The sequence below is a fragment of the Heteronotia binoei genome, chromosome 1, assembly GCF_032191835.1.
Source record: "Heteronotia binoei isolate CCM8104 ecotype False Entrance Well chromosome 1, APGP_CSIRO_Hbin_v1, whole genome shotgun sequence".
Lineage (NCBI taxonomy): Eukaryota > Metazoa > Chordata > Lepidosauria > Squamata > Gekkonidae > Heteronotia > Heteronotia binoei.
Window position 1 is genome coordinate 116,930,783 of NC_083223.1, and position 243,463 is coordinate 117,174,245.

At 42.6% G+C, this 243,463-nt stretch overlaps 1 protein-coding gene across 16 annotated transcripts; it reads right to left on the reverse strand.

The window, feature by feature from the left end:
• Nucleotides 1-42,638: 42,638 nt before the first annotated feature.
• EPB41L2 (erythrocyte membrane protein band 4.1 like 2) lies at nt 42,639-202,421 on the reverse strand. 16 transcript variants are annotated; one of them, XM_060239267.1, is made up of 23 exons: nt 202,194-202,421; nt 149,607-150,061; nt 147,100-147,303; nt 122,092-122,196; nt 111,845-111,887; nt 101,619-101,694; nt 97,029-97,247; nt 95,508-95,595; nt 89,216-89,368; nt 82,662-82,759; nt 80,557-80,729; nt 78,504-78,646; nt 76,474-76,527; nt 75,386-75,418; nt 72,291-72,437; nt 62,149-62,316; nt 57,430-57,483; nt 56,699-57,241; nt 54,567-54,689; nt 54,107-54,199; nt 52,348-52,428; nt 48,388-48,493; nt 42,639-43,875 (listed from the first exon to the last, which is right to left on the reverse strand). In XM_060239267.1, the coding sequence occupies exons 2-22, from the start codon at nt 150,045-150,047 to the stop codon at nt 48,389-48,391; spliced, it is 3,144 nt and encodes a 1,047-aa protein (XP_060095250.1). In that variant the 5' UTR covers nt 150,048-150,061; nt 202,194-202,421; the 3' UTR covers nt 42,639-43,875; nt 48,388. The 16 variants fall into 16 exon arrangements, with proteins under 16 accessions (XP_060095250.1, XP_060095259.1, XP_060095267.1 ...); XM_060239276.1 differs by lacking the exons at nt 75,386-75,418; nt 76,474-76,527 and adding an exon at nt 75,119-75,181; XM_060239284.1 differs by lacking the exon at nt 76,474-76,527.
• Nucleotides 202,422-243,463: the final 41,042 nt, after the last annotated feature.

The window sequence follows — 243,463 nt, forward strand, 5'->3', positions numbered from 1 at the left end:
TAGTTTGCCAATTCGGCCGGGTCTGCTGTACTTTTTTTCAAGAGGGGTCGGACCAAGGCCTCTTTCAGGGATGATGGAAAGCGCCCCTCTGAGAGGGATCTATTTATGATGTCCCGTAAAGGACATTCAAGCTCCCTCCGGCAGGATTTAATTAGCCAGGAGGGGCATGGGTCCAAATCGCAAGTTGTAGGGTGCGCAGAGGAGAGAATTTCGTCAACTTCCTCCAGGCTGAGCGGGTCGAAATGATCCAGGGTTAGATCAGAAGACAAGCATGGGGCCTCGGGCTCATGTACTGTATCTAAGGTGATGGGCAGGTTCTGGCGGAGCGACGTGATTTTGTCTGCAAAAAATTTCACAAAAGCCTCACAGCCTATTTCTAATTCTCTAGTGTTTTGTCTGCCCTGGGGCAGTGTAGTTAAATGTCCAATTATTTTAAACAATTGTGCCGGGCGTGAATTTGCAGACGCAATCTTGGCCGTGAAGTACTTCTTCTTCGCGGCCTTGACTGCCATCTCATACGACCTCATAAACGTTCTGTAGGATGTTCTCGCCGCTACGCCACGAGTGCGCCACCACTGCCTCTCTAGTCGTCGGAGTCCTTGTTTCAGCCGGCGTAGCTCCGGGGTATACCAGGGAGCCAGCCTTGAACGAGGACGCAGAGGACGTCGGGGTGCGATCTCATTGATTGCCCCAGATAGCCGGTCTTGCCAGGCCTCAACCAGGGTGTCAAGGGAATCGCAAGGGGGCCAAGGATCCCGAAGAGCCGTTTGGAACCGTTCTGGGTCCATCAGGCTCCGCGGGCGAGCCAAAATAGGCTCTCCGCCCTTACAGGGTTGTGGTAGCGTCTCCATACGAGCCTTGAGGGCTAAGTGATCCGACCATGGTATCGCCTCCGTTGTGATTTCGTTCACTTTAATCCCGGCCACAAAGATCAGATCTAATGTGTGCCCAGCCTGATGCGTGGGAGTCGTAACAAATTGGGAGAGTCCCAGTGTCGCCATGGAAGACACTAGGTCCATCGCCTGAGTGGAAGCCGCGTCATCGGCGTGGACATTGAAGTCACCCAGGACCAGAAGCCCTGGGTACTCCAACACCCAGCCGGACACCGCCTCCATCAGGGATGGTAAGGCGCTGGCCGGTGCATTAGGCGGACGGTACACCAGCCAGATTGCCAACCTCTCCCCGACATCCAACGCAAGGCCGACACATTCAACGCCATCGATCTTTGGGGCCGGGAGGGCCCGAAAGAAGTAAGCCTCCCGTATGAATACCGCCCCCCCGCCCGCTAATCCGCAACTGGTGGAAGACCGAGTATCCCGGGGGAGTCATCTGGGAGAGTGCCGTTGTCTCTCCCTCTTGAACCCAGGTCTCGGTCACGCAAGCCAGGTCCGCATCCTGCCGAAGCAGGAAGTCCCTAATGGTCTCAATCTTATTATTTATAGACCTGGCATTGCATAACACCAGTGTCGGACGCGGGCAATTTCTCTTGGTTCCCCTACTTGTCACCGTTGGGATGGGAAGTAGACTAGAAGGGGGCCGAGCACTGTTTTGTCTCCGTCTCCTTCTTTCATATCTCCGTCCATTCCCACCGTCATATCTTCCCCTCCCCAGGAGCACTGGAATCCCCTGACCAGACATCCCAAGCCTATTCTCTGATGGTTATATTAAAGTTCAACTGACTGATATTACATACACAGCACAAATCCCCGGCCCACCCCCGTCCTCAGTTCCCAATTATCTAGATCACCAAATTCTTTCCTAATTGATTAGTAAATAGTTCTTACTTAGCACAGTACTAAGGCCTAATTCCTAAAATTTAAAGTGCTAACATGAATAAATATCGCTTAAATTAATTAATCCTATATGCATTTAAATATATAAAATACACAATAATAATCCAATTTCTAATCAATTTAAAATTCTAATCCAATTTCTTGTCAGTTTAAAATTAGTTCATTGTTAATAATTCTAATAGGTGATCAATAGTTAATTAGGCAGCAAAGATAAATTAAGGAGGTGAGGTGGAGTGTAGTTCTTAAAGTGCTGTTGGTTGATGTAAAAGTTTTTTAAAAACGAATGTCCAGGTTTTAGGCGTCTTCGGCGCTTCGTGACAGCTTTAAAGTGCAGGTGCTGTTTTCTGGTATAGAGACAGTTATTGGGCGCTGTTCTTAGTATAGTTTTTTGAAGCATGGGTGGAAGAGCTTCTTGGCTGATGGCCCTGCCTCGGGTGAGGAGGTAGGGGGGCGGGGGCGGAAGAATGCGGGAGCGGGGGGGGCAAGAGGGGAGCAAGGAGGAAGAGCGGGAAGAAGAAAAGGGGAGGTGGAGAAAGAGACCGGGGTGTCCACCGAGACCTGCGTCCCGGGGACAGTCCACTCCTCCGCTCACTCACACCCTCTCAACTCCATCACCCTCCTGTCACGAAGTGTCCAAAAAATTTATATATATATATATATATACACACACACACACACACATATATATATATACACACTGTGGCTAATAGCCAGTGATGGACCTCTGCTCCATATTTTTATCTAACCCCTTCTTGAAGCTGGCTATGCTTGTAGCTGCCACCACCTCCTGTGGCAGTGAATTCCACAGGTTAATCACCCTTTGGGTGAAGAAGTACTTCCTTTTATCCATTTTAACCCAACTGCTCAGCAATTTCATCGAATGCCCATGAGTTCTTGTATTGTGAGAAAGGGAGAAAAGGACTTCTTTCTCTACTTTCTCCATCCCATGAATTATCTTGTAAACCTCTATCATGTCACCCCGCAGGCAACGTTTCTCCAAGCTAAAGAGCCCCAAGCGTTTTAACCTTTCTTCATAGGGAAAGTGTTCCAACCCTTTAATCATTCTAGTTGCCCTTTTCTGGACTTTTTCCAATGCTATAATATCCTTTTTGAGGTGCGGTAACCATTTCATCAAATGCCCACGAGTTCTTGTATTGTGAGAAAGGGAGAAAAGTACTTCTTTCTCTACTTTCTCCATCCCATGCATAATCTTGTAAACCTCTATCATGTTACCTCACAGTTGATGTTTCTCCAAGCTAAAGAGCCCTCTGGGAAAAGAAATATTAAATCAATTTAGGCTTACAGAGAACAGTAACTTGCCAGTCTCAGACTTCCCTTTTGCCTGCCAATGGCAGGCAAACCCCCATCCTTGCATCTAAATACCACATTGATAATTTGATGACTGAGAAAAAAAATTGGGAAGAGGGATAGCATCCATGGTGACACTCTTAAGAACTTCCTCCGTCTCTATGGAAAACACTAAAGAGATTTTGGGGATCTCTAGAGCATCATCTAGAAGTGGCATTATTTTTGCCAAACCTTCACCTGAAAATAACATCACATCCACAATGGCACTCTAGTAATTTCTCCAGTCCCTATGGCCTTTAACATAGAGATTGGGGGGATTCCTAGACCACTGCGAAAGATGTGATGTCACATCCTGTGACACTCCACCATCCCCAGGCATTACTCTAAATATTTTCCAGCATTTGCTGCTACAAGACTGGCAACTCTATTCAGATGGCCTATTTATGCAGTACAAAGTCCTTGGGTTGAGCTGAAGTCTACTGTTACAACTTTTAGTCAGACACATATTGGAAATTCCCCCAGAAGTCAGTTTCCCAGAAGTTCAAATGTCTAATTCAGATTGAGACCATGGCACTTGTTAATGGTTGCTTATACCTTCCCCTGAAGCCATTTTCCCAACTTGAAAAAGCCCAGGGGATCACTGTTTCCCAGTGGGGAAATGACATATATTGTAGATTTGTCCACTGGAACAGACTCTCAGTTTCTAGTTTGGGGGAAGTGTAAGCATACTGTTCCTGTGGCACAGTTTTGGACCTGAACTGGGCCAATACATCTAGGAATTCTTTTCCCAATGAGGAACATCTTATCGAAAGTCCTTAAGATGGATCCAAACTTGACCCAAGGGCTTTTTATGTTACTGTTGGGCCTTTAAATTATAGATGTGGCTGTATTTGAATCATTGTTACTCTGACGTAGCAGCCTAAATAGCCCTGACTAGCCCAGTCTCATCGGAAACTAAGGAGGTTTAGCCATGGTTAGTATTTGGATGGGAGACCACTGAGGAAGACTTGGGTTGCTATGCACAAAGGAAAGCAATGCCAATCTGTCTCTACTCATCTCTTGCTTCAAAAGCCCCATAGACATGGGGCCAATATAAGTCAGTTGCAGCTTGGCACACATTATTTTAATGTGAAGTGCTCCTTGATACGGATATAGTGAAAATCTTAGGCCTTTTGCTTTAAAAAGTCTATCCATGAGTACATAATGTTGTGTCCAAAACAGCTTACCTCACATCAAAAAGATGGAAATTTTTTTAAGCATCTCCTCAGACAGTCCTCAAATCAATAAAGAAACATGGAGTATTACTCTCACTAAATCAAGGCACTATTTTCAGAACTGGAGATAATAACAAAACAAATTCCCCTTTCCTGACCTCTAGAGCACAACAAAGGGCTCATCTCTCCACCATGGTATTATTTTTAATGGATTGAAAAGGTCATCCTGATATCTCTTGGAGTTTGACCTTGGAAGAATAAGGTTCCAAAAAGGGAAAGAAAGATATTTGTCGGTTCATAGTAGCCATAAATGAGCACCCAGAGGCTGTGCAAAATGGGTCTGTTAAATCATTTCTGAATTATGATTCACATAGCTGTCTTATACCCAGTGTCTCTGAAATGAACACCCCAGGTGCAGGAATAATGAACATCTAAAACAACGAATATCAAACTGCACACAATCCAGAATCAAATGATTGCCTCACTTCTCTTTTTTTAACTTCAAAATCATTGGCAGGAAGTTGAAATCTTAATGAGAAGTTTGTGCAGGAGGAAAGGAACTCTTTCTCTGGGCTCTTGTTCTCATCAAACTTGAGAGGCTTTTTGCTCCACAAGGGGAAAAAAAACTATGGGTGCTTGTATTGTTTCTCCCACAAGATAAAAAGGAGCTTGGATGGGGTGGTTGTTATAAGCAAAACAATCTACAAGAACAAGATAAGCAACCCATCTACTACCATCCCCTATGCAACTTTTCAATCTAAACAGCACAGTTTTTCCCTTTCCACATTGGATGAACACCTCAGACTTTTTGCAAAAAAGAACAAACAGATGCAAAAACTGACATTACAAACTGCAGAATTCAGAAACATTTCAGTATCTAAGGACTTTCTGTCACTGATGTGAAAGTCACCTCCTTCAACATAAGAACTTCAAAAGGAAATTCTAGTGTGAAACTGCTGGATTGGGATGCATTAAGAAGTTTCACACTACATCCCCTCCCTTGGTGAATCAGGACTTGGAATTACTCTGGCAAGGATAACTATCTTAGCAAAATTTGATACTGCCTGTCTTTACAAATGTAGTTTAAAATAACTATGCATCTGTATTTGTTTCATTGTTAGATTTGAATTTTATATAATCATATTCTACGCAGTATGTTCTGCATTTCATGAAACTCTGACCCTACTATTTTTATGCCTTCTGTATAAAATGAAAGCATAGAAAAAATCCACTCAGTTGCATCAGAAAAGAAGTGGGTACAAGTCCATGCCATGAAAGCTTAAGATGGATCAAAACTTTGTTAGTCTTTCAATCCTGTTTTAAAAACAAGACAAAAAACTCAGACAAAAATGTTGGATCAAAGCACTACAAAATTTATGTTTTAAAAAGGGCAGTTCATGTATAGGCAGATTTTCCTGGACACCTATTTCTGTCTTTTTAGTAGAACAGATTTTTGCAGACCTAGGTTGATAGGTTTAGCATTAATTGCAGTCAAATCAAAGGGAATATTTATCAATCAAAACTTATGAGCTACCTGAAATCCCTTTGTAAAGCTAACTTTAGCCCTCTAGTCTAAAGCTAACTTTAGCCCTCTAGAATAACCTTGCTTATTCCTAAATTTGTGCCAGAAAGGATATGGCATGAGAACAAATCCCAAGGGCTTGATTTCAGGAATTTTAATTAAGTTGTAGAGAAAAAAATGACACTGTGTTTTAAAAACCAAGCTAGAAGTTCTGTGATCGGTATAGACTGGTAAGGGAAAATCTGTTGCAGCCTTCTATAGACACCCCATACTCAGTGAAATGGAACATCCCTTGTCAAAACCCCATACAGGAGTATTCATCACTGAAGACCTGAAAATGTTCATTATGTTTCAACATCTGGAAAGAAGAGTTCAAGCTGTAGCTTTTGGTTCAGATATAACTCCAAGCAATGGTGAATCCTGAAGTCTTTAATTATCAAGCTGCACATGATGGGAAGAGGAAGAATGTAAGACTGAGATCCTCCAGGTGCATACCAGAATGACAAAATGGTTTTGTTACATGTGAAACATGCCTTAATAGTTCTCTTGAGTCTCTGATATGTTGTGTGCACAAGTGAATGATGTTATTAATGTAGGACAGAAAGCATAAGAGATCTTTATGAATCAGTATAAACTCTAGTTAATGTTAGATCTACAGACAGAGGAAATACAGAATTTAAGAATCACACATGAAATGGCTCAAAGAAAATAGAGTGTATACATAAAAACAGGACACAGCATGTTTTTTGCCCTGAAAATAAACTTTACTTCCATGTGCTTTTTAAATAGCCTCCACAACAAGTAATTTATTCATCATTTCCTCCATCTATGTACCCGCCCTGGGTTCCAATGGACTGTCCACCTTTTTTGTTTGACAGTGTAGGTATCAGCAAGATAAAAAAATCAACTCATTATTAACCAGTGGGGAGAACTGATCTAATAATACAGATTAAGTCTAATCCACCTACTCTAATATGAACTATATATGAATACACCTTGAAAGGCAAATGACACCTATCAAAACAAGGTTAAAAGATTGTTAAAGTATGTCCTCAAAGTTATATTAGTCAAATTAAACATTCTCACATATAGTGTTTGAAAGAGTAATTTAATTTGATGAGCTCATACAATGATATACAAATCAAACAGTCCAAAATAGGATGTCAACATCTCTTCAATCCTCTGAGAAATGGCAAGTAATAATAAATCAAACATTCTAAACTGAGTTGTAAAAGGTTGCCTAATCTTCTGTACAATGTTTTCTTATAATTAACACCCCCAAGCACTAACAAGGCTAGAAAAACAAATATATAACAAAATTCGTCTATAAAGGTAATAGCATTTAAACAGGATGCCTTTTTGTTCACCAAGAGAAGAGTGGATCTGTAAATATTCTAAATGGGCAATGCAAACATGATGGATAGTAACTTTTGCAGCATGTTTAATGGCCACAATTCACTAGAAGATGCTTTTAATAGGAAATATCAAGCACTAATGACTGGTAAGCCCAGTTTTTTTAAGTATCAGAGAAATTAATTTAAGGCAAACACAGATTCCAAGTAAGAAGTGTATAATTCTGCAGAACATGATTTTAGTTGAGAGAACTGTGTGGACAACTCATGGTTAACTAATATTTGCAAGTTCATATGATATAGCATTCACTGAAAAGTTTCAAAGCTGTTTTCTGTAAAAGTTAATTTTGCTAAATCATGAAGGACCATTAAGCTGAAGTCAAGAGTTATGTAAAGCCTTGCCAGTTACAGAATCTTTTGTGTTTAATCTGTATGCATATCAACCGAGTCCACACATTTTGCTCTTATACCAAGTGGAATCGTTTCCAAATTCTGTGTTGGGCAGTAGGTGAAAACAGACAGACACAACATGAGTTGCCAGCTCATTTCTGATCTAAATTCATTTATTTTTGGAAAGGAGTTGAAACAGAATCAAATACAGAAACTTCCTAGTACTTTTTTCTCAGGAGATATCAGCCATGCAGATTTCTGATTGGCTGTTCCTTGTGATAATCATGAAGCCTTGTACCTCCCCACCCAAATGTGTAAAGTGTTGATGGTCTTGCCTCTGAGACAATTGTGAATCTACTCCTCCCTTTCCTGGAGCAAAACTTCAAACTGAAAAATACAGATAATGGCTTTTAAAAAAACACATTTAAATGGACAAAGAAAACTGGAAAAATACTTTAACAGGTAAAAGCCAAAGTGAAGCATGGGAAGATGGGCACACATTTGCACTGAAGGCAGAGCCTAGTTCTTCTGTCAGTAGAAAACCAAGAACAGGAAGAAAATAGATTCATCCAGCAACAGAAAAACTTGGATTTGTTCACATAGGAAGATTTCGTCTTCACCTTATATTCTCCCCCTGAGAGGAGTCTTAAGAAGTGGTGGTGTTTGTCCTCATGATTTGACACCTCTGTACAAAGGAAACACCCCATGTACTCTTAGTCCCTCATGTGAAATGCCAAGTAGGGGCCAAACTAACTTGGCTCCTTAACATAGGTGACACAAGTAAAGCATTCATGGCCACTAGTTAAAAACCATGCTGCTGACCTTTATTCAAAAACCCTCTGACAATCAGCCCCAAATTTAGGCTTTTGTATACTAAATTCTGGCAACTGGCTTTGGGGCATAATAATAATAATAGCCAGGCTAGCGGTGCTTGGTTTCTCTCCCCAACCCCTCCAACAATCCATACCACCACTCAGTTAGAGATGGATAGAAATGGTTGCAGTTACTCATCATCAAGAGAAAGGCACATTTATTTATTGCCTGAACTATGGTTGAGAAAAACCTGGAGATCTGTGGGGTAGAGCCTGAGGAGCATGGAGTTTGAGGAGGGGAGGGGCTTCAATGGGGCATAATGCCATAGAGTCTACCTTCCAAAGCAGTCATTTTCTCCAGGAGAAACTATGGTTGAGAAAAACCTGGAGATCTGTGGGGTAGAGCCTGAGGAGCATGGAGTTTGAGGAGGGGAGGGGCCTCAATGGGGCATAATGCCATAGAGTCTACCTTCCAAAGCAGTCATTTTCTCCAGGAGATCTGATCTCTGTTGCCTGGAGATCAGTTGTAATAGTGGAAGATCTCCAGCCACCTCCTGGAGGCTGAAACTGCAAAATTAATAACTAACAACAATGCAAATTCACAGCATTCAATAATTCTTTATATCTATATTTACTATAATAGATATTCAAAGGGATTCATATGTCCATATTGTCAATTATAATATAGTCCACAAAGAGCAATTTTCAACAATCTTTTAAGGAACAGAAGAAAGTGCTTCTATATCACTGCTTGGAGGTTGGGAACCCTCCCTGCAACACATATTGTTGACACTGCAGACAGATTCTTAGTTTGGATTTTAGTTTGTTTTTAAAGACTATGTTCAACAAGGGAAAGGTTTGATGTGATCATAGGTGGTAGGAGGTCTCATGAACAGACATCATTGTACATGTGTAAAGCAATCACCCAGGCTCTGAAAGACTAGGCTCAGCTTGATTCATATACCAAGAAAACCAGATGAAACCCTAGTCTCCATTCACATATGCTGCAGCCCACTGGGTCATATATCTCTTGATTATAAAGCAATAGGAAAGGACTTCACAGATGTGTCAAAGTTTCTGCTAACAGAAAGTGGATTAATAATAGAGATGTGCTCACTCAAATGTCTTTGAGAGCCACCTCCTGATGTTTGTTACTTGTTCTCTGAGATTTCCTCCGTGTTCACCTCTGCAGGAATGTATATGTTATAATATAAAGCAAATTGCCAACAAAGCCTCAGGCAATCATATCCTGCAGGGATTTCATTTTCTGCACTCTCTTCATTTCTGCAAAGGCTTGTATCATGGCTGGCTTCAGCATGCCTTGAGGCAGGGCAGCTGCCAGGGCCGAGGGCTTGTGCTGGCCCCACCCACCCACTCCTTTGCTGGTACTCAACCACCTGTGCTTCCCCCCACCTCCACTGGCAGGAGACAGGGTACGGTTGCAAGATTCAGGTTGGGAAACTCCTGCAGACTTGAGGATGGAGCCTGGGGAGGACAGAGACCTCAGTGGGGTACAATGCCATAGAGTCCACCCTCCACTGCGTCCCTTTTCTCCAGGAGAATTGATCTCTGTGGTCTGGAGGTGTAATTCCGGAGGATCTCCAGGTCCCATCTCGAGGTTGGCATCCCTATGAGGGAAAGGATAAAGAGGCAGCAAGTATGGCACAAGTGAGGAGCCTGGTGGAGGGCAGAGGAGGGCTTGAGGACTCTCTGCCAATAGCTCCTCAAAACCAGAAACTAGCTTTTGGATTATATAGCTGTAGGGTTTTGAGGATAGTGTGTATAGTCCCAATATGCATAATTTACAATCCTATAATGTACAAGCTTTAAGTGCAGCTAAAATGCTGAGAATATGCAGCCTCCAAGGTTGCCAGCTCCAGACTGGGAAATTCATGGAGACTGGAAGGTGGAGAATGGGGAGGGGAGGTATTTTGGTGGGTATAATGCCATACTGTGCACACTCCAAAGCAGCCACTATCTCCGGGGGAACTGGAACCTGGAGATCAGTTGGTATTCTGAGAGATCTCCAGGCCCCACCTGAAGCTTGAGAAAAAATACAGCCACACAGTTATAGTACTAATACGGTAATAATACGGAGGATGATCCTCTTAGAGGTCACCACTCTTGCAAAAGCTGTGTAATGTGCCCCCAGGCGTGGGAAGTCAATGAATTCACGTTGCTACAATACTGCATCGGAACATGGAATGTAAGATCTGTGAATCAAGGTAAGCTAGATGTGGTCAAACAAGAGATGGCAAGAATGAACATCGACATCTTGGGAAACTAAAATGGACAGTAATGGGTGAATTTAACTCAGAGAATCACTACGTCTATTATTGTGGTCAAGAGTCCCGTAGAAGAAATGGTGTGGCCTTTATAGTTAACAAGAGAGTGAGGAAGGCAGTAACAGGATACAATCTCAAAAATGACATAATGATCTCAGTCCGCATGTTTTCTTTCCTTGGAATTGAGGGAGTTGACACATCCGGAGACGGGCGTTAAAGTTTACTTAAGGGATACCATGACCTGCTCAACCTGACAATGTATTTATGTTCTTCAGTGTCCCTGCAGAAAAATTTACCTGGGGAGCACAATGCGTGTCGTGCATACACATGTGCTCGAACACAAATCCCGGATAAAAAAATCACGTGATCAACGCTCCCCTCATGGAGCATTTTAGGGACCTTCAGCATGACCCTAACACACTGAGGTTTTTTGTATTGGAAACGTTCCCTCCGGGATAACAAGGTAAGGTTGATGTCACTAAGTGGCTGCTAAGACGCGAGATGAAATGGATATTTTGGCTGCGCACTCTTGCACCGGGGGGCGTGAACAATGAGTGGGATCTCTCTTGTTATTTATAGTGATTGCTTGTGTGCTCTTAAGATGAAGTTGACCCAGGGAACAGACATTGTATGTTATTATCCTGTAGCTTCAAGGAACAACTTAATTGCATGCACCTGTAGACTTATAAGTGAATGTACCAGAGAGCTCGGTAGGAAATTGACCATACCGAAGGGAAACTATTTGAAGCAGCAGCGTTGAATTGGTGAAATGTCTCGGAAAGGATATGGGCTTTTGCCTCTGAAACCTGCCCTATGGTGCTAAGTTGAATTTATTTTGTATGGTTAAATGTTTTCACTTTATGTACAGCTCATAGAAGCAAACAGCAAAACATGGGATAAAGTACTACCGTGTCATGTATCACTTTCTGCCTAGCTATGCAATTGAACACAGGAGCATCGGTCTCCGTGGAGAACTGCATCGTTGGAATCGTGATCCGCACTTTGCTGTTAAGAAATTATGGACATGGGCTTGCATCTTAAATGACTGTGGGTGGCATCATTAGTGTTCCTTTTTTTGCGTTAAACATTTGTATTTATAATGTATGATGGTCTGACCTAGCCTCAGATCGCAAAGCATGGAGGCACACCATCCACCAGGCTGTCTCTTCTTTTGAGAACGCACGCATAGCTGGTCTTGAGGACAAAAGGAGATTGAGGAAGAATCGCACTGCTACAGCACCAACCCTAAATCAGACTTTTCCCTGCAGCCACTGCCTGTCCCGCATTGGTCTTGTCAGCCACCAGCGAGCCTGCAGCAGATGTGGACTATTGCACCCTTCTTAAATCTTCGTTCGCGAAGCCAAGCAGAGAGAGAGAGAGAGAGTATGATTTAGTGATGTCTACTTGTAAGTAAATTTATATTTTGTACATGATAGGAGGTTGGTCTTCAAGGAGGTTCTTATCAATTTTTCCTGATCACCTGGAGGTTGGCAACCCTATGTAATATTCATTCTAATTAATATATTTTTCTATTTACAAATATGTGCAATAAAATATTATTTAATATAATAGTATTTCAACTAGATAGTGAAGAAAATGTAATAATGTAGCCAAAGGTATAGGGAAACTTATAGGGAGACATAAGTCTGAAAAATAAGGTTTACATGGGTGATTGGCAGTATAATTTTTGACATCTCTGTTCTGCTGTCCCAAGAATTGCTTTAAATATTCTTTGAAGCAATATGTGTGACTCAATGTCTGAACCTTGTCTTCAGTGAGGTATAGCACTCTAAAAGGTATAGCACTCTAAAATCCCTCTAAGTAATTTGAAACATGAATATGTTTCTTAAAGGGGTGAAAAGCAATTCAGCCTTGAGTTCATCTTGCCATTAATGGCTTATGCAGTGAAAAATAATTTAAAACATGGAAGATTGCCCTGAAATACACCATTTGAAATGGGCACTTCAAACGGTGAAAGCTAACAAGGGAGCTATCAACACATACCACTAAGGCTAAAGCCTCTCAAAAATAAAGACTTGTAAAGGGAAAATTATGTTGTTAATTTCAGACATACCTTTAAAAAAAAAAAGGACAGACATCTCTATTTTTAAATACCCTGCTTGTCCCTAATATTTGAGAAGCTGCACAGTTATTTTCTGTTTCCCACAGAGATTGCTATTGACATTTCATTTTGAGGAAACAGTGTGCCTACCTGCACACTGAGGAGATAAAATAATTAAAAACAGAATGGAACCCAAGTTATAACTGACAGCATCAAATACAACCCAAGGCTTGCTGTAGCACCAGATAAGTTTGACATTAATTCAAGCTAGTTCTTCATTTCTTGATGTAAGATGATGTCGCTAAATTAGCCATGAAGATTTTGTAGGAAAGGTGAATGTAAGCTCAGGCCCACAGTTATGTATTTTTTCTAGTACCATGGATTTAGTTAAATCAGAGATATATGTAAGCAATATATATGCATTTACTAAGGATCTAGATCTCAACACAGTTCCTTACCACATGCATGTTCAACGTATATGAAAGGCAATTAAAATATCAAAGAAGGAAGGACAAAAAATGGCATTCAGTGTAATGGGGAGCAGTCATGGCTCATTAGTAGAGCATCTGTTTAGCATGCAGAAGGTCTGTGTTTCAATCCCAAGCATTTCCAGTTTAAAGGACAAGGTAGCAGGCTATGTAAAAGACCTGTACCTGAGACCCTGGAGAGCTCCTGCCAGTCTGACTTTGATGGACCAATAGTCTGATTCAGTATAAGGCAGCTCCATATGTGTAATTTATGTGAACTTCAAGGCTAATAGAAGTCCATCCAACCACAAACCAACATATGCAATTGTGATCACAATATGATTTAGGCAGGGCTTTTTTTGAGTAGGAACACAGTTCCAGCTGGCTTGGCATCAAGGGGCGTGGCCTAATATGCAAATGAGTTACTGCTGGACTTTTTCTGCAGAAAAGCCATAGTATTCCCCATACCCTAGTAATGGATTCAGAGAGGGGAGCAAAGGGGTTAAACTGCCCTGGGACTCCATAAGGCTGAGGTCCCCCATTGTATTTATTTCTATTGCCTACGGTCAGGGCTTTTTTTGAGCAGGAACGCACAGGGACACACTTCCAACTGGCTTGGTGTCAGGGGGTGTGGCCTAATATGCAAATGAGTTCCTGCTGGGCTTTTTCTACCAAAAAAGCTTTGCCTAATGTTAATGAACAAACAAGGTTGTGCCCATCTGTTCTCATGTATTTATTTGGGTATTTTTACTCAGCTTTTCTGACCAGTGTGAGCTCTACGTGGCGTCATGGGCGATGAGGACGAGCTGACATCTGAGCCTGTGGCCAGCCCTGCTAGTGCTTCTGAGCCTGTAGCTGGCCCCTCTAGTACTCCTGACAGCTTGCCACCAGCAGTCTCAGCACCTGATCCAGCAGCAGAGAAGAAGGAGGAGGAGGCACAGCTGCAAGCAGCGGTTACCTTATTCTCTCTGTACCATCATGAGTGGAACACTAAGAATTTAAAGACTTCACCCACGTCTTCATTAAGTCCTGTTTGAAGAGGCTATCATTCCTTGTGACTGTTGAGAGACTTTGTGGGGAAAATTTCAAGAATGTTCAGTGTTCCTTAGTTTTGTTTTTGTTTCACTTCACTAAAAATGCATATTTGCATGCATTGCATGAAAGTTTTATTGCTTCCGGTGGGCTGTTTTTGCTTTTGGGCTCTTTAAAAGCTCACACATACACCCTTGGCAGCAGCGGCGAGTGACCACTGAACAAGGGCACCGCCACTTGTCCAGCGGTTGCTCGCCACTGCTGCGGTTTCCCCCAAGGATCAGCTGATTGGCGGTGGGGGGGTAAGCTTTTAAAGAGCCTGGAAGGCACTTTTCCAGCTTAACATCATAAAAATGGAGGGAGGAGGAGGCACTACAAGGGGCCAGGGGAGTGAAGCTGTGCGGCGGGAAGGCCAGTTTCAGTTCCCCCACCCTGCCAGCCATGGGGCCACGGTGGGCAAGCCACCGGTCCCTGGTGGCAAAAAGGTTGGGGACCACTGCTCTAGATGACCTCACTTTCCACTCTCTGACCTCGCTTTTCAACTCGGCTTTTGTTGGAACTTTTGGCTTTACCCTGGACTGGACTGGGACTTTGTTCATGCTTGCACCCAACCCGTGACACGTGGCTTACAATATGAGAATAATTCACCTTTGACCTTCAAGAGAGATAGTGGCTGACAGAGATAAATTGGCTTCCTCTAGTGAATTGGCGTTCATATTTATTATTGAATCTATCTTTATTAAAATGATACATTATTTTATGTTAATTAGATAACAAAATAAAGTATAGTATTTAAGAAAGATAGATTCAACAAAAATATGAACAGTAAATAGGAATTACAGTATTTGGGGAAGATACAGGACACAGCAGTCTCATGGATCATGATTCCCAACTTCCATGCAATGGCACTTGATTATATTATACCCTGGCCCCAGGTTACTTCTCTGCAGTTCCATGATTAGGAAATCAGGAGCATTTTTGTGAGCTTGCCTATCCTCTCCCTCTCACTTTTCATTTATGTGTAAGTTTCCTTTCCACTCCCTTTTTGAAACTAAGCATCTGTCCCTTTTTGGAATGAAGCATCTATACCATTATTAATGGTGACTCTTTTTTAAAAAGTGCTTGCATCAGATTTGCATGGTTAAAGCTAACCATGGTTTTTACATTGGTGTAGACATTTGCTGCACTATAGTTAGCTTTGTAAAGGGAACCAGTGAGGGTTTTTTACACAACAGAAAGGAAGGGGAAAGGCCCTCAGTGAATCTACCATACACCCCCAGTCTCCTAATCAATCTTTCTTAACATCTGCAGCGGGCCAGACTCTGCATTTAATTTAGTTTCTCCAACTAATGTGGTACATTGTTTATTGTTATCATGCCAGACTAGGAGCCCCGTTTGCTTTATACTTAAGCCACACTAAGAGGAACCCAGGAAATCTGGGTTCAAATACACACTGAGCTATGACACTCACTGGGTGCCCTGAGCTAGTCACTCTACCTAAGCCTAACACACCTCATAAAGTTGTTGTGAGAATAAAATGGAGACAGGGAGAACCACATATTAAATCCTTGGAGGAAGGAACAGATAAATAAATTGCTGTCTCTATCATAAGGCTTTCACAAACTGTTTACAAAATGTATGAGCAACATAAGAATGCATCCTATACAAAATACTAAAGCTCAAAATCATTAGAGAACCTGTTACTTTCTGGGTGCTCTGTTTATCCAAACAAAAAGGGCAAACTAGGGCCAGAATGAAAGTTTAAGCATAGCACATTGTGTGCTTTGGTGACTATTTGCATTTAATTAAGGACAGCCATATGTGCTACAAGAAGCATTGTCTGTCAAGCAGCAACTTTCTCAGCAAATGGAATTACAGAGACAGAATAAATATTATTATGAGGAGAGGAACAATGACTGCACAGCCCATTAAGAATGGAAGGGGGAAACAACAGCGCAAGAAAGTAAATAGCTGCAGTTCACTTCCACATTATCTCCCATAGTAAAGCCCTTTCACTTCTATGAGATCTATGCCGCCAGTGCAGTAAGACTAAACATTTGCTGTTCCTCTCTACAAGGGGCATAGCAACAGTCAAGGGAACACACCGAAATGTTGCATGAAAAGGCTAGAAGGCATATTTACTTGTTAGATTTAAGAAACATCCAGGTGTTCATTTGTTAGGCTTCAATGAATTACAGAACAAATAGATTCATACATAACGAGACTGGTGGAGTGCTTTTCTCAGAAGACAGCTTGATCCTAGCCATTACTCCATCCTCATTAGCAAACTTCAAGAGCTCACTCACTCCTGAAAAGCTCCACCATTATTTTATGCTTCCTGCAAAGAGTGCTCTAGGATATGATGGAAAGGGAACCAAAACAAGATACAGTTACTAGTCTGTAGAAACTGCTTCTATAGCTAGAAGGGATTAAATGAAAACAATTCTGAGGTCAATCTCCTATACTGACTGGAACCTCCATGTTCTCCATCTACATAGTTCAAATAATCGTGCTAAGGAAAAAGGAGATTGGATTTATACCCCATCCTTCACTACCCAAAGGAGTCTCAGAGCAGTTTACAATCTCCTTTCCCTTTCCCTTCCCACAAAAGACACCCTGGGAGGTAGGTGGGGCTGAGAGAGTTCTGCAGAACTGCTCTTGAGCAGAACAACTCTGTCAGAATTATGACTGACCCAAAGTCACTCCATCTGTTGCATGTGGAGAAGTGAAGGCTCAAATCTTGATCTCCCAAATAAGAGTCTGCACACTTATCCACTACACCAAACTGGCTCTCCTGCCTATAGTTCTTTTCACTGCAATTCCATTTCTGGCACAACATTCACAAAGGTAGCCACTTCAAGTGTCTTCCTTGCATTGCTTTTTATCCCTCAATTCTGACTCTTCACATAACAATATTTAATTAGGTGTTAATTTGTAATCCCAAAACACTGGTGAAGGACTGTATGGCAATACATCTATAATAAAATGCCTGCACATAGAAAATGTGTACAGTATTATGGATGAGAGCCAGTAGGGCAGACAGCATTTGACAGTTATGAACAATGTTCCCTCTAAGCTGCAGTCTTGTGAGCAAAAATTCTACTTTGTGAGCTGCTGGCATTAAAGTTGTGAACTACTGAGTTAAGAAAAAAAATGTGTGCGCCAGAGGCTAAAAAACTGAGCTAGCTCACACTAACTCAGCTTAGAGGGAACACTGGTTGTGAACTAGTAAAATGCCTATAAACAACTCCATTTCACTGGATAGGCTCTGTTTTACATTCCCAGGAGAAAATGTTCCATCTCTTTGACCAGGTTCTGGTGTTGGGCTGCAGGACCCCACATCCAGATTGCTTAATGTTCTCTGGATACAAACAGTGCGGAAAGGCAAAAAGGAGCTGTCTTTGTGTGCATTGTTGGATGGTGCACGTTGCTTGGTACATGTGTGCATGTGTCCTTTTTTAAACTGTTTCCATTCTGATTTTTCAGTGCCCCATTGCACTTTGTCAACACTCAGTCTGTGCAATATCATCACACTTCATATGACATGAGAAGAATGAAATGTTAAAACATTTGTTTAACATAGTAACATTTGGGGAGGGACCGTGGCTCAGTGGTAGAGCATCTGCTAGGTAAGCAGAAGGTCCCAGGTTCAATCCCCGGCATCTCCAACTAAAAAGAGTCCAGGCAAATAGGTGTGAAAAACCTCTGCTTGAGAGCCTGGAGAGCCACTGCCAGTCTGAGAAGACAATACTGACTTTGATGGACCAAGGGTCTGATTCAGTAGAAGGCAGCTTCATATGTTCATATGTTTTCTGACCTGGATAGCCCAGACTAGCCCAATCTTCTCAGATATTGGAAGCTAAGCAGCATTGGTCAGTATTTGGATGGGAGACCTCCAAGGAATACCAGAGTCGCTACACAGAGGCAGCCAATGGCAAACCACCTCAAATCATCTCTTGCATTGGAAACCCTACAAGGTAGCCATAAGCTGGCTATGAGAAAGAAAGTATCTGCAAACATGCAGTAGGCATGTGCCTACTGGCTAGTGCCAGGTCCCTGGCTAGTGCCCTATAGCAGGTCAGGACACACAGCTCATCTTCACACTTCAGCCCACAGTGACAAAAAGCATCATTAACAGGGCTGCAGTTCAGTTTTCTTCCCAGCTTGTGCCTCATCTATCTGGATTATATAAACCGTTTCTTTAAGGGAAAAATGGCAAAAAACAAAAGTTCAATGAAAAAGCAAAATTGCAGCTACAATAAAGAATGAACAATTCCCCTAAAGCTCTCATTAAGCCTTACCATATGCACAACATCTAGCAGCGCTCTTTGGTGCCCCTCAGAATAGCGAATAAAGCAGCAGCTCAAAAGATGTTTCAAAGCATTATCTTTCACTCATTCAGCTCTTTAATCAGCCACTTTCAGAGAACATTAAGAATAACTCAGTTGCAAATTCACTTCAGTTGGAATCACTAATTTTCTGACCAAATAAGAGATTTAAAAATAGTCTTGAGCAATAAAAAAAAAAATCAGAAATTGCACAGAGGATGAATTGTGTCAGGAAGAAAAGATTCTCCCAGGTTGAATTAAGTGTTCCCTCTGACACAGAAATATGCTTCCTAACAGGGTTTAACAATCTGTATCCAAGAAACATTTGAGATGCCAATTACAGGCAGTGGAAAAATTTCTGTTAACTTCAGTGGGACATTGTGATGATCCTCAGTGCTCCATTTCATTGGTCATACTAACCAGTAGACACATTCTAGAACAAGTGCTTCTACAAACACTTGTAGGCAGCCAGTTCCAATGATCCTCCAGTGCCAGTGCTGTGATTCCAGCTATTCTTTCTTGTTTCATTTTATAACACTTTCGTTTTATAATGCTACCAAGAGCTCAAAGTTTCTCAGACTAATAGTAAGCAAAATGAAAATTAATTTGAGTAACTGGTAATGGAAACCCAGGACTACCTCCTCACATGGCTAGATATGCATTATCATTATGCTATAGCTGTCGTTTGCAACAGGAGTGGCTTGTCTGCATAGGATAATCAAGTTGTGAATAATCTCTATAGCCCCCAAATAGTGCAACATGTAGATATGTGCACTTTATCCAGTAATATGTCAATGCAGAGATTTCGTAGGCTTATTGGGTTTTAATCCTCTAACATGGACTTACTTTGCAGCACATGAACTGTAATAAACCAGGATGATAAGGGATTGCTCTTCCAAAACAAGCTAACCTGTTTCTTACATAGCTCTAAACATATCCCTGAATAGCTACAGTGCACAACATACTCTATGGTGTTTTTACACATGAAGCTAAATAGACAAGGGAGCCTTCAAAGAGCTTTAATGTAATTTATGAAAACATCCTGTGACCAAAATGTTCATGTTCACAGAACATTTTCATACATACATGGTCACAGGAATTTTTCTGAAGACCCTCCCTATCTGAGCAAACTTCTTCATTGGTTCTGACCCTGAGCTCTTCCTAAATAAAGTAAGTAAGTAAGTAAGTAATTTTTTATTTATATCCCGCCCTCCCCCGCCAAGCAGGCTCAAAAGACCTATGATCATCCCCCAAGTAACAGATTGTAGTATCCCCAGAAAGCTTTTTAAATGCAATACTGTAAGTGAGATGTAGGGTTTTAAAAATGCAGGTTTCAAATACCTCCAGGAAAAACAGTTACCATTAATTTTAAAAACAGAAAACAAGAGGAAATTCGTACTTTTCTTTAAAAACTAGTGTGCTGAAGGTCATCCAAGCCATAATAGTTTATTTTAAAGGGTTGGTTCTATATTTGCTGTAGAATGTGATGGAATGAACTATACTGCTTCAGACTGTAGGTCTTTCTGTCATATTGTTGAATGTTCTTACACATTAAAACAACAACCCTATTTTGCACATTATGTTGAAGCAAGTCCATGAAGCTTCTCAGTGCCTCTTCTCCCAGTTCACCCAGATCTACTTCTTCCTTCCTGGCCTCCAGATCCACCAGTGAGATGTTTGTGATCCACTTTATGGATGTAGCCCCAAAGTATATATTTCTGCCATTACGACAAAGCTCCAGTACTTACTTCTAAGCATTTTACTGTCCAGAGTGTTCCGCACATTAGGGAGAATGTTGATGACATGCTTATCAGTGTCCCCCCTTCCTCCTCCCTGGTTATCATCCCATACTGAGAAATTATAGAGAGAGAAATGCCTCCAAAGTGGGGCTTGAGCTTTTTTTAACATCAGGAAAAGACTGGGAGGAAAGGAGAGAAAGCAGCATGACCTTTGGCAAAACAATCTTACAGCATCCTCATTAGTAAAACACAAAGTGAAACATACCTATTTACAGGGGTGTTTCAAACTTAATTAGCTCAGAAAGGGGCAGTGCTGCTAGGCTTAATTTAGAAATGCTCTTTGTAAAGTGCATAGAGACCTCACAAATGCATTCTATAACTATTATACAGTACTTTGCTTTTTAAATCACAAACAACACCATCAAAATGTTGCTGAACACAGCTCTCTTGTGATTGTAGCTTATTACCCAGAAATCCATGGCCCTGGCCTCCACTATCAGCATCTCTACTGCTGAAGATCATCAGTGGGATAAAATCATCAGGTTGGTATAATACGTAATGCTGACTCTTGAAAGAAAATCAGGAAGAAAATGAAATGGTGTGAGGAAAAAACTGTTACAAGCTGCTGATAGACTAGTCCTCTAAGCCATGACATTGTCAAGTAGTTAACTTTCTAAAAAGAGGGACAAGGCTTAGGGTTTCTTGGAGACCGCATCTGCTGAGTTATAAAGCCCTGCCCCAATGAAGTGACTATTCAGTGGCACATAACCAAGAGTATTCCATGAGAAGGTCACATATTCGAGAAAGGATCCCTGACATGAAATACCAGTCCCAAAACTGAACTATGGTGCGGATTAAGCTGGTAGCTGAACCTCTCCTGGTAGGCAGGAGTACTTAATTAATAGTTGGGGAGGGGACTCTTGGGACATGAAATTTTACTGTACAGCCATTTCCATTTTAAGGATTGACAACCCATTTTATAATCCTTCAAGTCTGAAGGCAAAGAGGGCACACTAAATGGTTCTCACTCCATGGATTGCACAGAGCTGCATTCATAGCCACCATTAACTAAAACAACAAGAGAACTACTGTATGCCCTGTGCATCATGCCGAACGCATTCCCTGTAACATAACTGAATATTATATATAACTGCAAACATATCCAAATAAATGTTCAGTGCAGCAAAACTAAATATAACCAGTTTAGTTGTTTGCATACAAAGCAAACTACCCAGAAATCAAAATTAGAAGAAGAGCTGGAGGTGGTAAGTAAAATAGCTACCTGTGGTTCTCCAGCCACAGCATGAGTACCATTGGTATAGAGCAAAACAGTGACATCAGAAGCAGCCAACTATGGATCCTTACACACTTAAATATGCTTCCATAGACTACTGTAAAAATTTCAGAATTAAGCACACCTTAACTTTTTTGCTCTACAATACTTGTAATCATTATCATTATCACAATTAAAGCAGCAGAGTTTGAGGGGACATCTACTTTCTCCTGTAAACTTTGGGCCAGGTCTCAGTGCTGACAGACATCTTCTCCCTCAAGGTAATATGCACCAGAGGTTTGAGACCAGAACCCCAGCAGACACTGCATATGCCCATTCACAAAAGTAAAGCTGAAACCTCTATCTGGCTTAATAATTGACCAAAGCTGGAGTCTAGTGGCAACCCACAATAATGCAACATCTCTTTTGAGCATGCATACTGGTACCAGAGTCTGCAATAAACCCAATTGTCAACTTTGCTGCCCCATACACCTAGACAACACAATCACTGGACCTAGAAGCATTAACTACACCATCTCAGGCTCATTCACTTCCTTATCTTCCAACATTTTTGTGCCATTAAATGCCCTTCAGTTCTCTACATAGGACAAACAGGGCAAACCCTATGCCAAAGGATAAATGGACACAAATCTTGACATCAGGAATTACACAACTGAGAAACCTATAGGAAAAGAAGTGTGTGTGCACATGAAAGCTCACACTGAATAAAACTTTGTTGGTCTTAAATGTGCCACTGGACTCCAACTTTGTTCTATTGCTTCAGCCCAACACGGCTGCCCACCTGGATCTAAATTGGGTTTAACTAACTGGAGAGCTAGTTTGGTGTAGTGGTTAAATGCACAGACTCTTATCTGATAAAACTGGGTTTGATTCCCTGCTCCTCCACATGCATCTTCTGATGTGACCTTGAGTCAGTCACAAATTCTTGCAGAGCTGTTGCTCTCAAGCACAGTTTCTGCCAGAGCTCTCTCAGCACCACCTGCCTCACAGGGTGTCTGTTCTGGAGAGGGGAAGCATAAGGAGACTCCTTTTGGGTAGTAAAGGGCAGGATATGAATCCAATCTCCTCCTCCTCCTCCTCTTCTTTTTTACTTCAAGTGTTGAGATATGAGAGAGCAGTTGTGGAAAAGGGAGCTCCTAACAAGATGTCCACCTTCTGAGGCAGGTTTTCAAATAAGAAGGTGGGGATAATAGGGAGAAGTGAATACTGTTGTCTGGAGGGAAAAAGCAAAACAAAATAATCAATCAGGATTCTCCATAATCTACCCACAGACTACCGAAACATTGTAGGGTGATTTGATTCAAGTGTGACAGCAATGTATGAAAACTAAATAGACAATTTAACGTTTAGGCTGAAATCTCTCATTGTGTGTATGTCAAGAGAAGTCTATTAGTATTTAAACAAGTCACAGTGGTGTTTTATGGAATTATGGAAGACAGTCTGAGTCGTACAATTAGTTTAGAAGCACCTGATGTTCCACAGGCTGTTCTAAAATGTTTTGTGCAGACAAACAACATGACTGATCTGCACAATACATTCCTTTAGGTTTTCTATCAAGAAACTTCTGCCTTTTAGCAGTTTTAATTTTTATCCCTGATTCTGTGACCTCTTGGCATTTGTGTTTCCATTCAAAGCCATAACCATACATGGGTATATTCCATGGTGTTTCATACCTGATTAAAATGCATCTAGTTTCCAAGCTGCTTAGTAGTGTGTCCACTTTTAATTAAATTTTGATTACATTTGCCTGAATACTTAAGGCTTTCAGAGTGCATACCTCATTCAGTGATTAATTCACACACTGCTCCCCCCCTACACACACACCTTTTCCATGTTCTGGCAAGGCAGATAAGCCCCTTCCCCCCATTCCCCTCATACATCACAGTTTAAAACTATTCACACACCATGGAGTTTAATGAGGCAACTTCAAATAGAATTTGTAGTGTATTAGTCTTCCCACCTTGCCATGCTAGGAAGTGCAAAGATTTGGTCTCTTTGCAGTTCACCTCTCAGTAGCTACCACTTCAGTCCAAGCGTTTCCTCTTCTTGAGCAACCTTGCAGGAAAAAGTAGAATATAAACCAACTAAAAATAAATTTTTAATAATGTACCTTTGCAGTTGCAATAAAATCATCATTTTGTTACATGCCTTCTCTGTGGCTTCCTCTTCATGATACCCAACAATGGTGACAAGGATGGGATCCTTCTGAGGCACACAGAAAGATTTCTTGCTGACTTGAAAAAGCATGACTTCTAGGAGCCTGGCCTAAGAAACAGCTGGGGCTTTGTGGAAATCACATCTGACCGTGGAACAAAGTAGTGAAATATGACTTCCCAGCAGCATAGTAAATAACTTAACCCTGCATAGCACTGCAAGAGGGCAAACTATGCAGCTTGGCTGGGATTTTACTTAGCAGCTTATGAATGGTACTGCAGACCCAGGCCCTTTCTCCAGCTTTGATCCAGATCTAGTGAGTACTAAATCCGCCTGCTACAAAGTCACATCATTCAAAATGCTTCCACATTTAAAAATTTGCTCCTTACCTTTTGCAGTTTTACATCTATATCTGCAAAAGAAAGAAGAAAGCCTGCAGGCCTTCGCCCCTCCCAGAGGCTGGAGGTTCAATTCAGCTGTCTCTCAAGATTGCCCATTCATGGAGGGGTGGGTTAGAAACCCCAGTCAAGGCACTGCTGTCACACACACACTCCCAACCAACCAAAATGGGCTTTGCATCTGGTTGGAACTGAGCTTTTATTCCAGGAGAGGGGAGGAGAAGTGGGCAGAGCTGCCAACAACCTGGAGCAGAGGAGAGATGCTGCTTCAAGCCAGGACCTCTGCCCCCCACACGGCAGTGTGCACATTGCTGCCGCACACTGCCTCTTTCTCCTTGCAAGGGAAGCCAAGCTCAGAAGAGGAGGCACTCCACTCAGCTTCTCTCACTTTCAAGGCAAGAGCAGCTGGACAGAGTGCGTTCTCCTCTGAGCCCAGCATCCCTTGTGAGAGAAGCCAGGCTCGGTAGAGAGCACTGCCAACACACCGTCCAGCTGTTCTCAGCCGAGAATGGTATGGAGGGAGCGCCTCGTAGCCAATGTGGCACCCCAGGCCACCACCTATCTTGCCTATTCCCACGTGCAGGTCATGGGTCCTGCTGCCCCAAGCAAGGACCCCCGCCCCTCGTGGTGGTGTACACATTGCTGATGCACACCACCTCTTTCACCTGCCCAGGACCCAGGCATGTGAAAGGGGCAGTGGGGCACCTCTCCACCACTTGGAGGCTGCCTTCTTTTGCAAAGGAAGGCAGCCTTTGAGTGGTGCAAACATTGCCTCTGCCTCATTTGCCTGCTGGGATCCAGGCCCAGTGCTAAGGCCTCAGGTGCCTCAGACTGGCACCTGCCCCACGCCCCCCACCCAAGCCTGCCCCGCCACCGTACTCCCACCCACAGGGAAAGCAGGCTATGCAGCGTGGAAGGACTGGACAGGCTCCGGCTGAGCCAGGCCTGCGCAGTGCGCTCTTGGAGGTATGGAGCACCTCTGAGAGTGCACTGTGGAAGTTTTCTTCTCCAGGTTGTGCTTGGAGAGGCTGCACCAACACCCTGCCTGGCTGCTTTCCACTTGAAGGCAATATCAGCCAGGTGGGATGCGTTCTCCTCCAAGTCAGGTCTCCCTTGTAAGGGAAGCCTGGCTCAGAGGAGAGCACCCACTGACCGTGCCTCTAAGCAACGCACCTAGTGACTTCTTGAATCAGTGCTCTCACAAGTGAATAATGGACAGGGCTTTGGGAAGGAGTTTGAAAACTCATAGTTCAACAATTATAAACTTAGATCTGGATGTTCAGGAAAACTCCTGTTCAAAAGTGTAAGTGAGGAGCAACTCCAGGGTGAAGCTGTTTTCAATGCCCATTCAACAAAATTAGTGTAGAGGACTTCAGAAAATGCAAAGCAAGACAGAAGTGAAGACAATACTCAGTGCAGATGATCACTTTAAAATGAACACTAAAATGTACTGGGTTCAAAGCATGATGGGTAAATACAGGTCTCTTGACCACCACCCCTAAAGGACCCCCACACCCAAGAAAAGTCCCTAAGAAAAGCACAAGGTTATAACATGTATACATCAGCAATTGCTTAACTGACCAGGCTAAAAAAATAAATGCCTAACCAGCAACTATTCATCCATAGCAGCTGGAAAGCACCAGTTTGCTAAAATGCTGTGTCGGCAGATAGTTTTTTTTTCTCTTTCAGCATATATTAACCAAGTGTGACGCAAAGGACGGAATGTCCATATATGACCATTATAGAATAAGACTGGGAGCCCACTGTCTACGGCCTGATTGGCTAGAGGGACAGTTAGGGGCTGTGGCGTCGGGAGCCTTAAATTGAGTTGTGCTGCGACACAAACATCAGAGACCACACCTGTCTTGGGTGTTGTTCTCTCCATGCTTGCAAACATGTATTCCAATAAACCTGCTTGTTGCTGACCACCCCCCCCTTGTTTGAAGTTTTCTTGGTAGGACCAAAACTGCCCATAACAATGAGGATGCCCAAGAGATAGTGAGTTCAGCTCTTTATTCAGTGATTCAGCATAGTGAGATAGGAACAGAACTGTCTGGCAGGACCAACGGCCCTGCTTATATGAATGCAAAACTCCCCACCCAAAAACCCATTACCATCACACAACTATAGGTTAATAGCTGGCCTAACGATCCCTGATGGGCCTCCTTCCTGAATCGCATTACCATAATCCCATTACACACAACTGTAGGTTAAACGCTGGCCTAACGATCTCTGATGGGCCTCCTTTCTGAATCCAGGTGGCTATTGTTTTAGGGTCTCAAGCTCAGACAAGTCTCTGCTGGCCCTAAGGCCAAAATCCAGTTCCAATACATAACAAGCACTGAGAGAGGATCTTCTGCCAAGTGTAGAAACAGACAAGTATGTTGCGCTACTCAGGCTCCCTTATCACTTGCTCAACTCCTTATCTAAAAACGTTTTGTTGTATTTATAATTTGTTTTCAGTTTTACAGAGCAGATAAAAAGTTGTGTAATTGTAATGTAACGATTCAAAGTTAAACATTTTTTGTATTTAAGTTAAGATAGAAGCCGCTGACATCCTCCTCAAGGAAGTTTAATCAACTCTACTTATGCAAATAACGTGTATATACTATGTGACTGTAAGTTGATGAAGTGGGTGTATTAATGTTATTGATATTGATACAAAGAAAATAAAAAACTATTATGGCAAAAAAAAAAAAAAACTCCTTACAGAGGTATCATCCCCTAGCATCTTACAGACTGCAGCCTTTATCTGGATTTTCCTGCCTCTGGGGCACCTCCATGATAGCATGATTAACCACTCAGTCCACACTGCTTGTTTTTATGTGGAACTTCCCTCTCTCTCTGTGTTGTACTTTTGTTAATGGACTTTTAATTTTTCAGTGTTTTTGGTGGGGAGGATAGTTTTGGTGTGCTGAAATGGCAGCCATATACACCTTGAGGGAATAGGTCAAACCCTTATCAGCTAGAGATAAAAGAAAAGCGAAAATGTCCCCCAGGGAGGATTGATGAGGGGAAACATTGAGAGTGTCAACAAATTTACAAAACTTGCTCCATTTAAGGGTATAGGACCGTCTAGTGGAAGGTTTTTGAGAGTTCTCCAGAACCATTGTTACTCTCTCGTTTAAGGAATCTACTGTATTAACCAAGCTGTCAGTTTGAGATGAGGCACATTGTGCTACAGAATGTTGCCCTCATGGGAAAAGAAGAGGTCCTGGGCTGATGGAAACTTGTGATGGTGTCGGTGACTGATCTGCAGCAAAGTGGAGAACCACGGCTGCCAGGGCCACCAGGGGATCACCAAGATGCATTTCAGATGCTCTTTCTGAATTTTGTGGAGAGCTCTGGTTATGAGTGGAATAGGAGGGAAAAGATAAAGGAACTGACCTGTCCAGTTGAGAAGAAGGCCGTCCCCTAGAGAACCTGGTTCCAGTCCTCCCTGAGAGCAGAACAATGGGCATTTCTGGTTGTGATTGGTGGCAAAGACATCTATCTCTGGGAGACCCCATTTCTGGAACACAACATCGAGGCAGTGGTCGTTTAACTCCCATTCATGTAGGGATGCCCCTCCTCGACTCAAAAAGTATGCTAAATTGTTTAGTGTCCTGGGAAGATGAATTTTTAAGTGTCATGCTAAATCCAGCACTGGTCCGTGGGCGTATGGCACCCCAGGCAGGCTACATGGCCCCCGCCCCCTGCCACGCCCGCCCTCCTTCTGTTCACGGTTCTGCTTTGCCACTGCCTTCTGTTCATGGCCGCCGCCCCCTCCTTCCCTTCATGGCACTGCTTTGCAGCACCGCACTCACTTGCCCACCCCCCCCGGCTGATCCTTACCCCCTGCCAACCCTGTCCTCCTCTCCTTTGCAGTGCTGCAAGCCAGTGCCGTGCTCCTTCGCTGCCCCCCCCACCCCCCGAGCCAAGCCTGCTCCTTACCAGCTTCAGCATGGCTGCCATGGCTTTTAAAGCTTTGAAGGGCCCGCGGGAGGAGAGTTCACTCCCCCTCCTTCCCGGAAGTGAAGAAGAGTGAAATCTCTTCTCGCAGGCCCTTAAAAGCTGTGCCAGCCACGTTGAAGCTGTTAAGGAGCACCCTCGGCTCGACTGAGTGGGGATGGGCGACGGAGCGCAGCGCTGGCTTGCAGCACTGAGGAGGGCGGCAGCAAAAGGGAGGCAGGCAACCACTAGACACACGGGGGGAGAGCCCAATTCGGCACCCCCACTTCCAAGCGTCCTAGGCAACCGCCTAGTTTGCCTAGTGGGCGAGCCAGCTCTGGCTAAGTGACAGAGTCTCCTGGACACAGCACCCTCCTGCTTGTTGATGTAGCTTGCTGCTGTGGTGCCATCGGTGAGGACCATCACCACTTGGCCCTGGACTAGAGAGAAAAAAGAGTATAGGGCAAACTGAATGGCCAGAAGCTCCAGGAGGTTGATGTGCCAACCTCATTGCTGTATGTCTCACATCGCTCCCACAGATTTGTCTTGGAGGTAACTATAAATCTAACTACACTAAACTATTGAACTAATTTTTGTTTGTTTTAGGAGCTAAGGAGAGAGAAAAGATACACTGACCAGAGCCATCAGAAGAGAACTGGCGGGATTCTAGCGCTAGCCCTGAGCATGCGTGATGGAAACCTTGGGCATGTGCAGTGGCTGAGCGTGAAAATCCACGTTTGGAGCTGTGACGGAAAGCAATGGGTTAACCATAAACTGAAGATGCACAGGGCTGCGTCAGGTGACCTGAGGGTGGGGGCAAAGTGCTCAGAGCTCTCAGGGAGGGAAAGTAGTGGGGGTAAGAGAAACTGCTGAGGCAGTGGGGCAGTCAAGTTGGCTTCTGACAGAGAAGGTGCCTGTCAGAGAAGTCTGTCAGTGGGGACCTGACAAAGACTGAGAGGGTCAGTTCGAGCCTGCCAGAAGGGCTGAGAGGGCAGCTGATCCTGTGAAGGAGCTTGAGGCGGAGACGGGGAAGTCTTCCAGAGGCTGCAAGCTCGACAAAACCAGCCAAGAGGGCTGTGTGTGTGTGAGTCAGTTAAGACCTGAACGGTCACAAACACCTATAGACGACTCTGAAGATCTAGTGAGGTGGTTGAGGGAGTGGATGTGGGTCTGAGACACCAAGAGGGCTGAGAGGAGAGACTCCAGTCGAGGGGTGAGACTTGACACATCAATCCCAAGAGGCCAGACCTTGGCTAGAGGTGGAGAGTGAGTTATAGGGAAACTGTGGACTGTGTAACTGTGAGAGACTCCAAGAAAGTAAAAGTGATTGTAAAGCCTGAAACAACTGAGCAACGTATTAGCCTGTGTAAATATCTCCCATATCCCCAAGTTAAGACTTTGTGTTACAATAAATCTGTGGTTTAAGTTAAAGTTCTCAAGAGCCTGTATTTTGTGGGAAGAACAAACAAAGCTGCTGTGGTCCCATCAACAAAACAAGTAAAATACCCCGAAGAGACTGAAATAAAGAGGTCCAGTGAGGCCGTGAGGCGGGCGCTGCTATAGGAGCTTTTAGATCACCATCGGAGTCAGCACAGGCACCGGATATCCCACAAGTGTGATGCACAGAGACCACGAAGATCAAATGAGTACAAACTTGTTGAAAAACTATTCTCAAAGTCAAAGGCTATACTTAGCAAGCTATGCTAGTCATTATAGCCATAGGGAATGCAAAGGAAGGGTGGTCTGGAAACTGCCTCCTAGCATATAAAGTAACTGACCATTAGATCCTCAGGCGTGCTTCTTCAGGGCAAGTCAATCAACTTGCCTCTACACTGATCTCCATGAGGCCTATCAGGGGAATTGGAAAGCTGGCATGGCAAGATTTTCCAATGAAGGCATCCAATGAAACTGATGGGCAATAGGCTCAAGATGGACAAAAGGAAATACTGCTTTACACAGAAAGTAATTAAAATGTGGAATTCACTTGTAGAGGATGTAGTGATGGTCACAGGAACAAACAGCTTTAAAACAGGATAAGATAGATTCATGGAGGATAAGTCAATAGCTACTAGTCATGGTGACTGAGGGGAAGTTTCACATTCCAAGGCATTAATCTTCTGAATCCCAGAACCAGGAGACAACATCATCGTTAGGCCTCACCCTTTATGCCCTGTTGTTGGCTATCCAGAGGAACTCCATTGTGTGAGACAGGATGCTGGACTAGATGGACCATTGGTCTAATCCTGCAAGGCTCTTCTTATGTTCTCATGATAACCGCACGGTAGAAAGATATACCAGATAGCTAACAGGTACAACACCCTGCACTCCTAGATGGGTACTGAGGTACCCAGTTATGATTGGGAAGAACCTAAATGCACATACCATCCCTGGATAACAACAGGGGCTTTATTCAGCAGCATATGTGTTTAAAGCTTAATCCAGCCTCAGAGTTTATCCTACTTCCTTAATGCCTCCCTCATTTATTTTAGCAACTGCCATCTTCATGTCATGGATGAAACTGTCTAGTTACAGTCACATATGAATGGATGGCACTGTCTAGCTACAGGGCTGCAAAAGTTTCTACCACCCCCCAAGACTGAAATAAATATTACTGTCAAGACAGAATTTAAGAGTGCAAATCTAAGTTTGGATAGCACCGACAGACTGTGCGCCAAACAATGCAGAATGTCAGCTCATCTGTCACAGACTAGCTTGTCAGTGTCACACTTAATGGGGTGGTATATTTTGATTATTATCCAAATACCTTCCTAACACCTGGTATCATTCTTTCGTTTACTCTTCCTCAGCCTCATGAGGCCAATAATAAATCACTCTGAACACCTGTGGATCGAACAGCATTTCTGTTCCTCCTCTGATTCTGCCATAAAATCTAAAAACACTCTAAGGACCATCACACCATTTACACAGGCATTTCCTGCTTTCTGCCTCTTGGTATCCACTGGCCTGTCACTTGAATACGATACATTAACATATTTCCCCCTGATATGTTAAAACAACCCTTTGCTACAGATCCTTGGTTTATGTCACATGAAGTGCCCAAGCTTGCTTGGATGTCTCATCTTCTGATGTAATCCTGCCACCACACGCAGAGTATTCTGTATATGTTCACATACTATCTGTTTCACATACCTGGCAGCTGGTTCCTTCCTAGAATAGCTTCTGGTGTTGAGACTTGTTTAAAATCTATACTCATGCAAACAATGTAAACAGGATTTCCATATTCCACTTTCCCCAAATTCTGTCTGCTTAATTTGAAGATAATGCAAATTGGTTGCAAATTATGCAGGGCAAACACATTGATGGTTGCATTGAGTACCAGATACTTTTATATGCAAATTACCAGGGCTTTTTTTGAGCAGGGATCAATTTCCCGCTGGCTTGACATGAGGTGTGTGGCCTAATATGCAAATGAGTTCCTGCTGAGCTTTTTCTACACAAAAGCCCTGTGTGAAACGATAGTGATGTCAGGGGTGTGGCCTAATATGCAAATGAGTTCCTGCTGGGCATTTTCTACACAAAAGTCCTGTTAATTACCATGTTGTTGTTCAGTCGCACAGTCGAGTTCGACTCTTTGCGACCCCATGGACAAAGTCACACCAGGCCCTCCTGTCTTCCACCATCCTCCGAAGTCTGCTCAAATTCGTGTTTGTTACATCAGTAACACTGTCCAGCCATCTCATCTTTTGCTGTCCACTTCTTCTTTTGCCTTCTGTTTTTCCTAGCATCAGTCTGGGTTGATTTCCCTTAGGACTGACTGATTTGATCTTGCAGTCCAAGGGACTCTCAAGATTCTTCTCCAGTACCACATCTCAAAAGCATCTATTCTTCTGCGCTTGGCCTTCCTTATAGTCCAGCTCTCACAGCCACACATTACTACTGGGAATACCATCGCTTTGACTATACGGACTTTTGTTGGCAGGGTGATGTCTTTACTTTTTTATACTGCTCAGGTTCGCCATAGCTGTCCTCCCAAGGAACAAATGTCTTTTAATTTCATGGCTACAGTCACCATCTGCAATGATCTTGGATCCCAGAAAAGTTAAGTCTGTCACTACTTCCATGTCATCCAGGCCAGCATTCCGCATGATGTACTCTGCATATAAATTAAATAAGCAAAGTGACAATATACATCCTTGTCGAACTCCTTTTCCTATTCTAAACCAATCAGTTGTTCCATATCCCATTCTGACAGTTGTTTCTTGACCTTTATACAGGTTTCTCAGGAGACATGTGAGGTGGTCTGGTACTCCCATCTCTGTAAGGACTTGCCACAGTTTGTTGTGATCCACATAATCAAGGGCTTTAGTGTAGTCAATGAAACAGAAATAGACGTTTTTCTGATATTCTCGTGCTTTCTCCATAATCCATCGAATGTTGGCAATTTGATCTCCAGTTCCTCTACCTCTCCGAAACCCAGCTTGAACTTCTGGTAGTTCCTGATCGACATACTGCTGAAGCCTAGCTTGTAGGATCTTTAACATGACCTTACTGGCATGTGAAATGAGTGCAATGGTGCGATAGTTTGAACATTCTTTGACATTACCCTTCTTTGGGATTGGAATATAAACTGATCTTTTCCAGTCCTGTGGCCACTGCTGTGTTTTCCAAATTTGTTGACATAATGTCTGCATCACTTTAACAGCATCATCTTTTAGGACTTTGAATAGCTCAACTGGGATACCGTCATCTCCGCTTGCTTTGTTGTTAGTAATGCTTTCTAAGGCCCATTTGACTTCACATTCCAGGATATATGGCTCAAGGTCAGCAATTTCGCTGTCATGGTTGTCCAGGACATTGAGATCCTTCTTGTATAATTCTTCTGTGTATTCTTGCCACCTCTTCTGCTTCTGTTAGGTCCCTTCCGTTTTTGTCCTTTATCATGGTCATTTTTGCACGAAACATTCCCTTGATTTCTCCAATTTTCTTGAAGAGGTCTCTTGTCCTTCCCATTCTATTATTTTATTCTATTGCTTTGCATTGCTGCTTTAGGAAGGCCTCCTTATCTCTCATTGCTGTTCTCTGGAAATCCGCATTTTTTCCTTTTCACCCAGTTTTCTTCAGTTTAAGCCTGAATGTTGCAATGAGTAGCTCATGATCTGAGTCACAGTCAGGTCAAGGTCTTGTTTTTGCTGACTGTAAGGAGCTTCTCCATCTTTGACTGCAGAGTATATAATCAATCAGATTTCTGTGTTGCCCATCAGGTGATGTCCACGTGTAGAGTCGCCTTGTAAGTTGTTGGAAGAGGGTGTTCGCTATGACTAACTTGTTCTCTTGACAAAACTCCATTAGCCTTTTGTTCAAGGCCAAACTTGTCAGTTGTTCCGGTTACCTTTGGACTTCTTACTTTGGCATTCCAGTCCCCTGTGATGAGGACATCTTTTTTTGGTGTTAATTCTAGAAGGTGTTGTAAATCTTCATAGAACTGGTCCACATCAGCCTCTTCTGCATCAGTGGTTGGGGCATAGACTTGGATTACTGTGATATTGAATGGTTTGCCTTGGATACGGACCGAGATCATTCTGTCATTTTTGAGATTGTATCTCATTACTGCCTTCCTCACTCTCTTGTTAACTATAAAGGCTACACCATTTCTTCTACAGCAGGGGTGGCCAACCGTAGCTCTCCTTTTTCTCTATGTCTTATTAGTCCTCAGATATGGACACCAAGCCTGCAAGAAAGGCCAAATACAGTGACCTTCAGGAGGAAAATGTGGGATGAAAATACATTCTCCACAAGGCCACAGCTCTCAGAATCCTCCTTAAAACATTATGAAGAGAAAAATAGCTTCTTAAATTAGTTTCAGAGGGTAGGCTGGTTGGTCTACAGTAAAAGAGAGATTCAAGTGCAGGAGCATCTTAAGACAACAACAAGAGTTTCAGAGTATAAGCTTTCAAGAGTCAAAGCTTCCTTTAGCAGACATGACTTCCTGAATTAGTATCCATTGTTCACTGTATTCTTCCCCAAGTCTTTTATGTTACTATGTTATCTGATGTCATCATGCATTTTCTAGTCTGCTCCTTAGCCTTGTGTCTTCTATACTGCCATTTAAATCCTCTGAATATAAAACCTGGTCTTTTGCCCACCCAAGGCTTGTAAAATATCACAATCCTTGCCATCCCTTTTGTAATATTAACTTGCATGCACTCCCCTTCCTACATTTAAGATGCAAAGTCCAGCACAGCAGTAGATGCATCTATATAGCAACATCGCTATACTTGAATTATCTAAGCAAATGTTATGGGGACTTAGATCAGTCACAGGGGTCAAAAATTGTTACATGTGTCAATGAGCTGGCAAACATGGCTTTTTCTTTTTATTCAGTTTTTAAAGTGGGGTACAACCAAGGAAAAATAACTATACAGCAAAGGGTGCTAGACATTGAGCAGTAGTGTGATGTAGAGAATTCTCCAACTTTTCTATTTTTTCCAGCTGGAGATCCCAAATCAATGGAAGGCATTCTCCCTTGCCAGCCCCCCCCCCCCCCGGATATTAAAGGGTTGATATAAAAAGGTCTGTATGGTAGACAGATCTTGTCCATGTAGCACACTACATGTTCTTCTACACTGCACTTTCTATCACAAAAAAGTCCAAAGTATTGTCATTGCTTAGGAAAAATCCCAGTTGCTCTAATTTGGCATATGTCAGAATGCTATTTATAGGAGAAAACCCACAGGTCACATCATTCAGCGTGAAATTCTGTGCAGCTGCATGTCAAATTCAACTGAATTTTTTAGGTGTTGAGGAATTTTAATTTTTTACTGTTTTTGACAACCTAAAATTTATCTAAAATCATTTACATAATGTTCTATTTTTGCGTACATATGTGTGTGTGTATGTACACACCCACCCACCCACTATATTATATTTAACTAATACTTTTTAGTCATCTATTTCAGCACATTAAAAATTCTTTACCAGGTAAAACTGTATAGGGTTGGTCTATGGCTGTAATAAAGATATGATTCTGAAGTGTGACATGTGATGCAAGCTGGGTTGAGGATCCCCCAAACTGACTAGTGAGACACATAAATATCAGGGAGCTCTTGAAGCTGGTTTCTGCTCATGCTGAGCATGGCGCAGGGGTAGGAAGCGTTTCTCTCTGGCACTGTTTTCTCTTAAGCCAAAACAGCCACAAGGGGGAGGGTTTATTTGCCACACTCTGAGATTTCCAGGTATTGCAATCAGTATTTGTTTCAGCTTGAGGAAACAGTGGGAGACAAAAGGCTGAAGCCCCTCCTCCACCTGCACCTTGTCCATGAAAAAAAACAACAGCCCCACAGTGTTTGTGAATGCGAATCTGTTAACTATTTCCCCAATCAAATCAATACATAACATTTAGCTGAGCCTGTAAGAACATGTTACCCTTGTGGCACCAGTTTGGTGTAGTGGTTAAGTATGTGGACTCTTACCTGAGAGAACCAGGTTTGATTCCCTACTCACAGCTGCTGGAATGGCTGTGGGTCAGTCATAGCTCTCACAGAGCTGTCCTTGAAAGGGCAGCTTCTGGGAGAGCTCTCTCAGCCCCACCTAGCTCACAGGGCGTTTATTGTGGGGAAGAAAGATAAAGGAGGTTATAAGCTGCTCTGAGAGAGTGAAGGCTGGGGTATAAATCCAATGTTGTCGTCTTCTTAAAAAATCATATGGGGTGTACTCACATATGCTAAATACTGCTGTTTCAATCCACTTCAGAAACTGAAAGTGGATTTTGCCATTTCACACCGCAAAATCTAGTTAGAAAGTGCCTTGAAAGTAAAATGAAAGTGCATTATTTAGTGTGTGTGACTGCATCCATGGAGCAGGGCAGCAGTAGCTTCTCCCTGGTACTTTTGGTTAACAAGTCCAGTTAGAGCAGACAGCACTGGGATAGATAGATAGATAGATAGATAGATAGATAGATAGATAGATAGATAGATAGATAGATAGATAGATAGATAGATAGATAGATAGATAGATAGATAGATAGATAGATAGATAGATAGATAGGTAGATAGATAGGTAGATAGGTAGATAGATATATAGATATAGATATATATATATAGATATATATATAGATATAGATATATAATATAAGCTTGGCAGGGGATGATGTAATTGGTGCTTGGAAGTAGAGTATAAATATCTAAATAAATATGGCAACCTCATATATTTAAAATGCAAGTCTTCTCCAAAGTAGTTGTCCCGCCCAGCCCGGGCAGGGACTGCGCGGAGGAGACCCCCCGGCGCCTGCCAGCCGCTCCAAGCCCCCGGCATCGCCCCAAGAGCCCTCCCCACCTCTCCAAGCCCCTGTGGAGGCCCCACCCCTCACCTCGACTGACGGGGCGAAAGCAGCCACCCGAGCGACGCCTCCCAGACGGCGAGCCCGGCTTCGAGTCCGTGAGGTCTGGCCGGGGCAAGACGCCGGAGAGCAAGAGGGAGAGCCATTCAGCTCGTCGCAGCACGAGACGCTCCCTTGCAGCACGCCGCTGAGGGCTGGGACGCCCGAGGCACGCCCAGTCAGCCCGGCCCCGACGCACCTCTCCTGGGCGTCTGGGGCTTTGAAGGGGGGAGGAGCCAGAGAGGGGCAGGTCCTGGGAGGGGGGAGGATGGGTCGGGAAGCATAAAAGGAGGGAGGGCGGAGGTCGCTGAGGAGAGCTGGCTGATGCGCAAAGAGGCTGCCTCGCGAGAGAGAGGGACAGGAGCCATAGCACAGCCAGGAGGGAACGGGGGCCTGCGGTGAAGTAACCCAGTGCCCACCCCCCTGTTTCTGAGACCTCCGGGGAACGCCCCAGAGTGCCCGGGTGGGGCAACGGCGACGCCGGGGGACCGGGAGGGGCACCAAAGACCTGACAACGTGGTGGAGGAGGCGGGCACTCTCCCGAGCCTAGGACGACCACGCCCCCATATTCCGGCCCCGCCCGGGTGGCACTCAAGCCGAGTGGCGACCCCAACCATTGAGCCGGAGTCCAGCGAGTCGTCGACGGACGAGTCAAGTGAGGACTCCGTGATACACGTGGGGCGGACCGCCGCCATGGACACTAACCCCGCCCCCGTGGATTTGGCCCAGTTTGGGCAGTGGCTCGCAGACCACCAGGCGCAGCTCCTACGGGAGGTCACCCAGCAGCAGACGGCGGCCCAAGCCACCCTCGTGCGGGATCTTCACCAGGCGCTCCTCGCCCGCCCGGAGCCGGCGGGGCCAACACCATTCGGCGCCGGGAGGAGCCCCTGGCCCCCTCTAACGAAGCTGGGGGCGGAGGATGATGTCGAGGCATACCTGGAAGCGTTTGAGCGAGTGGCTGAGGCCGCTCATTGGCCCAGAGAGCAGTGGGCCTTTATTTTGGGACCCTACCTGACCGGGGAGGCCCAAGCTGCCATGAAGGCCCTGGAGCGGGCTCAGGCGGCGGACTATACAGCGCTCAAGGCAGCCATCCTGGACCGCCTGGAGATCACGCCTGAGGCCCACCGCCAGAAGCTGCGTTCCTGGCTGCCTACGGGGGAGACGCGACCACGCTCAGCAATAGCGACCCTCAAGGATGCCGCCACCCGGTGGCTCAACCCCACCACCAGCGACGGGCGGCGCATCGTGGAGCTGGTGGTAGTGGAGCAGCTGCTGCAGGTGCTGCCGCCGCGTACCCGCCATTGGGTGGCCTGCTGGAAGCCAACCCGTCTCAGCGAGGTCCAGGAGCTGTGGGAGAACTTTCAGGCTGCCGACCACCGCGGCCTGCCCTTCCGCGCAGAGGGCGGCAAGCCAGGGAAGGGCTTGCCCCCACCCGGCGGACGGGCCGCCCCAGGAGCGACACCCGGGAGGGCGCCCGGGACCGGAGACCGGGGGGGCCGGGCGCGGACGCCGCCGGCCCGTGCCACGCCGGGGTGGTGGAGGCCCGGAGCACGCCCGGCGCTACCCGGACTTGGTCTACGCCCCGGAGGCCGCGAGGGGGAGGAGGGGCACCCGCCGCCGGAGGCCCGCCGTCCAGCAGGAGACATAGGGCCCTGCTTCACCTGTGGCCAGTGGGGCCATCTCAAACGCGAGTGCCCCCTGATGGAGTGCGACGTGAGCTGGGAAGAGTCCTGGCAGACGGCTGAGGCGGGGGCTCGCCCCCCCCTGGACGATCCCGGTGTCCTTGGGAGGGCGGCAACTGCAGGCCATGGTCGACAACGGCAGCTCGCTGTCTATGATACGAGCCCACTTGGTGCCCGCCCCGCTGCCAGTAGTTTACAATTTAAATATACAATGCTGAGGATTCATTTGGGAGCAGCAGAAAGAGAAGAGGTAATATGGAGACCAAATGCCTTTAATGCATATTTCACTTTCATTTAAATTACCAGTAGGGAATTAGGGCAAATCAAGCGTTTTGAAGAAAGGAGGAACAACAGAGGTATTATGAGAGGCAGCTCTAAGAGATCTCAATGGTCATTTAGGGAGTTGCTAGGCAGAAAAATGTCACTTATGCATCGCAGGTGTAATGTGACATAAAATAAAAAAGACATTTAGCATGCATCAGTCATTTCATGTGAATACTAATTAATTTACCACCATTTCACCCCTCAGTACAATTCTTCATGATCATGAGGGTCTGGCATCTGCCTGCTCAGTGTAATTCTTCCCTTTTTTCCTGACAGGAGAGAGGTATTTACAGCTTAATATCACTCTCATTAAGGGGATTCAAACCTGGGGCTCCCAGATCTTAGTTTGACATTCTATCCACCACACCACACTAGCTTTTGTGTGGTGGCTGGTGTTGAACAGTAGTGAGTAGCGGAACCTAGGTGAGTCATGGAACTGACATTGTATCAAGTCACTAGGTGGTTGCTGGCAGACCTGGCTATAGTGAGCCTTTTGTCAAGCAAACCTGGAAAGGGCCCTGCCCCATCCCCTACCTTTTACCAGCAGAAACAAAAGCTTCAGTTAACAATATCATTGTGGTTGCCTAGCAATGGCCACTGAGGGCATTCATTTGTTAAAGCTACAGTTGCTGTTTCTATGATTTTGGGGGACCTTTAACCTCCAGGGTTTTTGGTTTTTTAAAGATTTCTGCAAACTGAGGGCTTTCCCTCAGATTTATAGAAAGATGTTTATAAAAAAATTGTCCATTGTTCCAGTCTCCAGATAAGAATCCACTGACAGGGCCATGTTGAGAAACAGATGATGCTTATTCCTTTCTTGTTTATCCCCAACCTTTGTTATCTACTTGGTGTGAAATTGTAATTGCAATATCTCAGGAAGCTAGTTTTTTGCATTGTGTAAGAAAGTTATGCACATTGATGGGGTGAAAATAATATAATCATTTGGAAAACATCTCAGGACAACAGAAAACAGAAGTGAGGAAAATTTTTGAGGGGGGAAGCACTGGATTTTTTTAATCACTCTGATCACTGGCTCTTGTACACAATTCATCCTGTTTTCCACCCTTACAGCCCATAGACACTGAAGATTACAAAACAGATACCTTTTACACATTCTAGGTACAATTAACAAGTAAAAAACATTTATTTTTTTAAATTTTTATTAACTTTCCAACATATTTTTAAAAAACTATTTTATAACCAATAGCTATCTGTGGATCTGTCAGCATAGTTCTTGTCCAAAAGACCCTGCATTCCTCAACTGTTTGCCATATTTATGGCAGATTACAAGTTTCAGACAACTTGATAACAGCTCAGTTGCACAATAAGATGATTATGTAGGTGGCATTCTTAGGAAACAAAGTGTGTATTTTGGTGGTGAGTCACCATGTGATAAATGGTTCAAAATGACCAGGTTGATGGATGACATTTGGAACCACTATGGGACATCTGACTGCATGCTGTGTTTGGATATACCATTTTATTCCTACACATTACATAGTAGTACCAATTAAAATGCACTGTAGGTGTAAGGCTTTAGCTCAGTGACTGTGGAGAGGGAGTGTTTAGGAGAGCTTCACTTCTCAGACTGGGCTGTTTGCTTTCAAAGTGTGCATTTATAAATGTAACCAATATTGATAAAGCTCCCAACCTCTGTCTTAACAACTTAATCCCTCTGATTATCCCCCCCACCATTTTCCTCCTATGTTTGCACCCATCTAACACCTAACAAAAACAATATTTTAATTGCCAGAAGATATTCTGCAGTTCCAAAATTAACCTCTTAAGTTTTTAAAAAATAGATATTTCAAAATACAACATATATCATACCAATACATCTGACCTCTTCCACCATCAAATCTTAAACACATATCAATCTCCAAGGTTTACAATGCAAAAATTGACCTCATTTTTGGAAAAGGCAAGCATTCTGTAGAAATGACTTCCTCTATTTCTTGTGCACTCTGCCTTAAAGGGAAAATTCCGATTCAACACATAATGACAATGTTGGAGATAGCACCCAAATGCATTTCTGGTGTGGAAAAAACACTTGTATTCACTATTAACTACAGTCAGGGCAAGTCCAGCTAATCCCAACAAGCATTTTTTGAACTTTGAAGCTGAGTAACTCTGTAACCAACAGCTCCTTGTATTAGAAATCACAGACTTGTATAAACAAAGCAAAGTCCAAGAGGAAAGACATTAACGGGAGCTGCACAAAGGCCCTGCTGCAGGAGCAAGGCAAACTAAAAAGAAAACAAGCTGCTCTACTCAGAGGCCTTGGCACAGACTGCATCCTAACATGGGCAACATTTTGACAGCATTTGTGACCACACTGCCTGGATGGTTTCTTTTCACAGGAATTTTCCTGCCTGTGACTTTGCTTCTGCTGCTGTTGCTGGCGTACCTCAGGATCAAGCTAACAGAGGGTGAGTCAAAAACTACACAGGAAACATGGAAGAGTGGGGCAGGGAGGCCAAGCCAGTGATGACACAGACTTGCTTTGAACTTATTAAAGAGTTGAACCTATGCAGCAGTTTGAGCAGCAAAGAAAGAATACAATCAATTAAAGTTTCCTCCAGCTGCTTTGAAATGTCACTTAATTCCACACTGTGTTGATACTAGTTGAGATAACTCTAAACACATCTCTGGGCAGACCCCAGCCAAGACATGGGTTAGCCTTCCTACTAGTGTCATGCTTGATAATATATGCTGCCATATTACACAGAGTGCTGTAATATTGCTACAGGACTAGTGTTATTCATTTCCTTAACTCAATTTTAAAAGCCTTCAGTGGCTTTAAAGCCAATCTAAAGTTGTATAGGTTTGCTTTCGATATTAAATGGCTGTCATGTAGGTTAGGTTGGGATCAGCTATGCTCTCTCTTCAAAAAGGCATGCAACACTAAGTGGAAGGACTTGACAGGAAGGAAAACATAGCACTATTACAGATGGTAATTGGCTTATCTTGAGGCATGTCTAGAATCTCAAATATTCAGAATTGGTCTGTCTCATGTTCTGCTTTCCTTGGAAGCCACTTAGCTTTAGGATGTCACCCATTATATTCATATCGAAACCTTTATTTTATATGGCAACAACATAGTATTGCACTAACAAATTTCTCATTAAGAGTTGTACAAAAAAGTGAACCATCCAGTGAGCATCTCAAAAGTCAGCACACCTCAGGTGCTCTTTTCAGTTCTACTGTTGTAAATTAACATCCTGCTTGTATCCTTTTTTTCAGTGAACAAAGAACTTGCCCTGGCCTGTAATCCTGCAGCTGCGGTTATAGATTATTACACCCAATGCAAGAGATTCAGGAACTCTGAACGGAAACTGAGATCAACAAAAATAAAGTGATTTTTAAAGAGGATTTCAATTCCAGAGACAGGTTCAGCACCAACCACAAATTTCACAAGTTTTGAAACAGTTTGCTATTATACAAAAACAAGGAAAACAAATATTAGTTCTTTTGATCAACAGCTATGTAATTAACTGTTTGACATCATTTAAATTAAAAAAAATTCCTTGTGAAAAGTGCTCAAAACAAGTTTTCCAGAACTGATTGAGAACTTTGGCTTCAAACAATGCAACTACTTGTTAAATATCACAAGGAAATGGAAACAAATACCACCGGCTTTGCTTTTCATCAGCCATTCCCAACCATTCTGAAATCCTTTGCAATTAGTAGTGCTACAAATGCAAGTACTGTAATGCTGCTCTTTTATAAAAAAAAGAAAAGAAAATACCTATGGAAATGGCAACTGGAAATATGCAAACCTGGCCCTGATGGCAAAGTATGGTTTACATGTCCTAAGAAATTCATATTGCTGTTGTCAGTTAACCAGGACCTCTATTTCTCAAAAGCTAATTGAAGAACCTTTGCTCAAGGTAGACTCTTCTGCAAAGTGAATTCATTGGATACATACCAGTTTTGTGTGTTCAAGCAAGGCTGACTCCCCTTTTAATTCTTTGTCCTCTGTTTGAATGGATATATTTTCCTTTGCTAGGAAAAAACCACTCTGTGATCTGGAGGCCTCTGACTATGTGAATGGTATTAGGTTAAACAAAACCAAGCGGTATTGATAATATACATTTACAAACAGCAAAAACAGAAGACTTCTCCTAGCAACTCTGTAATGCTCACACATGACACATTTTAAATCGCATTTCCCTACCAAAATTCATTTTTTGGTGTGAAGAACAAGAGATGAAACATTTAGAGAATAAACAAACTTTATTTTATAATAGTATTACAGAAAGCAAAATATCACTTAATACAACCTGAAACTGCTTCAAATTTAATATGGCATCAACTATACACATGGTGAACAGCGGAGTGTGTGTGGGAGGGAGAATTAACAGGTTTTCATACAGACTTCCTCACTGGCAGCCTCATCACATAGAGATGGTTCTCATACTGCTTATAAGAATGGTCCCAAGCATGCACCTCTGGTTCCACAATGTCCTTAAAACCTGTACAGGTTATCAGGAAAACTATCCAAAATCAGGTATAACTGCTTTAACAGAAGAGTTAGTTGTAACATGTGGACAATGAGTTTTAATATAATGCAAGCATACTGCATGTGTATTATATAATGGAAGTGTTTGACATATAACATATTAAAGAGAAAAGCACTAAGGTTTTAAAGCTGCCTAGATTACCTCTGTTGGAAGGGAAGAGAGCAGGTCCTTCCAACCTTACCTGGAATGGTGCAGACTACAAAGTGTCCACGAAGGAAGAGTTGAACAATGGCACGGCAGTGCAGAAAAAAAGGTTACTAGAACAGTGCTCACTCAGTAGAAATGTCTTTATAACTCCCTCTCTTCTATAATATATCAGCACCAGTTCCCCATTGAAAGCGGGAGACCCTCAGAACAGAGAAAGTTACAAGGAATTTATATAAAAATCCATTTAAGTCCAGGTGAATTCTTAATTTACTTCCCTAAGTTATAGGAAAGCTTTTTTTAAAAGTAAAAACAATGTACTTTTTATATTATTTGACACATTTTATTTACCTGAATAATTTGAAAAAACCCTCTGTAAATCATTCCAGTTAAGAGGTTCTATCTGAAACATTTTGAAAAGGTTGTATCTAAATTAGTCAAATATTCTGTCTTTCCTGCATTTTACACTTGCTCAAGTGAACAGTGTTTACTAAATATTTTTGTTCACTTTCATGCAAACAAGAGATCAGTTATATAAAAATGGCAGGGAATTGTGCAAAAAATAATAAATCTCTAACCCTCATAAAAAAGCCAAGAATGTTAAGAAGTGATTATAAAAATAAAGTTGTAAATGATAAAGAACCAGAGAAGATACAGTTTGGTGTTGGTAGTTCATTACAGAGATGTCTAGTCATTGCCAGCCTTCATGAATTTAGTGAAACAGTGACGAAGATACCAACTTGGAATGATCAAAGTTCTTCTCATTCACAAATAAATCTTCATAATTCTAAAAGAGGAAAACAGTAAGGTATGAAATTTGTTGTTGTTTTTTTTTAAAAAAAAACCCTCTTAACCGATTAAATTGGTGTTTAATTTTTCTTCTCCAAGAACCACCTTCTTTTTCAGATTGCACCCACAATGCTACCTTCCCCATATCTTAAGAAATATATCAGGCTTCCAGCTTTCCAGAAGATGATATTCAGTAACTGAATTGGACCTTCTTTAGACTGGGGATGGGGGAGGGAGGGGAATGTATGTAGTAAATGATGTTTCCAGTCTGAAAATTCCTTTGAAAATAATTAGCTTTCTGGTTAATTAAATTTGACTACTATAGACGTCAAATTAATTGAATAGTGCATCATCACTATAAATAGTGCCTACTGTAAACTCCAGGAGGACTGGCTACATCAGAGGTGTGTGGCCTAATATGCAAAGAAGTTCCTGCTACAAAAAAAATGCCCTGGTGACCTCCATCAACCTTTGACCTGTCAAACCATCAATCAAGAGTACTTGTGTGCCATTGGTTGAGTCTGCTCCTCCCTCCCTCCTGAGTTGCTGTTGACAGCCAGCCAAGCTAATTTTGTCATTAAAAGGCAACCAACTTTGGTTCTGGCAGTTTCTGGCTCTTTCTACTCCCCCTTTAGCTGAGCCATCTGTCGCACAGCTTCACAGAGGAAAGAAAGAACTGGCTGAGGGAAGGAGGCGGAGGGAAAGAGCGAGGGAAAGAACCAAAGAAAGCCTTCCCTTGATTGGCTGAAGACTCCTCCCTCTCCTCCTCTGGAAAGGAAACAGAAAGAGATGGGGGGGGGAGAGAAATGGTGTCCCATGGCAGCAGACCAGATACAGACAGAGAGACAGGGAGGGAAAGTGAGAAATAGAGATAGCGCTCCTGTGCTTAAGAAGAATAAGAAGAATTGCAGATTTATACCACACCCTTCTCTCTGAATCAGAGACTCAGAGCGGCTTACAATCGGCTATATTTCTCCCCCCTGTGAGGTGGGGAGGGCTGAGAGGGTTCTCACAGCAGCTGCCGTTTCAAGGACAACCTCTGCCAGAGCTATGGCTAACCCAAGGCCAACAATGCTATCAGAGAGCGAGTGTTGGTCTGAAAGGTATCACTAAAGGCCTCTGATGGAGAACTCATTGGAGCTAGTCCTGACTAGGAATGCTGTTCCAGGTTGGTGGGAAATTCCTGTAGATTCTGTGGTGGAGTTTGAGGAAGGCATAGAAGTTAGGGCTTCAGAGTGGGGTATGCCAGACCATGTTCTTGCTGTGGAAGCTGACTGGGTGATTTTGGACCAGTCACAGACTTTCAGCCTAACTTACCTCAGAGGGTTGTTGTGCAGATCAAAGGGGGAGAGGAGAATGATGTAAGCTGCTTTGGTTCCCCTCCCCAGTGTGGAGAAAGACTGTCCTTTTCTTACGCAGGGAGGGGGGAGATGACGGAAAGCTGAAGTCAGAGGGGCCAATAAAGGGAAGGAGATAAGGCTGCCAACTCTAGGTTAGGAAATTCCTGGAGATTTAAGGGGTGGGACCTGGTGAGGGTGGGGTTTAAGGAGGGGTGGAACTTCAGACAGGTACAATGCCATACACTCCACTCTCTAAATCAGCCATTTCCTCCTGGGGAACCACTTTTGCCAATCTCTAGGTGAGGAGGTCACTCAGAATTACAACTGCTTTCCGAAGGCAGAGATAGCTCCCCTTGAGGTGGGGATGGGAATTAATGCCTTCACTTGGATGGTGGGAAGACAGCAAGGGGGGAGGGGCACTCATCAGGGCCTCTTTCTAGAGCTCATTGTATTTTTCTCCACAACATGCCTTATTCCTAGTAAGATTGTAATTTATAGCTTCAATACAATAAATATGCCAAGTTCATACTCAAAGCATAAATGCCTAGTTTTCTACAAGAATTACATGTACATCCAAATAATAAAACAAGAGAGAACTGTGAACAGCTGCACCTATGCTGTTAGCACATTTTACTCATTCCAAAAGAATATATGAGAGACAATATTTTTTTCAGTATTCCTCAGAAGCTTCTGATTTTTACAATGGAAAAAGTATTTTTAAAAGGCCCCCTGTCTTTTTGCTGTACATTTTAGTGATTAAAACTCTTGTCTTAAAAAGCATTTTAATCACTTCAAAGGGGGGGAAATCCTTGGGTGAAAAGGAGGGATGTTTCTGTGCTATATTTTGTATGAAGCTGCACGGCTCTTGTACTTTGGTCTCTTCATAAGTTATGTTTTGAAGGTGGTGTATCAGATCCTACTCACTGCCCACTTTCCACCAAAGATGTCTTTGCAGTAGTAGCAAAAGGTGCAGCAGAGAGTCCCTTGGAACTGGATTGTAGTCTATTCTGATGCCTGTGGCTCCAAGCAAACTGAGAACTAAATTGGAAGCTCTGTGCTATTGCTTCAAAGACACCCAAGAGAGAGGGGGGCAGCAGGCAGAGCCTATTGAGTTTGCAAGTTCATCACCTGCACGAGGACCTAAATGGTTCTCATCAGGATCCACAGTCTCTAAAGCGAAGTCACAAATCTTACTAGCGCCACTTAGGATGTCCACTTTATTTATTTATTTATTTAGAATTTATATCCCGCCCTTCCCACGAATGGCTCAGGGCGGCTTCCAACAATAGATCCCACATAACAATAAGCAATATTTAAACATGTGAGGGAATAGACAATTAAAACAGATAAAACAGATAAAACAGATAAAAATTAATAAATATTCAAGTATATATAAAGGAAATCTGGCAAGTTGCGTTAGGTTCTCACGCTAGGTATGGGCTAGCCGGAAGAGGGACGTCTTACAGGACCTGCGGAACTGAGCTAGGTCCCGCAGGGCCCTCACCTCCTCCGGCAGCTGATTCCACCATGTAGGGGCCATAACAGAGAAAGCCCTTTCTCTGGTGGATTTCAAGCGGGCTTCTTTCGGCCCAGGGACAGTAAGGAGATGGATGTCATCCTTTTGTGGATGTCATTAAAAGGGTGTCCTGATAAAAACTGGAGCAAGCCCCAATCCAACTTCCCATGGTAGTTCAGAAATCCAGGATTTCAACACCACATTCACTTTAAACCTGGACACAACCCAAACAGCTTAGTTGGTTGCAAATGCTGAACCTGCTTTCCAAATAAGACTTTGGACAGTGCTCTATCTCAATGTACCATACAATTTTTGAGTCCCAAATGGGTAGTCATGTTGGTCTGAAGCAACAGTACAAAGTTTGAGTCCAGTGGCACCCTTAAGACCAAAAAAGTTTAATGCTGTTGTGACAAACCGCACTTTTCAAGGGGCTTAAAAGTGCCATACATACAACAACAGGACTGTGAAGGGTTAATTCTTCACAAAGCCAGAGAACCTTGAGTGACAGGCTGTTCCAGGCAATCTGATTAGGCAGCATCAGCTGAGCAGAAAACTAGTATTTTGGAAGCTATATTCTGAGGAGATTAAGTCAGAATCTTGCCTTAGCTGAGGAGAGATGTGTACTCAGACTGTCTGGAAATAGCCCTGACAAAAAGGGTTCAGTGTTGACAAAGTCAGGTATCAGCTGTGATTGAATATAGTTTGAATTCAGCATTAGCTGAAAGAGCCATTTGAACACAGAGAACTGAGGGAAAGTTTGGCAAGCAGGTTTGGATAAAAAGACTCCCATTCAGGCTGAAAGAAAGATCTTCTAGAGAAAGATGACTCTCTACCCACTCAAACAGGGAGAGTATCTCTGAGGAATATGGAGGTCCCTGGTCTGGCATGATTAGAAACTACCTTTAGAGACCTAAAAGTTTGTTAACAAGAAGTGTACTGCTGTTCCAAGAGAAGCGGTTTGGGTACTGGGAAGAGGATACCAGCCTTCTGGGTCCAAAAGAGTTGTCAATTATAAAAATAAAGTGTATTAGTGTGTTTGGGAATGCAAAAACTTCTCAATATAAAGTAACTGAATAATTTAAGAACCTCTCATTAGCCTGATAGATAACAAAAGTCTATGCATATACTGTTTTTGCCTCAGTAATTTCAGCCTCCAATTTCACCTGATCTTACCCCAGTTAAATAAAACCTTCTGTTATGTTTGAATTTTAAAAGTGTCTCAAGTACCATTTTCAAGGATTTAATATAAAGAGTGATCCTAACTCTTCTCTCAGGTTCCTGGGCTGAGCAAATAGCCAATATATATTTCTGACAAAGGGTGGGACAGCCAAAGTTTCTTCAGGGGAGAAGAAATTTTTTTTACAAAGGCTGTTCAATCAGTGAAGTGATAGAAAAACAGAGGGAAAATCTAGCCTCTGAGGAAGAGTAGTAGAAGAGGTCTGTTGTATCTGGGTATAAACTTTTGTGTGCATGTACACTTCTTGAGACTACATAATTGAAAAGTAGGGCAGCAAGCACCTATCCATATTTACTTCTCTGTGTCCACTTTAGCTGATCCAATCTTATGAGCCAATTAATATGCTGCAGCTTGTCTCCCATCCACTGCTTGCATTTCTCCAGTGTCTCCAAGTATATGCATGCTTGAGGTTCTTACCTTAGTCTCCTTCTTCTGCTACCTCCGTTTCCTTATGCACCACCACTCTGGTTACAGACATGTCAGGGTGCTGCTCTTTGACTTCTTTAATGGCTTGTGCCAATGCCTGCATAAATATTGAAAAGAACTGACTGAATAACTGCGGATGTTAACATCGCATTGCTTTCTTAAATTAATTAGCAAGTTAGGCTACAATTCAACTGGGTAGTACTTTACTTACTGGGTCACTTTATGTTCTGAAAGAAAAACTAGACAAATAGAAGATGATATTCCTCTGTTAGTAAAACCAGAGTGGTATTATGGTGGCTAGACTTTCAGAGGAGAATCTGGGAGAGCATGGCTCAGATCCCCACCCTGTCATGGAAGTTCATTGGGTGGCCTTGGGTCAGTCAAGCTCTCTCAGCCTCATGCGGCTCACAGGGGTGTTATTGGAGAATAGAAGGAAGAGGGGAAGATGATGTTGTAAGGTACTTGGGGTTCCCATAGGGGAGAAAACAGAGTATAAACATCTAAACAAATAAATAAAACAATCAGCAGCCCTCATACATTGGAAGTTTGGAGGTGTAAACTAATTTTGACCGTCATTTGCATATTGGAAGTTATATGGGGACCTGCATATTTAGGATCAAAAGTGCAACAAGTTTTAAACCATTTTAAAAACTGGAACTTTAAAGACTTCAGTTGAAAGGATTTTTTTCATGTTAAATTTTGTAATACATGCAATAATTACTTGTCTGCATAACATGTAAAAAACCCATGTCTGAGAGTATGAGTTCCATTTCTCTGACACATGTTCTAAATCACTTTGCAAGATCTAGGAAAGGCTTTCTAGTTCATGTGCACTGGTATACATTTTATGTTTCTACCAATAGTGTGTACTTTGTCCATCAGTATGACTAAGCTGGGTTGTGTCTTCAATCTAAACATATTGAGAAGCCAGGAGAATTCAAGATGTCTTACCCTCTAACTCTCTTCTGTAGCCTTCAAAGGTGCATGCACAAACCCCATATGCCATACTGATGCTTCTTTAAATTCTTCTGTTTAATGTGTAAATGCATTATTGTGAGACAAACTTGGACAACCTATCTTAAGAAATTTTGGTAAATTGGCATCTTACACTACTTCATATATGAAAGCACACAGCAAAGTCAAAACTATATATTCGGAAATACTGGCAAAACTGGGCTGCCCAACAGACTACCAGCTGAGCCTGTGAGCAGAGTTCTCCCTGCAGGACTGGCTGCTTAGTGAACTCTTTTGGGCAGTCCAGTTTAAAGGGAACACCCAAAAGAGCCTCAGCTGAGCCACCTCTCAGCTGTTTTTAGCGGCTTTGCTGTTGCTTCTCCCTGCCCCCCCCCCCCGGCATGTTTTTCTGTTTGGGTCTAATGGACCTGGAAAAAACTGAGTCTTCTGAAACATCCCAGATCCAAATACTTTACCGGCATTGGGATCCAGGGTTTTTTTGTGAATCCCAAAAAAATTTCAGGTACAATAGACCCAAACCTAAAAATACTGCAGGAAAAAAAAATTGCAAGTCCTTATTGCCTTCAAGATAATATCAAAAATACGTTTTGATATCCAGAGTATAAAGAGTTCTCTCAGCCTTGCTTCAGGCCTGTGGAAGAACACAAGCAGTATAATAGAAGGAAACAGAAAGGGCAAAACAAGTTTAGAAAAGATGCAATGGTCTGAGTGAAGTATGACTACTTTCCACCAAAACAAAAATATCCTTCATCCAGACACCCAGTGGCTTGTCAAAGCTGGTTTGACAAACACAAAAAAGGCAGTTTTGAATGTAACAAGTTCTGAGATTGGATGAGGTTTGAACATACAGGTGAACAAAAAACCCAACCCACCAACCCATCCTCCCTCATTTTTGGTGCTTAACTCGAGGATTCTGATGATTCAAACATTTTAAGCAGCACTTGACCAAATGCTTGGAAGATACAAGACAGTGGTAGATGTGGTTCTGGAAAGCAGAAACAGCTGCCAGGTGTCCTTTAGTGAGAAAAACCCTAGCCCAGATCTCTGGAGATGTAAAATGTAATTGATTATGTACTGAGGAAGGACTGAGACATGGGATGGGAGTGTAAACAGATAACTTCTTCAATCCAGCTTCACAAGATTTCCTCATAGGTTTTAGGGAGTTGAGAACCATCTCTGAACAGCAAGAAATAGAAGGAGAGTCAAATCCCTTGAGATCAATTCTACTGCAGGGGATCTGAATGAAACAGTATGTGGAGGACTAGCCTAGAAGAGAAGGAAACCATATCTGTTTCCTGGGAGTCTGGCTTTGCAAACTCAGCAAAGGCTACCGTGCCACCCGTATTATTGAAAGGAGAAATGTGGATAATTCAAATGAAGACAATGTCCCAAAATGAAAAGACTAGTCTGTGTTTTTTTCTCTCCTAAAGCTAAAGAGGAAGAGAGGAAAGATGAGGAAATTATCTTCAAGAATTAATGTTAAGGACTGACAGAGGAGAGGTCAGAAGAGAACCAAGTGGGAAGGCACCCATGCCTCCATGCACAGCAGGCACAAAAGCAATGGTATCCTTCACTGGAGGACAGGGATTTGGACACATATAGATGGGAGAATTGATGCATGTGAGAACAGTTCAGCATTTCTACTTCCTATTACCCATTCCTTCTTTATGAATGACTCCATCCCTGCCATCTGTGTTGCCAGAGAAATAACAGGTTTCCATAATTCTGTCCTGAAGCACCAGCTGAATTGTTTTGTTTCATATATGCACTTGTTGATATAAGGCAGAATACATGCACCAATTATTTTTGTTTGCCTAAACTTTGATAGTCAATTGGAGAACAAGGGCAAATTATCTGCCAATATCTTGATGAATTAAAGAGAACAGGGAAGGATACGGGAAAGTCAAGAAAACCTATAGCCTGATGGAACGATAGGTTGGATTCAACAGAAGGCACTGACAAATGAAGATTGTTGTCACACTCCTCTCCCCTCCACAGTCCCTTCAGATCTCTGAGTTGTGGAACCTGTGTGGAAACAGGAATGTGACTTCACCTTCTTCCCTCTTGTCACTGCAGCCCTTTGTTGTTGTAGCTGTTTGTCCATGTGGAATGGACATAGCCTTGGGAATTAATGCTGGAAGGAACTGCTGGGGAGATATGGCAAAAAGCTACATCTACCAGCACCTACTTGCTGACAATTCTTCTGGAGTCAACCTCCAAGTTACCAGTGTTTAAAAAAAAATCAAAAGTTGAATTCTGAGAAGTAAAACTTATCATTTGGATTGTATAATTAAGGATAATTGGAGTATACAAACTGTACAACTCTTTCTTCTTAAGAATGCAAAATATATGGTAGATGCTTGTCTTAAAAACAAATAAAAGCATTTTATTACAATGATATCAGAGATGCTGAATCTACTGAAATAATACTGGACATGTTTAAATATGAACACATTTTATATAAATAAAAGTATTAGATATTCATTACATTGAGCAAGGAACTTGCATTGAAATGATGTATTCCTAAAAAGTTTATTTCAGGGCTTCACAATATTTGTACAACCCTAGTTTAGCATTATGGAGATCTCTGAGTTTTATTAAATCAAGATGCTGTCTGACTTTTTCCCCAGATATACTGAGGCTGGGCTAGGACAAATTGCTCTTATGCCTAATTTTACAAGCGCTAAAGGCACATCAAGATATGAAATTAAATTTATTTGGTAGATTAGAATTAAGACACAAAATTTTAATCCCCGTTCTGTTGATTTGTGTATTTACCATTAATTTAGAATCAGAATGGCACCACAAAATAAAAGAGCAGGTCGAATTAAAATAATTTAGTGATTGTTAATTATTTGGTAGGTTTCTCCTGTATTCTGAGGCAATCTATTTGTAAATGAAACGTTATGAAAATTAACCAAAGACATAATGAGGCTTCTTTTTCAGCCTGAAAAGAGTTAACATTCATTCTCTCACCTGATCATGATCAAGGTCTGCATCTCCAGTGATAACAATCCGTTTCTCAATTCTGGTTTCTGACACACCACCTTTCACTGTCTAGAGTGTTCACAAGAAAAAAAGATAAGTTTTTATAGTGGTTCCATTGAATTGAATTTTGCTGTTGGAAGACTGCAGTGGTACAGAAGAGTCGTGTCCAACCTCTACTTTGATAATAATGGTAATCAATAAAGAATGTTCAACCTATTACTGTCTCATTAGATCAAGCAAGAAGGTACCTGATCAGCAAAAGCTAAAAGTCTCTGCTATTTACCCGATCTATCAATTGAAAAAGTGGGGATCAGCATGCAGACTGGCAGTCTCTGAATAGGTTTAATGCAATGGGTGAGCTCAAGTCAGAATGTTCAGCTGAGCACTCTAAGGTCACGTGTAAAATAATGTTAAATGAAAAGCTGATGAAGCAGAGTGGCCTCAACCTTCTGATCTGCTTTCTCAACCAGAAAACGGAAGCTGCTAAAGTCTGACTCTGGCTTTCTAGCCTAGATCTTCAGCAGCTCTTCAGCACTAAAATATTTTTCATCTCTGCATGCTTTCTTTCACAGCTGGTAGCAGAAAGACAACACATCAAAAAGGGGTTTCAAACAGATTGTAGGATTTTTGTTATAAAATATGCTTTAATTATTCTTTGGGGTTAACAATTTTAATAAGCCCTCAAACTAAGAGAAGCAGATGGAAAAATTCCAACAACATATTTCACCACCAAATATATGCAATCACGGCCAACAAAAGCTATTAAATGTTGATGAAGTTTTTGTTATAAAATATGCTTTAATTATTCTTTGGGGTTAACAATTTCAATAAACCCTCAAACTAAGAGAAGCAGATGGAAAAATTCCAACAAAGTATTTCACCACCAAATATATGCAATCACGGCCAACAAAAGCTATTAAATGTTGATGAAGTGATATGTCTATAACACAGAGAAAAGTAAAAAAACTCTCCCACCACCTTCACAATTCCTCATGCTTATAGTTCAGAAAGACTAACAAATCATTTACTACAGGAGAAAAAAAGATACCCTCAATTGAGGCATCAAGACTGCATACTGAGGCTTTCAACAGTGAGGTGACAGAGAAACACCATAATCTACAACAGGAATCCCCAACATTTGGGGCTGTGTTGGAATTCTGACACAGGGTGCCACAGGAGAAGGAGCAAACCACTGGTTGCCAAGGAGTGAGGGGTTATGCATAATTCTAATGGTAATTAATCAACATTTCAGGCAGAGGTTCTGCTTAACAGGTCACCTTTTTAAACAAGCATATTGTTTTAAATTTTTCCTTGCATTAACTTCAGTTATTCAGTGAAGATCCCGCTGCAGTGGTGGCAGTTGATGCCAAAGCAATGTTTTGTTTTTAAATCTGCACAGCCAAACAGATTTCCAACGGTCAATCAGAATCCCTGCTGGGCAAAATCCCCATCGCTTTTAAAAACACTTGATGGGCACCAGCTCAAAATTTGTTTTCACAATACACTGGGGCTGAGAGTACAACACGAAGGTATAAACAGCATTATGTGGGGGAGAAAAGGCAACATGAAGTATTACCTATAAATCTCCCTGGTAAAACAGAATAAAAGATTAAGGAACTGGAGAAGTATGCAGCTGCAAAATCACACGCTTCAAAAATTTTCAGCAACATACAATAAAATGCACACTTTCTAATCAATGTATGAGGTAAAAGAGGAAATCATGCAAATGTTATTTTGGTTCATTTACCTTAGTGATTTGTGTGGTTGTGGTTGTAGAAACAGATTCTGCTGTGATCGTCTGTGCACTCAGCAGTACACCAGCATCACTACCACCATCAAACTGGATAATTGAAAAAGACAACACTCAATGTTGACTAAATGAATAAGCCAAGGCAACAATCCTGAAGATTTTTTTAAAGTGCAACTTGCCAGTTTTAGGACTAAGCTACAGAATCTGTGCTTACTGATGATGACAACTTAAATTCACAGTGGATTCAATGGGATCTAAATTACTCATTTGAGATAGCTGAAATAAATATGGCATTTCAATAATATTCACAAAAGTAGAGGTAAGTCTGTAATTTTGTAGTTCTAGTACTGTGACTGTAGGAAATATTGTTTTCAAAGTTGCTGGACAACCTGGTCTCTTGAACTAAGCTTAGCCCAAGACATAACTAAAAATGGTATTCTAAACTGTACATCTGTACCTGGGGAGATTCATACGTGATCGTTTTAGTTTCTGTCTGAACAATGGGTACTTCCTTAGTGGAGATTTCAGTTCTTTGTGAAGCATCTGAAATGGTCACCATCTCAGTTTTAACCACTGGAGGCTAGTGTTCAGAAAGACAGAAGGCTATGAATTTAAAGGTCATAAAGGTAAAACATATGGCATCTAGCAGGCTATCCAACACACAAGCCTTTCAACATTGTAACTATAAAACATTAAACCACCCTACTAGATTTTTCAAGCTGCCTATGAATTTTAGTTCCATCAGTAGAGTATAAGAATGGCTAATAAATTTCTACATGAAACTAGCTTTGTAGCATCTGAAGCATTCACCTGCTTTTTTTAAACCACAAAGAATGAAAATAAACACCATGTTAAACTGAATAAATACAATTCCATATAAGTCTTAGACAGTCAACATTGTGGATTGTTTGTTTCTAATACCCACAGCAATACATACACGTTTCAAAGCAGTCACTCCTCCTTTGTGATATTTTGGTCACTCTTCTTTGTGACACCTTAGGCAGGCAAGCATATAGGAATTATATTTCTTTCATTTTGTGCCACATATGATGAATATGTGTATGCTGTTGTTAATATCCACTTGCATGTGTTTGATGACAATTATAATACTGAATGTATAATGATTAAAAACTACATATTGGTATAACAAAAATACTTTGAAACATGCATGCATGGCTATATGAATTAAGAACAAAGAATCCACAACACAGACTGTATAAGACTTATATGAAATTATATTTTAGTTTTACAGTGCTTATTTTCATTCTTTGTGGTATACTACATACAAACCATGATCCCTTGCATACTCTGTATATCTTTTAAAACCACTACGCACAGATGTAGTAGGGAGCCATATGCTTTTAAAAGTATGTACACATTCACATTGATGTGGGCAGTAGTAACAACCAATCACAGCTCCTTGTTATCTGAATGTAAGGTTTAATTAAAAAAAAAAAACACCTGTTCAATGTTATGTCTATTTGTAATGATATATGCCCACAGTGGGGAGCCACAGTTTGCAATCCCATGTATCTGTACTAAACATTAAAGAAATTACAGCTGCTCAAGCTTTTATGGTTTGAGTAGCTATATAATACCTTAATGACCATGAAAACCTTAATAACCACTAGAAATGTCACATGCAAAACAGTTCTTAAAAAAACCAATATTACTTTGGCATTTCTAAAATTAGATCCACCAAGGAAAACCTGTTACTATGTATTGAAAGAGGCTGACAAAGCAATGTTCTGAGGAACCCAAAACATCATATACTTTAAAAGAATGATAATTTGCTTGAAAGAGTAAAACAACAAACACATCCTGAATGCCAAAGATTAAGGTAGAAAACTTAGCTAATACTAAAATTCTTCTAGGTTCAAAGTTTAAACATCTATGAGTGAAACTATACCCTTCTGCCTCAATCTAGCTAGAAACTGCTACATACATAATTATGAGAAACATAATAAATTGTATCAGGATCTTGATAGCAATTTCATAACATGTCTAGGGAAAAGTTAAAAAGAAATCAATGCAGTTTAAGAAAAACATAATGAAGATTATTGGGATCCCATGTACCACAGGTGGAGGGCACTACTGGAGGTGGGTCTTTAACTCTGAATGGACTATTTCCTCCAGTACCCACTAGTGAGCATTGAAAAGGCAAGACTGGAGTTGGGGACTGAATGGACTAAAAGCCTCACTGGTAACAGGCTTCTTAAGAAGAAAGGAGACAACGGACTTAAACTGATGAATCTTGACTACTTATCTTCATGTACAATATATATTACTTCATAATTGCAACTGAAAGTTACTTTAGAATAAATCTAGACAGGACAAGACAAACACATTAACACAAGCAAACGAAAGCAAAACATAAAATAGTAAATAAGATGGTGATATAATCCCAGGAGTTCATCAGAATTACAACAAAATTCAGAAGACAAGATGGAAAGTAGAATTTTGCTGTACTTTAATTCTCACCACCTTCAGTTCTGAATTTTGTTAAACCTGGACAGAGAAGAAGAAAGGCAGAGATATCTAACCCTAGGACAAAATGTCTTCTCTAATGTCCCCTCTACTACCATTTACCTCAGAGCAACAAATTATTTGTGATGACACATCAATGTCAATATGTGATGCTTCTCCATTTAGTTTCTGTTCTTCCTTCCTCTCGTCTTCTGGGCCTTGCTCATTCAATTTTATTGAGTTTCTATCCTCAGATGTCTTTGTGGGTACATCATTTATCTGGACTAAAGCTTCTGCTGCTTGTGGATGCTCAATTTTTGCTTTAACCTGGCTGACTTCTTGTGAAATGTCTGGATACTCTACTGCTTTTGTCTTCTGTTCTTCTTCCTCTTTGATATCGTCATTCTCTTCTACTTCTTCTTTTATTACTTCCTGGATCATTCGATGATGTGGCTGATATTCTACTTCATCTTCACTTTCATTACTGCTGCTGTCTGATGACAAGGATGAAGAATCCTTTTTGGAGAGATGCTCCATCTTCTGAGATTCAACACCATCAGAGATAACTTGTATTTTGCCCCTTTGGGTATCATCAGTGACTACTGTCTCTTCTATCCCAACCTCTGCCTGCTTCTTCTCCACTACATTCAGAGTCTCATGTGAACTCTGCACAAAACAAATGGATGAGGAAACACAAGTAGAACATATGAATAAATAAAACTATGAACATAAAATTATGTAATGGATGGTTCAAGTGAAGAACAAAGGTGACTGGAATGGTTAAATGAAAAAAGAAAGAAGAATGAAAATTTTGAAATGTGAAAGCTCAATGGGCTATGGCAAAATGGTAGAACCTTAATAGTCCTGCTGGTTCCAGTGAGAGGCCCTTCTGTTTTGGGAGCAAATTTCTGTGAAATTAAAAGCAACCAGAAGACATATATGAATAAAAGAATCTATACTTGTTGAGACATTTGAATTTATCATTTCACAAACAGCACAGTGGGGCAGACTGCAACACTCACAGATTTATGAAACAATGTTATAACAGCACAAGTACAGTGCACAAGAAAGCACACTGGAAATAGACAAAAACTTCTCAGGCCAGAGATCTACAAGCTTACTGCTTCTCAAGGCTCACCAAAACACATTAACTTTAGCAATGTTTTTATTTAGATTGGTATTCTGTGGCCCTATTAAGTTTTAAAATTTTAATATGTTTTCTCTTGTTTTAATTTTATCTGTACCTGTATCCACTCTAGCTCAGTTTTTGGTATAGTGCAAACTGGACACCCAAACAAGTATTCTATTTTCCTTAATTTAATTCCTTTAAAAGCAAGCTACTATTTGTTTTATAAGTATTTGGAATAAAATATTGAAAAAAATTATTCAAGACCAGTAATAATGGGAAAGTGTATCTAAAGAGTATCTAAAATCAAATTTACTGTCCCTTGCACTAAAAGAAGACACATGAGGGGAGTTATTTCTATTTATTCCCCCCTCAAATTTCATCTTCCTGTGCTGTACCCCATACAGTTCTCAAGGACTAGGAAGAGGCTATGGCTCAGTGGTAGAGCATATGCTTTGCACACAGGCAGCCCAGGTTCAATACCCCATGTCTCAATATAATGATTAGGTAACAGCTGATACAGAAGACCTCTGACATGAGATCCTGGAAAGCCACTGCCAGTTAGAGTAGAAAATGCTGCCCCTGACAGACCAAAAGCTTGACAGTACAAAGTGGTTCAATGCATGTTTTCATGGGATTCCCTAACCCCCAGGAGCTGCCTTTCAGGGCACTGCAGCAGGGATGCAAGAGAGAAATACACTGCAGGAGAACACTGCACTGCAGAAATATAGTTGATGCTGTTAGGTCCAGTGATTGTGTTGTCTGGGTGTATGTGGAACCAGTCACCTTCACTGGAATGAACTCCTATATAAGCAAAAATGTCATCATTTACATTTGCCCCTTAGGTGATCATAAAAGTTTTGTTCTAATAAAATACTTAGGTTTGAATCCTACAGAAGAATAAGTGGAAGCATATCTTCATTTTTCCTTCTCCCACATCAGCCCTCTGAAAACTGTTTACAATGTGTCAAACAAAACACACCACAGCAGGGGGAGGGCAGAAAAAGCTGAATTAGGCAATCGCCCCCTTCTATTAGGTGGGGAAGTCAGGGAAGACTTGCCTTCCATGAGCTTCTTCTGTTCCGTCATACTCCTAGTTTACATCGTTAGCTATACATCTGAGATTAATTGTGAAACCTGCCTATATGTGTGTGATTGGTCTGAAAAAGAGGCACAAAACTGGCATGTAAATATGTAAAGTGAGTAGCCATATTGGTCAGAAGCAACAGATAAGTTTTGATTCTAGTGGCTCCTTTAAGACCAACAAAGTTTAATTCTGGGTATAAGCTTTTGTATGCATGCACATTTCTTTAAATACATTGAAACAAGACTTTCTCAACCTTTATATAGAGGTAGAGGTGGGTGGGTAGTTGCCAGGATGTGCTAATTAGAGTCACGGTGTATAAGTAACTGAGTGAAAAGTATAGCTAAGATTCAATTAAAGCAGTCAGTAAGACCTGAGTACAACAGCAAATCAGCATACAGATAATAATTAAAGAGTTAACAGATGTCCAGTGTTACCTTTAAGACCAACAGAGTTTAATTTAAAGTTTAAAAGAGCTACTTTGAGGTCCCCCTACTGAGTGCCCTGGGAAGTTGAAATGTTCTCCTACACGTTTCTCAATGTTCTCATACTGGTTTCTCAATTCTGTGATTCCTGATATCAGATTTGTGTCCATTTAACCTTTGCCGTAGGATTTGACTTGCCCTATGTAGAGAACTGAAGGGCATTGTTGGTATTTAAAGGCATATACAATGTTAGAAGACAAGCAAGTGAACGTGCCTGAGATGATAGGTTTTTTAAAAAAAATTTTTTTTAATCCAACAGTATTACATTTAAAAATCAAACAGAAAACCAATGGAAACATAAACAGATACATTGCTATATCTAATCTAATACAATCTTTCAAAGTCTGACCTTCATTGCGTGTTACATAAAACTAACCAAAGTTTAACAATTGGTTGCATAATATACATAAGCAACAGGACTATCAAAAATAAATTAACTTTCTATAACATTGATTCTGTGAAATGATGTCATTTTCAGAAAGAAAAGTAAGTAAGGGGTACCAAACAGACACTACATGTCTTTCATATTGGTTGTAAGATATATCATATGAACTATAAGTGATTTTGCATAATATAAACGTTTCCCACAGCCTTTGATACCAGGCTTCTAATGTGGGCGGGTGTTTATCTACCCAGTGTGAGGCTATGACTAGCCATGTCGTGGCTATTAAAATATGAATTAATTCTGATGTACTGGAACTTAACCTCTGCTCTTGCCAATTATGAAGTAAAAAAAAAATCAGGTTCCAGAGCTAAGGTTGTACGGGTAATTTTGCTTGTCTATTTATCTGTTGCCAAAATGCATAAATATATCTGCATCGTCACCAACAATGGATAAAATTTGCTTTTTCGCCACAAGACTTTTTGCAGAGAGGTTCAATGGTGGGATCAATTTTGTTTAGTTTAGATGGAGACCAATACCAGTGTAATAATGTTTTATGAAACTGAAATTTGATATTTGTAATATCTGATTTCTTCCCATAAGAGTTCCAAATAAGTTCCCAGTGACATTTGTCTAGATTTTTTTTTGCAGTCTTTATTCCATTGTTCCTGATATTGGTAAGTATGAACTTCCATTTGAGAAATTAAGAATTTATCCTTTGTATTGTTTTTGAAAGCTTTTACAAAATTTTCATAACTAGTCTGACGACGGGAGAATACTTCCTTTATCATAGGGGAATAAAACATATTTCTGATTTGTAAGCATTGAAACCAATTAATCTTATGCCCCAATTTCTTTTCTAATACTGAGATGGTATAGTTGATGCTGTTAGGTCCAGTGATTGTGTTGTCTGGGTGTATGTGGAACAAAGCTAGCATCTGGGTTTAATACAAGCACTGGTACCAGTGTTCAAGTCCAAATTAGATGTTGTATTTTTGTAGATGAGGATTTGCTTAAGAATGAGGGGCAGTGTTCTCTTTAAACTGAGTTAGCGTGGGATAGCTCACAGATTTTTAGACTCCAGCTCACACATTTTTGTTTTAGCTTAGGAAGGATGACCTCAGAGCACACTAATTTATGCAGTAGTTTACAATTTTAATGCCAGTAGCTCACAAAGTAGAATTTTTGCTCACAAGACTCTGCAGCTTAGAGGGAACATTGCTGGGGGCCTGTCTGCAGCCAAGAAAAGGTTTGCCTCCCAGTACTTGTGAAAGAGAACTGTGATTATCCAAACAAACATAATTAAGTGTGATCTCAAAGTAATTGTTTTATTGTAAAGGAATTTCAGAAACAGACTGGAATGGGAGACTGCTGAATTACAAGTTATTTCAATACTCAGAACAACGGATCCCCCCCCCCCCTTGGATTTTATCTCACTAGACATGAATTCATTCTCACTTATACCTAGAATTAAACCTTGTTGGTCTTAAAAGTGCCAGTGGACTGAAGCTTAGTTCTCACATGTTTGTTAAAGTCCTGTATGATACCTGTATGATAATTTGCTGCAATTCACAAGTCTTATCAACTGCTTTAATAGATCCTAGCTATACTTTTCACTCTTTTACTTATGACTCTTGACTCTAATTGACCCTTCCTGACCACTAACCCCCGATATATAATGGTTAATGGTTGTGGTTGTTTCAATGTATCTGAAGTGTGTGTGCACATGGAAGCTTATATCTAGAATTAAACTTTGTTGGTCTTAAAGGTGTCCCTGGACTCAAACTTTGTTCTACAAATATACAAGTAACTGTTGATATACAGAACAGATTTAATGTGTTGCCAGAATCTCAAAAATGACACCAGATTTTAAAGACTGTTACAGTCTATGCTTTTATGTGCATTGTAAGAGCAAAAATAGAATAAAATAAAAAATTGCACACTCATGCAAAAGTGACATTATGGGGGGGAAAACCCCTATGGAATCTTTAATTAAATCCAGCACAGCATCTGTGACTTAATTTTGGTGTCACAACTGAAGTGTAAGATTCAGTTTGGTTTTGACTGACAGATGCTGAAAGCAAGTTCACAACAGCATTGTTTTTAAAGACTGCAATTAAAAAGCATATAAGCTTATGGAGAGATGTGAGCTTTATCTTTCTTTTCACTTTTTAAATACCTAACTGTATTATATATCTAACTTCTTCCCTTTCTATTGAAAACACTGAACTGTACAATTAATACCACCAGGGTTTTAAGTCTAGCTATCCATCCCCATTGTGTGTATAGCACTGCTTCCAACACTGAAGAGATAAACACAGAAAGTACTATCAGGAGCTTTTTATGAGGAGGAGAGTTATCGTGAAACTAAATCAGGCCCACATTTTCTTATTTTTCCATTGTCCTATAAGCTTTAATGATCAGATTATCTTATATGTTTATGAATGCCCCTCTCTCCACGGTTTATTCTGAAAAGAAGTAAATGTGGAAAAGCACCTCAGGCAGCTGAGAGAAGGGTGAGGCAGAAAGCTTTTCAGAAGGTACATTATCTTTCACAACAGTGCCCTCTGCTGTCCACGAGGTAGCTGAAGTGAAGGCAGTTTTCATGCTAGTGGAAAAACTTTCTTTACTAAATAAAATTGATGCTATCTCCTCTTCTAGGCTCTAGACAAGTTAGAAAATGGAAGCAATAAATTAACAGCAGAAGACAAAACAGCAGTGACCTACAAAAGAAAGGAAATATCAGGCAAGAAAGGAAACAACGGACATGAAGGTGAGGAAAACAAAAGAGTACATACACATGTGTTTCTCTGCAGCTCGCATTCTACTTATATCAGAAGGATTTAACAACACAAATATTTGAGATTACAATCTTTGGGCATTTTTCTGCTTTTATGTAAGATTTTAAACTAAAATTACATTAAAACTCAAATTGTATTCCATACACAGCTATTAGAACTAGGTTAACTATTGCTTCTCAATGATATTCCACATGCATAATTTCGTTCTGAAAAAAAGGGCACCTAGGCAGCACATTTAAGCTTAATTCTGATCATGGTTCAGGATAATCATGCATTACAAGTAAATTACTTTAGTCTTCCTCCATGGCTTTTAACTAATATGTTATACAAAATTCACAATTTTGATTGTAGAGTTTTAAACAGCATACCTTCGGGACCGCCTCTCTCTGTATGAGCCCCGTAGGTCTTTACAATTAGTGACCTAACAACTTTTGGTAAGACCTGGCCCCAGAGACATCCATTTGGCCTTGACGAGGGCCAGGGACTGCCTGGTGGAATGAGCTCCCCCTGGAGATCCAGGCCCTGTGGGATCTGCTCCAATTCCGCAGGATCTGTAAAACAGAGCTCTTTCACCAGGCTTTCAGCTGAGGCAATGGACGTCACTTGTTACCGGTCTTCCCCCTTCATTCCATCACAGTGCTATAAGATCTGCTGGACTTGGACAATAAGCCAAGTCTGTGAGTCGGGACCTGCCATTTTAGTCTGTATCGTCACTCTGTAGTTTTAGATTTTATATATTTTAAATTGGTATTTTATTGTTTTTACTGTTGATTGTTTTTATGATGTAACCCACCCTGAACCTGTCCTATGGGAAGGGCGGGCTAAAAATCGAATAAAATAAAAATTAAAAATAAATTGTGGTGAAAGGGGAAATAATTTGGGATAGAAATTGACCACCCCGCCCCCATCACCATCCTCTAAGACTGTTTTTCTTAAGCAATTACGTTAGCAGGCCTTTAATACACATGTGACCAAAACTCCTCAACATTCTATATTGAAAACCAATCACTATTAACAGCTGCATAAAGTTATTTCAGTATGCTTCAATCTGCAATGCCTTTTAATTTCCCAACCTCACCCTAGGTTACAAAACATATGAAACTTTTTAAAAAGGGATGCTATGTGCATACAGCTATTCTCTTCTAAAGATACTTTATTCTATTTTTAAATTTCTGAAGATGAGAACTTCTTCATTTTGAAATAATCTTCAAAGGCAGAAGTTCCAAAACCAAATTGCTGCCATCATAGTAACATTAAATAACTTCCTCCTGAGAAAAAATATTCTAACACTACTAGCACTAATAAGGTATCATAATGCTCCTTCCTGACTGTTAAAAAAAGGCCAACTACCTACTTTCTACCAAGTTAAATAAAAGAAGGACATACATAATAGCAATAGTTTTGCCTTACTACAGGAGTATTCTATGTATTTTTATGCATCTACTACACAGTAATTTAAAGCATGAAGTGTTTAATGTTACTCATATGTTGACACAGCTAGCGTCTTTAAGAATTTGTGTGTATGCACATGTATTCATGGACAAGCAAAAAAGGGGAAAAAGAGGACAAAGTGAGACAGATAGCCACTTATCTTGTAGCAGAATTCTACAGACGAGATGACCTAAGTCAATATACCAGTGACTGAGTTGGTTCCAGCACTATCGCCACTAAGAACCTTCCTTTCCCATCACCTACCATTATATACAAGTTTCTCAACAACTTGCAACTAGCCTGTTAATTTTTTATTTTTAAACCTTTCTAGAATAAAAGTTAATGAAACAATCATTCTTGTGTCACACTGTTTAAAATTCTTGATAATGAAAGGAAAATAAACATTCTAGGTTTTCAGGTCAGTCATAGCAATACTGTTATTAGTGCAGATACTAAACTTTCTGCTTAATAATATGGCATATTTTAGAATTCATTTCTCCTTACAAGTGAAACCCTAACATATTAATATTACTAATCTGTATAACTCTTTATTGTACAATGTTCTTGGACAATTATACTTATTAGAAGGAAATCCCTCGTCCCTAATTTAAATACAGAGTTTTTCATAACTATTAAGTCACATATGCTGTGCTGAGTGATACTAATTTGAACGTTTTACTGGAATAAAATCCTGGAATAGCTTATTGATTTATGATCTGAACAATATATTTAGAAACGGTAAGATATCTCTTCCAGGAACTAACAAAATCCAGATATCACATTTCTATGAACACACCAGACACTACATTAAAGTACATTCACCCATAAGATGGTTCCAGCGATCAAGGGCACACGGATCACAAGGCACAACTCTTTCCTTCATTCTCTTCCCCTTTCGGGCCTTTCTGACTCTGGGAAAGGAGATTCTTGGTGTTGTAGTACTTGTTTGGGTCAGGGAGGCTTTTGTGAAGAGGAGGAAGAGTGGGAAAGGAGACTATAGCTCCTCAGTTCAAATTACTACTGATCCACATGGGCAATAAAACATGAGGCACAAACCTCCTGGGCCCAGATGAGGCTGCTAGTGGGAAGAATCTATGACTGTCAAATCCCTCTGCAGGTGGACTGCTGAGTCCAACACAATGTCTAACATAAGGAGAAAGGGGAGTGGGTAACAATTTTTTTTCTAAGCACGTAAAATGCAAACATACAGCTAGAAAGGCATTAATTAGGCCTTTACATAAGTTGTTTAATTAGAAAAGATTCTCTTACACACTTATCCTATTTTGACATATTTATTGCTTCAAACATTGTTCCCACTTAATTGGATCCATACAGCTGTTGACCCTCTACACTTGGCTTGCTGTTCCTGATTTGTCTCAAAATGTCTGCATCATGTTATATGCTAAATAGCCATTCAACCTTGTCTAAAAGTTTGAATGGTTTTCTTGCATTTTACTGTATTTTAACTTTGTTGGTCTTAAAAGTGCCACTAGACTCTTAACTTTATTCTACTGCTTAAAAAGTTATTCCACTGGTTGCCCATCAGTTATGGGGCTCAATTTAAGGTACTGGGTATCACATACAAAGCCTGTCATAGCCTTGATCCCTCTTATCTTCAGGACTATCTCACCCACTCTATGCTCCAGCACAAGACCGTGGCTCGTTTGAGCAGGGCCTTCAGCAGGTGCCAATCTGCAAATGGGCAAAATCAACAACTGCCTGTACAAATACTTTCTCTATTGTGGCCCCCACTTTATAGAATGGCCTGCCTGAGATCAGGAAGGCTCCCATACTCCTGGCTTTATGTGAACTATGCAAAACTAGATTGCTTTTTACACAGGAAAGAGTACTGTAACAAAAGATTCACAAGGCAGCTTAGGTTAAAGGGATAGGGATTGTATACCACTGTGCATAATTTGTCCTGTCGCTTTAAGAGTTCCCAGGGAGGAAAGGTGGCACAGTGCAGCCCAATCTCATCGGATCGTAGAAGCTAAGCAGGGTCAGCTCTGGTTAGTACTTGGGTGGGAGATCTCCAATGGACTGCAGAAGAGGGCAGTAGCATACTGCCTCTGCTTCTTACTTGCCTTCAAAGCCCCTTAGCTGGGATCTCCATAAGTTGGCTACAACATGACTGCACTTCAAACACACAAGAGGTCCCTGCCAAGTGCCTTGTTAATACTTATGGTGTGCTTCACCACTATTTCTGACCTCTGGTTGGTCCCAGATTTCTACAAGCCAAATTTTATTACACTGTGTATTGGACATCCTGCCCTGTAGATTCTATTGACTTATTCTGTGTAATCTGCCTTGAGTTCCAACAAGAAAAGCAGACGATAAATAATGTAAATAATAAAACAAAATTATATAGAATCTGAATTTTTAAAGTAATCCCTACTGCAGATAAAGATACAGCCAAGTAAAAATGATGCATTGCATGTTGTTTAAACAAGTAAGCAAGCACTGTGTATATTTCAATTTTTTCCAGGCGTCTGAATTTCCCCCCTAAACAAAATTCTCTCCCCCACGCCAGCTTTGTAGACACAACTGTGGTCAAACTAGAAATGTTGAACCCATAGATACATATTGTCAATGCCTGCAGACTACCGTGGAGCACAAAATCAACCTTTTCAGAGTGACTGAGCTTTGGACAAAAATAACCCCAGAGCAATTTTTTAGCCATGATTTCATTTCATTTTAGCTCTCATCTTTAATGGGAACATGAATCCACACTGTCACAGTATGAAGAAAAGCAAAGAAGTAGGATTGACCTGCACCTCACTAGTGGAGAGGTAAAATTTATGGAAATTTTTAAGTCATGGGAGAAAATTCGTGTTTTGGGAGAAATTCAAATATAAGCAATACTTACTGTCCTATCAAACCTAAACTGATTTCACTGCTTTAACAACATTAAGCATAGCATTTATAATTTATTCAGCATATAAAATTGCAACATTTGACATATTTATGTAATTTAAAAGTTATAAATGCCTTCATTTTATACAACTAAGATTGCAAATTTACCCAAAACTTGACGGAAAACTGCAGAATGATGCACCCCATGCTACCTTAGGACAAAAAACTACTTGTTACTTAACCTGTGGGTGTATGTGTCACAGTGAGGCAATGAATGCCTTGTATACTCCCATAATGAAGGTCCAGTATCTTTCTAAGTGCAGAAATGCATCCTGGATTTGAATTTAAGAGCTCTGTATTACTACAGCACCTTATCTTCAAAAACACTCATTTCAAAAGAGCAAATATTTCACATTATTTTTTTCAGCACTCTTCAAAATTTCTTATTTTGTCTTTTAAAAAATTAGGGGGGAAATCACACCCTTGAATTTTCCATTCTCTCCCCCCCCCACCGCCCGCACCAGGCCTTCACATCTCTATTCAGTAGTGTAAGAAATCATTACAATGTTAACTACAATAAATTTCCAGTAGCATAGGTAGCTTTAAAAACCTAAAGCTAACAGTGCTATTTGATATATCAGAAAAGACTAGAAGGATAAAAGCTGGCTTAGATACAATATTAAAGTTTCAAAGTTAATTATGTCTTGGAATAACCTCTACAGAGCATAGCTATTATTCATAGCGGCATTTCTTCCTTCACATTGGTAACACAAGATTATCTCTTACTATGAAATTAAGAGAACTTTGGCAATCGGCTGTTGAAATCCATGTCTCTTAGGAAAGGATATTTGACCTCTTACAAAAGGATGGTTGACCTCACAGCTTCTGCACCAAAGAAAGAAGAGCTGAAGGCATTAAATTTTATACTGGGCTTTCTAATGGATTTGAACATATTTGAATATATGTTGTATAACCTTAAACTGAGAAGATTCAAAGCAAACCTATCTGTCTTAGGGCTCTAAAATTGGGTTGGAGCGGGGGGTAGAGGAACCAAGCAGACAAGGAATCACTAAACCTGAGTAAACTCCCAGTTATCACATCTGATTTGACAACAATGCTGACATTTTATATACTAGTGCCCTTTTAAGTTTAACATCTTATGAACAGAGTTGAGGCATCAGCATTTGGAGATCTTCTGCAACTGAACAATGAGAAAGGTCCTGGTTTTTCAACATTATGGGAAAAAATGGTTTCAGCAGATGTTTGTACTCATTCAAGGCAATGTAAAGTTTTAACTTGAGTATTAGTTTTATGATTCTATCAACTGTCAAAAAGAAGGCTGAATTTATATCCTGCCCTTCACTTGGAGTCTCAGAGTGGCTTACAATTTTCTTCCCTTCCTTTCCTAACGACAGACACCCTGTGAAGTAAGTGGGGATGAGGGAGCACTGAGAGAACTGCTCTTGAGAGAACAGCTCTGAGAGAATTGTGACTGACCAAAGGTCTTCCAGCTGGCTGGAGGAATGGGGAATCAAACTCGGTTCTCCACAGTAGAACCCACCACTCTTAACCACTACACAAAACCAGTTCTGAGTTTGAGTGTGACATAAGTATACAGCCAGTCTGAGTGTGACAAAAGTACTGTAAGAGATAAGATTAAAAACAGAAGTCTGGCAATGTTGACCAAAGCAAATGTAACAAACACAGAGTCAAAGCCTTCACAAAAGGTGCATAATCAAAAGAGGAAGACTTCAGGTAGCTTCCTTTCACTTGTGTTCCATTAGTGACCCATGATCCCTGAAGCCCACTGTCATTTATGTATCCTTTTTAAAGCTGTATTTTGTATTTTTTTTCCCCAAACCAAAAGAAATTAGTAGGGAACAAAAGAAGCAAACAGATTAACAAGAAACATGGAAGCAAAATACAATTGACAGCAGAATATCCACCCCTTCTGTGAAACTGATATGAATGTATGTGTAAGTGTTGTCTTGAAAGTCCACATTACTACTAGGGGTGTGCATTCAGTTCAGCCGAACCAAATAGACCCCCTGAAAAACAGCTTATTCGGCTGTTTTAAAGCAGTATAGGGCCGAATCAGATTCTCTGATCTGATTCGGGAGCCGTATACTGCAGTCGCGAATTGCCGCTGAAATTTTGCAGGGCAGCTGCAAGGGCCTCTCCCCTACATAGCCCCCAAGTTTCAAAAAGATTGGACCAGGAGTCCAAAAAGGCCCATTTTCCCCCAATGGTGGTGGGGGGGGAAGCAATCAGTCAGTTTTCCCACTAATAACAGTGATTCTGGGAGCAGAGGGTTTGAGGGAGAGCCCCCAGATCTGCAGAAGCCTCTCCCCCACAGGCAGTGCCATGTCCCTGAGCAGAACCAGTGTTACCATGCTACTGCCATTGGCACAAACAGCACATTAGATCAAACTAGATAATCCCTCTCATTCAAAAATTGGGGTGCAGGCTGCTGCACAGGACCAGTGCATTGAATGCACTACCGCCTTGCAGCAGAGATGGAGCATGAACTTCCTGCATGTCAAACATCTGCCCACAGAACCACAGCCCCACAGAAGAAATACCTGTATGGAATCCCTCAACACTCCACTTGTTGTTTGTCACTGAAACTGAGGCACTTGGACAGCTGCTGTTGTGGGGTTGTGTCTTGTGGTGTGGTTCTCCTGAATACTGTTGTTGCTTTTTTTTTTTGCTGCACAGTGTGATTTGTGAATGTAGGATTGGTTTTTTAAAGTTCCTTTCCCCCCATTCTGGTTGCTGAGGATGGGATTGGTGGTAGGTGTTGGTGGGTTGCTGTATTTCTCTGTGTGATTTTGTCTTATACAGACTGGTGTTTTTGCCCCTTTTTTCCTGGGTGGGCCTTGCAGCTGGTGTTACTGATACAGTCTTGTGTTACTCTTTGTGATTTACTTCCTCTGGTTGCCTGATGATTCTTTCTATCTTTGTTGCAGTTTGAAATCAGGTTTGGGTTCAGTTGATTTTGGCCTTATTGAGGGGGGGATTGTTGCTGGGTTGATGATTGTCAGGAAGAACCAGTTAGAGTCAAAATGAATAATAAAACCTGGGTATTCACCGAGTATAACTAAAAATGGAGCAAGGGAAGAATGCAGCAGCATACACCTACAAACTTGAACACCGATGACATTTAGAAGTGTACCTGTGACACCTCAAGACAAGCAAAGGACAATGCTAGGTGGTATAAGCAACATCAGAGCTCCATGAGATTCAATGAAAAGGGTGTCCCCTCATATTTCATATTGCAGGGGGGGGGTATATGTTGCCAGGAAGCACAATTAGAATCTAGATGCCAAAATGACAGAGTGGTAATTGCAGCTAGAAGTGGATAAGCAAGAGCAAAAAAAAAAGCTGCAATTTTGGATTCAGAACAGATACTTATCCGGTTAATAACATGCCTGAGAACTGTTTGATTGCAGTGGCACCTTGAAGACCAAGATAATCCGTTTTCTGTGAAAAGCTGAGGACTAAACAACTTAGTTATTAATTACTATGCCTACTGAGATAGGAAGCCGATATCTCTATGAAGTCCTGGGGGTTCTTGGGTCTCGAGTATTTTTGCAGTGACTGGTCTCTCAGCTTTGTTATCATAGATAGGAATGCTTCTTTCTTCAGATGTGTGCCATGCCAGAACATAGAATAAGTACAGTGCAGTGACAGGTTTCCAAGTTACTTGCTTTTAAAATAAGACTAGAGGTGATATTTGCATGCCACTTGCCATTTCAGTCAAGGTTCCCCTTGAGTCGCCTTGTTTTTTCATCAGTTTCTTTTAAACCCCAAGTGCCCCAGTTTCAGTGACAAACTACAAGTGGAGTGTTGAGGGATCCCACACAGGTATTTCTTCTGTGTGGCTGTGGTTCAGTGGGCAGATGTTTGACATGCAGGAAGTTCATGCTCCATCTCTGCTGCATGGCAGTAGTGCATTCAATGCACTGGTTCTGTGCAGCAGTCCTTGCAAAGAGCTTGCACCCCAATTTTTGAATGAGAGGGATTCTCTGGTTTGACCTAATGTGCTGTTTGTGCCAATGGCAGTAGCATAGTGGCACTGGTTCTGCTCAGGGACACAGCACTGCAGCTGCTCTGCAGACCTGGGGGCTCTCCCTCAAACCCAGAATCAGTTTTCCCACTGTTATTAGTTATTGCTTTTCCCCCACCATTGGGGGAAATGGGCCTATTTGGGTGCCCCTAGAATGGGAACCCCTGGTCCAATCTTTTTCAAACTTGGAGGCTATGTAGGGGAGAGGCCCTTGCAGCTGCCCTGCAAAATTGGGGCCTCTAGCACAAACCCCTGCCCCCCCAGTCACACTTCATTGTACCCTATTTTGCCATTGACTTCAATGGCCCATAGGGAATAATGGAGAGATAGGGGCACCCTCTTTGGGTGCCCACAGAATTGGACCCCTTGGTCCAATCTTTTTGACACTTGGGGGTTCTGTAGCAGAGTCCCCTGAAGCTTTCCAGAAAATTTGGAACCTCTACCTCAAATCCCCTGCCCCCCAGCCGCACTTAATTATACCCTATTTTGCCATTGATTTCAATGGCCCATAAAGTATAATGGGGCCGTATATTTGGGAATAGCCGTATATCTCCCGAATCAGATTTGGCTGCCAAATCTACTATTCTTTTTAGCCCCAAATAACCCCAAATCCGATTTTTTCTGAATTTTTTTCTTTTGCACACCCCTAATCACTACCACACAAACACAATGTTATAAAATTAATGTTTCATCCAATGATTTCTGTATAATGAGAAATATCTGCTTAGTAAAACTCTTATTTTACTGGCATATTCAGGAACACCTCATACACTTTTTTGAACACAGAAGTGTACAAAATATCTTATACATGGCCATAGATGAAACACCACTATGTGGTGATTGTTTCTGAGTATGCATGAGCACATTCAGTATATTCAGTACTGAATATAATTCGATGGCATGTAAATAGTTTTAAAGAGCCAATTCTGGCCATCCTTTATGCCAGATATAATCTATATATAATATATATGATGTGTCTATACTCATATCACTTAATGGCTTGTCTGAACACTTTAAAATATATTAAAACAAGTCCCGGTAACACCAGCAGAAGTAGCTGAATATCTGTGATTTCATAGTTACGCATGCTGTTATTACAAATATATGAAAACCAGCATGAGGAAAATAATGCCAAGAATGTGGCAATGCATATTTCATCCAGAATTTCTACACGTAATCTATGAATAGTTTGACACCCATTTACTGTAAACTGTGAGAAATTAAATTACTTAAACTTCTATTCCTTATCAAGAATCTAAGTCTCTACAATGGTATCACCTTAGCTTCATTAAGTGTTGCTTTCTAAAAAGCAAAGTTACTTTGAAACATAGTATTTATAAAGAGAAAGCCAATCACAATATTAATGAGTATTAAGAACAAAATTCATATTAGTAGCAAAACAATATCCAATATCTTCCAACAACACATATCTTTTTCTCAACATTACTAGCTATGCATGCCAACAAGGGTTTCCAGTGACATACCCCTTGTGTCTGCAGAGACAGAGGTGTGATACGACGTTTTTCCCATTCATTGGGGCGTGGCTCAGGTGTGGATTCCATAAAATTGCGCTTGAGTTCACTAATGCTAGCCTGATGCTTCAGTAATTCATCCTGGCTCTTATCCAGGTCCTAGCAATATGTAATGTAAAAAGAGTAGTACAAAACATGACAAACACAAACCAATATATTATCGCTGTTAAAAGCCATGAAAGGTGCCTGACATTTCCAGAGTGAATTTCAGGTTACTGTTAGGAGTGATAAAATATAATTATTTCACATGAAAATAGCTGTTTTTGTACTCATCAGGTTGATAAATTTTTGAAAAATGTATCTGTAATGCCTAAAAGACAGGATGATTTAAGGTAAGAAGTAAAACTGGAATAAAAATGAACATCTATTGTTCTCATAATTTATCAGCACAGAAATTACATATATGCGTATCTATTTTAAGATTTTTTTACATTACAGTACATGGTCAGGACCAAAGCAAGTTTCTGATACCTATAATAACACACATGAGGAATAGAATGGTGCTTTCAGGAACCACAAGAAGGTGCTGTGCTACATTTTATATTCCCTACACAGCTCTCCAGTTGTTTCATAGCCAGTTACATGCAGAAAGCAGAATAGATCTTTGACTGTTTCTGAGCTACAGCTTTTAGTGAAGTTGTAGAAGAATGGCACAAGCACCACTGCAGCCTTCTGCAATAAGGTGATGCTATATATTCCAAGCCTTAAGGAAATTCAGGGGGGTAGAGATTAAAGTTATTTTTATTTTCTTTAGGCTGTTTTTCTGCCATCTTTTCATAGTCCTTGCTAAGTCAGCAAGTCAGAGCGCTTGCTAATTTTTACAACTATACTAGCAAAACATCCATCATTATTATGCTAGAGGAAGTACATGCACGGTTTAGGTTACCTTTCAGTGAAGGCCACGTCACCATGTGCCAGGGGAACAGGCAGGGATTGCTTTTTACTCCAGCAATGTCCTTGATTACTGGACCATTTTACTTTCCTTTGAAAGAGCATGGTAGCATTTCACTGCTGTGGGAAGAGTGGTGCTTCATGAGATGTTCAGCAGGAAGAGCCACATCTGCTCTGTTCCTGAATATCAATAATATTAGCAGAAGGAATAACTCTATGGCACAGTTGCCATGAATGTACAGCTTCACATCAACAGTAAATGCTGTAGTTTTTTTTTAAAAAAACTTTTTATTAAAATAGAGACACTAGGAGTATTTAGGGATGCATCTACAAAGTCCTGAGCTATAGCACTCTGTGCAGAACTGAATGAAGTCTGAAGCTACTTTTAAATGCGATAAAGTAACTCTTTGCATCTCAGCACTTTGCTCTTAATCTAAATACACATTAAATACAAACTTTAAATAAGATACATGCTCTCTTTCTTTTGAGGTTTTTAAACAGAGGCTAGATGGCCATCTGACAGCAATGAGGATCCTGTGAATTTAGGGGGAGGTATTTGTAAGTTCCCTGCATTGTGCAGGGGGTTGGACTAAATGACCCCGGAGGTCCCTTCCAACTCTATGATTCTATCCCTAACACCATAAGCATGTACAGAAGTCAGAAGGTATCCTGAGACTACAGGCCCCAATTATATAAAATGTCTAAGCTAATTTATTCATTTTGAGAGTCAGCTTTCAGTATTAATCTTCTATAGTATAAAGCTGTGGACAAGCCTTGCGGCTGAAAGATAGATAGGGGAAGAAGAGGAGAGAACCAGTGGGATGGCATGTTGTGTGCACAACTATTTATCAAAGAGAACTTTGTCTAAAGGTTTTTAGTCATATATTTCTGCACATAAGGGTATACAAAGGACAATTGTGATTTAAGTGGAAGTTTATGATGAAAATTTAACCAATTGGGAGACATTATCAGTGCTTGAATCCATGTGGTATTTTCATAAATAGCATTGGGTTGATACCAGGCACATTTCTTGGATTTGTCAAAAGCAGTATTATGCAGTACACTTTAAAGCATTTTAAATACTAGGTTACCAGAAGCTGCCAAAAAGCAACAGAAATATTAGTAAAGTTACTGAAAAATCTGTAGATTTTCATGTTGTTACATATATACAAGTAATTATGGAACAGTCTCATCTGACAACGGAAATAGCCCGATTTGGATGGCAAAGCTCATCTCTTGGAAAACAAGTCTTGTTAGTTTTCTCATAGTTATTTTGTAAAGGTTAAATTGCATTTACTGAGTGGGCAAGAAAATCTTGGGTTACACATTGTTTTTAAAAAGCTGCATTCTTCATCAAAACTACTTCTCAAACCACACCTCTTGGTATCCTATGGACTGACAAAAAAGTTGTAGTCATGTGGAAACATAATTATTTCAGTACTGAATTGGATTTAACCCCTTAAGAAGGCAAAGTATTTTTTTTAAACAAGTATTGCCCAAAACATTTTCTGGAAGAGAACCCAGAATTTCACTGTATCACATTTCCAGACGCATGTCAGAAATGTAAAGGAGACACTGGGTGCAATGTGTGTCAAATATATTTTCTTAGCATATTCACAAAATTATAACAAGTAAATGTTCAAATTGATGGATATATTAACATCTAAACAGGGCTATAATTCCCACTCACCCCTACAAAATGTTCTCACAGCTGCATACTTTAAAAAAAAACTATTTTTAATAGAGTGACTAAGATCTTCAACATGCATATTCAAGATTAACATCCTCCATGCATTTCATGCACCGTGCCTAAAACAGCCTGCAAGTGACCTCCCAATCTCATGCAGCCTGGCAGCCTATGAGACAAGAAAGCACCCCCACATACAAACCTCCAACATTAAATTGCTATGTCTGACATATATATTTTCCCCATCTACTTTCAAGGGATATGTCTGTGAAATTCAGCACACACATAAGAGACAAAAACAAACAAACAAAAACACCATGATCAGCAACCAACCAAAGAAGATTTAAAACTTATAAGTAATGCTTTCAAGATAAACAGGGCTGACCACTAGGCAAGCAAACTACAGAAGCTTCACACACTGATAACAGCAGGCAGCAACAACTAGATATAAACTGAAAATATCATCAACCTTCTTCTGGATGTCTTCCTCTTCTGTCTCCATCTATGTAATGGCACCACCCAAAAGGTCAGCAAGTTATGTCAAAGATATAGGTATAAGTTCCATATTATGAACAATAAATGGTTGCATTGTAACATAAGAGGCTTTTCAGCTTCAAATTCTGCCTTAAGCTCATGGCAAAATCTTTTACACTATATTGGGCTTGCCATATGGAGAGGCACAACGTTACCAGCCAGCATTTACAACAGCAACAAAATAAAAAAGGTTCAATAAAATAATACTACTCTAATGGTATTAGTAAAATCCAGAAATTGCTCATGCTAAGATAAACCTGCCTATTTTTAAAAAATAATTTTCAACTTTAGGCAACAGTTGAGAATGCACTACAGAAACTCACTTTAGTGCATGTCTACATAAAAGAGGACTGATCAAATTTCCATGGCCGCTTTAAAAGCTTAGAAAAACCACAATTATCTTCAACTGTAAATAAAAAACACCCCAAAACTCATATTCTAAACAGAATTTAAGACTTGCATTTTGAATGGTTATGTCAATGCTATATTGGTTTTGTATTAAAGAAAGAATGAACATATTAATAATTAAGACACAGGAATGCTATGTTAAGTACTAGGTCTAAAGAAAGGGTGATATATCTGGCAGCCCTTCTGGAGTACAAGGACCATACCTGTGGGCTCAAAAGAGAAACACTGGTAAGAAACACCACTTATATGTAGAGGATATGGCCAATAATTTGAGAGCCTTTTAACATACTGCCACAATCGCAGTGTTTATGGTCCAATATAGAGTTTTCATATGAAAATGCCAGTTCACACAAACATTGCTTCATCTGAACACTTTCCAGTGGTCCTATGCAGTACAGGAAACAATGGGTGTAAGTCAAATGGCCCCAACATGGCATTCATATGTTCTATAATTTCTTTTGAGTACAGTAGATAGTAGATATATTCTTTTAAAAAAAAACACCTGAGAATTTGAAAAACAGGCCTTGAGCTAGAAGTCTGCAAGACTGAACGTACTTCTTAGTAGTGAAAAGCAAACTGACATGCAAGTGGCATTGAGGCAACAGAATTACACACCTCCTGTTCCTCAGCTTCATCTTTACTGTCATTAGAGACATTCAGTGCAGTTGCCTTAGGTTCCAGGTAGCAAAGAGACAGAGTGACAGGAAGGGACAATATGAGTGAGAAAGGAATAGATTGGAAAGTAGACAAAAGCAGTAAAAAGATAACTAGAAATGAAGGGATGAATGAGGGAGAGGTAATAGGAACATAATGCTGAAGACCAGGTGGGAGGAATGAGATGCAAATTTCAGGAAGGCTAGGAAAACTAATGTAACCATCCTTATCAAGCACTGAAGCAAAATTAAAAGAAAAAAATTTGCTCAAACTAAATGGAAAGCTAGACACGGGAACTGGTTCTTTGTATCTACTGTTTTTAGGAGTTCCTGTCTCTATGGCAAGAGGAAGAAGATGGCCAGTCACCAAAAGATTAATGGGTTTCAAGGTAGTATGGGACTTTCCTTTGTTTCTCCCATAGACTAGGATTTCTTTCATAGGACTGCAGTTCAGTCTGTCTGAGGGAGAATGCACAGGTCTACCAAGACAGCCATCCTTAGAAATGCTGGAAAGCATTGCCATTTCATGTATAGTGGGTAGGTTTGGGGGGCAAGATGAAACAGAGTAAGTGGAAGGTGACTGTGGTGTGAATATGCAGGTTGCAGGAAGAGAAAACAGTCCAATCACAGATGCAGATGAGACCATGATATGAGTGTATGTTTGTGGGCAGAAGGAATATACAAGAAAGGAAAGGGAGGAGAAACTGTTAGTGAACACAGTTACTCAAAAGCAGGGATAGCACTATTATCACAGTATGGATGCCACAAACATTCAAAGGTTTCAAGTAATTTCAGAACCAGCCAACATAAAATCCAAACATTTCACAAAGTGCTCTTTAGTTTGGGACTGTAGTAGTGCAATCACAACAGACGGAAACAAACAGACTTCAAAGCTTTTGCAGAAGGTGGGCAGAAGAGACAGCAGCATATGAAGTCAAACAATCCGGATATAGCTTTCAATATTTATTTCTCTCATTCCTCCTTGCATATTAAGATTCCCCACCCCAAAGACTACTATTTACAAAAAATAAACTCTGAAAACTAATAATATGTCATATCCAGGGCCAGCCCTGCCACTAGGCAAATTAGGCATTTGTCTAGGGCGCCAGGCCAGGGGAGGGCGTTAGCACTGAATTGAGTGCTCCCTGCCCCGGTGCCCTAGGCAAATGTCTTGGTTGTGCAGCAGCTCGCTGGCTTTCCAATTGGAAGGGAGGCAAAGTGAAGCCAGCAGTTCTGCACCGGCCCACTGGCTTCATTAGCCAGTGGGCTGGTGTACAACTGCTGGCTTTGCTCCACTCCACCTCACTTCCAATAGGAAGGGAGGCAGAGTGAAGCCAACAGGCTGCTGCACAACTTTCCTTCACCTCCCTTCCTGGATGCCCTTCGATCCTAACTTCACCGTGTGGGCAGCAGGAACCGCAGGGTGGCGCCACGGAGGAGGGCAGCAGGGGGGGGTGCAGTGTTCAGTGGGCTTGCCTAGGGCGCTGTGCACCCTAGGGCCAGCCTGGTCACACTTAATTTTGTGCTCCACTGAATGTATTAAGAATGTATAAAGTAGTATAAAGGGAATAAAACACAGTAATTAATTCAGTCTGAATTGCTTATATGATCCTCTCTTTTACAAATGCAAAAGTTTTCTAAGCAAAGCTGAGTACCAGAGCAGATTACCGAGTAAACTGTCCTATAGTAAAGTCAGCAACATGGTTCATGCTCTCTGTTCAGCTAGTCCTCTGTTCAACCAGAGTGTTCTGATTCCACACTAGGGAAATGTATTTCCAGGTAACATACTTTGTAGCAAAGTCACAGACCAGTGCCTCCCTTCTCTGTTAATTGATTCCTAGCATAAAAAGTAACCACCACAAAATATAAACACATTAAAGCCATAATACAGCTTTCCTACAGCTCATGTGGTGCTCTAGTTTGAATAAATCTAGAATATATTTAAAAACTCTATTAGAGCAAAAAAATAATGTACACTTAGCATCAACATACCTTTCCATCTTCAAACTGTGGCATTTTAGCTAAGCCTCCATCTTCATCTTCTCCATCTTTAAATTTAGACTGTCCAGCAGCTTCAAAATTCCTATCACCAGAGAAGTCCTTAAGTAGGCTCTGGTCTGTGATACCTACTGGAGCTTTAAAAAGAGATTTATTTTGCTCAGCTATGTAAAGAGCAGTATCTTATATGGTTTTAATTTTTAGGATGCAGAAATAATTGCATTAGAAGGTTTTACTGGGTATGGGTTTCAGCCAGGAAAGCAACAGAAAAAAAGAACTTGATATGCAAAATAAAAAATTTTGGGGGACAGGGGTTACACAAGGCAAAGTTGTATTTTTGAAGAACACATTTGAAAGAAATGTGCCTTGTTACTGCAACTTGGTTTCCTAGGTACTACCAAGTAAACAATATTAAAGCATATTATAGCATCCAGAAGCTGTAAATATTCTGAATAAATTGTTCACATTTAGGGGGATGATGAACATGCATGACATTAATAATTTTGATATTGACAATATTTTTGTAGTGCTCATTGGAAGAAGTGCTCAGAGGCAGGTACTGGAATTATTAAGGTGGAATTATGTATGTATAACCAGTTTCCAAGTGTAGAATGCATTTCAAAGAACTATCTTGAATTTTGTACTTCTACACTCATTCCCATGGTTTTGTATCTGCTTTACTAATCTCTATGGGTTAACTGTCTGTAGTATTTATAAATACATTCCTTCATGAAGTTTGAGGAACCTAACATTTGCTCTATCTGAAAAGCCTGTCAAAACATACTGTAATTCAAAACATCATATTAAGTCTTCTTAAAAAGGATGCACAACTCAATTTTATGTATTAAAAAAGCTTTCTCTCGATATGTAATTTTTACTTAGCAACCTATAATTTTTACTTAGCTACATTTTGCTGGCCAGTAAGTCCACCAAGGATGATGAGCATAGTAGTTCATCAGCTCCAAAAGACCAGACCTTTTATCACAATGCTTCAGGTCCTATCTAAGACCCTGTTTGCTCTCACATGGAATCTCTCTGTTGTGGAACAGTTTGAAATTTTAGGTCTTGAGAAAGAGGTATGTTAATTGCTATAGCTCCTGAAGGGCTCTTTTTCTAGCAGAAGCTCCTCTGCATATTAAGCCATGCCCACTAATGTAGCCAATCCTCCTGGAGCTTACAGTAGGCTCTGTACTAAGAACCCTCTAAGCTCTTGGAGGATTGGCTACAGCAGGGGGGCGTGGCCTAATAAGCAGAGAAGCTCCTGCTAGAAAAAGAGCCCTGAGCTCCTGTATGATGCAGAAGCATGAGTTTTGAATGAAGTCTACATTAATGCCAGAAAGTTAAGTGAAATGTGGCATATAAGGTGGGAAAAGTTGGACAATGAAAAGCACTTTGAGAGGATTCTTTCCTTTCTGGCATTCTCTATTCCTGATAAACTGCAATTTCAGGAGACAGAGGCCCAGCTCAGTCATCATATTCTGGTATGCAAAAAAAAAACATTTCCACTGTGGGGGAAAATTCAGTTTGATCCACAGGAGGTTTTCCTCCCTTAAAAATGTTTCAAAATGGCTAGAAATTTGCATCCCTGCAATAGCCATAATTGCTTGATTCACGTATGACAACAAACTGGTTAGAGCAGGGGTGTCGAACTAATTTGTTATGAGAGCTGGAATGACATCAGTGAGACCTTCTTGGGCTGAGCCATGTCAGGCCAGGCCGCATGTGTACCTATTTAAGATTAGATACTAGAGATATAAACTTTTATAAAGGACACAGACAAGCACAATTGAAGATTTCTTTGCTGTTAGATTCATATGTTACCATACTTTGTAATCTGCTTGCTGACTAACTAAATACTTCTAAGTGCACTGTATTTGTAATCTGCTTTGAGTCCCAGTGAGAAAGGAATATAAATGAAAATCAAATTATATAATTAAAATAATCAGAACTGAGAGAGATGCTACTTATTTAGCATTCCTACCTAACTCAAGTACTATAAGGTTAGTACTTCAAGTAGCAAACAACAAGGAAACTGGTTTTGTCTTACCACCATCAAGACTCCTGGAGACACGTTTGCTTGAGGTGCGTTCAAAGTAAGGAGCAGGTCTGTCTATGAGGTTGCTAGCCTGGCGTGTCTGTGCCTGAGTACGTCCACTGTACCGGAACTTTGAACCCAATGTCAGGAACTTTGCCTTCGGAGGCTGTTCTGGGGATAACAGTCTTGAAGCATGACAAGAAAAAAGTCACCATATTTTGTTCTTTCAATACTATAATAAGGTACCCACTATATTAAAGCAGACAGGATTTAGAATGTTTTCAGAACCAACAAAATTAGCTACAACATAATCACAGTATGATATTCGAAATGCATCTGGGTACTAGTTACTAGTAACAGCACACTGCTAACTGATGGCCTGGTCATTCATCTACACTTTTATTCTGAGCATATATTATGCTTGACACATGCATTCTTCTGAAGGAATGCCAGGGGAAGCCAATCAATCATTGCAGGATCTCTCTCCCCTCCACCCCGTACTGCTTATCAGAAAAGAAACTGATTCAACAGGTGGAGAGGAGCTTGATGTGTGACCAGCCTCACCTGGAGAAAAATGCCCTATATAAGCCCACAGTGAGGCTAGAGCCAATGAGGGATCAACATGTCTGTAGTACTGCTGACAGCCCCACTAGTTGCCTGACATGCTTGGGACTGACTTGTGAAACCTCATTACTAAGAGAGCCAGTTTGGTGTTGTGGTAAAGTGTGTGGACTCTAATCTGGGAGAACCGGGTTTGATTCTCCACGCCTCCACATGCACCTGCTGGGTGATTTTGAGTCAGTCACAACTTCTTTCAAAGCTATTCTCCCTAAAGCAGTTCTCGAAAGAGCTTTCTCTTTCCCCACCTACCTCACAGGGTGCCTGTTGTGGGGAGAGGAAGGGAAAGAGATTGTAAACTGCTCTGAGACTTCAAGTGAAGGACAGGATATAAATCCAATCTTTTCTTCTTAACACTTGGACTACTTTGGGACCTTGCCTTTGGAATATGTGTTTTGACCCTACACTGAGACCTTAGACTGCCTTCTAAACTTGCATCTGGATTGCGTTATTGGACCCTGGATTTTGACACTGGACTGTGATCTGATAATCTGTCCTGTGGTTGCTGGGACTTGCCTCCCACCTGCTAGCCAGGACACTAAAATTGCAGCATAAGCCACCCTGTCCTCATTTCTAAATATCATATGTCCTGCCAAGAACTCAATTCCTACTGCCATGACTTATCACCGCGTAAGAAAAAGCAGCTATAGAATAAAACAGGCCATGGCCTGAGCAGTACACTTGTCTCCTAAAAATTGGGATGCTGAGGAAAGAACACTATTCCTAGATTTCAAAAGACACACAAAACAATCTGAACTATAATTCCTTAAAACTTGCAATATTTGCTTTGCAAAAGCCTGTATTCTCAGTGCTGTCATCTTCTTTCACATAGAACTAGACACAACCCATTTAACAGTGCCCGTGGAGAACTAAAACATCATCCCAAACAGTCAGCTGGTGGACAGCTCTCATTTCATTCCTTGCCCATTCATTCCTAACTGGAAATGAAGCAAACAGCACTGACATTTTGTGAACCTAAGCAATACTGCAGCAACATTTTCCAGATTATTTTGAGAGAGCTGGACCAATGAGAAATGAAAAATCTTTGAAACCTTAACTTGTCTTCAACATTCAGACTTTTGTATTGTCTGGAAGAGTTAACATTATAGCCTTGCACAGTAATAGCTTTTCTGTCAATCCCAATTCTGTCAATGTTTAATGGTAGCACATTGAGAGTTGGTAGCACAAGGGTACAAATATCCTAGAACAATGCTTAGAAATTCTCAGCTTGTGTTTAAGTGTGTATCTTTTTTTTTTTTTAATCTAACTAGGCAATCATGGAAAACACATAAGTAGACTTTGGGGTATTTTAAAAAACTATTTTAAAGTAATGCTATGCACAGGAGACCATTAATCTGATCAGTGCAACGATAGGGCTGAGAAAGTGCTTTATCTGTCTAACGCAGCTCTGACCAGAATCTTCCCCCTAAAGCTACTTGGCTCCCTGCAGAGGAAAGATATGGGAAGCTCATACAATAATTAGAAAAATAAACATTTACCTATAAAAAGTATGATGCTCCACACAAACTTTCCATAATCTCTTCGCAGATCGATGATTTGGCAGCTTGAACCCAATAGTGCTCTCAAACTGTTCCAGCTGTAAAGATTTGATACGCCAAAAGTGAACACATTTTGTAAATCTTGCAACTGGTCTTCCAATTAAGATCTACCTCTCAAGCCCTGTTCTCTGTGCTCTTGCCTTCAGAGGTGAGGTGGGTGGCAACCAGACACAGGACATTTTTAGTACTGGCACTTTGATTATGGAATGCAAAAAATTGAGGCTCACCTAGCCCTTATATTGTTCCCTTTTAGGCACGTTGAGGCTCACCAAGCCCTTATATTGTTCTCTTTTAGGCACCAGGCCAAAACACTGCAGTGCTCACCCACACTTTTCAATTAAGTGTTTTTTTTAAAAAAGTGATCTATTTTTGTAAAAAATTATTTTTATATAGTAAGCTACCTCAGTGGCAGGTTCATGGAGAAATAGTATAAAATTTTCTAAATAAATACATTCTAACAGGTTTAATAATCATTTATTTTGCCACACATCCCACAATCATGCATTTTGTCCTGTGAGGTTAAAGAAGCAACCTAAGGGGCGATTGGGGGAATCTCTTCAATGGCTACTGATGAACTCAACTGGACTTAAAGGGCTTACATCCTTCTGATTCCAAGCACAACCACAGTCAGATATCCTAGCAACATGAGACAACCGGCTAACTCCTGCCTAAAATAATCAGGTGGGCAAGCAGAGGCAAGTTTTGCTGATTTGCTCTTGTGGTAGACTTCCAACTCCACATTTAGTTATTCCTGAGGGTCTCCTTCTTCCAGGAGCTATATTTCAGGGAACTGAAAAAGGAAGGCAGACGCAGAGAAGCCCTGGTTCTGCAGTCAGGAATCCTTCCTTCCATGGACGTTTTAGGTAGCACCAAGCCTATACTAGGATTCTTCAAAGTAACTCTGATTGAATTCAGGGAGTTTTGCTCCCTTATAAGGGGCTGCGGCTTAAGGCTCCTTTCAGTTTCAAACTTTTGGCAGGGTTGCTGCAAATAAACCAAAGTGATTATTATTATTCTGTTAGCCAGTGCAAACAATTACAGGGCCCTAAAGTGAAAGCTGTGTTATTTTTTAAGCTGAAGTTCTGAACGCACTGTTGAAAGATGGGAAAAGAGAAAGAGGTCCAGCGCTTGCAGGTCCAGTGCTGGTGGAATGAGCTCCCTGAGGAGGTAGAGCCCTCCGAGAGCTTCCACAATTCCGCAAGGCCTGCAAGATGGTACTCTTCCACTAACCATTTGCTAATTAAGAGAGAAGGCAACAACAGACACTGAACTACAGTCATGACCATAAGATTTTTTAGGGTTAGAGTTAGCAGGAACAACTGAATAGCAAAATCTGACACAGAATGAACACACCATCATTTAAGACCAATATAACACCTGAAACTGCTTTATGTTTTATACATTAATGTATTTTTATATATTATGTTTACGGAATATATTGATTACTAGCTTTTATGTGATGTTTTTATGAATATGTAAGTCACTCTGAGCCTGCCTTGGCAGGGAGGGCAGGATATAAACCAAATAAATAAATAAAGCTTCATAAAAGCGTCTAAAGAGGACTAGGTGGCGGACCTGAAGATCTCAAGTAGCAGAATTGCCCTAAGTACTGCAGCGGAAGATGTTTATACTCTGGTCAAATGAGCACATAAATGAAAATGAGCTGGCACACCTGCCTGTTTGTAACAAAGTCTTACTGCCAACATGATCCATCTTGACAGTGACTGGGAGGTCACTGGCTTCCTCTTCTTGTAACTCACATACAAAATAAAGAGATTACACATTTTCTGAATGGCCATATTCTTTTAAGATAGAACAGCAATGCCTGTCTAACATCTAGGATGTGTAATGCACATTCTATGAGAGAGGGATTGGGAAAAAATACAGGCAACACAATATTTTGCAGCAAATGGAAAGTGGTCACCACTTTAGGTAAAAACTCCAAACTAGGTCTTGCCACCAAACATTCTGCACATAACTTCAAAAATTGGGGAGGGGGGGTCAATGTGTAGAGCTGCTAGCTCACTGACTCTCCTAACCGAGAAACAAATCTTGACAGACAACTGGTTCAATGGGCAAGTAGCCATAGGATCAAAAGGGTTTCAACATCAGTCGCAAGAATACTAAAGAGGGACCAAATGGGACATGGGGGATACATGTTCATCAGTCTCTTCAGAAATTGCTTAGAGAGATTATGCGAAAACACAGTATGATCCTTGATAAGAGAGTGGAAGGCAGATATGATTGCCAAATGAACCTTTATGGAGTAAGCTAGCCCCTGAGATCTTAAGGGGTACAGATACTGTAGAATTAATGGATATTGGGCACAATATTGGAGAGTGATCAGGCCTATGCTTCAAAGGGCTTCCATTTGCTCTCATAAGACTGTCTAGTAGATGCTTTAGAGTAATTAAGCAGAACTTCTTGAACACACAAAAAAGTCCACTGCTCATCAGTCTCCAAGCTGTGAGGCAGAGACGAGGGATACAGTGGTGAAGTAACTACCTGATCTTCAGCAGAACAGGAGGCGTACATAGACTCCTCTGGACCTTTTGAGAAGAGGAGCAAACCACGCCTGTCAAGGCCAGAAGGGCATTACAAGAATTGTCCTCTAGCAGCTTTGTCACCACCCTTGTCAAGAGGGAGGAGGGAGACAACAAGTAGAAAAGACATCCAAGGCATTCCCTATTGACAGTGGGTTGCTGCTGGCCATGGAGCAAAAACACTGGGTCTTGGTATTGTATTGTTTTGTGAGTGCCCATTCATGATGGGATGTATGAACCCTGCTGAGAGTATCGTCCAGTGACTTGTGTTCTCCCACAATATGGATGACCCAGAGGTGGAGCTGTGATTTTTCTGAAGCTTCCACATGGAGCAATTCGGAGCCAATGCTTCCCTGCCTGTCCACACAGAACATGTGAGAAACACTGTCCGTTTGAACGAGAACCAGCTTCCCCTAGACAACATCTGAGAATGAGTTAAGAGTATATATTCCAGGTTCCCTGACAATTGGGTCAGGATGACAAATGATTCTGTTGCATCAGGGTTTTTCACTCACTCAATTTCCTTTCCTTCCTCACTCTTCCTTCCTTTCCTTCCTCTCATGCATTGCATACCAGTATATCTGTACCAAGTATTCAATTTGCATTTTGTTCAGATGTGTATTTAATAGTGCATACTTTGGCATTTCACTTGCTGTAACTTTCTCAAGATGCACAGGAGGAAAACGTTGGCAGTAGAACTATTATCTGGTAGCCATGGCAGCGTCTGACTTTGGCCAGACTACCTCGAGCATCCAGCGAAGACCTTTATGCTGTACACTCAACCCTGGGAACTTAATTGACAGGGGCTGACTTTAACTTGTGCTCCTTTTTGCTTGGTATATTATTGGTTCTATTTGTAAGTTACTCTATTCTCGGCAATGGCTTTGTAGCATGATGGTCCATTGCTCTGTATTGATCTCTAATAAACTTCTGACCATTTTTCATATGCATCGAGTTGACTGAGATTGATAATTGGCAAAACCTCACAATACCTTATGGCCCTCAGTTCATTTATGTGCAATGTTCTCTCCTGGAAAAGCCACTTGTCCACAATGCCCCCCTCCCACCCATGTGAAGATGCATCAGTAGTTATGACCACTGCATGTTGTCTAACGCCAAAGGGGAAACCTGAAAATAGGTTCTATCCTGTGACCACCAGAATAGTGATTTGAAAACGCATCTGGGTAGAGAAAACAGGTGGTGGGGGAGTGCATTTCTGATTTAAACCTTGAAACAAACTAGAGCTGAAACAGCTTCACGAATAACCTGGACATGGGTAGGACAGCAGTAGTTGCTGCCATCAGTCCTAGTAGCTGCTGAATCACTAGTGGACTTTGGAATTGCTGCACCACTATCAGATGGAAAGTAACCCTTAGCAGATAAGGAGTCTAGGGATGCTCTGATGAACTAGAAACTTTGGGAAAACTCCAACTTAAGACTTCTTCCAAATTATAGTGAGGCCTAGATCATGCCATTTTCTGACAGCAAGGGCTACATTGTCAGTTAATAATTCTTTTGAATCAGCTACAAACAGTGAATTGTCCAAGCAGGAAATAATGTTACATCACTGTAGGCAAACAAAAAACCATGATAGGAGCCATGCACTGTAAATACATGGGGGGCAGCTGCCAGCCCAAAAAGTAATACACAATAGTGGTTAATCTTTCCACTGTATTTGAAACACAGATACTTCCTAAAGAGCTCTGGGCTCTTTCCTTCCTTCCCCAGAGGACCAGAAGGGGGAGGAGCCTCAGCCAACAGAAGGAAGAGAAGCAGCATGAAAAGCTACAGTTCTGAGGGTATCGGGATACAATTGGCCAAGAATTTTGTTCTTGGGGTTTTGTTCTGTGATTGTAATGTCAATCTCCAAAGCCTGAGCCATTCTGGTCACTTGCTCAGCATATATGTATTAAGTCCTTAATACCTATATTAGGTGAGATTAGTACAGGATCCCTGACCTGTTTGTCAGATAACAGGTCCAAGGGTATCTCAGAGCTATGTTCATATTCCTGTCTCAGCTCTTCAGTTCCCTCAACAGAGTCTAAAGGAGGGGCAGTGAAAAGCAGTCTCTGTGGAACAGACAAAAAGGAAGAGGGGTGAGTTCAATGTTGAAAGAATTGATAGGACCCTTGTTTAGTGTGATGCAGGGTGGAGGGCATTCAGATCAGTCCTGGAGATAAGCCAGGGACATGTGGCAGTTTCCCACATCATGCTCTTCACTGAGACACAAAAAACACAATGGTCATCAGAATGAGGCATTTTAGTACTGCATCTGGTATATTTTTAAAATAGGGCTTTCTGAGGCGTTCTGTCCTGAGAGAGGTGACAAATCTCTGGAGAAAGCAAGGCACTGTGCTGAGATAGCCCTTTGGCCCTGAAAAAATGGCATGAGGCAAACAGGTGTGCAGCTTCCCCTTTGTTCAGTTCAGCTGTTATTTTCTTTTTGTCTGAAACGCTAGTAAACTAATACCTTTCTTCCATAGGGAATCAACACCAGAACAAAAGAAGCTTTTTCAGACCTGGAGAGCAGAAAAGAAGAACCTTCTCTAAATCTCCAATGAGCGAAAAAAGAACTAAAGGAAGGAGGTGCCCCCTCCCATACACCATATGACTGTTTTGGTGGAAAGAATGGCTCACAATGGCTGGAGAAGGGATGGGCACCCTCTAGATGACTTTTTGGGGTTTGAAATTAATCTCAGTGGCCGGCCTGCTTGGACGAAGTCCCAATGGGAGACTGCACAGAAGACCAAAGATGAACAGATGCTCTAATTTTGATCTTCATGTAATACAAAGGAGTCTAAATATGTCCTATTAGACATTTTTAACATATTATTTCAATTTCTATCCTCCCTATATTTTGAAAGATCATGAGAAGGGACAGATCTAAGACTAATCAGTTAGTATGGCTGCAATTTCCTCTGAAGTCTGGTTGAAATGTTATGGTAACATATGCGGAGGGACGGTGGCTCAGTGGTAGAGCATTTGCTTGGGAAGCAGAAGGTCCCAGGTTCAATCTCTGGCATCTCCAAAAAAGGGTCCAGGCAAATAGGTGTGAAAAACCTCAGCTTGAGACCCTGGAGAGCCGCTGCCAGTCTGAGAAGACAATACTGACTTTGATGGACCAAAGGTCTGATTCAGTATAAGGCAGCTTCATATGTTCATATGTAACCATAGCTGCTATGTGAACGAGCACTGAAAGAACTTCAGATGATCACTGCTCTATTCTCTTCTGGAGAAATAGCTATTGCCAGATATTTCCACCATATCTGAACTGGAAAACTAGGGTTTGCACTTGCTCTGTAAACTATGGTTCTAAAATACAAACAAGCCCCCATTTGTTAACATGGAAATTAATAATTATGACACATAAGGGGGAAAGTGGATTATAAGAACAAATCTGAAGATCCTTCAAAGTTCCTTGACAGTCATTAAATATGAACCAAGCTAATAGCCACACATTTTAAGCAGGCTCTAAATTTTATCTTTGCTTGCTTTTTCATTTCATTCCAACGTTTTCTTTTAAAATCTGGAGCAGCATGAGAGCAAAGTGTTTTTCATTTTCAGAAATATGCAGTACGGGAAAAAAAAAAGCTATTACATAACTTTGATTTGAGGCAAGTTACCAAACATTACCCTAAGCTGCCTTGAGTGTTAAAAAAAAATCTAGACCTTCCCAGCAGTAACTGTGACTCCAATCACATAAATCAGAAGCTACAGATCAGCTGCTTTAACAAAAGGGTATGCTAAGATTTCACATAGCAAGTATGCAAGCTGACACCACTTATTTTGCCTATTTACTATGTGTAGAAGTACATGCTGACACACTGAAAACCTAACCATCTAAACCACTTGAGCTGGGGTAGTATGTGCAAACAAAACCAACAACAACTGGAAGACAGACATATTTTCATACAGTTCCTAAGATGTGAATTCAGGCAGCCAAATGCTTACCTCAGTTGGCCTAACTTTAATATAGAAATTGCTGCGCTTATAAGAGATCTTCAAAATTTTGGGCCAGGCAAAACGGTTTATACGGAGTCTGTCCTTGTAAATAAGCAGCCCATTGGCACATACTCCAAGCATGATGTCCACACCTTCAGAATCCTATCAAGAAATTGTAAAAGTAATTTGACATAGGAGTTCAGAAACATTTCATTCTTATTTATTTAAAATATTTATACGCTCATCTATTAACTCAGGGAAAATTAGCAAAGCAACAGAATAAAAGGGAGGGCTTCAAAAGTAGAAGCAGAAATATCAACAGAAAGGATACTGAAATAACAAACAAGTGAAATGGAACCACAAATTAAATTTAGTCCAGGGAAACTTTGAAATTACCAAGAGGTTAAACAATGTTTTATAATACACTTAAAAAAATTATCAACAGACAAAGTAAAGATCAAACAAGCTGAAGTGTGTGCTTATCAAGGATAAGGGCAACAGATTTAATGGAAAGGAGAGAGTAGGGTTTTCAGTGGTGAGCTGCCAACTGCAGAAAACTAGTAGAAAATGGAAGATTCTATTCACTTACCGTGAAGTCTTCCTTCTCTGTGGTCCCGGAGTGGTCCAGTCCTCACTCTTGGGATCATAGCTCCTCCCTTTCGATTGCAGGGCTTAACAAACTTGACCCGAAGGGGAGGCGCTTGATCCTCAGAAGTCAGTTCTTCTGCCAGCTATCCTACCTCCCAAGTAATAACTCCAAGAACAACAGGAGAAAACTTCTCTGGGGAAAACATAACAGTCCCCTCCCTCCAGAGCTTATCCTGAACCCTTACTCAAGGGGCTCTAGCAAGGGACCTAGGAACCCAAAACACAGTGTCCACCTCCAACTCCGAAGTCCCAGGACAAAGCTGATACTCCCCCCGACACAACTGGGTGGGTAGGACTGGACCTCTCCGGGACCACAGAGAAGGAAGACTTCACGGTAAGTGAATAGAATCTTCCGTTCTCCAGTGGTCCCAGGAGTGGGCCAGTCCTCACTCTTGGGACATAAAAAAGCCGAGTCCCTTGGTGGGCACTTCAGCTTTGTCCCGAGACCACGTGTTGGAGTACCTTCCTACCAAATGCAGCCTCAGCCGAGGCCGCCTTATCAATCCTGTAGTGCTTAGTGAAGGAGTGAACCGACTTCCAAGTTGCTGCTTTACACACTACCTCCAGGGAAGGAAAAGCCCTATAGGCTGCTGAAGTGGCTGTTCCCCTGAGGGAGTGAGCTGTCACCCTGACCGGTGGCTCCAGGCCTTTTACCTTGTAAGCTTCCCAAATGCACCCCCTAATCCACCTACTAATGGTGGAGGCTGATACCTTGCAACCATTGTTTGAAACCCTAAAGGAAACAAACAAAGAGTCAGATTGACGAAACCCTTTGGTCCTGTCCAGATAGAAACTAAGGGCTCTACAGACATCCAAACAGTGCCACAACTTCTCTGTCTCGTGAACTGGATTAGGGCAGAAAGAAGGAAGCACAATGTCTTCCGCCCTATGAAACCGTGAGCTCACCTTCGGAATGAATGCTGGATCAGTGCGAAGCACTACTTTGTCCTGATGGAAAACGCAGAGATCCTTATGTATCGACAGAGCCTGAAGCTCTGACACTCTGCGCGCCGATGTGACGCCCACTAAGAACGCCACCTTAAAGGTCAGCAACTTAAGGCTACACGACGCCATAGGCTCAAAAGGCTTGCCGCACAGCACCTTCAGCACCGTGTTTAGATCCCAAGAGGGGAACCTATGCACCTGCGGTGGATTAACCAAAGCCACCCCCTTTAGAAACCTCCTGATATGCGGGTGTGCGGAAATAGGCTTGCCCTTTCTGGACCCTCTAACCGCTGCTATGGCTGCCACTTGTCTACGCAGCGTACTAGTGCTAAGGCCTTTTTCTAGCCCCTCCTGTAGAAAAGAAAGGATAACAGAAACTGAGGCCTGTAAAGGATCTTCCCCCTTACTTGCACACCAGGTATGAAAAACCTGCCAGGTAACATTATAGCTCCTGTTAGTGGAGCTCTTCCTTGAAGACAACATGGTGTCTACTACCTTAGAAGAATAACCTAGACTAATCAACTGCTGCCACTCAATCTCCAAACAGTGAGCTGCAGCATCTCTAGTCGTGGATGATGCAGTTCGCCTTGGGACAGAAGATTCTCTCTCAATGGAATTCGCCATGGCTCCCCTATCGACAGGCTTTGAAGTTCCTGGAACCAGGCTCTCCTGGGCCAAAAGGGGGCCACCACAATCACTTTCGCTTTCTGTTCCCGGACCCTCTGCAGAAATCTCTGGATGATCTGGACCGGAGGAAAGGCGTACAATAGAGTCCTTGGCCAGTCTGAGTTCAGAGCGTCGACCGCTGCCACTCCTCTGCTTCTTGTCCTTGACAAATACTGAGCCACTTGGTGATTGTCGTCTGAGGCAAAAAGATCCACTTCCGGCATCCCGAATCTTTGACAAATGTCTCGAAACGTCTCACGATGAAGAGCCCATTCCGACTGGTCCAGTGATTGCCGACTCAGCCAGTCTGCTACCACGTTGTCCTTTCCTGCCACATGGCCATGTGAGCTCCCCAGCCAAAAAGGCTGGCATCCGTGGTTACTACCACCCTTTTGGGCTCCCGCAATTCCTCTCCCAAGGAAAAGCGATCGGTAGTTTGCCACCATTCGAGATCTTTTAACAGATTGGCTGGTAATGTCAGTGAAATAGGGCTTTTGGTACTTATCTGCTTCTGGAAGGGTAAAAGGAACTTCTGGAGAGGTCTCATGTGGAACCGTGCCCACTGAACTACATCCTGGCACAAAACCATCATTCCCAGCAACTTTGCCAGCAGCATCAACTTGACTCGCTTCCGGTGCTGGACTTCTAACATCAGCTGCAAGATCTTTGACTGCCTTTCTGGGGTCAGAAAAACCCTGTCCAAGCTAGAGTTGATCTGAACCCCTAGATGTGTCAGAGACTGGGAAGGTTAAAGCCAGCTCTTCTGAATGTTTATCACGAACCCATGGGATCTGAGGGTCTTTATGGTCAGATCCAGGTCTCGTTTCGTTTGCTCCGCCGACGGGGCCATGACCAGAATGTCATCCAGAAATGGAAACAGAGAAACCCCTTGTAACCAGAGGAGCGCCACAAGGGTGACTAAGAATTTTGTGAACACTCTTGGCGAAGACTTTAAGTCAAAGGGCAGGGCTCTGTACTGGTAATGACACCCGTCGTAGGAGAAGCGAAGAAACCTGCAATGTCCCTTGGCGATAGGGATATGAAGGTAGGCTTCTGACAGATCTATGGAGGCCATGAAGTCTCCCCGTTGGACAGCCAGTAGTATGGATCTCAGAGTCTCCATCCGAAACTTCTTTGTAACTACCGACTTGTTCACCCACTTCAAATCCAATATTGTCCGAACGTCTCCGTTCTTTTTGGGAACTACAAAGAAGACTGAATATGTGCCTTGAAATTTTTCCAGCTCCGGGACCGGTTCTATGGCTCCTATCTGAATCAGATGGTCGATGGCCATCAGCAAGGTATGATGTTTCTCTAGAGACTGAGCTCTCTGTACTTCCAGGAAATGGCGTCGTGGAGGCGAATAAAATTCCAGGGAGTAACCGTTGATAACTGTGTCCAACACCCATCTGTCTGAGATTGTTTGATGCCACACGTGGGAGAATCTTTGAAGCTGTCCCCCTATCCGACTTAGGTCCAATGGACCCGCCCAGTCATGCTGATGTAGGCTTCTTCTGTCCTTTAATGGGTTGACTTTGTTTTCCACCAAAGGAAGCTCTGCCGTCTCTGGTCTTTGGTTGCCACTTTGTTCCGTATTGCTTGAAGGGGGTTTGTCTTGAGTCTCTCCGATTTCCACGAAAGGACTGAAATCGTTGTCTTGTTCTGTTATCACGTCTCTTGGAGGGCAGTACTTTTTTCTTATTCCTATCCTCTATGAGGTATCTATCTAGGCCCTCCCCAAAGAGTGAGGCCCCTTTAAAGGGAACCGCAGCCACTTTAGCTCTAGCTGAGGGGTCCGCATCCTAATTACATAGCCAGGTATTCCTTCTAGCCGTCACACTAGAGGCCATGGCCCTAGCAGATAGTTGAACTGCTTCAAGGGTAGAGTCTGATGCAAAGGTAGTAGCTAGCGTAATTTTCTTAAGTGAGTCCTTAACATCCTTAGGCAGATCCTCCCTCTTAGCTAGATCAGAGAGCCACATGTATGAAGCCCTACAGAAGAGAGACGTGGTAGCTGACACTTTTAAGGAACTAGCAGAAGCTTCAAAATCACGACGTAAAGCCTGCTCTATACGCTTGTCTGTCGGATCCCTTGGCATCCCATCTGCATCCATAGGCAGTATGGAGTTAGAGGCCAAACTGTTGACAGGGTCATCTACCACTGGTAGCTTCAGCCTCCTGGTCGCCTCTGGGATGAAGGAGAAGAACTTAGAAAAATTTGATGAAACCGTCTTAGGCTTGGCTGGATGTTCCCACTCAGATCTGATTATAGAGGAGAACCCAGAGGGCAAAGGAACCTGTAGAGGTTTTGAACCTGACTTGGGAATGATATCCTCTATTGCTGCAGGGAACTCAGCATCCTCCTCATCCTTAGATTTTGGAGTATACTGTATCTGTAAAGTTCTAATAACTTTTGGGAGTAAGCGCAGGAAACAGTTTGGAGTGAGCAGAGGCTGCCCCCTCCTCTTCCTCAGAGAGTTCCCCAGTATCTGGTGACGAAGAGCCATCAGACAAGTCAGAGTCCTCTTCTTCTTGATCAGAGGACACGGGATGCAACTCAAACCTACTGCACTTGGGAGGCCTTATGGGAAAAACTTTCCTTTTCCTTATCTACCTCCCTGTGTTTTTGTTTGGCTGCCCTCTTAAGTGAAGGAGTTGGGGTGGCTGCAGAGGCTGCCTGAACCTCTTTTTTTTTTTTTACCAGCTCTTGAGTCCAAGCAAGAAGATTAGACTTAGCTTCATCTGCTGAGATATCAGTCTGATGATCTTCTGTCCCCTCTTCCTGTGCTGGGGAATCAGCCAACTCCAACTCACCTGTTCCCTCCTCCAACATTGCTCCCATGGGAAATCTAGTGGAGGCGGCCATCTTAGAATGAGTGGCCCTATAGAACACAAGAAGCATATGCAAAATGGCTTCCATTCCCGCCAAAAAACCTTCCCGCCCCCACCAGCATTAACCTGGTTTTAACTCCCTTTCCCTTTCCCAGGGGCCATATCAGATAGGGCCACCCCTCCTGAATGCAGGAGTAAACAGGAAAGACAGCAGGAAAGAAGGGAGTGAGGGGTGGAGTGGGGGGGGGAGGCTGAGAAAAAGGCGTCTGAAACCCAGAGACCTTCAACCCCCATCAGCTTGAGCCGCGGGAAAGGGGCTTGGGTCAGGTCTAAAGACCTCCTCGCCCCCTAGGGACCCTCCAGAGGGTTCCCCCCCCCCTTTTTCCAGGCTTACCGCAGCTTCGAGTTCCCTTCCAGGAACTATCGCACCGATCGCACTGTCTGCGGTGCTTTGGGAGGGCAGCGTGAAACTCATGAGTCCTCTCCCTTCGTCCGGCTCCCCTCTGAGCCTTCCCTTCGATTTGCTGCTCCGCAGGCCCCCGGGGTTGCCGGAGTGCCTTTGCTGGGAGCTGAAGGGGAAGATCGGTTTACAGCCCCAGGCACGCCTGCCGAGCTGGGAGGAGGCCGGAAGATGAAAGGGCGCGAACGCTTGCCTCTGCTGTGAGGCTATTCAGGCGCTCTCTTTCAGTGCAGGAGGGATTGCTCCCTCGAAGAAAAAACAGTGGCTGGACTTTTCTCCCTTGCCAGGAGATTCCTTTGCCACTGAGATCAGGTAATTAATCATTGAACTTACTTTCCTTTTTTTTAAAAAAAAAATTTCGGGTCAAGAGCCTCAAAGGGCTCTAAAGCACGTCCTGCTTCGATTGCAGGGCTAAACAAACTGACTTCTGAGGATCAAGCGCCTCCCCTTCGGGTCAAGTTTGTTAAGCCCTGCAATCGAAAGGGAGGAGCTATGATCCCAAGAGTGAGGACTGGCCCACTCCTGGGACCACTGGAGAAAGCAACAGACATATTAACAGAACAGGAATGCACAATGTTAAATTAATAAGAGACCAAAAACCTACGAAAAGCAAGAAGAAAAATATAAATGGAAAGCATAGATATTTTTGAGAAACAATGAACTACTAAGAAAAAGGCAAACATGATAGTCAGAGGCTACATGGAGTACTTATGCCTAGCGCATCTCTTTTATAGAAGCAAAGACCAATACCTTGGCATGATGTAAATCCACTCCATACATAGAAAGCCTTTTTGCATTTTCTAAGAACTGGGAATCTGCTTGTGCTGGTGTCAAACCTCTGGAAGTATTGAAAGAAGAAATAAGTCAAAAGAGGAAATCCATATGAATACCATCATAAGAAATTGGCTTGCTGAATCAAAGCAAAGGCCACACAGTCAAGGATTCTAACAGCAGCAAGTCAGGTCTCTCTGAAAGGTACAACAGTAATTGTCAAGCATCTATCATTTGGTAACATGCACCACTGATCCTGTGGGAAAGCTCTTGATTAGCTGAATTTATGCTTAGAAATAGATTTTCAGAATAGATACAAATCTTAATAGTACTCAAACATAGCCATAAACATTCAGTAACAAAAACAGGAACAACTCAAAGATCCAGGTCCTTTACACCTGATGGCTCTATACAGAAAGGCAAATAAATGCCTGGGACCAGACTGGGACCCGAGTAACATAGTTACCCATTCTTCCTACAAAACTGCTTATATGTTCAAATATGCATTGTAGACCTTGCTGTATATGTTGCCATTTCTGGATGTCAGGTGGGTGCTGTAAGAAAAAGGGCCTTTGTCATGGTCACACCTAACCTGCAGAATACCAGCTTTAATGCTATCTTGGTAACTCATGAGCCTTCTGCTGTGAGGTGATACTTATAAATTTATTTCATGTTTTAATTATAAAGTTATTATATTTATTTATTATATGCAGATACAGAAACATTTTAAGAAAAACAAGTAACAGAACAAGGATCTTGAAAGCTCCGGTTTCTATTATTTCATGTGCTGGCAAGCATCCAGTATGCTATCTGAGATAATGCTTTGCTAGAAATTGCTTCTGGAACTTACCCCAAAAGCCCTTGATGTTGATTAGTAAGATTCATATCTTGTTAAAGAACAAAAGGGCCATCTTACACATACATACTTAAACAGCAGCAAGTTTATTGAAATACACACATAAAGCTTACACACCAAATTTCAATAAACCTAAAACTTTCTGATTTTGACAAGAATGTACTGGTCCATAATGCTTTATCACAGTGCATAAAACCCATCAGCTACTACATTCAGTTTAAAGTAAAACACAAAACACTGTAAGAAAGTACAATTCTAAGTAAAGATACAATCCATTGACTTCAATGGACTTAGAAGGGTGAACCTCTGCTTAGAATTGCATTGACAGATGCTTTGCAACCACAGTTACAAAAGTTCATCTTGACAGCAAATAATCACTTGCTCATAATATATGTTTAAGTTCTATCTAAAGTTCTTCCTCCAAAGTGCTTATTGCTATTTTTATTGGCTAAAGAAATGGACCCACCTTTGGCTGACTTTTAAAATAAAGGTCCACTGAGTCTTTAACAAACAGCAAATTCTTTCAGCTCGAGCTTTCCTAATTTTTTTAAATTAAGGGTGTAACAAAATAGAAAAGGCATTCTAGCTCTTAAGAGATGGTGCCAACAATGGAAACTTAACTCAGACCTCAAGAAGTGACATACCTATGAGATTTGTGCAATTCTATTACTTTCTCCTCCATCTCTTTTGTCTGGTTGGGTGCAAACTGGAATTCCCCAATGTAATCACTGTTGTGCTCCTCTGTATCATAGTCACCTAGTTCAGCTTGCAGAGTATATGAACCGAGAAGAGCATGAGTCACAAAAGAACATGGTAGGCGGCCAGAAGCAATATCCTGACGAAGCTGTAAGCATAGAAAGTACCTAAAAGAAAAATGGAGATTTATGAGACATTTCATGTTTTTGACATGTCAGGAAAGGGACGTTTTAACTTATTACTGAAAGCATATTTTTAAAAAGTAAAAATATCTTGGAACAGGAACAAATAGTGCAATCTATTCCTGAAATAAATGTTAATATACATTTTATGAAGTACTCTAGCACTAACATGCTTATTTCCAGGGCAAAAGTAAAAAGGCCGATGGATACAGGTCATTTTCATATTCTATATTACTTTATATAATATTCAAGCCAGAATATATAGTAAGTTGTTTAAATTGTTTTAAAATATGGTCATTCAGAAATAAAACTTGCATATTTTGAGAAGCTGATTAAATAATAATACACTAATGAAATAGTGAATTAGAACATTTACATTAGAATTAGAACATTTAGTGAATTATTTATTTACACTGCAGGTCACAACAACAAAACCAAACACTACAACAAAATAATTAAGCAAAACAAAATGAAACCACTCAAGAGAACAGCCAGAAGTAGAATAAGTAAAAAGATATCAATACAACAAACAAGCCAATTAAAGAGACAAGGCATAAAACAAATACAGCAGTCTAAAATTACATTCACAGAATAGGCCCCAGGCTAAGAGTAGACCATAAAGCCCCCCCAAAAGTCCCATAAGAACAGTCCTGTTGGATCAGACCAGTAGTCCATCTAGTCCATCATCCTGCCTCACACAGTGGCCAATCTGGAGGGTCAACAACAGGCCATAGAAGCTAAGGCTTTCCCCCTGATGTTGTCACCTGGCATAATTCCCTCTAAGCTGTGTTAGGGGGCATTGGCACACATATTTTTAGCAGGCAGCTCAGGGATTTCTGCTTCAGTTCACAAGGCATTTTTTCTTCTCCTATAAACAATGGAGCATGGGGGGAACCTACCTTTTGGGGCCCAAAGAATTGGATTCCCTGGTTTAAATAGGGTCACCAGATCTGTGCTGGAAAATACCTGGAGACTTTGGGGGTGGATCCAGGAGAGGGTGAGGTTTGAAGAGAGGAGGGTTATTTATTTATCTTTGTATCAGCATGATACAATGCCACAGAGTCCACACTTCAAAGCAGCCATTTTCTTCAGGGGAGCTGATCTCTGCCAGCTGGAGATAGCTAAAAAGCGGGAGATCTCCAGGTCCCACCTGGAGGCCAGCAACCCTAGGTCCAAACTTTTTGAAATCTGTAGAGATTTTTTGAGGAGAGGCACCAGCAGTTTTGCTGCAAATTTGGTGCCTCTACCTCAAAAAACAGCTCCCCCCCCCCAACCACATTATAGCCTATGTGGCCCATTGATGGTCCCCATAGGCTACAATTGAGCCACGGAAAGGGGAAATGGTTTGGGTTTTTTGCACATCTGTTATGCTTTTTAGTATGATCTGTAAGCTGCCTTGAGTCACAGGGAAAAGTGGGATATAAATATTTGAATAAATAAGTAGTTTAGGCAGGTTGATAATTGGACAGGCTATTCCTAGCCCCAAAGAGGTCAACTTAGCCTTGACCAGGTCCAGGGGCTTTTCTGTCCTGGCCACTATTTGGTGGAACAAGCTTCCAGTAGAAATCAGAGCCCCGTGGAGCCTGACGTAGTTCTACAGGGTCTATAAAATGGAGCTGTTCTGCCAAGAGTTTGGCTGAGGTGGTGGACAAAACATCATATGGCCTCCCTGCTTCAAACAGCTCTAGCTTTTGCCTCATGGGGCTACTGACATCTGTGTTCTGCTCCAGTTATATAGCCACATATAGGATTTTTTTCTGTCACCATTGTGGTATTTTAAATATTTTTATCTGATGTTTTAACTTGTAATTGGTTGGTTTCTTTTATTGTAAGTTTTATATGTTGTTATCCGCCCTGAGCCCATTTTTGGGGAGGGTGGGTTATAAATAGAAAACAAACAAACATTTAAGCAACTTACTGTTTTTTAGATTAGGCAGAGTTCTTGATAGTGAGTGTTCCTCCTTTGTTATACTTGACCTGTAACACTGGTTGTCATATTTTACTAAAAAAAACCCTAAAGCCACCCCCCCTCCAAGTGCTGGGTATGTTTTCTAAGGCTCAGCATAGGGCAGTGGTCCAAGGCCAAGTCTACCAATATAGCAGAAAGGGGTGGCTAAACTTACTCTCTGGAGGGCAGGTCTACCAGTATAGTGGAATGGGGTGGGTAGATTTGTTCTCTAGAGGCCAGGCTACCAATATAATAGACTGAGGCAGGTAGACCTATTTTCCAGAGAGGCCAGTTCTACCAATATAATGGAAAGGGGAGAGTAGACCTGTTCTCCAGAGACCAGGTTTAGCAATATAGTGGAAAGGGCTGGTTTGATTCTGTTTTCTCTTGACAATTCTGTTTTCTCTTGTAATATTTCATTCATTCTTAAAACATAATTTAAATATAATTTAAAATATTTATTCTGAGATTTTTACAAGGTTATGGAAATAACCTTCTAAAAAACTGATTTACATGATAGTCAAATTTAGACTCATTTACAACTTTAATGCTACCAGCTTTTTTTTGCTTGCAAGGTAGAATTTATACTACCACTGTGGAGCTTAGAGGGAACACTGCCTCCTGACACTGGGATTCAGAGGCTGACTCCCTCTGAACATGAAGGTTCCTTCAGTCACTATGGCTAATAGCCACTGATAAACCTACTCTATACAAAACTGCCTAATCCCCTTTAAAGGCTGTCTAGATCTGTGGCCATCAATATATTCTCTGGCAGTGAATTCCACATTTGAATCACTCTCTGTATAAAGTAGTATTTTCTTTTTCCTGTCCTGAACCTACTGCCTGTCAGTTTCATTGGACGACCTCAAGTTCTAGTATTTTGGAAGAAGGGACATAAGTTCTGTTTGTTAACTCTCTCTACCCAAACATAATTTTATAAACCTCTATCACATCCTGCCTTAGTCAGTTCTTTTCTAAACTGAAAAGTCTCAGCCTTTCCTCGTAGGAAAGGTGCTCCAACCCCCTAAAAATCTTGGTTTTTCCAGCTCTGTGCTGTCCTTTTTGACATACAGTAATGGTACACAGTATTCCAAATGAGGCCACAGGGGCATTATAATATCAGCCATTTTATTCTGAATCCTTTTCCTAATAATCCCTAACATAGAATTTGCTTTTTTTTTATTAAAGCTGCAGGACACTGGGTTGACACCTTCACTGAGCTAGTATCTACTATGACCCCAAGATGTTTCTCCCCTTAGTTTCATCAAGTTCAGGCTCCATTAGCCTATACTTGAAGTTGGGATTTTTTGTCCCAGTGTGCATCACCTTGCACATTTGCTACATTTGTGGAGATCCTCCTGTTGTCACCATGCTGAATAATTTTGTGTATTCTGCAACCTTTGCCACTTTACTATTCACCCCAAGTTCCAGACCATTTATGAAGAAATTAAGTAGTACTGGCCCTAATACCAATCTTTGTGGGACCCCACTGCTTACTTCCCATTAGTTAAAAGCCTGGGTAAAGAGAGATGTTTGTGCAAGGTATCCCGTCCTCAAGCACTTTATGGCTTGGAAACAGATGTGCAGCTGGTATGGAAACCAAACTATACCCCCTCTCTTGCATTTGGAAATGTTCTTTCAAAATCCTTTATTATTGTAACTGCATGTCATCACATCACTCTTCCCATGAAAAATCAGTGTAGCCATTGAATCCAATCAATTCCAAATACTAGCAAACTGGGACATAAGAAAGGAAAATTGTCTACCAGCACTACTCTTTTACTTCACTTAATTGTTTAAAATAATATCAACTAGGCAGTTCAACCATAAGAATAAAAGCCCCTAACTTAAAGTCAAAAGGAGTATTTCCTGGAACTAGTGGTGGACAATATAGCAGTTCTAATTCAAGTGTTTGCAGTCATGTACAGAAATATAGATATACATCTTATTCCAACATGTGGTACCTTAGCACACATCAAAATAAATGCCATTTGTTGAAAGCTTTTTTTTAAATGGGGGATATGTTCCTCCTTCCATACCCCATGTTGTTGAAAAGTCATTTTTCAGGTAGTTCTCCTTTTTTGTCTTTTCCCCTAAAGCCTTTCCTCAATTATCAACAATGATCCATTAAAATCATCTAAAGAAATCCTTACAATTCAGTTTTAATTGTTATTTGAACTTTCAAGCTATTGTGGATTTCAGTCCAAGAAAGATACTTTGGAATCCAGACCCAAGAGATATTACTGTTAAAACATTCATGTTTATAAATATAGAATATGAACTAATTGTGAAAATCTATGCCTCTTGTCTATGATAGCCATTTTGCATGATGTAGAACATCACAAGGATTCTTCCATAATTATAAAAATATATAATTCAAAATAAAGTAGTTATGATTGATAACATACCGGGTAATGTCTTCTGTTAAAAGTGAAGGTTCAGGTGGATAAAATTTCACATTAAACGTGAATAGCCAGGGTAAATCTGTAATTGGAAAGTTTAATGAGAAACGCAAGATCAACCATGCCTAATGAATGTTACATGGAAAGTACCACACATTGGGTTAGGTACCAGCACAAGAGTTTGGAAAGGTTCTCTGGTCTTCCTGTCTCTCCCCTCCCTCCAGCATTCATTTCTAACCTCAGGAAAATTTATTTTTTTTGGGGGGGGGGTATCACAGGAATAGGTCAGGAAGCTGCTATGGGGAGGGGGAAGAAACAAAATCATTCCCTTCTGCCTCTTCTGTTAGAGGAACTCTACCCACACAAAAGGCAGGGGAGAACGATTTTGCCCTCTTCCTCATCCTTATGGTAGCCCCATAACCCATGGCTTTTACTCCATGTGGATCCTGTGAACCCAGCAATAAAGTTTCCTGGAGATGAAAATGGATGCTGGGAGGAAGAGAGCCAGGAAGAGAAACAGGTTGCTTACCTGTAGCTGATGATCTTTGACTGGTCATCTGTGCAGCCACACACTGGGTACTGTGCCTGTGCGGTGCCTCTCTTCAGAAATTTCTAGAGCTAAGATTTTTGGCGGGCTTTCCTTTAGCCCCAGGGAGCAGGCATCCACTGCGCATGCCTGGAGCTGAGGGAAACTCCGCTTTCACCTCATTCCTTACACTACCAGACTATCAGGAGAAAGAAGAGGAAGAACAATGAATGCCAGCAGTGAGGAAGGATGGATGGGCATGTGTGGCTGCTCACACTCAAAGATCATAAGTTACAGGTAATTAACCTGTTTTTTATCTTCGTGGTCTCTGTGCAGGCCACACACTGGGTGACTAGTGAGCTGGTATCCCTTGGATGGTGGGTGTTGGCTGTGAACCGAGTAAATTCATAAAAAAGAACAGGCAAAATCAGTGTAACAATGCATTTGCATTGAGGTCAAAAAGACAACACATGAGAAACTATTCATTCTTTCAGATGTATCTCCAGACAAGGTGGAAAAATGTCCCAATGCATAATGGAGATTACAGAGAATGCAATAAAGATTAACCGTGGAAAATGGATTGCAACATTGCCTGTCCAAAAGCAGCAACTTTTCTAGCCTTAACATCAAGAGCATAATGAGTGACAAATGTGGATGGAGTGGACCATGCAGCTGCCACACTGATGTCCTCAAGGGGGATTCCAGCACAAAAGGTGGAGGACATCAATACTGCCCTGGTGGAATGACCCCTAGGTGAAAACGGGGGGGGGGGGGGATGTTAGGGAGAAAAAACTAGAACAAAAATGTTATATAAAGGGGGAGAACAAATCTTTCCTATGAAGAGTCATCAACAAAAAGAGAGAAGGGGAAAACAGCCGGAGAAACAGAGATATCCGTTCAGCCAGCAGGCGATAAAGAAGGAACTGAGGTGGAGGTGGTGTTTCCCTCAGCTCCAGGCATGTGCAGTAGTTGCCTGCTCCCCAGGGCTGAGGTAAAGCCCACCAAAAATCTTAGTTCTAGAAATTTCCGAAGAGAGGCACCGTGCAGGTGCAGTACCCAGTATGTGGCCTGCACAGAGACCACGAAGAAGATCCACAGCTGCCAGATTGTGGGATCCAACACAATGAGACACTATACCCATAAATGCAGTCACTACCTACATGTTTCGGTACACATACTAATGAAGTAATTAAAAATAATGGTTGCATTTTTATCCCATCCTTCTTTCAAGGAACTCAGGGTGGTATAGATGGCTCTCACTTCCTTAGTTTATCCTCACAATCACACTGTAAATGAATTAGACTGAGAGAGAGGCTGGTCCAAGGTCTCCCATTTAGCTCCATGGCTGAGTAAGAATTATTCTGTTATCACTACATTATTTTTAACTGATGTAATATTGTTATTTTTCTCTATTATATCTGCACTCTATGGTTGCACAGTTTTCCGTAATCCCAGTCCATTGCTTTCTCATCATATGATGGCGTCCCAACACATGACTGCATTATACTATGTAATCCACTTTGAATCTCAGTGACAAGGGTGGACTATAATTGTAGCAAGTAGCCATGGGCACAATGGTCACTTCCAGGTTGGACTACTGTAACTCGCTCTACGCTGGCTTGCCCTTGAAGCTGATCAGGAAACTGCAGCGAGTACAGAATGCAGCAGCTCGTCTGCTGACTGCATCATCTGTACAGGTGAGCATATGGCTGGCACTTCGCTGCCTGCATTGGCTGCCTATAGAATACCAGGTCTGTTTCAAGGTGTTAGTTCTGACTTTTAAAGCCTTGTGTGGCCTGGGACCAACATAGCTGCAGGACTGTTTTTCTCCATAATGCCCTGGAGGTTGCTTTGTTGGGCCTCCCAAGATCTTGTTAGCCTTTCGTAGGGCCTGTAAAACTGAGCTGTTCTGCCAGGCTTTTGGATGAGGTGGTGGGCATCTATCTATTAGATCAGTTGGCCTCCCCTGCTGTACCATCTTACCATTCTACTAGACCATCTGCTGTACTATTAACTAAATATTGTAATTGATTTTATTGCGATTTTATTATCACCTATATTGATGTACCTCTGAGCCCCCATGGGGGAATGGGCAGAATAAAAACAGGTTTCCTACCTGTAACTGATGATCTTCGAGTGGTCATCTGTGCAGTCACACTGATGGGAGTAAGGCGCCTGCGCCGATCTCGATCGGTAAACTTAAAAAGCTGCGGATTTCCGCGCCGACGTCCCAGTGCGCATGCCCAGGAGCCCCCACCACGCATGCTCACTGAGACGGGCACGGACATCCCGCCAGTTCCTTCTGACCGCCACGTCAGCCCAGTGATGGACCGGTCGCAGCGGGGAAGGAGGGCGGGGAGTGTGACTGCACAGATGACCACTCGAAGATCATCAGTTACAGGTAGGAAACCTGTTTATCTTCTTCGTGGTCTCTGTGCATCACACTGATGGGAGACTAGCAAGCCAAGACCATACCTGGAGGCGGGTGCCACGGTCCATCAGCAGGAAGCAGACTCTAACACCGCTCGGCCCAGCGCCGATTCGCGACGGCTTCGTAGGTCCAACGCGTAGTGGCGTACGAAGGTATGTCCAGAGGACCAGGTTGCAGCCCTGCAAATGTCCTGCAGTGAGACGCCTCGCATGAAGGCCGCTGAAGTCGCCATCGCTCGGGTAGAATGGGCCTTGATGGGCCCAGGTAAGGGCCTCTTGCGCAGCAGATAACAGAGCTTAATAGTCTCCGTTATCCATTTGGACAGCCTCTGGGCCGATATTTTATGCCCCAGGGAAGGCTGGGCGTAGGACACGAAGAGCCTAGGGTCTTTCCGGAAAGGCCTGACGCGGTGCAGGTAGAAGGCTAGCGCCCTCTTTACGTCCAGGGCGTGCAGCCTACGCTCGTCCTCATTAGACGGGTTGGGAAAGAAGACTGGAAGGCACGTCTCCAGGTCCAGGTGAAAAGCCGACACTACCTTCGGGAGGAAGGTGATATCGGGCCGCAGACGAACTCCCTCCTCAGAAAAACATAAGTAGGGGGGATCGCAGCGCAAAGCTGCCAGCTCCCCCACTCGTCGAGCCGAGGTTATGGCCACCAGGAACGCCGTTTTCCAGGCTAGCAGTTGAAGAGGACACGTAGCCATGGGCTCGAAGGGTCTCCCCGAGAGGGCTTGCAGAACCAGAGACAGTTCCCAGGCGGGCACCAGATGTTTAACAGCTGGATACAGTCTGACAGCCCCTCTGAGGAAACGTTTAGTGTCCGGATGGGCAAACACAGTACGCCCATCCACTTGCGAGTGGTGAGCAGAAATGGCCGCAAGGTACACGCGAACAGAGGATACCGAGAGCCCCTTGTCCAGTAAGGAGAGTAGGAAGTCGAAGACGATCGGCAGGCCCGCCGTCATAGGGTCACCCGTACGGGAGGAAGAGAAGCGGACGAACACTCCCCATTTATAGGAGTACGCTCTACGAGTGGAGGGTTTCCTGCTATTCAGCATCACAAACTGGGCCCTTTCCGACCATGACCTTACTGGAGCCGCCAAGCCGTCAACTTCAGTTGCGGTATGTCGTGGTGTACCACCTGCCCTCCGTGCAGTAGCAGCAAGTCCGGGGCCTGCGGGAAGTGGTGGTACACCCCGCCGGTCAGGCGGAGGAGCAGGGGGAACCAGTGCTGTCTGGGCCACCAGGGAGTTACAAGGATGCCCTTCGGCCGCTCCCGGATGACTTTCTGGATCACCCTGGTGATCAGGGGCAGCGGGGGAAAGAGATAAACCTTGTGCCTCGTCCAGGGCACAAGGAGGCCGTCCCCGAGGGACAGCGGATCCACTCCGCCCCTGCAACAGAAGAGAGGGCACCTCCTGTTCGCCCTCGTGGCAAACACGTCGAGCTCCGGGAATCCCCACGTCAGGAAGACAGGACGCAGAAAAGTCCAATTGAGCTCCCATTCGTGCCCGGCGGCGCCCCCCCGACTGAGGAAGTCCGCCTGGGTGTTCAGGTTCCCAGGAAGGTGGGTGGCGACCAGCGAAGCCCCTAGGGCGATGCACAAGTCCCACAGAGCTACGGCTAGGCCACAGAGTCGGCGGGAGACCGTGCCGCCCTGTCGGTTGACGTACGCCATAGCTGTAGTATTGTCCGTAAGAACTGCCACCGTTCTGTTCCGCAGGAACTTGTGAAAGGATCTCACTGCGTGAAAGATCGCCAAAAGCTCCAGGAAGTTGATGTGATTGCCTGCCTGGGATAAAGCCCATCGGTCCCCCACACAGAGTCCGTTCATATGCGCCCCCCAGCCCCACAGGGAGGCGTCCGTGGTGATGGTGAGGGTCGGAGGTTCCTTGTGAAAAGGAGCCCCTTCTAATAGATGGGCCTTCCGCGTCCACCAGTCGAGGGAATGCAAGATCTCCGGGGGAAGCGACAGGCGGCGTTCTGGCGAATCCCTCCCGGTCTTGAAATGAGCCAGAAACCATAGTTGAAGAGGCCTCATGCGAAGCCTCGCGAAGACCAACACCGCTGTGGTGGCGGCCATGAGGCCTAGTAGGCGCTGAAGCTGGCGAGCGGTGGCCACAGGGCACTCCTGGAGAGCCCTCACCGCCCGAATGATGTCTTCCGCCCGGTCCGGTGGGAGGAAAGCCCTGCAAACCCTGGAGTCCAGAATGGCACCGATAAACTGGACCCTCTGTGAGGGTTGGAGACGGGATTTTTTGTGGTTCACCTGCAGGCCCAGGTTCTGCAGCAACGTGAGGGTAGTGGTGATGTGACACAGCAGAGTCTCTCGAGACGGAGCGACTAGCAGCCAGTCGTCGATATACGGAAACAGGGTGATGCCCAGAAGCCGTAGAAACGCTGCAATCACGACCATAGTCTTTGTAAAGACCCTGGGGGCCGTAGAAAGGCCAAACGGGAGGGCCCGATATTGGAAGTGATCCGAGCCGACAGAAAAACGAAGGAATTTTCGGTGGAAGGGATGAATAGACACATGAAAGTAGGCGTCCTTCAGATCCAGTGTGGCCATCCAATCCCCTTGGTTCAGGAGGGGGAGGATGTTCGGCAAGGATGTCATCCGAAACTTGAGGTAGCTTATGAACAAATTTAGGGCCCGGAGGTCCATAATGGGCCGCAGGCCACCATCCCGCTTGGGCACTATAAAGTATCGGGAATAAAAGCCTAGGCGGTGCTGGTCTGAAGGTACGCGCTCGATCGCATCCTTCTGAAGGAGGGATACGACCTCTTCTTTCAACACGTCCGTAGGGGTGGTGGAAACGAACGTCGGTGTGACCGGGCGTTGACAAAACTCGATGATATAGCCTCTTCGAACGATGCCGAGGACCCATTTGTCCGTCGTAATAGTCTCCCAAGCTTCCAAATATGGGAAGAGGCGGGTACGGTACAAGGAGGGGGAAGGGAGGAGGGCCGGGAAGCAGTCAAAGGCCCTGCTTGGGTTGCTTGGAACCCTTCTGCCTAGAAGACTGTCCAGCCGGAGGAGAATACTTTGGCTTGGGCGTATATTGCTGTTTAGAGTACGGGGAGGCAGACTTGGGGCGCCATGATTGGTCCGGCGACTTGGGAAACGGTTTCCGGTTCCAAGGTTTCGGTGTCTGTCGTTTGGACTGAGGTCGTGCCGCAGAGACTCCCAGGTTCCTCGATGTTTTGATACTCTTATCTATTTCCTGCAACACCGAGTCGGTGGTTGCACTGAACAAGCCAGAGCCGTCGAATGGTAAGTCCTCTATATAGGCCTGGGTATCATGTTGGAGGGCCGTGGACCTAAGCCAGGAGTGGCGACGAAGGGCAATAGCAGTTGTAAGTGTTTTCGCGCAAGTGTCGCCCGAGTGTTTGGAAGAGTTCAGTTGTTGCTTTGCTAGCAACATACCCTCTTTCTGCAGTCTCCGGAGGGCAGTTTTAGTTTGTTCCGGGAGGCTAGGAAGAAGTGTGGACACCTGGTCCCAGAGACCATACTGGTAACGGCTCATACAGGCCGCGTAGTTGGCGATTTTGAAGCCCAGCGAACCTGTAGAATACAGCCTTCTGCCTATGGAGTCTAATTTCTTCCCCTCCTTATCGGGAGGAGTGGAATGCGTCTTCTTGGCGCGTGAAGACGAAGAAACGACAATGGAGTTAGGACGAGGGTGGTTGTGCAAGAACTCTGCACCAGCTTCCTGGATCCGGTACATATGATCCAGGCGTCTAGACGACACAGGTGTCGAAATGGGTTTGTCCCATGAGGCTTTGGCGGTGTGCATCATGACGTTAGTCAAAGGTAGCGCCACTGCGGTGGAAGTATCCCTCTGAACGATATCGAAGACCGTGTCGGTAACGATCGGTTCGGGTTGCACAGTGGTGAGCGACAGTGACTGCGCCATGCGCTTTACCAAGTCCCCATATGATTTTAAGTCCTCCGAGGGGGAGATGGGCTGCTCCTCGAAGGTCTTCGGTGAAGGGGAGGGTTGTCTCGGCGAAGAGGTATCCTGTTCATCAGCCGATGAATCATGCGACCTAGGTGATCGCGCAGGTGACTCCGAACGATCCGAGAGATGCGGGTCGGGTGGAGACACCGGGGTCTTTGGTTTTGGCTTCTCTGTTGGGGCTCGGTGCCGAACTGGTGATGAGGTGTCCTCGACGTCGGGAGCCTTCGACACCGACGCGGAGGCTGTGCGACGCGGGGGACGGTACGACGTCCGAGACCGGTAGGAAGCCTCGGAAGATTGGTCCCAATCAGGTTGACGAGGAAGGAGCCACGGGAAAGAAGGCTGCATGGGGTAGGCCCCATATAAATATTGCCACTGTCTCTGGTCCCATGGAACCTGGGCAGGGTCTCGGCGTCGAGGGGATCGGCTCCTAGGCGAACGGTCCTTAATGTTCTCCTCTCGGTCCCGAGGGGGTGGACTGCGGGGAGCTCGAGGGCGAGGCCGAAACGGTGGTTCGATGTCGGGACGCTGGCCGGGCTCGATCTCCTGGTCGGAGTCGGAGGAAATGACGAGCTCCGTCGACATCGAGGTGATTGGTCGAATCGGCGAGGCAAGCAGCTTAAGCGGCGGTATGATCGGAGCCGTCGGGTCCTGCGGAGAGGTGGGAGCGATGAAGGACGAGGATTTAGGCTTTGGCTTATCCAGCCTTTTTGCCTTCTTCTTCTTCTTCTCGCTCGCTACGCCCATATCCTCTTTAGGCCGCTTAGCTGGCATAGAGGAGTCCGACAGAGGGGCCGAGGCAGCGCGTTTGGCGTGCCGTTCGGCGTCGGAAAGCGGGCGTTCGACATCGACCACCGACGATGTCGACGTCGATGGTGGGTCGGTAACGACGGGCTGGTCTGCCCTCTCCGCCGATGAACAAACCGGAGACAGAGTTTGTTCCATGAGGGCCGCCGCAAGTCTCGCTGCTCGGTTCTTCCGGGTTTGTCTCGAGAATTTTGCACAGTGTGTGCAAGAGTCTGGGCGATGCCGTTCTCCCAAGCACAGGAGGCAGAGTGAGTGCCCGTCAGGTGGAGCTATCTTGCTCCCGCACTTGGAGCACCGCCGAAAAAATCCCCACCGCCTTTCCATGCGCCAGAAGGCGGGAAGACGGGGAAGAGGGGGGGGGGAAGGAGCAAAATTAACGCGCTCCGCCCGAACGCCCCCGAAAAAAACACTAACACTAACTAAAACCTAAAACTAACACTATAAAAACTAAGCTACAGCTAGCTATACTAAATCCAAAGAAAGGGAAAAAAGTTCACCGACCGAAGCAAGTAGATCGACTGATCAGCGCGGCGGTCAGAAGAGAACTGGCGGGATGTCCGTGCCCGTCTCAGTGAGCATGCGTGGTGGGGGCTCCTGGGCATGCGCACTGGGACGTCGGCGCGGAAATCCGCAGCTTTTTAAGTTTACCGATCGAGATCGGCGCAGGCGCCTTACTCCCATCAGTGTGATGCACAGAGACCACGAAGAAGATTAATAATAATAATATGATTTTTAGATTGTAACAAAATAAAACCACCATCATCCTCATGGATCCTCATGACTTTTACACTAGGTCATTCCACACTCACCATAAGACCACCTATAATGTCAATAGCCACAGACTGGATAGCAATAATCACACATCCACGGCACCAAAACAATGAAAAAACAAGGTTCCACAGTATGGATCCTCAGGGTCTATGCACAGGATTACCCCAAAATCACCAACAAATCACATATGTCCATGGGCAGAGTTGGGACTAGAAAAGTCACTGAGGTGGTACAAGCTCTGCCATGGACACAATATGTGATTTTATGGTGATGTTGGATCCATGCTTCAAAACCTGATCCATGCTTCAAAACCATGTTTATACAGCATGGTGTCGCCATGAATCTGTGATTTGGAACCATGTTTTTTCACTGTTGTGGTGCCATGAAGCCATGCATGTGTGATTTGCTATCCAATATGTGGCTACTGACATTATCGGTGGTCTAAAGGTGAGTGTGGGATGACCTAGTGCAAAAATCATGAGGATCCATGAGGATCTGTGCTTTCTAAATTGGTTATTGCACTGCTGCGGTGCCACAAATCTGTGGAGGCATGATATTTGTGGTGTGGCCTGTAGTCTAAGATATGGTCTACAGTATGATTATTTTATTTTGTTTCAATGTAAAAATCACATGAATTCATGAGGATCTGTGTAGATCCGACTTTTACTCCCCAGCCTTTGCACCTGTTTGCATCCTCTAATCTCCCCCCCACCAATCTACACACAACCTGGAGGGCAGGCAGAGGGGCATCTCATGGAAGTCTTCTGTGATTTGGCTCTAAGAATGCATGACAGCAGCTGTGCACTATGCTGGGGGCACCTGCTTTTGGGGGCTGTAGCTCAGCCCCCCAAAATCCAATCCTTACCAAGCTTAGAGAGCAGGTACAGGAGACTCTGCTAAAGAGTTTGCCACTAGTTTGGCATCTCTGGCCCACTTGCAGGCTGTTCTGCCCCTTCCTGAACCAAACAAACCAATGAACCACAAATCAGTTTGGGAAATTAAATCATGAACCAACAAACTAGGCAAGCACAAGAACCATGAATCAGCACAAACCAGTTTTCCTGGTTCATACCCATGCCTAGTAGAAAGTAAATATGTATCTAAGCAAGTGTTAAAACGAAGGCTTTGTACAGTCTACACTTCTAGCAGTTTATCAATGTTATCTAATTCTCAATATGGTCCTATCTATAGATACTTAACTCCAGAGACTGAAATCATGAACAAACAAGACATATCTATCTAAAAAGCCTGAGAAAAGCCCCCAAATTACAGAAAAAGCTGAAACCTAAAACAATTTTTAGGGTTAATTTAGGTGGTTAATTCCCCCAAGTGAAGGGGGTTAGGAATGAATGTCCTCCAGTTTGGTCCTCCAGTTAAGTGTGCAGACTCTTATCTGGGAGAACCGGGTTTGATTCCCCACTCCTCCACTTGCACCTGCTAGCATGGCCTTGGGTCAGTCATAGCTCTGGAAGAGGTTGTCCTTGAAAGGGCAGCTGCTGTGAGAGCCCTCTCCAGCCCCACCCACCTCACAGGGTGTCTGTTGTGGGGGAGGAAGGTAAAGGAGATTGTGAGCCGCTCTGAGACTCTTCGGAGTGGAGGGCGGGATATAAATCCAATATCATCATCTTCTCCGAGATCTCAGCACTGTGAGGATTGCTAAGCAACAGTATTACCAGCCTTCAAACCTTAGTTTCTGTCAGTAAAAAGCAGATATACTCAGCCACAGAACTACTTACTTCGAATTTGCCTCTTGATTTCTTTTAAAGGATCAAGCCAATTCTTTTAAAGAAAGAAAGGGGAAAAGGACATTAATTGTGGAGAGGGTGCAAAGTGCAGAACATTTAACATGAATTTTTAATAAAGTTATATGCAATTAAATAAGTCTAATTTATCAGGCTATATAAAACTATATTACAACTTTCTTTCTCCTGCATACATTTTTCACTGGAAAGTTCCTGTTTTCTTAGAACAATCCTTGTAAGCCTTGAAATGAGTATAGAACTCTAATCAAACTTTTCAAAGAAATAATTTCTACACATACAGCTCCATTTAAATAAGAAACCAATGATTATGTCCCCCTACACATTTGCCTAAAATCTGTGAGAGGCGACTGGGCATACAAGATAAATTTCTGATTCCACACAAAGGCAAGACTGCCCCTTTGTTATATAATAGTTATAATGTTGCCAAATATATTGTGCAACTTCCCTTTCATGAGATTTTGTGAACATACATGGTGGCAACATTATCTAGATCAGAGGTGTCAAAAATCCATCCCCCACAGGGCTTCTATCCGTTCCATGAGGAACTGCCAGATGTCTACTTCCTTCTCCCTCTCTCCTACTTCCTTTGTCACCATTTTTATATTTCTCTCCTGTGACTGAGGCAGCTGAGCAAAGTAGCCTCCCGCTCTTTCCTTCTTCCCCCTTTTCTCTCAATCAAAGCTAGAGCTGTGCCAGGCTCTCTCAATCATACAGCTGAGCTATAGAGCCAATCTCCTTCATTGACTGAGGCTCCTCCTCCCTTGGGGAAGAGGAGGGGAGAGGGAAAAAGCTGGTGGCTGCTTTGCCCAGGTCCTTCAAATCACACAGGTGACATACAAAAAGCATCTTTAAGAGCAACAGTTTTATTCAAGGAAAGCGCTTTTTGCCTTATTACAGTGTATGTGTGTTTTGTTAAGCTCATTTTGCCAGTGCTCTTCTGGGTGCAACTGGGTTCCCTCCCCCTTTTCACTGTATTCATGCCCTCATGATCCAGTCTTTCGCAGTAGGAAAGCAATGTGAACTTTTTAGATGAGCAGTAACAACAAATTATTTAGATGAGGAATAGCAACAACGTGGAATAGGCCGAGAGTTTAAATGTGTCCAGCACATTTCCTTTGTATACTGGGGATTTTAAACCTAGGCTTCCCAGATAGTAGGTGGATACTGACCAGTATACATTGCTGTCTCTCTATTCTTGCACTCATAGGAGAGGCAGTTATTCCAGGTAAACACATAGTCTAATGTAAAGACTACAGTTTGCAGGTAAACACATAGTCCTCAGTCTGTGTACTAGTGCCTTCACATGTTCTTAAGCAGTACACAAAACAACTTATGTACAAAAGCTCACAATGCCCAGCCATTTCATGTTTTCCTCTGGGTCCTGGGGTACAGAGCACTGACCATGAGATTTCTGTGATGAATGTCAATAAGTCAAAAGTTTGCAACTTAGAGATACACACATGAACAGCATACTCAAGATCGTTACTGCATGGATACTGTCTCCAGATTTTGATGCAGTAATTCAGAGCAAGAGTTGCCAGTTATCAGAGACTGTTAAACAAAATATTGCAAACGTGCTAATGGTTTAAGCATGTTTTATTTTAAGTTAAAAAAAACTTTGTGATTGTCTGTGCCCTTTATAAATTTATATCTCCGTTACCTAGCATTACATTTTATGACAAACATGATCCAGCCCGACAAGGTCTCATTTACGTCAGATCCAGCCCTCATAATAGATGAGTATGACACCCCTGAATTCTAAAACTTTTCATAATGAGTATATGTTGTAAGGCTTGAACTTCACCTTATGAAGACAAATAATTGTTTAAACAGCCTGGGCACTGTGTTTGGTTTGGGAAATTTGCAGAGAAGAAGCTGTAGGTAGAAGGGGTATGATTAAATTATCTTCCCATTTGGAATCCTAATCCCATGTGTATCACCAAGATACAGGACAGAAACCTGGTGGGATAAAGCAACAGCAGGGGAATAGAGGCAGGCAGGGAAGGTTTAACTACTCAATTTATCCATAATTTCTACTCTGCAAACTGTTCCTTTCTGAGAGCAGAGTAGTAGTTTTGGAGACCTAGAAAACCAAACTGTCCACATAACATGCAGTTCTTAGCCATAGAGTACTAAAATATATGCCCAGGATTTTTAGACACTCATAGCTTCGCATTAAAAGGAGAATAAGAAGCATACTCTCAACAAGCAGTTTTAAGCAATTTTCAGAAACCCAGTTTTACATAAAACAGGGTCACACTTACATGTAAAAGGGTGCTCATCAATGGTTAGTGCATGTGCACAGAGATGGAGTGATGGGTGACCATTCAATACTACTACAGGTGACCACTCAATAAGCACCAGTTGCAGGTAAGTGCAACCGTGTTTTCATCATTGTGGTCCGGCCTCTGATTAAGTGGGCGCTCACAGGAGCACAGCTCCTGAACCTTTCTGAGAGTTCCTCCTCCTCCTTCCCACCCTGTCCATTGAATAGTAGGTGCAGCTGCACAACAATCCTGGATGAGTTACATCACCTATTTTTTTACAAAACAACCCCTGATTGTGGTCACTCTGCAGTCCCATGGGAGAATGGTAAGCTGACTTGCAATCATAAGTGAAAGGCAGGTATGTGTTCTTAATTGAATAAAGTATGTTGCTTAGTTGAGTAAAGTCTCTTGATGGGCTATCTTGAGCCAGTCACATTTTCTCAGCATAATGTACCTCACAAGGTTGCTACGACAATTGTTTTCATTGTGAGAAGTTAGAGGAATCCTGAAGTAAGAGGCTCACAGTCGGGACATAGATTTAGACAAACCCAGGAAAAGACACTCCACTGTGGAACTGAGTGAGAAATGGAAGGAAAATTATTAAGCAGGATCTTTAGGAAAAAGGTAGACTCTCTTTGCACAATAATTGATTTCCCACAAAGAGAAAGGAAGGTTCAAGAATTAATGAGCTACTCTGTTAAATGTAGGCTGTGGATATTTGGGAGGCAGAAGGATTCCTGGATTAGAAGGTTGTTGTCTGCAGGCAATGGAAGATACAGGTCTCATGCCATGTTTAGCAGCATGGTGAACCAAAATTCCCTTGGCCAAAAGGATGCAATTAGAACAGGTGATTTCCTTGCAAATTTCCCTGGAGATGAATGGAAGAGAAGGGAAAGTGGTAGAAGAGGGACCCTGTTCATGGTATCCAGAAGGCACCTCCTAGAGAGCCTTGGCCTTATGATGTTAGGGAGCAAAAGAAACTACACTTTTTGTTGAATAAACAGGAGAAGGTAATCTGAAGGATTCCCAATTGTGTTGAGTGAAGGGAGCATGACTGAGCTGAGAAAGTCTGCAAGGTGATTCTTGGCTCTAGCTATACGGATTGCCTGTAAAGAGGAATGGGTGGAGATGCACCATTCTCCAGTGGGCTGGGATGGGGCAATCTTCACTTCTGGGATGTAGCTCTCCTGTCAGCAGACAGGGTCTAGCTCTCTAATGTGTCAGCACCAGTAAGCTGTAGAGTCTTGTGAGCAAAAATTCCACTTTGTGAGCTACTGGCATTAAAGTTGTGAGCTACTGCATAAATTAGCTTGCTCTGGGGCCATCTTTCCTGAGCTAAGACAGAAATGTGTGAGTTTGAGGCTAAAAAATTGTGACCTAGCTCACACTAACCCAGCTTAGAGGGAGCACTGGTCACTATAAAGAATCTGAATGCTCCAATTCCTCCTCAACTGGGAAGAGGGGGAATTGACAGAGCCCACCATCATCTTCATGCAGACATGCCTTTTTCCTCAGGAAGTGTTTTACAAATCCTTCCCAAAGTGCTGCACATATTACAGATCCCACACAGTACCAAAGAGAAGGCAACACCAGACCCAAATATCCTAGCTGGTTTGATCAGAGTCTTTTTTAAAGTAGGGTCTGTTTCCCTGGTGAATCCTTTTCCTGCTGTCTTTGACAATGTGGTAAAGGCTGAATGGGAAGCACCTGTTAGATCAAAGTTTAACTTTCTACAAGTTCTTTTCATTGGTACAAGGTGGCAGAGTTTTTCAAGCTACCATTATTGGTGTTCTAGTAGCACGTCTAGAAGTGCTAGAACTCAGTGCCTCTTGTAGTGGCAGATGGTTTTCTCTAAAGGACGAATTGAACAGATTGCCCTTGCAGCAGCCTTCTTGGCAGATTACCCTGCTGGATGCCATCCAGTTTTTCAACTACGACCATGTTTCTAACATCACAGCTGATGTAACAGTTGGCTTCGAAGTTAGGAGGCAGAGTCTTCAGCCCAGGCTGGGGTTGTCAGTATTCCTTTCAAAGGTGTAAACCCACTGGGGAAGGTATGGATAAATACCTTGAGGAAGACAGAAACAAGATGAAATCCTTATCTTCCAGGAAGAAAGGCAGCAAGACAAGATAAGCCTTTCTTCCTTTTCACAATTCCAAGTGCACTGTGTTCTTCCAGGTCCTTCAAGGGGAGATAGCAGCCCAGGCAGCAGTAGGATGGCTCCCCATAATAAACTCAGACAGGACTCTACAGACTTTAAAGGGGGGGGGGGCGCTCTGGCATGACTATTCCAAGTACTCTGACTTGCTAGAGTGGGAGGTTGTCGTCAATTGCTTGCAAGACCATGAAGGACAAGTGGTTTTCAAACTCAGCTGCTCAACACCAGCTGGCTCAATACGAACCAACATCTTCTTTGGGTTCTAAGAAATGGCTCCAACCAGAAGCATTTACTTCTATGAAAGGTCATTCACCACCAGTTGAACATTGAGGCAATAAAACCTGTACTTGAAGCACAAGGGACATGGGAGGGGGTCTACTCATTTTTATAGTCCCGAAAAAGAATGGGGATGTCAGGGCCATTCTAGATCTCAAGTGGCTGAACAAGTGGATACAAAGGAAGAGATCTGAAGTGGAGGCCCTCAGGTTCATTGTCATGTCAATCCAGAGGAGACTTCTCAGCATCAATAGATCTCTCTGAGGTCTATCTGCACATTCCAACCAGGGAAGTTCATTGAAGATTCCTGCAGGTCTCTTATGATGAGATACACCTGCGGTATCAGGCCCTACCATCTGGGCTCAAAACCACACCAAGGGTATTCACCAATGTTCTGGTCTCACTGGAGGTGCATCTAAGGACCCAGGGAGTGTTTAATTTTTCTTATCTAAATGGCATCCTTATCAGGGCACTATCCCTGCAGCAGGGACTGGATGATGTGAGTACAGTGGTTTGCCTCCAAGAAAGTGGATTGGTGCTCAGCTGGGAGAAGAGCACACTACACCTGTCATAGACAACTCATATATCGGATTGTTCACAGATGCTGCTCTGGACACAGTCTTCTTGTCACAAGAGAGATGGGAGAAGATGCTATCAGTCATTCAGGACATTCTCAGGAGTCCCAAGGTAGAAGTGATGCTTCTGGCAGGGCACCTAGGGATGGCGGTGTCCTGTCAGGATGTTCTTCACTGTTACCAATTGTCACATTCCTCCACTACAGAGGTTCCTACTACCCTTCCTGGAGACATATGCCAACAAAAGGTTCCAGCAACTTTGGATGCCAGGTCCTCTACTTCAGGTAATGGTGGTGGATACAGTCTTCCAGGTTCCTGGAAGGGACACTGAAGGGAACCAAGGGGTGTGACAGTGACAATGAATGCTGGGTGAAGGGCCCATGCGCCAGAAAGGATGCAGGGCACCTCGTCCGGGGAGGAGCCTTCCAAAAGCATCAACCTACTGAAGCTCAGGGAGATATGGTTAGGTCTAATGGCATTCCAGGATCTTTTAGCAGGACATCCTGTCCCATTGTACATGGACAACACGACAGCCAAAGTATATGTTAGCAGACGCAAGGGTGCCAGATACAAGTTACTGCAAGAGGAGACAAAGTTGTTAATGCACTGGGCAGAAAGTCACCTGAAATCTCTATTAGTGGTTCATGTAGCAGGACAGGACAACTCTTTTGCAGAATGGCTAGGTTGGAGAGACCTGATCCAGTCAGAATGGACAAGAAAATTTTTCATCAAATTTGCCTCAGGTTCAGCAGGGCAGAACTGAATTTTTTAGCAACAGATCAAAATTTACCAAGTTCCAAGGTTCATTGCAAGGACAAAGTCATCCCAAGCTGCAGGAGCAGATGCACTAAGCTGTTAAAAATGTATATAGATACATGCAGATCCAGCCTAGGGAACTGAGGTCCATCTAAAATCCTTCTTTCATTGTTGTCAAAAATGGCATGAGGTGGTAATGCCATGAGATGGTAATTCACAACAAATTTGTGAGGGTAAATGAGCAAGTAGGCATCACGCTTTGAAGATGGACAGGCAACAGGAATAAGATAACTGTACAAATATAAACAAAAGATAGTTTGTCACAAACATGCAGCTGTGTAGTACAGACAGGTCTTTCAAAACTGAGGAGAGAGATTTCTTGACAATTTTTGCTTAAATAAAAAAGCATAAACTTCTTTGTCTCCAGAACACTTATGTTGGTGGAAACAGAAACAGTCACATAAGCTCCTGTATCCTTTCTTAACCATGTGACAGGGATCCACCCCCCACCCCCCTTTCTAGGAGCTATTTCCATCAGATTAGATAAAGATCACTCCTCTTTTCTAGGAGATATTTCCCTCAGACTGAATAAGAATCACACACACACCATTATTAAGAGCTATTTCCCGGAAGCTTGAATAGGGATCCTTCTTGATCCACTTAGCCTTCCTTCTCAGTCAGTTATCAGTTCTTCACTGCCATTCTCAACTGTAGAATTCTGTTGAAATCTCCTATCATTCAAGCTTCTCAGACTGGGTTGAAACATTAACCATTTACTGTCTATCACACCAGGTAACATCAGCATTTGGAATCAATGCTTATAATTGTGCTTAGGTTAGATATTTAGTTTTATTATTTATCCTTACTGTTCACTGCTCCTATATGTATTCTTTTAATCTTGTGATGTTCTTGGGTTTGGGGGCTTCAGTCTGAATTCAGTACTTCTGGTCGTATAGACCAAAGCTACCATGATAACTGTTCTCTGGAATTCACCTTGTAAGTGCCCTACCTTGCATTGCTGACTTCTTGATCATAGACCCTGGAGGACTAGAGCTTACTCCTTTGGTCTCTGGCTGGCAGCTTCATTATGAGGACTGGTGGTAGCATTACCCTCGGATTTTGAGGACTCATACCTCAGCATGTAATAGTTTTGCCTTGGACCAACCTGTCACCCTTAATGAGGCTTTTATAAGCCTTTGACATCTTTGATTACATATTATTAAATAATTCATCCTCTAAATATATCAAAGTAGTGTTCATTTGGTGATTTCTCACTTTATCAGAGATATAAGTGCATAGCTCAAAGGGGTGGAACCAACCCAATGATGGGCTTTTATTTACCAGTTCTAACAGAATTATATCTACTATGTTGAATATCTATAAACCATGTACATTTTTTCCCAGCCTCTGAGTAAATATATTATGGCTGGCTACTTTGCTTTTAGACAGAACTGGCAGAAGCTTGTGGACAGAAGACATACCAAACTAAGCTGCCAAATGAAGAAGCAAGCAGTGTACACCTACCTGTTCACAGAGCATTAGGAATTTTTTCCTCCTATAATATCAGTGTTTCATTGTGAGAATGCAGAAAGCATTCTTTGACTCAATAAGAAATTAAATAATTATAGAATTATGAAGCAACATTTATTGTAAGTACATTCATACTCACATTTTAAAAATGTGAATAAGTAAATTTATAAGTAATTAATAAGTAAATCTGTAATCTCTGCAAACACCAGCAATTCAAAAACATGGCTGTTTATACTTATGGTTAAAGCATCTAATATGATGTATACAAAACTAGTAAATAAATAAGGTATCTAATACGATGTATACAAAACTAGTAAATAAATAAAGTATCTAATATGATGTATACAAAACTAGTAAATAAATAAAATATGCTTAATCCAAAATCCATCACCGTGATCCTTTACATGGAATGGTAGTTAGCTTTCTACGTCACAGGAATCCTAATGCAGAATTACGGAGCCAATCTAACTTTCTGGTCTAAGAGAACATACCATTCAGTTTCAATACCCTGCAGGTGCAGACTAGCACAACAGCTGGCTCACAAATGGGTAGCTGTGATGAGTGTACAAGAATAAGAAAAACACATCATTCAGCATTTACTGGGCTATAGGTCAGAGTTTTTGTCGCATTTTAATCTGAGGAAGCAACGGCCCCAGCAGGAAAAAATGAATCACAGCATGATGCTTCCAAGATGAGAAAAAAAATTATTCTGTCTCAAGTTTTTTTATACTAGGGAGGAGTAATAATAGCAATAATGATAGCCTATAAAATTTGTTTTGGAACATATAGTAGAATATGCTCATAAACATCTCATTAGAAAACAGTACGGACACTATCATGAGGAAGCAGGAAAATAAATCTAAAGGGGATTAATTTAAAATATTTCATAAAAACTCAGAGATATGCAAAAAGATCTGAAACCAGCAGCCTAACACAGACATGACATCTTCCATTCAGGCCCATGTAGGCATCACATGAAACAGTGGGTACTTTCACTATGTAAGCATCAACTTGGGCCTTCTCACAATTTATAATCAAGACTATGCTTATGTTAAACCTAACAGTTGACAAGTTACAAGGCTGAAACAGTCACATTTTCCTCTGAAGTACAGAGAGACTTCCAGGGAAATAGGCAAGAAACTTGCATGTAGATACTCTGAGTAAAATTTTTTTGTTGGCCTCACTTTCACTTATGTTTGTCCTAGTCTAGTGCTGCTCTGCCTTAAACTTCATGGAGGAATAACTTCAGAGGCCTTCAACTGGTTTTGAGAATATTCATAATCTAGTGTTTGTCATGCAAACACTCCATCTTTGCCTTCTCTGCTCTCAGTGCAAAAACTCTTGCCTTCTAATCTCTTTCTGGTCCTGTTTGTCTATTCATGGCCCCCAGGTCATTTATGAACAAATTAAGTAGTACTGGCCCTAATACCAATCCTTGTGGGACCCCACTGCTTACTTCTCATTAGTTAAAAGCCTGGGTAAAGAGAGATGTTTGTGCAAGGTATCCTGTTCCCAAGCAATTTATGACTTGAAGCAGACGTACAGATGGTATGGAAACAAAACTATAGTCTCTCTAGATCATGGAATTATTCTCCAATACAGGGCACCCAATGCAGGAGACTAGAGGACTAAATTGCGGGCAAAATCAGTTAAGATATTCACAATTCGATCAGCAATTTTCCCAGCAATATTTGAACTATTTCATAATCTACTATTTGTTGATGAGAAACAACTGTTTTCCATTTACATCCTCCCCTTTTTGTATTCCTATTTATTAATCAAGATACTGGCGAACAGCACTGACCTGAATAGCCCAGGTAAGCCTGATTTCATCAGATCTCAGAAGCTAAGCATGGTTAACTTTGGTTAGTACTTGGCTGAGAGACCTTCTTTGGAATACCCAGTCGAGAGGACAGGAGCAGGCTCTATTCAGCCACCTTTCTGAGTATCCTCCAGCGCCCCAGTAGGGGTCAGTCATCAGAGGTCAACATGACTTCCAGGTGCAAACACGCACACACACACACAAAATATACAACCCCCCAAAAGGACACAGGTGAACAGAACCAAATGGCTGATACATAAGGAAATGCTTTGCCAATGCTTCTGTAACATGAAAAACAACTGAAAACAGGGCTGAAGAGTTATTTCCTGTGTTTTGGAGCAAAGGTGATCTGGTTGGCCTCCCCTGTTGGCATTGTCATCTGTGCTACAAAATGGAATAATATCTGCCATCTTTATGGGATAACATCTTGTCATGATGTGAAATGGCCAGGTTGGGCAATATTGTGATGTTATGGAAATTTTCTGAGTGCTGTTGAGTTCTCTGTTCATAAAATGTTTTTATTGTAATTTAATATTTTATTATAGATTGTGCTCCGTCCTGAGCCCTACGGGGAATGGGTGGAATAGAAATATACTAAAATAAATAAAATAAAGTGATTACTGGGAGAATCCAATATTGTTGCCCTTTTAGTCCCTTCTCATTTCAAATGATAGTCCATATTCAATATTAGCCTCCAAGAAGGCCATGTACAGGAGTTTAATCTGAACTAGGACTGAAACTGTATATAAAATGGAATACAAATGTGCTTCCCATTTCATAACAAAAAATTACAAATAAATTCAAACAGAAAATCCCACAGAAATGTAGTACTTACCTTCTGCTCAGAGTGGTCTCGAAATAACAAACCAAAATAGTCCTTTTCCAGTAAATTGAGATGTTCACACACCTTGTCAAACAGCACTTGGCCTTTAGCTCTTTTCTAGAAATTAAGCCCATATACACAAAACCATCAGTCAAAGGGTAGTTAAGTTTTTATATCAAGCCAGCAATAAATTTTATTGAATTTATCTGTAATCCCCTACCTGTTATTAATTATATATTATTTATTGTATATGTTAACCTATTGTATGTTTTGGAACATGATGAACACCACCCTGAACCCTTCAGGGATGTTGGTTTATACATTTTAAAATAAATAAAAACAACACTTCTTTAGAAATTCTCATCTATAAACATGTTCACACCAAATAAAATTGTGTAGCATATTATCCTTTTTCAGTATTGGAAAAGACCAAGCATTTGATCATCTGTCACTAGTACACAGACAAGTTTTGACAGAGAAGTAATTTTCATACTCTCTTATATGTAGTGATATGTACAGTGAATTCAAGCATACTTCTAAATAGGAGGAACAATAAAACAAAATGAAGTTATCTCTGTTTAAAATTATCCATTAATAATGCTGTACAGTACTGGAATATGCTTGTCTTCAAATTCAAGCACAGGCAGGTTATTTGCCAATAAAATTAAGAACTGATAATAGTTATATTTTCAATATGCAGGAAATACAACAATATATTTGAAATCTACAATATCACAGCTACAATAAGAGACCAAAATGATTTCTTTTTAAAAATAACATAAAAACAAGGCTACTCAGTAATGTCACACAATGCACTGTTTGATAAGTAGCTTTCAAAAATAAATATTTCAGAAGTGTTGCCTTGTTATCTTTGCAACCGAACAAAGCAAAAAGATCGTCCTAGGAATTTTTTTTAAGAAATAAAAAGACAAAATAAGGACCTCTAAACAGGCAAACAATAATATGAATAATTTATAAATAAAACATATTTATATTCATAGAAATTGTGTAACTAATATCACAGTGGTGGATGTGTCTGTAACCAAACCATCAAACATAATAATAAACTAAAGAATAAAATTAACACCATATAAACAAAGAGGGAAAAAACATAAATATCAGCATTTGTATAAAAATGTGAGGTCCTGATATTTTGATATTGATTGTAATAGTATATTCAGTAACAACTTCATATTGCCAAAATGTAAGAAGAATTAAAAGACAGTAATAGTCAAAGTGCTGGTACAGCTGCAGCTGTGTCCTGTTATAGGTCTTAGAGCAGCTGAGATTTAAAAAAAACCAAATTATTAAATTATGGCAGATTCAATAGAATTGTGATGTCAATGACTCATTCCAATAAAAATATAGCATCTGTTATATAGCAACCGCTCAGGGAAAAATATTTGGGATTCATATTACTTGCCTTTTGGTTTAGGGGCCCTTTTTTTTTCCTCTTGTTACCTCTGCAACATACATATTTATATTATCCCATGCACAGACATATTTTGTTTCACACAGAAGGAATTAGGCATTGCTTGTGGAATGTGCTCACCAATGGGGATTGTGCATACCAGGACTGACAGACTAAGTCTAGAATCTAGGAAACATCAAAAATGCATCAGGCTTTTGCATCTATTTTGCCCGTTTGTGTTACTGAAAAAATGCTCCTATGAAAGATTTTCCCATTTGGAATAAATGAAATGTTTTTAAAACAAGATTTTAGCTTCTCAAAATGTGTACTTTGAGGACAATTTACAGCATTAGATAAGAATTTGCTATATATACATTTTATTTTAAATATATATTAATGATTTAAATATTACTAATTTTGGACACTGCTAGTATGGTATAATGTGTATCGTATGCTATTGAAAAGTCTGGTGTTTTCAATGTTATAAAGTTTAATTCAATATCCAAGTATAGGGAGAGGGCGAGAGAGCTGCATAGCACTAAGACAGATTTGAGGCCTGTCCATGTCCTGGCATCTGAAACAAATACTAGTGTGTGAATTTCTAGTAACTGCTCACTTATTTTTCTCACATTGAAATCTGTTGGCACATGCTACTAAACAAAGGTAACCTGACCAAACAATTCAGAATTCCTTTTTTCTTAACATAAAAGCTTGGTGTGGGAAATCAAGGCAATGCAATAGCATTAAACTTCTCTTATTGCTGTTAATTTTAACTTCTTTTATTCTGTTTCAGTTAAGTAGCCCTGTTGGCCTGCAGTACAACAGTAAGATTCAAATCCATTTGGTTTTTAAGATGCTATCCTGAACCAATATAAAGCAATAGTACTACCTTGTGTAAGTACTCCTCCTATAGAAAAAACAACTATACATATAACAAAAAGGACAGTGGGAAATGATAAATGAAGATAGTAACAGACATCTCCCAGAGTGAGGAAAGGAGTTAAATCAACCACAGCAACTGGAGGACACAACGGGATGGCTTTGAAGGTAACTGGATGAACTTTGAGCTGGTTGTGGTGGTGAAAATGGTTAGCTTATACTTTTAAGTCTGTTATGCAGCAAACCAGCTGAATGTTTTTCATCTACACTGAACCCACTTTTGCAATAGTCAAGAACACAGAGATGATCTAGTAAAGACCAGTCCATATACCTACTAACTCATTATTTTTTTCCATGATCAGACTTATCTAAAAGCTTCAGTACAATAAATTACCAGTGTGCATATCCACAGTAGTAACTTGGTGCAGTAGTTTCTATGGTGGGTGAGATTTTGACTCTTATTTAACTCAAGATCCCTTTTGTCTGAGCACACTTCAACAAACACATTTAGTATTCATTTATGATATAAAAGTATGCAGTAAGTTTGAGCCTAGGCATGATTTGTAACTGACAAATCAGACTATTCAAAAATAATAGTCCTCCATACCAAATGCCCTTGCCAGAGTGGCCACCACTGCCCCCAACCCACACTGATGCAGATTGCAGCGGTGAAGAAGCATGTCACTCCAGGTGGTCTCCTCAATGACATGCAGGCGAGCCAAGCGGGGTCCCTGCTGGCTAATGGAGGAGGGGAGAAGAGGTTCCAACCTCGCTGGTGTGCCAGCACTCCTGGGGGGCATCTTCCTTGTGCTGCTGTTGGTGTTTGTTAAATCTGTGCAGAGAAGATTATTTTGTGTACATTGGCCACCCACACTATATCTTTTTTGTTATCTCAATCCATACCTACCATAAGACTTTCTGAGGAAATTTTGAAGAAATTCCAAGTTTTAAGTAGGCACATAACAATAAAGATGTGTAATTGGCTGCAACATAGGCAGTCATGTCAAATATCTTGATCTGTAACAGTTGTGCTAGGTCAGAATCTGGAATGGCTCCAGTCCAACACTTGTAAGCCTCTTAAAAAGTGCACCTCAATTCTCTGATATTTGCTTGTAGAGCCTGTTGTCATTAAGGTATGAGCTGTAACCACCTGCTTTGCCTTTCCCTTTAGCCTCTGGAACTGGAAGCAAAACAGGATTCTTTTGGAAAGGAACAAGTTATTAGTTGGGGATAGACTGCTTACTTCATGCCCTGTCCCTTCCTAACAGCTCCTGAAGCTGAAAGGAAACCTCCCTCATGGAAAGAAGGGTGAGCCCAAGGACAGACTGTTGCTGTCAATGGCCAGTTACCATGTTGATGGCAGTTAGATTGTTAAGTAACCTGGGCTTAAAGATTGTACTGATGATATTCTATTGTTACCTTTGATATTCTTTGACTTTGGCATGCTGGGCGCCAGCAGGTGTCAAAGTTCCCCTCCATGCCAGACACATTTGCCAGTGCAGTGAGCGCTGCCACTGCTCTAACCCACATTGCCACGGCTCACAGCAAAGGAGCATGGTACTCTGGGTAGCCTCCTCCAAGCCACCATCAATGACTCGAAGGCAATCTGAATGGGGGACCTCTGGCCAAAGGAGGAGGGGAGTGAGGGGGCTGAGCAAGATGAGCACCTCCTCCAGCCCAGCAAACAATTTGGCGGGGGACAGCATTGCCTCCCCCAGCTGCATCCTGCATCCACTGCCCACAGGCCCAGTCTTCAAGTGGCCCTCCACCCATCACTCCACACACAGGCAGCCTCCCTGATGGCTGGTGACTCCAGTTCCAGGATCTGAAAGAGGCACCGTGCCGACAAAAAAAAAAAGGGCTGGTCAGGGGCTGGCCAGGGTAAGGCACTCAAAGCCAGTCCAGGGGGACCCCACATTGTTGCCCCACCACCCCTCCTCCCTCCCCACAGTCCACTGGAGGTATCACTGCCACCACCACCCCAGTCCCACCAGCAGGCCACACTGGCACGCAATAGAGATGGATCCAAACCAGCTCCAGAAGTGTCAAAGCCCCAATCCCAATCTACGTGACAGTCAAATGCAGGCTAACCCACAACTCCAATGCCAGTAGCTCAGTAGAATCCCTGCCCACCATAGCTTAGAGGGAACATTGTTTAGAACTTACTACACTTACATCACTTACATATATGCACATACAGTTTCCAGCATCTGTCTCTTGGCCACACTAGAGAAATTAGAAGTTGGGAACTGCTTCATTTCTTTGCAGGGGAAGACCATTTCTAGGAACAAGTTCTATGAGAAGCAGTTGGCACTGGCAGCAAAGTGGCAGTAGTTGGCACTTCCACTTTGAGCACAAAGTGGTGACAGATAACTAGAATGGCTTGATTTCAATGGTGTAACAGCAGCTAATGTTGCTTTTTTGTTTTTTTGGTTAGTGCTGATAAATTTAGCCACCCTGTGACATCTATTCTGTGGATAACAACTTCTATTTCTTGTTACTATAGAATAAAGCATGCACAAACATGGCCTTCACATTCTGATTTCAGACTCTGGTATAGGGTCTTCTGCGTATACATAGTTAAGTATAGATGTGAATGGAAATCATGGAAGGAAAAATCATGGAAAGGAATGAGACAGTCTAAATTCAATGATTTGTTTTATTGGTTATAAAGATAGAAAAGATAAATGGTAGAAAAGAGGCAATCAGAAATGTAATGCGAACGATACAACGGTTCACTATACAAAGCAGCGAGAGAACACAACTGGAATCAGCCCAACAGATATTGCAGTTGTAGGATTTAGCAGTGCCTTCATATGTGTGTGGGTTCATGCAGTCCAAATGTAAGAAAGCAGGTAGATAAAAGAATGGGAGGGGGGGCGGCTAGAACTGAAATTTCTAATATGAGAGATGTAATAGTATGTGCTTGGATGGGATAAGATAGAATTGTCTGAATATTTACCAAAAGATAAGACATCCTTGGATTCCATAATCTACTTAGTGATATTCTACAGCCTCTGATTACTAGTTTTATAACAATAATACAAACGAAAGCATCCTACTAGAAATATTTCTTCTCCATTAAAACCATTCAACTTGATTCTGACTTTTTATATTTCCAGAAACTACATATATAGCAATCTGTAAGCGCAGTGGGCAGCTGAAATGGTTTTGTGATAATAAAAATAATGAGGTAGGTAAGTCACTAAAATTATTTCAGTAGTTTTCTTCTTTCCTCTGCATCACAGATTGGTTATTTCCATGTAACTCTACCAAAGGTCATCAAAAGCAAGCAGATACCCTATTTTCAGAGTACCAGATATTTAGCACAGAATTTGTTGCTCCAAACAGCAGCATGAAAAACATAAAAGTAAAGAACAGCTTGCTCTCAATATATAATCAAGTGTAGGGAGATTAGTCTTTCCAGTTTTTGATAATGCTTTCGAACACTGCAGCAGGCTCTGCTATTGACACAGTTAAACACAAACAGCATGCTACCCTACACTGCCAGGCAAATCCTGCAGCCCTATTCAGCTCTTTATGGCATTTAGTAAAGCAGCCAAAACATGACATTTTAAAAACCTAGTAGCTGAAAAGAATTTTTGAAATTGTTCATCATGCAGATTTCAGAAGACGCCACTGCAATTCCATAGAAACCCCTTCAAACTGCCTATGTGTAGGCTCTTGTGACACTAAAGTTATTGTTTCTAGCAGACATTGATAGAAAGCTCATAACTGAACAAGTCTGCTATGCTCTGTGAGCTATGTACTATGCAGTACTTGTGAGTAAAACTGTACAAATACAAAGGACAAGAAGGGGGGGAAAGGTATGCAATGCTACTACCCGACACAATAAGCAAATTGTTTATTCCTTCAAAAAGAATTAAAGCATATTCATACAAGACTGAACTGCTCAATTTATATCCAAGTATTTACAGTTTGAATGAGATCCTTTATCAGTTGAAGCAGAAACAACAGCATGCACTTACTAGCAAACAGCCAGAAAACAAGTGAAAATTAATACCAATAACCAATACTCCTGTTTTCCCCAAAGGGTTAACAAAAACCCATTTAAGGAGAAGGGAATGGGAGGGACTGAAAACACAGTTAAAGTAGAATAACAGGCAGCTCAGTCCTTATTTGAAGCTCCTCCTGATTCCCTCTCAGCCTAGTGAAACTTACAGGGTTCCTGTGAGCACAGAAATATAGGAAGGAAGACTTTGGCTCCCCATTGGGGAGAAAGTGGGACGTAAATATCTATATGCAGACATAATGAATTTATAACAAGGTCTGCAGCAAGATCAGCAGCAGCAGTGACCACTTGCCATCCAGCTGTTTCTCTGTGGGACTGCCAATTCTCATGTCCTAGAACAGTTCCTGAGCTTTTGAAATCTCCTTGATAGTTATATAACAGTGGAGCCTGGCATGGGTCTTCAGTGACGGGAAATGCTTCATCTGTTTATAGTGCTGCTTTCAAAACAACAGGGCCTAGATACCTAAAAAAAAAAAAGCTGCAGTTCTGTCTCCCTGGGATCGGACTAAAAACCCCATCTTCCATGATATTTGGATGTTTAATTCTTCCTAGGGTAATAAGTGTCTCATATTCACAAGCTGTATGAAATCATGAAACTCTCGTTATCACCTCCAATATACCTCAGCTGTTCAGACAGGCATAAAATATGGTCGTGCAATCATCTTTGAAAATGCCTTTTGTTATAAACATTTAATTAGAACAGTGCCTCTGTGTGGAAAAATGGTTTCAATGCAATACTCATTTACTTTACACAGCACTAGTATTTAGATAGCACTTTAGTTCACATGGCATTCTTTAGTGAACAGAATACATCCTCACAAAACAATTAAAGCCCCTAAAATAAATCAAAGATTTTCTCATTTTCTACACCAGGACAATTACATCATCCCAAATACATATGCAGACATCTTAAATTAATAAGCAGAATGTGCAGTTTTATCAGGGTGTAGTTCCACAATGCCTCATAAAACATTTTCTAGTTTAGAAAGAAAATGCCTTATACTCTACCAAACAGCTCTCAAGTCTGACAGTTTAAAAAAAATAATTTATTTAATGTAGCCTTCCAGTACAGCCATAAGGATCTTTGCATGAATGAAAAAAGGCGTGGACAGGAGTTAGGTAGAGGACAAATGAATTAGCAGCTGTTGACTTGGCAGAGAAAAGCAACCCACTTCTCAAATCTCCAAGACTTCTGTTAACATTGCCAGAGGCAGAAATGCCCAAGGCCTAACCAAGTAGAGGGAAGATTTGGGCAAGTCTACCCTATATTTTTACCAGAGATCAGGGTAATTTTACCCACCGTGATTTATTCAAACATTGTGATATCATATATACACACTCCTCCTGGGATCATCCACGATGAAACTGTGTATACAATATACTTTTCTAAATTATAAAATACACACAGGTGAAGAAATTGAACTCCATATATAATGTATTGTTATAAATAAACTAAAAAAGTATTTTCCAATATACTTTCCAATAGAAATCCAGCTGTAAAGTGTCATGGCCTTTCTGTATAGCATTAAGTTTAATTAGAACACACACACTGTTTTTCTCATCTACTACTGTTTCTGCAGGAGAGTCCACTTCTTCCAGTATCTGGAAAAAGCCAAACAGCTGTATTTGTGTTGAACAGTATCCTGATAGTGTCTTGGTAAATCAATCATACAATAAAGAAAAAAATGGCAATTTCACCACTCATGTATAAAATCAGTATTATCCTAGTCTCAAAACCAACATCTACTTGAAGGTGCACTATACATCCTCATGATTTTCTAAGGCAAGATCCACCTCTGTATCACTGCGTTCTTAACCTTCTCTGAGTAGTAGAGAACGCAGAAACTCTAGTAAAAAGAAAATTCCATTCTACCAAATTAACAACCTAAATTTGTTCCATCTGCTCACAAATTTGTATTGTTTACATTCTAGTTCTAATATCAGTTTGTATATTGTACCAAGCTGTGACAGCTTTTTAAAAGATGGTATTTTTCAAAACACCATCTTAATTCATAATTTAACCATAAGAAAACTTATTTCATACAAAAATTGTGCTCTCACATGTCCTTTTCTAGAACAAAGCTATATGAAAGTGACAATGAAGGATGCAGCAATCATGCATTATTCCTTCCTGTTTCCAATGCTCATGCAAATATTAAAGGACAAACTATCTGTAACTGTCTTTTAAAGAGTCAGGTCCTAGCCCCTGGACCTAACTGGTATTCCCCACAACAATTATGGGGGGAGGGGGGGAGGGAGGGAGGCAGGCTGGCTGGCTGGCTGGCTTTAAATAGCACTGCAGGAGTCCAAGCAGTCTACCCTCCAGCTATTTTTTTGCACAAAAACTGCACTGGTGGAAGGAGTTATGTCCCCACACAGACTTATCTGCGCATGAGCAGCAAAATCAGGAAATGACTCTCTCTCCCTCCCTCCTCTCTCTTTGTTATAGCTGCAAGGAATATGAGTTGAGTTCAACTCTTTAAAAATAGTAACATGTAGTTTGATCCTGAGAAATACTTACTTCAGAACAAATATAGAAACCAGCAAATAAATTGTTGGATACTGTAATTCTGTACGCAATATGATCTGAGAGGGAAAGTGCTAAGAGAATTCTCTCTCTGGGGTACACTTGGCAGTTGATCCCATACTCTCATCGATTAGATGTTGAGACTCTTTGGCCATTGCTTCCCTTCTGTTTTATCTTATATACTATAGGATCTCTCTTCTCTTTCTCTTATGTGGGTTTGGAGCTAAAGCAGGTTAACCTTTTTGATATTAACCTGTTCACAATAAGTTAAATGTACCTATATGAATGTGTCATGTAAATGTGTTTCTATTTTTGTCAGTAAAATTGCTTTCACTGATCACCACTGGAGTCAGATCATCTTTGTAATGTGTTTGAACCTTAACCGGGAAATGCGGAGAATCAGGGATACTGCAAGAAAGCTTCTGTGCTTCCAGAGCAAATGATTTTTTTACATTTAACTCAATAGAAATAACTAAGTTTCATTACCATATTTTATAGCCTCTATTCATGTAGAAGAATCTAAACACCTCTTCTTCCTAACCCATTCCAGAAATTCTGAAGGAAGTTTCACAAACATCTGCTCAATATTTTGCAATGAACATTTTCCATCTTGCCCCATTCACATCAATCCCATACTAGACTGGCAGTCCATAGTACAATTTTGAATTTGGGACTGGGAAAACTCCCTTTGTCCTTTTTTTCATGTGTAACATTCACACTTATTCTTGGCATTTTCTTTTCCCAAATAAACTCATACAAATATCTGGGCATATGAAAATGGTAGAGAGGCAAGAAGGATTTGTTTTGTTTTAATTTAACAGTTTAAGGAGACAAGAACATTTTGGGCACCTTCTTTATTTTCTACACAGAACTGTGACAAGAGTGGAATAACTATGTTACTTTTAAGAAGAAATTTCACATCAGCACCACAGTAAAAACATACTATTTATGGTTTTTAATTTGATATGATTTCCACTTGTAAGTATTCAAAGCTGCTCACAGCAGTTCTGTTCTTTAGGTAAAGGTGTTAACATGTATCATTTGTCAAGTTAAAATCTCTTTGCATAGATAAAGTATAAATGCACTGAATGATCACAATAAACTAGTCTACAGAAGTATATTATAAGAACAGTCTTAATTCTAAGATTGGGTCATGTGCATACTATAATTAAATTACATTAATGCTGTCATGAAAGCAAGGATGGAGTGGAATGAACATATTTGCTGAGGACTGGGTTAACTAACTGGGTCTATTTCAGTCACTCTTAACACTTTTCATGGGGGTGATTTAAACTGGAGGAAAGGCTGTCAAATATATTGATCTATTACCTACCAGGCAGCAAAGGAAAAGAAAAGGAACCATCTAGTCCAAATTTAACTGAACCAGAGTACAAGATTAAACTGTAAGCAGCAGAGGGAGAAGTACTCAGGATTCAAATTGCTATGCTGGTTGGGTAGACTGGTCTCCTAGCCATGAGAAGTACAGAAATTTTATAGATAAGAATTTCTTCTTCTATCATCATGGTCTCTTTCTCCAAGTAGCATACTCAAACTTAATAAAGGCAGCTTCAGAAAGGCAGAAGTGGCTATACACTCTCTCTTTCCTACAGAGCAAAGATAGAAAAGATAAAAAGTTCAACTGCTTACTATGAGTTTTAGTGTGGTCAATTTATTTAACTTATCTACTAACATGTGTACCCCACCGTTCTCCACATTGGAGACTCAGAACAGCTTGCCTTGTTCTCCTGTCTTCCATTTTAGAATTCAGTGCTCTACAAACAGTGTGTGCCTCTTCCATTTGTTCAGTATTGTTAGGTGAGGACAAAACTCTATGGTGATTTGTATTAATCTTCAGATTAAAAGGAGGGTCAGGATAAGAGATTTAGCCTAGTGGAAAGAATTCTGTGTATAGACAGTGCTCTGGCCAAGATATGTTTTTTTGCAAACATGGGTAAATGATTTTAAGGAGTTCACACTCACAAACTCAAAAGCGGAAAGGAGAAATCTCCTCAATACCACATTCAGAATCCAAAAACAAAAAGCTGGCTTGGAGCAGCAGGTGCTAAAAGGGGGTATCCTGACAGAGTTCTTATTTAGATATATAAATGTCACTAGGACCACCACCTCAATAATAATACCAAAATGGGACTAGGCCCAGTACACAAATGAGACTGTAGTCCAGGATATCGAGGAACCAGAAAGCACAGAGTACTGAATGAGACTCCCGATCAATACTCCCTTCTAAGCTGTAAGCTCCCTTCTAAGCTGTAAGCAAAAATTCTACTTTGTGAGCTACTGTCATTAAAGTTGTGAGTGAGTGACATAGCTACTGCATAAATTAGTTTGCTCTGGGGCCATCCTTCCTGAGCTAAGACAAAAACTCAGCTTAGAGGGAACACTGCTCCCAATCTCATTCCAAGGTAAAGAGATCTTTAAATTATTATAACTCCTCAGAGTCTTGATCAAATGATAAACACCACATAAGAGTGACAGTCTATTGACAAGCATAGAACAAACCAGTTTATAATTAGAAGAAAAATCTCTTTGATGCAAGGCTGTCTGGCTCCTACACAGCCCTGCCATTAAACAAAATCTGAACACAACTGAAAAACACTTAATGATCAGGGCCCAGTAGGAATAAAGGTTATAGATAGCTCCAAACGAATTAACTCCAAACAAATATTTCTGAGGTGGAGGACATCTTGCAGGTGATTCCTAATCTTCTTGTAAGGAGGCAGGAACTACAAATCCCACACTTCCTGTTCCTGGTAGGAGTCACCCATATCTCAGTTCCTTTCCTGCTTCAGTAGGGAGAGCATTTAAGACAGGCTTTGCCTTTCCCCAATAGTTATCTCTCAGTCATTTGTATGTTTATATAGCTGTTCCTTCATTTCAGTCTATCTATAATCTTTTATTTTCTATCAACTTTCTGTGCTTTTCGTATTCTTTCTTTTTCACCTTTGTTTTTCTGAAAGCCCTGTCAACCGCTTTATGCCAGCGGCCATTTTCTCCACCCCAGGTTGGCAGCCTGATCTAGTCTCTTAAGCACTCAAGCGGCTTGTAATGCCCAGGAGTGAAGACAACAGGTTCCTTTCGGCTAGGGACGTGAGTCTCTGGGAACAGCCCAGCAAGTGAGTGAAGCCAAAAAGAAAACATAGTAGGCTTGTTCGGATCTCCCCAATGACACCACCATTATGTGGCTCTTCTAAAAAAGGCACCAAAAGCAGCTGTGGCCTTCAAGCCAGCAACAAGGAACCCTTAGACAGCACAATATGGCGACTCAATCCTCCTGTAGTGAGCAATGCAAGCCAGCAAGGCAAATTTCAGGCCTCGGAGTAAATGCTGATGAAGAGTCACCACCATTGGAAGGGTCATCGTCCTCTGTGGTTTACTCACGAAGAAAACAATTTACAACCACACCAGGTGCAAACGCTGGGACAGCAGGTTCAGTGCTTATCCCCCTTGAGTTCTTTGCAACTTTGACAGAGCAATTAATGGCGGGCCTAAACAAGTGCTGTGCAAAGAGGGGAAGGAGAAAATGGCACTCTCCCTCCTCCTCCTCACGTTCATCCCCTCATAGAAGGCATAAGATGCCACGTGGGTCCCAACAGCCCACAAAGGCGGCACAAAAACAAATAGTTCTCCAAGATGGAGACAGAGATACTACCATGGGTATGGGTAGTGAATCAGGAAACAGACATAGTGACAGAGAAGAAGGGGAGTTTTTCTCAGAGGAGGGAGAAACTGAGACAGAGGTTCCAGAACACTCAGGTTTTTTAAGGCAGAGGATTATAATTATCTGCTTTCAAAAACCCTCATAAGCATTTAGATCTACACAATGATCCTGACATTGGGATGAGCAAGAGGACCATTCCAGAAAGTGTCACAAAGAAGGAGATGCTGAGTTCTTTCCAAAACAAGCAGCATCTAGTAAGGCAGGGGTGGCCAATTGTAGCTCTCCAGATGTTTTTTTGCCTACAACTCCCATCAGCCCCAGCCATTGGCCATGCTGGCTGGGGCTGATGGGAGTTGTAGGCAAAAAACATCTGGAGAGCTACTGTTGGCCACCCCTGTAGTAAGGCATTCTCATTCCCTGCATACTTTGAGAGACAAATGAGAGCAGAGTGGAAGAAAGTGTTTGCAAATAAACAGTACCCAGGTTTATTAAAGAAGCTGTATCGCTTATATTCCTTCACAAGTGGTTTTTTAAAGGTACCTTTGGTGGACACACCAATCTTAGCCCTCCAAAGCTATGAGTTAGTTTCAGAGGATGGTCAGGGCTCCCTGATGGACGCCTTGGATAAAAAAGCTGATTCTGCACTCCATAAAGCACATGAAGGTGCAGTCATGATCCTAAAACCCTCGGCTGTTAGTTCCATGATTGCCTGGGCTAACATAGTCTAATCCAGATGCTTCTGCTGGACTATACCAGAGCTATTGATAGTGCAAATAGGCAGGCCTCAGTTTCAGTGGGAGATCACAGGAGCACAGCTCCTGAACCTTTCTGAGAGTTCAACCTCCTCCTTCTGAGAGTTTCACCTCCTTGTCCATTGAATAGTATTGCAACTGCATAAAAATCCCTGCATGAGCTCCACCACCTATTTTTCTACAAACGACCCCTGCAAATAGGGTTCTAAAGGCAGTGTCATTTCTTATGGATTTGATGTTAGATTTGATGGTGTTTGCATCACGTTTGGGGGTGGGGGGGGTGGGGGGTGGGCTCCCTCTGGGAATCCTACCCCCCCAGGGAAAGTGCATGCGCAATACATAGCCTCTCCTCTCCCGGTGTAGTGAACGCCGCGTGGTCACTGTCTGGCTATGCCTGGCAGATGGTCACTGCAATGGCCTCTCCTGCATTACTGCATCCGTAGCAACACCTTCTCGCTGGTCCCCCCCGTTTTCACAGAGTTTGCTACGTCATGGTGCGACCGAATTGTCCGGCGGTATAACCGGATGGGCAGGCTGGGCCCACCAACTTCGTCAGCCTAAGAGAAGGAAAACTCTAACATCAAACCCGGGCAGATAGAGCTCGTTAATGTAACACCTACCACCTGGAGGACTCACTGCCGGCGTCCCGGCTTACTGGGCCATGGCAGATGACCCCCAGGTGAAAGGGTGGAGCCAGTACCGCGCACACTGCGCTTCACCTAAAAAATTCCTCTGCGCAGGCCTGAAGGGCATATCCACACACACAACCCACAACGCATCAAGTCCTGCAGCGATAGGCAAGGGGCGAAACGGCAGGTGGAAGGTGCCACTGGAAGCCGCAGTCCCGATCCTGCATGTAGGCGGTTCAGGATATTGGTCGCCTGATGCTAACCCGGAGACGAAAGCATCTTTCGGCAGCACCCTGAACGACCAAGCAGCCTTATCTAGGGACAGCACTGCTTGCTCCACACGGAGAGGGGCCTAGAAAAGGTGGCCTAAACAAAGCTCGTCTCCCCCACCCCAGTTGGCTAGCCGCGGTCAACGGGCATCCTTACTTGCGGTCGAAAAATAACAACAAAGAAAAGGCATGCACCTGCCTCACAAAGTGTGCAAAGACTAAAGCTTGCGTGTTGGAACATCAGAACCATGCTTGACACAGTAGGCAGTGGTCGCCCTGAACGACGCTCTGCTCTAGTTGCCCACGAACTTCTCAGGTTGAATATCGACATAGCAGCTCTCAGTGAGGTCCGTTTCCCTGAGGAAGGTAGTCTTCAAGAACACGGTGCTGGCTATACCCTCTACTGGTCGGGTAAGTCAAAGGCTGAGAGCCGCCTTTCTGGCGTTGGCTTCATGGTCAGGAACTCCATTGCCTCCAAACTCGAAAACCTTCCAACAGGTCACTCAGATCGCATCATGTCCATGCGCCTCCCACTTCAAAACAAGCAGCATGCAACACTCTTCAGTGTGTATGCCCCAACCCTTCAAGCAGATCCTGCAGAAAAGAACAAGTTCTATGCTGATCTACGCAACCTCGTACGGAAGACCCCTACAGAGGACAAGGTGATCATCCTTGGCGACTTCAATGCCAGAGTAGGTAAAGACTCGGAAGCCTGGAAAGGAGTACTTGGCAAACACGGCATTGGCAACTGCAATGACAACGGGCGCCTCCTGCTAGAATTCTGCATGGAGCACCAGCTCACCATCACCAACACTATCTTCCAGCAGAAGAACAGTCTGAAGACAACCTGGATGCACCCACGGTCCAAGCACTGGCACCTTATCGACTACATTCTGGTGCGCCAGAGAGACCTTCGAGATGTCTTACACACCCGAGTAATGCCCAGCGCAGAATGTCATACGGATCATCGTCTTGTACGCTGCAATCTCCGTCTTCACTTTAAACCCACACCCAGGAGAGGAGGTATCCCTCGGAGGAAGTTTCAGGTTGGCAGCCTCCAGTCAGCCGAAGTTAAAGCTGCCTTCCAGGCAAAACTCCAGTCAAGAATTGAGGACCTCAGTTGCCCCACAGACCCTTCTCCAGAAGCACTCTGGGAACACCTAAAAACTACCGTCCTGCAGATCTCTGAAGAAGTCCTCGGGTTCTCCACAAGGAAGAACAAGGACTGGTTTGATGAGAACAATCAAGAGATCCAAGAATTACTGGCAAAAAAGAGATCTGCCTACCAAGCACATCTTGCTCAGCCCTCCTGTCCTGGGAAAAAAGCAACCTTTCGCGCTGCATGTAGCAACCTCCAGCGCAAGCTTCGAGACATTCAGAACGAGTGGTGGACCAAGCTTGCAGAGAGAACCCAGCTGTGTGCAGACACTGGTGATTTAAGAGGGTTCTACGAAGCCCTGAAGGCAGTATATGGTCCATCATATCAGGCTCAGAGTCCCTTGCATAGTGCAGACGGCCAAGTGCTCCTCACAGACAAGGCATCCATACTGAACCGGTGGTCGGAGTATTTTCAGGTTCTCTTCAGTGCCAACCGCGTAGTTCAAGATTCAGCAATCCACCTCACCCCACTTCAACCGGTGAAAACAGAGTTGGATGAGATCCCCACCCTAGAAGAGACTGTTAAAGCCATCAAGCAACTGAAAAGTGGCAAGGCAGCAGGAGTTGATGGAATTCCACCAGAGATCTGGAAGCATGGGGGCACAGTACTACATAGCTCACTTCACAAAGTACTTGTCACCTGCTGGGAACAAGGCAAATTACCACAGGACTTTCGCGATGCAATCATCATCACCCTATACAAGAACAAAGGGGAAAAGTCAGACTGCTCCAACTACCGGGGGATAACCCTGCTCTCCATCGCAGGCAAAATCCTTGCCAGAATACTCCTGAACAGACTGGTGCCCACCATTGCAGAAGAACTCCTCCCAGAGAGCCAGTGCGGCTTCAGAGCTAACAGGAGCACCACCGACATGGTATTTGTTCTCAGGCAGCTCCAAGAGAAATGCAGGGAACAGAACAAGGGTCTGTATGTGACTTTTGTCGACCTTACCAAAGCTTTCGATACCGTTAGCAGGAAAGGCCTGTGGCAAATCTTGGAACGTTTAGGATGTCCCCCAAGGTTCCTCAGCATGATCATCCAGCTACACGAAGACCAGCGAGGCCAAGTCAGACACTGCAACGACCTCTCGGAGCCCTTCCCAATAGGCACAGGTGTAAAGCAAGGCTGCGTTCTCGCGCCAACTCTCTTTACGATCTTCTTTAGCATGATGCTTCAAAGAGCCGCAGTAGATCTAGATGAGGACGATGGTGTCTACATCCGCTATCGCACCGATGGCAGCCTGTTCAACCTGAGGCGACTAAAGGCCCACTCCAAGACAATGGAAAAACTCATCCGAGAGCTACTGTTTGCTGATGATGCTGCACTCGTCTCCCACTCGGTATCAGCTCTGCAGCATATGACGTCCTGCTTTGCAGAGGCTGCCAAGCTATTCGGCCTAGAAGTTAGTCTGAAGAAGACAGAAGTTCTCCACCAGCCTGCACCCCAGGAAGATTATCACCCTCCCTGCATCACTGTGGGTGAATCAGTTCTGAAGACAGTCCAGCAGTTCAGCTACCTGGGGTGCATCATCTCCTCAGATGCCAAGATCGACAAGGAGATTGACAACAGGCTGGCAAAGGCAAACCGCGCATTTGGCCGACTGCACAAAAGAGTGTGGAGCAACAAGCATCTGAAAAAAGGCACAAAGATCAATGTTTACAAAGCGGTTGTGATGACAACCCTCATCTATGGCTCCGAATCGTGGGTTTTATACCGTCATCACCTGCGACTCCTTGAGCGCTTTCATCAGCGCTGCCTTCGCACCATCCTCAACATCCACTGGAGTGACTTTGTGACCAACACTGAAGTCCTCAAGCGGGCAGAGGTTACCAGCATCGAGGCACTGCTGTTGAAGACGCAGCTGCGCTGGGCAGGGCATATTTCTAGGATGGAAAACCACCGCCTTCCCAAGATTGCCCTGTATGGCGAACTCTCCACCGGCCATCGAAATAGAGGGGCACCAAAGAAGAGGTACAAGGACTCCTTGAAGAAATCCCTTAGCACCTGTCACATCAACCATCACCAGTGGTCTGACCTAGCCTCAGATCGCAAAGCATGGAGGCACACCATCCACCAGGCTGTCTCTTCCTTTGAGAACACACGCATAGCTGGTCTTGAGGACAAAAGGAGATTGAGGAAGAATCGCACTGCTACAGGACCAACCCTAAATCAGACTTTTCCCTGCAGCCACTGTGGCCGGACCTGCCTGTCCCGCATTGGTCTTGTCAGCCACCAGCGAGCCTGCAGCAAACGTGGACTATTGCACCCTTCTTAAATCTTCGTTCGCGAAGCCAAGCCGAGAGAGAGCATCACGTGTGACTTCTTCCTCACAGCGGCTAGACACACGCTAAGGGCTTGGTCAGCCAATTCCCATTCTAAAAATGTAGTTATGGCGTAAGCATTCCAGGGTGGGCTCCTCTTTGAACCAGCCCTAGATAACATACTAATTAAAATTAAAGACAAGAAGAAGGTGATGCCTAAGTTCTTACGAAGGCAAGATAGGAAACATTCCTATTCATCATCCTTTCGGATTCAGCATACCCTCCCAAGGCTTCACCAGGACTCCAGATGAGCTTCATGGAACAACAACAAACAGCCATTCTGAAGGCAGAACTTCCTGAATAGATTCACTAAGTTTGGGGATAAACAGCTGGATAGATCCGACTGGGAACTCCAAGTCAAACAAGGCACGACTATCTTCAGATTCCCGTCAGAGCCTGCCTTCAACATTTCACCCAACAGTAGGCAGCATCTCCGGCAGACAACTGGTGCTGGAAAATCATCTCCAATGCGTACAAAATAGTCTCTTCCACCCACACAATTCTTTCAGTCCACAGAGCACAAACACCCTCGAAAAACAGAAAGAACACTTCAAGCAATTTGGTGTAGTGGTTAAGTGCGCAGACTCTTATCTGGGAGAACCGGGTTTGATTCCCACTCTCCCACTTGCAGCTGCTGGAATGGCCTTGGGTCAGCCATAGTTCTCGTAGGAGTTGTCCTTGAAAGGGCAGCTGCTTGTAAGAGCTCTCTCAGTCCTACCAACCTCACAGGGTGTCTGTTGTGGGGGGGGGGGAGGTAAAGATGATTGTGACCACTCTGAGACTTTAAGATTCAGAGTATAGGATGGGATATAAATCCAATATCTTCTTCTTCTTCAACACTTGATGGATATAACATCCATAGAGAGAGTTCCTGTGACGAGCAACAAGGTGTTTACTCCATTTTCTTCACCGTGCCAAAGAGATCAGGAGACTAGCGTGCTGTCTTGGATCTCAAATTTGTGAACAGGTATGTTGCGTCCAAAACACTTCTGTATGGAAACATTGAGGGTAATTGCTGAGTCCTTACAGCCTCACAAGGTTATGACTTTGATAGATCTTACCAAGGCATACTTAAACATGCCAATTTTCCCAGGCCACAGGAAGTACCTCCACTTCTTTTACAAGAACCAGCACTTCCAGTTCAGGACCCTACCATTTGGACTGGCATCAGAACCCTGGGTGTTCATGAAGATCCTCATAACACCAATCATTATGTTTACAAAACAAGGGATTCATATACATCCCTGCTTGGATGACATTCTGATCTGGGCGCTTTCTTTGTCCAGAGCCAGATCAGACACCCAGGCCACTATCACATGCCTGCAGAACTTAGGCTTCCTAGTGAATCTGCAAAAGAGATCCTTGGTACCAATGTACTGACTGAAACGTCTAGGGGTGGTGATAGACACCCAAACAACATGTCTTTACCTGCCAATTCTGAAGATTCAAAGGATCAAAGAGGTGGCTTCTGCGGTTATAAAGAACAAATTTTCTACCCTAATGAACCTAGTCAAATTACAAGATCTCTTAATCTCCACTATAGACATGATACATTTGAGACAGCTTCAAATTTTCTTCGACCTTACCAAGACATGATATCCAAGAAGGTGAACATTCCCATAAGTTCCACTGCCTGACAAACATAGCCTTCAATGGTAGACCAGGTCATCCAAGCTATGCCGAGGAAAGATGTTCTGGACTCAGGACTGTCATCTGATCTTCACAGACACCATCTTTTCAGGTTGGGATGCCTCTTTTCAGAACACTCCTGTATAGGGCAAATGGTCCAGAGAGGAAGCAAAGCTTCCAATCAATGTTCTGAAGCTATGGACAATTCATCTGGCATTGTTCCACTCCTCACCAAAGCACATACCCTCGTTCGAATGGACAATATATCTGCAAAGGCCTATGTAAACAAACAGGGAGGATTCAAACCAATGTCACTGCACAAGGAAGCCTGCAATCTTTTCAATTGGGCCCAGGATCACTTGTCCTGCAACAGGGTGAAGCATGTAAAGTGGACGGACAACTTCCTAGCAGATTGGCTGAGCTGCCAGGAGATCAGACAGTGAGAATGGTCCCTGGACAAGGAAGTCTTCAGTCAGATTATGGCATGCTTTGGTCAACCCCAGGTGGATCTGTTTGCATCTCCCAGCAATCATCAACTTCACAAGATATTTCTGTCAAGAGACAAAGGAGGCGGATGCACTCACAGCACCGTGGCTGAGAGAACTCCTTTACACATTCCCACCAATACCATTATTACCCAAACTGATCAGGATGGTCTGCAAGCAAGCAGCACACATCATTATAGTGGGTCCTTACTGGCCGAGGCGACCTTGGTTTGCGACCTACAGGACCTGTCAATAGACCATCTGTTCATTCTACCAGTTTCGAAGAATCTGTTACACCAGGGTCCTATCTATCATCCTTGACCAGAGTGGTTTCACTTAATCGCCTGGAGATTGAGAGGGAGAAGTTGCTGCACTTAGGCTATTCTCAAACTGCGACAGAGACTATTCTAGCCTCCAGGAAACCTTCCACTCAACACATATATAATGCGACTTGGAAAGCATTTGTTTGTTGGTGGAGGAGAAAGGAAGTGTCTCTACTAGATTAAAACGACCATTAGATACTCACCTTTAAGGATACTTCTCCTCTGAGGACAGGAGGACATCTTGTGAGTGTTTCCTAACCTTACAGGGAGGCAGGAAAATTTAAATATTTGAACTTCCTGTTCCTGTTAGGAAGCACCCTCCTTCAGTTCGGCGACTCTCGTAGCAGTATAACATTACATATAGAGAACATAACTGTTAATAACATTTATCATGAAAAAACACAGAACAGGAAGAAGTCCAGGCGTATTCTAACTCACGCTGGAGCCTATAACACTGTGTGAACTTCTAATTCATCCCCCGCATGGGTACTGGTTCGTCCCAAAACAACTACCTTTTTTAGGACTTATCTGGTAGACCCCCAATGATGGTCCCTAGGCAACACTATTGATGACGGCCCCTTGGGCAGTCCAAGATGTCCTCCTGTACTCAGAGAAGGACCCTTAACGGTGAGTATCCAATGGTCGTTCTCCCTCTGAGGCAGGAGGACATCTTGTGGGACATTCTAAAGCAATGTCCCAATCAGGCCGGGTTAATACTGTCCCCGTCATCCAGAATATGTTGAAGCACCTTTCTGCCAAAAGTCGCATCAGCCGAATCATAAACATTAATTCTGTAATGTCTGATAAATGTTGACAGTGACGACCAAGTGGCTGCCTTACATACTTCTTCCACAGATGCTTGATTGGCAAATGCTGCATTAGTTGCCGCACTCCTCACCGAATGGGCTGTTATGCTTACTTGTACTGGTATCTTTTGTGCCAGGTATGCCCTGCAATGCATTGTCTTTTGTTTTTGCTAATAGCAGCTTTGGACATCTTCCCTCCCATGTGAGGTGGGAAAATATTAATGAAAAGAGAATCTGTCTTGCGTATGTGAGCCATTCTGTGCAGGTAGCATTTTAATGATCTCCTGACGTCCATTGTATGCCAGGTCTTTTCTTTAGGATGACTCAGGTTAGGGCAGAAAGAAGGTAGATAGATCTCCTGTGCTCTATGAAAACGAGATGATACCTTTGGTTGGAAGTAGGATCTGTATGCAAGACTACTTTGTCTTTATGAAAAATGCATAGCTCCGACTTAGCTGAAAGAGCTCCCAGTTCTGAAACCCTTCATGCTGATGTAATTGCTACCACGAACAATGTTTTCATTCTGAGAAAAACTAGAGAAATGTCTGAGATTGGTTCAAACGGTGAAAGAACTGTGTTTAACCTCCACAGGTTAAACCTGTGTACCTGCGCAGGCTGAGATAGGGAGACCCCTCTTAAAAACGTGCAATATGAGGGTGTTTTGACAGACTCACTCCCTGAAATTTGGGAAAAACTGATGACAAGGCTGCAACCTGTCTTCTTAAGGTAGCTACCGTAAGGCCCCGATTCATTGTAGAAAGTCTAGAATGGTCTTAATTTTTGGACACATAGGCTAGAGCCTTTTACACCAGCAGTCAAACGCCTTCCAAGTGACATTGTAAATCCTCTGTGTTGATGGTTTTCTGGACACTAGCAAGGTCTGTGTCACCAACGAAGAGTAACCTAACTTTTTGAAGCTCTTCCGCTCAACCTCCAAGTGGTCAAGTGAAACCACTCTGGACTCGGATGAAGTATTGGGCCTTGATGCAGCAAGTCGTCTGAAATTGGTAAATACATCAGAGGTTGAATTGAGAGATCATGACGGTCTATGAACCACAGTCTTCTGGGCCAGTAAGGCACCACTACTGTCACCTGTGCTTGTAACTCCCAAACTCTCCTAAGGCTTTCGGGTAGCAACGGAATGGGAGGAAATGCAAACAGGAGTCTCTTGGCCCATGGTGCTGTCAGGGCATCCACTTCTGCTCCAGGACAAGGAAACCTCGTGAAAAATCTTTTGAACTGATGATTCATCGGGGATGCAAACAGATCTACTATCGGTCTTCCCAGTTGTGAGATGATCTGATGAAAAACCATCTGGTTGAGAGACCATTCTCCTGGATGTATCTTCTGCCAACTCAACCAATCCGCCTGCGTGTTGTTGATCCCTTTCACATGTTCTGCACAAATCAACGATATATGGATCTGAGCCCATGCAAACAGCCTGCAAGCCTCTCAATGAAGAGCCAATGACCTTGATCCCCTTTGTTTGTTGACATAGACCTTCGCTGAAATGTTGTCCATCTGAACCAGCACATGCGCTCTGTAAATTCTCGATGCAAACTAAAGTAATGCCAACCTGATTGATCTCAGTTCTAGCACATTTATGGATAGTTTCGATTCCTTGACCAAACACCTTGAATCAGTGAATTCTGGAAGGTGGCTCCCCAGCCCACCAGGATGGCATCCAAGAAAATCTGTTCCCAGGTTGGTACCCAGAATACCTTCCCTTGGGCCAAGTTCTCTTTCTTCGTCCACCATTGAAGGCTCCTCTTGACTGATAGAGGGACCCTGACCCTGGTGTCTATCTTTCTTGAAATCTGACCCTGGAAAGGCAACAGGAAACTTTGAAGTTGTCTTGCATGCAACCTCCCCCACTGAATTGCATCTATCGTAGTTATCAATAGACCTTGTAATTTTGCCAGAGACGCCAGTGAATAGGTGCTCTTTATGACCGCCATTGCTGCCTCTCTGATCTTTCGGACTTTGGCATCTGGGAGAAATAGCTGCATCTCTTGCATATCTATCATGATGCCCAGGTGTTCTAGTCTCCTCGATGGGGACAGAGAGCTCTTTTGCAAATTTACTAAGAATCCAAGTGATTGGAGACAATTGATCGTTTGTATCGTGACATAGTGGGCCGCCTCCTCTGAGATGTCCTGATGAGAATGTCATCTACGTATGGATGTACCTGAATGCCCTGTTCCCTGAGCATGACTATGGGAGCTGTGAGCATCTTCGTGAAGACACGAGGACCTGATGTTAGACCGAATGTAAGAGCTCTGAATTGAAAATGACGATTCCTGTAACAAAATCGAAGAAATCTCCGATGACCTTCGAAAATTGGAATATGCATATACTTCCATTAGATCTGTTGACGTGAGAAACTCGTTCGGCTGCAGTGACTCTGATATAGCTCTCAGTGTCTTCATCCGGAAGCATTTTGTCATTATAAACTTGTTGACATATTTCAGATCCAGTACAGCTCTCCAGAACCCAAGCTATGAAAGGTTTCATAACCAGCACCCTGATCTGAACCTGGAAACAAACAAGCAGTGAATATAGTAACTTTAATAAGGTTTTAATAAGTGAACAGAAGTTAAAGCCAGTTCTGAGCCTGAAGCCAGGTTGAACCTGATCAAGGGCACATGTGCCACCCAGGTACCCCTAGAGCTGCTCCACCACCACATGCTACATCACCCAGCACCACCTCATACAGTAGATAGATAGATAGATAGATAGATAGATAGATAGATAGATAGATAGATAGATAGATAGATAGATAGATAGATAGATAGATAGATAGATAGATAGATAGATAGATAGATTTATTGTCATTGTTCTCAAAAAAGAAAATGAGAGCAACGGAATGAGGTGCTCTTCCACAAACATGCCAACACATCAACACCCAAAAAAAGGACATATACATAGACCATTTAAATGCATCTAAAAAACAAATAACCATTCATAACCCTGCATTTAGCCTAACCACGGCACTTGGATAGAAGCTGCCCTTGAATCTATTTGTCTTAGCCTTCAACACTCTATATCGCCTACCTGACAGTAAGATCTCAAATAGCAAGTGGCCCGGATGTGAAGGGTCCCTTAAGATCATTTGTATCTTCCTTTTACATCCCATATTATACAGATCCACCAATGAGGGGAGGGAACATCCACAAATCTTCTGTGCTCTTACCATCACTCTTTGGAGCACCCTTCTCTCTGCTTCCGTGCAGCTCCCAAACCACACGCAGAGGCAATAAGAAAATGCTCTCAATGGAACTACGATAAAAGGCAACCAGCAGACTCCCTGACAGTTGTTGTGATCTTAAGAGTCTTAAATAGTATAGTCGTTGCTGGGCCATGCAGATGGACTGTATTGCATGGTCTTATTCATCCCAAGTCTCCCATCAGTGATGATCTCATATTCCCCACATCCCTGGTAAAACTTGCAGACAGGCCCTGCCAGAGACTAGGAGAGGATGTCAAGGAATGCCTCTGTTTGTGGGATCAGCAAGCCTAAAATTTCATGTGGCTACAAGGACCTCAAAAAAAATCAGAGGCTCTCAAAATTCCTCAAAGTTGGCCGGAAACCATCAGTCTCTGAATGTGGGCCATCCTCATTTGTTCACTTTCCCTGCATGCAGGAGGCAGTAAGGCTCAACCTTGCCTTCAGAAGACAGTGATCTTCAATTTGTCCCTGTGATGTGTAACATCTGGCCTTGAAAGCAATTACTTGGGAATACAAGATTTGGGAAACGAAAGTATGCAGTTGTGAGAAAGACTACATTCATGGGGCCACTGTACAAGGTGATTTAAAAACTGAACCTTATTTATAACCTGAAAAACAGAAGGTTAGAATGGAATATGAGAAGATACATTTGCAGGATACTGTTGTGCTGGAAATATTGATAATTATTGTACTATTCAGCATACATTCAAATAGCTTAATAACAAGATATGACCTTAAAAATGACATTCTTCCCTAGTCATAAACCATAGTATTGTGGATACTGCATTATAATGAATTACAATCATATTAAACAGATCATATTTCAATAAAAGCATATAGTGCTTATTGTTTTCTTTTCAGAAATGGGATCTTGGCAAGCTCACTCCCTTACCTCAAGTTCACAGCTGTATTCTGTGCCATCCAATAGTATTACTTTACACTGGACAGTTCTGATCTTCTTAGGAGTTTTCTGAACAGCCTGCTCAATTTCAGCTTCAGCTGTCTGCACTTCTTTGGTCTCCATTTTACCTTCCTCAGTCCCTTGTTTATCTTCCTTTTCTTCAGAAACAAGAACTTTACTGTCTTCTTTTGCAGGCTGTATGAGAGTGTAGATTAATGCATCATAAGGCTGCGTTCGTAGCATGGTAAATCACAATTATTATTAATCATCAGCTTTTAAATTCAGAAGAGAATTTATATATCTAGTAGAAAACAGCATAATAATTGCCTATCAAACCATTTATGGCCAGAGTAAAACCAAAGAGTTAAGCAAGGAACCATTCCATATAGCCATGTGTGATGCATAAGAATGCCTGCTGCTGGGTGTGGATAATGAGACAACTGTATGCACAGGTGGGGGGAAACTAATTTGCACATGGTGAATCTATCTTTAGACCAGCCTTTTCTTGTTTTATTCATGGAAAAATTCCAAAATCTTGTTTTCACAAAAACAAATAGGTAGTGAAATTTCAAAGTTTTTACAGCCATGTCAAACCCTTTTCTGGCAGAAAAAAGTCTGAAATTTCAGAACCTAGTTAGATGAGTTTACAAGACTTTTGCAATTCACACATGGGCCTATAGATTAGTAATTTTTGTGGACTGACTTGTAAAACTGACAACAAATGCATTAATACAGAAATAACAAGGTTATGCTGTACACACATATTTAAAAAAATACAGAAAGCAATCTTATTTTGGTGCTTTCAAATGTAAAGATAGGCTGTTTAAAAAGGCAACAAAGCATTCCAAATTACTGTGTTTTTAATTCAACAAGAATGGTTAACTGGCTTCCTTAATTGATATCCCCCACATAGAAGTTCTGAAAGCCTCTTTTCAAGAACTTCTGCTAACCAACTCAAGATAATAAGCTTAATTAAAAATTAAAGAATTGTCTTGCTAGTCAGTACAGGGTTCACCTGCCCTATTTAGCAAGCCAATCCTTTCATTTATTAATGAAACAAGTATTTGCCAATATTGTCTGCAGTAACTGGTATCTAATAGCCAATGGGTTCGATCCAACCACCTTCTCACCACCTCATTTCCCTTCTTACTATAGCCCTTTTCCCACATGGCTTTTGTACAAGGATGCTCCATGATCCTCAACATGAGTTGATCAAATGAGACCTTCCTTTTCCTTTTTCACCAGCATAAACACTTATTGGATCAAACCCATGTACAAGTCTATCCTCCACAAAGTTGTTCCATATTTTCTATAAAAACAATCAAAGCTAGATGTCAATACATCTAATATTGACTGAATAAGTTGCAATTAGGAAAACCACCTAATGAAGTTTAACTCCCTACTATAGCTCCAATGGACAAAATGGTTTTGAACAGGAGGAGTGTGGAAGTAGCAAGAGCAACCTTTATTTCTTTCACATTCCTTGTTCAAGTGAGTAATGCAAAATAACTGCCTAAATTTCTATGATGGATTGCATCGATATCATTTTTTTAATTTGGGGAACCACAACAAGGACTAATTCCTTGTCCCCACTTTCCTTGTAGCAATCCCTTTCACAGTACAGGGGCCAGCCTGAAAAGAGAAGCACTTTTAAAATCTTTCATGGACAGAGATAAAACTTGCAAAAAAGTGTATTTAAAATAACCAATAAACTCAAATTAAAACAAAACTACAGCCTTTAAGACAGGGGTGGGGAACATCAGGCCCGAGGGCCATTTATGGCCCTTGAGATCACTTGGTTTGGCCCTCGGGATTGCTGGGCCAAGCTGAGCCACGTGGAGGCCCCCCTGAGGCCCAGCTGGCCGGCGAGGATCGCAGGGCCTGGCTGGCTGGCAAGAATCGTGCGGCCCAGCCATGCTGCGGCCTCCCTGGGGCCTGGCTGCCTAGCCAGGATTGCTGCAAGGCCTGGAAAAGTGACTGTCACAGTTCAGGTAAGTTTCCCCCTAATTTCTTTATTTCCCTTTCTTTCTATTTCTTCCCCCCATTTCTTTGTTTCCTTTAATTCTCCCTGTCCCCCCTTTCTCTATTTCCCTTTCTTCACCCCTTTATTTTCCTTTATACCCTTTCTTTCCCCATTTCTTTATTTTCCATTCTTTCCATTTCTTCCCCACATTTCATTTCCCTTTAATTCCCCCTTTGTTCCTCCCATTTTTTATTTCTCTTCCTTTTTCTTCCTCCATTTCTTTCTTTTCCTTTCTCTTCCTCTTTCCCTCTCACTCTCTCCATCCTTCCCCACGTGACTTCAAACAGAAAAACAATTATTTGCATTAATTTTGCCAGCCTGAATCGTTCTCCGTCAGTGAAGTACTGTTTAAGTCGATAATTTTGTATGGCCCGCGAATGATGTTATAAATATCCAAATGGCCCTTGGCAGAAAAACTGTTCCCCACCCCTGCTTTAAAATAATCCCACTAAAGTTATTCAGACTGTCGATATACCTGTGTCTCAGCACTACTAACAGAATCTTTTCCATCTTTGTCATCGTTTTTAGCTTGTTGCTGATTCACAGTAAAGTCTTCCTGTTTTTCCTTAGGCTGAGTTGTCTCTTCTGGAACTGGACATTCACCTTCCTCCACTACTGCCAACTGTTTCTTCTTATCTTCATCTTTGGGTTCTGTTAAGCTGTATGACTTTTGTTTCTTAAGCCAGGGTGGAATGAAGCGAGAAATACCCTTGCTTTCAGATGGATCCTTTTCCTTCTTTGAACTTTTAGGGCTGCTTTGGCTAGGTGGATTCTGGGGAACAGGAGAACCTTCTGCTATTTCAGACTCCTGGTCCTTTCGACTTTCTGGTGCATCCCCAGCATCTTCCTTTGCCACATTTGTTTCCAGTTTCTCTGATTCCTTTACTTTTGTTTCTGAACCAAGTTCAGTCGTCATGGTCACTGGAGATGCTAAGAAAACAATATGAATACACATACGGTATATATTATTTCAGAACCAACTGATTTTAGACAGGCAGTTGTTAAGATAAAATACTATAGCCCAGGGGTGGCCAAGGGTAGCTCTCCAGATGTTTTTTGCCTACAACTGATGGAAGTTGTAGGCAAAAAACATCTGGAGAGCTACCTTTGGACACCCCTGCTACAGCCTATGGCCCCAGGACAAAGGGCAAGTATATACAGGAGGAAAGTGTGCAAAGATTAGTAATATGAATTGCAGAGAACCAGAGTGAAATGAAATGTGAAAAGGGTGCTGGATATCAGTTAATCAATTGCTGATTGTACACTCAATCCAATCTTCCTCAAAGTTGTGAAGATAAAACACAAAAGGGGAGAACACAGTAAGCCTCTTTGGGTCCCCACTCAAGAGAAACATGAGGTATAAATGAAATAAGTAAATAATATTTTTAAAAGATTAAAAAAATTGCTTCTTCCAGATCAATCCAAGTTACCACAGAGTCTTAGACTAGGATCTTGAAGATCTGGGTTAAAATCCCTTATTTACCATGAAGCTTGCTGGGTGATCTTGGAGCAGTCACAACCATTTGCCATTAGCAACTGCTTGCTTAATCTTAAATTAATTGAATGGCTTATGAGCAAAGTTTTCATTATTAAAAATATCCTGCCAGCATCCAGCTGCAGCTAATCATATCACATTTTACTAATGACTCTTATATTTGAAACAATAAAGGATAAACTACAACTGTTAAAGTTTGCTATTATTCTTTCAGAAGTAGAGTTGGATTTATATACCACCCTTCAGTTCAACCTCGAGGGCAATGGGAACCATGGAGGTTCAAAGAGGTTTCATGGGAGGCACCATGGTTCATGGCCATGCTCAAACCTCGGTTTGTGGTTCGGTTCATGCCCATTTTCTACAGAGAAACAAATTGTTTGTCAATATATCTGCACATCTCCATATCTGTTTAGAACACAAGTTTTTTTCTGTATGAGATTCAAATATAGTTACACTGTGATAATCATGAGCAGAAACAATATTTGTCAGGTAGAAACATAAACAAGTGGCTATACTACTTTAAACAGTAGGCAGGTACAACTATTGAAATAAAAAAGACAATATTTTATAATAATTCTAGGTATTTAAATTCCAAAAAAGCATTCAAATCATAACAAAATGTTAATGGTGTTTGAGTGCTTGAGGTACATTTCATATTTTGACCTCCACTAACCTTTTCTTGCATTTATGCCATCTATTATTCAGAGTTAAGATCAATGTAAAGGCACAAAGCTCATTCTTTTCATTAAATGATCACTTCCAAGCTTTGTGATTCAATATTCATCCTAGTAGCTTACATATATAGGTTACTAAAATCCCTATACAATAAAATAAAAAGAATAACCAGCTAAAAGCAACCCTTTCCCCTCTTTTGTCTATTTCAATCCCAGCTTTTTTCACTTTTCCATAAATTGCTCATCAGTATGCAACAACAATATTAAGAAATTAATGTTAATTTACATACATATAATTGTTACTAGTATATCAAACTAGTTCTGTGGAATTCCTCATCATCTGAAAAAAGACATCCAGCTGATAAAAATTGAACAGTCTCTTTCTACAGCTTAATTTACAAGAGTGGTCCCACCCAAGCCATAACTCTGCTAGAGAAATGCATACTCAATAGGAAACCAGAGCTTAGTTCCATCTCATATCATTCCAGCAGTCGGAAAATGCACATGGGTCAAAAATACAACTGTTTTTCTGCTATCTGGTCTATAAACTAAGATAAAGAAAACACTAGTGAGCTTAACTACAGGAGAAATTTGTCTCAGGAGACGTTTATTTCAGTAGGGGGCTATAGTTAAGGTCTTAAAACAGGGCTGTCAAACTCCCAGCCTGTGGGCCACTCCCAGCTCGCCAATCAGGCCCCTGGAAATTTTCTCCACTCTCCTCTCCCTCCTGTCCTCACCCTTTGAAGCTCCAAGGCTGCTGACAACATTCCTAGTTCCTTGTCTTTACTGGCTTCTGTGCCTGCAAAGCTGCATAGAAAACACAGAATGGATTTTCCATTACGGTTTCTGCACCCAGAGACCTTAGTGGAAAATCCATTCCGTGCTTTTCTTGCAATTTTGTGCTGCAATATATTTCAATGGAGTGCAGCTAAGACAGATTCACCTTTTTCAGCATTTATGGCCAATTAAAACTCCTTGCAAATAAAGGGTTGATGCTTTGAGCCAGCTTGTCTCTGCTAAATGAACTGGTGCCTAATGAGTGCCTAATGAGTATAACCTGGGAACTGAGTAGATGGGAGTGGAGTGGGGGGAAGTAGCTTGCAATGCTCAGCCATTTCATGTTTTCCTAGGTTAAGAGCATTTTATATTTTTAGTTTCTGCTGTGATCCTTGTGCTTTTTCTTGATGTTTTGTTTTAAAAACTGCATTGCCAAATCCCACTATTCCCCTGTATTTCCATTTTAAACAAAATATCACAAGAGTTTTAGGCATGTTTGTACTTCAAGTTAAAAAATAATATCTTTTTAATTGTGTTTATCTGTATCCTTTATAAAGTTTATATACCCACTACCTGGCATTACATTTTATGACACTCATGGCTTGGCCTCACAAAGTCCCATTTATGTGAGATCTGGCCCTCATAACAAATGAGTTTGATACCCCTGTCTTACAGCATCAATTATAAAGTACAATCATTTGTTCCCACAAATTAAAAACAAGTAATTACATAAATGGTGCTAATATTATATGTCTTGCCTTGGTGAACAGACTAAGGCTGCATTCAGATGGCTAGCTGTCAAGCTCACCCCCACACACACCTTTCCTTTTTCTGAGCACAACTGTAGTTAAAAGCTTTCCCTGGTGATACGTGACATGTGAATGCAGGTGTTTGGATTATTGTCAGAATCCATACCATGTCTTCTGCCATAATTATTCTTTCACTTTATATTAGTGCTTTATATTAGTGTTAGATCAGGGGTGTCAAACATGCAGCCCGTGGGCCGGATCAGGTCCGCAGAGGGCGCCAATCAGGCCCTCCAACAACTGGCTGTCGTCTGCTTCATTTTCCCTTGCCTGTTTTTTTCCATCACCATTTTGTGTTTCTCCCCGGACAGGCCAGAGCAGCAAAGCAGCCTCTCCCTCTTCCCCCTCCCTTTTTCCAAAGGGGGGAGGAGCAGCCTCAGCCAATGAGGGAGGTTGGCTCTATAGCTCTGCTGGATGATCAAGTTTGCCTGGCTCAATTAATCACCCTGCACAGCTACTAATGAATGGCTGAGGCTCCTACCCCTCCTCGTGCCCCAGGGAAGGAAAGAGACAGAGCTTCTTTTGCCAGTCCCCACCATCAGGAGAACTACAAAGAGTGCTTTTAAGACTAGCAACGTTTTATTGAAGGTATGAACTTTTTGCCTTGCTACAGAGAGAGAGAGTTTTGTTGGGCTTGTTATGGGTGTAACTGGATTCCCCTCCTCTTTTTCACTGTACTCATGCCCTCCAGTCTTTCTCAATAGTAAAGCATGTGAACTATTTAGAAAAGAAATATCAAAATTAGGCTGAGTGTTCCACCCCAGGTTTACCCAGCAAATTTCCCTTAATTTTTCTTTCACATTTTCCTTTGATTGGGGGTCTTGAATTGAGACTTTCCAGATAGTAGGCTGACACTGACCACTGTACATGGCTGTCTCTCTGTTCTTGTAGTAATGTTTTTTGGGGAAAGTTGTATTTTTTTTTAGTTGTAGTTATTTTTCTGGGGGAAATTATAGTTTTGTAGACAAGCACATAGCCCTCAGTCTGTGCCATGGTGCCTTCACATGTTCTTGACTACTGCGTGAAGCAACTTCTGTACAAAAGCTCGCAGTGTCCAGCTGCTTCATGTTCCTCTGGGTCTTAGCCTCAAAGCATTGACCATGAGATATCTGTAATGAATGTCAATGAATCAAAAGTAGGTTTGCAACTTACAGATGTGTATACCTGAACAGCACATATTCAAGACTGGTACAGCACAGACATTGTCTGCAGTTTTTGATACAATAATTCATAGCAAGAGGTGACATTTATCAAAGACTGTAAAACAAAATATTGCAAGCGTGCTAATATTTTAATCATGTTTTATTTTAAGTTAAAAAATCTTTAATTGTGTTTGTGTCCTTCATAAAGTTTATGTCTACTACCTGGCATTACATTTTATGATACACATGGCCCGGCCCGACAAGGTCTCATTTATGTTAAATCCGGCCCTCATAACAAATGAGTTCGACACCCCTGTGCTAGATTGTCTGCATTTTACAATGCTACCTTCTTTGTTCTGGGGGCTAGGGAAACAACATGAAAGCATTCTTGCATTTGTCACCCAGGGGCCTCAGGCCTGGGAATGCTATCTCCTCCACATACCAAAGAGGAAAGGAGAGCTAGGTCCTTCAAGATAACACTTTGTGATTTCTCTGAATTACACCCTGCTTCATTTACATCAGAAAGTAACTGCTTTTCATTTGTTCACGTTAAAACAGGCTTGGAGGGGGAGATTGGGAATCTGGAAGTTATTTAAAACTGCTTGCATTGATTAGTTTCATTCCTAGTAATTTGTCTTAAAGTGAGCACATGTATTTGTAACGACTCAATAAAGCTTCACCTACGCTACTATAGCCAAAGTCTAACTGATTGTTACTTAGCAAACCTCGCAATTAATCAGAGTTGTTTTCCCAACACCACTAACTTAGGATCATGGTTTATGAGAAGAGGACAGAGAATCATGTTTGTTAGTCTGAGTACTTGAATTCACAAATCACAATTAAATGGAATTCATTTTACCATGATTCTATGGGGGAAGGTTGGGGTGGAGGCACTCATAAACGCAGATGAGCATGAACCAGAAGAATGTGGTTCAGTTCATGGCTGAACAGCAAACTGAACCACAGACCTAACAGCTCTCTGATCAACCATTTTGGTTCCAGGGTCCAGCAAACCTTGTTTACAGGAACTGCAGTCCCTTTAAAAGGTGTTTTCAGAAAGCAGCAAAAACAGCTGAGCCAGGGAGAACATTCCCAGATATTCAGCGGTTTGGGTCTTCTTTTACAGTCTCTTAAGTTTAAAGGGACTGCGCAAGAAAGACAGGAAATGGGAGCAGCCTGTCCAGGGTCAAGTGCTGCTTCAACAGGGAAAGGCCCCATCATTCACTTGGCAATCAAAGAGAGGCAAGGCACTCACCCACCCTCTCCTATTGCCTGAAGATGCTTACTGAACTCCCACTGGGAACTCAACCAAGAAGCTGGTGGGAGAGGCCAGCAGAGGAGAAGAGGTAGCCAGCTGAGGAGGTCGCAGAGGAAGAAACCCACATGGTCCCTGGGCTGGAGTGGCCTCCTTCCCAACCAGTGCCACATCCCCCTGACTTTGGCTCCTGGAGTAGACAACTACTGTATTGCCACTGCGGCCTGTGGTCCTGCTGCCATTGTGTGGCTCACTGCAGCTTTCTCTTCATCCATCTGCCTCAGCGGGCCACCCCTTCTCCACCATCAGCCTACTCCTCCACTGGCCTCCTGGGTGAGTTCCCAATGGGAAGCCCAGGGAGCTACCTCAAGTGATAAGGGGGTGAGTGTCTGTGCTCTCATGGATCACCGGGTGACAGACAGGGGCGTCCCCTATTGAAGCAGTGCCCAACCCTGGACAGGCTGCTCCATTTCCTGGTTTTCTTGTGCAGTCCCTTTAAAGTTCAAGAGTTTTAAGGGACTGCACAAGAAAGCTCAAAACAACTGATTAGCTTAGAGTGCTCCCAGGGCTCTGCTGTTTTGGAGGCTTTCTCCTGGAGCAGGTTTAAAGGAGATCAGAGTCTCTTTAAATCACCACTCTCTGCTCAGGCCAGGAACCAGCACAAATTCCACAGACCGCCTTAAAAATTCATGGAAGTCCGTGACTGTGGATCTGTCATGGACTTCAGTTCCTAAACCATGAACAGGGCAAAATTCGTCATGAGTTTCATTTCGTGGTTTGGTTCGTGCCCATCTCTATTCATAAATGCAGCAACAAACCTGGTGGAGATTTTTATTTAGCTGTGATTAAATACAACATGAGCAAACCCTTATATTAACAGTTACATGTCCAGGAAGGTCATTTCAACATTAACAGTATTTTATATAATGAAATATACTAATGTTTTAATAGAAGAAAGGAGAATTTCACCAGACAGCCTTTGGAAACAAGGAAATAGCTGCAAAAATACAGATGGAACTTGCAGCAACTTTATAGGAAATGAAATCTTTTCTTGTCCATGCGTTTTGAATAACCACTCATGTTCAAGGGGGAAATGCCTTTAAAAATTAGAAATGCGGTACTTATGGTCAAAAAATCTTCCCCAAAAGGCGTTTTTGAACTGAAACATATCAGTCAATCAATTTTCATTATTACGGTTCATGACCAGCACATATCAATTTCAACAGATATCGCAATAATAAGAGTTTTAAGAAATAAGCATAGTAAAAAGACTGAAACCTATCTGCTTCCTTAATAGTCCATTGTACTCACAGAGGTTAATAATTAAGTGCTGTCAAGTCACAACTGACTCATGGCAACTCAAAGGGTTTTTGAGGTGAGAGGTGAACAGAGGTGGTTTGCCATTGCCTTCCTCTGCATAGCAACCCAGTTCTTCCTTGGTTACAAAAACTGAAGGCCAACATCACCACAATTGAAACTATTTACATGGGAGAAAAGCAAGGTATAAATTCAGTAAATAAATAATAAACATTAAAAACTGCAACATTGTCCCTTTCAGGAAAATGCCCTGAGAAGTTCCTTTTTTTGCACATTCTACAGAAGGATGCTCGTGAGAGCCTTCTGATCTCATCAGGTGGGCTATTCCTCCAGGTGATAGCCATAACAGAGAATTCTTGGACATGGTAACCATCAATCTCACTAATCTGCAGAGCAACAAACATAGCCAGAAAGAAACTCTCAAACAGTCCCTCCCTGCCTCTCTCCGCTACCTCCTCTGAAAACTGCAATCTTCCACCTCTGGTTTTGATTAAAAGAGGATAGAGACAGGAAAGTACATTTCAAACTAGTTTGGTCCTGCTCACCCAGCAAACCTGCTCAAACTGAGTTAAAAAATGGTGAGTGATATAAACACTAAAGCCTGAGAATGCAGTACAGCAATCTAGAAAGAGAGCTCAAAGTCAGAAAGAAGTGGGAAACGACTAATTGACTATTGGTTATTGATATTTTCTTCATGCTGAATCCCACAAGCTCCTTTTATGAGGATGTATCAACATGTATGATTTCTTGGACTTCCGGGGTTGGATCATGGAGAGTTAGGGCGCTTCTCCAAAAGAGGAGCGGACCGGAGCCTTTGTTTTGGGCAGAGAAGGTGACTTCAACGCCTGCTGCCTACTTTTCTCAGACAGGGGAAAGGCCAAGACATGCTTTGGAAATTCTGAGATTTACTTTGGCTGACGAGGAGTTCCAGTGGGGCTCCTCTGAGGCTTTGAAGGATCTCCAACGAAGGAATGCATTCCAGCATCTACAGAAGTTTCCGTGGTCATTAAATTGACTTAAACTCATAATGATTCAAGCCTTCTTTGGACTATCTTAATATCTATTCATTTATCTTCAGTAAGGACGGTGTTAAAGAGGATATATTGGATCCCAAGGTAAGAATATTGTTATCTATCACTTCGGGACTAAAATAAACTATTTGGGAAATAAGGACTAAAATCTGGAATTAACTACAACTTTCTAAAGTTAAGAAGAAAGGAAGGGGGTAATTTTGGGACTATTGGAATTTAAGAAGTCAAGTTAAAAGTAAAAAAAAACAATTATGTTTGGAATACCTTTGGTTTCTGCAAAAAACCCCCCATTGTCTCAAAGTTGCAGCACTGGAAGATGTCACAGGAAGTGGTGTAATAAATAAAATCACGAGAATACCTGATCATAGAGAACAGGAAAGGAAAGGCAAAGGCAACTAAAAAAAAAAGCGGGAAAAGGCTCAAAATGAAGAAAGAATGCCTCCGTTGCGCCCTCTAACGGGCCTTTTGGTATCTTGCCTTCCGGTCAGGAACAAACCCCCTCAGAGGCCTCTCTCTCTCACTCCTTTGCCAAGCCTATACGACTAGGCAGTCCGAAGGAGAGACAACGCAGGCAGCCTGGGGACCCATCTGAAGCCCCGTGGACTCGCGCGCAGCCCTATTGCCGTAGGGCGACTTACCGCGCTGCCGCTTCGCTTGCCGCCTCTCTTTCCTTCCCGCTTTGTTCCAATCGCGACTGTGAGGGAACGAAGCGCTGCGGGCGTCTGCCGTTCGCTCAAGGTTTACTCGCGAGTAGACCCTGCAGACTGCCGCCACCGGTGTTGTTGGGACCGATCCCAACGCTTCCGGTCTGTGTTTTGTTTCAGTAATCCGGATCTTCTGCGCTTCTCAGCAAGCGTCTGGAGAAAAACCGTCCTGCCTCGTGCAGGGCCGGGAGAAGAACTGGCGCGTCCTGGGTGGTATAGGCCACTCCCCCTCCGGATCGATTGGAGCACCCGACCCTGTGACGAGGAGGAGGAGCCTATACCCAGTAGTCGGACCGACCCACTGTCCAGACCACCGGAGAACTTCAATCTCTCTGTGTGTCTTGTTTTCCCTCCATATCTCTTTCTCTGTATCTGGTCTGCTGCCACAGAACGCCATTTTTCCCCTTTCCAGAGGAGGATAGGGAAGAGTCCTCAGCCTTTTCTGGCTGTTTCCCTCCTCCTCCAACAGCCAATTGAGGAAAGGTTTCTTTTTCTCCTCTGTGAATCAGTGCAAGTAGGGAGAGCCAGTAACTGCCAGAACTAAGGTTGGTTGTGTTTTACTGACAGAATCAGGTTTGCTAGCTAGCAACAGCCACTTAGATGGAAGAGAGGAGCGAACTCAACCAATGGCACAAAAGTACTCTTGATTGATAGTCTGTCGGGTCGAAGGTTGATGCACCACAGTCCCACCCAATGAGGGAGCTCGGATTTGCCGTGACAAAAGGAGTTTTGTTATAAGGATACCCTTAGAGGGTATAGAATCCTGTGGCGTAGAGTGGTAAGCTGCAGCACTGCAGTCCAAGTTCTGCTCACGACCTGAGTTTGATCCTGGTGGAAGCTCGGTTCAGGTAGCTGGCTCAAGGTTGACTCAGCCTTCCATCTTTCTGAGGTCAGTAAAATGAGTACCCAGCTTGCTGGGGGTAAAATATAGATGACTGGAGAAGGCAATGGCAAACCACCCCATAAAAAAGTATGCAGTGAAAACATTGTGATGTGACATCACCCCAGAGTGGGAAATGACTGGTGCTTGCACAGGGGACTACCTTTACTATAGGAAAAAATCTGCCTAAAAGATAATCTTAATTAAGATATATTATAGCAGCAGTTGGGAGAAGTCCTAGCAACTACAGGATGTCACAGCAGGGGTTCTCAGGTCATAGTCCAATATCACAGCACAGAGTCCAGCAACACAATCCAAATGTAATGTCATAAGGCAGTCCCAGTTCTCAATGCAGGGTCAAATCACATGTTCCAAAGTCAGAGTCTGAAAGCAGTCCAAGGGTAAAGTAACGAAGTTCCACAAATCAATCTCAAGGGGGTAAGGCATCTGATAGGGCTGTTAGCAAGGCATCTGATAGGGCTGTTAGTGTAGTGTGAACACTGGGTGTGTTCACACTACACTAAACAATGCATTTTGCAACTGGATTTTTACTGTGTAAGAATAGCAAAAATCCAGTTGCAAAATGCATTTAGTGTAGCGTGAACGCACCCACTGATCCTACACTGGCTCTAGCCTTACTGCAACATGGAGGAGAGGCTGGTCTCACATCAAGCTGCTCTCCACAAGCCAAATCAGCTCATTTACTCTTGAGGAGTAGTGTGGGGGGAGATCCTGCAATGACTTATTAGTTTCCCCCAGCGTTCCCACAGCAGAAGGGAGGCCTTGAACTGCCAAGTGCACACTCTTGAACCTTGTCTGAGCCTCAGCTTTGGCTCTTCATCTTCTCTGCTCCTTGGATCCTTCAGGAGACTGTGATGGGTCTGGCAAGTCCATGCTGGAGCCTCTTGGCTTGAGAACTCTGCTGGCTCAGAAGGTGGAACCTATGCTAAATCAGGGTCCCTTGGGAGGGTCCTGAGACACCAGAATTATTGGACGAAATCTGCCAATGCAGGACCTGGGAATAGGTTGTCCTCCTCCTCCCTTCCCCATGCTAAACCAGTGTGGTCCATGACAGCAGTTCACAACATGAAATAATTGACATCCTTTCGCTAGGGCCCATCCTCTCCAACAATTCTCCACTCTTGTTTGTAGCCTTTATACTCTCATCACAGATCTGGGCAACTGCCGGGAAGACAGCCAGTTGGCTAGAGAGAATAAAATCACCAGCTTCCCAGCAGCCACCAGCAAAAAGAGCAAGCTGGCTGCAGAATATGTGTGTGTGTGTGTGGTGGGGGACTCTCAGCTCTTCACAGCCAACTTGCTCTCCTTCAGGAACCTTGTCAATCCCTCTTGCCTGATCTGCTATGCCTCATGCTGGGAGACAACAAGAAGATAAAGGTGGACAGATATACATGGGCTGCCTCAGGTTCAACAATGATTGAGAAAGAGAATCCTACATGCTCAGAGGTTATAATTATTATTTTATGTGTATATTTGGACTGGCACAGATTAAACAACAGTCATAGCACTTCTGCTGTGTGCTTCCAATTTATGAATTAATTACCTCCCTATGAATTAATTACCTCCAAAACATCCTATTATTAATAGCCTTGTTCATGTCTTGCAAACTGAGAGCTGTGGCTTCCTTTATTGAGTAATCCATCTCACATTTACTGGGTCGTCTTCTCTTCCTGCTACCTTCTGGATGCTTGTAAATGTGAATATGGTTCCCTGTGAGCTATGGAGTGAGCACCACTGATTCAGGCTAACCTTTTTAACAATACCTGATCCCCTCGTCTGATGAAGTGTGCTTAAGAGAGCGCATGAAAGCTTACATTCTGAATAAAACTTGGTTGGTCTTAAAGGTGCACTTGATTCCTGCTTTGTTCTACCGCTTCAGACCAACACGGCTGCCCACTTGGATCTTTTTAACTACCCAGTGGAACAGTGCTCAGTCTGCTCTAGAAGATGCCATCAGAGATTCTTAATTCTGCAGTTCTCACTGTGGATTTGTGTCCTCAGAGATAACACTTATTAACAAAAAATGTTTAGCAGTGAAAAATAAACACCTCAACTCTGTTGCCCCTCTGTGAATTTGTGTGCGCAGATTCAATCCTTTGCCTCTTTCTAAAAATGAAAAATTTCAAAAAGTTAAACTAATGGAAGATTGTTGGGAGGAAAATATTTCTGGACACGGTGCTGAAGTTTGGAGATAAATGTGAGAGGGGAGGGGCAGGAAGTAGACAAAAATGAAACTGAGCAGCATATACCAGCTTGAGGTCTTTTAAGTTTAGCATTCATTGATTTGAGAACTGCCATACTGTTCTGTCACTAGAAGGGAAAGTAGGCCATTATGCAGTGATGGTTATTTTTCTTCTCGATTCCTCCTTATACAATATGGCAAAAAGTCCTCCAAATATTAATGATCAATCTATTGAATCAGAAACAGTTAACCTCCCAGTAACTACATAAATATTGGCTTCAATTGCTTTTAAAAAAATGGAAAGCCCATTGTTCCCCGCCCCCCCATATAGCTGTAAAAAAAATCAGAAAAGTTTTCAAAATAAACCACTGTTTTAAAATGTACAGCATACAGGGCCTTCTAAAATGAAACCTGTAGCTATGATGCATGAGAAGTTAATGTATTAAGGCTATAAAAACAAAAAGGAATGCACTTATAAGGAAAGTCATTACATTGGCACTTCCTGACTAGTGGTTTAATAGTTATTAAAATCAATTTTATTTAAATCAAATCTATTCTGGGAGAAAGGAGTAAAGTTTGAAATCAGCTGCCAATATCAGTGAGATGGTCACCTACTCCTGCTCCTCGTTCTGTCTCTCATCTTCCTTCCAGTTTATAAATGAGCTGTGTCAGGAAGTGAAGAAATGATTTTTCATGTTGGACGTGACTACACTATTGAGGACATGTGCTAGGTTCTTTTATACATTTCATTCTTTAACATCTTAAAGAGTCAGTAGCATCTTAAGTGCAGAAGGGAGAAAGCTCGCTCCATGCACATTTCTATCATTAGGGTGGGACTTTCCCAGTTGCCTGGAAGCAATTTTTTCTCACCATATGTGATCAATTAAGAAGTAGTTGAGTGTAAATCTATACAGCACTATCAACAGAGTTTTCCCCTCTTCAGGTCTTTTTTCCAGCCTCAGGTCTATCTTTGTGACACTTACGATACAGCTGAACAGAAGCCAAGAAAAGCTGACTTTCCCATGCCCTCTGGTGAGCTCAGAAAACACACATCTCCAAATCTTTCACTGGACTACAGTGGCTCTGCATTTTGTTAGGAAGTTTTCCAGCACCGATTGCCACAGTTTCAATATTTCCATTGACTCTTATGTCACTTTGCAATGTATTCTTTTGGTGATTATATCTATTGTCCCAACCAAACAAGAAGATTCCACTCCTAATTTTTTTTCAGATTCAGCAGCCTAAACTCAGAGTGAAACACCAGCAGAGGGATAGTGGTAAGCAATAAAATTATCTGTAATCTGTACCCACAACGAGAAATGTTGGTTTTTAAATACTTTATGTAAGGAGCTGGACTAGAATAGGTAATCATTATTTTACTACTGTAAAGGGCATTTCTATATTCTGGAGGGAAATATTATTTGTGATAATGCACATAAAGTTAAGGAAGCTCTTATACCGAAGATATTGCCAGAACTATTAAGTAGCTTTGCGAAGCATCAGGGCTTTTTTGGTAGAAAAGGCCCAGCAGGAACTCATTTGCATATGAGGCCACACCCTCTGACACCAAGTCAGCCAGAACTGTGTTCCTGCTGGGGGGATGGGAAGCCCTGGGCAGCATTAACAAGGTATCACATTTCAAGAGGGAGGGAAGGAATAACAGCATGTGGACATATCATATGAGATACTTTTAAGGGAGGAAAAGTAGTTAAAATGTACTATTTTTTTTACTGTTCCTACAGCATGCTTATTTAGTATACATTGTTTGGTACAAACAGCTGTTTGTTCTTATTGCTTTTTTGCCCCCCCAAAACTTCCTGATGGGCAGGCCTAATTTAGGTTATCAAAGTCATATGACTGCTTTTTGCTGCAAACAAAGTTTCAGCTTTCCTTGATTCATACAACACCGACTTTTACTTCCACTATGGTCATTATTTCAGGTTATTTTTATTCATTTTTTTAAAAAAGACAGTTATCTTAAATCGCTAGTTACCAAAGCACTTGTCACCAAATTCTTTCCCCTTATATGCATAGATTCCCATAGGACACTACTTCCCTGCAAGCCAATCATTCCCAGTAAAAACATTTCAGAAAAGAGGTTGGAAGCCTTGACATATTTGATACAGCCCACAGGCATGCTATTTACCCTTTAAAAATAATTATATTGAAGTGTAAGGTATATTTTATCCAGGGTACCTTTCTTCAAGCAAAGGCCAAAAGAAAAATCAAAATTATAGCACCAGTTATAGCTTCATATGGAATATAAAGTGCTCTTTAGAATGAAGGCTATCTTAAATTAAAATAAATTAATAGTATATAGTCTCGTGAGTATGAAATATTTCATACACAGTACTATGTTTAGTACTGGACTTTCTCACAGGTGATATCTGCAACACACTGTTCAATTGAATCCACAGGCATATAAAAACACAATTAAGTAGCCATGTGTGAGTTTTATCTTTGAGAAACATAAAGCCATCCTGTAAACAGAAAAATTCCCAGAACTCTGACAGCTATAGTTCAGTTTTAAAGTCTATTCTCTCGAGAAAATGATTTAACATTTTCCTGCGGAATAAGCCAAGTTTAGTAGATACTTGCGTTACATCAACCAACATAAGGTCAAATTCAATTCCAAAAGGGACACAAACTGCTATCCAACCATACAAGCTTGCCAAAAATATGCACTGGTGAACTGGAATCCTATTCAAATGAGGTCAAGAAGGGACTCGCTGTTATGTTTATCACATGGTGAGCAGCACTGTCTGCTATTCACTGCAGTTGCAGTACAATGACCCAAGTATTGAATGATGTCCATTTACAATAAGTCAAACACAGGAAGAGAAAAGAAAAGAAATTAATGTTCAGATTTTAGTGTTGTCTGTGCATACACGTAATGGTGTTGACAGTAGAATACCTTTGAGCTGCTAATCTCCAGTTAAAGGACTATAATAATACAAAATAGCATGTGTATTTGCATATGTTACAAGAATGCCCAATACACTAGTATAGGAATCAAGCCACCAGCATTAGAATAGTACAAGCACCATCATGCAGTTAGCCTGCCTGCCATTCCCATAGGGCAACATAAATGCTTCTACCCAAGGGAAAGAGCAATGATAACCCTATGCTGTATACATTCTTATCACCAGTCCTTCATACCGCTTATTAACTATGCACTGAATTCTCCCAATAATCTACTGATGGAAGCTGTCTTTCCTATCTTTTCGCAACTGCCTCTTGTGACCATGGGACACTTGGAGACAAAAAGCCATGTGGCTATGGGAGGCAGGGAGCTGCTGCAGTAAGAAGAATTGGGCATGGTCATCCCTTTTCAATCAGCAGAACATCAGTGGAATGTCTTTTATTTAAAATATTTCTACACTTCTTGTTGGCTACAGGCCCTTAAAAGCAGCACAAGAATAACAATCTAAAATACATTTGAAGTCACCAGTATAAAACACAAAACCCAAAGCTAGAAGAATAAACTCACTACAATTTAATAAAGCCAGAAGAATTATAAAATACTACACATCATTAACAAAATCAACAGTAATTAAAATAAAACCTAAAGGCCATCTTAACATTTTAAAAGATCACCCCTGCTGCAGAAACTCCTCTCAAGCTCTTTCTCCTCCTGTGTTTACAGATCACCTGTTCATCTAAGTACATTCATGCCTGAAACTCCATTCACTGCTATAAGGCCAAAGTAATCCCGCAGTTATTGTATGGTATTCCAACTTGAATTAGTGCCTTTGAGTCTGATATTGAGAGTTTATTTATTTATGATTTGTATCCCGCCCTTCCCACAAAAGTGGCTCAAGGCAGCTCACAACAGAAAAATAAGACATAAGTTAGATTAACGTTTAAATATATAAGCAATTAAAACAATCAAAACATTTAAAACCTTAAAACATCGAACCTTATAACAATATAAATAGCAAGAGTCTGATAAGTTACATTAGTTCCGGTACCAGTTAAGTGTAAGCTAACCGGAAGAGGGTTGTCTTACAGGCCCTGCGGAACTGAGTAAGGTCCCGCAGGGCCCTCACCTCCTCCGGTAGCTGGTTCCACCATATAGGGGCCATAACCGAGAAGGCCCTGTCTCTAGTAGACTTAAGGCGGGCTTCTTTTGGCCCAGGGATAGCGAGAAGGTTTTGAGTTCCCGACCTCAGTACTCTCTGGGGAACATGTGGGGAGAGACGGTCCTTCAGGTAGGCAGGTCCCAGGCCATATAGGGCTTTAAAGGTGATAACCAGCACCTTGTACCAAACTCGGTATATTATTGGAAGCCAGTGCAGAGCCCGAAGACCCGTCCAAATATGCCCCCATTTTGGAAGGCCCAATAACAGCTGGGCCGCGGCATTCTGCACCAGTTGTAATTTCCGAGTTCGGCACAGGGGCAGCCCCATGTAGAGGGCATTGCAATAGTCCAACCTCGAGGTGACCGTAGCATGGATCACTGTTGCAAGGTCGTCGCGGTCCAGGAAGGGAGCCAACTGCCTTGCCCGCCTAAGATGAAAAAACGCGGACTTGGCAGTGGCTGCTATCTGAGCCTCCATCTTTAAAGAAGGCTCTAATAGTACCCCCAGGCTCTTGACCCTGTCCACCGCCTTTAGCGGATTACCCCCGGTCCCCGACGACCCAAGCAAAGGACCTCTGTCTTCACAGGATTTAGCCTCAGTCCACTCAGTCTGAGCCATTCAGCCACAGCCTGTAATGCCCGATCCAGATTTTCTGGGGCGCAGACCGGCCGGCCGTCCATAAGCAGATAGAGCTGGTGTCATCAGCATACTGGTGACACCCCAGCCCATACCTTCGGGCAATCTGGGCAAGGGGTCGCATATAGATGTTGAATAACATCGGGGAGAGAACCGCCCCTTGGGGCACACCACAGTCAAGAGGGTGCCTCCGGGATAGCTCCCCCCCAATCGCGACCCTTTGTCCCCGACCATCGAGGAAAGAGGAAAGCCACTGTAAGGCTAACCCCTGAATCCCTGCGTCGGCAAGGCGGTCGGTTAGTAGCCGATGGTCGACCGTATCGAACGCTGCCGATAGGTCCAACAACATCAGCACTGCCGAGCCACCCCGATCCAGATGCCGTTTAAGGTCATCTACCAGGGCAACCAACACCGTCTCCGTCCCATGGCCCGGGCGAAAGCCGGACTGAAATGGGTCAAGGATGGAAGCGTCATCCAGGAAGGTTTGTAACTGTCTCGCCACTGCCCTCTCAATAAGTTTGCCCAGAAAGGGCAAATTTGAAACCGGCCGATAGTGTGCCAATTGGGCCAGGTCTAAAGATGTTTTTTTTAAGAGGGGGCGGACCACTGCCTCTTTAAGCGGCGTTGGAAAATGCCCTTCCGTCAGGGATCTATTTATGATATCCCGTACAGGATATCTGAGGTCCCTCTGGCAGGATTTAATAAGCCAGGAGGGGCACGGGTCCAATTTACAAGTTGTTGGGCGGGCAGATAAGAGAATCCTGTCAACTTCCTCCAGGCTGAGGGCGCTGAAACCATCCAGAATGTGATCCGAAGACAGGCTCGGGGCCTCGGTTTCGCTAACTGACTCAAAACTGGCATGGAGGTCGAGGCAGAGTGACGCGACCTTATCCGCAAAAAATTTCGCAAAAGCCTCACAGCCTATTTCCAATTCAATAGAGTTTGGTCTGCCTTGTGGCAGCGTTGTAAGTCCTCGAATTATATTGAACAATTGTGCCGGGTGCGAAGTTGCGGACGCAATCTGGGTCGCAAAGTATGCTTTCTTTGCGGATTTGATTGCCATCTCATAGGCCTTCAAACTCTCTCTATAAGATGTTCGGGTTACTTCGTCTCGAGTACGCCGCCATTGCCTCTCCAGTCGTCTGAGTCCCCGCTTTAATTGCTGCAGCCCCTGGTTAAACCAGGGCGACGGCTTCAGGCGGGGGCGCAGAGGGCGCCTGGGTGCGATCACCTCGATGGCTCTGGAGAGTCCATCGTTCCAGGACTCAACCAGATCATCCAGGGAATCGCCAGTGGGCCAGGTATCCCGCAGGGCCGTTAGGAACCGTACCGGGTCCATCAAGCTCTGCGGGTGAGCTAAAATACGCTCGCCGCCCAAACAGGTTTGGGGTGACACCTCCATACAAGCCTTGAGGGCAAAGTCATCCGACCATGGCACTGCTTCCATTGCAATATCGTTCACTGATACTCCCGCCACGAAGACCAGGTCTAACATGTGTCCCATAGTTCTTATTGTTGCTGTTGTTGGCGTTCAGTCCAAATTTGTTAGGAAAATCATGGACTTACCATGCTGTGTCTCATATGCCACTCTTTGTCTAGAAACAGGCCTCAGTATGTTAGAAACTAGAGCATGGTTTATATCAATCTAATATTGGCTACATGTGCACTATTCTGCTAACTGTGGGAGCTATTTATACCAAATGCTGCCTGAATCCTCCTCGTCCAAATAGATTTCCTACATAGAAAGGAAAATAATCACCTTAGGTTTGTCTATGGATTCTCTCTATATACTCCCTCTTACAAACATATTATCTAATTAAATGCAGAATTTTAGATATTGAGTTCCAAAACAAACTCTGAAGAGGCATTATTGGATTTGTGGTTGTGAATGTGCTTATTCCAATAAGAATGGAAAATAAAACTGGGATTGGTTTCAAAGAAGCAGTCAAAAAAAAAACCGAGAAGGAAAGTCACCAATTCCTTCACCTAGTGCTCCACCTGGATTACGGAAATTTACGACCATGGAGGGAGATATGAAAGAAATGCAAAGTACCGTAATGACTGCTATAGCACAGCTGACTAGTAAAGTTAGACAATATTGGTGAACAGATGGCAGAAATTAAACAAGAGCTTTTGGAAAACAGCAGGCAGACAGCTGAGACTAACAAAGCCTTAAAAGTATTAGATGGCCAGGTGACAGAGAATATTCAAAAGGTGGAACATCTGGAAAAAGAACAGAATATACATGATCTTGACTTTTGCAGTTGGAAGTAAACAGAGCTGCCTATATGTTGAGGTTTCAAAATGTACCAGAAGAGAAAACTGAAGATTTACAGAAAAATTTAAGTGAAGCCTTGGCTGAAATTTTACATGTGACTCCTCAGAGGATGTTTGATCAAGTTAGATGGGTGCCATCAGGTTATACAAGATGAAATAAATTACCTAGTGAAGTTCATTTGAAGCTCACAAGAAAGAGGACTAGAGATGACATTTTGAAGCAAGTAAGAGACAGGCCCATGATGATAGATGGAAACATGGTGAAAATTCTAAGAGAGGTACCTTGGCCAGTGAGACAAAAGATGAGAGAATACCAAGCGTTAACAGACTTTTTGAGAGGAAGAAAAATACCCTGTATGTGGTTAATGACAGAAGGCCTTCTTTTTACTTACCAGGAGAACAGATACAGGATACTCCATCTTCAAAGCTCAGAATTTTTTGGACAGAGTGAAGGAAAAAGAAGGCAAGGAAAAGAAGGATGATGATGATGAGGAAGAAAGTTCTGGTGAAGAGAATCCAAATGAACAACGGAGATACCCCATAAGACAGCAAACCAAAAAACATAAGATAGTGATAAGCAAAACCCATAATGGCCTCAATAGTTTCAATTCATGGGAATGGACTTAACAATCCTGTCAAAGGGAGGAAGACTTTTAGATATTTGATAAAAATGGAAATGGACATAATTTGTTTGCAAGAAACTCATATTTTAACTAAAGACCAACATCTTTTGAAAAATAAAAAACTTGGTAATTTATTTACAGCAACAGATATGAACAAGAAGAAAGGGGGAGTGGCAATATATATTAAGGACAAATTTAACCCACAATTGCAGTATGCCTCTGAAGATGGAAGAATTCTATTAGTGGAAATTACAGTGGATAATAAAAAAAAATTATTGGCAAAATCTATGCCCCAAATGACCAACAAGAGAAATTCTTTCAAGACTTGCGCCTTAAATTATCAAATTTGGAATATTTAGAATATTGTCTAATAGGAGATTTCAATGCAGTCTCTCACAGACAACTGGGCAAAAATATGCACAAACAGACTAAAACCAAAAGTCCTCAATTGCCAATAAGTTTTTGAAGATTAGCAGAAAAACTGGATTTGGTTGATGTATGGAGATCAAGATATCCAAACTCTAAAGCTTTCACCTACTATTCTTCTAGCCATCAAACTTGGTCAAGAATTGATATGTGTTGACTTTCTGCAAGTATGATCAAAGATCTAGTTGAGACAAATTCAAACAAGAGTTATTTCAGACCACAGCCCTGTAATGATGAAGCTCAAAGGTACATGAATGAGATCATGGAGGCTAATATTTCAATTTTGAAGGATAAAGACTTTCTTAAAAAATCTAAGGTGGAAATGGAATCTTTTTTTAAACAGAACATAACGCAAGATGTAAATATGCAAGTAGTTTGGGACACTGCTAAAGCTTATTTAATGGGCCTTGCAATTAGATATAGCATTAAGAAAAAGAAAGAAAGAACTGAAAATTTTCAAAATCTAATGTCACAAACTGGAGAAGCTGAAAATCTTAAAAAACAACCGACTAAACATGAATTTCAAAAAAAGGTGAAAGAAATGCAACTCCAATTGAATCTGATACTTATGGAGGAGACGGAGATTAAATTGAGGTATGCTAGACAAAAATTTTTTGAACATGCCAACAAGCTTGGAAGGTGGTTGGCTTATAGGATGAGAAAGGAAAAGGCCAAAAGAATAATTACGATCCTGAAAGATAAGAATAATAAAGAGAAAACTCAAAAGCAAGAGATATGTCAAATTGTGGAACGGTTCTATAAAAAATTATATGAAGATAAGCAAGCTCATAAAATAGATCTAGAAGAATATATCAACCAAAATAATCTCAATAAATTTACAGAAGAACAACAAAAAAACTGAAATGAACCAATAACAATAAAGGAACTGGGAGATGCAATGGCATCTCAAAAGAATGGCAAAACTCCACAGATGGCTTGTCTGTGGAATTTTACAAAGCCTATGAGGAGTCTTTACTATTACCATTTAAGCGTCTTATTGAAAAGATTCAAGAGGAAGGCCAAATACCAGTTTCATGGCAAGAAGCTATAATATCTTTGATTCCAAAAGAAGATACTGATCTGAAAGATATTAAAAACTATCGTCCAATTTCCCTTTTAAATGTGGATTATAAAATTTTTGCCACAATATTGGCACAACGTTTGAAGAAAGTCCTACAGTCTACAATACATTACGACCAAGCAGGGTTCCTTCCTAGAAGATATTTGAAAGATAATGTCAGAACAGTTTGTAATATCTTGGAATATTATGAAACTCATCCAGAGAAACAATTGGCTCTAATTTGCTTGGATGCTGAGAAGGCCTTCGATAATGTTCGTTGGCAATTTATGTTACAGCAACTGAAAGGTATGAAATGTGGTGAAAATTTTTTGAGAGTAGTAGAAGCAATATATTCTTCTCAAAATGCAAGGGTGACGTGAACTGCGAATTAACAAATGCAATTAATATTCAAAACGGTACAAGACAAGGCTGTCCATTGTCCCCTTTACTTTTTATTTTATCTCTAGAGGTACTGAATAACCAAATAAGGGAAAATATAAGTATCAAGGGAGCTGTGATAAAAGATGAACAATATAAACTTAGAGCCTTTGCAGATGACCTAGTTTTTATACTAGAGCAACCAAAAGATTCAATAGACTGTCTTATAAACAAGATTAAACAATTTGGCTACTGGGCAGGATTGAAGATCAATTACCCAAAACAAAATTTTTGACAAAGAATATGACGATGGAACTAATTCAGTCTTTTCAGCAAAAATCAGGGTTTTTGTATGAGAAAAGAATTAAATATCTAGGTTTTTTCTTTCAAATAAGTGTAGCAGTTTGAAAACAGACAATTATGATAAACTACTTAAAGAAATTAAAAAAGATTTGGAAAAATGGCATGACTTGAATCTATCCTTAATGGGAATAATAGCCTTAATAAAGATGAATATCCTTCCAGGGCTATTATTCTTGTTTCAAACTATTCCAGTATTTTTAAATAGTGGATTTTTTCAAGAACTGAACAAGATGGTCTCCAAATATGTTTGGCAAGGCAAAAAAAACTAGAATCAAACTAAAGACATTGCAAGATTCCACATTAAGAGCAGGTATGGGCCTTCCAGACTGGCAATTGTATTTCAAAGCTTCTGTGCTTTTGTGGGTAAGAGACGGGATACTATTGAATGATAAGAGACAATTGTTGTTAGAGGGACATGATCTTACTATGGGGTGGCAACTATCGTATCTATGATATCAAAGACTTGAAGGCCATTCCTATTTTAAGAACCATTGGTTTCGAAAATCCTTGTACCACACGTGGTCATGATTAAAAATCAGAATTTATCAAAAAATTCCAAGATGGGTCTCTCCAGTAGAAGCATTTACGCATCCAAATCTTCTAAAACCAAATCAGAATTATAGATATGATGACTTGTTGGGAAAAGATAATCAGTTGAAAACCAGAGAAGAGTTGGAAATTATGGACATCAAAATGAACTGGTGGTTGAGAACGCAAGTTGAATCTAGGTATGCCAAAGACAAGACAGGTTTCAATATAGAACAATATCCATTTGATAAAATATTTTTGGGTCCACAGGAAAAGCTAACCTCCAAATTATATGCATATCTACTTCAGATGAAGACACAAGACGAAGTTGTGAAAGATTGTATGGTTCAATGGGCGAAAAATTTTGCTCACAATATCACATTAGACAATGGGAGAGACTGTGAAGTTCAATGTTAAATTAACTAGGTCAGTAACTTTTAAAGAAAATTTGTATGTTTTATAGATGGTACTTGACTTCACAGAAATTGTGTAAGATTTATACTAATATGTCTAACAAATGTTGGAAATGCACTAAACATTCTTTTTATCATATGTGGTGGACATGTGAGACAGTGAAGGGTTATTGGAAAATGGTACACTAAATATTACAGAAGATTACGAAAACACAGATTCAATTCAAACCAGAACTATTTTTATTGAACATATTTCCTGAGGACTATTCCAAAGAAATGAGACATTTGTTGGCACATTTCAACACAGCAGCCAGGATTCTCTTGGCACAGAGATGGAAATCTCAGGAAATTCCCACAAAAATGGACTTGGTGGGAAAAATTCTGGAAACAGCAGAGCTGGACTTTCTATCCCAGCTGTTGGCTGGGAGATCTAAGGAAGAAGCAAGAAAATACTCGATAAAATTCTTTGCCTGGTTAGATACTCAAGACTCTTAAGATTCTCTGGTGTGAACTTATTTATCTTTTTTCCCTGTATTTTATATTACAAAATTGCCTTTACTGGAATTGTCAAAACCAACAGATATCTTAACCAAAAGAGTTATAATATAATATATTAAAATGATGATGATGTTTAGCGTATTGCAGATGTAGACTTGTACTCTTTGAAAGTATATTTATGCAGAATAAGGTTAAAATGTGTTGTGCTCTCTATTCCCTCTACTCCCTACCCCTATTCTTTCTGAAACGAATAAAACTTTTTTAAACTGGCAGAACTACTGTTTTAGAAGGTAGGCTTACATATCTTCATCATGTCAAATAATAATGACAAATATTTATACACTACTCTGAAATTCTTCATACACATTACTCAGTAATCCTTACCACAGTACTGAAAAGTAGATCAGACTCACTACTCCCATTTAGCAGACGGAGGCTGAGGTGAGGGAGGCTTATCTAAGATGACCCATTTTGTTTAATGCCATGATAAAATATGAGCTGGAACCTTCAAAGTGCACAACCTCATTCTCAGGTATTGTGCTATGCTGATTCCTTAGTGCCGGTTCTACAGTTATGAAATCCTGGTTCCATGCTGTCAGTTTCTGAATAAATGTAAAAGGCAACAATATTGATTTCTTAGATTTTTATTCCATCCCTCCTCTACTACCAAGCCAGATTATAAATACGGCCACAGGGAGTCCCTGGTTACCCAACTGGATGTTCAGGAAAAGGGTTATAACTCATCTACAAATTAAAGTGGATTCTCATAATCATTTCTCTCCTCCCACAGTGATTTCTTTTTCAAATCTTCCTGAGACAGAATCCTTCAAGCTCTGGGCCACATGAAAAAACCAACCCATGTTCCAAACTGCATATTCTACGCAATTTAGGCTTTGATGTTCTTGCTCACAGATCAGGTTCTTCACAAATGTGCCAGTCACAGAAAAAATACTCCACCAGAATAGAACACTCTCTGGCTGGTTTCTTGATTCTAAAGTATTTGAAGAAATTCTTTTTGTTGGTCTATATGTCTTTTGCAATATGCTCCTCATATTCCCTTTTTGCCTGCCTGATCACAGACTTGCATTTTATCTCCCACAGCTTGTGTTCCATTTTATTAACCTCACTGAGACTAGCTTTCCACCTCTTAAAGGAATCCTTCTTACTTTTTAAAGCTTCCATAACTTTGTTAATTATGCAGGCCTTTTTCTATACCTGTCTGTGCCTTTCCTAACCTGCAGTATATATTTTATCTGAGCCTCTAGGATTTAAACAGTCTCCAAGCTTCCCCAAGGGTTTTGATCCTTTTTACCTTTCCTTTCAGTTTCCTCTTCACCTCATCTCAGAGAAGTTATTCCTTTTAAAGTTAAAAGTGGTTGTGTTGGTCTTTTGGGGCAACTCCCTATTTATAAACATTTGATACTCATATGTCAAATTTTGGCACCAAATATACAATTATTTTAGAGTTCTGAAGTTTTACTTGATATATAAGGATGCTGCTAGTCTTCTTATGACTGTATAAGGCTGTTCTTGTCCAAACAAATATTTTTTTTTCCTGCTCCTCAGGTGGCAAAAATTAAGGTATATTGGCTGCATAGGGTGCAGCAGTTTTCAGGTCCCTCTTGCATACTGGGTATATTTGCAGAAAACTACAGCATTTATACTTTTAAATGCCATAAATATGCCAAATAATACAATTATATGTGTTAAATTACAATCTATGTTTTTTACATTGAAGCAGCAAAAGTAAGGTTAGATTTGGTAGGAAATATTTCCTAAATTTCGGTTTTTCACATCATTTCAGTAGAGAGGGGCTCACCAAAAACTGGAGATGCATGGTTTCCCCATGGCTTCAAATCTCCCAGAAATGCTATATACTACTCCATTCTAATTCCAATGATTTCAGTGGTGAGTTTGTACAGGATTGCCTGGCAAGTTCTCTAATAATGTAGTTTTTGTAAAAAGTAATTATGTAAATTATGTAATTAAATTATTTAAAAATTAAAAGGAGGCAACTCAGCCACACAAGAAGCAGGAATTCAATTAGATCAAAAGCCAAACTGAGAGCCAGTTTGGTTAAATGTGTGCACTCTTATCTGGGAGAACCAGGTTTGACTCTCCATTCCTCCACTTCCGGCTGCTGGAATGGACTTGGGTCAGCCATAGTTCTTGCAAGAGTTGCCTTTGAAAGGGCAGCTTCTGGGAGAGCTCTCTCAGTCCCACACACCTCACAGGGTGTGCGTTGTAGGGGAGGAAAGTAACGGAGATTGTGAGCAGCTCTGGGTCTCTGAGATTTGGAGTGGAGGGCAGGGTATAAATCCAATATCATTATCATCATCATTTGGAATACTATGTGCAATTCTGGTCATTATGTAAGAGTATAGCCCCATTCTGACCTGCAAGCCATATTCTGCCATGGTCTCGAAGGGGACCAGTGGCCATCCAAAGTCTTCTCCTGGCACATGCCACCCACCTGGTTTTCCAGTATCCAGAGGGGCTTTTCTCTCCCTCAGTACAAACACTGCCACCACCCGACCTCTGTAGAAATTATTTACTAAGAGGACAAGAACTCCCAGTTTCTCTTCCTTACATTGCCATTCTAAGACCTCACTTTACACCACTGTCTTCCACTACTCAGTGTCTGGTTATCACAGGGACAGCTTAACTTGTGCACCACCAGGACTGCTAATTTGCTAGCTGACTGTACTTTCCCTTCTTCCTGGTTCTCCTTTTAAAATAGAATGCTCAGAACAATGGAGATCTATGTGCTACAGCATTAAAAGTTATAAAGCAGGGGTATCAAACTCATCTGATCTGACATAAATGAGACCTTGTCAGGCTGGGCCGGGCCCTGTCAGGCCGGGCCATGTGTGTACCTATTTAAGATTAGGTAGAAGAGATATAAACTTTATAAAAAACACAAACACAAAGATTTTTTAAAAAAACTTAAAACATGCTTAAAACATTAGCACTCGTCTTAAAGGTGCTTTTATTGTTTTTCTCCCATGGGAACTGGGCAAAAGAAGCTATGGCTCTTTCCTTCCTTCCCCAGGGGACCAGGATGGGGAGGAGCCTCAACCAATAGAGAAAATAGAGGCTATGCTCTGTAGTACCTTTGTGATTGGGCATGCCTGGCAAAGCAAGCTGTGATGCAGAAGGAAGCAAGAGAGAGGGAGAAGAAAGCAGATGACAGCCAGTTGCTCAGGGGCCTGAAAGGAGCCCTCCGGAGGCCTGATTAGGCCCCTGGGCCACATGTTTGACACCCCTGTAAAGCATTTACTAAAAATAAAACATCTGCACACATACTCTCAGCATAGCAACAGACTAAGCACAAGATCCCAAAGAAAAGTGTAAAATGCAATTCCGCTGTCCTTCCCTTTGCACACGCTCTAGCACAGGAGTGGCCAAACTGCAGCTCAGGAGCCACATATGGCTCTTTCACACATATTGTGTGGCTCTCAAAGCCCCACCACCCCCTTGGCTAGCCTGGAGAAAGCATTTGTCTCTTTAAATCACTTCCCCACCCAAGCCAGCCAACAGTTTGGAGAATGAATTTATAGTTAAAGCTGCTTTCTTTTCACCTCTCCCCCCATCTATTTTCCTTCCTTCCTTCACCTTCCTTAACATCACCAAGATGTTAATTTTATTGTTTTACTGGTTTTAGAATTTTAATTAATTGTTACCTACTGTTTAAATTATTGTATAATATGTTATATTGACTGATGCTGTTAGCCGCCCTGAGCCTGCCTCGGCAGGGAGGACGGGATATAAATAAAATGTATTATTATTATTATTATTATTATTATTATTATTATTATTATTATTATTATTATTATCTGATGTTCATATCTTTCAACTCTCAAACATCTGGCATTTGTTCTATGTAGTTCTTACATTAAGCAAGTTTGGCTACCCCTGCTCTAGTGAAGGTTAACATAAACCCTTTAGCTTAAAGGGTTACCATGGTTCTAATGTGAAGCTCTTGCTCAGGCATGCAGTCCTGCCCACAGCAATGGTCATCTCCAGCAGACCCCAGGCTCGTTGTACCTTGATGAAATGGCACAAAAGAGACCCTCCTTATCATGCCCAAGAATTTTATATTATCTGTCTTTCTCCCACTGGACAGGTCAGGCCAGGTCTAAGAAGCTTTTCCTGAAGACTCCAGGAAAAGACTTCTCTAGGGTTTTCAACCTCCAAAATTCTGTCCCTTGCTAGATGTCACTTGTGCAGCCGTGTGTATGTGTGTGACTTGACCATTTCATTGTGTCTAGCCAGGCCTACTACTTGCACTTTAAAGCCCTGGTGGGTGAGGTGGATGAGCAACTGACTTCCCTTCCTCCTGCCTGTACTCTGTAAGAGAGAGACTTTTTAAAACTTAAGGTAAAGGTTTCACTCCATCCAAACCTCTAAAGAAAAATCAATTTCTCTGCACACTGTACTTCAAAAAAGATATTGTAGAGTTGGAAAAAGCACAAAAGAGGGCAACTAATATGATTAAGGGGTTGGAGCACCTTTCCTATGAGGAAAGGCTGGAGAGTCTGGGACTTCTCCATTGAGAAAAGAGACAACAAAAGGTGGACATGGTAGAGCAGAGGTGTCAAACATCTGGCCTGGGGCCAAATTAGGTCCCCGGAGGGCTCCTATCAGGCCCCCAAGCAACTGGCTGTCATCTGCTTCCTTCTCCCTCTCTCGTGCTTCCTTCTGTGTAACAGTTTGTTTTGCAAGGCTTCCTCAATCACACAGAAGCTGCAGAGCAAACCTCTATTTTCTCCATTGGCTGAGGCTCCTCCCTTGGTGAGGAAGGGAGGGAAGGAAGAGCTTGCTTTGCCAGGCTATCACAATTGCACCGCAGAGCTACTGAGCCAACCCTTCTATTGGCTGAGGCTCATCCTCATCCTGGTCTCCTGGGGAAGTCAGGAAAGAGCCAGAGTTTCCTTTGCCCAGTTCCCTGGATCCTATGGCAGAAATACAAAGAAAGCACCTTTAAAACCAATGAGTACTAATGTTTTAAGTTAAAAAAAAGTCTTTAATTGCGTTTGTCTGTGTCCTTTGTAAAGTTTTATATCTCTGTTATCTAATCTTAAATAGGTACACATTAGGGGTGTGCAAAAAAAAAATATGGAATTACACGGATTCAGAAATACAGGGGGCCAAAAAGATACGGAATACCGTGTATTTCCTATTACAATACTCGGAATAGCCGCATATACGGTAGATGCATGGCTATTTCCGAATATACGCCCCCATTATACCCTATAGCCATTGAAATCAATGGCAAAATAGGGTATATTGGAAGCCGCCTGGAGGGGAGGGGGTTTGAGGGAGAGCCTCCAAATTTGCAGGGGACTTCAAGGGACTATCCCCTACAAACCCTCCAAGTTCCAAAAAGATTGGGCCAGGGTTCCCATCCCAGGGACATCCAAAGAGGGTGCCCTTATCCCACCATTATACCCTATGGGCCATTGAAATCAATGGCAACGTAGGACATAATTAGAGGCTACTGGGGGGGCAGGGGGCTTGAGGGAGAGCCCCCAAATTTGCAGGGGACCTGCAGGGGACTCTCCCCTATAAAACCCCCAAGCCCCAAAAAGATTGGGCCAGGGGGTCCCTGTCTTTGGGCTCTCCAAAAGGCCCATTGCCACCAATTATGGTGAAAGCCCAATTAGCCACTTCCTCCACTATAATTGCTGTGGAGAAAGTGGCTCTGGCCAGAGGGGAGTTTGAGGCAGAGGCCCCAAAACTGCAGGGCAGCTTCAGGGGACTCCCCAGCATGAAACCCCCTGGCCCAAAAAGACTGCACCCATCAGTGGGCACCCCAAAAGGAACACTGCCCCCAATGGTGAGAAAAAACCAATTAGAGCCACTTCCTCACTGTAATTGTAGTGGGAAAAGTGGCTCTGGGGAGCAGGAGGTTTTGAGGAGAGCCTCCCAAACTGCTGTGCAGCTTCAGGGCACTGTCCCACACAAAACCCACACGGCCAAAACAAAATTGGACTAGGGGGTCCAATTCCTGGGGCACCCAAAGCCAAACCTAACTTTACACCAGATAATCTCTATAGGACCCAAATGCACTACATCCCTCTATCTACTCTATGAACCCTGCAGGCCTGAAACCAATATAAACCCAGTTGCCAATGTCACTGCCACACAAAACACTCAAGGTCTGTTCTGCAGACCTGGCTGCAGCAAACCCAGATGCCAGCTCTCCAGCCCTGCCCCAAACAACATGGGGAGAGCTGGCCAAGCACAACAAGCCTGCTGGTTCTGGGTCTCTCACCCAGGTGCCAGCTTCCCCCCCTCCCAAAACCAGAACCAGGAAAAGGGACAACAGGAGAAGGCCAAGAAACTCAACTGTTAAAAAAGTGGCCTTTTAAACAATGAAAATTAGGCCAAACAGCGCCCCAAGAACCAGAAGAGAAAAGGAACAGCAGCAGCACAACACAACAGCAACAAATCAAACATAGAATCCTTTTAAAACAGTAAAAAACTTAACTTTTAACAATACAGGAACTTTACCAACCCCTCCCCCCCAAAAAAACCTTCACTCTAACCCCAAGAAATCCAAGCCACCCAAATCAAGAAAAGTAAAAGGACACTGCACTTTTAAAAGTCCTCTCACTAAAGTAAGATACAAGCAAATTGGCAAACCCCCCACCCCAGGCCCCCACCCCCAGCAGAACCCCCTAACCCCAAATAAGCTACCCAGTACTCACCCACCCACATCTGGATAAGTAAAGGGACTCTGAGTCTTAAAAAGTCCTTTTACTAACTAAAATAAAAACAAGAACCCCAAGACTGTCTTACCTTAGACATCTTCTCTTCTCAAGGCAGGTCAGGAAAGGCTGAGAGAGAGCAGCAGCAGCTGAGGCCAAGGGCCAGCGCAGCACAATCTCTCTCTCACACCAACACAAAACACAACAGCAATGGAATGGAGTCCAGCCAGGCAGACTCTGACCCTACACAGAGCAGTTTCAAAAAATAGCACTGCTCTGTGATTGGCCAGAGAACACTGTTTACTTGGATACCCAAGTAAACAAAAGAACAAAAGAACAACAATGTAGCTGATGGCTGAGGGATTAGCCCAGCCATCAGCTACACAAAAGCCCTTCAAAGCATGCATTTGCAATGCATTTTGCAAATGCATGCCTTGGATTGGCTGCTGCGGCTTCTGTCCCCCTCCCCCTCCCTCCCTGATCCCAGGGAGGCTATGGGAGAGGCGGGAAAAGGCTTCCAAAGGCGGGAAAGGAAGCAAGCAGCTCCCCTGAGGCTGCAGAAGCTCCTTTTCCACCTTTTCCATTGACTTCCATATACTTCTGAATATCTATACGGAAATATACGGGGAGCCATATACGGCTCCCATTTAATGGCCTGAAAATGGAATCGGAAGTATACATTGCCGTATACTTCCAAATCAGGGGTGATTTGGCGGTCTATGTGGTTCAGTCGAACTGAATGCACACCCCTAGTACACATATGGCCAACATGGCCCAGCTCGACAAGTTCTCATTTCAGATCCGACCCTCATAACAAATGAGTTTGAGGTAGAGGTTTATAAAACCTGTGGTAGAGGTTTATAAAATTTTGCACTGGGTAGACAGGGTGCGCACAGAGAACATTTTCTCCCTTTCTCAAAATACTAGAACTCAAGGCTTCCAATGAAACTGATGGAAATTAGAATTTAGGACATAAAAATGGAAATACTTCTTTATTCAACAAATGATTAAAATGTGGAATTTGCTGTCAGAGAATTTAGTGATGGCCACTGAAATCACTCCACTTTCCAATATATTGGAGAGATGGACTCACATTCCATCTGTATCTGGAGAAGCAAGCAGTGACTCACAAAATCTGGTACCCTACCACCAATTTAGTCTTTAAGATGCTACCGGATTCTTACTCTTTTCTACTGATGATCACAGGCATATATAGCTTTAATGGGAGATTAGCCAGATACACGGGGGATAGGTCTATCAGTGGCTAATAACCATTGACTAAAGAGAACCTCCACATTCAGAGGCAATATGAATATGAGCATCAGGAGGCAACATCAGGGGAAGGACTCTGCTTCTATGCCCTGTGGTTGACCCTCCAGAGTAACTGGTTGACCACTTTGTGAGATGGGATGCTGGACTAGATAAACCACGAGTCTGATCAGCAGGGCTGTTCTTATGTTCTTTCTTTCTAATCAAAACTAAAGAACAGGTTCATAGGAGAATTTAAAATGTAAATTAAAAGAAACGTATCAGATTCAGTGTTATTACTAAATAAAAGTTGCTTTTTTCCTTAGCAAAATCAGAAAGCCGGGCCTAAGTGCCATAAATGTTTACACAGATCAAATTGCTTCTGAGAATGTTACACAGAATGGAGATAGGGTGGAACTGTTTGGTTGTCATTACACAATCCTGTAACAATTCTATTGGCAGAAATAACAAGAAATTGGGATGAGTAATGCAAGTACATTAGACAACAGCAAGAGAAACATACAAGTTTGTTGTAGGGATCACACAAAATGTTTGATATTTTATAGCATTTTTATATCTACCAGTACAAAATGATTTATTTTAATGTACAGCTTTAAGAGGATATTTTCTTTTGTATCCAGGAGAATGAGATTTGAAAGCCCTCATCATTGTCATTTTTAACAGCTGATTGTCACAACTTAATTTACTACATTCATTCAGGGCACTTAAGTGCTCAACATAAAAGCAACATAGTGTCACACCAGTGTCATAAGAGAGACTGACTGCAGACTTGCTTTGAGGGTTTTGTTCATTAAAACACTTATTAGGAGTCTGAGGGGTGCACAGGAGCACAGCAGCCTTGAATTTGGGCTAAGTCAGCAATAGAAATGAGAAGGCCTGGGGAGAAAACAGAAAAACTGGGGGGGGGACTGTTTCTCCCCATCTTTTTCCTAAGCTTTCTCCCCCAGAAAACTGAAAAAATTGATAATGGGAATATTTTGTTCTACAATGATATACAACCTGTTTATGACAAGGCGTTCATATATTCAATCATCCAATACTATTTCTAAAAATTATGTAACATGAAGACTTTTATGTAAGATGTAAGGCTATGAGGAGTATCAAATCATTGCCATTCCTGTACACTGAAGATAAGCAAATGCTAGAATACAAATTCAAATACTGAGAAAATATTGTGAGGATACAATTCTCAAATGCAAGAGAAAGATGAATTACTGTCTCTAGGGGGCACTGCAGTTGTCAGTAGAGAAGGGGAAAGGTTTCATCTCCTTTTTGCTTGTGAGTCTTTCAGGACCTTGTAGTTCCATTCGTAACAAAAAATATTTTTTTAAAAAAAAAGCAATTTCAATTTGTTATTATTTTCTGAATAAGCTGTACTTATAGCATATCAAATATAATACTTTTTGTGCCAAGCCAATTGATGCACATTGCATTTTATGTTCCCAAAGTAACAAAGTGACTTTCAATCCACAAAGAATACTAATATTGCATTTTTTCAATTTTCCCCTTTTTTTTCTGAGAGGGGAAACAGTTTTTCCCATGGCTTCAAAATTTCCAGAAATCATACATTTCTAGTCAGCAAATGCCAACCAGCTTATAAAGGCAGAAGAGCCAACTGGACAGAGGCCCAAGAGTAACTATGACTGGAAGACAAAGTGGACAATTAGCATACCAGGAGACACATCTTGTGTGCTCATATATTCTGTATATTAGTTTGGTGTCTCGGTTTTAATCAGTTGAATGGATCTAGAAAACTGTTACTATTATAATTTCACAAACCTTAAATTAGTCCATTCAAAAAGAAAGTGGTTTGAGGTTCATTATAAACTCCTCATAACCAGAAATAGGATCAAAAAATATGTGGGGACTTCGGGGGGTGGAGCAAGGGTGTGACAAGCATGACTGAACGCCATGCTCCTTTTAAATGCCCAATTGGGGGTTGGCAGCCATAACCAAAAAGGAAATTGGTTACTATCCACTGCACCTAAAAATCTGAATCAAATATTTTATACCAAAAACATAGGAGAAAAGCTAACTAAGATCCACCCTGGAATTTAAGCCATTCTTTAACAAAGCAAGAACAGAGCTAAGGTACAGGTAGAACCAATGAGTAAGACATAATGAACTTCAAGAGAAATAGGGCAAAAGGCAGTGAATAGGTTTTATTGTCAAACAGAAAACGGCCCATTGGACTTACCGTGAGGGGTCCTTCTCCTCAGAGGTTCGGAGGACATCTCTGTGGGTTATTCCTACTATTCCTTCAGGGAGGCAGGAACACTTTTTTCAACTTCCTGTTGGCGCCTTCGGAATAACCCCGCCCTCAGTTGTGGGACTCCGAAAGCAGTGTCGTCTTCCCTCTAACTAGAAGGACTATAAACACAACTAACAACTCGTTTTAACATGTAAACTGTAAACTTGAACTCCGATAATACTGAAAGTAACACAGTACAAGGGAGATAGGCTATAGAAAGAAACCTAAGCGATGAAAATGAATCTGGGAGTGGCGAGATGTCCTCCGAACCTCTGAGGAGAAGGACCCCTCACGGTAAGTCCAATGGGCCGTTCTCCCTCAGAGGCTGTCGGACATCTCTGTGGGACCTACCAGAGCAGTCCCCTTTAATCGGGTGGGTCTTCATCGCTGACCTCCCCCAGAACATGCAGTAATACCTTTCTCCCAAATGCTGCATCTGCTGATGCCATGGAATGGATCTTATAATGTCTTATGAACGTAGACGGAGAGGACCAAGTAGCAGCTCTACACACCTCTTCGACTGAAGCCCTATTCAGCAGTGCCGCGTTTGTGGAGGCACTCCTAAGAGAATGTGCAGTGATTCCTCCAGGTACCTGTAACCCTGATGCCCTATATGCTTCGCTGATACAGGCCTTCAGCACTGCACTGATGGATGAATTAGACATCTTGTCTCCCACTCTTGGAGGAGAGATGTTGATGAACATGGATTCAGTTTTTCTAATTGACTCAGATCTTAGAATGAAAATCTTCAAGGCCCTGCGCACATCTAACGTATGCCAGACTACCTCCTTTGGGTGTTCGGGTTCTGGACAAAAGGTGGGTAAGTAGATTTCTTGTGAGCGGTGGAACCTAGAAGCAGCCTTAGGAATGAAGGAGGGATCCGTGCGCAGAACCACCTTTTCTTTGTGGAACACGCAAAGACCCGCCTTCACTGATAAGGCCCCCAGTTCCGAGACTCGACGTGCAGACGTGATGGCTACTAAGAAGAGAGTTTTCATTCGCACCCATTTTAAGTCCACCTCTCGAAGGGGCTCAAATGGCTTCTTGGTAAGCGCTGATAAAACGGTATGGAGCCGCCAAGACGGAAAGCGATGGACTGTCGGAGGAGATTTCGATTTTGCCCCCTGCAAAAATAACTGGATGTGTGGATGTTGAGATAGCCTATACCCTCCAACGACCGGTAAGACAGTGGACAGGGCAGCTATCTGCCTTCTCAGCGTAGCTGGTTTTAACCTGGACTCCAGGCCCTCCTGTAAAAACGCTAGTATCTCCGCAATGGAAGGGGAAAGCGAAGGAACCTTTTTCCTACGACACCATCGGACAAAGGCCTTCCAGGTGGTGTTGTATATGCGAACTGTGGAGGGCCTTCTTGATGCTAGCATAGTGTCCGTCACCTCCGGAGAGTAACCTAGATTTCTGAATGTCTCCCGCTCAATCTCCACGCGGTCAGATGAAACCACCCCGGGTCGGGGTGCCACACCGGACCCTGATGAAGCATGTCGGGAGGAACTGGAAGTGACATTGGAAGGTCTATTGATAGCTCTGTCAACATTGAGAACCACGGACGCCGTGGCCAATAGGGAGCTACCATGATGATTTCCGCCTGTAGAGCTCTCACCCTCCGCAGTACTCAAGAAACCAGAGGGACCGGAGGAAACGCATACAAGAGACCTGGAGGCCATATGGCTGTCAAGGCATCTGTCTGTTCGGCTTCTGGATGGGAGAACCTTGTGAAGTACCTTGGTAGTTGCGAATTTGTGTTTGAAGCGAAAAGATCCACCTCTGGTAGACCCCAACGCTGGCATATGAGGTCGAATATGTCTGAGCTGAGGGCCCACTCGCCCTCGCAGATTTCCTGTCTGCTCAACCAATCTGCCTGTATGTTGTCCTGGCCTCTGATGTGTTCCGCCCTTAGAGAGGCCAGATGTTTTTCTGCCCATGTCAGAATTCTTGATGCTTCCCGGTGCAACTGTGAAGACCTGGAGCCCCCCTGGTTGTTCAGATACGCCTTGGCTGCGATATTGTCCGTTCTGACAAGCACATGCTTCTGGAACAATTGGGTCCTGAATGCAACCAGGGCTAGACGTATGGCTCTGATTTCCAGCAGATTGATGGGAAGCAGACTCTCGGACTGAGACCACCTGCCTTGGACTGGCTTGTCCTGAAGAGAAGCTCCCCAGCCCCCCAGGCTGGCATCTGTGAATACCTCCAGGTATGAGGGAGGATGGAACAACTTGCCCTGGCGAAGATGAGACAAGTCCGTCCACCATCGCAAACTCCTCTTGACTGACAACGGAATTATCAGATTTATGGCCTTTCTCTCCATTATCTGAAGTTGAAATGGTCGTAGGAACAGTTGAAGAGGCCTGGAATGGAATCTGGCCCATTGAATCATGTCTATGGTCGATATCAAAAGTCCCATTAGTTTGGCAAGCAACATCAGAGGTGATGATTTGCTCTGGATGACCCTGGAAGCCAAATCCTTGATGGCCCTGGCCTTGGACAGAGGTAGAAATAGCGAATTGCAAGTGGAGTCGATCATTGCGCCTAGGTGTTCCAACCTCTGACTCGGCTGAAGTGAACTCTTTTCTTTGTTCACCAGGAATCCGTGAGACTGAAGACACTGAATGGCCAGAGTTGTCCCCCGAAGGGATTTCTCTTTGCTGTTGGATCTGACCAAGAGGTCGTCCAGATAGGGGTGAATGTGAATACCCTGCTTCCTCAGCTGGGCTATTGGGTGAATTAACATTTTGGAAAAAACTCTGGGCGCTGTTGACAGGCCAAAGGGTAAGGCCCTGTATTGGAAGTGCTGATTCAGTACCACGAACCTTAGAAAACGACGATGAGAAGGGTGGATAGGGATGTGGAGATAAGCTTCGGTCAGGTCTATGGAAGTGAGGTACTCCCCTGACAATAGAGAGTCCATAATGAATCTCAAGGTTTCCATTCTGAAGTGACGTACTTTGACATAGCGATTTAGAAACTTGAGATCCAAGATGGCCCTCCAGTCGCCATTCTTCTTGGGTATGGTGAAAAGGATGGAGTATACGCCTTTCCCCTTCTCCAACCCTGGGACTAGTTCGACTGCTCGAATGTCGATAAGATGCTGAATTGCTTTTGAGGTGATGAGACGTTTGTGCTTCTGCTTGGGGGAAGGTGATCTGACAAATCTGTCTGGTGGAATGCGGTGAAACTCTATTGAATACCCCTCTTTTACAATTTCTAAAGACCATTGGTCTGCCTGAGAGGCCTCCCAGGCTTCTGCAAAGTGGAGTAGTCGAGCTCCCACCGGTACGTGACCGTAGTCATGCCTGCTTGGACTTGCCCTCTCTGTCAGGCTTGTCCATTTTGGAGAAGTTATTACGATTGAATTTGGAGCCGAATGAGCCTCTTTTGAAGGAATTCTTTGGTGTTTCCCAATTAAACTTCTTTGATTCAGAACGATATCTGGCCAAGGAATGTTGGGTCCGAAAGGACTGGGGGCCCCTCTTTTCATTCCTCCGAATGGATTTGGGCATGGCCTTCTTTTTATCCCTAGTCTCTACTAGGATCTTGTCCAAAGCGTCCCCGAAGAGACGATCCCCTTGAAAGGGATAAGCTGCCACTGTGGACTTAGAGAGGAAGTCAGCTTGCCAAGCCCTAAGCCACAGGAGGCGTCTAGCCACAGTAGCGGAAGCCATTGTTTTAGAGGCAAAAGTCAGTATATCTAAGGTTGCGTCAGCTGTGAATGACGCTGCCTTAAGGATGCGTGAGGCGCCCTCTAACATGCGTCTGTTGTCCTCTGGTAACCTCTGGAGTAACTTACGTACCCAAACAATGGACGCCCTGGAGACCAGGGAGGACGCGGAGGACGCCTTAACTATCATGGCCACAGATTCGTACAATCTCTTCAAGGTTGCCTCAGCTTTTTTGTCCAGGGGATCTCTAAGAGAACCCTGGCCGTCCTCTGAAACCAGTCCCGAAGACTGTAGAGCTGCTACTGGGCCGTCCACAGTTGGAGCTTGTAACAACTCATTGGTATAGGCAGGCAGTGCATATAACTTCTTTACTAAGTGAGGAAACTGCTTAAGGGAAGCTGGCTTTTCCCATTCTGCTCTAACCTGCTTTTCAAAGTATTCTGGAAAAGGGAAGACTTGTTCAGAAGCTTCCCCCCTGGGCAAGAACTCAGAATTACCACTGGTTCTTGACTTAAACTTCTTAGATTTAGCTACCTTGACTTCCTCATCAATAGGGCCCTCCTCAATTTCTAAGGCTGAAAGCGTTTTGGCTAGAAGAAACTGGTAATCTTCCTGATGGAAGAAACGACTAGCCTGTTCAGGAATTTTAACCTCCTCCTGTTCCTCCTCAGAGAAACATTCCCCCTCTTCCCTGTCTTCCTGGTCAGAGTCAGATGCCATAGTCTCGAGCTCTAAGGATTGGGAAGACTGCACTGGGGCCTTTCGCGCTGCCTTAGTGGGCCAGGAGAAAGAGCGGGGAGGGTCTGCAGGAAAGGTTGATCCTTGAGGGAGAAGCCCCAGCCGGGCGCAAAAGGAGCCCATTTCCTCCTGCATAGCTCTTCTAATAAAAAGCATAGCCTCTGGGTTCAGAGGGTTGCCCATTTGTACATTACCCCCGTCCTGGAAGCCTTCGATGCACGGTTGCAGGTAGTTCCGAGTCTCCGGAGTGCCTGCTCCTGGGGGTTGGAAGGTCTGAGAGCTACGCTCCGCACTTCCAAAATGGCCGCCGCTGCTTGCTGCCGCCCCGAGGGACGTAGCCTGGGCCTTCATTACGCGCCGTTTCTTGGCGCTGGCAGCTGGCTCGTCTGCGGCCGCGTCAGGAAGGGCGCGAACAAGCCGCAAAGGCAGGTCGGCTCCTTCGACGTGAGTCGGCGCTGCTAGAAGCGCGGCGCGCGACTCTCCCTCCTCGTCCGATAGGAAACCGTCCCTACTACAGGCCATTCTAAAACGACCCAGAACAAGTTTCCTCAGTAGTCTTTGATCAGCAAAGGCAGAAGGAAAAGGAGGGATAAGTAGATATGGAAAGGAAAGGATATGGATATTGAGAAGAAGAAACAGAGAAAAAAGGCTGAGCCTAGCCTTGTGCTGCTGCTCCTTGTAGAGGCAGGAACAAAACTGAGGGCGGGGTTATTCCGAAGGCGCCAACAGGAAGTTGAAAAAAGTGTTCCTGCCTCCCTGAAGGAATAGTAGGAATAACCCACAGAGATGTCCGACAACCTCTGAGGGAGAACAGCTTTGAGTTTCTTCTTTCTGTCCCTAGAAAAAAATCTTTTCAACCAAAACCATATCTGATGAACTGTGACTATCACACATTGGAGATTTTGTAATAAACAAGATAAAATAGGGTCTCCTCACATGGGAAGTGCCACTGAATTCAATGGGACTTTTTGTCAAGAATGCCTACAAGCATATTACAACTAGAGAGAAGATTAGCATCTTAATAATCAATTCATCTCTGAGAGCCCTAGATTTTTTAATGAGGAGTTTCTGGTTTCAGTGAACAACTACAGAACTAAAAAAACCCCACATTATTCAATGACACTAAAAATCATCATTCTTGAAAGTAGCCACTCTGCAACAGAAAATAATTCCCTCTGAGCATGTAGTATGCTGCAGCTGCCAAAGAAAGCTCCGTTAGAATACTAGCTACTACTAAATGGCAGGAGTATCTCATGAGGGAAACAAGTTTCTGAACATCAGGCAAAGTTGTAATCAACTGGCAACAAAAAAATGGGTTTAACCATTCTTCTGAACTTAGTTTCTTCCCTGCAGATACAGCTGTAAGTTGTTTTAGCCCATTTCCCCACATCTAGCTTCCAAAACCAGAAGTAATTCCAGTTTGGGGTTAGGGAAATGGTCTTCAAGACATTTTCAGTGAGCAAACAATGCAGGAAAGGTTCAATGTCTTTTTCTTCTCTCAGTTCTCTACAAGAACATTATCTTCATGCATATGTTCTTGAAAACAACTATCTGTGGAGATAACATGTTGTTGTAGAAAACATGTAGGGTGCAATTAGAAGTTGCCCACAAAAACTATATGCAAAACTCCACAAAAGCCACAAAAATCTCTCCCAGCAAATAATGCTATGATTAAGGTTTGTACTCTCAAGATGTAGCTTGGGCTTTTGAAGCATTCCAACACAACCAACTTTGCTACCACTCCCCAGATGGCAAAGCAACACCCAAGACACTAAAACTGAACCCAGAGGACATTGTAGCCTTCAGGCTACATCATCCTGCTATGCTGGCAGGTTACTTCAAAATACTTTTTCCATGTTCCCTTTGCTCACTTCCTTGCTTCTCTCCCTGACTACTATAGGTCAAAATCCAGGGCTCAGTATGTTACCACTACTGACAATCCCAGTACTACTTCTTGCCCCATTTTTGCCACAACAAGCTGCTGCTTCTGCAGTTGTTACCTCCACCCACCATATACTGCATTCTATCAGTTATTCTTTTCATCAGAGAGCAGCCACAACAAATCGACTGTGACTGGAACTCGAGGAAAGGAAAACAATCCTTGTGCTTGCCTCAGTGCAAAGACACAAAACTGTGAAATAAATCACTCTATAAATATTAGCTTGTATCATCCAAGAGGACTGTTTGTCTCGCTCCTGCAATAGCATGTATTTAAAGCTGGGGTATGGCAAGGGAGCATGGGCCTAAGGACTCTTGGCCAGTAACCTGTAGACCTGCCTTAGTAACCAGCCTTGAAGGACTAACTCAGTGGACATCAACCCAGAATTTTTTGTACTGAGTTGAAATTTTAAAGACTGTATTACAGTGCTGTAAGTTGCTTTGTGTCCCCACTGGGGAGAAAAGCAGGATAAAAAAAACTGAATAAAGTCAATAAATGTGTTGTGTTATGCACATATAGTGCAGGTAGGGATACTCATTCTCAAGACAAGTCTATGGCAATTAATATATTCATATCATTGTTTGCAGTCATACAACTGCAAGTCAGGCATGAGTGCTGTATAGGAAGCTAGACAAATTTGAGTCTGAAGTCCTGGAGGGAAAATGTCCTTCCTTTTCTGGATGAAGTGAGCTGGTCATCAGGTACTGCTGATGTCACAGGATTTCTGTTATTTGAAAAAACAGGTTAATAGAGTACTTAGAAGTGCCTTCCCATCCCACCATCCATCCCACCATCACGTTCATCTGGCTCAAAACATTTCTTCCATTGTGGGTTCTGCTAATGCTGATACATACTTTTGTAAACTTGAGGTTAGATTACAATTACATAAGGCTGCCCTTGAAGACAACTCTGTTAACCACACAGTTCAAAATGTGGCAACTCATCTTCTGACAGAGACTCACTGATCTATTAGGGATTCTGAAATATCTTCATTCTCAGCCTAATTGTTCCCAGCCTCAATTCAATGTATTGGTTCTTGGGACCCACCTCTCCCTGTATGAAACACTACAGCAACATCATCAAAAAAAATTCTCTGTGAGGTTTTAAACATACAATTTTCAGTAACTAATTCAAATTGGAGTGTCAATGGAACTCTGGTAAAATCAAATGCAAAGAGAAATAAAACAAATGTATCAGGCTAACTACACATATTGCCTAGCCTATCTTGAGGCTCATGGCATAAACCAGAGGTGGGGAACCTCCATCCCGAGGACCATATGCGGCCCTCAAAGTCACTTGGTGTGGCCCTCGGGGATTGCTCAGCCAATGGCAGCCTCTCTGGGACCTGGCTGGCCAGCGAGGATTGTGTGGCCCAGCCGTGCTGTGCAGCAGCCTCCCCAGGGCCAGGCAGGGATCACAGGGCCCAGATGCACTGTGCAGCAGCCTTCTTCAGCCCTGGCCAGCCGGCCAGAATTGCTGGAAAAATTAATGTCACAGTTCAGTTTGCACTTGATTATCCCAGATGGTGTGGCCTAATATGCTAATGAGTATGTGACCTAATATACTAATATTAGGGGATGTGGTCTAATATGCTACCGAGTTCCTGCTGGACCTATGGACCTGGACCTATGCATTTGCCTAGGGCGGCGGGCCGGGTGCGTGTGTGTGTCAGATTAGGCTCTCCCCACATGACTTCAAATAGAAAAACAATTATTTGCATTAATTTTGCTGGCCTGAATTATTCTCCCTTTGCGGAGCACTTTTTTAAAGTTGATAATTTTTTATGGCCCGTGAATGATGCTATAAATAACCATACGGCCCTTGGCAGAAAAAAGGTTCCCCACAACTGGCATAAACAATGAGATTCAGCCTTCTTCTCAGTGGAATAGAGCAACCAGCACAATCTGACGGAATAATATATAGCTGTAATCATGGCTGTTTTGTGAACATGACTGATAGATGCATTAGGATGAATATCTATGACTGGGGTAGATAATTAGCTATTGTTTGCATTAGATTGTTATTTCTGTCCTATTAAGTGCCAGAACAGAGATTATTTCTTAAATCTTTAATAAAACACTTAGCCCAACACAGGGAGCCATCCACAAACCACCTCAATTACAGGTATTTTTAGAGAATAGTGTTCAGTGTAGTGTGATCTGCTGGTGATATTAGTAAAAGGCTTCATGGTTCTGGTCACTCCATATAAGTTCAGTTATATATCATACATTTATAAGGAGAACAGGGGAAAAAACCCAATGATCTCATTAATGCTGTCCTATTTCATGTCGTCAGCTTTTATGCTGTACTTGTTTTATCTGTATTAAAAAGTAGTATATCACTATAGCAACTGAATGTTTTAAAAGGCTAATGCAATAATTCTTTGTTCTTACAGGGGCCTTTACATTACTCCTCATGACCAAGGACATGTTGCAACATTGCTTAGATCATGGGCTACACCTGCCATCAAGGTAGGTGGCTCTTTAGCTGCAATACCTGTTTGTTGTCATGCTGTCTGATATAACTAGAGCTAAGCACAGAGGGGCCGGAATTGCTGTAAGGCCTGGAAAAGTTACTGTCAGAGTTCAGTTTGCACTTGATTATCCCAGATGGTGTGGCCTAATATGTTAATGAGTGTGTGACCTAATATGCTAATATTAGGGGATGTGGTCTAATATGCTACTGAGTTCCTGCTGGGCTTTTTCTACAAAAAAAGCCCTGGACCTATGCATTTGCCTAGGGCAGCGGGCCGGGTGTATGTTTGTGTGTGCCAGATTAGGCTCTCCCCACATGACTTCAAATAGAAAAACAATTATTTGCATTATTTTTGCTAGCCTGAATCGTTCTCCCTTGGCAGAGCACTTTAAAATTATTTTTAAATTGATAATTTTTATGGCCCGCGAATGATTTTATAAATATCCATATGACCCTTGGCAGAAAAAATGTTCCCCACCCCTGGCATAAACAATGAGATTCAGCCCTCTTCTCGGTGATGATTACAAACAAAATGCAGTAATGGCTAGGATGTTCTTTTTAACATTTGGACCCTAGAGCCAATTTATTCAGCTGGGGAGTTATCCACTCATCAACTCAAATGACTTGTCATGGCAAATTTAGAGGTGGTGGGGCCCATTCACAGACTGTTCAGGCTACCTAATCCAGATGCCTGTGTTTCTCAGAATTTGTCAGTCTTTGGGGCACTGGTGCCACTCTTCACATGATGTGAAAAATGCCTCACTGACCAGCGTTCCCTTTAAGCTGAGTTAGTGTGAGCTAGCTCACAGATTTTTGGCCTCCAGCTCACACATTTTTGTCTTAGCTCAAGAAAAATAGCCCCAGAGCAAACTAATTTATGCAGTAGCTCACAACTTTAATGCCATTAGCTCGCAACTTTAATGCCATTAGCTCACAAAGCAGAATTTCTGCTCACAAGACTCCATGGCTTAGAGGGAACATTGCCACTGACCCTTTCTGCCAATTAGTAATTTCCCCAGACTTCTGCAACACAGTAGAATATCTTACAGTGGTGTTACTGACCTATCAGCACACTATATAGCTTAAGAAATATGCTTGTCCTGACCAGGATGGCCATAAAACTTAAGTTTTTAAGCTGTCACTACAGCAGAAGTATTTCATTGTATGACTACAGAAAAGCTATGTGCATGTAGGAAAATATTTTAAACAATCTGTGAATTTTAAAAGGCATCTTGTTAAAGTGAGCTTCCACCTGAAATGTTTAAGAGTTACTAGTAGTTATGCACTCTTGCTCCCTAATGTTTTGTGGGTTGTGCCCCCTGCACCATCAATTTAGACAGGGGCATTATGATACTGGCTGATTTGCTTTCAATTCCCTTCCTAATAATCCCCAGCATAGCATTGGCCTTTTTAATTGCCATTACACACTGGGTCAACATTTTCAGGGAGTTGCCTACCATGACTTCAAGATCTCTCTCCTGGTCAGTTACCACCATCAATATATTAAAGTTAGGATTTTTGGTCCCAATGTGCATTACTCTTGGCCCTGTTGAACCTCATTTACCACAGTGATACCCACTTGCCCAGTCATGAAAGATCCCTCTGGAGTGCCTCACAGACAGTCATCCCTGGTTCTCACCACCCTGAACAACTTAGTGTCTTCTGAAAACTTGGTCCTTTCACTGATTACTCCTAACTCCAAATCATTAATGGACAAGTTAAAAAGCACCAGGGCCTAGTACCGAACCCTTTTGTACCCCACTACTTACTACTTTCCAATGTGAAAACTGACCATTTATACTTACTCTGTTTCCCTTTAATTAATCAGTTTTTAATCCACAGGAGGACTTGTCTGCTTATCCTATGACAGCTCAGAATTTACTTAAAAGCCGTTGATAAGAAACTTTATCAAACACTTCCTGTAAACCCACGTAAATAAAAACTATTTAGTCACTCTGTCCACATGTTTGTTCACCCCCTTGAACTTTAAAAGATTAGTAAGACAAGATCTTTCCTTCCTCAATAGCTTTTGTTCTTCAATGTCTCTACTAATTCTATATTTAATATTGCACTCCACCAATTTACTCAGTTTACCGACCTGTTATTTCCAGGATCTCCTCTGGGACCCTTCTTAAAGATGGGGGTTACATTAACTACCTTCCAGTCCTCAGGACTGGAGGCAGATTTTAGTGAGAGACTGCATATTTTATCAAGGGATTCACAAATTCACATTTGAGTTCTTTCAGAACTCTTAGATGTATGCCATCTGGGCTTAGTGATTTGTCAGTTTTTCATTTGTCTCAGGCACAGGACCGCCTCTCTTGTCACTTCTATCCAACTCAGGTTTTTCAACACCCCTCCTGAAACTGGTGGTTCTGGAGTGGGCAAGTATCTCCCATCTTCCACAGCAAAGACAGAGGCAAAAAAAAATGCATTTAGATTATTTGCCATTTCCCTGCTATAAAAAATTTATCAGATCTGTGGTTCAGAATTTTATGATGCATCCTCCATTTTGTCCTGTTCAGAGACAACAACCAATACATAATTAATTTTAAAGGCATACACCCATATCCATCCCATCCTTTGCATATAGTTTCTACAACTGTTGAATGGGGGGGTGGGAATCACAAAGTGTCTCAAGTGTCTGAAACAAACACTATTTATGCAAGTAACAGGAAACAAAACTGTCGACAGGAAACAAGAGTACAACTTACTGATGATATAACACTATACTGACAAACATCTGATGCAGCAGTTTGGACAGAACATTAGAAGTCAAAGGTTGGATTGCAAGCATACTATACTTCCTGCATGGACACATTTTATCCTCCATATTGAAGGGCAGTATGCTTCAAAACCATGAAAAAACCATTCTAATGTTATATCATTAATGACCACAACAATATGTAAAAAAACTAAAAAGTATTATCAGAAGTCTATGGGGTATGACAGACTTAGGAAATCTAGATTCAAATCCTGAATGCAGCCATGAAGCAAAACAGGGAACCATAAACCAATCATTCGCCACCTAGCAAAGGGATGTCAAACTCATTTGTTAGGAGGGCCAGATCTGATGCAAATGGGACTTTGTGGGGCTTGGCTATGTGTGTCATAAAATGTAATGTGAAGTAGCAGAGATATAAACTTTATAAAGGACACAGACAAACACAATTAAAAATATTATTTTTAACTTAAAATATAAACATGCTTAAAACTCTTGCAATATTTTGTTTAAAATGGAAAGGTGGGGGAATAGTGGGATTTAGCAATGAAATTTTAAAATAAAACATCCAAGAAAAAGCACAAAGATCACAGCAGAAACTAAAAATATAAAATGCCCTGAGCCTGGGAAAACAATTAAATGGCACTGCCAGCTTCTCCCCCCACCAGAGGTCTATTCAGATTGGCAATGGTTCTCCAATGTAATATCCCCCTTTAGCTGTGGGTTTCCATGTTAGAGTACTCACTAGGTCAGGTCCATTCAGCAGTGACAAGCTGGCTCAAAGCATCAACCCTTTATTTGCAAGGACTCAATTCCAGGAAGCATGAGCTTCAGCTGGCTATAGGAATGCTGAAATGAAACTGATCTCCACTCCACTGAAACACATTGCAGCACAAAGTTACAAAGGAAACATGAAATGGATTCTCCATTAAGGTCTCTGGGCCCTATCTATCTTGGCACAGAGACCTTAATGGAAACTCCATTCCACATTTTCCTTGCAGCTTTGCTTCCTGCTGCAGCTGGCAGACAAAGCAGAAAGAGTAAGGAACTTCATCAGCCTGGAAGCTTCAAAGGGTGAGTACAGGAGGGAGAGGGAGGAGAAAAGAGCCCGATAGGCCTCATTAAAGCCCTGGGAAGGCCAGTTCTGGCCCATGGGCCAGACATTTTACACCCCTGACCTAGCACATATAACCTTCACAGGGTTATTATATACTGTCCCAAGTGTCCTAGAGAAAGAATGAGATGTTAATTTTATAGAGTATTAATCAAGAAAATGGCCACCATGGAGGCAGAACCACACAAACAGAGGAAGCCCTAAGGGGTAACAAGAGGAACAATTAAAAAAAATGCGCTGGAAACAAGGAGTGATAGAGTGAATACAATTAACAATATGTGGTGGCAGCTGGCACCAAAACTGTATTTTAATCTGTACAGGCTCTCCAAGGGCCAATCAGAACTTCTGATGGGCAAAAGACTAACCCACTTTCTCAAAATACTTGGTGGGCACCAGGAAAAAACTATCAGCAGGTGCCAGGATGCCCAAGGGTGCTGCACAGATGACTTTTGCATTAGACTATAGCCCTCCCTCCCTCCCTCTCTCTCTCCCCCTCTACTGTAGGCTAAATTTCATGTTCCAGGATAAAAGCTCATGAGAAACTGTTCAATAAATTGTTCATTTCTAGAAACTTTCTTTCTTGTTAAATTATAATCATCTATTCAATGATAACGTTGCTGCTTCCCAGTAAACAGGGGTTTTTTTCTTAAGGGTGAAACCTGTTAATATTTTTGTCTGCTTGAGGCTCTTGGAAGCTCCATGGCCATTCCAAGTCAATGACTGGATATACCCTTCTTTGTTTTACTCCCGTGATCCCTACTCACGCAATAGAACTGAGTAAAGATTTAAAGTGAATAAACACAATCTTCCAAATCCTGTTCTAAACTTGCCCCTAAAAAGACCTAGACCAGGTAGTCCCCTGTGCAAGTACCAGTCGTTTCCGACTCTGAGGTGACATTACATCATGACATTTTCATGGCAGACTTTTTATGGGGTGGTTGCCATTGCCTTCCCCTGGCATCTACACTTTTCCCTCAGCAAGCTGGGTACTCATTTACTGACCTCAGAAGGATGGAAGGCTGAGTCAACTTTGAGCCTATCTGAACCCAGCTTCTGCTGGGATCAAATTCAGGTCATTACCAGAGATCTTGAATCGCAGTACTGTGGCTTTACCACTCTGCTAGTATTTCCATTGCCGCCACCCAACTGTAAGTGCCTCTCTCTCCCTGGAGAATTAGGATCCCAATACTTTCTTTCAAACAATCAGGGATGGAAGGATTTACCTGTTCCTCCCCCTACTTTTCCTTTGACAAACATGACTAAGGCACAATATGGAAGCAGAAATCAGACTTCCAATATTCTAACTATAAAGGTTTAATAAACATAATTATATGCACACACATAATTTCTTTATGCAGCAGAACTGAGTAAAAATTTAAAGTGAATAAACACAATCTTCCAAATCCTGTTCTAAACTTGCCCCTACTTTCTCCTTGGAGGTACAAGAGCTTACAAACAGTCCTATTAACTTAATTCTCAGAGTTGGTACATCTCCTGCTGCCCAACATGATCAAAATTGAGTCCCTAACCTAGCCCTTCACGACTTGAGACCAAATAGCCAAGAGCAACTAACTGCTTCTTGTGGCCAGGGGATCTATAACCTCCCTTTCCCAACCCCTGGGGCAGCAGGAAGGCAGAGCATTTAAACTCTGCATTCCTCTGAGCATTTAAACTCTGCATTCCCTGATGCAGTCTCTAGCTAGGGTGTTGTTCTCCCCACCTTGTGTTATTTGCATTTGTAAAGAACCAAATTGCTCTAAGTCTGTAAGAGTGAGTCAAGCCTGAGCTGCTTTTCCCTAGTGTATCAACTAACCGTGAAATATGTTCATTGATTCCTCACAACAACCCAGTAACATAGCATTACAGTGAACTTGGAGTAGAAATTCAAAAGTGCATATTAAAAATATTCTACTAACTGGTCAACTGACCAACTAGATCAGGGGTGGCCAACGGTAGCTCTCCAGATGTTTTTTGCCTACAACTCCCATCAGCCCCAGCAAAAAACATCTGGAGAGCTACCGTTGGCCACCCCTGAACTAGATCACTCTACACTAGATCACATTCATTTACCATAGTCTAGCTCAGGGGTGGGGAACATTTTTCTGCTAAGGGCCACTTGGATATTTATAACATCATTCATGGGCCATACAAAATTATCAACTTAAAAAACAGTGATCCGCTGAGGGAGAACAATTCAGGCCAGCACAATTAATGTAATTAATTGTTTTTTCTATTTGAAGTCATGTGAGGAGAGCTTAATTTGGCACACACACATCCCCCGGACATGCTACCTTAGGCAAATGCCTAGGTCCAGGGCTTTTTTTGTAGAAAAAGCCCAGCAGGAACTTATCAGCATATTAAACCACATCCCCTAGTATTAGCCTCTTAGGTCACACACTCATTAGCATATTAGGCCACACCATCTGGGATAATACAGTGCAAACTGATTGGTAGTTGAACTGGTGGTAGCTGGCTCCCACCCCCCCACCCCTGTCACCCCTCCCTCCCTCCATGGGGAAACTGCAGCTGCTCCCAGCAGACCTTTAAAGGCACCCACATACCCCAGCAGCAGTCCTTCAGAATGCCCACCACTCAGCCTCTACAGAGAGAGAGAGAGAGAGAGAGAGAGAGAAAGGAGGGAAAGGAGAAAGGGAAAGAGATGGAAATAAAGAAATGGGGGGAAGAAAGGGAAATGAAATGGAGGGAAGAAAGGAAAATAAAGAAATCAGGGAAGAAAGGCGAATTAAAGGAAACAAAGAAATGGAGGGAAGAAATAGAAGGAAAGGGAAATAAAAGAATTGGGGGGAAATTTACCTAAACTGTGACAATGACTTTTCCAAGCCCTGCAGCGATCCTGGCCAGCCAGCCAGGCCCCAGGGAGGCTTCCGTGATCCCCACCAGCCAGCTGGGCCCTGAGAAGGCTACTGCACAGCACAGCTGGGCCCCATGATCCTCGCTGGCCAGTTGGGCCCCAGAGAGGCTGCCACGTGCCTCAGCTCGGCCCAGCAATCCCCAAGGGCCAGACCAAATGATCTCAAGGGCTGTAGACAGCCCTTAGTCCAGACGTTCCCCACCCCTAGTCTAGAAGATCTATGTGGCCACACATAAGGAATGTTATGATTAACTTCTTACTGTAAAACAAAGTCAACTGCTGGACAATTTTATGGTAAGTTATCCCATGTTGCCTAGGGGATGTGACCGTATTTTGAGATTAATAAAAGATTAATAAATACAAATATGGAACCCATATATAAATGGTCAAAAATATGCAGAAACTGCTTTTTTAAAAAGGAGGTAATGACACAATACTGTAAGCCAGATGAGTTTGTCTAAATTGCATTATTAAACTGAGTGCAAAAGAGCATATGATGAAAAATTAAAAGAATAAAATAAATCTGTTAGTGAATGTAATGGTTAAATTTTGGCCTCAGACCAGATGCTGGCCCTTTAAACCCAGGCCTCAGTCCCCAGAGCATCTTCCTTGGCCTTCCCTTGGTGCTTTGCTCCCTTCCCATTCTGTACCATCTGCAGCCAGATGGTCTTCAAGGTCAGACCCATGCAGAGTGCATTACAATAGTCTACCCTTGAGTGTACAGTGGAATGTATCCACATGGACAGACAAGAAAAGGAGCAATCTTCACAGCTAAATGAAGAAATCATTTTAAGCTGAATTAATCTGCTTCAACGATAATCACTCTTTACTGATTCAGTGATGGTCCATTGAACCTTGTCATATATGGGAAGCACAATGCTCTCTTCCACTTCTGTTTAGTCAAGATTTCATTTCTGTTTGTTTACCTCTAACCACCTAACCACTGCAGCCAGACTTATGATGGCCATAAATCTATGAGATGGTATCCATGCAAAGTAATATAACATCCCATCATCATCACTACCACCCATCATGCCCAGAACAAGACAGCAAACTGAAAATACATATTGATAAAGAAGGCCAAGTGAAGGTCTTTAAATGGATCAACAGCAATGAAATCAGAGGGGGAAAGTCTACTGTTACCTTGAAACATATGTCATCTAATAATCAACCTTGCTAGATTATATGGGCCAACAATGATGACATTGGAAAGCTAGGATTATAGCTAACTTCCTCTCCAACCTTAGACCTCTTCTAAATTCAGTTCTAAATTAAACTTTAAACTTAGTATAGTGGTGCTGTCTGTGATTATTTGCAACAAATTTTCAGGATCAGAATGTAATTACACATTCCATTTATATAGAAGAGATAGGTACCTCTAATCTTCTGACGTCCTGAACAACACAACTGGAAACTGTTGAACATTAAACAAGAGTTGATTTTGGGATAAATAAATGGAAAGGGGAGAAAAAATTGTCCCAGCTATGGTCCTCAGAGACCCATCCTCATCTCTTGAGAGATAACATCCCAGGACAAAAACCTACTTCTTAACTAAATGGTAATTTAACCACAGAAATCCTTGTAAGAGCTACTGCCATACGTGGTCTTCTCTCACAGCTCCTCACTCATTCCCCAAACATAACAGAATAACAGAAATATAATAACAGAACAGAAATATACCATCCAGCCATCTTGCAACAAACCTCTCCAGAGCTTCTCTTCAGTTTAATGGCCCATCCGTGCATAAAGTCGCTCTCACTCATAAGACACGCAGCAAGCAGCTCACTAGCCAACTAGATGATGAGCAAAACATACACAATAGCTCTTGGCGCAAAAAGTGGTTCTTTATTCACAACATAAACTCTGTGATATGAAATCTCCATTCTGAGAGCACCCTCACCAACAAAACACATCAAAAGTGTACAAATATGTATTATGATTATTAGATTTGTAAAAGTCAGGAGTGGTAGAGATTAAGTCAATCATACTTCCAATTCTGAGAGAGACATTGATCCCCAAAGTGGATTACACTGTATTTTACAGTCAGGATAGGACTCCTGCACCACCACTTTAAACACCTATAGCAGGGGATAGAGACTTCAATGATGCATTCACACTACACTAAATAATGCATTTACATCTGGATTTTTACTGTGTAAGAATAGTAAAAATCTGGATTTAAAATGCATTATTTAGTGTGGTGTGAATACACCACAAATGACCCCCTTTCTGGAGCAGTTATATTATACCCTCCAAACTGGGAATGTAGGGAGCTGTTCTTAAATAACTGTCTTCAGTGTCCATTAGCAGCATTCAGCCACCACTCCTGGACAAGTCCCGGGAGGAGTTGACAAAAACGTTTTACTATATTTTTTAAATGTATGACAAAGGTGACTTGGGATGGTATGCTTTGGAACAGAGTGCAGACATCACAATATTTGCTTTGCATTAACAACTTTTGTCAATGGCTACAGCCATAAAATATAGGAAAGGCTGCACATACTGAACATCTAACGATTCCAGTCCCATCCCATGACAGCTTCAGGCAGCTTCCATTACCATGAGGCAGGCCAGGAAGCATCATAGGTCAACCATTTAGATACTAGTTCCTAAGGGTAGCCGTGCTGGTCCACAGTAGAATACCAAGATAGAAGTTCAGTAGTACCTGAGACACAAACAAGATTTTAGGTGTATGAGGTTTTCAGAGTCAAAGCTTATACCCCCAAAATCTTGTTGGTCTCTAACGTGCTACTGGACCCGAATCTAACAATTTAGAGATCGCAGAGCTCATGCTTGCCAACCACTCGCACTAATTCCTGTGTGTGCATGCGAGAAAACGAGGGAAATTTGAAAAACAACAAAAAAAGACTGGCTCCTGAACCATGCAAAGACATCTCAGCAACAGAAACAACACCTTGCCAGGGTTAAAGCCGCCAATCCTCAACGAGAAGGGAAAAGGCTTGCTAGCAGAGAGCAAAATATCACGCCCACTTGACGAAATATTATCAAAGCAACAGTTTGACCGGGGCAGGATTTTGTGGTGCATCATGTGTCTGTCTCCTTTACACACTCTCCACAAGACTTTCCCCTCGTATTAGGGAAGGAAGCGGATTTCCCGAGGTCAGCAGCAGCCCAGAGGACACGCATCTTGCTCGGTGAACTCCTGCTGCCGCCTCCGCCTCTTCTTCCCTTACAGGCTGCACGCGGGGGATCGGCACCCCCCCCCCTCCTCTCAGAGAGGCGGCGGCGATACCAGCTCCAACCACATCACAAGTCAGGCCCAGAGGAGCGACAGAGCGGGAAGGAGGGCGAGAAAGAGGGCTAAAGAGGAATCTCTCCTCCTCCCTCCGGCTCCTGGGAGTTTGAGAGCAACGCCCCCCTCTCCACCGGGAACGAGAAACAAACAGGAGCCGGTGTTCCGGTCTAAAGGCGGCGACGTTCAGCTCCACCGAAGGGTGGGGGGGAATCCAGATGCGCCTAAAGATGACCACCCCTAATGAAACCTGACTTGCAGACCACAGTTCGAGTTCCCCCACTTCCTCACACTCAGTTCCTCACAAGCGCCAACTGGTTACGTGTTCCTGTCACTACTCCTTCCAGCACAGCGGAGGAGGGGAAGACTCTGCTCCAAGCCCCGGGTTGGACGCACCCTCCCCCCCACCCCCCCGCAGCGAAGCCCGCCAAAAGAGGAGTACCACTAACTTTGCCCTGCAGGGCTGATTACCTCACTGGACGCTTCCCTTCGTTGTCGTCCTTACGGTCTTCTTCCCTTCCCTTTCCTCTCCCCTCCCCGTCTCCTCTGTCCTCCGCGCCGCCGTCTCCCTCTGTCTCATTCGAAATTCCCTGGCCACAGCCGTCAGCACAACACCAGCTCAAAGGCTCCGGCGGCGGGCACTCCCAAGCTCAGACCTAGCCACTTCTCAACGCCAATCGAGGGCTCCCGCCAGCCCTGAGCCCTGCCTACTCCCTCTCGGCTTTGCTTTCTATCCATCAATCACAATCTCTCTCCCTTCCTCCCTCCTCCCGCTCTTTTCCTAAACCATGCCTACGATTGCTTCTAGCCTGGTATTTTCAACTGCCCCGCCTTGACGCCCAAGCATTGCCTCAGGATACCTAACGTTGACACTCCGGAAAAACAAAGACGAAAAAAGGGACACATTTTAAAATAATCTGCACTGATTTTAGTCGGAGGTAGTTTGTTTGTTTTTGGAGAATAAACGTTATAGATGGAGTGCAAATAAAGGAAAACGTTCCTGACTGTTACCATACAGTAACTCGGGCCGCCAAACTACAGTTGGGAACTGGAGTTCTTCCGGATTACAACTGATCTGTAGACTACAGAGATCAGTTCCCCTGGAGAAAATGGCGGTCTTGAAGGACTATGGCATTACGTGCCTGCTGAACTGCATGTTCTTCCCGAACTCCAGCCCCCAAATGCCCAGGGATTTCCCATTCCGGAGTTAGCAACCCAAATTTTAGTGAGGTAACTACTGAATACATGATCCATTACTTTCTACCTATAATTCTAGATCATTATTATAATTATCAGTGAATTGTCACAGCCAAATATTTGACTGGTAGATGGTATTCTGCAGTTCAAGATTTAACCAAGTTCTTGGAAATTGCAGATGTATCTTCGCAGGATTCTTGCTGATCTGAGCAACAATGTCTTCTGGAGCTGAGTTGGTGTTCAATGTCCAGGTATTGCTCCAAGGGCTCCTGTGACAAGTGGCATGATGTTAACCTTTTCCCAGAGGTGAGATGATGGTAGTGGTGGTGGTGATGATGATTTGTAGCAGTCAGATATTTTACTAGTAGCACCTTAAAGACTAACAAAATTTGTGTCAGGGTATGAGCTTTCAAGAATCACTGCTCACTTCTTCAGATACAGTTAGAATGTGAGTCCATCTGTCCTTATATCTTGGAGAGTGGATGCAAGAACAGATGGACAGACCATGGATTTAAATTCTATCTGTAAGTGACCACTGATCCACAAAAACTCATAACCTGCCACTAATTAGTCTTTAAGAGAAGAGATTGGATTTATACTCTGCCCTTTACTTGGAGTCTCAGACAGGCTTACAATCTCCTTTCCCTTCCTCTCCCTACAACAGACACCCTGTGAGGTAGGTGGGGCTGAGAGAGCTCTTTCAAGAACTGGCTGACCCATGGTCATTCAGCAGGTGCATGTAGAGGAGTGGGGAATCAAACCTGGTTTTCCCAGAACCCTGTGCATTTAACCACTACACCAAACTGGCTCTTTAAGGTACTATCAGACTTCTGTTGCTTTTGTTGTTGTTGTTCAGTCACACAGTCGAGTCCAACTCTTTGCGACCCCATGGGTCAAGTCACACCACACCTTTCTGTCTTCCACCATCCTCTGAAGTCCTCTCAAATTCATGTTAGTTACATCAGTAACGCTGTCCAGCCATCTTATATTTTGCCTTCCCCTTCTTTTGCCTTCTGTCTTTCTACAGACAGACTAACATGACTACCCATCTCAAGATATATGACTGGTACAAGGTGTTCTGAAATTCAGGATCTAGCCAAGTTCTTGGGATTTGCACGTCTCTTTGCAGAACCCTTGCTGTTCCAAGCAACACTGTCTCCTAGAGCTATGCTGGTGTTATTTGCTTAATGCCCAGAATGTCTTGGTGTTTCTTGAGAATTCTAGACACTTCTCTAAGGCCTCCAATGACAACTGGCACAATGGTCACTTTCTTTTCCCAGAGACTCTCTAACTCTGGGCATAGGTCTTGGAATTTTGTAATCTTCTCCTGTTCTTTCTTTTCTATTCTGCTGTCTCCTGGGATTGCAATCTCAATTATCCAGATTCTATTTCTTTTCTAAAATTATATCAGGGATGTTCTAGGTGTTTATCTGTTTATAATCGGAAGTCCCAAAGAATCTTTGAACCCAGTAGTACCTTAGAGACCAACAAAATTTTCAGGGTATAAGCTTTCAAGAGTCAAAGCTCCCTTCATACAAGTTTGAATGGAGATTTCTGAGTCCCTATATCCCTCTGAATTCCAGAAGGCAGGAGAAGTGTTGCAAAGAAGTAACTCAGGGTGCAGAGGCACAATGAGCAGTGTAATCAGCTTGATAAGAGCAGAGGAGAAATACTTGGGGGCAGAAAATTAGCATCTGTAGTGAGCTAAGAATCCCTTGTCCCTATTCAGTGGGGGTGGGATCTATTGCTCTGAACTGGTGAACAAACTCAGTTCAGCAATATCCTGTTGTAATCTTCCCTTGCACTTATTTGTTTCAGGACCGCCACTTTTAGGCCAGCAATTAAATAACCTGGAAGAGTAACATGTTCTCCCACTGTTTTTTGAAGGTGGTTGTGGTTTTTAATGTTGGATGTATGGCCCTAGTCTAAGAATCTGTATCCATGTTTGAAATTGCTGCTGTGGATGAGAAGTTGTTCGAGGTTAGGAGGCAAGAAAATATTTACATCCCAAAGCCTGTGAGAGGGGAGTATAATGATGCATTGAACTGGTCTGAGGCTGGTGAGAGATCTTTGTGACCACCAGTGGTGTTTTGATGTTGTTGCTATTGTTTTTGCTTGGGCCCCGTGGCACAGTGTGGTAAAGCTGCAGTGCTGCAGTCTGAGCTCCCTGCTCACGACCTGAGTTCGATACTGGCAGAAGCAGGTTTCAGGTAGCCGGCTCAGGTTGACTCAGTCTTCCATTCTTCCAAGGTCAGTAAAATGAGTACCCAGCTTGCTGGAGGGAAAGTGTAGCTGACTGGGGAAGGCAATGGCAAACCACCCCGTATAAAGTCTGCCGTGAAAACATTGTGAAAGCAACGTCACCCCAGAGTTGGAAATGACTGGTGCTTGCACAGGGAACTATCTTTTTTTATTTTGCAGCAGGTTATCCCTTAGTATCATTCTGGCTTCATTGATTTGTTTCCTGGAGATACGGTGATGTCTAGAAGATGTATTTCTTGTGTGTACAGTGGTGTCTAGAAAATGTATTTCTTGTGTGGATTGGTTCATGGCTCAGTTGGTGGAGCTGAAGTTGCTGAAGGCCTGGTTAAATTTTTCCTGTGGTTCTTTCCCATTTTTCCAAATTATAAAAGTCATCAATAAATTTCAGGTACAGAAGGGATGTTTATGGATAGGAGCTGAGGAAGTGCTGCTTCAGGTTAATAGACAAGAAAATGCTGGCATATATCACTTATTGACTTTCAATTTAGACAAGGTGGAGCTAATGACGGTTAGATTCTGACCTACAGGTTGCAATACTGTATGCTCACTGAACTCATTTAGGTACTTCCTAAGTAAACATGGATTGCTGCCTTGTCGTGGCGAGGGGGCTTGCGTGGTTCAGTGAGGCTGTGGGCTATGCCATGCAGGGCCACCCAAGATGGACAGGCCACAGCTGAGAACCCAGACTAAATGTGATCCACTGGAGAAGGAAATGGCAAACCACTCCAGTATCCTTGCCAAGAAAACCCCATGAACAGAAACAAAAGTCTAAAAGATATGGTGCTGGAAGATGAGCCCCTCAGGTCAGAAGGTGCCCAATATGCTACGGGGGAAGCGCGTTCAAGTAACCACAGAAAGAGTGAAGCGGCTGGGCCAAAGCTGAAAGGGCACTCAGCTGTGATGTGTCTGATGGTGAAAGAACAGTCCGATGCTGCAAAGAACAATACTGCGTCGGAACGTGGAATGTAAGATCTATGAATTAAGGTAAGCTAGGTCAAACAAGAGATGGCAAGACTGAACATCGACATCTTGGGAATCAGTGAACTAAAATGGACAGGAATGGGTGAATTTAACTCAGAGGATCACTACATCTATTATTGTGGCCAAGAGTCCCACCGAAGAAATGGTGTGGCTTTTATCGTTAACAAGAGAATGAGGAGGGCAGTAATGGGATACAATCTCAAAAATGACAGAATGATCTCGGTCCATATCCAAGGCAAACCATTCAATATCACAGTAATCCAAGTCTGTGCCCCAACCACTAATGCAGAAGAGGCTGAAGTGGACCAGTTCTATGAAGATCTGCAACACCTTCTAGAATTAACACCAAAAAAAGATGTCCTCCTCATCATAGGGGACAGAAATGCCAAAGTAGGAAGTCAAAAGGTGACTGGAACAACTGTCAAGTTTGGTCTTGGAGAACAAAATTAAGCTGGGCAAAAGCTAATAGAGTTTTGTCAAGAGAACAAGCTGGTCATAGCGAACACCCTCTTCCAATAACCTAAAAGGCAACTCTACACGTGGACATCACCTGATGGGCAACACAGAAATCAGATTGATTATATACTCTGCAGTCAAAGATGGAGAAGCTGTTTAAAGTCAGCAAAAACAAGACCTGGAGCTGACTGTGGCTCAGATCATGAACTATTCATTGCAAAATTCAGGCTTAAACTGAAGAAAACTGAGGAAGCCATAAGGCCATTCAGGTTTGACCTTGATCACATCCCTTATGAATATACAGTGGAAGTGAAGAATAGGTTTAAGGAACTAGAGTTGATAGACAGAGTGCCTGAAGATCTATGGACGGAGGTTCGTGACATTGTACAGAAGGCTGCAATCAATACCATCTCAAAGAAAAAGACATGCAAGAAAGCAAAGTGGCTGTCTGATGAGGCTTTACAAATAGCTGAGGAAAGAAGGAAAGCGAAAGGCAAAGGTGAAAAGGAAAGATTCACCCAACTGAATGCAGATTTCCAGAGAACAGCAAGGAGAGATAAGGAGGCCTTCCTGAAGGAACAATGCAAAGCAATAGAGGAAAATAATAGAATAGGAAGGACAAGAAATCTATTCAAGAAAATTGGAGAAATCAAGGGAACATTTATACAAAGATGGCCATGATAAAGGACAGAAATGGTAGGGACCTAACAGAAGCAGAAGAGATCAGGAAGAGATGGCAAGAATACACAGAAGAATTATACAAAAAGGATCTCAATGTCCCAGACAACCATGATGGTGAAATCAATGACCTTGAGCCAGACATCCTGGAGTGTGAAGTCAAATGGGCTTTAGAAAGCAGAGATGATGGTATCCCAGTTGAGCTTTTCAAAGTCCTAAAAGATGATGCTGTTAAAGTGATGCACACATTATGTCAACAAATTTGGAAAACACAACAGTGGCCACGAGATTGGAAAAGATCAGTTTATATTCCAATTCCAAAGAAGGGTAATGCCAAGGAATGTTCAAACTATCGCACCATTACACTCATTTCACATGCCAGCAAGGTCATGTTAAAGATCCTACAAGCCAGGCATCAGCAGTATGTAGATCGGGAACTATCAGAAGTTCAAGCGGGGTTTTGGAGAGGTAGAGGAACTAGAGATCAAATTGCCAACATTCAATGGATTATGGAGAAAGCACAAGAGTATCAGAAAAATGCCTATTTCTGTTTCATTGACTACGTTAAAGCCTTTGATTGTGTGGATCACAACAAACTGTGGCAAGTCCTTAAAGAGATGGGAGTACCAGACCACATCACATGTCTCCTGAGAAACCTGTATAAGGGTCAAGAAGCAACTGTCAGAACGGGAGATGGAACAACTGATTGGTTTAGAATAGGAAAAGGAGTTCGACAAGGATGTATATTGTCACTCTGCTTATTTAATTTATATGTAGAGTACATCATGCAGAATGCTGGCCTGGATGAAGCACAAGCCGGAATTAAGATTGCCAGGAAAAACATCAACAACCTCAGATATGCAGATGACACTACTCTAATGGCAGAAAGTGAGGAGGATATAAAGAACCTCTTGTTGAGGGCGAAAGAGGAGAGCACAAAAGTAGGCTTGAAACTCAACATCAAAAAAACTAAGATCATGGCATCTGGCCCCATCACACCTTGGCAAATAGAAGGGGAAGACATGGAAGTAGTTAGTGACAGACTTCACATTTCTGGGATCCAAGATCACTGCAGATGGTGACTGTAGCCATGAAATTAAAAGACATTTGCTCCTTGGGAGGACAGCTATGGTGAACCTGGACAGTATAATAAAAAGTAGAGACATCACTCTGCCAACAAAAGTCCATATAGTCAAAGCGATGGTGTTCCCAGTAGTACTGTATGGCTATGAGAGCTGGACCATAAGGAAGGCCGAGCGCAGAAGAATTTTGAACTGTGGTGCTGGAGAAGACTCTTGAGAGTCCCTTGGACTGCAATAAGATCAAATCAGTCAGTCCTAAGGGAAATCAACCCATACTGTTCCCTATAAGGTCTGATGCTGAAGCTGAAGCTGAAATATTTTGGCCAACAAATGAGAAGGGAGCACTCCCTGGAGAAGATCCTGATGCTAGGAAAGACAGAAGGCAAAAGAAGAAGGGGACGGCAAAAGATAAGATGGCTGGACAGTGTTACTGATGTAACAAACACACAAGGGGATATTCTCCATGGTATCCATTTGTATCTACCATTCCCTCTCCTCCTAAGGAAGGGGAAATGGAACCAGATGTGGCTGAGGAGGTTTGAAAATCAATGCCTTCCCTTCCATACTATGGGAAAACCCACTTTAAATGCCATGCTTCAGAAAAACTGGGGTAAAGCAGATTTGGGAAATATTAGGCAAACTACAATTGGAGAAAAGACATCATCTGGATGTTTCAAAAAAAGAAAACCAGAGTTGAACAAACCCTCCATGTGGAAGCAGCCACAGTATGACAACCTGCAGATTCTCACTAGGACTTTATGTGACTTGCTATGCTGAGATCCATTGGGATTGAAGAGAATTATCTGATTCAGGTTGTGGGTGCAGCAGTGTGTTGGCAAGGGTTTGTAGCCAGGGATGCTGGACTCAAGCAGAAATCCTTGTTGCCATGATATATGCTTTCGTCAGGGGTGAGACTAATCTTTGTACACAAATATTATTTACACTAACTTCCATTTCAGCATCTAGTTTAGAAATATTTGGCCTCTTACAAAGCATCTTGATGTTCTTCTCACCAAGGCTTATTAGTTGTTCTTTTATCACTATAGAAATTTCTAGGACTGGGAGCATGCAAGGAATTGTGGGAGAAGGAAATAATATGGAAAGCTCAGCTCTAGCTCCAAAATCATCTATAGATTTCAGGGCTTGAGATAACCAATTTATCCTTTCCCCTCCCCATTTTTTCTTTTATGTGACAGTAAAATGCTGTCAGTATTTGACTGAGTTTTAGAGGAGGAAGGGTTGTCAACAGGCATGGAAAAAATAAAATTTTTGTTTGGTTTCCTCAAATAATAGTTGTAAAACAAGTTACCTTAACATGCATACAACCAATGGTTGAGAAAGACCTAAGGTCCAGAATTAATCACAGTAAGTCACAATACCAAGTAAAATTGGATATGGTTCACCTTACCAAAAAGGGTGGGAACTGCTGAATGGACCTAGCAAATAACATCCCATTAAGAACCCCATAGAGCAGAGTGGTAAGCTGCAGTACTGCAGTCCAAGCTCTGTTCACGACCTGAGTTCGACGCTGGTGGAAGCTGGGTTCAGGTAGCTGGCTGAAGGTTGACTCAGCCTTCCATTCTTCTGAGGTCAGTAAAATGAGTATCCAGCTTGCTGAGGGTAAAGTGTAGATGACTGAGGAAGGCAATGGCAAATCACCCTGTAAAAAGTCTGTTGTGAAAACGTTTTGATGTGACATTACCCCAGACAGGTGCTTGCACAAGGAATTACCTTTTTTTAAGACTCTAAGGACAGGACTTTTTTTTCTTCTTCGGTTAGAAAATTGCTGAGGTCTCCTCTTTGATGGGGGAATTAGCAAGATGATGACCCTGGTAGAGTTTAGGAGGGATCTTTTACCAATTTACAGAGGTCCAGTTTCAGAATAAAAACTCCAAAAGTAAAATAGTTTAAAAATGTTTACTTAGAAAAATATGTAAAGATACAATCACATATAAGCAAACAAACACAAACAAAAGGCTAGGAAAAATGGAGATGATTAATAGGGATTTTTAGGGTTTGTAGAAGCAGGTAATACTACCTGTCCAGATGTGCAAAGGTCCATGGATCCATGAAGCAGAAGACTTGAATGTGGAAAGTGGCCTGAACAGAGTTTGGGGGTGCAAGTCTGTGGTAAGGTAAGACAAGACATACTGAACCGGCAGACCACATGGCCTTATATTACCAGATCTTTGTCTCCAGGCAATGGTATCAGGTGACCCATGACATAAGGTGACTTATGACACTACATGAACCAGTACATGTGATTCCTGACATCACAGAGAGGGAGGCTCCCCGGCATGTTTGAAAAAGGAATTAAGAGTGTTGATGAACTTACTTAAACAAAATGGGATGGGATAATAGTGGGCCAAATTACAACCTATGGTGACATCAGAGCTAAACACAATGGGGACGGTCTCTATGGCTGGAACTGGTCTTTGTCTTGGCTGAAGTTGTATTGTATATGCAACTGCTTTGGCTGTCTGGCAGGAACAGTCTTTTGTCCAGGTGAGAAGATGAAATTAACAACTCACTGATTCACCTGGGTTTCCCCCATTTGCATCTCCAAGACGTATCCTGAGTACGTGGGGCTCCTAGTTGGCTCTCATGGTATCCATACAATGGCTCCTGCAGAGAGACCGCGTAATAACTTCCATGGACAGGAATGCAGTTAGGATCTGCATGGCTGAGCAGTTCAGGACAGAAGTGTGATCTGGAGTCCTTCTTGGCAAGGCAGGCACAAATAGGCACAAGCGGGGAGCTGACTGGAGACTTGCAAGGAACACTGCTGCATAATTCACAAAGTAAATGTCCTAATGGAAGTTGGCACAAATGCCAAATGCTTAAAGTTAAACAGGATTAATTGCCTATAGACACTAGGCAAGTGAGTATTTGGAATTAATGTCCATATTGGGTTAATTCTTATACCCAATGTTTTCTGCTTACCACTGAATGTTCATAGGAGCAGTTTGCCTGTGCTCGCACAATATAAGTTCATACTGTAAGTTCATAACAATAAGAGTCCTGTATCCCTGATACTAGGCCAGAGTAAACTCAGTCCATAAAGGGTGAAGAGGGGGGTCCAGAGAGTCTGGCACCAGAGCCAGGGTGAACATAGTCCATTAGAGATGAGAGGGGGGGCTCACGCTTACACTTCTGGCAGTTGGAAACTGGGGGAGGGGGGGGAGATTGCAGTCTTTGTCATTTTGTTATTGCCAAAGCCATTTTTTCTTCTTCTTGGGGAGTCCCCTGGATATGTGGAGGCTCATCTGTGGGTGACCTATTTTAATATTGCCAGCCACTTTACTGTCAGGCATGGTGATATTTACACGTAGGCTGACGAGAATATTACACAAATATAGTTGCTTAAAGTGGCATTGAAGCATGGAATTTCTAGTGGCTTATTATGTGGAAACAGTCATTTGCATTTGAATTTGTTGCATATTTAGTATACATAGCCTTGGTTATAGATTATCTGCATTCAGGTCAAACCTTATTACTTGTAACTTTCTGCAGCAAAATTGTTCAGAAGATCATGGGAGATTGAAGCAAAACTGCTTGAACGCATAACTTGGATACATCTTTACACAAAATTGCCTGTGCATTTTTTTGCTTTTATATTTGGGAACCTTGAAATCATATTGATCACAGACAAGTAATAAAAATTGTTAAAATATTTTTATTGGCTTAGGTTTTTCTTTTGGATATGATATTCGGCACACAAATCATATATCATACATATATTATATGTCTGATATAGAAATTATCAAAAACAGACATTTTGTTTTGGAAGCATAGTCACTTAGTAATCCCCCAAATAAAGCAGAATTACACAGGCTGTGGGTTGATTCAAATGAAGTCCACATGGCCCTGACTTTTAGAATCCTTGACAAAAAATGTATATTCAAGTCTCCTATTCAATTTGGATTTTACAAAAAGACTTTAAGCAACAGATAAATCACAATTATAATTATAATTTCATTAAAATGGAGATAAAGTGACAATATACATCAGCCAGAGGTAACTCAGTTTCATTATACCTGGTGGCATAGTGGGATATAATGATGTGTCCTCCAGAATAACATGCCATATCTCATAGTTGGCCTCAAAACTGAATTAGATGACAAATCGTGCTGTGTTTAGCACATTAATTTCCAGTTTAACTGGGGCATAATTGTGTGTTTGAAATGTGCAGGAACAAAGCAATTACTCCTGAATAGGCCACCTGTGGAAACACTTGGAACATAGTTGTCTCAGCTCAGCAAGACGTAAGTGATTTGTTTCTACATTTCTGTATACTTCAGGGCTTAAAGAATGACAGAACGTTCTTCAGCTCTGACCCTGCTTTTGTTCAAAAGCAGCAGCTACCTTTCCCCCTTCGACTATGGTTAACATCTGAAGGTGAATATGAAGCACTAGAATGATCATTGCCAGGTCCTCCCGGGAGATGGGAGGGTAGGGTTGCTACCTCCAGCAGGCTGGAAGACTCCTGGAGATTTGGAGGTACAGCATGGGGAGGACAGGGACTTCAGTTGGGTACAATGCCATGTAGTGCACCCTCCAAGTCATCCAATTGATCTCTGTAGTCTGGAGATGAGCTGTTATTCCAGAGGATCTCCAGGTCGTACCTGGAGGATGGCATCCCTATGAGCCATTATACTTATAGCAGCTTTGCTTTGATATAATACAGCAGTATCCAGTGTTTCTAACACCAATAGTGTGATCAGGTTTGCAGTACAATCCTAAACTCAGTTATACCCTGCAAAGTGTACATTGCACTTTGAAGGGTGCAGTTGCCTTTGGGACTGCATTGTTACTTGGCATAGAGATATAAACAGCTGGAGCTGGAGGAAGCCTAATCTTAGGCTTCCAAACAATACAGATAACAACATGGCTCATATTAGGTTATAAAGAACGGGAAGTACTTTAAACCTTACTCCTTTCTCCTGTTCACCACCAGTTATTTTCAGCAGCCACAGAATTTGGGGCTTCAAGATTTCTTCTGTGCCCAAAAGCAGATTTTTACTCTCTTCTGAAATTTCTTCTGATGTGTTTTAGATTGGCTGGGAATGTTAATGTATTACACAAGCTTTTGTAAAATGAAAAGGGAACCACAGCAGCAAAGTAAACAGTCTAGCCGTAAGTACTGTTGTTTTAAAACACAATGCTATCTTCCTTGCTCTTCCATGGCTCTCATTTAATCTTCCAACAATGAAGAATTTATGAGCTGTCAAACCATTTTTGTTGCATACATCTTCTGTACAACCCTCACAGTAACAAATCATTTGGCTTTATAAAACAATTAACTGCATATAGTCCCATTGATTCCCCTGACTTACTTGATGAAGTAGGTTCTGTTCCATAAAAGTGGAAGCTGCAGTGGGAGGGAGGAGTGTTAGTTTTTAAGGTACCACAAGACTCCTATTTACGTATGTTCCTGGGTTTCAGGTTTGGAGACTTGTGCAATCTATTAAAATACAAACCAGGAATAGTAGTCCCAGATGTTTTTCAGCTACAACATTCAATTCAATAATCTTTTGCTGCTGTTGTTTTTATGGAGTTAACATAATAAATGCCTGAAGTCCACCCATGTATTTGTACCTCAAAATGCCTTTTTTAATGCATTGGGGGGGGGGGGGGAAGGAACAGCTGTATGGTCTCCTTTCTTCCAGAGGTTGGAAGATTTTATACTTCATTTTTACTCTATGTGGTTCTCTATGTACTCTATGTGGATCTCAGCGACACTTATGCTTATTATATTAGTGATTTTCAGAGGGAAAGTGTTCTTCTAGGTAACACTGTCATAGGCATGGTAATCATATTGCATGGTTGTACAGGAAGAAAAGCTCTTGGTGTCAGATCTTCCTATATTCTGCCATTGCTTAAGTACTACTGGCAGCAGCAGGAAGAGTGTGCTATATCTTAGGTATCATTACACCACCACAGTTGGTCAGATCAGAAAAGCACCTAAACCTTTTGTCTTACTATATGTGATTCCTATTGTGGAATTTATTAACCACTCTGATCTTCTAAGATGCTCAGTCACCAAACATGGGATTACTTGCTAGAATGTCAGCACTGATGGAAGAAGAAGCCGATGATGATATTTGATTTATACTTGGCCCTTCACTCTGAAACTCAGAGTAGCTTTCAATCTCCTTTACCTTCTTCCCCCACAACAGACACCCTGTGAGGTAAGTGAGGTTGAGAGAGCTCTCACAGAAGCTGCCCTTTCAAGGACAGTCCTGGGAAAGCTATGGCTGACCCAAGGCCATTCCAGCAGCTGCAAGTGGTGGAGTGGGGAATCAAACCTAGATTAGAATCTGCACACTTAACCACTACACCAAACTGACTTTCAGCTTCAGGTTAGGAGAGCCACACTAAGGAACAATAGCCATCTATGTCGCTTCACAAGCACTCTAAGATTAGTTCTTCATTGTATAGGACTGTCTTGCAAAGGGCTTTTCAAGTCTGGAGGAGTGATAGGGACTGCTGATAATGCCCTGTATTGCACTCTAAAGTTAATAACAGCCCTTTACCCTTACATTTAAAGGAATTTTGGATGGGGGGAGGCGACAGGATTCACTGAGAGAGCTGTACTTCTTCACCGTTTAGATAGGATATTGTTATATAACCCATTGCAGCTCAAACTTATTACAACACAGAGGCTAAGGATATACAGACCAACAGGCTTAAATTCAGATAATCAAGCTTAACTGGTTTGTGACTCAGGTTGGAAGGCAGTAGTGATGTGGACTGTAAAATACTTTGAATGAAAAAGGATGATTTTCTAATGAAAATATTTAATCACTTTGCTGTAAATAACACCACTTCAAATTTAAAATACAGTGTGTTACAACAATTGCCCTTTTGGCCAGTATAGCCCAGTCTTCTGCCTCATGTGTAATGTAGTACCCTTTCTCATCATTTCAAAGTGGGGCAAGTTTTCTGTGAGGTCTCCTAAAGTATGGAAAAGAACAATGACACAGAATAACTGGTGGAGGCTCTAAGCTGCCATCTGTCCCCTCCATTACTTCCTTTTTTATTGCAACATCCTCTACATTTTAAACACCCTTTATTCATCATGGTATGTCATACCTTGGACTGGTTTTCATTTGTTTTCATTGGTTTTGTAAAGCCTAGTCCTACTGCATTGGTTTTTGATGGTCTTCACTGTCTAGCTGAATTGCTTTTAATTTTTTCCCCATCTGTCTTGAATCTCATTCAGAAAGATGTTCTATAAGTGAAGAAGAAGATGATCATGTTGATAATAATATCTCAGCCAACTTACATATCTCATGCAGTAAAATATGTTTAAAAATAGAGAGGCTAATCCAAGGCTTGTTTGGTAGCCTGTTCACATAGTGGTGTCTTGTATTTCAGTCATGAAGTTACAACACAGCGAACGCTACAGAAGTGACCAGTGGGAGTCCACTGGTCCCTGGATGTAGCTCGCAAATATGCTCTGCCAATCAAGATCTGTGGCGGGAAGTTTAACTGGCCGGGATTGGACCTGGCCAGGTTGAGGGTTGTTCCGGGGTATGTATATAATTGGGACCCGGGCCGCGTTTCTCCCTCTTATGATGTACTCGCTAATAAAGTATGTTGCCTTCAACATGTCTCGTCACTCAGTACATTACAGTGGCGACGAGGATGGGATACTAGCCAGGTAACTCCCCAAACGGGACTTCGCTAAACTGGCTGGAGACGAGGAAGGCACACAGTCGAGGGAGACTGAAGCGGCCACTGCCACCGCCAAGGCTAACCCGAGTGGAATGACGGGCCACCTTGCTGAATTCGACCCCGCCAACCCCGATAGGCGGGAGACCTACACGGAGCGGGTCGACTGCTGCCTACAAGTGAACATGATTACGGACGACAGCCGTAAGAGGGACGTGCTCCTGAGTGTCTGCGGGGAGGCCACATTCAAGATTGCAAAGGGTCTCTCAGCCCCCGCAGAGATCACGGAGAAAACGTACGAAGAGGTCGTCAGACTCCTGACCAGGCATTTCTTGCCCCAGCCATCCATCATCGCTTGCCGATTTCTCTTCCACAAGAGGGATCAAGGGGCGGGAGAGACGGCCACCGTCTACCTGGCCGCCCTCTGTCAAATTGCGGGAAACTGCAGCTTCGACAAGCTGGACGAAGCCCTGAGAGACCGATTCGTCTGGGGCCTCCGAGACGAAAGACTGCAGCAAAAGCTCTTCGCAAAGGCAGAGCTCAACCTCCAACTCGCCTTCAACAAAGCCACCGTGTTCAAGAGAGCAACCAAAGCTTACCACAACCCGCGAGCTGAAGCTGTCCACCAGGAGGCGATGGCACCGGACAACCCAGAGGAGGAGGAGGCACACCAGCTCCGTCGTCAACCAGGAATGGGGCCAAGAGCGCCCACTCGGCCACGAGCAACAGAGAGACCAGCCAACACCAAGTGAGCCAGCTGTGGAGATCCACACGAGAGACGGGACTGCCCATATCGCAACGTGGACTGCAGGAACTGTGGAAGAGTGGGCCACATAGCGCGGGCTTGCCGGGCTAAGGCCAACCGCAGATGCCAGTCCACCCACCACGACTCCAACGATGCCTACTAGCCTGCAGGTAATGAACTTGCCCCTCACCACCCACAATAAGGTCAGGGAGTCGGTCCTAATCGAAGGTGCTCCATGCCTAATGGAGCTGGACTCGGGCTCCTCCATCTCCATAATTTCAGAGGAGTCTCTAAGGAAACTTTGCCCCCGTGGCTGGCCCCGGCTGCAACCAGCTGATTTCATACTGCGGGACTTCCAGAAAAACCCCAAACAGATTTTGGGTTGGGCCACTGTAAGGGTAGAGTTTAAGAAATTTAAGGGCACACTGGACATACTCGTGGTCAAGCGTCAGCTCACCACATTACTGGGGCTGGCCTGGTTTCGACTGCTGGGCATCCAAATAGTGGGGGTGAAGCAAATGCGAACGCAAAATTTCGAGCACGTGTGCTGGGAATTCCCGGAAGTGTTTGATGGGTCCCTGGGGTGCTACAAGGGGCCTCCCATCACCTTACTCCTCAATCCCCACGTGAGACCAATAAGGCTGAAGGCCGGGCGTATTCCGTTCGCTCTTAAACCAAAAATAGAAGCGGAGCTGGACCGCCTCACGGCCCAGGGAGTGCTAGAAGTGGTATCCTACGCGGCTTGGGAAACACCCATAGTCACTCCAGTGAAGCCGAATGGAGATGTGCGCATATGCGCTGATTATAAGTGCACAATAAATAAAACACTCCAGGGCTATCCATACCCTGTTCTGGTGGTCAGCCACGTACTGGCAGCCCTAGCAGGTTCTAAGGTTTTTGGGAAACTAGACCTGGCCCAGGCGTACCAGCAACTCCCAGTGGATGCCGAGACAGCAGAGGCTCAGACCATTGTGACTCACAGGGGAGCTTTTTGGGTGCGGCGGTTGCAATTTGGGGTTAGTGTGGCTCCGGGGATCTTTCAGAGCATAATGGACACTCTTCTCAAAGGGATCCCCGGAGTGCAACCATTTTTGGATGACGTTTTGATCGCCGCCCCGGACGCTGAGGAGGTCAGCAGCCGTCTGCGAGAGGTACTCCAACGCTTCTAGACGGCGGGACATAAAGTGAAGCGGGAGAAGTGTTCCCTCGGGGTGTCGAGGGTAGATTTCTTGTGGTTTGCTGTAGACGCTGCGGGAATCCACCCAACGGCCGACAAGACCAGGGCAATAGTCCACGCTCTGGCCCCCACATGCAAGGGGGAGTTACAAAGTTTCTTGGGCTTATTAAATTTTTATCATTCATTTTTGCCCCACAAAGCAGCCATCGCAGAACCCCTTCATAGGCTCCTCGATAAACACGCCCCATGGGTCTGGGAAAAGAAGCAGGCCGCTGCTTTTCAGGCAGTCAAGGACCTCCTAGTTTCCAATGATGTGCTCCACCATTTTGACGAATCCCTTCCAGTGATTCTGGCTTGCGATGCTTCCCCGTACAGGGTGGGCACAGTTCTGGGGCACCAACTTCCGGATGGGAGGGAGGTTCCCGTGGCCTATTATTCGAGGACCCTGACCCCCATGGAGTGCAACTATGTCCAGATAGACAAGGAGGCCTTGGCAATCGTGGCGGGTGTGCATAAATTCAACGACTACCTGTACGGTAGGCATTTCACGATTGCCATGGACCACAAGCTGCTACCGGGCCTCCTTGCCCCAGACTGCCTGACACCGCAAATTCTGTCACAGCATGTCCTGCGGTGGAACCAGTTCCTCAACTCGTACACATATGTCCTGGTCCACCGCCCTGGCAAAGCAATGGGACACGCTGACGCCCTCAGCCGCCTGCCTCTATGGACTCGGATCCCGCACCTGCCCACCATGTGATGCTTCTGGAGACTCTACCCGAGAGGCCCCTCCATGCCACTGAGGTAGCTAGGGCCACGGGTAGAGACCGCATCCTCGCATTGTTGTTTTTTTAATCTTGTCCTTCAACTCTTCCTCTGTTTTGAGTTTGCACATTACACAGTGTATGTGGGCATTTTTTGTAGATTGACTGCAGGCATTCTAATATCTGATGCTAATTACCTGCTAAATATTATTCTATTTGAATGTGTCTTATTCTGTCCAAAGAGATAGTTCCAGGGGGTAGCCATGTTTGCCTGCAGTAGAACAGCTGGATAAGAGTGTAGTAGCACCTTAGAGACCAACAAGATTTTTTTGGATATAATATTTCAAGAATATCTGATGAAGGGACTCTTGAATGTTTATATCCAAAAAATCTTGTTGGTCTCTAAGGTGCTACCAAACTCATACTGTCTCTTGTTTTTCTGCTATATCCAGATCTCAATTCTTCTTCTAAAACTCACTTAAGAGCTCTGTCACTTTGTCATAGATAAATAAAATAGAGCATTGTGGTCTGAGTCTGGATTTGGATGCATTTCTTTAGCCAACTTTTAGAAACTAAGTCTAGCCTGCTAGCTAGCACAGGAGTGAAGGACAAGTTTCTTTTGTATCCTTTTCTGTTTTGGTGTGATTTCTGTCCCCAGCTTGTAAAACAGGTACAGTCACAGAGAACATTTACCTAACACAAACATGTCTGGACTACACATAACACCAGAGGTCATATCCTACTAGCTCTTGACCTCTTCTAATTCCCCACCTCACTGCAGCCACTGTGCCATATGGTTTTGGTCATATGGACCTTCAATCCTCAGCATAGCATTTTTTTTGGTGGTCAAAAGGAATCCCATTCCTCCTCCTTTCAATGGTGGAAAAAACCTGATAGGATAAAGCCCCAAATGTGGGAGGTGGTATCCATTTACTGCAACCTACTAGTTTTCCAGTCTAGTCCCTCATACTCTCCTTTTGAGCATTTGTCTTTTTCTATCTACAACTGTCCTTCCTCCCAATATCGGCCAGACTTGTTTCCCCAAAAATGCTGATGCATAGTGCCATTGTTGGGTATCATCAGTCACAGTAAAGTTTAATGAGTGTTTCATTAACTTAGAATTAGGCTTCAGCAGTCCTGCAGTTCCTGCTTACAGATCATCTGCACAAATGTATGCAATATAATTTGCATACATAAATTATATTTGAGTCATGATGCCCACCCTTGATTTTTTTCTTCAGGCCTTAGGTAACATCTAGACATATGTTCTTTCATTTGAGGTTGCCATATAACTGTTATTAATACCTGTAATTAGATTAAGATAGTAAGAAATAAGTGTTTGTTATATAACATTGCCTGTAGGCATGTTAGATGCTTGTAAATTTTCTGGACGAATTCAATGTTTTGACTTGTTGTGAAACCATTGTAAGTGTCTTTAAAACCAATTCTATGAAACTGTGCTTTCCCTCAAGACAAACTGGCCTAGCAGAGCTCAGAAGGGTAATTTGCAAGGAGATATGCTTTTAATTCCTGAGAGATAGCAGATAGAATGTCTTAGAATCTCAGTGTTAGGCCTCTCTCTCTTCCATATTTATGACAGTTAGCCTTCACAGCATTGCACTGTACTGGAAGGGGATGTGAGAATGTAAGATTTTATCATTGTTTTGTTAATATTCCATTTTTGTCTTGTCTTCCCTTTTTTATTTTTATAACAGGCCAAGTTTTTTAACTACCTACATTCCACAAAATATATATCACCATTGAGAACCAGTATTTTTAAAATGTTCATGAATATATATTCATAATATAAATCCCAGCCATAAAATATGCAGCATCAGTCTAGCCTTCCATAATCCCACATTTACCTTTTTTTGCTTGCCTTTCTTCTTAATTACCCTTGGAATAGTAGTGTGAAATACTTCAGTTCATGCCAGTAATATTTCTGAAATACTATATAGCTGATGTACTTTATTGTCTTTATGTACTTTATATTCTTTTCCTTTTTTTAGTATATCTAATAGTACACTTGAAGGTCCTATACCAGGGAGTGTTGAACTCATTTGTTAGGAGGACTGGATCAGACATTGATGAAACCTTGTATGGCCACACCATGTGTGTCATAAAATGTAATGCCGGGTAGCGGATATGTAAACTTTATAAGGGACACAAAACACAATTAAGGATTTTTTAAAAAACAAACAAACTTAACACATGCCTAAAGGATTAGCACTCTTACAATATTTTATTTAACAGTTTCTCTTGTTCTGAATTACTGCATCAAAATCTGGAGACAATATCTGTGCTGTATCAATCTTGAGTAGGCTGTTTAGGTGTTGTTCAGGTATGTATCTGTAAGTTGCAAACCTTCTTTTGATTTATTGACATTCATTACAGAAATATCATGGCCAATGCTTTGAGCCTAAGACCCAGGGGAAAACATGGAATGGTTGGGCATTGCAGGTTTTTGTACATAGGTTGCTTGTCAGCCAATAGAGAAAATAGAGATTTTGCTCTGTAACTCTTGTGCAATTGAGCCAGTGTGGCAAAGCTGTTATGCAGAAAGAAGCAAGAGAGAGAGGGAGAAGGAAGCAGATGACAGTAAATTGCTTGTGGACCTGATAGGAGCTCTCCAGGGGCCTGATCTGTCCCTCAGGCTGAACATTTAACCCTCCTAACCTATACATATCATTTGGACAATGAAACAGAACTGCTCACAGAAAAGATTGGGTTTGGGGGATACTCAGGATTCTTCAGGTATGTGGTGAAATAGTTTGTACCAGTTGAGATCCTTTCAACAATTACTGTCCATAGTTCTACCACACTACCAGATTAGGTCCCCTGTTTTCTATTGTTGCAGTGCTGTTTCTCTTGTTGATTATTGCTTACTGAGACTGAACATTTTATATTGTATGGGTGTAATTCTTCTGCTTCTTTGAACTTGATGAGGAAGCGATGTAAGTTTCTATATAACTGTCATTAATCCCATGCCAGCAGCAGGAATATTAAGCCTTTTTGAAGTGATACATGGGATTGTATTGCGGAGATGGTTCTGTAGACATATGGGTCCCATATCACAAAGAACTTTACTGATATTAAATGACACCTTGAATTGAACCTGAAATGTAATAGGAAACAAACACAGTGCTTGTAGCATAGATGTAATGTGTGTGTTACACTTAATCAACCAATAGTAAATGAATCACTGTGCTGTAAACCAGCTGTATCGTCTGAATTGGCTTCAAGGGTCGTCCTGTAAAACTTCATGATGGACCTTTTCCAGATAGTATTGTTCATAAATGTGGAGTTCTCATTCATTCTTCTTCCCCTGAGAGGGATAAAGATGAAGGAGAAGGGGACTGGCACTATCATCTCATGTTCTGGCTTCAGATAGTGAGATGTGGGTTTGGAAACATTTTTTTCCCCTCCTTGGCTTTCTTCAAAACTCTCCCTTTAGTTTCGGACAGAGCTTCTGGGTTTTCCTTCTTGGTCTCTCCTTTTTTCTGTCTTGTATCAGTGGCTCCTGGCCCGTAGCTAACCAGGGGCCCATGGGGCCTGGCCCCCTGACAGTTTGGGGGCCCCTCACCCCCAGGCTATCCCTCTCTTTTGTGCAATTTAAATTGGGTGGGAGGGGCACCCAGGAGCAGCTGCTGCCCCTCCCAAGCCATTTAAAGGGCCCACAAATCAGCTGATTGGTGGGGTCCAAATATCATGGGAAGGGTGGTAGGAGCAGTCACCAGCCTCCTGAATTATTTAAATGGCCTCTTCACCCTGCAGCCCCCTCCCCTCATGGCCCCTAGCTACGGGGTTGAGTGACTCCCATACCTTTTGCTTTCTTTAACAGTGGTAGTGCTCAAAAGAATCCATTTCTTCTCAGGAAAGCCCACAGGAATACCATTGCCTTTGCTATTAGGCTGTCACTTATCAGGGAAACAGATGTCAACTTCCTGCTAGCCTATGAGTTCCTGCTCTTTTCTGCTCCCTTGTCGGCATGGGGTCTGCTCCTTCACATTTAGGGATACTGGAGATCCACTACAACCAGAAAGAGGATAGTGAGAGGTATGAGCCATAACTGTATCTAACTGATCATCATGCGGCGTAACTGATAAGATTAATAAATGGTTTTTTAAAACTTGCGTACCTAGAAATAATGTGGGGAAATGGTACGTGAAAAATTTAACATCTTCTACACTTTTCTAAATCCATATCGAGGAATTCCTGGTTATAATCATATTCTAATGACATGCTTTCACTGATTTTTTTTTTACTGTTTGTCCAAGAAAGCATAGCTTCCTTTGTCCAGTGATTCATTATATATTCTTATGCTACTGGCAAAGATTGTTCCATTTCTCTTTGATGCTTCAAATGCAACCCCTAAAATATTTAATAAGCAAGCACCACCAGTTTTGTTAATTTAACTTTACCACTAACCTAATACTTTGAAGTGAGCAGCATCGGGATGATCTGATCCACAGCAAATCACTTTGATCCTGAGCCTACTCGTGACTCATGTGGTCTTGCGCTTCTTTCACTCAGAGCTGTCTGATTTCCATATTCTAGTAGAAGCAGATGTGCTTCATTGTCTTTAGCATGGAATAGAAATGGTATCGTGTAATGATAACATTGAATTCATTTAAGAAATCATGGTTTATTACTGGCTACCATGCTGTTTCATACTATATTTAGTTAAGCTGGGAGTCTGGTTTTTTGTCAGATCACCAAAAAAATGGATCAAAATAATTGTAGCCATGTTAGAACAACATTAATTGAGACAGTAAAACAGCAGTTTTATTAGGACTAATCAACATATCAGCAGTCAGGAAATTAAAATAGTGATAAAGGTTGTTTGTTACTCTTCCCCCCCCCCTTTTCCCTCTTTTTTTCCAGATCTGCAAACCTCCACACTAGCTGGGAGAGCGGGCACAAAGAGATGTTAAATAACATTGGGGAGAGGACTGCTGCCTGTGGGACCCCACAGAGTACCTGGGCGATACCCTGTCTCTCAATATCATTGCATGTTGTGCAGAGATTAAGAGAGCAACATCAGGGGTCAGATCTGCTCAGAGGCCACCACATATTATCAAATAGCTTTGGACCTAGCTTGAGATTTGCAGGACATACATTCCAGTGAAGGAGTGACTTGAAATGCTAAGCCCTAACATTGGGGCAACGCAACATTAATGATTAACCTAGATGGCCCAAGCCAGCCTGATCTCATTAGATCTTAGAAGCTAAGTAGAGTCAGCCCTGGTTAGTACTTGCATGGGAAACCATCAAGGAAGACTAGGGTTGCCATAAGTCAGCTACAGTGTGATAGCGCTCTACACACACACACACACAACATTGGAGTTCTGGAGATAAACCAAATTTATTTTATCATATTTACTTTCTGATTAAGTCTGTTCAATGGAATGGGATTTCCTCCTATTGAGAAGTCAAATCATTAACATGTGAACATCAGTATTATCTGTAATATATTCTAGGCACAGGAGCCCACAGCAGTACCAGGATCTGAGGTATTTCAAGTGTGCATTTCACCTGCCAAGCACTACTTAACTTTAATTAAAAGGCAGGCAGTCCATCAAGGAGCCCTCTTGATAACAATTGGCCTGATCAAGTCACATGGTACTACCTGATCCCTACTCAACCTTCTCACTCTTCTAAGCAGAAAAATAATTTGGCTTTTGTATGCTCTGTGGCAGAATGTTCTTTTGCTGTTATCATCCAACTTTTAGGATCTGTTTCAGGCATATGCAAATATTGTGCTTCCATGTCCTGAGTTGCATTCTAATTCATTATAATTAAGTGTGCTGATCCACAAATAGAGTGAATCCACTTCTTCTGCTGAAATGTGCTGGGAGTGGGACACTACTCCACTACGTACAGATCTGTGTGAACAGAGAATTCAGGACTGGGATGAAAGAGTGCAACCCATCTAGCACAACTTCAACTGAACAGTAATTTATTTCTACAAAGCAAGTGCATGACATACTCTCACAGAGCACAGACTCCCAGTAGCATATTTGACTAATCTGATTAAATGGGGAAAGTGCTGAAAAGACACACGGAAGCATTAGGCTTCCCAATCCCCCCGCTTTTCCGGGAGGCTCCTGGGTTCCCAGCTTCATCCCCCGGTCTCCAGAAATCAGGAAGCGGGGGGGTGGGGGGGTGGAGGGGGGGGGAGAACATACCTGAAGCGTTCATGTTGGTGTAGAGCTCCTGAGTCCTGAGCAGTTTGTAAAATTTCTGCCCCTTTAAGGCTGGGCAGGAAGGAGGAAACAGGAAGGGCTTCGGAGAACGGCCCCGCCCTTTCTTTGCTTTCGTTTTCAGAGCAGGCAGAGGGAAGAAGACCAAGTGCGGTAAGTGTTTGTTTGTGTGTGTGAGAGAGGGAGGGGGCAGGGAGGGGGGAATTCCCTGGTATGGAGGCCCTCCCCCTTCCTTTAGAAAGCGTGGGGGGGGAGGGAAATGTCTACTAGGCACTCTATTATTCCCTATGGAGAACAATTCCCATAGGGAATTGATCCGTGGGTATTGAGGGCTCTGGGGGGGCTATTTTTTGAGGTAGAGGCACCAAATTTTTAGTATAGCATCTAGTGCCTCTCCCCAAAATACCCCCCAAGTTTCAAAACGATTGGACCAGAGGGTCCAATTCTATGAGCCCCAAAAGATGGTGCCCCTATCCTTAATTATTTCCTATGGAAGAAAGGCATTTAAAAAGGTGAGCTGTCCCTTTAAATGTGATGGCCAGAACTCCCTTGGAGTTCAATTATGCTTGTCACATCCTTGTTCCTGGCTCCACCCCCAAGGTCTCCTGGCTCCACCCCCAAAGTCTCCTGGCTCCGCCCCCAAAGTCCCCAGATTTTTCTTTAATTGGACTTGGCAACCCTAGGAAGCATCAATAAAGAATTAAAAACCAACCAGCTGATAAAACATCAGGACAATAATTCTGCTTTAGAGACCTTGTTCATCTTCTTCATGCTTCTGTTCAGGCTATGCAAAACTTTCTCCAGGCATATTCTTTATAAACCTGTCAACTTAGTTGTCACACTTAAAAATATGCCTAAAAACAGTGCTGTGATTACATCATGACAATCAACTACTATATGCTTAGACTTCTTTGGATCCCTAGTCAAGACAAATGAAGTGGGGAGGGGAGGCCTTTTGGTTGATATATATACACTGGACTCTTTTTCTAGCAGGAGCTCCTCTGCATGTTAGGCCATGCCCCCCTGATGCAGCCAGTCCTCCTGGAGCTTACAGTAGGTCCTGTACTAAGAACCCTCTAAGCTGTTGGAGGATTGGCTACATCAGGGGGGCATGGCCTAATACGCAGAGGAGCTTCTGCTAGAAAAAGAACCTTGTAAATATACATGATCTATTTGGGAGAAAATTTAAGCCACATGTACAAAACAAGCTTACTAAAAACATTCCAATGGCATTTCTCCATTGCAATAGTATTGTGTGTGTGTTGAAATCTCAGAGCACTTTTCTGTAGAATTTCTTAGTGATTAGGGTATTATTGCTGCCTACCATCTGGTTGTCTGATATGGAAACAGCATTAAAGAAATAAAATGAACTATAGAGATTGCTACACTTGTAGACACAGCACCCTGTTGTGCAGTCATAAAATGAAAGCTAAACCACACCACAAGAAACATTTTAAAATGCAACTTGTGGTTGTGAACAAGTGTTCTTTCTATCCATTTTAATGACTTAAGCATTTATTACCCCCTGCGTACATGCACATCACTATCAATAGCTCTTTAAGAAAGCCTGCATATTCAGCATGCTGGGAGACTAAAGCGTTAAATCTGCTTTGTAAAATAACGAGCTTCATTTTTCAAACTTGCTATAGCTAGTTCGTAGTTCGTGTCTCTAGCAAATTCCTAAATGTGGGAATCTCTGTATTTTAAATACTTTTTATTTTCTGATTAAAGTGAAATAAAAGAACCACCACGAGCATAAAATATTACAGCTTTGCATTTCAATCATCCAGTCCGCTTGCAAATCAGTATACTGTATATTCTTGTGAATAAAATATCTTTTTATAAGAAAGAACAAAAGATATGCTTCTTCACTCTAGTAATGTTACCCAGTATAAAGAGCTTCAGAAAACCTCCAGACCACAGAATACAAGCTTGTATTGGCAGAGGAACGTGAAAAACTACCAATGCTGTGCCCCCCTGTGCTCCAGGCCCACTGTAGATGGTGTGTCAGGGGTGTATTTAAAAGTTTGCACCAGAAAAGCAAAACACCACTGAAGATGCTAAGGTGACTTCACTCTTCTTGCCAAATTTAATTTTGACCAACTGTAGATGTTTGAAGAAATTAAAAGATGTTTGCTCCTTGGGAGGACAGCTGTGGTGAACCTAGGCACTATAATAAAAAGTAGAGACATCACCCTGCCAACAAAAGTCTGTATAGTCAAAGCGATGGTGTTCCCAGTAGTAATGTATGGCTGTGAGAGCTGGACCATAAGAAAGGCTGAGTGCAGAAGAATAGATGCTTTCAAGCTGTGGTGCTGGAGAAGAATCTTGAGAGTCCCTTGGATTGCAAGAAGATCAAATCAGTCAGTCCTAAAGGAAATCAACCCATACTGTTCCCTGGAAGGTCAGATGCTGAAGCTGAAGCTCAAATACTTTGGCCACCAAATGAGAAGGGAGCACTCACTGGAGAAGATCCTGATGCTGGGAAAGACAGAAGGCCAAAGAAGAAGGGGACGGCAAAAGATGAGATGGCTGGACAGCATTACTGATGTAGCTAACACAAATTTGAGCAGACTTCGGAGGATGGTGGAAGACAGGAGGGCCTGGCGTGACTTGGTCCATGGGGTCGCAAAGAGTCGGAATTGACTGTGCTACTGAACAACAACAAAGATGTTTGATGAAGGTTGGGGGGGGGGGTGGAGGAGAAACTTGACTATTAGATTTCTTTCAGCTGCAGAGATTTTCTACCATTTTGTGTTGGAAATTTTAACATTACAGGTACAAATAAACTTTATGGCTTATTTATTTTAAACAATTTATTGTCATCTTTCCACCCAATTCAGGGTCTTTAAAGTGGTGTACAGATGAAAAATTAAAACGGGGGGGGGGGGGGGACGTGGACAGTGCTGTCGACATGATGACATAATATCACTTCTAGGGAAAACATGAAAATGATGTTATGCCTCTCCAGGAATCACTGGAAACTCTGTGTTAAAATCCAGGGAGGCATGATGTGACTTCTGGGTTTTTCCCAGAAGTGATAGAATACTATTGCACTGGCAGTGATTTTTTAGCATATTTTCCTCTTGCTCGCTGACATATGGTCACATGAAGCTGCCTTATACTGAATCAGACCCTTGGTCCATCAAAGTCAGTATTGTCTACTCAGAGTGGCAGCGGCTTTCCAGGGTCTCAAGCTGAGATTTTACACACCTATTTGCCTGGACCCTTTTTAGTTGGAGATGCTGGGAATTGAACCTGGGATCTTCTGCTACCATTTTGTGTTGGAAATTTTAACATTACAGGTACAAATAAACTTTATGGCTTATTTATTTTAAACAATTTATTGTCATCTTTCCACCCAATTCAGGGTCTTTAAAGTGGTGTACAGATGAAAAATTAAAACGGGGGGGGGGGGGGACGTGGACAGTGCTGTCGACATGATGACATAATATCACTTCTAGGGAAAACATGAAAATGATGTTATGCCTCTCCAGGAATCACTGGAAACTCTGTGTTAAAATCCAGGGAGGCATGATGTGACTTCTGGGTTTTTCCCAGAAGTGATAGAATACTATTGCACTGGCAGTGATTTTTTAGCATATTTTCCTCTTGCTCGCTGACATATGGTCACATGAAGCTGCCTTATACTGAATCAGACCCTTGGTCCATCAAAGTCAGTATTGTCTACTCAGAGTGGCAGCGGCTTTCCAGGGTCTCAAGCTGAGATTTTACACACCTATTTGCCTGGACCCTTTTTAGTTGGAGATGCTGGGAATTGAACCTGGGATCTTCTGCTAACCCAGTAGATGCTCTACCATTGGAGAAACAAGTTCAGTCCCTCACTCCTCTACATCAATTCTGTTGGGTGACCTTCAGCCAGTCAAAGTTCTCTCAGAGCTCTCTCAGCCTTACCTACCTCACAGGGTTCCTGTTGTGGGGAAAGGAAGAGAAGGAGATTGCAAGTGGCTTTGAGACTCCTTAAGGCAGAGAAAAAAGGGAATCAAAAATTAACACTTGTCCTTAATATGCAAAGACTTTTTGAAATGCCCCTTTGGCAGACTTACTTTGTCTAGAATAAATACATTAATCCAATACTCTTAATCATGAAGAGAGCAACGAGGTAGAGGATTTAGGAACTTTCAGTCAAGAAAATGGCAGGATTTTATGAAGAGGTCTAGAGGAACTGTTTCAGCTGCTTGGGAACTCTACTTAAGACTATTACACAAGCTCTGTTAAAAAATACTGTGTGCAACTATGTCCCAGATAGTAATAATGCACAAACTGTACTGACTGGAGTAACTTGAATGGACAATGGTGAAGCAAACAACGGAACAATTCTCCTATAGCTGAAAAAAAGTTTCAACAATATTACATAGTGTGGTGACTGATGACAATCATCCTATAAATATCATAGGAAATTTCGTGTATCCGAAATAAATTGTGTATAATGTTTGGGAAGTACCAATATATCTGCAGAATATAGCTGAAACTATAGGAAGATATGTCTGGAGCTTTGTTAAGATAGCATTCCATACCTTCACAAGGTATGACAATGCAATGGAAAAAGAAGTTATTGTGGAACACATGGAGCAGTGCAGACAGCAGTTGTATCTCTCTCATACCCACAGTGCTCAGTTTCATTCTTGAGTGGTTTGTCATCCATTTCCCTTGCAATGTGGATGAGATGATATGGGAATTTTTTGCTTTAAGGTATTGATATATCCACCCTCAAGAAGAAACCAAACTGATTCCAGGCTTTCCTTATTCTACATTAATACCTTCTCCCACTTGGTCAGACTGCTACAATACACAGCCCTTTGGGGACTGAACAGTTAGGGGCATAAGCTGGCAGTCCCAATTTGGTAGTCTAAGTGAATCTTGAAACAGAAGCAATGAATCACAAAGTTTAGTAGACACTGGGAGGAGAGTTCGCAAACCTCTTTAAAGAATCCCATCACCATCACAAAGGGTTCTGTGGTTGCTGTCATGACCTGCTGTATGCTGCTAAGTATGACATGATTACTGCAGTTGTCATATAACTGAAACTAAACTGGCACAGAGGAGGAAGTACTTGAGGGAAAGTGATCTAGGCCCTAGACCTGGGGCCATATTGCCCCCCGGGATATTCCAAGGGGGGCACAGGTAAAAATTGCATGAATGAGGGCCATGGCATGAGACTAGGGGGCCACAGAGGGAAGTGAGAAGTGAAGAAAACAGAAAAGTGACCAAGAAAAGAAAACGGAAAAGACAGGGTGCAGGGTGCTGTTTCTTCATGCAAGTGTAACCCTGGGTCCACAAGGGAAGCTAAAGAGAAGGGTTATTCCATATAAGGAAGAAAAAGTGCAATTTCTCCAGAGTTATTGGGAGGCCTGAAGGACTCCGGATTTTGTTATAAACCTACATATTTGATATTCGTGGGCTGATTTATTGCCCTGTGATGTGATAAAATTGGTCTTGGGCTGATACCTTGGAAAGGAGTGACACGCAAAAGTTTTATTGAAGCTGTGACCACATGCTGACTCTGCATGTTAACACAGGTTTCGTTTTGGAATACAATTTGTACCTTCAGAGGACTGAAAACCTAACGCATGACTTTCTTCATTGCACTTCTATGCATCTTTTGCAACTGTAGATTTTTGTATGGCTGTAATCTTGTGCAACAGTGGTAGATGCTTTGTTCTCTCTTGTATGTGAACATTGTTGTTTCTTAGCCATGTTCTTTCCCTTTTTGTGGGGTATTTTTTTTGTAAATGTCAGTTTCCCAATAAGAAATGCATGTGTGCATTTGGTTATTTGTTCCTTGACTATTTACAAACAAAACATTGAAATAGCTACCTTCAAATACAACACCTTTATTGGCATATAAAATAGCTACCTTTATACCAGTAGGACAGGGGGGCCACAGGAAGGAAACAAGGTCAGAAGGGTGCCACGGTCAGAAAAAGGATGAGAAACACTGATCTAGGGTGCTGCTCTATCAGCACACTAAAGCCATTGTCAAAGCCAGGATATGAGTTGGATCCTTTGTGACAATACGGCTATGCTCACTTTTTCGCACGAGCTCTGTTACTTGTGCTTAAGTAATGAACAAATGTTATATTTTTGCACGGCTACAAATAAAGGCTCCCCTATAAAAACAGGACAAGATGTTGACAATCAATTCTCTATGAAATGAACTGCACTGTCATTTCTTTAAGACTGTTGAGATAGTAGCTACTTTTTAGCAGCACAGATTGAAAAGCACAAATTAGTAAGGTGATACTTCTAAATGGACCAGGCCTGGTTTTATGCTTTCACGTCACAGGGCACCTTTTCAGAGAGAATGTTAGATTTCAGGCAACTATATAAAAGAAAAGGTTAGAAAATAATGTAATGACAGTATTCCTTTCAGATAATTACCTGATCTGGCGACCTTTACATTTTATCACAGTGAGCTGTTAAGTACAATGAAGACAAAAGACAAATTGTTCAATTTACACAGCTCTGTGTCATCCTACACAAGAAGCAACATCAAAGAAAACTGAAGCAAATGTCACATGAATCTGTTGTGTGCCCTATCTTCAGGACAACTTTGCATATAATGAAGAGGGAGGGAGGGCAAATAAATTCTTGGGGGTGGTCAGAGATTTTCGTTAGTGGAAGGGGGGGGAGATTCTGTGCCAGAAAAATGTCATATCTGAAGTAAATCGTACTCAAACACACACTGGAATCTTTTAAAAAGCCAGATAAAGGACATGCAAAATTGGGGAAATTTGCATAGAAAAGAATGGGAATGGTGTAAGACCTTTTTGATAGGAATGTGGAAAGGAGCCAAAGGAAATGAAAGAGAAAATGGGTCAGAAATGAGTTGCTACAAGGGATGATTTGTTTTTAAAAAGCACACATACACAGGGGAAAGCCAACATTGCACAGTGTTCTGTAAAAATGAAAGTATTGGCAGCTGGCTTTAGAGTTGGGACTCGTATCAAGCACTGTAGTTTCAAAACAATTGTTTTAGTGGTTAGTAAATATGCAATTCTTCCATCTGGAATGGCATAAAGTTTGGATTCAGTACTGCATTCCTCACTTACATAAAAATCCCAGTGAAGTCAATTAAGAGTTTTTCTTTTCTGAGGGGGTGGAGATGTATGTGTGTGCACAAAAAATGTGAATTCTGTTCTTTGGGATGGAAAGGAAATGGACGCAGAGCTTCCTCATCTCTCCAGCATTATTTCTTCATAGCTAATAGTTTCCCCCCCACTACTGGACACATTTTTTTCACTACACTATTTCAGTCAGAATATTAGTTTATGGGGAAAACCAGAAGCCAAGCTGCTTCCATTGCAATTACTTTTCACCCCATTTTCAAAATCCACGGATTTTTAGATGGTGTTTTGTTTGACTTTTCTGTGCCTTAAAATGCACAAATGTTTCAGATATCAATAAGTTGTTGATTACATCTTGCCTTATTAAACCACTCTGATAACACTCCTCAGAAATTCACATCGTTTTATTTAGAGATAAGTTTTCTTTGGCAAAGCACAGAGACAAAAATGCAGCATTAAAACATCCCATTAAAGTAGTTTCCTGCCTTGTGTTTAGTTTGTACATGCAATGTGGCATCCTGGAAAAGCATCCAAAGGTTACCTTTAAAAAAGTGTAAGTTATGTGCATTGTGCCTTAAGGCACAATAATCCCTACAACGCTCAACTGACAAAAACTCCCTGGAAATGAATAAGGCTCAGTCTGGCACTATATGTTGTTTATTGGCTCGTCGGATCACGTAGCCTTGTGTGGATGATAAATTCTGTTGAGCAAACACAAATGCTCCAGCTTGAATGTGATTATACATCTGAAAAGACACGTCACTTCAGTGCAATTAAATGCAATGCCACCCCTCACTTACAAAGATTAGATTATTTGCTCTGTAAAATATACAAAAGGATCCATTACACCTTGGAGGTTGTGAAATTTGCCCACAGAACTTGTAAATGGACTGTACTGGGGGGGGGGGAGTAGTTTTGTTTGTATAAAGAGGAGCCATGATTAATGAGGTCTCTCACCTGTATGACTAAATTCTTTTACTAAAAAAAACCCACTTAAGATTGAAACCGAAGCTTCATCCTATGTTGGCTACAAGCATTCTGCTCAGCTCCATATGTAAACTCCTGAGACATTCATTTAGGAAAAATCCAAAGGAAGGTTCCTGTCATGGTCTGGTTCATGACTCATTCGGCTGTGGTAGGACATGTGCCCAGCTAGCCCACAGTCATCTGGAGCTGGCAGTTCTGCAGAAGGTTGCTCTGGGTTCCTTGGAGTAAGGTAGGAAATGTAAGCGACGGATGGAATTATGGGGCAGAACTGTACTTTTGAGGGAACTCTGGTACAGCCTTATACAGGGACCCTACAAGCTGTTACATTTTGCAGAGGGCCTAACCCTTGCTATCAAGCCTGAACTCTCCGTAGAAGCTAAAATGAACGAACTATTATACTTTGGTCACATTATGAGACAAGAATCACTGGAAAAGACAACAGTGCCAGGAAAAGCTGAAGGCAGCAGGCAAAGAGGAAAACCTTACATGAAACAGTTTGACTCAAGAAAGGAAGCCATAGCCCTCAGTTTGCCAGACCTGAGCAAGGCTGTTAATGCAGGACATTTTGGAGGACATTAATTCATAGGGTTGTCATAAGTTGTGAGCAATTTGATAGCACATACACACACACAATCTGTACTAAGCAATTTTATTGTAACTGTGCACTTGGATAATTCAAAGAGCTGAAGAATTACCCTGAGCATCCATTTATGATAAATTGCTGAGGATTAATTATATTTTAATTAATTTTAACCAGTCTTTTGTATTCACAACTCAGGTAGGAATCACATTTTGCTCCTTATGCTTTTTACAGTGTAATTCTAAACTCATCTTAAATCTTAAAAGTATTGGGCTAAAAGGTCCTCACACTACCATGAGGTTTGCAGGGCGACCTAGGAGGACTAACGCTCTCTCAGCCTAACCTACTTCACAGGGGTCTAATGAGGGTAAAGTGGAGGAGGGGAGATTGATGTACACCACTCTGAGTTCCTTGGAGGAAGGGCAGAATAACAATAATGAATAAACAGTCACACCTGTCTAAGCCCATTGACTTCAGTAGAATCAGAGGAGTTTATTTTTGTGCATGAGAGATTTCAAAAAGTGAAAAACAGAATTATTTTGTAAGGTGCCTCTATAAATACTTTGAATATACATGCATGTGCTATCATTACCTAAAATTAAAAGATAGATCTTCTACATCAAACTTCTGATATAGCTGGCTTCTGCTATTCACTAGGCCTCATTTTTCTAAACTGTTTTTTCGTTTTGTGTGACTCCTTCCATCAGTGATTTTTTTTACCACTTTCCCCTGTGCTGTTATGTAACACAAAGCCTGTCACAGTAATGTAAGTTGACTCCCTTTGTGATCAGCGAAAGCAGTTCATGAAAACTAGGTCCCTCTGTACAGAGTTGTAATACTAATTCGCACGAGCTGCTCTCACGTCTGCATCTGCATGCAAAATGTTTGCTATGAATCCATTAAGGACACAGTTGGCACGTTATACATCCAAAGAAGCTTGCAAGCACATGATTTGCAAGGGTGCATGATGAGTCTGAAAAACAGCACAAACAGTAGAGTGGCTTTGCATATGACTGAAAACTGCCTGCAAATTATCCCATCTTGCACCAGCCCACCCTTATAGGTGTGGCTTGGCTTGGTTGAGGTTATTGAGTGGAAGAGAATGTAATCCAGATGTGGTCAAAGCAATCACAACTTCATTATTTCTTCACAAAGTCCAAGCACTAAAAATAGGCTTTAGGGCCAATATGTGGTAAAACTGAACCTCTGTCTTGTGTCTTGAGTTATGCTGAACAGTATCTTTGTGAAATGTTTTCCCTCATTATTTCTGACTTTCCCTGTTTTAGGATATGCAACACAAATGATGAGTATAAATGTCCATAGTATTAGAATTTAATTTGCCTGTCTTTCCCCCCCAGTAAAATAAAAATGTGACAGATGAGATGGGTATCAATGTATTTAAATCTGGAGGTACCATGAGCATGTAAATAATGTCCCATTCAGGGCTATTTTTGTAGAAAAAGCCCGGCAGGAGCCCATTTGCATATTAGGCCACACCCCTGATGTCACCACTGTTCTACAAAAAACCCACCAACTCATTTGCATATTAGGCCACACCCCCTGTGTTCCTGTGCATTCCTGCTCAAAAAAAGCCCTGCTGCTAACTCCCTTCATGTTATTCCTTGAGAACTATCTCCCTGGCCTTGAGGAAGAATCGTACTGCTACAGCACCAACCCCAAATCAGACTTTTCCCTGCAGCCACTGTGGCCGGACCTGCCTGTCCCGCATTGGTCGTGTCAGCCACCAGCGTGCCTGGAGCAGACGTGGACTACTGCACCTTTCTTAAATCTTCGTTCATGAAGTCAAGCCGAGAGATCTCCCTGGCCAGGATTCAAAATCAAAAGAGAGCCCATGTAGGAGTGACATGCCTGGTGTGACGGTTGAAAGAAGCAAGGAGGAATGTTCAGCTCCTCTGTCACCTACATATTCTTTTTGGTTTTGAAAACCACTGGCTTATACCTTACTCCTCCATTCAGTAATAATAATAATAATAATAAACTTTTATTTATATCCCACCCTCCCCACCTAGGCAGGCTCAGGGTGGCTCAGTAATGCTGGGAGCCTTCCTCCAGACTCAGGAGCCTTTCTGCCCAGAAGTGGCTTTTCCTCCAACAGAGGAAGGCTCCTAGCTCTACTGAGCAGAATGATAGGACACAAACTACTTTCTCTCTCTCTCTCTCTTTCACACACACACACACACACACACACAAACTCCTTTCTGTATTACTGAGGTGGATTTTGGTCTCAACATACAGATCTGACACTGCCCTGCTTAGTTTGGACTTTAGATGCTTCAAGCACAGAATGAATAGACACTGACTACCCTTCCAAGTCCAAAAGGTCCAATTCTGTAATGGAATACCAGTTCTAAAGAAACACAGAACCTCTTTCTCAGTTTTCAAAGGCTTTTCTGAAATTTGAAAATATTAAATTTCTTACTAGAAGAATATAAGGGGCACTGATGCACTGCAACTATAATTCTGAGATCTATCCATTTTTTCCTACAATTTTCTTAGTTGGAATGCTAGTAAAAGCAGGTATCTACCACCTCTCTGTCCAAAAGTAGCTTTTATTGAGCTTAGTAATCTTGTCTAACTAACCCATTCCCTAACTGTGTAAAAGAAGTCTCAAACTTATTCCAGTTACAGCAGGATACTTGAGATTTGTATTTCTGCTTTTCCAGAAAGAGATCTCTTCTATTAGTCAGTTTTCTTCCTCTGGAGGGAACATCCCTTGCAGAACACCCCCCCCCCACACACACACACACACCACCACTGTAATTGGTTCCATATGAAGTATTTCCCTCTCTTTCCAATGCCTTAATAACTCCTTCCTTAGATTTCTGGCATGGTGACTGGCTGCAGTTTTAGTGGCGTTAGGAGATTGAGGGTAAAACTTGCCTGCACAATGGTTGCAAGCTGAACAACCAAACATTATGCAGTAAATGTTCTTTAACAGAAATTCCAGATCTCCAGTCACTTATAGGGAATGGAAAGAAACGTTCCTTAAGTATTCAAGCTAGACCAATGTTTCTTTGTAATTCTGATGTCCTGTGGAATTTCGCTTGCCAGATGTGGCCAAGCCATTTTTTTACAATGTCTGGAAGTAATTTGCTGTGGACAGGATCTCTGAGACAAGAATCACTACCAGGGATTAGTCTGAGCCAAGGTTTATATGGGCTCAGCTCTGCTTTAGATCTAGGACTCTGCCCAGCTCCATAACGTGTGAAATAATAATAAGGATGAAGTTTCCACTGAGCGTGAGTCAAGATAAATTTCCATTCAACTTGGAGCTTTAAAAAAAAAACCTTGGAGCTTTTATACTGGTGGGTTCTGTGAACAGGCCATCCAGGTCTGAAGGAATATCTAAAAGGCAAACTTGAGCACTACCTTCTTTTTTCAGTACCTGACCACTGAATGTTGCTTTACTGTACGCACTAGGCCCTGGGGAAATACAAGGTTTTTCACATTCCTCCCACTATCTAAGTTAACTCATATTCTGCATTGATAATTAATTATGCAAATATGTAGAACTTTTTGACCAACTATTTTCACATATGCTAGAATATTGACAAAGAAGGTGGACATGGACAGGTTGGTAGTAGGAAGTTACAAAGAAAGAGAATGAGAAAGATAGGTACAGAAGCTGCCCAGTGCTCAAGGATTTTATCTTTTGGAGCTGCAGGAGCTTACTTTGGTCCTTTGGATAGAAATCTGACCCTGTGGGCTGAACAAAATAGTCTGGCACAATTGCTGGTGCCTACCCAGATCTATCCCCAGGGCAGCCAATAGGACTGCCAGGCCCCCGTCTGAATGGGGAATACCCCGCCCAGGAGGTTCCCAACCCGCCGGCCCACAATGGGCCAGGGGGAGGAACCTCCCCCGATGTTGCCAGCGCGATGACATCACCTGGAAGTGACATCATTCCGCCGGCGATGTTGTGTGGCGGCCGCTGTAGGCGTTTCCAGAAAACTCTATGGTTTTCCTGGATGCTGTAGCCATTTGGGAGGAAAAACTATGGTACAATAGGTACCATAGAGTTTTCCCCTCCCAAATGGCTAGGCATCCAGAAGAACCATAGAGCTTAACCAGAAACGCCTAGAGTGGCTGCCATGTGATGTCACAATGATGTCACTTCTGTGCTTCCCCAGAGGTATCTGGTTGGCCAGGGTTGGATACAAGATGGTAGAACTAGACAGCCCTGACCCAGCAAGACGTTTCTTGATTTTGCTAGATGCTAGATTACAGGAGGAAGGACATACGGCCTTCTTGGTAGGAACTTCTGGGTGACGTCATTGTGCTCTGCGCGCAAAGCACATGCGAGGTAAGTCCTCTGCCAGAGGCTCCGAGAGACTTGGCAACCCTAGCAGCCAACAAGATGGAAAAATACAAAGGCATCTACACAAAGAGCTCATAATAGAAACACAATGGATCTGAGAACCCCCAAAGCTGGTCCCTGAAACTGAAATGGAGAGGAAGATATAATAGTATTCAAAATGTTTGGGTTTTTTGTTTTTTTTAAATGCAGGACTCAGGAAAAAGTTTCTGGCAAAAAATAAAATAAAATCCCCAGCTGCCTTAACAAAAGATGTAAACATGGAGGTTTTCTTAACTTCCCTTCCCAAGTCTTCCTTACACAGGGAGAAGGGTTGCTATCAGTCTTGATTTTTCTTTAGAAGTCAATTCTGAAAGAACTGTATTTAAAAGTTGCTTGCCAAGCATTTAAGTTTCTTTGCAATTAGTTTCTAAAGAACAGGGAGAGAACATTCCGCAGGTCTCTATTCTTACATTTTTATAAGATCATACAAATTCTGGGAGAAAACATCTATCAGTGGCTATGATAGCTACTGCTAGGGCAGTACAGTAGATGCTGAGGAACAAATGCCCCTCATTTTAATGAACTGATTCTGTGCTTCCCCAGAGGTATCTGGCTGGCCAGGGTTGGATACAAGATGGTAGAACTAGACAGCCCTGACCCAGCAAGACGTTTCTTGATTTTGCTAGATGCTAGATTACAGGAGGAAGGACATACGGCCTTCTTGGTAGGAATTTCATTATATTCATTCTACAGTGCTCAATATATAATGAAATTCATTTGACCTGTATTTCTCCCATATTACCAATATGCTTTCCAGGCAGTAAAGGTTCTGAAAGCTCCGATGAAGAGATTGTTAGTAAATTTCTTTCTGACAAAAACATGGAAACTAAAAAAATAGTGAAATTTTGCACTCAAAACGATAAAATTTCACTCCATCTATGTTTCTCAAGGAAATGATTTGCTTAACTGTCCTACTAGAGCTGTATATCTGTGCACTTAATTTAAGATTGTTTTAATCATGTTATGGTTTTATTATTCTCTTCTGAGTGATTGTTGTAGCATCTATATATACTGGCCGTGGGCTGTTAATAAAATCTGATCTGTACAGAAGAGAACCCAGATTCAGTCAAATTTATTCTTCAGTCTGTTGTAATTTATCAGACCAAGGTTCAATTTGGTGCCACATTTTATACAGCAAATATTTTTGCTGCTGATTTGCTGAAAAGGTTCATTTTATTCAGTGGAGCTTATGTTATGTATATGGACTCAAGAGAAGACTTTGAATATTCCCACCGGGCTCATTGGAACCAGGTGGACTGAGCTTGGGGACTTGGGAACAAAGGGCTGCAGGATCCAAATCCCTGCAGCCCTAGACCAATCACAAGCCCCCACTGGTTTGAATGACCCAATGATGTGCTAGCGCGGGAATCCAGAGATGCATATAAGTTGGGCCGGTAGGCCCCATCCTCAGTCTTGTACTGTAACCTTTTACTATGTGATTCCTATTAAAGAGCTTGTTATCACTTACTCCAAGACTCTGCCATGCATAGAACCTACTATATTATAGTGGCGACAAGGATGGGATCTGGATGACTGAGGTCCAGGGCACCTCGGCGCAGCCAAGTGCACTGAGCTCCAGTGCCACCATGCAACAGGCACCGCTGCCCAGCCCGACCATGGCCGCCGTGTCCGGATCGCAAAACTCCATTCCAGAGTTTGACATGGCACAGTCCGAGGCCTGGGAAGCCTGGGTCAAAAGACTCAAGTACCACCTCGTGGCACAGCGAATCAAGGATGATGAACCTGAAATCAAGGCCATCCTGCTGAGCAACTGCAGCATCGCCACGCTACAGCTAGCAGAGAGCCTGATCGCGCCAGAGACGCTCAAGGCGTCTTCCTTTGAAAAGATCATCGAGGCACTGACCGGCCATTTCGTCCTGAAGCCTACTCTCCTCACCTGGAAGCTACAGTTCCTCGACAGTTTCCAGGAGCCGAACGAGACCGTATTGACCTTCCTAGCCCGCCTGCAAGACTTGGGCAGGAAGATGGAGTATGGCACACAATTGGAAGAGACCCTGCTTGTGAAGTTCACTCACGGCCTCAGAGACGGGAAGGCATGTTGGAAAATCGCGACGGAATCAAAGCCGACCTTGGAGAAGGCCCTACAAATAGCCACCGCTGCTGAGGATGTGCACAAAGAGAAGGCCCGTTGCCCAGGGACCAGCACCCACCAGCTGCCACCGGCCGCAAAATCAGATGACTCAGACGGGGACAACACCTTCAAACTGCATCAGGCGACCCAACAAAAGCCTAGGCCACGAGCAACAGAATCGACCACCCCCAAGACCTGCGCCAGCTGTGGGGAGCCACACGAGCGGCACATGTACAAGTTCAGGAGCACGACCTGCCATACATGCGGGAAGGCCGGTCACATAGTTCGGGTGTGCCGGTCAGCGGCGCTGTGCCAAGGAAAACTTCCTCGCCAACAGAATGGCCACCGTCACGAGGTTGCACTAGTGGATTACATCCAGGCACTCACCGCTTCGGGGACCCAGGTATGCCAGTTGCCCATTCCCTCCCCGGATAAATATTAAGTGACTGTGTTCATGGAAGGCAAGCCCTGCAAAATGGAGGTAGACTCTGAGGCGGGCCAGATGGTCATTTCGGCCTGCCCGTTCAGGGAGATGTGCCCCGTGAGGAAGCTCAGTTAAAACCAACCTCATTCATTGTCTGGGACTTTTAAAAGCGGGAGGTTGCAGTCCGGGGAGTGGGCCTGGTCCACATTAGGTACAGAAAATTCAAGGGCGAGTTCCCCCTTATCATGGTGGAGGGCGATCTGTGCAATCTTCTAAGTCGGTCCTGGTTCCAGGCCATGGGCTTCCAAGTGATGGGGATCCATTACTCCCCCGTTCAAAGAGATTTTCAAAAGGTGTGCGAAGAGTTTCCCGCGGTTTTCAACGGGACTCTGGGGACATACACCGGGGCCCCCGTAGCCTTACAACTGGATCCCAACATGCAGTCCATACGGCTGAAGGCCAGGCGGGTGCCACTAGCTCTTAGGCCCAAGATTGAAGAGGAGCTTGACTGCCTCGTGGCCCAAGGGGTTCTGGAACCAGTCGCTAATGCGAAGTGGGAGACTCCCATAGTAACCCCAATCAAACCCAATGGCACCGTACGCATCTGCGCTGACTATAAATGCACGATTAATAAGGCGTTGCAAGGCCATGCATACCCTGTCCCGGTGGTGGGCCACGTGTTAGCATCCTTAGCGGGAGCAAAATTTTTGGGAAAACTAGATTTGGCGCAGGTGTACCAACTGTTCCCCGTGGACGCCGCCACAGCAGAAGCTGAAGCCATTGTGATGCACCGGGGGGGGCCCTTCAGAGTTAGACGCTTACAGTTCGGGGTCAGCATGGCCCCAGGACTGTTTCCAAACTGGATGGACTACCTTCTTAAAGGCATTCCTGGGGTCCAGATGTTCTTTGACGATGTGCTGATTGCAGCAGCCACTGAGGACAAATTTGCCGACTGCCTCCGAATGGTGTTACAGCATTTTGAGGGGGCGGAGTTAAAGGTAAAATGGGAGAAATGTGTATTGGGGGTGCCCACCATAGACTTTCTGGGGTATACGGTGGAAGCGAGTAGCATTCATCCGGCCCAGGACAAAATAAAGGCCATTTGTGATGCGCCGGCTCCCACCAACAAGGCAGAACAACAATCGTTCTTGGGAATTCTTAATTTCTACCATGTCTTCCTATCCCACAAGGCAGTGGTAGCAAAGCCCTTACGCAGACTGCCAGACAAAAGGGCACCGTGGGTTTGGGGTCGTTGGCAAGCTGCCGCTTTCCAGGCAGTAAGACATTTTAACTTCAAACAGCTTGCTGGCACACTTCGATGAGCAGCTACCCATTGTGCTCGCGTGCGACACCTCGCCTTACGGGGTTGGTGCCGTGTTGGCCCACAAACTGCCGATGGTCGTGAGGTTCCGGTAGCATATTATTCCAGGACATTACAGAAACCAGAGCGAAACTACGCTCAGATAGACAAAGAGGGCCTGGCTATTGTGGCTGTTGCTCTTAGCCACCTGCCACTCCATTCCATGGACCCAGACCAGATCCCGGCGTTCCAGATCATGTCACTGGAAGCCCTCCCGGACCGCCCGCTACATGCAAAGGACATTGCCTGTTGCTCTTCTAAAGACAAAACCTTCTCCCGAGTTCTGGAATGGGTGTGGAGGGGGTGGCCAGAAGGACGGGTGGGCTCAGAATATTCGGCGTTTGCATCCCGCTGGGACGAACTGTGGGTAAGGGGTGCCTGTTGAGGGGAAGTAGGGTAGTGGTGCCCCCAGTACTGCAGCAGCGAATCCTAACAGCGCTGCCTGAAACCCATCCGGGGATTGTATGCATGAAAGCGCTGGCCTGTAGCTATATTTGGTGGCCAGGAGTTGACGACGCCATTGAATCCTGGGTGGCCCAATGTCAGCCATGCCAGGAGATACGTCTGGCGCCCCTCCGTGCCCTGGCCCAACAGTGGGAGTTCACTTGCAACACCTGGTCCCGCCTGCACCTCGACTTCGCGGGGCCCTTCCAGGGGCATATTTTCTTCCTCATTGTGGACTCCTACTGCAAATGGTTAGAAGTAGTGCCAGTAGTCTCGACTTCTTCTCGAGCGGTGTTAGAGGCACTCCGCAGGGTTTTTGCCACACATGGCCTCCCAGACACGTTGGCATCCGATAATGGGATGGCCTTCACCTCGGTTGAGTTTCAGGATTTCTGTGGCCATAATTTAATAAAACACATAAGGTCGGCCTCCTTCCACCCAGCCACAAACGGCCAAGCGGAAAGAAGAAGAAGATGAAGAAGATATTGGATTTATATCCCGCCCTCCACTCCAAAGAGTCTCAGAGCGGCTCACAATCTTCTTTACCTTCCTCCTCCACAACAGACACCCTGTGAGGTGGGTGGGGCTGGAGAGGGCTCTCACAGCAGCTGCCCTTTCAAGGACAACCTCTGCCAGAGCTATGGCTAACCCAAGGCCATGCTAGCAGGTGCAAGTGGAGGAGTGGGGAATCAAACCCGGTTCTCCCAGATAAGAGTCCGCACACTTAACCACTACACCAAACTGGCTCTCCAGAAAGAATGGTGCGGGCTACGAAGGAAATGCTATATGGGGAGTGGGAAGTGTGCCTTGTTGAGTGCCTCCTAGCGCAACATTCCACCCCCGGAACAGTTACCGGCTGCAGCCCAGCAGAGCTTCTCATGGGCTGGCAGCTGACAACCCTCCTGGATCGCATACACCTGGACTGCGTGCCCGACCTGCAAGAGGTACCAGAGGCGGTCTGGGCCCCCCGGGGGTTTGACACAGGGGACTTGGGTTTTTCAAAAACTTTGGGGGAGGGCCAGCATGGATACCAGTATGAGTATCCCATGTACTAGGGGCCGTCATGTACGAAGCCATCTTAGAGGGGGGATTCACAATAAGGCAGCACATTGACCAATAACACGTGCGAGAGGCAACCGGGGGGGAAAGATGAGGACAAGAATGCA

Excerpts from the sequence above, each read along its gene's own strand:
- EPB41L2 (XM_060239267.1), bottom strand. The coding sequence starts at position 150,047 with ATGACGACTGAACTTGGTTCAGAAACAAAAGTAAAGGAATCAGAGAAA. Across the intron at positions 82,760-89,215 it reads TTAAAGTTAGGCCAACTGAG|CTGGAACAGTTTGAGAGCAC; the intron begins GTAAGCATTTGG and ends AAATCTTTACAG. Across the intron at positions 78,647-80,556 it reads CTCCAGGAGTCTTGATGGTG|CTCCAGTAGGTATCACAGAC; the intron begins GTAAGACAAAAC and ends CTCTTTTTAAAG.